This window comes from Podospora pseudocomata, chromosome 4, assembly GCF_035222375.1.
Source record: "Podospora pseudocomata strain CBS 415.72m chromosome 4, whole genome shotgun sequence".
Taxonomy (NCBI): Eukaryota; Fungi; Ascomycota; class Sordariomycetes; order Sordariales; family Podosporaceae; genus Podospora; species Podospora pseudocomata.
The window spans coordinates 4,527-259,780 of NC_085888.1; the positions used below are offsets into that span (position 1 = coordinate 4,527).

At 54.0% G+C, this 255,254-nt stretch overlaps 87 protein-coding genes and 1 non-coding gene across 88 annotated transcripts in view; 49 read left to right on the forward strand and 39 right to left on the reverse strand.

Moving 5' to 3' along the window:
* Positions 1–14,375: 14,375 nt before the first annotated feature.
* QC762_0060730 (uncharacterized protein) lies at positions 14,376–15,407 on the reverse strand (the record flags this gene model as incomplete). Its single annotated transcript, XM_062883599.1, has 1 exon — positions 14,376–15,407. One exon carries the CDS (start codon positions 15,405–15,407, stop codon positions 14,376–14,378), a length of 1,032 nt encoding a protein of 343 aa, XP_062742947.1.
* Positions 15,408–16,955: 1,548 nt separating this feature from the next.
* Positions 16,956–17,825, reverse strand: QC762_400010 (putative secondary metabolism biosynthetic enzyme; the record flags this gene model as incomplete). Its single annotated transcript, XM_062889454.1, has 1 exon — positions 16,956–17,825. One exon carries the CDS (start codon positions 17,823–17,825, stop codon positions 16,956–16,958), a length of 870 nt encoding a protein of 289 aa, XP_062742948.1.
* Positions 17,826–18,873: 1,048 nt separating this feature from the next.
* On the forward strand, positions 18,874–19,731 carry QC762_400020 (putative secondary metabolism biosynthetic enzyme; the record flags this gene model as incomplete). Its single annotated transcript, XM_062889455.1, has 1 exon — positions 18,874–19,731. The coding sequence occupies one exon, from the start codon at positions 18,874–18,876 to the stop codon at positions 19,729–19,731; it is 858 nt and encodes a 285-aa protein (XP_062742949.1).
* Positions 19,732–20,023: 292 nt separating this feature from the next.
* QC762_400030 (putative NRPS-like protein biosynthetic cluster) lies at positions 20,024–23,621 on the reverse strand. Its single transcript, XM_062889456.1, has 2 exons — positions 20,626–23,621; positions 20,024–20,569 (listed from the first exon to the last, which is right to left on the reverse strand). Exons 1-2 carry the CDS (start codon positions 23,488–23,490, stop codon positions 20,162–20,164), a joined length of 3,273 nt encoding a protein of 1,090 aa, XP_062742950.1. The 5' UTR covers positions 23,491–23,621; the 3' UTR covers positions 20,024–20,161.
* Positions 23,622–24,402: 781 nt separating this feature from the next.
* On the forward strand, positions 24,403–31,436 carry pks1 (polyketide beta-ketoacyl-synthase). Its single transcript, XM_062889457.1, has 5 exons — positions 24,403–25,141; positions 25,213–25,866; positions 25,920–30,504; positions 30,563–31,020; positions 31,084–31,436. The coding sequence occupies exons 1-5, from the start codon at positions 24,536–24,538 to the stop codon at positions 31,141–31,143; spliced, it is 6,363 nt and encodes a 2,120-aa protein (XP_062742951.1). The 5' UTR covers positions 24,403–24,535; the 3' UTR covers positions 31,144–31,436.
* A 30-nt stretch (positions 31,437–31,466) lies between these two features.
* On the forward strand, positions 31,467–33,028 carry QC762_400050 (uncharacterized protein). The gene is made up of 2 exons (XM_062889458.1): positions 31,467–32,159; positions 32,227–33,028. Exons 1-2 carry the CDS (start codon positions 31,536–31,538, stop codon positions 32,875–32,877), a joined length of 1,275 nt encoding a protein of 424 aa, XP_062742952.1. The 5' UTR covers positions 31,467–31,535; the 3' UTR covers positions 32,878–33,028.
* Positions 33,029–33,225: 197 nt separating this feature from the next.
* Positions 33,226–34,905, forward strand: OYE32_2 (NADH-dependent flavin oxidoreductase). Its single transcript, XM_062889459.1, has 2 exons — positions 33,226–33,653; positions 33,712–34,905. Exons 1-2 carry the CDS (start codon positions 33,483–33,485, stop codon positions 34,807–34,809), a joined length of 1,269 nt encoding a protein of 422 aa, XP_062742953.1. The 5' UTR covers positions 33,226–33,482; the 3' UTR covers positions 34,810–34,905.
* Positions 34,852–37,795, reverse strand: QC762_400070 (uncharacterized protein). Its single transcript, XM_062889460.1, has 7 exons — positions 37,391–37,795; positions 37,268–37,333; positions 36,699–37,215; positions 36,574–36,636; positions 36,311–36,513; positions 36,181–36,247; positions 34,852–36,120 (listed from the first exon to the last, which is right to left on the reverse strand). Exons 1-7 carry the CDS (start codon positions 37,668–37,670, stop codon positions 35,103–35,105), a joined length of 2,214 nt encoding a protein of 737 aa, XP_062742954.1. The 5' UTR covers positions 37,671–37,795; the 3' UTR covers positions 34,852–35,102.
* A 107-nt stretch (positions 37,796–37,902) lies between these two features.
* QC762_400080 (uncharacterized protein) lies at positions 37,903–39,971 on the forward strand. Its single transcript, XM_062889461.1, has 5 exons — positions 37,903–38,535; positions 38,591–38,964; positions 39,029–39,085; positions 39,166–39,460; positions 39,526–39,971. Exons 1-5 carry the CDS (start codon positions 38,030–38,032, stop codon positions 39,785–39,787), a joined length of 1,494 nt encoding a protein of 497 aa, XP_062742955.1. The 5' UTR covers positions 37,903–38,029; the 3' UTR covers positions 39,788–39,971.
* A 384-nt stretch (positions 39,972–40,355) lies between these two features.
* QC762_400090 (uncharacterized protein) lies at positions 40,356–41,036 on the forward strand (the record flags this gene model as incomplete). Its single annotated transcript, XM_062889462.1, has 1 exon — positions 40,356–41,036. One exon carries the CDS (start codon positions 40,356–40,358, stop codon positions 41,034–41,036), a length of 681 nt encoding a protein of 226 aa, XP_062742956.1.
* A 362-nt stretch (positions 41,037–41,398) lies between these two features.
* QC762_400100 (uncharacterized protein) lies at positions 41,399–42,223 on the forward strand (the record flags this gene model as incomplete). The annotated part of the gene is made up of 1 exon (XM_062889463.1): positions 41,399–42,223. One exon carries the CDS (start codon positions 41,399–41,401, stop codon positions 42,221–42,223), a length of 825 nt encoding a protein of 274 aa, XP_062742957.1.
* Positions 42,224–42,482: 259 nt separating this feature from the next.
* Positions 42,483–43,410, reverse strand: QC762_400105 (uncharacterized protein; the record flags this gene model as incomplete). The annotated part of the gene is made up of 2 exons (XM_062889464.1): positions 42,483–42,821; positions 42,904–43,410. 2 exons carry the CDS (start codon positions 43,408–43,410, stop codon positions 42,483–42,485), a joined length of 846 nt encoding a protein of 281 aa, XP_062742958.1.
* A 1,467-nt stretch (positions 43,411–44,877) lies between these two features.
* QC762_400110 (uncharacterized protein) lies at positions 44,878–46,682 on the forward strand (the record flags this gene model as incomplete). Its single annotated transcript, XM_062889465.1, has 3 exons — positions 44,878–45,251; positions 45,305–46,089; positions 46,145–46,682. Exons 1-3 carry the CDS (start codon positions 45,108–45,110, stop codon positions 46,680–46,682), a joined length of 1,467 nt encoding a protein of 488 aa, XP_062742959.1. The 5' UTR covers positions 44,878–45,107.
* Positions 46,683–49,170: 2,488 nt separating this feature from the next.
* QC762_400120 (uncharacterized protein) lies at positions 49,171–51,072 on the reverse strand (the record flags this gene model as incomplete). The annotated part of the gene is made up of 1 exon (XM_062889466.1): positions 49,171–51,072. One exon carries the CDS (start codon positions 51,070–51,072, stop codon positions 49,171–49,173), a length of 1,902 nt encoding a protein of 633 aa, XP_062742960.1.
* Positions 51,073–51,573: 501 nt separating this feature from the next.
* On the reverse strand, positions 51,574–53,225 carry ARG4 (argininosuccinate lyase). Its single transcript, XM_062889467.1, has 3 exons — positions 53,081–53,225; positions 52,133–53,010; positions 51,574–52,076 (listed from the first exon to the last, which is right to left on the reverse strand). The coding sequence occupies exons 1-3, from the start codon at positions 53,127–53,129 to the stop codon at positions 51,606–51,608; spliced, it is 1,398 nt and encodes a 465-aa protein (XP_062742961.1). The 5' UTR covers positions 53,130–53,225; the 3' UTR covers positions 51,574–51,605.
* Positions 53,226–53,628: 403 nt separating this feature from the next.
* Positions 53,629–55,473, reverse strand: QC762_400140 (uncharacterized protein; the record flags this gene model as incomplete). The annotated part of the gene is made up of 1 exon (XM_062889468.1): positions 53,629–55,473. The coding sequence occupies one exon, from the start codon at positions 55,471–55,473 to the stop codon at positions 53,629–53,631; it is 1,845 nt and encodes a 614-aa protein (XP_062742962.1).
* Positions 55,474–57,467: 1,994 nt separating this feature from the next.
* On the reverse strand, positions 57,468–59,200 carry ISU1 (iron-binding protein). The gene is made up of 4 exons (XM_062889469.1): positions 58,677–59,200; positions 58,499–58,578; positions 58,341–58,435; positions 57,468–58,078 (listed from the first exon to the last, which is right to left on the reverse strand). Exons 1-4 carry the CDS (start codon positions 58,816–58,818, stop codon positions 57,841–57,843), a joined length of 555 nt encoding a protein of 184 aa, XP_062742963.1. The 5' UTR covers positions 58,819–59,200; the 3' UTR covers positions 57,468–57,840.
* Positions 59,201–59,257: 57 nt separating this feature from the next.
* ubp14 (ubiquitin C-terminal hydrolase Ubp14) lies at positions 59,258–62,246 on the forward strand. Its single transcript, XM_062889470.1, has 3 exons — positions 59,258–59,673; positions 59,744–61,916; positions 61,973–62,246. The coding sequence occupies exons 1-3, from the start codon at positions 59,646–59,648 to the stop codon at positions 62,109–62,111; spliced, it is 2,340 nt and encodes a 779-aa protein (XP_062742964.1). The 5' UTR covers positions 59,258–59,645; the 3' UTR covers positions 62,112–62,246.
* MAD2 (Mitotic spindle checkpoint component mad2) lies at positions 62,224–63,414 on the reverse strand. The gene is made up of 2 exons (XM_062889471.1): positions 63,142–63,414; positions 62,224–63,059 (listed from the first exon to the last, which is right to left on the reverse strand). Exons 1-2 carry the CDS (start codon positions 63,250–63,252, stop codon positions 62,451–62,453), a joined length of 720 nt encoding a protein of 239 aa, XP_062742965.1. The 5' UTR covers positions 63,253–63,414; the 3' UTR covers positions 62,224–62,450.
* Positions 63,415–66,918: 3,504 nt separating this feature from the next.
* QC762_0060920 (uncharacterized protein) lies at positions 66,919–71,160 on the reverse strand. Its single transcript, XM_062883600.1, has 4 exons — positions 70,074–71,160; positions 69,840–70,019; positions 68,027–68,638; positions 66,919–67,975 (listed from the first exon to the last, which is right to left on the reverse strand). The coding sequence occupies exons 1-4, from the start codon at positions 70,954–70,956 to the stop codon at positions 67,155–67,157; spliced, it is 2,496 nt and encodes an 831-aa protein (XP_062742966.1). The 5' UTR covers positions 70,957–71,160; the 3' UTR covers positions 66,919–67,154.
* A 462-nt stretch (positions 71,161–71,622) lies between these two features.
* On the reverse strand, positions 71,623–72,790 carry QC762_400200 (uncharacterized protein). Its single transcript, XM_062889472.1, has 2 exons — positions 71,959–72,790; positions 71,623–71,907 (listed from the first exon to the last, which is right to left on the reverse strand). Exons 1-2 carry the CDS (start codon positions 72,362–72,364, stop codon positions 71,681–71,683), a joined length of 633 nt encoding a protein of 210 aa, XP_062742967.1. The 5' UTR covers positions 72,365–72,790; the 3' UTR covers positions 71,623–71,680.
* Positions 72,609–74,825, forward strand: QC762_400210 (uncharacterized protein). Its single transcript, XM_062889473.1, has 6 exons — positions 72,609–72,976; positions 73,033–73,117; positions 73,181–73,728; positions 73,785–74,292; positions 74,352–74,475; positions 74,545–74,825. The coding sequence occupies exons 1-6, from the start codon at positions 72,869–72,871 to the stop codon at positions 74,702–74,704; spliced, it is 1,533 nt and encodes a 510-aa protein (XP_062742968.1). The 5' UTR covers positions 72,609–72,868; the 3' UTR covers positions 74,705–74,825.
* QC762_400220 (uncharacterized protein) lies at positions 73,736–77,520 on the reverse strand. Its single transcript, XM_062889475.1, has 4 exons — positions 76,933–77,520; positions 75,987–76,873; positions 74,762–75,860; positions 73,736–74,696 (listed from the first exon to the last, which is right to left on the reverse strand). Exons 1-2 carry the CDS (start codon positions 77,039–77,041, stop codon positions 76,047–76,049), a joined length of 936 nt encoding a protein of 311 aa, XP_062742969.1. The 5' UTR covers positions 77,042–77,520; the 3' UTR covers positions 73,736–74,696; positions 74,762–75,860; positions 75,987–76,046.
* On the forward strand, positions 75,068–75,991 carry QC762_400215 (uncharacterized protein). The gene is made up of 2 exons (XM_062889474.1): positions 75,068–75,622; positions 75,676–75,991. The coding sequence occupies exons 1-2, from the start codon at positions 75,207–75,209 to the stop codon at positions 75,866–75,868; spliced, it is 609 nt and encodes a 202-aa protein (XP_062742970.1). The 5' UTR covers positions 75,068–75,206; the 3' UTR covers positions 75,869–75,991.
* Positions 77,521–78,848: 1,328 nt separating the features above from the next.
* On the forward strand, positions 78,849–80,078 carry QC762_400230 (uncharacterized protein). The gene is made up of 2 exons (XM_062889476.1): positions 78,849–79,274; positions 79,357–80,078. Exons 1-2 carry the CDS (start codon positions 78,964–78,966, stop codon positions 79,910–79,912), a joined length of 867 nt encoding a protein of 288 aa, XP_062742971.1. The 5' UTR covers positions 78,849–78,963; the 3' UTR covers positions 79,913–80,078.
* Positions 80,079–82,793: 2,715 nt separating this feature from the next.
* On the forward strand, positions 82,794–84,343 carry QC762_400240 (uncharacterized protein; the record flags this gene model as incomplete). The annotated part of the gene is made up of 4 exons (XM_062889477.1): positions 82,794–82,884; positions 82,947–83,165; positions 83,240–83,307; positions 83,360–84,343. 4 exons carry the CDS (start codon positions 82,794–82,796, stop codon positions 84,341–84,343), a joined length of 1,362 nt encoding a protein of 453 aa, XP_062742972.1.
* A 1,891-nt stretch (positions 84,344–86,234) lies between these two features.
* QC762_0060990 (uncharacterized protein) lies at positions 86,235–86,780 on the forward strand (the record flags this gene model as incomplete). Its single annotated transcript, XM_062883601.1, has 3 exons — positions 86,235–86,316; positions 86,350–86,495; positions 86,676–86,780. The coding sequence occupies 3 exons, from the start codon at positions 86,235–86,237 to the stop codon at positions 86,778–86,780; spliced, it is 333 nt and encodes a 110-aa protein (XP_062742973.1).
* Positions 86,781–88,097: 1,317 nt separating this feature from the next.
* QC762_400250 (uncharacterized protein) lies at positions 88,098–90,241 on the forward strand (the record flags this gene model as incomplete). Its single annotated transcript, XM_062889478.1, has 6 exons — positions 88,098–88,305; positions 88,370–88,549; positions 88,608–88,869; positions 88,926–89,195; positions 89,256–89,809; positions 89,872–90,241. The coding sequence occupies 6 exons, from the start codon at positions 88,098–88,100 to the stop codon at positions 90,000–90,002; spliced, it is 1,605 nt and encodes a 534-aa protein (XP_062742974.1). The 3' UTR covers positions 90,003–90,241.
* A 268-nt stretch (positions 90,242–90,509) lies between these two features.
* QC762_400260 (uncharacterized protein) lies at positions 90,510–91,104 on the forward strand (the record flags this gene model as incomplete). Its single annotated transcript, XM_062889479.1, has 3 exons — positions 90,510–90,752; positions 90,820–91,011; positions 91,069–91,104. 3 exons carry the CDS (start codon positions 90,510–90,512, stop codon positions 91,102–91,104), a joined length of 471 nt encoding a protein of 156 aa, XP_062742975.1.
* A 33-nt stretch (positions 91,105–91,137) lies between these two features.
* QC762_400270 (uncharacterized protein) lies at positions 91,138–92,470 on the reverse strand. The gene is made up of 2 exons (XM_062889480.1): positions 91,911–92,470; positions 91,138–91,853 (listed from the first exon to the last, which is right to left on the reverse strand). The coding sequence occupies exons 1-2, from the start codon at positions 92,386–92,388 to the stop codon at positions 91,234–91,236; spliced, it is 1,098 nt and encodes a 365-aa protein (XP_062742976.1). The 5' UTR covers positions 92,389–92,470; the 3' UTR covers positions 91,138–91,233.
* Positions 92,262–94,923, forward strand: QC762_400280 (uncharacterized protein; the record flags this gene model as incomplete). The annotated part of the gene is made up of 2 exons (XM_062889481.1): positions 92,262–93,174; positions 93,232–94,923. The coding sequence occupies exons 1-2, from the start codon at positions 93,055–93,057 to the stop codon at positions 94,921–94,923; spliced, it is 1,812 nt and encodes a 603-aa protein (XP_062742977.1). The 5' UTR covers positions 92,262–93,054.
* Positions 94,924–95,827: 904 nt separating this feature from the next.
* On the reverse strand, positions 95,828–97,015 carry QC762_400290 (uncharacterized protein; the record flags this gene model as incomplete). The annotated part of the gene is made up of 1 exon (XM_062889482.1): positions 95,828–97,015. The coding sequence occupies one exon, from the start codon at positions 97,013–97,015 to the stop codon at positions 95,828–95,830; it is 1,188 nt and encodes a 395-aa protein (XP_062742978.1).
* A 4,707-nt stretch (positions 97,016–101,722) lies between these two features.
* On the forward strand, positions 101,723–101,804 carry QC762_0061050. The gene has a single exon. It is a non-coding gene; the product is annotated as a tRNA-Ser (tRNA).
* Positions 101,805–101,967: 163 nt separating this feature from the next.
* FLC3_2 (putative flavin carrier protein 3) lies at positions 101,968–105,597 on the reverse strand. The gene is made up of 2 exons (XM_062889483.1): positions 102,635–105,597; positions 101,968–102,576 (listed from the first exon to the last, which is right to left on the reverse strand). The coding sequence occupies exons 1-2, from the start codon at positions 104,893–104,895 to the stop codon at positions 102,546–102,548; spliced, it is 2,292 nt and encodes a 763-aa protein (XP_062742979.1). The 5' UTR covers positions 104,896–105,597; the 3' UTR covers positions 101,968–102,545.
* Positions 105,598–107,393: 1,796 nt separating this feature from the next.
* Positions 107,394–109,028, forward strand: QC762_0061070 (uncharacterized protein; the record flags this gene model as incomplete). The annotated part of the gene is made up of 1 exon (XM_062883602.1): positions 107,394–109,028. The coding sequence occupies one exon, from the start codon at positions 107,394–107,396 to the stop codon at positions 109,026–109,028; it is 1,635 nt and encodes a 544-aa protein (XP_062742980.1).
* An 896-nt stretch (positions 109,029–109,924) lies between these two features.
* DBP3 (RNA-dependent ATPase) lies at positions 109,925–111,794 on the forward strand (the record flags this gene model as incomplete). The annotated part of the gene is made up of 3 exons (XM_062889484.1): positions 109,925–111,406; positions 111,461–111,573; positions 111,644–111,794. 3 exons carry the CDS (start codon positions 109,925–109,927, stop codon positions 111,792–111,794), a joined length of 1,746 nt encoding a protein of 581 aa, XP_062742981.1.
* A 67-nt stretch (positions 111,795–111,861) lies between these two features.
* On the reverse strand, positions 111,862–113,652 carry RFT1 (Oligosaccharide translocation protein rft1; the record flags this gene model as incomplete). The annotated part of the gene is made up of 2 exons (XM_062889485.1): positions 111,862–111,928; positions 112,001–113,652. 2 exons carry the CDS (start codon positions 113,650–113,652, stop codon positions 111,862–111,864), a joined length of 1,719 nt encoding a protein of 572 aa, XP_062742982.1.
* Positions 113,653–115,135: 1,483 nt separating this feature from the next.
* Positions 115,136–116,537, reverse strand: QC762_400330 (uncharacterized protein). Its single transcript, XM_062889486.1, has 2 exons — positions 115,918–116,537; positions 115,136–115,849 (listed from the first exon to the last, which is right to left on the reverse strand). The coding sequence occupies exons 1-2, from the start codon at positions 116,072–116,074 to the stop codon at positions 115,257–115,259; spliced, it is 750 nt and encodes a 249-aa protein (XP_062742983.1). The 5' UTR covers positions 116,075–116,537; the 3' UTR covers positions 115,136–115,256.
* A 2,144-nt stretch (positions 116,538–118,681) lies between these two features.
* Positions 118,682–119,655, forward strand: QC762_400350 (uncharacterized protein; the record flags this gene model as incomplete). The annotated part of the gene is made up of 2 exons (XM_062889487.1): positions 118,682–119,092; positions 119,158–119,655. 2 exons carry the CDS (start codon positions 118,682–118,684, stop codon positions 119,653–119,655), a joined length of 909 nt encoding a protein of 302 aa, XP_062742984.1.
* A 402-nt stretch (positions 119,656–120,057) lies between these two features.
* Positions 120,058–120,645, forward strand: QC762_400355 (uncharacterized protein; the record flags this gene model as incomplete). The annotated part of the gene is made up of 2 exons (XM_062889488.1): positions 120,058–120,177; positions 120,265–120,645. 2 exons carry the CDS (start codon positions 120,058–120,060, stop codon positions 120,643–120,645), a joined length of 501 nt encoding a protein of 166 aa, XP_062742985.1.
* A 138-nt stretch (positions 120,646–120,783) lies between these two features.
* On the forward strand, positions 120,784–121,531 carry QC762_0061130 (uncharacterized protein; the record flags this gene model as incomplete). The annotated part of the gene is made up of 2 exons (XM_062883603.1): positions 120,784–120,965; positions 121,039–121,531. 2 exons carry the CDS (start codon positions 120,784–120,786, stop codon positions 121,154–121,156), a joined length of 300 nt encoding a protein of 99 aa, XP_062742986.1. The 3' UTR covers positions 121,157–121,531.
* Positions 121,175–122,326, reverse strand: QC762_400360 (uncharacterized protein; the record flags this gene model as incomplete). Its single annotated transcript, XM_062889489.1, has 1 exon — positions 121,175–122,326. The coding sequence occupies one exon, from the start codon at positions 122,324–122,326 to the stop codon at positions 121,175–121,177; it is 1,152 nt and encodes a 383-aa protein (XP_062742987.1).
* Positions 122,327–122,560: 234 nt separating this feature from the next.
* Positions 122,561–123,858, forward strand: QC762_400370 (uncharacterized protein). Its single transcript, XM_062889490.1, has 2 exons — positions 122,561–123,045; positions 123,100–123,858. Exons 1-2 carry the CDS (start codon positions 122,741–122,743, stop codon positions 123,722–123,724), a joined length of 930 nt encoding a protein of 309 aa, XP_062742988.1. The 5' UTR covers positions 122,561–122,740; the 3' UTR covers positions 123,725–123,858.
* QC762_400380 (uncharacterized protein) lies at positions 123,786–125,782 on the reverse strand. Its single transcript, XM_062889491.1, has 3 exons — positions 125,183–125,782; positions 124,197–125,122; positions 123,786–124,139 (listed from the first exon to the last, which is right to left on the reverse strand). Exons 1-3 carry the CDS (start codon positions 125,343–125,345, stop codon positions 123,861–123,863), a joined length of 1,368 nt encoding a protein of 455 aa, XP_062742989.1. The 5' UTR covers positions 125,346–125,782; the 3' UTR covers positions 123,786–123,860.
* Positions 125,246–130,350, forward strand: QC762_400390 (uncharacterized protein). The gene is made up of 9 exons (XM_062889492.1): positions 125,246–125,863; positions 125,999–126,782; positions 126,836–127,018; positions 127,081–127,590; positions 127,648–128,001; positions 128,054–128,270; positions 128,329–128,454; positions 128,512–130,115; positions 130,185–130,350. Exons 2-7 carry the CDS (start codon positions 126,285–126,287, stop codon positions 128,430–128,432), a joined length of 1,866 nt encoding a protein of 621 aa, XP_062742990.1. The 5' UTR covers positions 125,246–125,863; positions 125,999–126,284; the 3' UTR covers positions 128,433–128,454; positions 128,512–130,115; positions 130,185–130,350.
* QC762_400400 (uncharacterized protein) lies at positions 128,559–129,881 on the reverse strand (the record flags this gene model as incomplete). Its single annotated transcript, XM_062889493.1, has 1 exon — positions 128,559–129,881. The coding sequence occupies one exon, from the start codon at positions 129,879–129,881 to the stop codon at positions 128,559–128,561; it is 1,323 nt and encodes a 440-aa protein (XP_062742991.1).
* Positions 130,351–131,593: 1,243 nt separating the features above from the next.
* QC762_400410 (uncharacterized protein) lies at positions 131,594–135,904 on the forward strand. Its single transcript, XM_062889494.1, has 3 exons — positions 131,594–132,337; positions 132,399–132,590; positions 132,656–135,904. The coding sequence occupies exons 1-3, from the start codon at positions 131,937–131,939 to the stop codon at positions 135,570–135,572; spliced, it is 3,510 nt and encodes a 1,169-aa protein (XP_062742992.1). The 5' UTR covers positions 131,594–131,936; the 3' UTR covers positions 135,573–135,904.
* Positions 135,905–139,210: 3,306 nt separating this feature from the next.
* On the forward strand, positions 139,211–140,183 carry QC762_400420 (uncharacterized protein). Its single transcript, XM_062889495.1, has 2 exons — positions 139,211–139,647; positions 139,808–140,183. The coding sequence occupies exons 1-2, from the start codon at positions 139,379–139,381 to the stop codon at positions 140,064–140,066; spliced, it is 528 nt and encodes a 175-aa protein (XP_062742993.1). The 5' UTR covers positions 139,211–139,378; the 3' UTR covers positions 140,067–140,183.
* Positions 140,184–141,322: 1,139 nt separating this feature from the next.
* Positions 141,323–144,322, forward strand: QC762_0061210 (uncharacterized protein). Its single transcript, XM_062883604.1, has 2 exons — positions 141,323–141,744; positions 141,916–144,322. The coding sequence occupies exons 1-2, from the start codon at positions 141,666–141,668 to the stop codon at positions 144,198–144,200; spliced, it is 2,364 nt and encodes a 787-aa protein (XP_062742994.1). The 5' UTR covers positions 141,323–141,665; the 3' UTR covers positions 144,201–144,322.
* Positions 143,712–146,994, reverse strand: QC762_0061220 (uncharacterized protein; the record flags this gene model as incomplete). Its single annotated transcript, XM_062883605.1, has 2 exons — positions 143,712–144,153; positions 144,401–146,994. 2 exons carry the CDS (start codon positions 146,992–146,994, stop codon positions 144,129–144,131), a joined length of 2,619 nt encoding a protein of 872 aa, XP_062742995.1. The 3' UTR covers positions 143,712–144,128.
* Positions 146,995–147,994: 1,000 nt separating this feature from the next.
* QC762_400445 (uncharacterized protein) lies at positions 147,995–148,363 on the reverse strand (the record flags this gene model as incomplete). The annotated part of the gene is made up of 1 exon (XM_062889496.1): positions 147,995–148,363. One exon carries the CDS (start codon positions 148,361–148,363, stop codon positions 147,995–147,997), a length of 369 nt encoding a protein of 122 aa, XP_062742996.1.
* Positions 148,364–149,160: 797 nt separating this feature from the next.
* Positions 149,161–149,780, forward strand: QC762_0061240 (uncharacterized protein; the record flags this gene model as incomplete). The annotated part of the gene is made up of 2 exons (XM_062883606.1): positions 149,161–149,503; positions 149,572–149,780. The coding sequence occupies exons 1-2, from the start codon at positions 149,470–149,472 to the stop codon at positions 149,778–149,780; spliced, it is 243 nt and encodes an 80-aa protein (XP_062742997.1). The 5' UTR covers positions 149,161–149,469.
* A 35-nt stretch (positions 149,781–149,815) lies between these two features.
* On the forward strand, positions 149,816–151,944 carry QC762_0061250 (uncharacterized protein; the record flags this gene model as incomplete). Its single annotated transcript, XM_062883607.1, has 2 exons — positions 149,816–151,215; positions 151,266–151,944. 2 exons carry the CDS (start codon positions 149,816–149,818, stop codon positions 151,729–151,731), a joined length of 1,866 nt encoding a protein of 621 aa, XP_062742998.1. The 3' UTR covers positions 151,732–151,944.
* Positions 151,945–151,983: 39 nt separating this feature from the next.
* aif1 (Apoptosis-inducing factor 1) lies at positions 151,984–153,959 on the forward strand (the record flags this gene model as incomplete). Its single annotated transcript, XM_062889497.1, has 2 exons — positions 151,984–152,469; positions 152,539–153,959. Exons 1-2 carry the CDS (start codon positions 152,136–152,138, stop codon positions 153,957–153,959), a joined length of 1,755 nt encoding a protein of 584 aa, XP_062742999.1. The 5' UTR covers positions 151,984–152,135.
* Positions 153,960–154,816: 857 nt separating this feature from the next.
* QC762_400470 (uncharacterized protein) lies at positions 154,817–156,208 on the forward strand (the record flags this gene model as incomplete). The annotated part of the gene is made up of 2 exons (XM_062889498.1): positions 154,817–155,359; positions 155,408–156,208. The coding sequence occupies 2 exons, from the start codon at positions 154,817–154,819 to the stop codon at positions 156,206–156,208; spliced, it is 1,344 nt and encodes a 447-aa protein (XP_062743000.1).
* Positions 156,209–156,343: 135 nt separating this feature from the next.
* Positions 156,344–157,729, reverse strand: QC762_400480 (uncharacterized protein; the record flags this gene model as incomplete). The annotated part of the gene is made up of 1 exon (XM_062889499.1): positions 156,344–157,729. One exon carries the CDS (start codon positions 157,727–157,729, stop codon positions 156,344–156,346), a length of 1,386 nt encoding a protein of 461 aa, XP_062743001.1.
* Positions 157,730–158,220: 491 nt separating this feature from the next.
* On the reverse strand, positions 158,221–159,174 carry QC762_400490 (uncharacterized protein; the record flags this gene model as incomplete). The annotated part of the gene is made up of 1 exon (XM_062889500.1): positions 158,221–159,174. The coding sequence occupies one exon, from the start codon at positions 159,172–159,174 to the stop codon at positions 158,221–158,223; it is 954 nt and encodes a 317-aa protein (XP_062743002.1).
* Positions 159,175–165,363: 6,189 nt separating this feature from the next.
* On the reverse strand, positions 165,364–166,370 carry QC762_400500 (uncharacterized protein; the record flags this gene model as incomplete). Its single annotated transcript, XM_062889501.1, has 3 exons — positions 165,364–165,795; positions 165,855–166,192; positions 166,238–166,370. 3 exons carry the CDS (start codon positions 166,368–166,370, stop codon positions 165,493–165,495), a joined length of 774 nt encoding a protein of 257 aa, XP_062743003.1. The 3' UTR covers positions 165,364–165,492.
* Positions 166,371–166,892: 522 nt separating this feature from the next.
* QC762_400510 (uncharacterized protein) lies at positions 166,893–168,112 on the reverse strand (the record flags this gene model as incomplete). The annotated part of the gene is made up of 2 exons (XM_062889502.1): positions 167,222–168,112; positions 166,893–167,159 (listed from the first exon to the last, which is right to left on the reverse strand). Exons 1-2 carry the CDS (start codon positions 167,381–167,383, stop codon positions 166,893–166,895), a joined length of 429 nt encoding a protein of 142 aa, XP_062743004.1. The 5' UTR covers positions 167,384–168,112.
* Positions 168,113–168,670: 558 nt separating this feature from the next.
* Positions 168,671–169,041, forward strand: QC762_400515 (uncharacterized protein; the record flags this gene model as incomplete). Its single annotated transcript, XM_062889503.1, has 2 exons — positions 168,671–168,721; positions 168,859–169,041. 2 exons carry the CDS (start codon positions 168,671–168,673, stop codon positions 169,039–169,041), a joined length of 234 nt encoding a protein of 77 aa, XP_062743005.1.
* Positions 169,042–169,457: 416 nt separating this feature from the next.
* QC762_400520 (uncharacterized protein) lies at positions 169,458–171,773 on the forward strand (the record flags this gene model as incomplete). The annotated part of the gene is given in 3 exon segments (XM_062889504.1): positions 169,458–169,545; positions 169,559–170,859; positions 170,915–171,773. 2 exon segments carry the CDS (start codon positions 169,874–169,876, stop codon positions 171,771–171,773), a joined length of 1,845 nt encoding a protein of 614 aa, XP_062743006.1. The 5' UTR covers positions 169,458–169,545; positions 169,559–169,873.
* Positions 171,774–172,241: 468 nt separating this feature from the next.
* Positions 172,242–174,320, forward strand: QC762_400530 (uncharacterized protein; the record flags this gene model as incomplete). The annotated part of the gene is made up of 1 exon (XM_062889505.1): positions 172,242–174,320. One exon carries the CDS (start codon positions 172,242–172,244, stop codon positions 174,318–174,320), a length of 2,079 nt encoding a protein of 692 aa, XP_062743007.1.
* A 535-nt stretch (positions 174,321–174,855) lies between these two features.
* Positions 174,856–176,514, forward strand: QC762_400540 (uncharacterized protein; the record flags this gene model as incomplete). Its single annotated transcript, XM_062889506.1, has 3 exons — positions 174,856–175,950; positions 176,004–176,324; positions 176,383–176,514. 3 exons carry the CDS (start codon positions 174,856–174,858, stop codon positions 176,512–176,514), a joined length of 1,548 nt encoding a protein of 515 aa, XP_062743008.1.
* A 696-nt stretch (positions 176,515–177,210) lies between these two features.
* GH6D (putative exoglucanase gh6d) lies at positions 177,211–178,883 on the forward strand (the record flags this gene model as incomplete). The annotated part of the gene is made up of 2 exons (XM_062889507.1): positions 177,211–177,952; positions 178,012–178,883. 2 exons carry the CDS (start codon positions 177,211–177,213, stop codon positions 178,659–178,661), a joined length of 1,392 nt encoding a protein of 463 aa, XP_062743009.1. The 3' UTR covers positions 178,662–178,883.
* A 745-nt stretch (positions 178,884–179,628) lies between these two features.
* Positions 179,629–180,689, forward strand: QC762_400560 (uncharacterized protein; the record flags this gene model as incomplete). Its single annotated transcript, XM_062889508.1, has 2 exons — positions 179,629–180,113; positions 180,190–180,689. The coding sequence occupies exons 1-2, from the start codon at positions 179,723–179,725 to the stop codon at positions 180,687–180,689; spliced, it is 891 nt and encodes a 296-aa protein (XP_062743010.1). The 5' UTR covers positions 179,629–179,722.
* A 1,241-nt stretch (positions 180,690–181,930) lies between these two features.
* On the reverse strand, positions 181,931–186,395 carry QC762_400570 (uncharacterized protein). The gene is made up of 6 exons (XM_062889509.1): positions 185,266–186,395; positions 183,923–185,196; positions 183,757–183,865; positions 182,802–183,700; positions 182,324–182,739; positions 181,931–182,237 (listed from the first exon to the last, which is right to left on the reverse strand). Exons 1-6 carry the CDS (start codon positions 185,446–185,448, stop codon positions 181,945–181,947), a joined length of 3,174 nt encoding a protein of 1,057 aa, XP_062743011.1. The 5' UTR covers positions 185,449–186,395; the 3' UTR covers positions 181,931–181,944.
* Positions 186,396–186,408: 13 nt separating this feature from the next.
* On the forward strand, positions 186,409–188,605 carry QC762_400580 (uncharacterized protein; the record flags this gene model as incomplete). The annotated part of the gene is made up of 3 exons (XM_062889510.1): positions 186,409–187,070; positions 187,222–187,614; positions 187,670–188,605. The coding sequence occupies exons 1-3, from the start codon at positions 187,065–187,067 to the stop codon at positions 188,603–188,605; spliced, it is 1,335 nt and encodes a 444-aa protein (XP_062743012.1). The 5' UTR covers positions 186,409–187,064.
* A 1,063-nt stretch (positions 188,606–189,668) lies between these two features.
* Positions 189,669–191,899, forward strand: QC762_400590 (uncharacterized protein). Its single transcript, XM_062889511.1, has 3 exons — positions 189,669–190,623; positions 190,687–191,009; positions 191,111–191,899. The coding sequence occupies exons 1-3, from the start codon at positions 190,217–190,219 to the stop codon at positions 191,707–191,709; spliced, it is 1,329 nt and encodes a 442-aa protein (XP_062743013.1). The 5' UTR covers positions 189,669–190,216; the 3' UTR covers positions 191,710–191,899.
* A 2,191-nt stretch (positions 191,900–194,090) lies between these two features.
* On the forward strand, positions 194,091–194,558 carry QC762_400595 (uncharacterized protein; the record flags this gene model as incomplete). Its single annotated transcript, XM_062889512.1, has 1 exon — positions 194,091–194,558. One exon carries the CDS (start codon positions 194,091–194,093, stop codon positions 194,556–194,558), a length of 468 nt encoding a protein of 155 aa, XP_062743014.1.
* Positions 194,559–197,739: 3,181 nt separating this feature from the next.
* On the forward strand, positions 197,740–200,862 carry QC762_400600 (uncharacterized protein). Its single transcript, XM_062889513.1, has 6 exons — positions 197,740–198,534; positions 198,587–198,816; positions 198,876–199,302; positions 199,366–199,551; positions 199,636–200,154; positions 200,231–200,862. The coding sequence occupies exons 3-6, from the start codon at positions 199,021–199,023 to the stop codon at positions 200,426–200,428; spliced, it is 1,185 nt and encodes a 394-aa protein (XP_062743015.1). The 5' UTR covers positions 197,740–198,534; positions 198,587–198,816; positions 198,876–199,020; the 3' UTR covers positions 200,429–200,862.
* A 201-nt stretch (positions 200,863–201,063) lies between these two features.
* On the reverse strand, positions 201,064–204,264 carry PRP24 (Splicing factor; the record flags this gene model as incomplete). The annotated part of the gene is made up of 1 exon (XM_062889514.1): positions 201,064–204,264. One exon carries the CDS (start codon positions 204,262–204,264, stop codon positions 201,064–201,066), a length of 3,201 nt encoding a protein of 1,066 aa, XP_062743016.1.
* A 1,539-nt stretch (positions 204,265–205,803) lies between these two features.
* On the forward strand, positions 205,804–206,844 carry QC762_400615 (uncharacterized protein; the record flags this gene model as incomplete). Its single annotated transcript, XM_062889515.1, has 2 exons — positions 205,804–206,529; positions 206,618–206,844. Exons 1-2 carry the CDS (start codon positions 205,953–205,955, stop codon positions 206,842–206,844), a joined length of 804 nt encoding a protein of 267 aa, XP_062743017.1. The 5' UTR covers positions 205,804–205,952.
* Positions 206,399–207,864, reverse strand: QC762_400618 (uncharacterized protein; the record flags this gene model as incomplete). The annotated part of the gene is made up of 3 exons (XM_062889516.1): positions 206,399–207,087; positions 207,155–207,696; positions 207,769–207,864. The coding sequence occupies 2 exons, from the start codon at positions 207,862–207,864 to the stop codon at positions 207,559–207,561; spliced, it is 234 nt and encodes a 77-aa protein (XP_062743018.1). The 3' UTR covers positions 206,399–207,087; positions 207,155–207,558.
* A 594-nt stretch (positions 207,865–208,458) lies between these two features.
* QC762_400620 (uncharacterized protein) lies at positions 208,459–209,507 on the reverse strand (the record flags this gene model as incomplete). The annotated part of the gene is made up of 4 exons (XM_062889517.1): positions 209,042–209,507; positions 208,797–208,967; positions 208,555–208,609; positions 208,459–208,469 (listed from the first exon to the last, which is right to left on the reverse strand). The coding sequence occupies exons 1-4, from the start codon at positions 209,432–209,434 to the stop codon at positions 208,459–208,461; spliced, it is 630 nt and encodes a 209-aa protein (XP_062743019.1). The 5' UTR covers positions 209,435–209,507.
* Positions 209,508–210,441: 934 nt separating this feature from the next.
* On the reverse strand, positions 210,442–216,522 carry QC762_400630 (uncharacterized protein). The gene is made up of 3 exons (XM_062889518.1): positions 215,296–216,522; positions 211,839–215,229; positions 210,442–211,748 (listed from the first exon to the last, which is right to left on the reverse strand). The coding sequence occupies exons 1-3, from the start codon at positions 216,035–216,037 to the stop codon at positions 211,406–211,408; spliced, it is 4,476 nt and encodes a 1,491-aa protein (XP_062743020.1). The 5' UTR covers positions 216,038–216,522; the 3' UTR covers positions 210,442–211,405.
* A 95-nt stretch (positions 216,523–216,617) lies between these two features.
* Positions 216,618–216,889, forward strand: QC762_0061480 (uncharacterized protein; the record flags this gene model as incomplete). The annotated part of the gene is made up of 2 exons (XM_062883608.1): positions 216,618–216,720; positions 216,804–216,889. 2 exons carry the CDS (start codon positions 216,618–216,620, stop codon positions 216,887–216,889), a joined length of 189 nt encoding a protein of 62 aa, XP_062743021.1.
* Positions 216,890–216,903: 14 nt separating this feature from the next.
* Positions 216,904–227,929, forward strand: GCN1 (translational activator of GCN4; the record flags this gene model as incomplete). The annotated part of the gene is made up of 6 exons (XM_062883609.1): positions 216,904–217,045; positions 217,138–224,477; positions 224,544–225,091; positions 226,748–227,017; positions 227,179–227,329; positions 227,396–227,929. The coding sequence occupies 6 exons, from the start codon at positions 216,904–216,906 to the stop codon at positions 227,552–227,554; spliced, it is 8,610 nt and encodes a 2,869-aa protein (XP_062743022.1). The 3' UTR covers positions 227,555–227,929.
* Positions 227,930–228,649: 720 nt separating this feature from the next.
* CBS2 (Cytochrome B translational activator protein cbs2) lies at positions 228,650–231,107 on the forward strand. The gene is made up of 6 exons (XM_062889519.1): positions 228,650–228,850; positions 228,922–229,144; positions 229,208–229,264; positions 229,339–229,432; positions 229,490–229,627; positions 229,694–231,107. Exons 2-6 carry the CDS (start codon positions 228,947–228,949, stop codon positions 230,839–230,841), a joined length of 1,635 nt encoding a protein of 544 aa, XP_062743023.1. The 5' UTR covers positions 228,650–228,850; positions 228,922–228,946; the 3' UTR covers positions 230,842–231,107.
* Positions 231,108–231,290: 183 nt separating this feature from the next.
* QC762_400670 (uncharacterized protein) lies at positions 231,291–234,509 on the reverse strand (the record flags this gene model as incomplete). The annotated part of the gene is made up of 3 exons (XM_062889520.1): positions 231,291–233,102; positions 233,211–234,335; positions 234,477–234,509. 3 exons carry the CDS (start codon positions 234,507–234,509, stop codon positions 231,291–231,293), a joined length of 2,970 nt encoding a protein of 989 aa, XP_062743024.1.
* A 1,410-nt stretch (positions 234,510–235,919) lies between these two features.
* QC762_400690 (uncharacterized protein) lies at positions 235,920–240,266 on the forward strand. The gene is made up of 2 exons (XM_062889522.1): positions 235,920–239,106; positions 239,165–240,266. Exons 1-2 carry the CDS (start codon positions 238,851–238,853, stop codon positions 239,983–239,985), a joined length of 1,077 nt encoding a protein of 358 aa, XP_062743025.1. The 5' UTR covers positions 235,920–238,850; the 3' UTR covers positions 239,986–240,266.
* Positions 236,870–238,285, reverse strand: QC762_400680 (uncharacterized protein; the record flags this gene model as incomplete). The annotated part of the gene is made up of 1 exon (XM_062889521.1): positions 236,870–238,285. The coding sequence occupies one exon, from the start codon at positions 238,283–238,285 to the stop codon at positions 236,870–236,872; it is 1,416 nt and encodes a 471-aa protein (XP_062743026.1).
* A 144-nt stretch (positions 240,267–240,410) lies between the features above and the next one.
* cpc2 (cross-pathway control WD-repeat protein cpc2) lies at positions 240,411–242,140 on the forward strand. The gene is made up of 5 exons (XM_062883610.1): positions 240,411–240,623; positions 240,692–240,729; positions 240,793–240,919; positions 240,981–241,298; positions 241,490–242,140. The coding sequence occupies exons 1-5, from the start codon at positions 240,582–240,584 to the stop codon at positions 241,913–241,915; spliced, it is 951 nt and encodes a 316-aa protein (XP_062743027.1). The 5' UTR covers positions 240,411–240,581; the 3' UTR covers positions 241,916–242,140.
* A 1,414-nt stretch (positions 242,141–243,554) lies between these two features.
* On the reverse strand, positions 243,555–245,585 carry QC762_0061550 (uncharacterized protein; the record flags this gene model as incomplete). Its single annotated transcript, XM_062883611.1, has 2 exons — positions 243,555–244,852; positions 244,961–245,585. The coding sequence occupies 2 exons, from the start codon at positions 245,583–245,585 to the stop codon at positions 243,555–243,557; spliced, it is 1,923 nt and encodes a 640-aa protein (XP_062743028.1).
* Positions 245,586–246,231: 646 nt separating this feature from the next.
* Positions 246,232–246,774, reverse strand: QC762_400710 (uncharacterized protein; the record flags this gene model as incomplete). The annotated part of the gene is made up of 1 exon (XM_062889523.1): positions 246,232–246,774. The coding sequence occupies one exon, from the start codon at positions 246,772–246,774 to the stop codon at positions 246,232–246,234; it is 543 nt and encodes a 180-aa protein (XP_062743029.1).
* Positions 246,775–247,326: 552 nt separating this feature from the next.
* On the reverse strand, positions 247,327–248,895 carry QC762_400720 (uncharacterized protein; the record flags this gene model as incomplete). Its single annotated transcript, XM_062889524.1, has 2 exons — positions 247,327–248,784; positions 248,839–248,895. 2 exons carry the CDS (start codon positions 248,893–248,895, stop codon positions 247,852–247,854), a joined length of 990 nt encoding a protein of 329 aa, XP_062743030.1. The 3' UTR covers positions 247,327–247,851.
* Positions 248,896–250,149: 1,254 nt separating this feature from the next.
* On the reverse strand, positions 250,150–253,434 carry QC762_400730 (uncharacterized protein; the record flags this gene model as incomplete). The annotated part of the gene is made up of 2 exons (XM_062889525.1): positions 250,888–253,434; positions 250,150–250,832 (listed from the first exon to the last, which is right to left on the reverse strand). Exons 1-2 carry the CDS (start codon positions 251,315–251,317, stop codon positions 250,150–250,152), a joined length of 1,113 nt encoding a protein of 370 aa, XP_062743031.1. The 5' UTR covers positions 251,318–253,434.
* Positions 251,920–253,717, forward strand: mrpl22 (39S ribosomal protein L22, mitochondrial). Its single transcript, XM_062889526.1, has 4 exons — positions 251,920–252,288; positions 252,345–253,220; positions 253,279–253,571; positions 253,654–253,717. The coding sequence occupies exons 1-3, from the start codon at positions 252,249–252,251 to the stop codon at positions 253,416–253,418; spliced, it is 1,056 nt and encodes a 351-aa protein (XP_062743032.1). The 5' UTR covers positions 251,920–252,248; the 3' UTR covers positions 253,419–253,571; positions 253,654–253,717.
* The window catches only part of QC762_400750 (uncharacterized protein), a 2,579-nt gene continuing 957 nt past the window's right edge, over positions 253,633–255,254 (reverse strand). The window contains exons 1-3 of the mRNA XM_062889527.1: positions 255,111–255,254; positions 254,719–255,060; positions 253,633–254,666 (exon numbers count right to left, since the gene is read on the reverse strand). The exon at positions 255,111–255,254 is cut by the window's right edge and continues 957 nt beyond it. Coding sequence (XP_062743033.1) covers positions 254,223–254,666; positions 254,719–255,060; positions 255,111–255,197 — 873 coding nt within the window. The 5' untranslated portion in view covers positions 255,198–255,254 and the 3' untranslated portion in view covers positions 253,633–254,222. The remainder of the gene's footprint in view (positions 254,667–254,718; positions 255,061–255,110) is intronic.

Genomic DNA, 255,254 nt, shown 5'->3' on the forward strand with positions numbered 1-255,254 from the left:
ATTGTGTTGAGTTTTGGTGAACTGGAATTGAATCCAAGAGTGCGAGTCGAATGTGCTTCTTGTTGGGGTTGGCTGACTAATCGGCGCGCAGGCGATGCGATGAGCGGATGAGACTCTTAATTGTCAGATAACACGATGCACTCTTGAGGGTGAATATCATGGGGGTTGCAACAGTGTGATTGTATTGCTTGTCCTTGTGTGTGCTCCTGTTCCTTCAAAGCCTGAGAACCTCAATTATATCTATACATGGTGACAGCATTGGTGGCAAATGGTACCATGTCCAGCTGAACTGGTTACGTCAGTTTCAGCTTCCATGAGCTCCTATTCAGCTTGGTTGACCAGAACCCTTTTCTGTCTGACAGTAACAGGTCAACCCAGTTGTCCTGTTCGAAGTTGATGTAGCACCGAAGGTATTGTTCAATGACTTGGTTGAGTCGTTCGGTCTGTCCATCTGTCTGGGGGTGGAACGCTGTCGAGAGTTTTGACTTGACATCTAGTCGTTTCATCAGGGCTTGCCAAAACTTAGAGGTGAAGAGCTTGTCTCTGTCTGAAGTAATGTCATCTGGCAGTCCATGTTGGCTCACGATGTTCCGTTCGAATAGGTAGGCGAGCTGTTCTGCCGTAGTGGTTTCTCTGAAAGGAATGAAGTATGCCCACTTGGTGAGCCTGTCAACCACTACCCAGATGGCGTCGTACTTTGTGTTGGTTCCATCTGGTACCGTTGAGTTGGGGAGCTTGGTGATGAAATCCATGGAGATGGATCCCCACGCTCGTTCTGCTGTGGGAAGGGGTTCGAGAAGTCCGTAGGGTTTGTGTCTTGCTGCTTTGCTCTTGATACATATCTCACATTCTCTTACCGCTTCTTCCACGATCCTTTTCATTCCTGGAAATGCGTAGTGCTGTTGTACGCGTTCGAGCGTTTTTCTGATACCTGGGTGTCCTCCGAGTTTGTCGCTGTGGAGTTTCGTGACACACGCTCGTCTCTTGTCTGCTGGTACGTAGGCCTTGTCGTTGTACCATACTGGGTCGTTGTCGTCGGGCCCGGCCCGTAGACCTAGTTCCTGTATCTCATCCTCATCGACGTCTTGTCGTTTGGCTTGGAACTCGTAATCTTCCCACTCGGTGTGATAAGTCCTTGCGCAGTCTTCCCAAATCTGGATGGCGTGTTCCAGTGTTCCGTCTTTTTCTTTAAAGAGGGGGGCTGCGTCGATCTTTTCGTTACCCTTGTGGTCTGGTCTTCTGCTGAGCGCGTCTGCTCTAGCGTTCTCTTTTCCTTTGACATAGTGGATGCGGAAGTTGAAGGGGGCAAGGAATTCTGCCCATCGTACTTGTCTTGGACTTAGTTCCTTCGTGACGAAGTACTTCAAATTCCGGTGGTCTGTGAATACATCCACTGGTTCCTCAGTCCCACTGAGATATGGTCTCCATTCGTCAAATGCCTCGATGATGGCCATGAGTTCCTTGTCGTGGATTGGGTAGTTGAGTGCTGGTCCAGAAATCTTTTTTGAGACAAATCCTACCGGGTGTCGGCCGTCGTTAAAGTATTGATAGAGCTCTGCTCCATATAGCAAAGTCTGACGCATCGGTCTCGACATAGAATGGTCTGCTGAAGTCTGGCATTCGTAGTACGGGTTCGCTGCTGATAGCGTCCTTGAGTTGGTCGAAGGCGTCTTGTTGTTGTTGTTTCCACTTAAATGGTGTTCCTTCGCCGGTCAACTCGTGCAACGGTTTTGCAATTTTCCCAAATCCTTTGATGAATGATCTGTAGAAGTTGATGAATCCAATGAACATCCTAACTTCCTTCTGGTTTGTTGGTGTCGGCCAGTCCCGGACTGCCGTGATCTTAGCTGGTTCCATGCGGATCTCTCCTGGTGTAATTTCGAATCCCAAAAGACTGTCTTCTGCACGTGGAATTCGCTTTTCGTGGGTTCACCGAGAGTCCTGCATCCTGCAGTGTTTGTAAGATCTGTCGTACGTGCTGTCTGTGTTCTTTGAGGGTCTTCGAATAGATCAAGATGTCGTCTAGGTATACAAAGGCGAATCGATCCAGATATGGGCGCAGGGTGTGGTCAATCATGCTTTGGAATGTCGCAGGGGCGTTAGTGAGTCCAAATGGCATGACTTGGTACTCAAAGTGTCCGTAGCGAGTCCTGAAAGCTGTTTTCCATTCATCCCCTTCCTTAATCCGGATGTGGCCAAAGGCCATCGGAAGATCCAGTCGACTGAACCATTGGGCGCCTGCCAGTCGGTCCTTCATCTCCTGATAAGCGGCAGCGGATACCTATTCTTGATCGTTTCCTCGTTGAGTTGTCGATAATCGACCACAAGCCTTAAATCTGTCGTTCCTTTCTTAGGCACGAATAAAATGGGGTAAGCTGCTTCGCTTTGTGATTCTCTGATAAACCCCTTTGGTAGGTTCTCCTTGATGTACTCTTGTAAGGCTTTGTCCTGTCGTGGACCTAGGTGATATGCTTTGTGGTATCGTAACTTTGCTCCTTCCTTCAATCGGATCTCGTGGTCGAAAGAGGTTCTCTTGGGGAGCTCGTCCTTCATCTTGTGTCTGAAGACTGTAAAACTGTGGTATTCTTTCGGAATGTTGCTGAGGTCCTCCTTTTCCTTGGGAGGCTTGTGCCTCGAGTCGTCACTCGGGTCTTCCTCTAGCTTCTCTGGTCTGACATACATCACCCAACCTTCTGGTTCTCTGGTGTGCGAGGGTCCTTCCTTGGTACTTCCTCTGTCAGTTGACATCGGCTCGTCGTGGCTCGTATGTCTCGTATGCTCGCAGGGGCTCTCTTGTCCCTCTGGGCACCTGGGAGCTCTATCCAGTTCAGCTCTGTTCACCCGTCTGGTGTCAAGCCTGGAGTTGAGATGGCCATTCTCCCAGTCTATATCCGGGTTGTACTTCTTCAACCACGGATGTCCCAAGATCATGTCACACTTGGGTCCGGTTGGCAGGATATCGAAGTCCACTTCCTGCGGGTCGTCGTCCACCGTGATCAAGAGTGTCGTTTCCCGTGAACTGATTCCTCCATCATAACTGGCCGTTTGCCCTTCGTAGGTCCTCATTCTGTATGGTGTTTTCTTCATGACCCACGGCATCCTCGTCTTGTTCACGAACGAGGGGTTGACGATGTTGATCGAACTCCCTGAGTCGATCACTGCAACTGCTCGATACTCCTTTCCTTTGGAGTTTGTCCATCGAACTACTACTGTCAGGGCACTTTGGTTTCCTAACACTGTGGCTCCGGCAACTGTCTCGTAGTGCCACCATGGAGGTCTTTTCTTGGATCCGGCTCGCGGCCTCCTGATGCGAGTTGTGATCCGTCGTCGTGGAATTAGTTTGTTCCACTGGGGCCTGGGGAGGCCCGTTGGCCGTTCCCGTACGTGGGACTCTGGTAAAATCGGATGGTCCCGAACATTGTCTTTCCCACGCTTTCTGTCGTAAGTGGTAGTCGCTTGCCAACTTCACGGCGTCTGACTCCAGTCCTGATTCTCTAGTGGTGTAATAGAACATCTCGTGTCGCTCGAGGTACTGTTGTTCTAGTCGTCTGCGGAAATCGGGTCCCAAATACTCGTTGGCGAGTTCTTCCAATGTTCCGTATTCTCCATAGGCATCATATGGGAGGTCTCTTCCTGGGTACCCCTTTGACCGAGTGACTTTCTTGTTGGCCTTCTTCCTGACCCTTGCTTGGCTCTTCTGTCGGTGCCAGTCTCTTGCCTTTGCGCGGCGGTGACGGGCGCACCAAACGTGTTCACAGTCCTCGAGATCCAAAGCATCCTTGTCCCAACATCCTGTGGGGACCATGTTTTCCACAACAAGTGTGTATTTTCCTTCCGTTGTTGTGGTATAATTCCAATCCTCCTCCGATCCTGCCTTGTGTACTTGCAAGATGGGGTCGTTATCTCGTCTGGAAGGGAATACCTCGTGGTAAACCTTGAATCGATAATGGACTCTGCAGTAGTCGTAAATGCAGTCAAACCATGCAACTGAGTCGTGTAGTTCGTGGCAGGGTATAGCAAGAGGTACGTCGTCTGGGTGAGGTTCTGCCTTGGTGTGCTCGGTGGGGGTGTCTTCCCCGTAGACCACTGGTCGTCCTGGTCTCTCGAAACGCTCGTTCCAGTCCTTGGCTGTCACCCACCAGTCTGCATTGTTGCTCATGTCCCAAAGGGTGATGGGTTCATCCTCTGGTTCTGGTTCTGACTCTGTATAGTCGTCGTCGGTGGAGACTCCGGTTTCTGCGGTTCTCTCACATCTTCTTACCCACTCGGCTCCATCCAACGGACAATCGCTTCTTGCTAATGAGTTTTCGTTTTTGATCGTTGGTCGTGGAAGTTCTCTCAAAACTGGGCTTTTGAGCGGGGTTAGGGCGTGATCCATCATGTCGGCGAGTTGTTCTTGAGTCGTTCCCGTGGGCATGTGCGACATGAGGTTTCCCATCGCGGCGTCCATCATCGGCCGGTGGAGGGGGTCGTCGTCTTCGCGATGTATCATCCTGACGACGCGGTCGGTGTCCGCGAACTGAACTGATTTGGCTTCAGGTACCGGTTTGAATTTCTTCGGTGAACGACATTCTCGTGCAAAGTGTCCCATCTTGTCACAATTGAAGCATTTGACCTTGGACTTATCCTTGGGTTTGTCGCCGTACTTTCGTTGTTGGCCTCTACCGTGCTGTGCTGCTCCGATGTCCATGGGTCCTGAGTGTGTTCCCCATGAAGTGCTCTTGTGTTCGTACTTCTTTTTGATGTTGGCCTTGGGAACCTGAGGGTTGCGATAGACTCCTTTGTCTTCCGTGGATCGCTCATAGAGTCGGTTGTCGATGACAATGGCTTTGTTGATGTATTCGTCGAGGGTAAGTGCGTGTCGGTCTTCCTTGATGAGTTCGTCCTTGACCTTGGGCTTCAAGCCTCTGTAAAATTTGTTCTTCAGAGCGGCATCGGCCCAGTTGACCCTGAATGCGTCTCGGCGAAAGAGTGTCGCGTAAGTCGAGGCTGAGGCAGTCTGCACAAGTCGTTCGAGACGATCCTCGGCTGCCTTTTCCTCATCGGGTTCGCCGTACATCTTCTTGATTTCTTCCTCGAACTTGACCAATCCCATACCGAAGAGTTTCTGTGTGAGGGGTTCGCGTTCATCCTCCGCGTACTGAAGTAGTTCCTGAGGATCCCATCAAACCACTGCTTGGGGTCTCCTCCAAGGAAACTGGCGGCATATAGGAGTTGTGACTCGGGGTCGGTGATGCCGTACAGACGTAGGTTGGTCCTGACATGTGACAACCAGGGCGGGAGCTCCTGTTTACTTCCGGTGAAGACGGGAGGCTTGCCGACCTTGGCGGCTATCTTGGGGGTATTGTCGCGCGTCGTACTTCGGACGGTGGTTTGCAGGCGCTTGACCTCATCCTTGAGATCCTGGAGATCATTTTTGCTCTTGATGGCCGTCTCCATGCTGAGAAGTTTCTTGGCGAGGGCGTCGAGTTTGTTTGCGACATCATTGAAGTCATAATCTTCTTCGTCGGAAGCGGCGTTGTCATTCTCAGCGGGAGGGGTTGTCTTTTCGACGGCGGGGCATCTCCAAGAGAGACGTCATCGTCTCCAGTGAGACGGTCATGTCCAACGGAGGGATTGGGGGCAGCGGAAGCCATGGCGATTGGTGTTCGTTATGTCTGAGCACAACGTTCGATCTTGGTCATGCAAGCAACGTGTTACAACCTGCACCAGGAATGGATACAGACTGCAAGGCAGTACGCCGAAGGTGAATATGACAGGATGATCGAAGGTTGTGACAAGCGTCTCAGACACGGGTTCACTGTCAACAACAGGTTGTTCTAACAAAGAGCTACTGAAAGTAGATTGTAGACAAATGAACTTGAATTGCTTGCATGAGGAATCAGATTCCTCGACACGGGAGCGCCCGGCGCTCCCCTATTTATGTCAAGCTGTCTACATATATTTCTGAAGTATCTTTGTACCTTGCTCAGTGTGCTCAGTGTGCTCCAGTGGTCTTGGCGCACTGAGCAGACTGAGCAGACTGAGCAACTCCTGATTGGTTGCACGGGGGCTTGTGGGTCTTTCCATCCCTGGCCCAATGATTGGCTGAGGTGCCCAGCACCTCGGGTACCACCCAGTGGTTCCTGTATAGGGGTATTACGCTTGGGACGTAACACTTGGCCACTGATCAGACTGAGCACCTCCTGATTGGTCGTATGGGGGCTTATGGGTCTTTCCATCCCTGGCCCAATGATTGGCTGAGGTGCCCAGCACCTCGGGTACCACCCAGTGGTTCCTGTACAGGAGTATTACGCTTGGGACGTAACACCTACCCTTGAATTCTCGACCGGCCATGTCATGGATTCGCGTTCGTAGATCGCCATCCGTCATGGCAGCCAATGCCATCGGAATCACCGCATGCTTACAGCGGCATGATGCGCCCTTGGTCTTGTACCCATCAGTACATAGCTCCTGTGATACGTGGCAGTAAAAGCAACTCAGAAATCGTGCCCCCGCATCTTTCCTATAGTCGATCCGACCCTGAAATTCCATGCAACTGGTGAACGAAAGATCCTTCTCCGACGTAGCCTCACACATTCCCCACAAGTGCCCAGCCTCTTTCATCCCGCCAAACATCCAGCAAATCCGGCAGCCCATTTTGCCGAGTTTCTCTATCTCGTCCAGTGCCGTCTCGAGACGGTGTAAAGCGAGGGCAACCCTTCTCCCCCGGGCATGCGACGCTATGATGCCCTGGGAGGATAACTCGCTTTTCCACCGGAGCTCGTCGCGACGGCAGTTATCGCATCGGACGGCGTCGAGGTCTTTGCATTCCTGCAGGGCCCCGTCCAAGCACTGACCGAGCTGGCGTCGACGGCAACCTTGCGTCCGTATCAGCCGGTGGACCTCGCGCGTCCCCAGCTCGAGATAGCCGTCGCGAGCAGCGTCTTCATCCGGCCAGTCCTTGTCCTCGACGATGATCTCCGCTGTAACCGCCTCCCCGGCTCGCCCTCCCCGTCCCGCCTCCTGGGCATAGTCGATGATGCTGAAAGGGGCCTCGAGATGAATGACGTGGACGATTCCCGCAACGTCAATGCCCGTACCCAGAGCCGCGGTGGCCACGATGTAGGGAGCATTGCCGTCGACCCACTCCCGAAAGCCGTGCTCACGTTGGGCCGCAAAGTGCGTGTCGCTGTCGTCGCGTAGAGCGTGATAGTAGTGACAGTCGAGCTGCCTAGCGAGTGCTTTGCATTTCGCATGGCTGGTGCAGTATATGACTCCCTTCTCCCCTGGTGAGAGACGAGCGAGTCGGGCGCTCACCAGCTTCTTTACCTCCATGACGCCCCTGCCGTTCCGGACGCGAAGGACAGAATAATGCACGTTCAACCGCTGACTCCGAAGCTCGTATATAGAGCGGTGCCTGAAGTTCCATGGCATCTTCGAAGTCGCGTTGACGGAGCGGCGGTAAGGTTCCAGTGAGAAATACAAACGGGCATCCTAGACTGCGCAGGAGAACGAGGCCCCGGAGCTTTCTGCGGTACGTTTCGGCAGCGGTGAACACTAGATGGCATTCGTCAACAACCACTCGGTCCAGCCTTCCCCTGACACTCAGGTCGGCAGCCCATTGCAAGAAGTCGTCCGTAACGGCCGCCTCGGCTGATACCAGCGTGACTGACCCTGGGCCATGATTCACGCGCCTCGGGCCAGGACTTGCAATCTAGCCCGGCGTCGACGCAGCGTGCCACGAGCTGCCTTTTCAACTCGGCATACGGAGCTACCACGATGGTTACGCCGGCGCCCGACAACATAGCCGGTACCATGAACACCAAGCTTTTGCCGCCGCCCGTCGGCAGTACGGCGACCAGCGGGCTTTGCTTAGCCGTAGCCAGTCTCACGGCTTCCTCTTGCTGGGGCGATCGGAACTGGGCGCTGTCGTTGCGCAAAACGGCCCGGAGCGCCCGAAGGACCATATCATCATTCTTCTTGTCGTCATCCGCTACCGCCGCGGTTTCTGCTCTTAGCCCTTCCAGAGAGATGCCGGTCCTCATCCGCTTTTGGGGAGGCTGGGTCTTCTTCTTCTTCTTCTTCTTCTCATCTTCTTTCTCGACAAACGCGATCTTATGCTCGCGTTTTGACGGTGTTATGGCTAGCATGGGGTGAGACAGTGACGGCGACTGTTGCCGCTGCTGCTCGTTGCAGCCGAGGAATTTATGCCAACGACGACTGACTTGGCCGAATATCTCCAGCGACTCGGCTGTCAAGCGCTTTAGTACATCGATCGTCACGCCATAGTTGGCGGCCGTCTGGCCGGTGTGACAGGCGGCCAAGTCGTCCGGCGCCTCGTACTGCTCCGCTTCGTCGTCGTTCTCGCCGTCCTCGAAATCGGCTCGAGCGGCCCCACGGTCGCGCGCGTGCTTCTTACTAATGGCGATGGCGATATGGCGCCAATCCTGAAGTCCAATCTTGCGGCCGATATAATAGGATGTCCACTTCCCCATGGCTCTGGACATCTGGCTGCTCTCCCACGGCCCTGCCTCGTTATGCCAGATGAAGTCGCTCGGCGGCGCCATCTTGCCATAGCGTTCCCACCTGTCCGCCTCCCAGCGATCCGTCAATGGCCGAATGTAGATCATGTACATGACGAGCAGCTGCCCAACCCTCCCCGGCAAGAAGCGAGGGATTACCTTTGGCGAGTCGAAGTGAGCCAGTGACTTGTGGTATTGGGTGACGAGCACAACATCCCCGTCGATGATGAAGACGCTGCGGTCCCTGTTGATCCGTTTACGAGTCGCAGGCCCGTAATCTCCTCCCCTCGGCTGGGTTGACCTCCGGTGATGTGGGAGAGCAGGAGTAGAAATTCTTCAAACTTCTTGACCAGCTTTAGATAGTCATCAATGGCCGGCCACTTCCACTCGCCCCACCTGGTCCAGGAACTCGGCCTTCCGCGAACTCACGACGAGGTCTTCGAGCATCTCAACCTCCTTGCCGGCGAGATCGTTGCCTTGGATGAAGGACTGACCCCGCCTCGTTTGGGTGAGGTCATCCTCGATGCCGGCTGGGGAATCAGGAAACGGTCGTCGTCGTCGTCCCCCTTCTTCCTTGAACATCAATTGTCTCCACAACAGGTCCTCGGCGTCGGTTGTCATACGAGCCACCATGCGGCGGATATCGTCCATGATGATCGGCTTACCCATAAAGTACATCATCTCGCCCGTCTTACTCCAGGAAACCATCAGCCGACTGCCAGTCTCCTGCGCGATCTTCCTTCCGTACAACAGAAGGCTGAGCGTGTAGCCCATGGGGGAATAGGTCGCCTTGCAGAGCCAGGCGTCTCGAACCCGGGCGAACCGCTGCGCGAGGTCCGTCATGCCGGCCCGCTCTCGGGTAGGGATGGCCCACTCCGCGAGCAGCGCCCGCCCCGTAAACACGAGACCCGCAAGCACGTAGGTAAAGAGATGGGCGGGTCGCAGCTGACCCGTCTCGCCGTCGATCGCCAATACGCCGACGAAATGCCATAGCGGGCTCGCAAAGGGGTCCCCGTCGAGCCGCTGCATCCAGAAGTCTGCTAGGACCTGCAGAATCTGTTCCTGGAGCTCGTCGTCGTCCGGCCGTAGTTCGTCATCCTGTAAAAGCACCCGGAGCCGATCGAGATTGTCCCTCTGTGCCTGTGTAAAGCGGAAGCCGTGGCTGGCGAAGAGCGCCTCTTCCTCGAGCGATAGTACATTGAGGCAATAGCACAAGAACCTCTTCACGTATACCAAGTAGCGATCCATGCTGGTCTTCTCCTGCAATGGCCCAAACGGTCGGCTATGTGCATCTTGAGGGTCGGGGCTGGCCAGGAGCAGACGGGTCATGAGAGGCATGCTCTTTAGCCCGCCGATGCAGCGGTCGAAGAAGAGTCCGTCCAAAGCGGCCGTCATCCGTCGCTGCTCATCGTCCGCACACGACCGGGGCATTCGACTACAGGCCTGGATGTCCATTAAATTTTCCTTCCGGCGAAGTGGATCGACCAACCGGTCCGCTTTAGCCAGTTTGTCGTTTCGTGTCTTAGGATCCCTTCCTCCATGACCCTCTGCATCTTCTCCTGCGTTTCTCGCTGCAGCGACCAGCCCTGCGCAATGTCCGAGACGATACTGCGATCGTCCGAATGCACCGTCGCTCTACTGCTTCTTATTCCATCCCCTCTCTCGCCGCCCCCGGCGGCAGCGGAGGAGGGTTCGACACAAAAGTAGAAGACCGCCCTCTTGGGTCCTGTGAAGAAGGTCTGCAGGTGCACGTTGGCCCAGCAGTCCCTCTGGGCCCTGGCTCCTTTTGCGTTGTGCTTGTCGTTGAGGTGCACTCGCAAGCACTTCCAACTTAACGTGAGATGACCGTCGTCGCGACCTGGCCAAAGGCAGGCATAGCCCTTGTGTACAGCGAGGCCCCTGATAGGCCGGGTCGGGTTGGAGACACCGTATGGTGAGAGCTGTTCAGTTGCCGGCCCTTGTGATGGCCGACCCCGGTGCTGGCGGAGGATGTCGTTGCGGGCTTTACGGCCGATATCCCGGTGACGGTCTCTTAGGTGGGCCCTCGAGATTCTGCACTGCGTATCCATGCAAGGCGCATATCAACGCGCGGTGTTCGTCGTTGTATAGAAGCCACGCCTCCTCTTCGTCCTCTCTTTCTTTCTCTTCTTCCCCCGCGGTTTGTTTGGGGTTGGAGGTCGGTACCGGCGTCGGCTGCTGCGGCACCGTACTTTGAATTGTGATTATCGCCGCCGTCATCTTCTTCTTCTTCTTCTTCTTCTTCTTCTTCTTCTTCTTCTTCATCATCATCATCATAAGGATATAGGAGAGAACAAAAGGATGGGGATGACCAAAAAGCGGGTTCTTTCTTTCTCGTCTCTGATTGGCTACAGCACCAATTGGTAGTTTGGCATTGGTAGTTTGGCCCCCCCCTGTCCGCATGGAGACCCCGCACCGGCGTTGGTGTGCGCGCGCTCTCATTCGTCCGCGCGCGGTCCACCAGAATTGGTATTTTGGCCCAAACTACCACGAGCCTCTTCGGTTAGGCCGTCTCCTGCGCTATGCTGCCCTGATCCCAACCCCGGCCCCGGCCTCGGCCCCGGCCCCGGCCCTGACCGCGTGCTTGGTCCCGCACCGGCTTCAATATAATTGCCTCGCTCTTCCCGCCGTCTCGCCCTGCCCGCCCGCTCTCTTGTGCATAATCCCGCAACCGCCGGACCGTACCGACATGAATCACCACCCGGATTGTTGGGGCGTCGACTCCCAAACCCAACGCGTTGGTGGCCGTAACAACCTGGTGCCGTCCTTCCGTGAATTGCTGTACAATCGCCTTCTTCTCCTCCTGGTTGCCCACACCGCGGTGGTAACACAATGCGTCCAACTTTTTCGCGGACTGGACCGCCTTCTTTACCGTATCGCAATACACGATAATCTGCCCCTGTTTTCCGTACTGCTGCTTCTTCTCCTCTACCAATGCCACCAACACGTCTTCCTCCGCCTCGTCTGGCGTCCTGTACCGCCGGATCTGGTACTGCACGTTCCGCCGTGTTGTTGTGCCCCGAAACCACCGCACACCCTCTGCCGGCAACCCCACCAACCGTCCAAACTCGGCTTCATCGGCCGGCCGCAACGTCGCCGTCAAATACACCAACTGCGTCTCTGCCTTTACCAACCGCCTTAACCCCAACACCCGTGAACGCCAACCACCGCCCGCCCCTGAATCCAATACCACGTGGCACTCATCCATTACAATGCGGTCCAACCGTCCCATCGCCCGCTGCCGGCTTATAAAATGTCCGAAACTCTCCCCTACTGCCGATTCCGGTGTCACCAACACCACCGTCAACCCGCTCGAACACCGTGCCGGCAACATAAACAACATGCTCTTGCCGCCACCCGTCCCCATAACTACCACCACGGGACTCTCCTGCCTCATGATGGCTTGCAACGCCGGCTCCTGCACGCCCCGGAATGCGGCTCCTGGGCCCAATACCTGTTGTAACTGGTCCTGGATGTTAATTTGCCGCATTAACTGCCACCGTCTCGCCTCTTCCACGGTCGCCTGCCTCTCCACGTCTTGCAACCGTGACGGCTTTTTCCGGCCGGCCTCCTGCAATACCGAATCGAACATTAAAAACGCATGCCACTCGCGGCTGACTCGCCGGAATCCCAACCGTCTGGCCTCGGTACTGTATAACGATTCGCCTACCGACCGCCCGTATATCCCTTCTCCTATCCCTGCCCCGTGCCCGCTTTGGCCGTGGAACGCGTCTCCCACTGCGTTGTTGTGGTCATCCGGCTCGCCTCCGCCGTCGATCGTATCGGCATTGTCAATAATGTCGATGATGGACCTGTCCTTGATGTACCGACGGTATATCGCCTTGACCGCGTGCCTCCACACCATGATGCCCAACTTTTCTCCCATGTGTTTCAACGACACCCCGGCAATGGCCCGCCCTACCCGTCCGGTATCCCACGTCTCCGGCTCCCACATCTCCTGTGGTGGCCGGTCTTCTTCGGTGCTTCGGTTGCCTCTATACCCGTCTGTACCGCCCTCTCCTTCTTCCGCTTCGTCCACCTCGTCGATTATGGTCGCCATAACTGCCCCTGCCGCGGACGGCCCTCGAACCCGACGTCTCTTCGCTTCTCTTCCGGATCGTGACGAACCATACCCTCTCCGCTTTCGCCTCCGGCCTTCCCCGTGGTCGTGCTCCTGCCCCTGTTCTTCTTCCTCCCCGCCCGGAAATGCCCACGCCGCCTCTTTCCGCGGCTCCCATATGTACGGACTGCCCCAATCCGCCTTGCCATGGCTGGCGCCCGCAACCACCATCCGCCAAAATGGGACCGCCAACCATACGTAATATACGGCCAACTCCCCCACCTCCCGTGGCAAATACCGGTGGATCACCTTGGTCTTTGCGCTCATCCCCATGGTCTTGCTGTACATGGTGACAAACACGACCGATCCGTCGTCGATAAACAACCCCCGGATATCCCCGTCCACGCCGTTCTTATACTGGACCGTGACCAACTCGGTCCCTCTCGCCGGCTGGCCCCCGCTCATATGCATTAACACCAACAACTTGGACCGGAACGATTTCATGGACTCTGCGTACTGGCGGACTCGGTCCATCTTCCACCGCATCCCTGTGCCTCCGCTCGTCTCGCTGCCGGCCTCGATAAACTGGTCCCGTAACCGCTCCTCGGCTGCCACGCGGCCGGCTAACCACATCTTCCCGTCCACGCCGTTCCATGCGTCGTGGTTCCGCCGGTCATCTACAAAACTCCACCCTGCCCGGGTCTCGGCCGCGTTATCGACCAATCGATCCCACTGGATCTGCGGCATACTCCCGGCGGTCTCGCCCCCGGCGGTCTCGCCCTCGCTGTCGGTCTCTAATAACAATACCTCCTGCCGCAACTGCGCCCGTGTCGAATGCAATAACCCGTGTACCATCATCCGCAACGACGCCATGCTGAACTGCACGTGCCCGTACAACAACTCGTCGCCGTGCCAATCGACTACGCCGTCTGCGTTGGTGTTGGCCCGGATCGCCTTGCCGTACGCTCGTAACCGCAATATCGAATCCATCGGCGACGGCTGCCCGTCGAACGCCACGATGGTCATGAACCGCTGGACCATTTCTCGGACCCGGTCGAAATGACTCCTTGCGTTCTGCTGCGCCTCCTGCTGCGTTTCGCCTCCGGCTCGACGCTGCTCGACCTCGTCGTCCCGCTCCTGTTTGGCCTTGTATAATACCAACATCCGGGCCACCGTTACAATGGCGGACAACCGGGGCGTGTAAACCAATGCGCTCCTCCACCCGTGCCCGACCTGGATCCCTAATACGGCCAACCCGCTGTATAATGCGTTCTGATACTCGTTGTCGCCGATGTTATGGTCCAATAACGCGATGAAAAATTCCAAAACGTCTCGCCCAACGCTCGCATATCCTGACCTTGGGGTCGATCGTGGCTACATATATCGGGGGCTCCGCCGCGGGCCTCTCTGCTCGCTCAATTCCTCTCCCGTCTCTTCATCACTTATCCCCGGACTCGATACCGGGTCTTCCCAACACCGATCCCCATTTGTGTCTTGGCTATTATACGGGTCCGGGTCCTCCGCCGGGTTCTCCGCCACCACACATGCGTACGCAACTTCTTGAAACTGCTTCCACACCTTGGCCTGGTATGCGGTGAAATGGTATGCCGGCCGCTGGTTCTGGGTGCTCCCCTCTCTGTGCCTGGCTTGGGTGTTCCAACCATTTTTCGAATCGTCGTCCCATTCATCCTCCGACTCGGCGTCTGTTTCCCTATCTCCCCGTGACCCCGTCGTTTTTGCTGCCTCGGCTGCGTCTGCCGGTTTCAAATGGGACGTCCGCCACACGTATGCCACTACCGCCTTCCACGATTCGGTGTACCGTTCCATCGTCTGGCCCTTTTGCTCTGCGTGAAACGGCTTTTCGTTCGAATCACCACCCGCCCACGCCTGCTGATATAATTGATGGCCGTCGACCCAACTATCTCGACCCGGGATGCACGCTGGGCCCGCCATATAACCCGTTCTACCGCCAATAAAACACGGGCTAACGCCTTCTCGGTTGCCGCTCCTTCGTCCTTACCTTTGTCCTTACCTTTGTCTTCTGTATTCCTTGGATTCCTCTCCTCCCGTTCTTCCGGGTCTCGTGGCTGTGCGGTGCCGGCCAACCACTCGCGGTCGAATCCTTGTAAATGCCGGGGCCAACCGGTCCGGCGAACCCACATGTTGGCGGAAAACCTCGACTGCTCGCCGATCACCGCCGCCGCTTTTTGGTCGTTGTCTTTGACGGTGTTGGCCAACTCGTTAAACTGGGCTAATATCTGCTTTGCTGAGTCCGGATGGCTTTGATGCACGCTGCCTTCCATTGTCGATGTGGATGCTTGTGCTGGCGTCACTTCGAACAACCGCTGCAACGTGCCCGTCTTGCCGAATTGTTGGCAATGTATGCTGTCGACCCATACGTCCCCTTCGCCGCCTGGTGAAACACCGGCCGACGGCCTTCCACGTGCGCGCACGTTGGTCCAACCATGTGCGTCTCGGCAATGCGCTTGTATGCCGCGATACGTCCGCCGGATATGGCCGCACGGGTGGCCGTCTGGTCCGGGAACTATGCACTTCTTTCCATCGGGCCAAACTGGCAAACCCGGGACGGCGGGATCCCCCGGGCTTGGGAACTGGATTCCGCTTACATCTGACCCTAAAATGCCGCGTCTTTCCAATTCTACCGCTCGCTGGATGATCTGTTGCCGATGCCGTACTGGTAAATAACAATGGTGTGTATTAACGTGCGTCTTGATCGAACTGGGGAATACGGCGTTGTGGCACGAACTGCAAATGGCTATGCGATACCTGGGCAACGGCACAAATACGTTATCGAACGGATGCATATTGATGCGACTTATTGCTGCAATATCCCACGGTTGTGATAACTATCTCGTGTTTCTATCTGCTGGGTGTATATTGGGAAATTCTCTGGCATTCATTATCAACGGATATTTATTTCCTTTCTCTACCCCTTTTTCTCTCTCCTTACATGCACCGCCATAATTGTACTCCCTGGTCTGTTTCCCAACCCTGCTACCGTCCCCGGCTTCCCGTTTGCTGGATCGGGGATTCGGGGGGGATCATGCTGGTCGTTGGCGAACCCTGGCGCCCGACCTTGGCCACTCCGATCCGGTGCGGGTCCGTGCGTTAACCCCAACTTAACCCTAACCTTCGGTGCACACGGCGAACGCGACATCTCCGGACCAAAACAACGATGAAATCGGCACTCTCATGGGCACTTTTGGGGGGGTCGACACCGAACTTTTTATGTTTGGATGTGTTTGGATGCGGTTTTGAGCCGATGTCATTTTGGTCGAGATTGGTAATTGACATCGGCTCGTGTGTGGCCCGTGCGTTAACCCCAACTTACCCTAACCTTCGGTGCACACGGCGAACGCGACATCTCCGGGCCAAAACAACGATAACGATGAAATCGGCACTCTCATGGGCACTTTGGGGGGGTTTCGACACCGAACTTTTTATGTTTGGATGTGTTTGGATGCGGTTTTGAGCCGATGTCATTTTAGTCGAGATTGGTAATTGACATCGGCTCGTGTGTGGCCCGAGCGTTTTTTTTGGGCGCGGGGCGCGAAATTGACATCGACTCGATGTCCTTATGGGATAGTAGTTAGAGTAGATTGTAGACAAATGAACTTGAAATGCTTGCATGAGGAATCAGATTCCTCGACACGGGGAGCGCCCGGTGCTCACCCCTATTTATGTCAAGCTATCTACATATAATTCTGAAGTATCTTTGTACCTTGCTCAGTGTGCTCAGTGTGCTCAGTGGTCTTGGCGCACTGAGCAGACTGATCAGACTGAGCACCTCCTGATTGGTCGTATGGGGGCTTGTGGGTCTTTCCATCCCTGGCCCAATGATTGGCTGAGGTGCCCAGCACCTCGGGTACCACCCAGTGGTTCCTGTACAGGGGTATTACGCTTGGGACGTAACATTTAGCTGCACCGAACCAATTGTCAGAAGTTACCTTCAACCCGTATCCCTTTCAGAGGTTCTGTACAGGGGTTCGTCATAATATATCATGTATCCTAGACTGAATTCTTATATTTGAGAATAAGGTGCCTGCTAGGAAGTTCGCCAAGACAATGGTTAATCTCTTCGACCTGAAGCATGATATTCGCAGCAATGGTCCAAAATTGTCAGGCGAAGATTCAAGCAAAGGTTACTAGGTAGTCATGGGCTTGTAAATGGCTATGCGTATAGGACACACAATAGTCTGAGAATATCTAGGTACACGAGTCACGAGTTAATGGATTGCAATTGTAAAATTTGAACTTAGTTGATATCACCTTGAAGCGCTACTAGACTAGTAATCCTACTACACATAGCTCCATCGTAAATACCCATGTGGTGGACGCCAATTGTGCCCACATTACTTTCCTTCCGGGAAATCACTGATCTTACTAATCTCTCTCCACTCCGCCAAATCCTCCCTAGTCTTATCCAAAGCCTTTCCAATCTCAGCCGTGGCATCACTGCCCAAGGCAAAGAATCCAGGCAGCTCCCTGCCCTCGGCAACACCAGTGCTGGTGACAACATCATATATTACCTCAGCGCCCTTGACGGGGTTGCCGAGCTGAATACCGTTGAAGTCCTTGAACGCCTGGTCGGCCTTGGCGTTGATTTCGTCGTACTCCTTCATTCTGGTGGAGGCAGGGGTGCCGCTTAAGTTGGCGCCTGGTTTGAGCAAGCTGGTCCGGAAGAATCCGGGCTCGATCAAAGTGTGCTTGATGCCAAAGTCCTTGATCTCCTCGGCAAGACCAATGCCTGCCCAGCGAAGAGCGGCCTTGGAGGCATTGTACAGGTTGCAGCTGTTCATCGGGTACCATGCGGCCATGCTGCCGATGGTGACAAGCGTACCCGATCCTTGCTCTCTTAGTTGAGGAAGAACGGCGCGGTAGAGGTTCAGGGGGCCGAAGAAGTTGGCCTCAAACTGCTTGTACGTCTCCTCGGGAGTGGCTTCTTCGAGGGTGCCGGTCTGGACATAGGCTGCATTGTTGACGACAATGTCGATGACGCCGTAGACGTTGACAATTTCGGCAACAGCCTTCTTCAGATCAGGGAGGGGCTTGTTGTGGTCAAGCTGGACAGCCGTGATGTTCTTGTGGGAGAGATCGACTTTGGCGGGGTTGCGGGAGGCAGCGAGCACCTTGTCACCGCGGGCAGCAGCGACCTTAGCAAGCTCGAGGCCGAAGCCGGAGGAGCAGCCGGTGATGAGCCAAACGCGAGAGCGGGGAGCCATTGTTGGATGATCTAGATAAGTTGATAAGAGTGGTAATTCTGGTGTTGTTGAGTGAGAAGTTGTTGGATTACTGGAAAAGACGCCTGCCTTCTTATCTGGAACAGCCACCGCCAGAGAGTCTGTGGGAAAAGCTACATCATTTCACCTATCTTTGTTTGTGGGTAGTTACCCAGCTAGCCATACGTCACTTGTTCCTTTGTGATGAATCAGACCCTGAGATCTCCCTATCCCCTAACCCCGATCGCCGAAGTGGGACAGCCCCACTACTCCGTCCCGAAATGCAGGATCCCGCATTTAGCGCTGTGCTAAGTGTTAATTTAAATTGGATTCTGCGTCCAACACGCATTGTGGTACATCTGCCCTCTACTGCCATTACGTCTGTCTAGTCTTTCAAAATGCAGGTTGAGGAACGGCAGATGCAGGGAGAGTGCAGGGATTAACACCACTGCTCCTTGATTTTTTTTGTTAAACATCAAACAGAGCATGCCACCATAGCAGGTTTTCCAATGGCTATGATGTCAGTGGTGACTCCTGGCCAATTGCATTACACATTTTGATAGTTTGCCGTCAGGGCGTATCGCGGCGATTGTGATGGATTGTGTATTTTTCGGATTCTGATTTTTGACTGCCGATCAGCATGTGGTTTCGGTGTTAGAGGTGGGCATTACTGTTGATCTCGGCGCTCATTTTCTCGACTTAGTGTGGCTAACGGTGCGGGGGTCATGTATGCAGGGTCTGATTGATGTTTTGTCCCGTTGGCCCGTTTGCCAGCCACCTTCTTTGACTGGTCAATGCTATCCCGTCTAGAATAGTCCGAGGGTGACGCAAGAGAGGCTTCTTTAACTCCGGGTCGTTCCTGAAGATAGAGGCATCCCCTGTTAACCCCCATCCTCTTAAAAGACAGGCGAGACAAGATCAGATCGACCACATCGGTAGCACCCAGTCAAGGAATCCCGCGATCCGCTCTATTTGTACGCTTAAACCGATTCACATACGTTTTTCTTTCCCAGACACTAAGGTAGCCTTCTCTTCAACAACTCGCATCAACATGGCTGTCGCAAGAAAGGTCTGGCTCATTACCGGAACCTCCTCCGGCCTAGGCCAAGCCATCGCCAGAGCGGCACTTGCTAAGGGAGATACCGTCGTCGCCACTGCTCGTGACCCCCGCAAGATCTCGGATCTCGCATCAGCGGGCGCCATCACCGAGCGACTCGATGTGACAGCTTCTGACGAGTCCCTTTCTGAGACTGTCAACCGCATCGTTTCCAAAACAGGAGTCATCGACATTCTTGTCAACAACGCCGGTTACATCCTTGCCGGAGGTGTCGAAGAGGTTAGCCGTGACGAAGTGCAAGCTGAATTCAACACAAATGTCTTTGGCCAGCTAAACGTCCTTCGCGCCGTGCTCCCAGTGATGCGCAAGCAAAAGTCAGGAGTGGTTGCGAACCTTGGGAGCATTGGCGGTTGGCGTGGCACCCCTGCTGCCGGTCTATACTGCGCTTCAAAGGCGTGTGCTGCCATCATCTCTGAGTCGCTACGTGCAGAGGTGGCCCCCTTGGGTATCCAGGTGACAGTCATCGAACCTGGCTACTTCCGAACCAACTTCTTGGCCCCAGGACACAAAGTCTGGGCCAAGAACAAGATTGAGGACATCGCCCCGGTTGTGGGAGCGACGAATGACGCGTTTGAGGCATACGACCGCAAGCAGCCTGGTGACCCCGAAAAGGCCGCTCAGCTGATTGTGGAAGCCTTGACCGGAACTGGTAGGGCCCAGGGACGCCCACTGCCTGCAAGGTTCTCCGTCGGGAGCGATGCTTATCAGATTGTCAGTGGTATCTTGGACAGTCAAAAGAAGGAACTGGAGGAGTGGAAGGACTTGAGCACTACCACCGATCACACAGACTAAGACGTCTTTCTTTTGCACCATAGAGGTATTCATGGTATTCGGATATTTGGCCTCTTGGAGTTAGTGGTTACAAATCTATATCAGAGAATAAGTCAATCTAACGTTATGTCATGGGATGTATTTGCAATTGTAGCATTAAGGTTTCCTTAACTTTGTTAAGACAACGAAGGGACAGAAAAGACCTCTTCTGCTTTCTTTTGAACTAGAATTTGTCAAAGAAAGTGATGGCATTGATCTTTCGTCTTGTTACGACGGTTTGCTAAGTACCTTAGCTAAGGTACTTTGAATTCAGGTTCCAACACTGGGCAATTCATTCACTCAAAGAAAAAAAAGGAACAAAGAGCCAATACATCCATTCGCAGAGCCCCAAGCCAAGATTGAGATCCGCCTTCTAATTAGGTACCTATCTACCCTTCTATGCGTACAAGTATCACTCAAGAAACCCCGTCGCCTTCCATTTTCTTACATATCCTTCGACCACCTCTTTCGCAACCCCGCTTTCACTCTCCAGTGTCTTAGACACTGGTCTAGACAGCTTGGTGTCCAAAACAATCTGTCCTTGGCCCAAGACCCGAAAGTCTTGTTCAAAAAAGTCTTTGAGGGAAGCACTGATTGCACCAGACTTTGTCGCAAGGACCAACCACTCTTCAAACGGCACAAGTGTTCCGTCTACTCGACTTGGTTGTACGTCCATCTCTCGCCCCATGATTGCAATGATGTCTCTCATCGGCTGCCTGATCGGGTTTTCGAGATGCAGAAACGGTGGCAAGACTTGCGGCGACAGCAGCATCTCGGTAAGGGCTTGGGCTGCATGGTCTACTGGCAACCATGATACGGTCTAGATATGTTGTGTGAGTAATTGTACGGATTTTGAATCCAATATAAAAGACTTACCCCCTCCAAGTCCGGCCAGACCCCCAGCTTCTGGCAGGCCTTCACCAACACCGGCATGTGCTCCCCAGTCTTCCAAAGCCCACCCCCCTTCTTGTCTGTATCTGCTGGCCCTGACAGCTGCCCGATCCTGACAGTTACACTCTCGGCCTTATCGCCCTGTGATTTGAATACTTCGGCAGCCTCTTTCATTACGCTTTCGCAAACCCACTTTGCCTCGGCATACCCCATTTTGACCGGCGCGTCTGCTTCGACAGGGCCTTCCGGCACCGGTCCATCGCCATAGAAATAACGCACAGCGGCAATCGAAGAGGCAAAGACCATACGCACCCCAACCTCTGGTCGAAGGGAAGATGCCTTTTGGCAAAGCGACAAGAGGTCGCAGAGGAGGTCAAGATGCGTACGGAAGGAAGGCAGTGTGAGCTGAAAGTCCATGGGCCAGGCGAGATGGAGGATATGGGTAACTTCCGATGCGAGAGAATCCAGGGGAAGGTGGGTTTTGCTGTCAAAGTCGAGAAAGGTGATCTTGGACCAAGAGGCTTCCGGGAGAGGGGGAAGACCAGCTGACGAGATGGTTTGCGTTTGGTAGCTTTTCCGAGGGTCGCCCGTAAGGGGAGACACAGAAGCTGCTGTTCGAGAGCCGCGCATTAAACAGATTATTTTTGTTACCGATGAAAAAGAAGACAAACGGGACAGAACATGGGCGCCAAGGCTACCGGTGCTGCCTGTCATCACGACAACGAGTGGGTTGGTGGTAGACGGCCGGGAAGAATCGAGTCGTTGAATGTACTCATCCGCCAAAGCCTTCATCGCATCCGTTCGACTATTGGGCTTCTGGAGAGATTCAGTTGACTCGCCCTCCACCAATAGCGTTCTGATGGCATGAGAAAGCAGGCTCAATGTTGGGCGACGATACACAAACTCGGCCGTCAAGCTTTCTTCCTGGCAGTTGCCAGATCGTCTGAGGGAAGATGTGATCTTCCTTGCAAGCTTCAGGCTCTGTAACGAGTCCAAACCTCGTTCGAAAAAGTCATCCTCGCTCCCTAAACTGCCTGCCTTGAACGACGGACTGACCACGTCTCTCAAGAGCATTCTGAGGACATCTTCGACGTTGTCGACATCGAAAACCGCTCCATCGTCGCTTGATCCCTCTGCATCGATAGCCTGGTAGGCTGCATCAATTTCCGTTCTGAACATTTCCGCCGTCTCCCTACGCATAACGCTGCCTTTATCTGACCTGGGTATGGTTTTGCCGTCTGTGACAAATATGATGGCGTGTTTGGAGCTCACTCTTGCATGAGCATCCAGCGTCTTATTTGCTTCCAGAACCAGCGCCCAGATTTGCTCTCTCAGCACTTCCAGGTCTGTGGTGGCAGAAGGAGAGGGCTCAACTAGCACCGCCATTTCGAATCGACCCTGGCCGACACAGACAGCTGTCTTGACGTTTGCATCACCAGTCAGAAGGTCCTCCAACGTCCTTGGCATAATCTTCTCTCCAGTTTTCAATACAATAACATCGTCCACTCTCCCCAACACTCTTACTTCCATGCCCTCCCCGGCATCGCAATCAGGATTTAACTGCATGTCATCTTGGATCTCAAAGTGCTTTCCTCCCCATCCACAGGGATACCCAATCAGCCGATATGACTTCGCAGCTGGAGAAGCGGGACGCAACTCCAGGCCCAAGTCAGATCTCAGCCTCAAATACCGGTGGTTGTATCCAGTTCCCGGAGTGGGACGAAAGATGGGCGCAATGGCGCCTATTTCCGTGACACCATAGTGATTCAGCAACCTAATACCCTTTTCGACCAGGCTGTTGGCAACGTCAGGGCTCATTGCCCCACCCCCTACAGCGACAAATTCCATCTTTCTCAGCAGCGCAAAGGCAGTGCTTTGTTCCTCGACGGATGGCAAAGAGAAAATATCCTGCAAAATTGAAGGGACGCTCATCAGCGACCTTGCTTTGGACGCTTGAAGGATCTCCAGAGTCGACTTTGCAGCGGGGATGATGGAAGAGGGCGGCAGACAACATGTCAATCCCACCGAGAGCGAGAGGGCAGGTGCTAGAAGTCCGAAACCGTGGTACAAGGGTAATGTTGAGAGGTTGACCCAGGAGGGAACTTCCGAAGACGGGAACTGATGGCATGCGGCATATCCCAGCAGGTAACGGTGAGGAACGGGGATGGGCTTTGGCAGTCCGGTGGTGCCTGATGAGTGCAGTATCAGGGCTGTGTGGCCCAGCTTGGATTCATCACCCACTTCGGGGACAGGTGTCTTGGTATCGCCGTTGCTGTCCAGAAAGGCTTTATAAGGCTCAGTGGTGATGATCTTGGCAGCTGATGGCCCGCGTGCAATTTCGGAGCTGATTACTTCCGTGCGTTGTGACACGAGGAGAGTGCCCGCATTGGTCTTTTGGAGCAGATGTAAAATGCTGTGGGCTCCAAGTCTTGCCGATAGAAGAAGAGCGGGGATATTGAGACTCAACAAGGCGCTGAGGTGAATAAACAAGCCGATGTCGCTCTCCATGTAAAGAGCCACCGGGCGGGCTTTGCTGGAACTTGTGTCGGCATGACCAGTTCGGAGCGAGGCACGAAGCCACTCTGCACATGCCCCAATAGATCTGTCCAGCTGTGCAAACGTGACTGGTTGAATGATGTATGACTGCCTCTCCCTGTTGCTGTTGCTCTCTCGACGATGACATTCGACCTGGTGGCTGAAGATGTGATTTGGGTTGTTGATGGCGTTGAATGCAATGAGCCCCGGCAGTGAGGAGATCTCATCCGGTTTGGCCGGCTTACCACCTCTTCTTTGTGGTGGAAGCGGGCTAAAGGCAGGCCTGACAAACTCTCTCTCTTCAAAGATTCCCATAGTTGACTAGGTAGTTGCGCGTTGATCTAGGTCTTTGTGAGGCGGTGATGGGATTACAAAAATAAAGGACGAGTGACTGGAAGGCAAAAGTCCCTGTTTAGACCATGGCTTGATTCGACGAGAATCCCACATTATGAACCAAGTGGTAAACTGTTGCAACTCCGCAGAATGCTATTTGCGCAACTAAAACGCTCGGGCTTTGCTGTCGCCACTTCGCGGCGTGGTTGACAGACCGGAGTAGAGCCCACACAAGATCGTCACGACATCGGCTTTTCGGGGACCGGAACCTGCCACAGTCACTTATAAAGAACAGATTTGACGGCGATAGCGAGATATTTGGAAAATCCACGTCTTTACCTCCGACCACGTCATATAGTCCAAAAAGGAAGGAGAGCCAAGATTGGGGGTTTAATGTGGGCTGCAGGGACCAGTGTAGTCAGGTCAGGCATACATGCAACCCGTCATGTAAACAATGAGGTCAAGCGGCAAAGTCGCAGGTGGTGCAACTATCTTGGCAAAGCTTGACCTGTTGTCCAAAGGAAAAGTTGAGAGTGTTTCAACGAGGATGTGGAAAATGAGGGATGAGATGGAACAGTCTGTTCTCCTCGTTGTCCTTGGCTGGAGCAACAATCTGATAGTCATGAGGTCTCAGGCCGGAGCCTCTGGAATTTATCATCTCTTTATTGTTGGGAGCGTGAAGTGCTAACCTTTGACTATCGGCCGACCGTTTTTTGGCCGCCGAGTAGTGGCATTTGACTGGAATGGGTCACATTCACATGGTGGTATGGATGGCCAGGGCCAGTTGCCCGCCATTTTCTGGAGTGGAGTACTCCCTCCCTTGGTAAAGCAGGATACCTTAAAGTCTGGCCTCTTTCCTGCTTTTTCGACTTGCTTCTCCTCACACACACACATCAACTGCATTCAAGAAGGGAGCATCTCTTTGGCCTTTTGCACTTGTTATTTCAACATAGTCTGAAAAGTATCTCGAGTTGTTCACACAGCTGCCCTACCAACTTCGACAATCACCCATACCATCTACCTTAACATGGCCGACGTACTGCTCTTCCCCGGCCAGGGATCGACCTCACACTTTTCAGACCACGAGACTATCCATCAAATCCTGGACCAGCTTGGACAAGAGCAAGCCGTCTTTGATGGTTTTGTCCAAAGTTGCAAAGATCACTTCCAAGAGGAATACAACGCCCTTTCTCCAGAAGATCAATCATCAATTGGGAATCCTCAGGATATCACTGATTTTGTCCAAGACAGCAAAACATTTCTCACACCACCACCAGCCCTGCAGTCTCACCCTATCTTTGAGACAACCACATTGTTCATTAGACAGGTCTTGGAACTGATGTTATACCAGTCCCGAAGTGACGGGTCAGATCAGCCAGTTGAAACAGCAGGCGTCTGCACAGGTGTCTTACCCGCTGCCCTTGCTGCATCTTACCCATCCTACCTGTCCCCGCAGTTCGTCCGGGCAGCCGCCCAGTCTTATCGACTTGCCTTTTGGATCGGTCTTAGAGTGTCTCAATTTTGCAGCAAAGCAGCTGCTGATACATGGCGCGATCTTCCATGGGCATTAAGTATTTTCGGCTTGCCTGTTGACCAGGTAGAGAGGATACTCACCCAATACATTGACGAGATGGTATGGTACCTGATATCTAATGATCCTTACCTGGGTAACAACTACTGACATGTGATGTATTTGTTTTTCAGAGCACTACCCCGACTCCTCGGATCTCTGCAGTCTTTGCTGCCGACAACATTTCCCTCTCTGGTAGCGGCCCTTCGCTATCACAGTTCAAGACCATTGCAGCCTCACAGCATCCCTCAGCACATTTCCGATCACCTCACGTGCATGGTTACTACCACGGTGGCGCTGAGAGCGTTTGTCTGGTGAACCAAGTACTCCAGGACGTCCAAACAAGAGAGATTACCTTCCCTACCTGGCAATGCCTTCAAATTCCCCTTCGGTCCGTCGCTACCGGACAGTTACTTGATCCTATTGCCGCGGCCGCCAGCGGCTCCTCTCTTCTCGAAGTTGTCCTCCATAGCGTCTTTGTCGAAACTGTCGGATGGCTATACACAATCGGCTCTTTGACCCAATCACTCAGAGAAGGACTGGACAAGGATCCAGACACTCAATACAGGGTCATCGGCATGGGTCCTAACGCCAGCTCCTTGGTGAGAGACTTGAGAACGAGCATGCTAACTTCAAAAGTAAGCATCATCGAATCTTTTGGAGACTTTGCACTCAACAGCCCCCCCGAATCGTATGCCATTGTTGGGTTGTCTGTCAACTACCCAAAGGGAAATGGCCTGGATGAATTTTGGGAGACCCTGGTGAGAGGAGAATCCACTCTGTCTACTGTAAGTCAACAGCAGTGATTGTGCACATGGCCTCGGCGCTAACATGAGACCAGATTCCTGACAATCGTTTCGACATCACCAGCTATGGAAATAAGGATGACGGCAAAGGGAAGCCAAAACCTACACCCAACCATGGAAACTTTTTGGATGACGCATTCAAGTTTGACGCCGCCTACTTCAACATCTCACCAAGGGAGGCAAAGTGCATGGACCCCCAACAGCGCCTTCTTCTTCATGTTGCAGCAGGAGCTTTGGAAGATGCTGGCTACAGCCCCAACTCCACACCGACCTTCATCAAGGACAAGTTTGGTGTTTTTGTTGGTGTGGCTACAGGAGACTATGTTGACAATCTGAGGGAAGACATCGATGTTTACTACAGTCCTGGAACGCTCCGCGCCTTCCTAAGCGGCCGCATTTCTTATGCGCTAGGCCTCAAGGGACCATCGATAGTGTTCGACACGGCTTGCTCTTCATCCACGGTCGCACTGCACCACGCGTGCCAGTCTCTCAAGTCAGGGGAGTGCACGGTTGCCCTGGCGGGAGGCATAAATGTAATGTCGAGTCCCTACATGCACTTGGGGTTGTCTCGTGCACACTTCCTGTCACCCACGGGTCAGTGCAAGCCTTTCGATGTTTCGGCGGATGGATACTGCCGAGCAGAAGGAGCTGGCCTAGTCGTCGTCAAGAAACTCTCGGATGCTATTCGTGAAGGGGACCACATCCACGGCGTTATTCGTGGAATGGGTCTCAACCAGTGCGGCACTGCCAAATCCATCACCCATCCAGACGCTGCTACTCAGGCCGAGCTGTTCAACGAAGTCCTCTCTCGCAACCACATCGACCCAGACAGCATCTCACTGGTAGAGACTCACGGCACCGGAACACAAGCAGGGGACTTTGCCGAGATTACGAGTCTACAGTCCACCTTTGGCATGAGAGCTCCTGATAACCCCCTGTACATCTCGAGTGTGAAGGGAAATATTGGTCATGCGGAAGCGGCATCAGGACTTGCTGGTCTGACCAAGTTGCTGCTTGCCATGAGGGAGAAGAAGCTGCCACCACAAGCATCTTTCAAGACACTCAACCCTCGGCTCAAGAGCATCCGGGAGCACAACATTGTCATCCCCACCGTTCTGACCGATTGGACCACGAGAGACAAGACCCCAAGACGGGCACTCCTCAACAACTTTGGTGCTGCAGGCTCCAATGCCGTGCTGGTACTTGAGGAATACACCGGCAACACCCAGAAGCCGGTGAAGGCTGGTCGGAATAAAGCCGAGAAGGTGTCTAGATCGTCTCATATCCTCAACATCTCGGCCAAAACTCCGGCTGCACTGGAACATCTCAGAGAAGAGTACATCAGCTACATCAAGACATACCCCAATGTCAAGATAGAGGACCTGTGCTACACAGCCACCGCACGGAAGAGAAATGAAGGATACGCCCACAGAATCTCCGTCCTTGGCTCCAACGTGCAGCAGCTCGAGTCGCAGCTGAGACAGGAAGCGGTCACCCAGGTCGCCAATCTCAAGGTTGCCGGTCACCGAAAGACGTTGTTTGTGTTTTCTGGTCAGGGTGGCATCTACGCCGGCATGGGTGGTGAGCTTCTGCTGACTTCGCCACGATTCCGATCTGCAGTGGAGAGATGTGATGGAATTCTTACCGCAAATGGTTTCCCTGCTGTCTCGTCGTACCTCTTGGACTCGGAGAGCTGGAGAGCAGAACCCAAACCTGTGGTGGAACAAAGCGCCTGTTTTGTTATCGAGTACGCGCTGGCTCAGATGTTCATTCACTGGGGCCTCAAGCCTGATGCTGTCGTTGGGCACAGTATCGGAGAATACGCTGCTCTCGTGACAGCGGGCGCCCTGACTCTGGAGGATGGCCTTTTGTTTGTTGCCAAGCGCGCCAGTTTGATGACAGCCAAATGCCCAGCTGCTTCGTCCGGGATGATGGCCTGCGCATTGCCGGCGCGTGAGATAGAGTTTCTCCTCTCACAACACGGGTTTCCAGCTCTTAGTGTCGCCTGCGAGAACAGCCCAAAAGATTCTGTGGTTGCTGGGTCTCTCGATGAACTCACCAGATTCGGTGAGCTTGCAAGGGCCAACAAAATCAAGAATAAGTTGCTCGAGGTGGCCTACGGCTTTCATTCTCCTGCCATGGACCCCATTTTGGAGGAGATTGAAGCACATGCCGCGACTCTACGCCCCTGTCTGAGAGCAGAAGGTGCCGTCGACGTTGGCTTGAGCACTTATGGCAGACTCTTGGAGGCAGGGGAGCAGATCACATCTGCTTATTTTGCCAAGCAGACCAGGGGTACAGTGCAGTTCTCTCAGGTCGCACAGAAACTGGCGACAAAGCTGAATGGTAACAACGTGACGGTCCTTGAAGCCGGGTCATCTCCCATCACGCTCCCCATGGTGAAGGCAGCCTTCGACCCAAGCACGTCCCTTCTCCTTCCTTCTCTGCGTCCAAAGGATAAGCCATGGGTGGCACTGTGCACCATGTTGCGAACGCTCTTTCTCCACGGTGTGCCTGTTAAATGGAGAGAGGTATACGACACTTCTAGCAGGATGCTGTACCCCTTCCCACAGTATCCGCTCTATGGCGCCGAGTTTCTCATTCCGTTTCGAGAGCTTAAGAATGAAGTCGAGCTGGAGGGCTCTCTCCCGGCTTCACCAGAGCCCTTGTTCGAGTTTCTCACTTCTAGGGGGTCATCGCCCCCAGACAAGCCAGAAGTCACGTCGTTTTCAACGCCAGTCAAGCAGTTGGCGCCATTCATCAAGGCCCACGCAGTAGGAAACACTCCTTTGTGTCCCGCCTCGGTCTTCATGGAGTATGCGCTAGAGGGTGCTGTGGTGACGGACGATTCCCTTGCCAAAGCAACCATAGCTATGGAGGATATCACTTTCGACAAGCCTCTTGTATACGACGACAACTCGCCACCTTCGGACCTGCAGCTGCAGCTAGATCGCTCTCAGCAAGAGGGACAGATTTTCAGTTTCATGAGCGGAGCAAACCATGTTCACTGCTCTGGCACCCTTCGGCAAGCTTCGACCAAGTTTGTTTCGACCATCTTCTCACGCAAGGAAGCTTTTGTGAGACGTCAGAAAATGACTTCGTTCGAGTTTGGCGGCCGAGAGAATGCTAACTCCTTTTCCTCGCGTACCATCTACGAGCTCATCTTCCCGCGTGTCGTCGCCTATTCAGAGCCTTTCCTCACTTTGGACCGCCTTACGGTGAGCTCTACGGGTTTGGAAGGCTTTGGGCAGTTCCGCGTGAGTGGCCTATCACTCCAGGGCAGCTTTGTCTGTGCGCCCGCCTTCATCGATACCATGCTCCACGCCGCTGGGTTTATCGCCAACATCAAGGTCAATGACCAAACGGCATGCATCTGCACAAAGGTTGACCTGGCCATCTTACCAGAAGACAGCAACGATGTGTACGAGCGGGACCTGGACATTTACTGCAGTCTTGTGGACTTGGATGATGCCATTGTGGCAGATGCCTACGTGATGACAGAAGATGGCAAGGTGGTGAGTTGCGTGGAGGGCATGTCGTTCCGAAAGATCAACAAGGCTGGCTTCAAAGCAAGCCTGGCGAGGGCGGCAGGCAAGTCTGTTCCTGCAACGTCCAAGCGGGTAGCTGCTCCAGTTCCGGCCAAGAGAGCTCCTGGTCAGAAGCAGGAGCATGCTGCACGAGTTGAGCAGACACAGCAGTCGCCCGACATTGAACAGACCGTTATGGCAATGATCAAAGAAGTCTGTGGGGCTGGCGATGACACCCGGATGAGTACTACTCTTTCGGAGATGGGCGTTGACAGTCTCCTGTTCATCGAGCTGGCCGACGCCATCAGGCGTCAGCTTCCCTCTCTCCAAATCTCAACACATGAACTCGAGGCTTGCAATGCAGTCGGAGATCTGATGAACGTCATCAAGAAGGCTTCTGCCTCCGGTATCACGACGACGCACTCCTCGCCCTCCGTGTCCGAAGATGGCAGGGCGACCTTCTCTGACGCCTCCACGAGTTCCATCTCTACGCCTGTCACACCTCCTGATGGCGAAGAGACCAGCATCAAAGATCTCTTGGAAGATATCTGCGGACTGGATATCGCGGGAGTGGACAAGACAGCCCCACTGTCTACTCTCGGGATTGACTCGTTGCTCTCTATTGAACTGCAAGAGGAACTGCAATCCCGTCTTGGTCTTACCATCGACAACGGCCATGAAGGCATATCCGAGCTGAGAGTTGTCGACTTGGAGGTGCTGTATGCCAAGAAGCTTGCATCTCATCGTAGCCAGGGGCAGCTTCAGGGATTGGGTATCCGGCACACCACCGGGACCACCCCACCCCCCCATGCTTCCCAACGTGGTTTGGAGTCGGCCAATGACAGTGACTTCCCCACTCAACTGCAGACACAACAGTCGGATTCTCCCAAAGCCCCGTTGTACCTGTTCCATGATGGCAGCGGGTTGAGTAGCATGTACCGCCACCTCGACAGTCTGAACCGCAACATCTACGGGATTTACAGTATCGACGGCTCATATCCTGCAGAGAAACAGGCAAAGACAATACAAGAGCTCGCAACGCTCTACATAGACAAGGCAAAGCTGTCAAGGCAGCCCGAGATCCTCCTCGGTGGTAAGTTTCCCCGAAAAGCCGCCCGTTCGTGACAGGTTTCTAACCCGTTAAAACACAGGCTGGTCCTTTGGCGGTGTGCTCGCCTTCGAAGTCTCCCGACAACTTCGCGCCCACCACCCCAACGTCACCGTCAAAGGTGTCATCCTGATCGACTCCCCCCTGCCGATCAATCACGACCCTCTTCCTCAACAAGTCATTTGGCACGTTGTAGGCAGCAAAGGACGAGACTCTCCCCTGCGAAAGCAGATCCAAGCGCAGTTCTCACGCCATGCTGGCATGTTGGAACGGTACAGTCGGCAGCAACTTGAAGACATCAAGGGAGGAGGCGTGCCCTGCGCCATGCTCTTCTGCACCAAGACCATGAACACCGAGCGGGCATGCGGGGTAACGTATCCCTGGTTGAGTGATGGTGAGTACCGGTCCAAGGCGGTCGAGAGGTGGGAGACGGTCGTCGGGAGAAGATTGTTGGCTTTGGACCTGGACTGTAATCACTTTGAGGTTTTTGAGGATGGAAATGTGAGTGATTGTCAACAAATACTTCGTTGTTGTCAAGTGAAGAGATGCTGACGATCTGAGTAGATTGCTGAAGTATCAGAGAAGCTGGGGGGCGCATGTGCTTTGTTGGAAGGTCGATCTTGATTACCTCCTACCAGCTGGTACCAGGAGAGGATTTTGAGAATGATTGTTAAAAAAAGTAGCTTGCCAGAGAAAAAGAAGGGAGTTAGCATCAAGGGTAGCAATTTCATATACATAGGCACCTCATATTCAATGTCAGACGAGTATAACCCTGTATGTAAGACTGCACATGGTTTCAAGTCCAACTAGTACAACGTGTAGGCGAACTATTAGGTGCGAGAAGCCCGTGCCACTGCATTGTGACTCTTGAGTACCTACACGCGTCTGTAAGCGGATATTCTAGCGATGTGAGGACGTTTGTGTAGTATTGAGGAGAGGTGACGCGTCAATTTCCGTACCCCGACGGAAATATCACTTTTTAGTTAACCGACTAACATTGCTAAGGTACCTAACCGATGAGTGTTGACTGCAGTTTCTCGGGCCTGCTGTCAACACCGAGGGCCGAGGGAAGTCCGTGTATAAAGGTAGTGGTGCACAGCGGCTTTCAGATGCCCCATCCTGTGCTCGATACCATCGCGTTCTCGATGTCTACCCCACATATTGCCATAATTGGCGCCGGCCCATGCGGGCTCACGCTCGCGCAGCTTCTCGAGCACAAAGGAATTGCAAACTACATCGTCTACGAGCGAGATGACAGCCCTAACTCCAATCGTGCGGGGGGCAGCCTAGACATTCATCCCGAAACAGGCCAACGCGCCCTTCGAGAGGCCGGTTTATTCGACAAGTTCAAGGAGTGTGCGAGGTATGCCGACACTGCCTTTGCACTGGGCGACAAAAATGGCAACAGGATATTCCAAATGGGCGAAGGACGTGACGCCCCTGAGATCGACCGCGCCGAACTCCGCAAAATTCTGCTCGATGCCGTGCCTGAGGGCAAGATCAGGTGGGGGCATATTTTGAAAGAAGTGACGTTTGGAGATGATGGAAGGCCCCGGTTACGCTTTGAAAATGGGACAGTTTTGTCTGGGGTCAGGCTTGTTGTTGGAGCCGATGGGGCATGGAGCAAGGTGCGGCGGGTGGTAAGAAATCCCAGTCTCCTATCTAGTACCTATATACGACACTGACTACCTTACCTTCGTCGCCTAGATCACGAAAGCAACACCCCAGTTCGCTGGAAAAGCCTATCTCGAAGGAAGGATCCGCCGTGGCAACCCACTCTACAAAACCATGGCTGGAAAATTTGGCCCCGGAATGTACCTGGCCATCGGTGACAAAAAGATCACCATCACACAGAGGCAAGGCGACGGTTCCTACCGCATCTATTTTGGATTCCAAACTCCGGAGCATTTCTTCCGCACACTCGACCTCCAAAACGTTGAAGCCATTCGCGAGATGTTGCTTTCTTCCAAGTATTATGGAGATTGGGCAGAGGGAACCAAAGACCTCATCCGCCACGCAACCGACTTCTGGGCTTGGTCGCTATACACATTGTCGAAAGAGGACCTGAGCTGGAAGTCAGTCTCAGGAGCAACCCTCTGCGGCGACGCTGCTCATGTGACCGTCCCGAATGGAGAGGGGGTCAATCTCGCAATGGCGGACGCGTTGGAGTTGGCCACCAGCATTGCACAGCACGGGGTCGAAGAACTAAATGAAGCGGTTGCAGAATACGAGAAAGGCATGCTCGGGCGTGGTGCTGAAACGATTGCTCAGGGGGAGATGATGATTGAAGCTATGTTTGTGGAACGACCAGATATCTTTGTCCAAAAGTTTGGCCCGATCATGGGTCTGAATAATTGAGCCGGTCAAGAAGGGCAGGTAAGGTAGGTAGGTACCTTAGGTAGTAGGTAGAGCTGTTAGTCACCCGTAGACAACATGGATGATGAGGTTTGTTCATAATTTCGAATCGGGTCTTCGTTCCTCCGGTTGAGGGTACATTCATTGCGTTCAATTCTTCCCCTGGTCTTCGCTACCTATTTTTTGGAGAGGTCCCGCATCGCCACTTCGCGTGGGTCTTGGCAATCCGCTGATGGTCTCACGCGTTCGGGATGGGCCGACCTGAAAGATGGCTAACAATATTGATGACATTGCTGTTGGCACAGGGTCTCCTATCACATCTCCTTGAAACAGATGACATCATTCCACCTCAATGGCGGATAAAAAAGTCCCGGAGCAGTGGATACTGCCGGGCCGCTCCACATGCTAGCGCCCACGAAGTGGAACATCACCAGTTCTTCTCTTCTTCGAAATCGAGGCGGTGAATCTTGGCTCAGGGTCGATTTCAAAGCAAAGTGGGTCTTTTTGACGAGTTTCGGTCTGAAGATTGGGTATAAAAGACTTTGCTGATGGTCAAGAATTATGTTGTAATTAACTAAGTTGAGACAAATCCCAACAACACTGGCACCATGACACTCCTAGATATCGTCGTTGAGCCTGCACCGGGGCTCTCATACTTTACCCCCGCTCAGAACCCCCCAGCGGGAACCGCCCAAGATCCTCAAACAAGCGGCAAGCCTGTCCCAAAGCTCTTCCAGCCCCTTACCATCCGGGGAGTAACATTCCAGAACCGTTTGGGAGTATGTATTTCCTCATCCAGTCGTTATCTCTATCACCTATGATTAACACCATCCCCAGCTTGCGCCATTATGCCAGTACTCGGCCCAAGATGGACACATGACTGACTACCATATTGCTCATCTTGGTGGCATCGCCCAACGCGGCCCTGGCATGATGATGATCGAAGCCACCTCGGTCTCTCCCGAAGGCCGCATCACCCCACAGGATGTTGGCTTGTGGAAGGACTCCCAGATTGGGCCCATGAAGCGCGTCATCGACTTTGTTCACAGCCAAAACATCAAGATTGGCGTCCAGATTGCCCACGCCGGCCGCAAGGCGTCCACAGTTCCCCCTTGGCTCATGAACCAGGGAATTGTTGCGACTGCCAAGGTGGGAGGATGGCCAGACGGCGTCATCAGCCCCTCAGATGTTGCCTTCAACGAGCATTACTGCCAGGCAAAGGCCATGAGTAAGGGGGATATCGAGCAGTTCAAGAAGAACTGGGTTGCTGCCGTCAAGAGGGCCATGGCTGCCGGGGCGGATTTCGTCGAGATCCACAACGCCCACGGGTACTTGCTGAGCTCTTTCCTTAGCCCACATGCGAACAGAAGAACCGACGAATATGGCGGCAGCTTTGAGAACCGCATCAGACTCAGCCTGGAAATTGCCAAGCTCACAAGAGAGGCAGTGGGCGAGAACGCACCCGTCCTCCTCCGTGTCTCTGCTACCGACTGGGTCGAGGAGACTTTGCCGGAGGAGAGCTGGACAGCCGAGGACACGGTCAAGTTTGCCCAGGCCCTTGCTGCTCAGGGATGCGTTGATTTGATCGACATTTCTTCGGGTGGTGTCCACCCAGCTCAAAAGATTGTATCAGGCCCCGCATTCCAGGCACCATTTGCCGTGGCCGTCAAGAAGGCCGTCGGCGACAAGATGCTTGTGGCCACTGTTGGCTCCATCACCAATGGAAGACAGGCAAACAAGCTCTTGGAGGAGGATGGACTTGACGTTGCGCTCGTTGGTCGCGGTTTCCAGAAGGACCCTGGTCTGACGTGGACTTTCGCCCAACATGTCGACACAGAGATCGCCATGGCCAGTCAGATTAGATGGGGTTTCACCAAGCGTGGCGGGTCGGCCTATATTGATCCATCAGCATACAAGCAGAGTATCTTTGAGTAAGAAGAAGACCTCCCACACAAAGGACAAGATAACACAAATTTACTGGTCTGCATGATCACGCGGGTAGCGTTTGATGCTTCTGACAAAAAAGAGTACATTTTCTAAGAAGTTATTTTGAAGCTTGAACCCAAACATACCCCTGAGCTCCCTGTGCTGTGTTGAAGCCCTGGAAGGCCTTTAAATGCCCGTCGAAGCCAGTGTTGAATGCCTACCTACCTGCCCGGCTCCAGTGTATCATGGTTCCCAACCATAACTCCACAACAAATCATAACGACTAACTACATGTCTATACCTTATACCGGGACCAGAAAGCCATCAAAGTACCCCCCGATCTTCTCCGCCTCATGCGGAAACGCAGTCACCCCAACCCACAGATCAGGTCTGATGACCACCACGCCCCCTTTGGTATGGTTAGCCCCATATGTCGTGTGCGCATCTTCGTCAGGTTGCCTGTCATCAAACACCACCTTTGCTCCAAGCTTATGCGTTAGATCATCAAGCAGAGCGTCATCGCCTGCCTCAAATGGCATGCGTTTCACCACCACCGTCAAGGTAAATCTGTCTTGGCCACCATAACGAGTCCAGAAACCAGTCTTACTTGACATCACAGATGACAACTTTGCTATGTTGTTGCGGACCTGCTCTCCCCTAAATGAGGAGCCGAAGATTAGGATGTGGAATTTCGGTGGTCCCTCGAACAGATCGTAGAGATACCCGGTCTGGTTATCAGAAAAACAGAGACGGGGGTTGGGCGCCCTGACGCCGTTGTTGAGCTTGACCGGGGCCGGTGAAGAGAGGAGGGGGGCGGTTTGGGGAGCAATGGGAGATGTTGCGTAAGGGCAATCGACACCCAGGAGGAACTGCCCATGAGCTTGGAAGAACTGGGCGAGGAAGTTCAAGGCATCTTCTTGTGTTCGTGGAGGAGAATCTGCTGACGCAGAAGTAGACTCGACGTGGAGGTGGACTTGCTTGCTGTCGCCGTTGGCGTCACTGCTGTGGCCGTTGACTCCGTTGGTGTGCCCGTTGGTGTGCCCGTTGGTTTGGTGGCCGTTTGCCTTGGAGCTTGATCCGAGCGCGTCAAAGTTGCGAAGGTTGGGCACAGGCATGGCTGAACCGGTGACAAAGCGAAGGTATGCTCCCGAAACCTCAATTACACGAACTGCGTGCTCTCTTCGCTCCAGGCTGTATGTTGGAAGAAGAGCCTGTGGATCAGCAAGGTTTTTGGCGGCGAGACCCAGCTTCCATGCAAGGTTTGCTGCATCGAGAATGGATGCATTTAACCCAAATGCACCCATGACGCTATGGACGTGACTGTTGCATGGTCAATCTTTGTATGGATAGGTAGTAGGCACTTGGTAAGAGATTACTCACGCTGCATCACCGACCAGGTGGACTCGGTTGTCATGGGACGAATAAGAACGAGCCACTCGCTCAGAGACTGTAAAGTTTTCATGTTGTCAGTTCTGATAGACAGCTAGGGGCAGTTGAGACCAAGACCTACTCTTCCAGATGGCAAACCAACTAAGTGGTGCTGCAAACTTCAGCTTGTAAGGGGCAAAAATTCTGTTGGCTTGTTCCAAAACTTCTTCAGGGGTGACGGTCTCAATCTCGACGCGTCCGCCAGCCTCTGCAAATGATGCGTCACTTTGCTGCCTTGCAGCTGCGATGGGCCCGGTCTGCGAAACATCCAGCTGGGTGTACAATCTTGGCCAGGCGTTAGCTCATAGACCTTAACTTTCCCTCGATTGAATCATAAGAGCGTACCTGATGTACCCATCTTCTCTTGGGATAATAACACAGCCTCCATGCTTGGAACTGATTACCGACCTGTTTCTGAGGTGTCAGCGCCCATCACGATGCGCATACTAGGAGCCAACAACAAGGCATACCCGAATACCCAGGCGTGGGGGTAGTCAGTTTCAAAAACGCAGTCCATAATACCCCAGTAAATATCTGTGCTGACACCATCAAACGGAATGCTCAAGCTCTTCCGGATGGAACTCGCAGCACCATCGCTTCCAACCAAGTATTTTGCGCGCACAATGTCCTCCTGTCCTGTCCGCTCATTCTTGACCGTAGCTCTGACCGGATATTCACCTTGGCCCTCTACCGTGTACTTGGACAGGATTCGTTCTCGCTCGACCAAGGACTTGTGCCTGGCCAAGTCCCGGATAAAGATTCGTTCGATCTGACCCTGCGTGATGATATGCAATCCACGATAACGCGAATCACACTGATGAGAACGGTTGAACAGTAGCTTCTTGCCATCAAGATAGATGGCTGTTCGTTCAATCAGTGGTCCTTCCTCGGCAATCTCGGAGGCAAGCCCCCAAGTAGCTACTGTCTCCAGAAAGCGTGGTTGGACACCATCGGCGCGTCCGGCGATCAAGGGGGTAGGTGCTTTGTCTGAGCTGGTGTTAGAAAGACTTGATGCACAAGCACGCCATGTAGAACTAACCGATGATGCGGAACGAGACTCCTTGTCTTGCTAGACTGAGTGCCACCTCTAGTCCGCTGGGGCCAGCTTCGTCGCTGTTAGTTACCTGTTTTTGTGATATGGTGTTGGTGTGGAAAGGCTTACCGCCGACAATGAGGACATCGACCTCGTCTAACGGTTTCCACCAGTCAGGCGTTCCATGGGGGTTGTTAGTCCCGTCAAACAAAGTGGGCCATGTTCGAATGACATTGATTCCGACCCGGTTGTGTGCCGTGGAAGTCAGAAGCTCCTTGGATGGCGGCGTGACGAATGAGTGAGGATCATCATCCTGTTCGTCGTTCTTCCAGACCCACGGTGTTGCAGATGCTTGAATGGGCTTCTTGAACCCGTTTTCCCAGGTGTGAGGTGGAAGTGCGCGAGCCATTGTGTCGATCTTGGCAGGATAAAATGATGTGAGTAGAGGTTCAGCGAGGCACGAGTGCTAGGTAGGTATTGACAATAAAACTTCTTATTTCACATACATCTGATTCCGGTCACTTCGGGGCTGGATCGGCCCGTTGACGATCGGCAAAGGTCCGGGTGCACCAACTCCGGTCCTCGCCGTCGACCCCCATGGACCGGAATGCTTGGCTTTGTAAAATCCGACAAGTCGGGACCGAGTGCCGACACGGGAATCGTCATGATGGTATCTGTGTTCAAGTTTAAATAAAGACTGGTTCTGAGCCCTACCCCTTCCCTTTGATCTTGAACAATTTCGATTCAGACTCGTTCACAACTTCCATCATGGCGATCACGCAAGCAAACATTGACCCCACCTCTCAAACCCTCTTGCAACTGTCTTCTCTGATCCAGAAGACAATTAATTCTTATATCTCCCATCGCCAGTCCACCATCGTTTCCTCCACCACCGAAGATGGTCTTGGTATCCCTTCGCGCCCCCTGTTTGATGCTCAACGGACACTCTTGGCGGCGGCAGGAAAACTCACGGAGCTTGTTTCGAGTCCTCAGACACGTCTGATTGAGGTTGCTAATCAGTACTTCGAGGCACGGGCTCTGCACGTTGTCGCCGACAAGCGCATCCCCGATATCCTGGCCAAGCGCGAGAAAGGCGTTTCCGTCACCGAGTTGACCCAAGAGGTGGGCATCGAGGCGCGAAAGTTGTCCAGACTCCTTCGCTGTCTCTGCTCCATCCACATTTTCAACGAAATCGAGGAAGATGTTTTTGCCAATAATGACATCTCCCGAGCTCTGGTCGGGAACGAGCCCCTCAGGGCTTACATTATGCTCTTGTAAGTGATGCGCTGCCTTTCATCTGCAACCGCTGACTAACACGACCGCAACAAGTGGCTTGGACTTGTATACTGCTTCCGACCACCTTCCTCGCTATCTTTCGGACCCCGAAAAAGGCCATTCGTACGCGGTTGAGGTCACCCCGTGGCAGGATGCTGTTAACACCGACAAGCCCCGTTGGGACTGGCTTGAGGAGAAAGCCAAGGCTGGTGATCTCAAAGCCCTCTGTGAGAACGGAACCAACGGTGCCACCAGCTCTTATCCCGGCTCTTTCGGCAACACTCTGCAAGAAGGCCTCACCTCTGTTGCCGCCAGTGGTAAAACAAATGGTGAAGCAGCCAATACTTTGGTGGCAAGACCAGAGCATGCCATTTTCGGGCTGGCCATGCTGGGTGGTGGCAGAGTCTATGGCAAGGCTCACCTGTTTGGTAAGATGAGCACAATCATGTCAAATTCACAGTCAAGTCAGCCAAAACTAACCTTTTGTGTTAGATTTCCCTTGGGGTGAATTGGGCGACGCCACTGTTGTCGACGTCGGCGGTGGAGTTGGTACGTGCACCCCTCGACCTCCTGGCCCCTTTCGAGGCCCATCTCTCGCAATCAAGGCAGCTAACATGAAAGTCAAACAGGCTCTTTCAGTATGGAGCTTTCTCGCCTTTACCCCAACCTCAACTTCGTTGTCCAAGACCGCGCTCCAGTCCTCCAGCAAGCCGAAACTGAGGTCTGGCCAAAGGAACACCCCAAAGCTTTGCAATCGGGCAAGGTCAAGTTCTGGCCTCACAACATGTTTGAGCCCAACCCAGTGAAGGGGGCAGATGTGTACTGGCTGCGGTACATCATGCACGATTGGTCCGATGATTATTGCGTGCAGATCTTAAGTGCTATCAAGCCGGCTATGGGACCGCACAGCCGAATTCTCATCTGGTGAGATTTTCGTCTTCTTGAAACATCAGTAGTTAAAAGGTATAGCAGCTAATGTCTGGTAACAGCGATCAAGTAATGAATACCACTTTTGGCTCGGCCGAGATCGAACCAGCGCCCGCGCCCTTGCCGGCCAACTGGGGGTATTACACACGGTACTCCCACCAGCGCGATTTGGCCATGTTGTCAATTATCAATGGCATCGAGAGAAAGCCAGCTGAGTTCAAGGACATTATCGAGCGCGCTGGTCTCAAACTACGCAAGATTTGGGATTGTAGAAGCCAGGTTGGTTTGGTTGAGGTGGTGTTGCCTGATTCGCAGCTTGCATAACTGGTCTCCCTCTCATTGTAAAGTCATTTAGTCGTTGGGTTTAGGATGTGTAGAGGAAGCTAGCAACTCATAAGGGATGGAATATGCGTTGGATGAAACCAAGGATTTCACATCTTGAGATGAGCCGGTATTTGCGCAATGTTGATCAGAATGGACTCGCATTATGAACCTCGGACTGGTTTAATTTCAGGCTCCAACGCAACATGGCAACACGCAGCCCCACTTGTGCTCCGAATGGAGTAACAAATCGATTTGCGGTTCAATCGAAATCCGAGTCTAAGGTGATCCTACAAGCCGAAACAACAAGCACTTCATCCTCCAACGGGCAATCCGCAATCCGATGGTGTGGCTGCTTCATGAACGAGGAAGATCTGTTTGGTGTTGGTATCTCTGTGGGATATTCGCCTATCTGTGATAGTGGTCAGACTTCGGGTGTATTCTTCAGACGACAGCAGCTATAAAACTCTCTCCAACTCCCTCCATTTACCGTAAAAAGGATCAGTCTGAGCACCACACTTTTCCAACATCATCTCACATTACACTCTCCCTTCAAGTTCTCAGTACCATCATGGTCAAAACTACAAGCATTCTGTCCCTTATTGTGGTAGCCGCCTTTCGGCTCCCGGGGGCTGACGGTAAGCCCTGCCCTCCTTTGGGCGCGGTTCTACCCCCCCCAAGGCGACCTAGCAAAGATTCAGTCGTCGCGGAAGCTGTGAAGAGTCTTGAAGCTGTATTTGCGAGCATGACATCCCGTTACAACGCATCAGCTGTCTCCATCGGTGTTCGATCAATTCACGAAGATGTTCCGTTGGTCGACCTTCATTACACACCGCCGATCAAGAACAAGAATGGCACAGAGGAGGTTACGGCTGACACTGTCTATCGTATTGGCAGTTGTACCAAGCTCTTCACTGTCCTTTCTCTGCTCCAGCAGACCAAGATCCGGTGGGATGAACCCGTTACGAGATACCTTCCTGAGCTTGAAGAGAATCAAGTCCATGGAACAGAGATTGAGGCAGTACAGTGGCAACATGTTACTATTGGTGCATTAGCATCTCATGTTTCGGGAATTGGAAGGGACCTTGCTTTTGATCTGGCAAACTTTCCTTCCTTTCCAGCTGAGAAGATGGGGCTTCCGCCATTACAAGAGAAAACGAGAGCGCGGCACTGCTCTGGGCTGGGGAACACGACAGCCTGTGAAGAAGAGGGTGAGAGGCTTTCTGGTAGTGAGATGTATTGCGAGTGCTAATAACCAGCTACCTAGACGTCCTCAAAAACATGCCGCGCCGGCATCCTCAGTACGCCCCTTACACCGCACCGCTGTACTCCAACGTTGGGATCACATTGCTTGGACTCGTTGTCGAGAAAGCCACAGGCCAGAGCCTGGATCAACTTCTCAGAGAAAAGATTCTTCTTCCAGCAGGCATGGAAAAGACGTCTCTGAACGAGCCACCAGCTCCAGACAAGGAGGGGTTTATCCCAGCTGATGACCCAACCTGGTTCACCAAGACCGGCACTTTTGCGTCGTACGTTCTCTTCTCCTCTTCCGCTTTTCATCCCGAGGGGACGTTTCATTGTCTAAACTGATAAAATAAATCTAGATCTGGCGGCATGTACTCTTCCACCCGCGACATGCTGTCGTTCGGCGCGGCGATCCTCTCCAACAGACTCTTGTCCCCCCTCGCCACGCGAAAGTGGCTGTCTCCAACCACCTTCACATCCTCTCGCGGCCATGTGCTGGGAGCGCCATGGGAAATCCAGCGTGCCGACCGACTCGTGCCAGATGGAAGAGTGGTAGACATCTATACCAAGGCTGGTGATCTTGGACTATACCACACTATGTTCGCTCTTGTTCCAGACTACGATATTGTCGTCAACGTTATGACTGCTGGCAAAGAGGTCACCGATGAATTCTTTGTTCAGTCAGATGTCATCTCACAGACGCTGAAGGCAATTATCCCGGCACTAGACGCAGTCACAAAGCAAGAGGCTAAGAAAAACCTTGCGGGCATCTACCAGGACAAGGAGAGTGATTCTGTGGTGGAGTTGGAAGTCGATGATGGTCCAGGTCTGGCGATCAAAGAGTGGACGGTGAAGGGCTTCAATGTATTGGGAAACTTTACTTTCTACAATATTGCCGCCAGTGGGAGAACGCTGCCTGGGATCGCGAGGTTGTATCCTTCGAGTCTCAAGGCGGGTAGCCAAAAGTTGTGGAGAATGGTGTTTGATCAGGTAGATGACGAGAGAGGTGAGCCCTTTGATGAGGAAGCTGTTTACCCTGACGCCCGGTGCGTGAATTGGGGTACCATGGATAGGTTTACTTATGACTTTGTGGGGTTGGAGGAATTTGTCATGACGGTTGGGAAAGATGGTGCGGCAAAATCGCTGAGTCCGGTGGGCTTCGGGGTTTCACTCGCCAAACAGGAGTACATGTAAACCACTTCATTATCAGAGGTTTTCACAACTGAGCGGTCAACAGGGTAGCGTAATGTCTAATTTAATGTTTCAGTCCATGACATCTTTCGCCTTCAACAAATGAGATTCATTCAGCGCTGCGCAACTATGAATAAACATTAGGTACATAGGTAGCTACCTGTCAAAAGAAAGAAAAAATGAATGTGATGGTAGGAATCCTGCGGGCATATAGCAACTGACCAAGATCAGTAGCATTCAAACACGTGACAGCGCAGAAGTGTCACGTCCAATCCTGTTGTTGTTCACGGACGACCTCCAAATCCACGGGCGCCAAAACCCCCACCATATCCTCCATATCCTCCATACCCTCCAAAACCACGGGCACCAAACCCTCCATAACCGCCATATCCTCCATATCCCCCAATGCCACGCACTCCAAACCCATATCCTCCATAACCACCATAGCCATATCCAGGGTACCCAATTCCCCGGACGCCAAATCCGCCATATCCATATCCCCCAGGATACCCAAGTCCATAGCTGAGGTAAGGGATAGCGGTTGGTCCAATAGGTCCCGGGGGTCCTGGGGGTCCGACGACGCCCACCCCGGGAGCACCCACTGGCCCAGGGGGTCCAGGGATGCCAGGACCGCCGGGAGGACCAACAGGACCAGGAGCACCAGGTAGACCAGGAGGACCGACGGGACCGGGACCGCCAGGGAGACCGGGAGGACCGACGGGACCGGGACCGCCAGGGAGACCGGGAGGACCGACGGGACCGGGACCGCCAGGAAGGCCAGGAGGACCTACTGGACCGGGACCGCCAGGCATTCCAGGAGGTCCTGGAGGACCAATACTGGAGATTCCTGGCGGTCCAGGAGGTCCAGGTGGTCCTGGTGGTCCAGGAACGACAACCTCCCCGCACGTGGTGCACGGACTGCTCTGAATAACTTCTGGAACGGCGGCGACTTGGACACCACCGCACCCGCTACCTGTGCAGCTACCACATCCGCCACCACCGCACCGTTCTTCGAGAAGAGCCCGCTCTTCTATAGTAGCTCCCTCCTCATTAGGAGCGCGTTGTTCCAGATGTTCCAGATAAGCGTTTCGTTGTTCCAAGGCAGAACGATCCTCAACAGGAAGTGGTGCTGGGACCGCCAGGGCCAGAGGGAGAGCCCATGCTAAAAGGAGGGATGTATTGGGTCTCATTTCTTGTTATTTTTGTTGTAATGAGATGTTGTTCTTTTCGTTCGTTTGCAGTGAGAGGAGCTTAGGAAAAAGCAGTGTGGGTGCAAGCGGTGCGGTGGGATGATGCAGCCGGCTGCGATAGAAATTGGATGTGGACAAGAAAACAGTTTCAAGATTGAGATATAAGAAAATCCAGCCGTGAATGATGGTGAGGGGGCTTTTGCCAGCAAAAGTGCAAGTTGGAAACTGTTTGCTGGGCGTGACAAAGTTCGAGGAGAAGTATGAAGGCATGAGCAATGTTAAGTACTGCCACCTATTCAATATCTCCCCCAGAACCTTGCATGCAATTGGATGCATGCTCTCATCAACCAGATCCCTTTACACAAGCATCAGCATCATCTGATATCATTTCAATCGTCATCAAAATTTCTTGACCAAACGCAATGCAGACGGGCGAAATGATCGTTGTGCACAGCGTGTCGAACCGCAGGTTACATAACGGGTGACCATGCTTGCAAATCTCGACAGTTGCTATTCTCGCACTGCGGTATGGTCTCTCTCGTCTTGCAGTCAGGCGGCACTCTGACGTTCCGCACAGATATATGTGATGCGAATTGCGTTGGCCTACAGGCACATGGGCTCGTAAACGACTGCAGCCGGTTTCTGAGCACCCAAAGCGTAGGCCGTGCTAAGCCTGCAAGACATGCAATGCATAACATTGGCTGAACTTTTCCATCCACTCTGATGTAGATCTCGATTGCTTCAAGAGATGAACGTGAAATAGACTTTTGTCGTCCCAGCATGGAATGGGGGTTAAACGAACCTGTGGCTTTAGTTGAGGATACTTAGGTAGGTACCTTACTTTAGACCCCTGGACCCCTAACCCCCTGAATCCCTACACCCACCTCACAAAGCCGAAATAAATTGAAATAGGATTTTGTGGTTCCATATATCCCTATCCAACACCAGAAGGTGCCTAGATACTCTTCTTGACATCCAAACAGGGCCACATCATTGGTAGCTCTCCTTGCCAGCGTGGCACCCGCCCTTTTCATGTTTGTCGTCAAAATGTTGTAGAATCACGAAAATTACACTGCATGAGAGATAGAGCAGGCAGGTGGCCCATCACTTGGGGAGCATCCATCATCTGATGCCCGGATCACTTCATCCGAGTCCTGGACCAGAAGGTGCACTTGGCTCATCTGTAGGACAATCTATCCCAGATAGTGCCACGGCATTGGGCCCAGGCCGTTACAGCAGTCGTCGCACATATAACACGCGGAATTAATGCCGGGTATGCGGCCATGTGCTACTCACTCTATGTAGAGCTGTTGATTTGTGGGCAACTGCCGGGCTTGGCGGCGGATAGATAGATTACCTGCCCTTTCTGGCCCATGATGCCAAATGGCCCTGTGATATCGTGTAGACGGAAACACGCGGTGAACTACCTATGCTTGCCTTGGTAGGTACTCGAGTTCCTGCAATGTTCCCAGGTATAAGAATGCCAAGAGGAGACCACGGTTGCCCACATGAGTTTCTCCTTGGCTACATCGATCCAGCTGGGCTACATCAATCTCTGAGCTGTCACGTCAAGCTGGTTGCGGTACCACAAAGTCTTGTGACTGCTATAAATTTTTCCTGGCGTCCAGTGTATACCTTATACGTCCTTATCATCGCCACATTTGTCGCACACACGGACGGGACGCACACCACGCGCGATGCTGACACCAATGAAGACACTTGTTGTCATGGCAATCTTTGCTGCCATCGCGGCAGCGAAGGAGCTTCCGGTGAATCTGGAGCTCAAGGCCGAGCTCTATGATAGTGGGATCCGCCACGAGCAAATCATGGCTCTCAAAAATGTCAGTTTCTGTCCTTATCAATAAATACGAACATCCCCTAACACAAGTCTAAGCGTGTCTGGAGTGAGTTCGAAGCCCAAGGTGCCTACGACTCCCGCCAGTACAAAAAGTTTTCCGTCAAAAAGGCCAGCGACTTCTACGCCTGCACCAACGGCTTTGCGACCTACATCCCCAACGACTCACGCTACAGGTTCAGGTGCAAGGAGCTCGACTTGTACGACTTCAAGACCCATGCCGAGCTAGGGAGCACTCAAGGAAGGGGGGCCGGATCATGGGGTTGGACCTCCCCTGACGGAAGAGAATTCGTCGCCATTGCCCAGCTGGACGGGACCTCGTTTGCCGAGGTGACCAAGCAAGGCAAGCTGGTGTACCTTGGTCGTCTCCCACAATACACCACTGCTGAACCGTCTTTGTGGAGAGAGATCAAGGGGTACAAGAGTTACATTGTTATTGGTAGCGAGGCAGAGAAACATGGAGTCCAGATATTCGACTTGGCCAAGTTGCTGACCGTTGACCCAGCGAGTCCCGTGGTCTTCTCCAACCAGAAGGACCTGGCAGGATGGTGGGGAGATGCCTTGCCTATTGGGCGATCGCATAATGTCTTGACCAACGAGGAGCTGAACTACGGTGTGGCTGTGGGATTCCAGCCCAGGAACTCGACATACAAGGCAGGGTTGTTGTTCTTCGACCTGACGGACCCTGCAAACCCAACCACACTTGGTGGGTCTGGTGCGGACGGCTATGTGCACGATGCCCAGTGCTTGGTGTATCGTGGTCCGGATGAGAAGCATGTTGGCAAAGATATCTGCTATGGGTATAATGAGGATGCGTTGACGATGTGAGTGTTTTTTGCCAAGTCTCGCACGGTTGGGAGGATCCTGACAGATCACTAGCTACGACGTAACCGACAAGAAGAACATCACCATCATATCCACCACCTCTTACGAAGGCGCCAGCTATACCCACCAGGGATGGGTCTTGGACACCCAGTGGCAACAATATATCATTGCTGACGATGAATACGACGAAGTCGACGCACGCGGTCCTGCACGTGACGGCTACCCCGTCTCGTACATCTGGGACATCAGCTCGCTCGAGAAACCGAAGCAGACGGGACACTACAAGCATCTGAGAAAGGGAATCGACCATAACCAGTTTGTCAAAGATGGCTTCTCGTACCAGAGCAATTACGCCCTTGGCATCAGCGTGCTGGATTTAAGGTCTGTGCCAAGAGATCCCACCGGCAAAGGAATCAAGGAGGTGGCATACTTTGACACATACCCCGAGGACGATCACCTTCCCGGTGGTGGAAATGTCACATTCACTGGCACCTGGAGTCACTACCCGTTCTTACCTAGCGGGTTCATTGTCATCAACACCATGGACCGTGGTGCATTTGTAGTGAAGAAGTCCAAGGGAGCGGCGTGGTAAAAGGTTTTGGTAAGTGTTGTTCGGTTACTAGGACATCTTCTATCAGGGATATGCTGGAAGAACATAGTGAATATCTAGATGGCACAGATGGATTCATGAGGTACAAGTCGTAAACTGCTAGCCAGTCTCTTGTCCCAAAGTTGTACCTGTTACATAACTACCCACTCTACCCTCCATGTTGTTCTTTTTTATCGCCCCCGCTTCTTCTCGCTTTCCCGCCGAGAAAAAGTCAAACGTCCAACGACATCCAACTCCCTCGACCCAATCATCTCAGACAACGTCCCGGGACAACAACCCCCTAAGCCCAAGTCGATCGCTTGCAACACCGGTTTGCACCCTTGGAAAACCACGCAACCGTCATCCACATGCTCTGTCCAATGTTCCTGTAACAGCTGTTCAAGTCGCCGCTTGGTTTTCCGCTGCCACCGCAGCCGGTAACCGAGCACCCATTTCCATAGCACGGTCCCGCGGAGCACGGGTCGTTTTGGAAGCCACGGTCGGACACGGCGATAATATGGCAGTCGTGGGCGATGGTGCTGGTCGGTTCTTGTGGCTCCTGTGTTGAGGGTAAAGATTGCAGTAAAATGACTCGGGACGTAAATAAGGCTCTCTAGTGCTTGGACATGGAGGTGAGAGCCAGTCTAGAGGGAAGGTTGACCGCTTACATACATGTACCACTCAGCCCATTGACTTGCATGTCTGGCATCTTGACAATTCCGTCGGTTGCAAAGCCGTGCTACCAAGACCGAACCGACAAGGTCCACCCAAATATGAGGCAGGTATGCCGAATTGGGGCTGAGGCACATCGATTTCTTCTCGCTTGTTCTAGGATTCAAAATAGTGAACTCGGTTGTATTACGCAACTAGGTATGCTGGGAGCCGCGTAAGTATCATTCCAAATCACCTCTAAAAGTGAGAATGCTGCCAGATTGAGAGAGTATATCAACTTGGTACCTATTGCGGAAATCGCTCCGTAGAATAACATCAACGTAAGCAATAGCCTCCTCTTTGAGTAACGTACATTATAAGCGAGCGACCAATATAAGCGAGCGACCACTTTTTCACAACCTTTATACCATTATCCTCAATTACTACACAACAATACTAGGAAGCAACCATAATTACATCCGAAATAACTGAATCAGACAATTCTGCAGCCTACTGGCAAGTACGTGCATTATGGCCAGGCTTGCCGCACACACCACAGCACCGAACCTTCGTATGAGCCCCCTGCACTACTACCATCCGGCTGTGTTTCTTGCACTCCCTCTCCACCCACGGCCTTCTTGTCCGGTAGATCGTGTGCATCCTGCACAGTAAGTAATCCTCCGAGCCGCACACGTTTTTTTTTGGCTCTCCGGCGCTTACTTAGTGCCTCGTTGGCCTTGCGGAGTGAAGTGTTCTCTGCACGTAGGAGAGCCACCTGGTGCATCACAGCCATTGTACTTTAGCAAGCTGGTCCACAGCAGCCAACATTGAAGTCGGGGAGCTATTTTGATGGTTGGCAATGCGAGTCTTAGTAAGCGTTGACTGCGAGTTAGCTTCTTGGGGGTTGTATGGTGTCTGGAAGACCCAAGGTTGTGGGGTGCCGGGCCGGGAGGTCGGAGGTGTTGGCATACGAAGCTTCACATCCAGCTTGGAAAGCACCCTCTCTGGATCGTACGGCACAAGGCCCTCTGGTAGTCGTATCTATGTGTATAACGCGTCTGGAGCTCTGGCTGGCGTTTGACGAAGTTGTGAGCCCAGAGCTTGCCAGCAGGAGGCGCACCGCGTTTGTTGAGCAAATAGTTGGCCATATCTTCCACACTACGCAGTCTTGGTGGAAAATATCGCGTACATAGCTCAATAATATATCGGACAATAGCTTCCTCTTCCGATTGAGTCAGCTTTTTCGAATTGGGTGTTGTATCGCGTCGTACAGGCCGGCTGGCGCGGCGGTGTCTAAGCGTGCTGCGATCGACGTTATACATCTTAACTGCAGCTGATACACTTAGATTTTTATCATTTTGAAGAGCTTCAAGGGCTAAGATTATATGGGCTTCCTCTGAAGTAGATGGCATTTTAGATTGTTGAGAAAATTAGGTTTGAGGGTGAGGTTACGCGTCGCGTGAAAAAAGTGGTTGCTCGCTTATATTGGTCGCTCGCTTATAACGTACGTTAGTGCTGACAGCTTCCTCTGATGGCCTAGCCCTGGTCCTTGCTGTGTGAGCTGAATAGGCTGTTAGAACACAAGTAGGTGGTTGAATCATGACAAGGCCTGTATCCACCATGTTAGTGAGGTTATTGCGGTTGCCTGATGTAGTTGTGTTTGCCTTGCCAGGGAACCGCAATTGCATCAAAACATGTCAGAGCGATATCTTCATTACTCGCAGCAAGACTATAATGAGATGGCTGATGAGCATTGCTATATCGGCACTGTGTTATTTTTTTTCTTCCATCCATATTCTGTCATTTAGTCATTGACCATCCCAGCCCAGTTGGGTTTCTTTTACATGAAGCTGTTAATAATCGTCACAGCCGTCGTGTACACCATCCCCACCAAGCCCAGTACCACCATGGCAAGATCTCCAAGTTTGGCAGCCTTGGTTTCGGCCGCCCCCTTGTAGTGAAGCCAGGCTGGGTAGACGTAGACGAGCGGAACGCAAGCCGCACTCCCGATAAGTGCGACAAACTTGTCAAGATTTCCTGTTCCCAGCACCGAGATGACTCCACAAAGGCAAACCATGGCGAAGCGGAACCCGTTCTTGATCCACTTTGTCTTCAAACTCTTCTTGCCTGACTTGCGTCCAAAGATCTTGGTTTCGAGGATTCTGAGCGCGGGAAACAGCTGAACCGGCGTGCCGACCAGGATGGCAACCGAGTACAGGAACTGAATCGCGTTGACAAGCTTTGAATCTTGGGGAAAGTTGTTGATGATTTCGATCTGAGTGTCCAGACCAAAGGTGGCATAGCACAGGGCGCCGACGCTTGTGAAAACGATAGTGATGATCAACATCACAACGCCAAGCAACCACTCGAACTTTTCCGGCCTGGCCATGCTCGATTGAATGGGCAAAATCAGGCCGATCCCTTCAAATGTGAAAATGGCCGACCCAACCATCATGGTGTACCTATCCGGGTTGAACATGACCACGCCCTTGTCCATCCCTCCCATATCCACCAAACTCGTGATATCATGCCAATAAATGTAGGTAACCCCAACCAGGATACACGCGTCCGCCAGCAATGCCGCAGGTCCCAGCTTGGAAATATTCCTGATCCAACTCAAAGGTACCAAAATCACCAACTGCAGCGCGATTAGTCCAGCCGTTGTGAAGCTCCTACTATCCTTCATCACCGCCTCGAAGAATGTCAACAAATTCTCCGCCACAAACACAATGCCCGCGCATACAAACCCCAACTGGCTCAGCGCGATACTCGCCAAAATCAGGCCCCTCATCCTGCCCCCGGCAACGGCATACCCAATCTCGCCATAGCCTCCCCTATACCTCTCCTTCAGCTCCAGTAGCAGGTGAAACGCCCACATCGAAATCGCCGACACCCCCACCATGGCCAAGCTGCTAAATAGCAAGCCACCATTGCTAAAGGCCTTGGGCAAGAACATGATCCCCGTCCCGACAAACGCCTTGAGCAGAGTAAAAAAAGTCTTGGTCATGCCGGCTCCCTCTCTCCCTTCTGCCTCCTCTTCTCTTTCCCGTTGCCTTTGCCGCTCCCTCGTCGTTGTCAAAAGCGGCCTCCTCTCCCCATCTTCATCTTCCGACTCGGACTCCACCGCCTCTTCGTCGCTGTCCTCCAAATCCTCACCCGCAAAGTGCCCGTACAAATTCAAAAACTCGACAAAGTTTCGCGTGATCGGCATTCGGGCAGCATAGAAGTCATTTGGTTTGCCATTTCTTCTTTTCTGGAGGAGATAGGCCCGGCGGAACCCACCCGGCGCTAACTGGTCGCCCACACTGAGGCCTTCCTCGGCGGCGAGGGAGCGGCGGTATTCTCGCGGGTTGTGAAAAGTGTTTGCGCGCCGGTGTACCGAGCCGGATCTGATCTGAGAGGTACCACCGGGACCGCCTTCGGATGCGGCGAGGCGGAAAAGCTCACGGTGGATGTCGCCGCCTTGGAGTTTGAGGGAGGATTCGGCGGCGGTCGAGTGGTTTTTTGTCGTGTTGGCGGTGCTGTTGGAGCGGGAGGTGGTGGCCAAGGCCGGTTTGGACTTGGGCGCGGGGAGGGTAGCGTCGAATTCGGCAGTGAAGCCGGCCGGCAGATGCTCTGCCACGACCTGGGCTTGCACATCGGCCTCGGGGAGAAGGTGCTCTCTGTTGGACTTTGCCGACGAGGACGATGTCGAGCGGTGATTGCCGGCCGAGGAGACGGAAGCGGTACGGTTTACGGACATGGTGACGTCTCGGTCATTCGGTCGTTATTTGGTCGTTCGCATATCGTCGCGGAGGCCCGCTCTGTGGTACTTTTTGGTTGCCAGGTTGAACAGAGGCAAAAAAACCGAACCATTCTCAAGAAGACGGGCACGTGGCGGGTACCTACGGCTCACAGCACGGCATGCAAAACAAACGTCAGGATCTGGGGGTCTCCAACTTCAATGATGTCACCAAAAGATGTTCGAGAAGCCCGCCACAGGTCCACGTGCCCAACATTGACCCCTATAGGTTTCAGATTAGGTATCAGCAAAATATTGGGCAAAGTAGTACACTATGTACCTGAATCGCCAGGGGCGCTATTCTTCATTGGTATCACAATCGGACTGCGCGTGGCGCTGCCCTGATTTATTTTCCCCCTTTTCCAGCGTTGGTAGGGTGTGGACTAAGTTGCACAGTGTTGCCGTTCTCCCCCCCCGGTCACACAAGCAGTAACCGAGGCTATCCAGTAGCTCGATTTATCCGTCGCGTAGTTTTCGGGTATCACCGTACAAGATCACTGCTGTTGCACAAGCTTCTGGATGGCCTCAATCTGCGCCAGCACCGAGGAGCTGCTCGTGCCACCGTACGTGTTCCTTCTCTCAACACTCTTCTCAAAGTCGAATACATCAGCAACGTCAGCCTCGAACAAGGGCGAGATCTGCTTGAAGTCCTCGAGGGGAAGCTTGGAGATGGCCACGCCAGCCTCCTCACCCCTGCGGACGATGGCACCGGCGATGTGGTGAGTCTGTCTGAAAGGCACACCCTTGCGGACGAGGTAGTCAGCCACATCGGTGGCGAGCATGTCGTCGGTGAGGGCAGCCTTCATCTTTTCAGGGTAGACCTTGAGGGTGGCAAGCACGCCCTGCATGATCCGCAGGCATGTAGAAACGGTCTTGATGCAGTCAATCATGGGCTCGACAGATTCCTGGAGATCCTTGTTGTAAGAGGTGGGAAGAGACTTCAGGGAGGCAAGGAAACCGGAAGCCTAGTGTGGTCGCATCAGCATTCTTCTTGGGATGAAAACCAGTTTGGAAAGCCTACCTGTCCCATAACTCTGCCAGCCTTACCACGGATGAGCTCCAAGCTGTCGGGGTTCTTCTTCTGGGGCATCAGACTGCTGCCAGTGCTGTAGGCATCGGCGACTTGAACAAAGCCAAACTCGGCCGTAGAGAAGAGGATCAGATCCTCGCTGAGGCGGGAGAGATGGGCCATCAACAAACTCGCCCACTGGAGAATGTCCACGACGAAGTCTCGGTCGGCGACACAGGCCAAGCTGTTTGGGTGGACCGAGGCGAAGCCGAGGTCCTTGGCCATGAACTCACGGTCAATGCCAAAGGGGTTGCCGGCGAGGGCACCGACACCCAGAGGGCAGGCAGATGTCCTCTCCTGCACACCCTTCAGGCGGTTGAGATCGCCAATGAGGAAGGTGGCGTGTGACAGGAGCCAGTGGGAGAAGCGCACTGGTTGGGCGCGCTGGAGATGAGTGTATCCTGGCATCAGGATGGGGAGGTACTCCTTGGCCTGCGCGGCCGTGGTCGCGAGGACATCCTTGAGGATAGCAGCAAGCTGCTCGAGCTGTTCGCCGGCCCAAAGACGCATGTCAACACCGACCTGCTCGTTTCGGGAGCGACCAGTGTGCAGCTTGCCAGCAGCCTTGCCAATGATCTCGCCCAGGCGGCGCTCATTGGCCGTGTGGATATCCTCGTCTGACTTGACATCGATAACGAACTTGCCCTCGGCCCACTCCTTCTCGACCTGCTGGAGGCCGTTGACGATTTCGCCGAGCTCCTCGTCGGAGAGGATTTTGAGCTTGTGGAGGGCCTTGGCGTAAGTGATGGAGCCGTGGATATCGGCCTTGTAGAGCACCCTGTCAAAGGAAAGGGACTCGTTGAACTGGAACATCAAGTCGTCGATGGCCTCTATTTGTTCGAATGGTGTTAAGCGCGCAAACAACACAATGGCGAGACAATGACAGGTCAATGGGCTTACCGGTAAATCTGCCACCCCAGAGGAGCGTGGGGGTCTGCGTGGGAGCCATGGTGTGCGCTGTGTGTTGTCTGGTAATGTTGTTCGCAACCGGAGCTCTTTGTCGCAAATAAATCGTCGCACCAGGAACCTGAAAGCTGGAATGATTCACACCTGGAAAAATGCGGTGGGGTCTGCCCCGAGCGATAAGCACTGATCGCGGGGAACAACCCACAGCGCATGCAGCTAGGCGTCGGCGCTCCACGTGATGATAAGGCAAGGTAGTAAGCCGCGATGTGAGCGTTGCACTGCAACCTAATCTTGCTGGGCTTCTTGGGAAGTTGGAGTTGTGATGCTGAAATCTTGATGTTTGTTCGGGGTTTCCCTTGGACCTACGGAACTCTTATCCCAGCCTTGTCGTCGAGCTGAGCTCATCGCCATGTCCACTGTTAAGCTAGGGGCAGCTCGAGCGTCACTTGCTTGGCAGACTGTCCGTGGGGCACTGGGCGTTGCTGGTCCTGACATCCCGTGACCCGTCTAAGTCAAAAATGAATCCCAAGGGTATTTATGATCTAAAACAGCATCCGTATCACCTCATCTGTGTTGTTCCTCAGACTGCCGTGGTTCCATCCCGACTTGCCCACGACCATCACACATCCCTTGACAGCTTCCACCGTTCGCTTGGACAGTTCAAAGTCAACAGCCAGATCATCTTGATACGCCATTGCTCTGACCGGCACTGTGTTCGCCTTCAACTGGTTCAAGTCGTACAATGGCTCCCAATCTGCCTTGCTCGCTACCAAATCATTTGCATATCTGAACTCCTCGGGCATCAAACAGGGGAGCACCATCTCACCCGAAAAGTAGAGCCTCTGGCCTTCCGCAGCATGTTTCCCCTGAAGCCACCCATTGTATTCCTGATGCCTCTTCCCAACCCTCTGGGCCGACCACTCCGATGCCGTATCTCCATTATTGCAATAAATCGCCTCGTGCAAGACCCCGTACAACGGCCTTGAATGCAGCTTGAACCCCTCCAGCTTTGAAAACTCTTTCAAGACTTCCTGCGACGGGACGAGCGCATTGTTCCTCACCAATTGTCCATGCAGCTGGCCCACAAAGTCATGCACCGCCTCCAGCCCAGAGTCGCCTCCGATAAACTTCCTCCCCAAGGTCAGAAACGTCTGAGCTGTCAGCTTTCTCTTCGATCCATCCGGCAATTCATACGCTGCCCCCCTTGACAAAAGGGTGTTGTATACCTCCCTCACCAAGACCTCATCTTCAGGGTAACGCTGGTAGTACCTCTGATTCGACCTCCTTATCCCGCTATACAACGCCTCATAAACCTCGTCCGGACTCCCAATCGTCACCGGCGCCAGTCCGGCCGTCAAATACACCTCTGCCAGCGACCCAGGGAGAAACGATAGGTAGGTCAATGCCACCCAACCGCCGTATGACTGTCCCATCAAGGTCCATTTTAATCCATCTCCGCCATTGCCGTTCGTGGATGAGAACGGGTATAAGTGCTCCTCTAGACACAACCTCACGGCTTCTAGGTCCCTCACAATATTGTCTTGCCGAAACAACGATAAATAACCGGCCGCCCCAGCAAAATCCCCCGTGTCATTGTAGGCCTTGACAGTCGCGCTGTCAATCTTGCTACTCTGCCCTGTGCCCCTATAGTCGGCGTACAGAACGACATACCCCTTCTCAATCAACATCCTGTTCAACGCTGGCGATCGATCATGCGGGTTCTTATCCCCTGGTCCGCCGCAAAGGAACACCAAAATAGGACTGGCACGACACGCGGGGACCCAGCTGTCGAATCTGTCCCGCTCGTGGGTGTCGTATACGAGCTCAGCGTGAATATTGATTTGCCGGCCCGAGGGCTTGTGGTGCTCAAGCGGGACGGTAAAGTGGACAGTCCTGATTTTGAACTCCTTATCCAGATTCACACAGGGGCGTGGGAACTGGACGATAGAGGCGGGTCGGATGTTTCTCCATGACGGGCGATTTCCCTCAGCTTCTGCTCCAATGTAGGGCATTGCCAACCGTGGTTCAAGTTTCGTCCCTGGCTCAATGCTGTCAGAAAGGGAAATCCCCGAGTCACTATAATCGTCAGGGGACAATGGCGCCTTGATTAGAGAAAGCGAATGCTTTATCTGATAGTCCTCTTCGGACTGGGAGCTGCCGCCGTCAGAAAGAATGTTGACGCTGCTACCGCTGTATTCCGGATTCAAACTGGACCGTTGAGGCGACGGTGAAGGTGATGATGTAAACGGCTCGTTTGGTGTAAGTGTCGGCCTCCACCACCTCCAACGGACCTTATAACGTCCCCTTCTGCCTTGCTTATTTACCATCCTCTTGTCCCCATCTTTGTCTGATTCCTCCTCGTGTGGTGAATTTCTGTGGAATTTCATGGTGATGGTCAAAGAAGTGAGTCCCCAAACTCGGTATATAGTGGGGATCCCAACTCTAGTAGCGGGTTGTTGGTAATAAAGGTAGATGAATGGAATAATGCAGGTTTGGTCAACAAAGAGTGTTGGTCAACAGGTGTATGTATTCTAGGAGGGTCAAATGCCAAAAAGATGCTCGAGTTGGACTTGGTGCTCCCAAATAACACCACAAAAGTACCAACTATCACATGGGGTGAACAAGGTAAAAGGACACCATCGTGACGATGGCTTCTGGTGTCGTCTTGTACTCTCAGCCTCGAGCCTTGTATCACCACTTTTTGCCCCGAGGGGAAGTTCTCTCGTTGGCGCTACCTCACCGTGCATTGTGCCGTTGTTGCGAGGATGGTGGTAAGACGGCGGCTAGCACCACTCACGCACCCACACCCACACCCCTACCTAGCTAACGACCCCGGGGTTGAGTGGGATGGGTGGATGGGACCATCCACATCACCAACTTCGAGGCAGGGGCTCCGTTTCTTTTGGCCCGATTCAACAGCACGGAACAGACCGGGGGGCCGGGGTGGACCCAACTGTCGGGACGCCTCTGCCTCGCGTGTTCGGGTGTTGGTGGTGAGATACCGAGTAAGCCGGGGTTTAGCATGTATACTAGATGTCTAATAAACTCTGGGCTCGTTCCGGGACCCAATGCGATGGAAACGGTTGCATCGGCGCACTTTACACAAACACCGGCCCTTTTCGTAGCCGTTGGCCCGTGGCTTTTCCTTTGTTTCATTCATAGCGCCCCCGGCCCCAATATCCGAGCCATCACATCTCACATTGGCCCTGACAGACAATTGCCGAGGTCTTCATGGGAAGAAAATGGGGGAGGGTGGGATAATGGTGGCCTTGTTCTGGTGTGGGAGGTGTACAACGGACCAAACAAATAAGCCAGATGGGATTGGTACTGGCTTCGCGTGGGACTCGAAAAAAGCTGTCACAAGAGTTGCCGGACGGGAAAGATGCATGCGGTCATGCTAGTACAGGCGGTGGCACAAACTCTCTTGTCATCCTTTTCTTCACAGCCTGTCGAGAACGAGGCCGGAGGGTTTTTTGTGTGCCGTGACGTGGTGACCTCTGTGTATCCATCTCATGTCCCTGTCGGGAGTCATCACCAACATCGTTGCTGGTTGGGATGGTGAACCTCTTTCTCACTAGGGTAACACATAAAACACTAGCAAGTCACCGGACCAACCCTCTGACCTTGGCCTGCATGGTGCGAGCTGACAAGAGACCAAGCGGGCGGCGGGAAAAGAGCCTCTGCGAGGTTCGGTACCCTGACAATTGGTTGTGGGTGGCGTAAGCGAGTCCTCTTGTCCCACCTCCTTGACCGTTCTCGAATGAAACCCTACTTTTTATTTCCTTCGTACCTACCTAGCCAGTGCCTCTCGCCATCAAAGTGGCCGACGTGGCTCTCCCGATGGTCGCGCAGCTCACCGCCTCAAGCAGAATCTCGTTGCATAGGTATGTAGTCTGGAGCTGCTACGCGAGTGATGGATGGTTCATTGGACGTCTGGTTAATTTCCTGTTCTTGTTGATTTTGCTTATTTCTTCTCCCGGGGCCCGACTGGGCGTCCACGACATGTCTCGGGAGCCGGGTACTGTACCCCAATGATCTGATGGTGAAAACTGCTGTGTTAGAAATGGGAGGGTTTTCTTCCCGAATCAGGTGCCGTCGAAGTCTGTTATCTCCTTCGGCATATCCCGGTCCGATGCGGCAAGGCGCTCTGCACAACAGCACACCCCATCAATGCATATCTGGCAGCGGACAGGACATGCGTTAGTACGACATGATTTGAGATTCGTCAACTGCTGTGCTCGTCCAAGGAGGGGCACGTGGGTGGGGGTTTCATGAAACGTCATGGGCGCCTCAAAAGACCGACGATGGTCCGCGTCCCAGCTCGAGGCATCATAACAGTGCTCACCGTCGGTCAGGCTGGAACAGGAAATACCCTCCAAGACCAAAAGATTAGACAGGGACAAGAGTTGATGAGATCTTATTTCCGGACATACTCCAGCTACGATCAGAAGATTCCCGTTGCCGTTCGTAATAAAGCCCCAGCAAAAACTACAAACTCCGGCCGTACTCCGCTATGAGGGGGCGTCCCACTCCATACATGTACATACGCATGCCAAAACATTTGTTGTCAACGCCAATCTCATAAACGCGGCAAGCAACCCAAGAACAAATGCTAAAAACGAAAACCTTGGCATAAAACGGCCACCAGCACAGTCAATGCCCTACCATCCTTCAGATGATGGCGAGCTCGGCTGTTCAATCCAAAATCTTTTGCGGTCCAACAACAGTACTACATCCAAGCATCAACCAATACTCTAAGCGGCAACAGACTCCAGAGTGGCGCCTGTCCCGGCAAGGTTTGTTGGCTTTACTTGCGGGTTCTTCTTGTAGTAGTTATTGATAGCAGACTTGATGGCGTCCTCGGCAAGCATGCTGCAGTGAAGCTTGACTGGTGGAAGGCAAAGCTCCTTGGCAATCTCCGTGTTCTTAACCTTGGACGCTTGATCGAGGGTCATGCCGCGGACGAGCTCGGTAAGGTAACTGGAAGAAGCACTGTGACACTATCAGCATCCATACGCCCACGCCCAATCTCTCATGCTTGTCGTATAGCTTCGCCGGTCCCCAAATTCACCGTCTGAATCGCCGAGATGGGGCTTGTTCCAGCGCCACGGCGCTACCGAAGTGGTCATTCCGGGATCGAGCCGCCTCCACGTCGGCCCATGCTGTTTGACTTGTAGCCTCATCTCTCGGATTCTCGGACTTGGATGACGAACCGAACCCAGAATTTGTCGAAAAGAGGAAGAGGGGTGCTTACATGGCAGAACCACAGCCGAACGTCTTGAACCGAACATCACTGATAACTTGTGTCTCGGGATCGACCTTGATATGCAGACGCATAACGTCACCGCACTGTTCACAGATCCATAGTTAGAATGCCTCCAGAAAACATTATACCCGTAAGAGACAACATACTGCAGGCGCACCAACTAAGCCCTCACCAACGGACTTGTCCTTCTTGTCTAATGTGCCGACATTTCGGGGACGCGAGTAGTCTGTGACGCAAAGCGACAGTATGTCAGTATTTCCGAGCCGAGCGCGGGAGAGGCAGGAAAAGGGCGATATCGACGTTGTTAATTAGGGAAATACTCACGGTCAATCACCTTTTCGTGGTACTGGCGTGTCGCAGGGCGCGAAACAATCGGGGCGAACTGGCGGGCAACGGGGATGGCAACCGGGCGCAGGGACTGGGCGAGGAGACGGCCACCCACGGCGCGGGCTGTTCTGGAAAGCATGGTGTTTGTTGTATTGTGTGCCGGGGTTGATTCGGGGGATCTGATAGGAAGTAGTCGTCGTAGACTTGATATGGAATGGACGGAATATCAGGTGTTATTTGCGTTGATAGAAATGGAGGGTTGAAATGCTTCAAAGAAAATTGATTTGAGGGCGAAAGATGGAAATGCGGGACTTGTCCATGATGACTGAAGGGGCGATTCTCCCGCGGCAGAGTGAAAAAGAGGGTGGCCCAGGCTTGCTTAACAGATAGGTGGCTTATCGCGTTAGATACTGGTCACAATCTGTTAGTGAGACGCCGCCAATTCCATTTCTTGATGCAACACCAAGCGTCATTCCGACGTCGCTGCAGCTGTCGAGTGGGGAAGGGCCCATCCCCCCGCGGAGATAAGATGATCAGATTACGGAGACCGAGCCAGCCATGACCATCGAATTGATGGTGGCTATTATAAATCACTTGTTGCTCAGTGAATGCTAGCTTGCCTCCGATGGTTTGGACTTCCTGTTTTCTCGGTAGGCCATCTTACAGAGGGTATTCGAATAGCTTACCTTGGTCATGCTACCGTAGAACAGGTAAACGTTGTCAGCCAGAAACGCATGGCGGGGCAGCAACCGCCTTGCTGGGGCTGGTCGGCTGCAGCTTTGATGCCCCGCCACCCCGCGTCTTCACTCGCTGCCTGCTCGTCCATTGTTTGCCCGCCCTGTGTTCCAACACCAGCTTCAGCTCTGCCTCCTTACCCTAGGTAGCTTCATTCGGATCAGAAGTTCAGTCAGTGATTCCAGTTTGTCTTGACTAGTTGCTTGACCACAACAGTCTACGTCGACAAAGATGACGTGCGTTCACGTCTCATCAGCCAGTGCGTTCTCCCCTCCTCATGATGTTGTCTCTTGTGCTGTGATCACTGACCAAGCTCCCTCGACACGTAGACCTCTCCAAGCCAGGGCCATCCGACCCGGTCTACCGCGAGGACTGCACACAATGCTTTGACTCCATCGACGATCCTGCAGGCCTTGACGTCTGCCTCAAATGCTTCAACGGCGGCTGCCCTGGCGACCGCAACCATGCCAAGCTCCACAGTACCTCTCACGGCCATCCTTTGGTCGTTAACATTCGCCGCACCCGCAAGGTGATTGAGCGAGATGAGCCACCGCTCAAGATGTCCAAGCTGGCCATCGCCGCGGAGACGGAAGCCGATCGATACGAGACCAAGACCACGGTGAAATGTCTGGAGTGTGGCCTCGACGAGCTCGACAAAGAGGATCCTGCCATCGGTCCCATCGTCGACAGCGTCATGAAGGCGAACACATTTTCTCAGAAGGAAGAGGTTAAGGCTTGGGAGCAGGAGATGACCAGCTGCGAGCACATTCTGACCTTGCAACAAGATCCACCAAAGCAGATTGAGTCTCAGGATCTAGGCCATTGCTCCAAGTGTGACTTGAAGGAGAACCTTTGGCTGTGTCTACAGTGTGGCGCCCTGGGTTGCGGACGCGCTCAGTTCGGTGGCGTTGGTGGAAACTCCCACGCATTGGCGCACTCTCAAGAAACCGGCCACGGAGTTGCCGTCAAGCTTGGTTCGATCACCCCTGAAGGGACTGCTGACGTCTACTGCTACACATGCGACGAGGAGCGTGTCGACGAGGAACTTGGGGCTCACCTTGCCAACTGGGGCATTCTCCTTTCGGAGCGTCAAAAGACGGAGAAGAGCCTGACCGAGATGCAGATTGAGCAAAACCTTCGATGGGAGTTCTCCATGACAACAGAAGACGGCAAGGAACTGACCCCCCAGTTCGGCCCTGGCTTGACGGGTCTGAAGAACCTGGGAAACAGCTGTTACCTGGCCAGCATTATTCAATGTCTATTTGACATTCCTGCTTTCCAAGAGCGCTATGGTGCAGGCGTCGGACCTCTTCCCGACGTGCTCGACCCTGCCCAAGATCTTGAGACCCAGCTGCGCAAAATCGCGGATGGTTTGCTGTCGGGGCGATACTCCAAACCAGAATCGGACATCACCGTGTCGGAACACTCGCCCGAGGTTCCTCACCAGAAGGGCCTTCAGCCATCGATGCTCAAGCACCTTATCGGCCGGGGTCATGCCGAGTTTTCCACAATGCGCCAGCAAGACGCGTTTGAGCTGTTGCAACATGTTATCAAGCTCATCACCCGGTCTAAACACCCGTCAGGCCTCCCGGACCCCACCCGGTCAATGCGCTTTGTTCTTGAGCAGCGTCTCCAGTGCCTGAACTGCAAAAAGGTCCGGTACAGCTCCAACGAGCAAGACAGCATCTTTATCGACGTACCCCTTGAAAAGCTGCCAGCCGAAGAAGGAGAAGAGCCCAAATACAAGCCAGTCACATTGAAGGAGTGCCTCGACAATCTCACAGCCACAGAGGTGGTTGAACTTGGCTGTACCTCTTGCAGCAGCAAGGACGGCTTCTCCAAGCGCACCTTGTTCAAGACCTTCCCCGAGGTGCTCGTGGTCAATGCTCGCAAGATGGCGGTTGTCAACTGGGTCCCTGTAAAAGTAGATGTTCCTGTGCTTGTTGACGATGAGCCCTTTGCCCTGGACAGCTATCTGTCTAAGGGTCAGCAACCTGATGAGGAGGCGCTGCCAGAAGACGAGGCTGCCGCGGCAAGCAACGTTCCGGCATTTGTTCCGAATGCCGAGGCGCTCGCCATGTTGGAAGGCATGGGCTTCCCGCGGGTTCGTTGCGAAAAGGCGCTGCATGCGACCGGTAACTCGGATGCCAACTCAGCTATGGAGTGGCTGTTTGCGCACATGGAGGATCCCGACATCGATGTTCCTGTTTCTCTTGGTGGCGACAGCGGATGTGTCAGCGCGGCAGATCCTGAGAAGCTGGCCATGTTGGAAAGCATGGGACTTGGTGGGCCACGAGCAGTCAAGGCGCTCAAAGAGACCAATGGAGATGTTGAGCGCGCTATTGAGTGGCTTTTCAGCCATCCGGACGACGGTGGTGCGGTGGATGAAGAGGAAACGGCGGCACCAGCTGGCGACAAGAAGGGGGCAGGAAGCGCAGAACTTCCAGCCAACTTTCAATTGCAGTCTATTGTATGTCACAAGGGCACGAGTATCCATGCCGGGTAAGACTTTACACCACCGGCTGCGTTAATAAAAGTATACTAACCACACGCTTCAGGCATTACGTTGCCTTTATCCGCAAGAAGCTCGGCGAGCAGACCTCGTGGGTGCTGTTCAACGATGAAAAGGTGGTCAAGGTGGAGGATGTGGAGGAGATGAAGAAGTTTGCCTACGTGTACTTCTTCAAGCGGGTTTGAGAATTTGCGAGCGTTTGTCGTAGAGTCGGATTGACAGACGCGACACAGCGATTTGAGGAATACGAGCGGGACCATAGATAGCATGGAGACTTGGACCAGCGAAGCATGAAACGGAATGCTTCTTCTGAAATGGATGCGCAATGATTTGCTGTATCTTGTTCTCTTTGGCTAAAATAAATGTGAGTGTCTGGTGTAGCACAACAACAGAGGTAAATAAATAAAAACAAAGACCGTGTTTCCACCATTCCCAGTACTCCCAACTCCTTGGCATCCCTAATCAGCGCTGGTGGCCAATGCAAAGATAGGATGCCCTGCCCCTATGTTTGCTCATGGCATATCTCACTCCACCAACCGATACGAGACCAGCGTCTCGACCTTGTGGTTTGCCGTGCTGAACCCTCTCAGCTGTACCTTTTCCGCGTCCTTGATCTCCTTGGCATCGCTGTCCCCCCACTCGACGGGCACCTCGCTGTCAGCATCAGCATATACCAGCACGTTGAAGGTGCAATTCCCGCTCAGCTGCGGCAGGAACGTGACGCTCGCAGTGATCTGTCGAAAAATCGCCGCAATCTCCTGTTGGATCTCGGCTTCGGTCTTGTCCTTTTCCTTCTCGGTCGCTGTTGGCCTCTCCTCCCCTGTGTTTTCGTCCCCGATCGGTGTTGATGTTTTTGACTTGGATGATGAGGACGCCTTCTTGAAGATTTGTACATCAAACTGCCACCGCTCCACATGTTCACCGGTGTCTTTGTCCGTGATGACAATAACGAGCTTGGAGATCTTGCCGCCGAGCATCCACTTGTCGAGCTGGGACATGATCTTCCTGATGTAGGACCGGACCTGGTCGTCCGAGGACACGAGCATGTTGAGGCCGTATTTTTTGACAGCGGAGAAGTCTTCCGCAGGATAGACGCCGCGTTGAAAAAGGATAGTATGGATGGAATATTGGAACTGGGTTAGAAGAGACAACGATTAGTTGGGGCGCCGCTGGAAGGGGGCATATGCGGGTGGGAGGGGGTCGGCGGCGACAAACAAATTCGGCGACTAGTTTGGCGGAGCCTTTGAGGGAGAGCTTGTGGACTTTGGATTTGTCTTTGTCGCCGCCTGCTCTGACAGAGGAGGACCTTTTGGGAGGGGCCGACATGATGATGGTTGATGGCTGGTTTTCGCTATCGTGAGGAAAGTCAATATCGTTGGTGACGATGATGGTGCGTTATCTATGGGTATGTGGTGTTGAGGTGGTCGCGGCCAGCTGTGTTTACTTTGGGTTGTAGAGAACAGCGTTGTCAGGGGTGGCGCAGCCGTTTTTGGCGGGGGAAGCGCGCCGAGATTTAACCGGCTGTCACTGTGGAACCCTACTGCCAGCGCCAAAAACGCATGCTTTTCGCTGTAGCTGTAAACCCAAATCACCAAACAACCTTTTATAAGCTCACAGTCTCTACCCACCCAAAGGATTCAAACAGCATGGCACGTTTTCTTTCTTTGTCCCGTTCTTCTGTTTTGACAGGGGCCCACATTCACAATGAAGCCTTCTGTGAGCCGCCTCACCATTACGTTTGGCATTTTATCTTAAGCATTTTCTTTTTTTGTTAACTCCATCTGTCTCTCTCATCACTTGGCCCTATTTGGGTCTGGGACCTGCTTGAATTTCTACCCCTATAATGTCGGACACTCCCTGGCTAGACATCCATGGACATCTGCTGTGGTCGACACTTGAGCTCCTTCTATTCCGCAAGAGACGGCAAGTTCAAACACAACTCAAAGAGGCTATCCGTCGTCAATGTCCTACAACACACACATCCCCACTAGAAAATTCTACCAAAAGAAGACAATTCTCTTGGTCCAGAGAATTGGCACATTTATCTCTTGAGGCAGAGATATCCTGCAAACAGCTGGATCTTCGATCTCTTACTCGCCGATCCTGACACCCAAATCTGGAAGCTTTCCTTTGTGCTACTGAGCTTTTCCGACTGCGAACCCGAGGAACATTGGGTGTTTGGTCTGTCGGGAATCGTTTAGCCCAACCTCCGAGGACTACCTGGATCCAAGACCTTGGGGCTTCGTTCGCCTTCCGAACTGGGGATCTGATGACGAGCCGTTGCAACTCGTGTATGTCGACCAAAGCGCTGTTCATGACCGGGTGTTTCTAGCGAGAAGTGACTTTGATGACCCTGCGTTGGTACAGTTCGTTCCGGAGGGCGCGAGACCAGAAGCCGTCACATCTGTGTCGCCATCCAATAGCGCTCTTTTGAGTCACACAACCAGTTCTTCCTCGTCAGCTCCCATTACACCAGGTCTTGGTAGCTCTGTTCAATCTGTGTCACGCTCTCCCTCCTCCGGCCCAGAAAGTCCAGATAGCCCTCGTCTAAACACATCAGCCTTTTTGCTCCGCGTCCAACAAGTCCGACTAGTCCCCCATTTCCATTGGATCTGTTCTCTTTTCTTCTGAACAATCTCGCCCGCCTTCGTCAATTAATCTTCACGACAGCACTTGAACAAAGCTTTACAACTCTTCCATCATCATATCCAATCTTTCTGTCTTTCTTCCATCAACTCCTGCCGACCCTATTTCGTCCGCCCTCGTTACACCTCCGCCAGCCAGTCCAGTCACTTCTACGCCATCCAGCCTGGGTGCTCCTCTTCGATTCTTTATCAAGCTTTTCGCTTCTTCCCCATCAAGCCCCACTCACCCCCCCCCACCCCAACACAGTCTTCTTCACCAAGTCACGACAGCCCAGTCGACCCCGCTCCATTGAGTGCCGATACCCCAAAGCCAAACACCAAGGCTCCAATGCCAGACCCCCCGGGTTCCCCTGACCCAGCTGAAGATGTCCCGGTTGACGATTCTCCCCGAGGCAGGTTCTTGCTATCCTTTGTTAGATTGGTAACCTCCTCCATCCGACATAATGGCACTCATCTCCTGTCGGAACTCAAATTCAGGCCGCCGGTCTGTCATACTCTTCATCTACTCACCATCCAACCCGTTTTTGTAGAGTTGGCGTCACGCCTTCTCGACACGGGAAAAACACTGCTTCCGGAGGCAGCACGCCTCCTCCTTGAATATCCAGATTGGGAGGTGGTTATAGATTCCGTCAAGATGGTAGAAGAGATCATGGCCGGGCCTCTTGGCTACGCCCTCTTAAGTACGATTCTCCAGGTTTCATGGGGGTACGCGGCACTTGAAGCTTCGAAAGCGGCACTATCGAGTCTTGACCACATGGCGAGTATGGTTGGGAGTCATCTTTGTGTGTTATATCCCAGCGTCAAAGGCTGGGAAGGCACAGAGGCGAGGACGCGTTGGGCAGGTCGTGGTGCAACCGGGAAACCGCCATGGATTAGAGAGATCAGAGCATCGTCTTTTAACAGCTGCGTCTCATGCAGGCACAACTCTGGGCCGTTTTCTTTTCCCCGTGATCTAGAGTGGGCAAGCTACTTTTGATACATTACGGACAGGCACAGGTTTCATACCGACCGAAGAGGGGATGCCCGACCAGAAAACCCCCTCCCGGCTTCACCACAAGGTCAGCTTCATCACATTCGCACCACCCTCCAATACCATCTCCAAAGGACGCGCAATATCTTGCTACGCACTGGCTTCCTGTCTGGGAGGAGACACTCAGTCCTCCGTAAGAGACGGAGCCTCTGGACGAAGACCCGGAGCCAGTCTACCACCCAGGAACCACCCCCCTTTCCCAGTGTACGTTGAGATTCCGAAGAAGAAAGTGAATCCAGAGGTGCATGCAGTGGAAATATTCCTAGACACACCGCATGGCATGCCAGGTGAATGGCCATCCCTGCACACCCCCTCACGTAATAGGAGACGCACCCCTCCACCCCCTATCCCAGTCTCGCCTGGCGCTGTCAAAGTGAGAATAACCGGTCCAAAGCTGACATCAACATCCGACTACACCATCGCACTTCCTGAAACCCCTCCAGGTCGTGGCCGTCCTCCTCCACCCGACCGTCAGCCCACAAAGCTCAATAGAGAGACTGGCGAGGAAGCAGGAAAGACGCCAACGTCAACAGGTAATGAGCTACAGAAAGGGAATCGTCATGGTACCGGGGCCCTATTGACACCTCCGCAACTCACACAAACACGTCCGCCCAGCCCATGGACTGGGCCAGGTTCAAGCACAGAGTGGAATCAAAGCCACTTGACTGCGGATCAAAGGATCGTCCTGCTGAAGTATGTGTCTGGAGGCAAGCCGAGAGTATTTCATGAACTTGTTGGCCCTGGTGAGAGTATTGAAAAGACTGACGACGGAACTGGCAAGGATACTGGCAAAACTGACGATCCCACGCCACTACCTAACAAGGAGAAAGACCGATTGGACTTGTGCAAACAATGGGACGACTGGGCTCGTACCTACGAGACACGTGGGGACTTTCCAGCACCACCAGATGATGTACCTGTGTACCGTCAGCAGAACATACCACCAGATACCGAGGGCTTGATTATATGAGTCACTGCGTCTTTTTTGCCAAGATGTCCTTTTTTCTTTCTTTTCTTTACAAAAAACTTCTTCTTTCATGCTACCCAGTTGGATAGATAATTGTGGTCACGGGTCAGTTGTAATGTTCTCAGGTCAAATGTGTGGATGGACAAGGCAGGTACCCAACCTCATGTGTTCAAATCAGATTTAGGTACCAGGTAGCTTCTCATTATTGCTTTGCCCCTTGAGTGCCCTGTGAGGTGAGACTGATTCGTCCCTAAAATCGGGAAGGAACCGAGATCTGGAGTTCGGCTTCATCTTCCCGTTGCTTGTCGCTTCGTCTCACCAGACAACGGTGGAAGAGTGGGCTTCTGGCGGTGGTGAAGCGCAGCCGAATGTATTGGGTAGGTGGTCATTTCCACAACTTCAAAACAATTTCTTCAGTTGGGGGCGATGGTGCCAGGGCACGGCATTATGAATCTAAACTACGCTCAGATAGTGTGGTATACATGACGTTGTTGGCACAGCGATGCTACCGGGACGACTCGGTGCAAAAACAAAAGGAGTATAGTTGGTGAATTGGAAAAGGACGAGTACGGCGCCACAGACAACATCAATAGTTCGAGTTCTGTCTCCTTGGTCTTCTCACACTCGGGGGCTTGTTGATTCTTACCACCGTTTGTCCAGGCGCCGAAAGATCAACATAGTGCGGCTTGTTATCACGAGCCGTCGCGGGAGGTGTGTCTGGCACGCTGACTGGCGGCGTGGGAGGTGGTGGCATAGGCCATACCATCTGTGCCGGGTTGAGGATGGCGCTCAAAGCACTGGTGGTGCTGACGCTGCTGACGCTGCTGGCTCGGTTCATATGCGCGCCCGATGCCGCGTGGGCTACGTGAAGGCCTCCTCCGGCGTTGGATGGGGGGACGTATTGTGAACTTCTAGGATAGCCTGCTTGAGTAAGGGGGCCTGGTTTGGAAGGAGGAGCTTGGTAGTACTGAGAGCGGACGGGATACGCCGAGGGAAGAGGAGCTGAGCCAAGCACGCTGACGGGCATGGCAGGTGAGAGGGGAGAGACGGGCGATGGAGTGAAGGCGTTGCTGTTTCTCGTCGACTCTCTGGTGGGTGATGATACCCAGTTGGCGCGCAGGTTGGTGTTCACAGGGCGCAGTGTTGGGGCGTTCGTGGGTTGCTGCATCGGTAGCTGATCCTGCTGTTGAGAGTTACGTCTCGCGGCTCCGGCGGCCGACACGGAGCCACCAGCACCTCCTGCGATTAAGGTCTTGTCCATACCTTCAGCTCCATGAGCGCTGACGGGATAGGAGCTTCCTGGTCTGCCATTGAACTTCTTTACTACCCTTTGAAGGGCCTGTGGCTTTTTCTTGCGAAGGAAAAAAATAAGAAGTGCAACCAGGGCAAGGAGACCAAGCAAGCCAACTTGAAACCGTTAGTCAAGGAGCAGCATGATACCAAACAGGACAGACTTACCAACAATACCAGCAATAGCGCCGCCACCCAGCCCACCGTTTGTTGACAAACCATTGTTGTTAGGCGTCCCCGGTGAGTCAATTGTGCCGTTCGTCGACCCAGGAGCGATGTGTCCTCCATTTCCCTCGTTTCCTCCAGATCCTACGCTGCCTCCTGGTCCCGAACCTGAACCTGATCCCGGTCCACCACCCGCTGAACCGCCGAAGCCAGCAGTCGCGCCATCCTGTCCACCTCCTGAAGAACCTTGCCCCCCCGGAAACTGGTCGTCGGGTGGAGGGTCTAGAGGAGCGGACCCCACGAGCGGGACAAGGGTTGGTGATGATGAGTTCTGTTGACCTCCCCCTGCCTGAGCCCCGCCTCTATCTGTTGCTGTTGGTGTGCCCTCATTAACTTTATCTGTTGCCCCCCCATCCGCCGGTCTCCGTGTCGTTGCCGGCTGCTGCTGTTCTGGTGTTGTTGCTGGGTTGTTTGCTACCGCCTTTGCTGTTGTTGGCGTCGGTGCTGGGGACGACTGAACAGGCGCTGGTGCCGGAGCCGGAGCCGGAGCTGGTACCGGGGTTGGTGTTGGAGAGGGTTTTGGCGTTGGAGCGGGTGTTGGCGAAGGTCTTTCCACTTTTGAGGTCGTTGTTGGTCTACCATTGAACCATCCTCCTCCTCCTCCTCCACCACCACCACCTTTTGTTGTCCGACTAGAACATCGAGGATCCCATGGGTACCACTTGCACCACCAGTCCCAGTTAAACCCTCCTTGCCTTGCACGTAAGTGATTGTGGTGTCCAGCGTGGCTCCCGACGTGATTTCCACCGTGGATATGCATTGCTATGAGTCGTTGACGCGGTCGTCTTTTCTACCTTTTACCATCATCCCTCTTCCAAACAACCGCACTTTGGCCAAAGGAGTGATGCCAAATGTGGACGGTGCTGTTCTACACAACTGCAGCAAACGAGTGAAAGGAGTGTGATGAGCATGACCCAAGTAGGTGGGAAGCAGCCTTGGGATAAGCAGTGAGGGGACGCAGGGCTTTGACTGACAACGCGACGTCGGGTGATATCGGTGCATCAAGCGAGTCCGCCAAGGCCAGAGAGGCTATTCCGGAAAGGAGGGCGTGTTGGCTTGGCCTGCATGGCTGCTAGGGTCGGGGTGACAACGGGGGTGTGGTACCCTTGTATCGAGAGCGGTACCTGCAGGACGCTTGGCCTGAAGAGGGAGAGCACTGACAATGGCATTGCACATGTGAGATTGATGAGATTGACGGGACAGGGTCTGCAGATGCACTGGAAGGGGACAAATGCGCGCAGAGGGCGAGAATGCTGCTGTGAGGCCCGGGAGATGCAGTGAGCATCGCACTCGCGTGAAGATCTGTGGGAGATGGACGATAACCAGAGTTCGGATGTCGTGTTTCAGTTCTTGATATCACCCTGTGTTGGCGCAATGGTGGGGATGTGGCGGTCACCCTCACGGCCCATGATCCGAACCGCTCCCCGCTACCGAGCTGAGGTAGAAACTAAGCCGTACCGAGCACTAGGTAGTCGATCAAAAAACAGCAAAAAGTGATGCATGACAAAACAACTGGGGTTGCATTTTCTTGATGGTGGGGACTTTGAGACGGTCAATCAACTGAATACAAGGTAGCGCCTATAAAGTGGTAAATACCTAAATGAAACTCTATTTTGCTTTTCATCTACACCATGAGAAGCTATGTCTGGGCAAGTAGTATAAAAGCCAGTCTAATGTCACTCCCAACCACATGTTAGAAGTTCCTACGTCTTCAAGTCTAGGTCTCTAGCCGATCTCGGTTCCGCCTATTAGAAACCATGCTTTCTCAGGAACTTGACAGTATCTGCCATCAACTGCTCCGCAGTATCATGATACAAGATGAGATGCCCCGTTTCTGGATACACCTTCACATCATACCCCGTCGCCTCTGGAAACTTCCTATACAGATCCCAAGGCTGATGTTTGCAGTACTGCCCGCCACAGAATGTCGAGTCCTCTTTTGAATTTTGTTAGCACGGTGAATCAATCACGTCGTTCAGAGCAAACTCACGATCTCCGATGCCCAAAAACACAGGGCCTCTGTACTCTGGCGCGTCAACAAGGTGATAGGTAAATGTGATCGCCGCTCCCAGACTGTCGAAGTCTCTCGTCAACCAGTCGTACTCGACAATATCCTCTTCATAGCTCCCCGCAAAGCAGGCAGCCCTCCTTCCCTCCCTGTTGGCCTGGGTCTGGTAGTACGGCTCCAAATGTCCCCACTTCTCGGGGTCAATTTGCTGAGCTGGCCCTTGCAGCCCAGCCAGGAAGGCGGGATAGATCCATGTCGCGTCCCAAGAGATGCCATGCAGTACTACAGCGTCAGAATCATCCGGATGCTGTAGGGCAAGGGAGTTCGCAACAATGGCACCGATGCTGAAGCCTACGAGAGCGACCTTGTCCCATTGTCGGTCGCCAACCACGCTTGTCTCCTTGAGCTGTCGAATAACGGAGTGGGCTGTCTCGACGTAGACTTGGGTCTGCGATTCGAGCAATCCGTCGGGAAAGGAACTGTTGCCGTTACCTGGGAGGTCGATGGACAGAGTGGGGTAGCCCTCGACTTGCGTCATGCGGCGCACCCAGGAATAGGATTCGGGTTTGTAGGCCACGTCCCACATGTTTTTGTTGAAGGTCGCGCCGTGAATTAAAAGTTGGATCGTGTCTGAGGCGGCCACAGAGCTAGCGGGCTCGCAGTACCGGGCAGAAATGTTGTAAGTGTTGGTCACGAGGACTTGGCGTGTAGCAAGGGCGTAGAGAACCTCGGCCGAATATGCCGAGGTCTCAAAGTCATGGTGAGGGACGGTCGAGGTTACTGGAACGCTGAGACTAAGATCGTGACATGTTGGTTGTTGCAGGGAGCGGATGGCCGAGGCCAGCATCAGAGGAGTGCGGCGCATGGCTGGTGTGAAGTGGGCACGATAGGGGTTCAGGGGTATTGTGGGTAAGGTTGGTCGTGCTTCAGGGTTAGGGTGGCAGCGGTTGAACAGCAAGTGTCTTCTTCGGCAATTCCAGCGTGTTTACGGCGTGGGTTTAATACGAGTTGTGCTTTCATCATTGATTGTACGGGCTGGCATCAACGAGCATTGGACCGGAGTTCTGTGGTGGTTCTATTGATCATCGCATTCCCCTGAACGGGGATAACGAGACCCTGCGGCGGTCTTTACAGGACCCGACACCCTGGGTCAGGGTAAGTCCGACAATTTTGATGTCATGTTGCATACCAGGCGTTGCCGATCCTGCAGGTCCCTCATCCAGCCGCCCTGGGGCAAGACATTCCTCCCTCTCTCACGCACCAAGATGAAAAAACAGGGAGACATGCTGGGCGCCAAGTGTCCGTCTTGATTCTATGCAATCCCCAGGGAACTTGGGAACTTTCCCGCTGAAATGAAAAATGGGGGGAAGGGTCTTCGATGATGCCAACACTAGCTACATGTAGCCAATAGCACAATTTTCGAGCAGCACAGAAATTTGACTCACAGCTCAAATCAAAGGCGCCAAGAGCACATGCAAAACCAGAATTTTGTTTGCTTTAACCTGGGAAGCCGTGGTTCCTCCTCTGCATCTAATGTTGAAGCTTTTCAAGTACATGATAACCAATCCATCATCCCGCTCTCCAGTCGCCTACAAATCAGAGTGAAGTGTGTTGTCGCCCTCCCCAACCGCATCATTGCCAGCATCTATCTCTTCTACAATCTCGTGATGTGGAATCTTTCCATCCTTGAAATAAAAATCACTGACCAATGTCCCTTCCGACCACCATGCCGTCTGTTTGCCAAGGGTTCCAACGCTAAAGAAGACATCTCCTGCCCCTACCCTCAGGCATTTGCCGCTAGGCACTCGCAAATCTCCTGCATTACCGTTAGCGAAAAGGCCATGGTAAGAGTGTGCAAAGAACGTACCAATACCTGCACTCATCAAGATTAAGCTCGGCTCCGGAGCCGGATGAGCAGGCATGTAGCTGTCCCCATGAAAAATATACTGATATGCTTTATCAAAACCCCCCTCCCAGTGCAGCCGAATGGCATTGTCAATATCGATGTCGGTCAAATCCGGATCAACGGTATCGATGGACCAACACTCGAGAGTGTTCTCCCATTCTCCCGTTGTGGTGTTCTTGGCTTGTGTCAATGCTGGCAGAATCACTTTGCTGGGGTGGGCAGACTTTGGGCAGCGAATCTGGCAGTCGGCGGTCTCGAGACCGTGGCGGTCGAACTGAGGGACGTGCCGAGTCCCGTGAAGGGCAGCAGCCACCAGGGGGAGGCAGGCAATAAGGATGGACTGCATCTGGGCGCTTTTGGCAAACATCGTTGGAATAGTTTGGTAAAGGTCGGTGGTACGGCAGAACTATGACCGAATAGCTGTATGAAGGGACTGAGACTTGTTCAAAATAGGTCAAGTGGCTTGCGATTTACAGGCACCAAACTGCGGTTGTGTTTGGATCCTTCGGAGCTTTTGAGCGCCGCATTTGTGCATGAAATACGGCTGGTTGATATTTGAAACCCAAGTCCTGTATCCAGGGTTTTGGTGAGAAAAGAGTATCGGTGATGGAATTCTCTGTACTCCGGTCCAAATCTGCAGCAGGTCGAGCATCGTATATAAAGTGGCCCCGGCCAAGAATATGAACGAGAATCATGTTGTTCTGTCGTGTCATGATCAGCACCCTGCCAATCATAACAGTCGGTCTTAATCCCTAATTCCGCTGTCTTTTTCCTTGGTTTGAGACGGGGTCTTTTTACTACCACTGCATTGTGCAAGGCGTTGCGTCAGCGTACCTACCTACCTACCTATTCTTTCATACCTTTTGCCAAGATGGCTCGCTGTCGGGCATTGCTACAGCTCGGTGCAACAGCGGCAGCCCTCTGGAGCTATTCGGTGTTGCCACTCTTGATGGTTACTGCAGCGCCAACTCCCGAATGTGTACGTCTGCTTCCGTGCAGCACAGTTCTCGGAGATAGGGGTTAACATCTTTACAGTGCGCGCTTCTTGCCCAAGCCTTTCCTGGTGATGTCTCGCCTCGAGGCACTGATGTGTGGACGTTTGAGAATGAAGACTTCTGGTGTAAGTTTGACTTGGTTGATCTAGCCCCAACCCTTGACCAGTATATCTGACACTTGCTTCAAGCTGCCACTGAAATTCGTAACCCATCTTGTGTCTTCCTGCCAGACTCAACCGAAAAGGTTGCGCAGGCAGTTGGCCTTTTTGTGGCCAACGAATGCCGCTTCTCCATCAAGGGAGGAGGCCACAGCGCAATCCCCCAAGCCGCAAACATCGACGATGGTGTCCTCATGCCCATGAAGCTTCTCAACACGACCGAGGTAGACTTGGAAGCCGGTTCCATACGTGCAGGAATGGGCCTGTTGATGAGAGACATCTACCAAGCCCTTGACCCTCACAATCTGACTGCTATGATTGGCCGCTATGAGAAGGTCGGCATGGGCCTCACTGTTGGAGCTGGCATCTCGTACTTCTTCAACCGGGAAGGCTTTGCGGTGGACAATGTCCTCAACTACGAGGTTGTTCTGGCAAACGGCTCAATTGTGAACGCCAACCAAACGAGTCACCCCGATCTTTTCAGGGCCCTCAAAGGTGGCAACAACAACTTTGGCGTGGTCACGCATGCCACCCTGAGAACAGTGGAGACTGAAGGTGCAGTGTACGGTGGTGTGGTGGTATGTTGAAAACTTGACGCTTTTCATGTCCAGTGACTCTAATAACGCTCTGCCAGTACTATCCGGAGTCTTCAATTCCCCAAGTGACGGACCAAATTTACGACTACCACACCCGCCAAGCCGTCGAGGATACTCTCACCCACGTTCTACCTCAGTATGGCTACAATGGAACGTCAAACGAATCCATCGCATTTTGCCCAGTAATTTACAATCGGGCTGTTGACGAGCTGCCAGAGATCATGCGCGGATGGGTCGACACACCATACACCCAGAGCACGTTGAAGAAGAGACCATACGCCGATCTAGCGTTTGAACTTCATGACGGTTTCCCCGATCGTCAAGTCCAAGAGCAGCGTGTCTTCACTGTCTACGCCGATGCCGACTTGTATCGCGACGTGTGGGCCGCATATCACAGCTGGCTCCAACAATGGCAACACATCCCTGGGCTTTATGGCCTGCATGTTGTGATGCCCATCACTCAGAACTCGCTGGTGGCCAGCTATTCGAAAAGCTCAAATGTCTTGGGGCTGAATGACAATCTGACCAATAATCAAACTTTGGGAGGTATGACCTGGCTCCTGCTTCGACGAATATTCAGATGTAGTAATGCTGACTTGTGGCAGTGCTGTACTTTGGTTTGACAATGGACAGCATGGATGACACGGCCGAAATTCTCCCCGCCCATGCAGAGTTTGTTCAGTCCATGATCGATCTTGCCAAATCGCGAAACCTATGGCATCCGTACATGTAAGCTTGTCCTGCCGGCTGTCTACCTAGGTATCTCAAAGATCAATGTGCTGACCTCACCTCTCCCAGCATGCTAACATACTCTGGCTGGGATCAACCTGCTATCGCAAGCTATGGTCCAGAGAATGTCGCCTTTCTTTACGAGGTACAAGCCGCTTATGACCCAACCCATGTTTTCCAGAGATTGGTCCCCGGAGGACAAAAGTTGCCCGAACCTGGGTCTTGGTAGATATAGCCATCAGCATGGAGAACCGGTAGGATATAGTTGGACGTTCGGAATCTGTACCTTAATTTTATCGTCTTCCCCGCTAGACAAGAATAGAGAGACGGACATGCCTTCATTGGCAGGCATTAGACACGGCCGTTCGCCATTGATTTTGATGTTTGTGGTGGCTTGATCAATGATGACAGCGCTGGTTACTGGCAATTGCAAATGAAGACTGACGTCGGAGAGTGAAAGGGAGGCACGGTCTCTCGGGTGATCCGATCTGATCATGCGATAAGGACATGACCCGAGTGTTTCTGACGGCCAGCACCTCCACTTTGACGCTGACGATACGTCACAGCACCGTAACAACGCGCCGAGTCAAAGCGTACACAGATGTATAATTTTGCCAGTTCTCTCCCGACAGCCTCTTAACGCTGACTTTCCTTCTGTCACCACACCATCCTGTCGTGGTAGCTACTTAAATCAGGCTCATTCTCAAATCAGATCTGCAAAACAAACCAAGATGCCAATTCCCAAGCCTCAAGTTCCGCGAACCTTCTACCGATCCTCATCGGCTCGCTATGTTTCCTCCACCTCCGCCCGGTTGGCTACCGCAACCTCTCCATCCTCGCGATCCAACATCAATGACCCTCGTGGCGGAGCTCCAGTCGACGACATTGATCTCGTCTTCGACTACCCGACCTCGCAACAGGCCTCCCCGTCGACGAGCCCTCCCTCCCTCGAGTCCTCAGGTTTGAGTGCCTCCAGCATTTCGGGAGGCGCGTACACGGGTCGCGGGTTCGACATGGACGAGACTATCATGTCGGCCCAGGAGACGGTAGGGCAGGTAAAGGACAAGATGGGCGATGTGATGCATACCAGCAAGGCGACCATCAAGAGAGTCGACAAGGAGATGGGTTACCCAGATAATAACGTAATGTAAGTCGGGTGTTCTGTGGAAAGGTGATTGTGGCGATGCTGATGTGTGATAGCTATGCCGGTCTGGGAGCTCTTGGACTTGCAGCACTGTATGTTACCCTCCGTGAACCTGGCGTCACGGAGGAGGTACGTCGACGGGATCCCACCCTAGATGCTCGACGCGGCATGCACAACGTCAAGCATGACTTGCCCGCCCACGCGCCGTTGGAGAACAAGGTGGAGAAGATGATTGGCCGTACTGGTTAATACTGTCAGCCATGTCTGGTGCAAAGACTGTAATGTTCATGGGAGGAAATGGGCGAGACCAAAAGTGAGCTGCCGCGAAGGCCAGTCTGTATGTAAATTGGAGCGCAAAGAAACGTACCGCAAACCCTTCCAACAGTATTTTGGCAGGCAACTCTGGTCTCGCGCATGATGGATGCATTCATTCCCCAAGGCCCTTTTCGTCGAGGGCTGGCAGTTGGGCTCCCAGAACAGCCAGCCTGTCGGCTTGATCATTGCCATAATCCCCAGAGTGTCCAACAACTTTGGTCAAGATGGTAATGGTACCCTTTGCCTCCCGATCCTCCATCAGGTCCCGGATAGCTTTGACCAAGTCGGCGTTTTTGACAGGGGTACCACCTGCTGTTTTCCACCCTTTCTTCACCCAAGAGACATACCACTTGGTGACGCAGTCGATTGAATACTGGCTATCAGTACGAATATCGATTGGCGAATCGAGGTCGACGAGCTGAAGAGCTCGAAGGATGGCTGTGAGCTCCGCACGCTGATTCGTTTGCAGTGGGCCGGCGAGGCGCTCCGAGACGTTGCGTGGGTCGTCTGCACCGAACCAAACACCAACTCCGCCGCAAGCGCCTGCTTTTCCGTTACCAGGCGGCGCGCCGTCTGTGTATACCATCGTTATCTTACCGTCAGTGCTGGGCGCCTTTGACTTTTTCCTGGGTAGCACAACCTCCTCCTCCTCATCGATCTCAAGCCCACGTTTGCGTGTGGGCTGAGATTTAGCAGACTGAGCTTGGTTGGATCCAGCTGGGTAGGCCCCGAGATAATCCTCCGCCTCAGCACGCGTGTCGAACTTTCGAAAGACTGGTCTCGTGAACCCAGTCGTTTGCATCTGCGCGCTGTCCCAATCTGTGTATACACCGGGCTTGTGTCCCCGAGCCACGGCATAGAACCGAGTGATTTTACCGGGGGCCGCAGGCGCACCATCCACCCATGCTGCTGCTTCATCGCGCGAGAGGAAGCTCTTGTCTGGTGAACCTGGGGATTAGCAAGGCAGATGGGGTGATCTGGACGTTGAGGAAGCTTACGGACAGCACCACTAACGGCGATCACCTTTTGGCATTCTTCCCACGACTCGTAAACACCAGGCTCGATGCCGACTCGGACACCGTAGAACTTCTTGGGTTTGGGTGGCATTCTGAAGCAAGCTATTGCGATGGGTGGTGGATGCAAACGAATCAAGGCCGCCAACAGTCCGGTGCGATATCTGGCTTTGGACCCGCGATTGCGAGTCAGAAATGCGAGGTTTGGCAGAGTGGTATCAGCATTAACTGAGTGTCCTGGATAAGTAGGTACGTGAGGCTCGCCGTCAAATTGCTGCCTGCCTATACTAGACGGGGTGGCTTGGAAGCGCGACGCGGCACGGGGTCACGGGACGATAAGTGGAAGATACCGCAAGCGATAAGAGACAACAGACTTTCTGCTTACCTAATTATCATTCCATACTACCAAAGTAAACTTGTTTGATCTTTCCTCCACCACAGGAATACTGTGGAGGGAGCACATATAGATCATTCTCAGCCCTAGTATACCATGCTAAGTACCTAGTATCATAACCTCAAGACCCCGAGCAGTCTTAAGCTAGTACCGTTCCTGTATGCCTGAATTGAGAGAGGGGCTAAAAGCTACTCATGTAAAGTGCAAAAGATTTAACGTTACTCGGCAAACAAAAAGACTAGACATGAATCCGCGATTTTGACGCGTGACCTACCAGACTGCAGCCGGTTGCTCCACCCCCAATTAGCTACTCGTCCTTGGCTAGTTATTATCTTGTTCGATGGAATACTCGCAGCAACAATCAAGTCTAGAAGGAGACCTTTTCCGAGGTTGATATTTACCTGTGCAGCATCCATTAGTACTGCCCGCAAGATGAACACATTGTTCACAATGTCTCTCGACAAGGTCCTGCCATGCGTCCTCCAATGGTCATGTCAGATAGGATCATCGTGAAGGGGACGGGGGTGGTTGCAATGCAAGTACGGAACGTAGGCGTCTTGATCGGATTGTCTTCCATCGGGCATGGCTATGTGGATCGGCGCTTCAATATGTCGAAAAGGGCGTTTTCAGGCGTCTGAGAGCAACAGAATGACTTCACGGTGCAGGTTCAGGGCAATTTATATCCTTTAGTGCCAGGAAATAACCTAGATGGGTCCCTTGAGACCTTGCACCGTATTTCGGACGTGACATCAAAGACCCGTCCAATCTTCTGCAATGTAAGACGGGCTTCAAACAGGTCATATTCATATTTCTTCATCTGTCTTATCTCTACGCCTTCATGCATGCAGCTCATGGGACTGGACTTGGCTGCAGCCGATGTGCTTGAAGGGCGACCGTCGCAAGAAACTGAATACTACTCGGTGAGCGGGTGTCCGTTTGCCAACGGCACCCCCATGAAGGGGATTAAACGGTGGAACAACGCGAGTCTTTGCAACAATGGCATCATTCGACAACGGGGACATATTGTGGTCCGTACCTCCAATGAAAGTTGATTTCATATCTGCGCTACACGACTAGTTCATGGGCATTATGAGTCGACAGCCCAAGCTGGGCCATCTGTCCGCAAAGCAGAGATGAGAATGGCGGCAGAAAGGGCTCGCTCCAACTAGCTATCATGTCTCTTTGCCTTAGTTCGCGGTTTCATGCCCGGATGAATCTCCAGTGTTGACATTCGTCCTGTAAAGAGGCTCTGGATCATTCACCACCCAAACTCGAGTGAAATCTCGAAAAGGACAAGATCGGCATGTTGATAACACAGAACCAGGGACGGGGCAGACTTTGCATGAGATTCGGCAGGTATAGCAAGGTTACGGCGCAGGTCCGTCGGGACCGGAGTACGGCAAGGTGGGAGGGTGGCATCGAGATGGAACAGGGGAAGGTCCGTGCCGCCAGAGGCTGGTATAAGGAACGTATTTGAGATTGACTTCAATCACTCATTGCAGGGCACGTCCGAGAATACGCGTGCCATTTCATCCAATCTTGACATAACACCTTCCAAGCCCTTCTGATACTTGGCGTTAGAAAAGCGGGCGTTATCTTTTGATTCCCAAAACAGCGACAGCATGTCCTCGTCCACGTCCGCCCCGCTAACATCAACAAGGCCGGTGTGGCTAGTGACCGGCGCATCTTCTGGACTCGGTCTAGAGGTGGCAATTGAGGCAGCAAAACTGGCGACGGTTGTTGCTATTGGTCGGGATCATCACGGACTTGAACTCGCAGCGAACGCAGGATGTCGCACGGTTGAGTTAGACCTGCGTGCCTCGGCTGAGCACATTTCCTCTGTCATTGCCGACATCATCAAGACAACGGGCCGAGTGGACGTTTTGGTGAATGCGGCTGGTTATATCCTTGAAGGTGCAGTGGAAGAGACAAGGTCCGTTTTCATCAGCCTGGCCCCTGTTCGGCCCCCTTTTACCCCTCTTCGTCATTTTTTGTCCGATGCTGACAGCAGACAGTGATGCTGAGCTTGAAGATATCTTCCTCACCAACGTTTTTGCCCCCATTCGTCTCGCGCGTGCAGTGCTCCCCCACATGCGGCGTACAGGGGCTGGTGTCATCTTCAACGTGGCCGGAATCGGCGGATTCAGTGGCAGTCCAAATGCAGGAGCATATTGCTCTTCCAAAGCAGCATTGGCTACGTTCACTGAGGCTCTGCAGAGAGAGACAGGCCCATTGGGGATTCGTGTGTGCCTAGTTCAGCTTGGACATTTTAGAACTGCATTCTTGAAAGCCGGACACAGGCTTCACACTGCGCAGCGCATTGTTGACTACGACCCAGTGCTAGACCCACTGCGGAAGGCTTTCAACGGGTTGGACGGACACCAACCCGGTGACCCTGGGAAGGCCGCAAGAGCGTTGGTCCACATTGCAAGCTTAGATGCAGATAGCATTCCTACGCTGCTCGCCCTGGGGTCCGACGTAGTTCCTGCGGAGTTGAGTGCCCACGAAGCCAAACGACAAGCATTCTTGGCACACGATACATGGACCAACAGCATGGGGTTTGACGCCTGAGTTGACATGTGCGGCGGAAAAAGGGTGGGGTTCGATGATGGGCAATCTGAACTCGGTTGTATAGATATAGGCATCTCTTTAGTGTAGTGCAATTCGCCCTGATCGGTTCCCTGCACAGGCAATACTGCCTGCCCAAGAAAGATATATCGTTCAGGCTGTGAACCCCATTGCCTCGGTAATAAGCGCTCGAGAAAAGGTTGCCCCACACAACCATACGGATCGATAGCGCATGCAGAATATCAGTAGTGTGGGGACGTCGGAGACAACTTACTGTGCCTACACACCAGACCTTTCCAAGTCGAAAGAAGATTTCTCCTTGAGGTGTTGTTTGTCAACATCCAGCGTGTGCTGCTCTCTCGCATCCTCTCAAACCACCATGTTCACTTACGAGGGCCTCTTCGGGGTTCTGCGGGTATGCATTTTTAGCGCGCTCGGCTCGGACTGGCAAAGAGCGCTATTCCTCGATACCCGTTGCGGCCCGCTCAGATTGCTCGCCGTTTTGATCTGCGCTAACTTTGCGCCACGCCGATGGGGTTCAAGGGTGGGAGGATTGACGTGATGCGTGAATGAAAATGCTGTACAGAAGCGATGGCAACCATGTTTCCCACAGCAGATCCGGTTTTCGACCAGATTGCTTTCTGCGCTCTGCATTGCGAGTCTTTCCACGCCCAATCGTGCCCTGTGGTTTAGCGAAAGTCAGATCACTTCCAAGCCACTTGCGTACGCCGAGGGGCCGGGAGGAATACCCTGACCCACGTTGCCTGCCACTGTGCCTCTGGAAAAGCTTCGCCAACCTGAGCTTCTGTTTTGAGCCTTTTTGACAGCCTCGCTGCGACGTGCCAGACTGGTCAAGACCATGGTAACGCCAGTATAGGCTACCAGTGCGCGCTTTGGCGGGTTGAGACGGGTTTGATCCGCCTTTGTCAGCCATTTCGGCAGCATTGCTCGCCGACATTGGGATCACGCGCCTCTGTCTGCAGATGGCAGCCAACCGCCAGCTTCGGAGCCCGATGGGAGGAGAGGCCAACGTCAAACGGTCCAGGTAAGCAAGTAAATATCGTGAGATGACGGCACACAGAACACGTCCGCATTCTGATGACCTTACAGTACTGGACAAAAAACGAGAAACGAATCAAGGTTTGATTCTCATCATTCGTGGTCTGACCAATGATCCACATAGCCATGAAATCCTCCGAAGGCGGGCGTTCCAAAGATGGAAGCAATGAACCAGGACCCTACTGCCCTCGGAGTAAGCACGCATCTCCAGATCCGTTTGTCGGCCAAAGCTTACACCGAGCGTTAAGGGCTCTGCCTCAACTCCAGAAGTTGTTCGAGCAGTCCTTTGCTGCACATCACTGTTGCTAGTAGCAAAATCACCAAGCAATTCCATGCAAGCTCATTCTGTATCCCACCCCCACACACACACCCCCCAAAGTGCTTCAGTCAGGACAGCTTGTCATGCCAGGAGCCAACGACAACTGAAAGCTGCCAGGGTAATGCAGTAGCGCGCCGCCTCCAAAGCATCCCTGCAAATGGCGTTGACGAGCTGTCGCCTCAGCTCCCTTCCCCCCACACCTTGATGGCTCTGTTCCTGTTCCCCTATCGCCAGCTCATTCGGACATTACTGAGGCACCAGTCGGAGTTTGTAACCGAACTCTACAACTTTTAAGTCCTATCTCTGGTATCTGCACTGCTCTTTCCTGAGCTGGCAAGTCGAACGATGCTCGTTGAGCGTACTTACGCCCACCCCCACAGCCATTAATCACCATCTGATGAACGGAATTGCAATTGCCACATGGGCAAGTGGGTTCACTTTTGTCCAAAGACACTGAGAACGGCAACTGCTACAATATCTCCGTAGCTATTGTCTCGACTTTCTGTTCGGTGATCTGTTACAACGGTTCATGATGGACAGGACGGAAGTTGCCGACGTCGCAACCCAGGACAGAAATCAAGCTTCCTCCCATCTTCTGTCATTCGTGCGCCACGAGCCGTATGGTACGTCATTCCCCGCGTCCAAGTCAAATAAACGATGCTCGGAGCCTCAGGAGACGCATGGAAAGTCTGCATCTCACACGATCCTGACACCATGCAACTTGGCCCGGCTTCTACCCGCGATCAATACGATAGGCAGGATTTCACCGAATATGGAGACAAGTTTGGTTCATCGACGGAAAAAGGAGGGTGACATGGCAGGTTCGGTAAGATGATATTTGCTAAGATGTTCGGTTAGGCTGTTGCAACCCCGAACGCCTACAGTGTTGTGTGGAACAGACCCGTAGGGAAGGTATGCTTAAAGCTTGAGCTGGTGATCGACACGTTAAGGAAACCTGGCAGAGGTGTATTCAGGGCTGGCGCTAACCTCCGTGACCGGCGTTTTGTCATGCCCTCAAATCCATGGTTAATGGTTAGGGGATTAAGTGTAACCCAGCCCAACGTATGACCGTTTTTCCATCCATTCTGGCCACCAAGTGGTGTTGCGGCACTCCCCCTCCGACAATCTTAGCCCTTCGAGTACGTCCCTCCCTTGTAGATTCGTCCCTGTTTGTTTTCCCGCCACACCTACCTGGATGAGGCAACGTGGGTTACACTGCACGATATGCACCTCTATCGTATCAGCAACATGGAGTGGCAGGGTGGAGCTTCAAACAACATGAATGTCCCATACATAAGTAGCAGCCTCCGGTACGCTGGAGACCTAGAACAAAAACCTGATATTTTGAGACGACGAGCAATCCAGTGTTTAGTCCGATCTCTTCAATCAGACTGCCCAAATCCGACCCGACTTGGAATAGCTGTTTTTCCACTGCTCCTTGTGACCCTCACGCCAACCGGAACATCTCTGGACACAGATCGGCACCGAGGCCCGACAAGAGCAAGAATGGAAGATGAGAACAGAACTCGTCAACGCGGCCGCAAACGATGGACCGAGGAAGAGGATAGCATCCTCTATGAAGAAGCTATGAAACAATGCAAGTTATGCGTCCCGTCTGCGTGGCCTGTCTCATTGCCGTCTAACTGGGTTCCATCACAGCCACCACGGGAAATGTCAGAGATTGGCACAGGATAGCCACCAAGCTGCCGGGGAGAACAAACAAGGATTGTCGCAAACGATGGGTCAACAAAGTCTGTGGAGGGTTGAAGAAGGGACTCTGGGACCCCGAAGAAGATCGTCGACTCCAATCAGCTGTAGAAAAGCATGGGTTAAGATGGCCACTCATCGCTGCTGAGGTGGGCTATCGGAGCCCTGACCGTATGTCCTGACATTGTTGATCCACCGACTACCTAGACGATTGCCGCGGTTGCTAACAGCAAAGTTCAAAAAAGAATGTGCAAAAAGGTGGCAATATGGGCTCGACCCAAGATTAAAGCATCGAGAGTGGACAACGGAAGAGGTGTGTAATCTCGTTTCTGTACTGCATGCTTTCCGCTAATCGCATGCCCCAGGACAAGCTGCTGCTTTCTCTTGTGCAAGAAAGAGGACGGGAGTGGAAGGCTATTCAGCACAGTCACTACCCATCGCGATCACGGATCGATCTCAAGAACCGCTACACAATTCTCATGCGCAGACTAAACAACCCCAGCCATCAAGATGTCTTTCAGGATGAAGATGGCTCTGACACCAGCTCTGTCATATCAGCTGGCGACGCAAGTGATGATGGAACCGGCACAACAGCAGCCACAACGATCAGTACGCATAGCGGCTCATCATCACACAGGCTGCATTCAAGACAGGGCTCCAGAGTGTCTGCTGCGTCTGATCAAGTAGTGGCGCAGTCCAACACACACTCGCAACATGTTGAAGTCAGCTTGGGGACGGGACATCCGCATGTGGAGCAGCTTGAAGCAGACTTCAACGCGTCGGACTGGCTTGACTCCTCAGCCTTCTCCCTCATACCCACCACCACAGCTCAGCACGCAGGAAGCGTTGATCCATTATCGCTGACGTCGTTTTTGGATCATCACAGTTCAGGGCTGCATCACGATACAGCTATGATGTCTTCAACCTGGGAAGATCCGTTTTCAGCGTCTGCTGCCCCGCAAGCTTACCACTTGTCTGGGTTTCATCTTTCCACAAGCACCTATCCTCAAACGGCCGGCTTAACGACGACCACAACCACCGCTGATGACCATGATGTAGGGAAGGGGGATGTAGAGATGGAGGGAATGGTTGCTTTTGACCCGACCCTCCTTCTCGCTGATACCACGGGCACGGACAGCTATAGTACAGAGCCTATCCAATCCACCGCGGGACCAGAGCAGGTCCCGCGATCGGAACAGAATGTGGGAGGAGAGTTGGGGTCCGGTGACGATGAAGATGTGAGCAAAGTGGTCATTGCAGTCGAAGGATGTGATAAAGATACATTGGACTATCTGCTCAATGTCACCAGACCAATCAAGGGACGTGTGAAAATGGAGATTACTATGTGAGTAAGGGCGGTTTAATATGTCGGTACAAAGGTAATCCTCTTTGTATGTATATAACTTGCAACTTGGGTTGGCATGGCGAAGGTGTTGAGGCGAACTTTTGGGACATGAAAAATCATATCACAAACTGCTTTCCTACTAAGGGTTTCCCATGACGGCCGTAGTATTTCATTGATATCCACAGTCTCGGGAAAACTTAAATTTATTGAGCTTGTGTTAGGGGCACTGTCTTAGTACTTAGAGATCAAGAACTATAATATCAGGTGGGTAGGTGAAACAATTAATCTTATTGTATAATATACATCAACAACAGCCTGGGCTGCTCCGTTTTATCCAGGGGTTTCTTTGGCGATCTCGAGTGTAGCTTAGTAACGCCGCTCTCATTACCACTGTCAATGTATTTTCCCTTGCTAGCAATCTTGTTGCTAAATATATTCGCTTCTCCGTAGTCTTCTGTGGAGCTAAACTGAGTCAATATTCAAAAAGTTCAAGCTGTGAACCCTCTCCGATTTCCATAGAGGTACCTATAGAGGTACCTATGCCCCCTAATGTAGGTGTCTGATAATATTGAGGGTTTAAAAGATAATTCCAAAAGTTCAAAAACATGGACGCTGAGAACGAGTCAAATCAAAACTCCAAGAGCCTTGCAAGGGGAATTGCAACGGCGCTCTGGTGAAGGAAGTGTCTGAATGTTTGGGGGTGAGAAATATAGCCCTTTGCCGAGAGTGTCGAAGGGTGTAACCAGGTAGGTACTACACCACATCGGACCTTGGCATGCTCTTTTCAACATGAAATGTCGAGGTAGCGATACAGTGAGTGGTTTCAAGCTCCAGGTCCTTTGGGTCAAGGTTCTTAAGGGCCAGTGTATACCTAGATTATTTGTGACCGAGGACAGCTTTCCTACTTAGGTAGGTAGTTGACACTAGTGAAGACCAGGGCCTTCACCCGGACTCAATATTCACGAGGCAGACACATATTCCTTCTCACATACATACTGAGGCCTGTACCAGCTGACCGAAATGATGGACCAATCACCCAAATATCGAGCAGGACATTGGTGTCAACCTTCAATTCTGCCATGACATGGAATGTACGCCAAGTCTGATCACCATTAAACCGCAACGCTTGCCATCCAGCACTTTGGGTAACTCGCATTTGTCTTCTCCATTCGGTATAGTGAATCGCTTGAAATGATTGGAGAACGTGCTACTCCTGCAGACCACAGCAAACATATGGTTCGTTTTACAAGACTTGCCCCGCCCCCCATCAGTTGTCATAGATTGATCTCCATATGCCTTGTCTCCCCTGTGACATGCTTTCCAGTCATCTGGATGTAAAGGTTCACTCTGAAAAAGCAAATGCACCCTGAGTGCCTCAAACATAGAAGTTTCCGCAAATACCTTAAGGCTTACCGTCAACCGAATGCACCCCTCACGTAAAAGTTCCCCATTGATTGGTATCCTGCCTCACATTTACAAAGCTGCCATACTTCTGGCCCAAAACTGTAACAGATTGCAGCGCAATTAAAATTCAATATGCTAGCCGCAGCTTGACACTCGACACTGTATCCGGGCTTGGCCTGGATGCTCGCTTGGAGATGGAGCATGTTCGAGGAGTCGAATCCTGCCGGGTAGCACGGGAAGAGTGCCATGCACTTACCCAATGGAAAATAAATTAAAAGATGCAACATGGAGCTCCTCCGCCAATACTCGGAGAACAAAACTTTCCACGCTCTTGGGCATCTCCCACCGTGACCAACAAATGCTCAACCAAATGCACTTGGTCACCTTACCTATCCTCCTATTTGGCACTCAACTCGTGATTGTCGTTCACCGAACTTGGGGGCGAACTTTGTCCAATAGGATAAACTGATGGCATTTATCCGTTCAGCATCATGACTGCCGGCGGCCAACACCGAGCAACATGTGAACTCAAAATCCTCACCACCAACAGGCGGAAGCTAGATCAAAACAGGGGTTGGTATGCTCATATCTCTCGATAGCAACGAGTCCGGTGCGATCCCGCAACGACGGACGCGCTGACGGACCATGATGGCAAGGCTTGGCGTTATGAGTCCGAGGGCCCGGCTCTGTCAGCTCCGAGGGCCAGCCGGACGTGGGGCCGTGTGGTGCGGGGGAAGATCCTTTCCGCCTTTGTGTGTTCCCCCCCGTGTCCCATTGGCTGGGGTAAAGCGCTCCGTTGCTTAAATCTAGCCACCCTTCTTGGCGTCGCGGGCAAGAGATTCGTTCAGAGCTTGACCTTTTCTTGTCACGGCATCACTGGTCTGCTCGGAGCATTATTCTGGAATCCAGTACCGGAACTAACAGGTTGACAGCACGTAAGAGGCGCAAAAGGCGCTCACAAGACTGGTTTTGATGCATCAGGCATTGGCTCCTCACGGCCACGGACCGATTACAAGACGGGACAAAAGGCTTGTTGACAGTGGGCGTGCAGCTCTATTTGCCGACACCAGTTCCAAGTGAGGGACGCTAGCGGGAAGACGAGCTTTCAGAGCCGGCTTGGTGGTGAGAATCCTGTCTGTGCCGTCGCATTTACCCGGCGGAGGCGGCTCGATGTCCCACTCTAATCACATCTGCTTGCTCTGCAAAGGTTTTGTCAGCCAGGCCATAAAGCGCAAGAAGGAAAAGAGGAAGGTTGCGTCCCCGCGTTTGCCAAGCTTCGGTACCTCTTGCCACGAATCAGGGACCCCCTGGCTGACTTTAACGATTGTTTGCTGTACAGTGAATTGCATTCAACAAGAACTTTGCTCCGTGCTCGCATTTCCATCAGGGTGTCGCATCCATCCATCCCACGCGGTTCCACTCTTGACTTCCCATCTTGTATGGAGGGTCCCACTCTACCCCGAGGGAGGGAAGAGATTGTGGACTTGGGTATTCACTCTTTGACAGGACGACCCACCACCTACGGCAAGTCAAGGAGCAAAGACGGGATATCAGGCCCTCAGTTGTCCCTCAGTTGTCCCTCACTAATACCCAACACTATGTACGCGGCGCAGGTGGTTGGCGAATGGGGACGACATGGAAACGCCGTTCCATTGGACTGGATCCATCAGGTATGGAGTGATCACCATTGCCCCATGGGGCGGCAAGACCCCATGTTTGCATCTCCACCACCTTAATTCACAAGTTCCGCCCAACCATCAGAGCAGGCATCGACAGCCGATTATCCCCGCTCACTCCGCATGTCCCAGATCACAAGAACAGGGCAATAGCTCCTGGAAGATGGCAGGCAAAATGCAGATTCCATGGCGGACAGGGCTGGACGAGACTACATCGAGGAGAATATTGTGACTTGGCCCGAGGTAAGGGGGCAGGCAGGTAGCAATATCGAGATGGGACGCGGGAACCAGAATCAATGGAAAGGAAGTGAGCGAACCGCCTTTCCGTTCCTGGGAATAGATTTTCCTCTGTACCTACTCTCACGTACCGTCGTTTATTGGACGGGGTTACCCCGAGAGTTGAGTGGCCCATGGCCATCCCGGGGTCATGGATACACCCTCTGCAGGCTATATTGAATTCATACCATGTGCTTGGGGATGATCCGCGAGAGCGGTTGGATTAAAATGGCGCGCTGTCCTGTTCCTCTCCTGCCGTCCCCGTCCCTCTTCTCTCCTCACCCTCCCCCCTACCTTCATCTTCACACAAGGGTGTGGCCTGCCCCCAGTCGATTTTACTGCGACTAAGAACCTCCTGTCTGTATTCTTGCTTCCACGACATCAGAAACCAAGACAGAAACCATGGCTGGCGACGGTGCTGGCGTGACCGGCAAGTCGGATCCCATCATCACCCGGCTTGCCAACGAGGACAAGAAATGGTTCTACCAGAAGCCCAACCTGCTTTACCTTTACCTGATGCTCTTTCCCACTTGCATGGGTATTGAGTTGACGTCTGGTTTCGACTCGCAGATGATCAACGCTCTGCAGATCGTCCCCTTCTGGAAACTTTGTGAGTGGTTCCCAGCTGAATGAGATCTTGGGGTTCAAGCATTAATGTTTTGTTTGCAATACAGACTTCAACGATCCTCAAGGTGCTCTCAAGGGGATTATTGCCGCTGCCTACTCTCTCGGTGCTATTCTCTCTCTTCCGTTCATTCCCATGATCAATGACAGGTTCGGCCGTCGCTGGTCCATCTTTGGCGGCTCTGTCGTCATGGTTATCGGTGCTCTCGTTCAGGGTTTCTCCGTCCACGGTAAGCATGTCTCCGCCAGACCCATCAATAACATTCAAGCTGACACAAAGTACAACAGTCGGCATGTACATCGTCGCCCGTATGATTCTCGGTTTCGGTATTCCCACCTGCATTGTCTCTGGCTCGTCTTTGATCGGAGAGTTGGCCTATCCCAAGGAGCGTCCTGTCATGACCTCGCTCTTCAACGTCGCCTACTTTGTCGGTCAGATTATTGCTGCTGCCATCTGCTTCGGTACCAACAACATCCAGAGCGACTGGGCCTGGAGAATCCCATCGCTTTTGCAGATTTGCCCTTCTCTTTTGCAAATCACCTTTGTCTTGTATGTTCCGTCTTCCTGGGCCTTCTTCCGGTTTGCTAACGTGGTCTTGAACACAGCTTCCTTCCCGAGTCGCCTCGCTGGCTCATCACAAAGGATCGTGGTGATGAGGCTCTTGCGATCTTGGAGAAGTACCATGGCGAATCTGATCGCGGCGCCGAGTTCGTTGCGGCCGAGTTCGCTCAGATGCAGACAACCATCAAGCTCGAGTTGGAGGCGGCCAAGAAGTCATGGCTGGACTTGTTCAAGACGGCCGGTATGCGCCGTCGTGTTCTGATCACTACCATGCTGGGTCTCTTCACACAATGGTCCGGCAACACCTTGATTTCGTAAGTGGCTCGCCGACACCTTAACTTCCTCTCGGTACCCGGGCACTAACCAATCCCAAGATACTACCTTGGTGATCTTCTCAAGATGATTGGTTTCACCGACACAACCTATGTCCAGAAGATCAACGTCTCGATTGCCTGCTGGTCTCTTGTCTGCGGCGCCACCGTTTCTCTCCTCGTCACCAAGATTCGTCGTCGCGTCATGTACCTCGCTTGCACCATCTCTCTGCTTCTCTGCTACATTTCCTGGACCATCTCCATGGAGCGCGCCCAGACTGCCGCTCAAGCTGGCACGCCCAACAACGCGGCCAACATTGCGACCCTCTTCTTCATCTACGCCTACTCTCCCTGCTACAACATGGGTTACAACGCTCTCACCTACACCTACATGGTCGAGGTGTGGCCCTATGCTGAGCGCTCTTCCGGTATCGCCTTCTTCCAGCTCTTCGGCCGTCTTGCCGGTTTCTTCACCACCTTTGTCAACCCCATTGGTCTCAACTCGGTGGGCTGGAGATATCTCATTTCCTACTGCTGCTGGCTCGCCTACGAGGTCGTGTTTGTTTACTTCTTCTTCCCCGAGACATTCGGTCGCACTCTGGAGGAGTTGGCCTTCTGTAAGTCAAAAGTCCATCCGCAAATTATGGGCATCATCTGGACAGGGCTAACAACGAGGCAGTGTTTGAGGACAAGCATCTTGCCGACCAGGCCAACGCCGCTGTCGAAAAGGTTCTCAACGAGAAGAACGCGGACGCAATTTCCCTTGGTGGAGAGAAGGGTCGCTCCGAGGTCCGGGAGAATGTTGCTTGAGATGGTCACAGCATTGCGGCCGGCGTGATCTAGCCAAAGATACCACGGATTGGCTGGAGGGAAGGAGTTTGCTCGGGAACGCACATGCTCGATGGAGCGGGAGCAGGGTGTACCACAGTAGATGCATTTATCTTTAGTTACATTAGCACTAATCGCCTATAAAGGATGAATGACATTTGGTGTTTCTGACGCCAGCCCTTCTCTTGGCCATGTTAACGTGTTGATATTTGCCGCTCTGGAACAAGCTAGCCTCGCCTTGTTGGGAAACAAGGTCTGAGATTTGTCCGCTCGAAATATGCCAAGTTAAACATGCAAAGAGGTGGTGAATCTTCCATGTGGCAAATTGTCCGGGATGATACCCCCCAAATTGAAATGTATAGTGGCCAAGGACGTTGTGGATCTGTTCCCCGCGTTCGCTTCGACGTGAACTTCGAATACATAAACCAGATGAGGTAGATGTTGCTATCACTCCTGGCGGGTTCGTCAAGCAGACATACCTTTTTTGCAATGAAGTTCTCTCACATTGTCGCCGTTCTATCTGCCCCGTTGGCGGTAGCTGCGCTTCCGGCTGCTGCCGAGCAGGACGTTTCCAGCACTTTGCTGGAAGCCCGCCAAAACCGTCGGCCTACTCCATGCGTGAGAAAGACTGATCCTGCCCCTACTCAAGAGGAGACAGATGCTCGGTTCGCCGAGTTCGTCGAGGTGTTTGTCGGCTCCAGAAAGAACATCAGCCGTGCCTTTGAGTTCATCGTCGACGACTATATTGTACGTTTCCTGGACATGCACCGCGGTATGCGTGCTAAGACGTGATCTCTAGAACCACAACCCAATGGCTCAGAATGGACATGCATCGGCCTGGAGCATCCTCGGAAACATGTGGGGCGGCATTCAACATCGCTACATCCGAAGCACCATCCGCGGCAACATGTCGTGGGTAAACTATTCGGCTCCTGGCTTTGGCACCATTGTCGACCGGTTCCGGTGGGAGGGAGGATGCATTGTCGAGCATGTAAGTGTTCAAGACGCCATGAGAGGCTTGGGTCGAACAGAAGCTAACCCGACGCAGTGGGACCAAGGAGAGCGCTATCCCGCGAGGAAGTAAGGGACACTAACATAGGGTGTGCCGTAAGGATGTCTTGCTGTATATAAAAGAACGAGTACGTGAGAGAGAAATAGTGCTTGTATCCGCTTCCGGTCTATTACTACATTGTGAAAGTGTAGAATAGGTACCTTATTTCAGTAACCCATGGGCAACCTTAAGAGCATGGATGCTATCTTCGTCCCACTGCCTTTTCTGTGACAGGACGCCCAAGTACATAAATGTATGGGGACATCCCAAGTACCGCTTAAGAGTGACCATGGTGCCGTTAGCAACAAGTTTCATTGCATAGGCTTCTCCCTCGTCCCGCAGCGGATCCACTTCTGCGGTGCGGATGTAGGTATTACATAACCCACTCCAGTTGGGAGCACGCATGGGGGCAAGCCACCAGTCGGGCCACATCTTTCTGATTTCCGGCAGCTTGTCTCGCGGCATGCACTGGTTGCCAAAATACTTGATCCGCTTCCACGGCAGGACTGGCCCCCGGTGGAATTCGTGGAAGGACGGATAGGGAGATTGGGTGTAGTAGTCAAGACTGAGGCAGTCAGTGGTGGGGGGCACGGTGGGCATGCACAGCTTAAGCGGGATCCCGGCATCTCTAGCCATGTGCTGCAAGACTAGCGAGATGTGACCGCCAGCGGAGACGCCGCCGATTGAGATGGAGAAGGGGTCGACGTTGAGGCTGACATGTTCATCACGGACCCAGTTGAGCGCGGCCCATGCATCTTGGATGCACTTGCCCCATATCGTTTCTACCACAACCGAGTCAGAGCTGGCACCCGGCCCGAACAACATTTGTGAGACTGTACCTGGACAATGCCGATAGTTGACATCAACCACGACAACACCGGCCTTGCGCATTACCAAGCACAGACCCGCCTCTGAGTGCAGGTCACCGAGCACAAAGCCGCCTCCGTGGAAGTTTAGGTGCACAGGATGGGGGCCGGGTCGCACAACTCCTCGCTCGTCTTCAACCGGGTGGTAGACTCGCACCGGGATGCTTGTGCCATCTTGCGAGCTGACAACATGGTCACCTACGCCCTTTTCTTTGGAAGAATCGAGAGCACAAGGCGGCTGATGTTTTTGAGGACTTTTGCGAACCTCCTCAATGGGGATTGTGTGGGCGGGCGGTTGCTTGGCGATGACGTCGATGAAATACTGGAGAAATTCGGGGTCGAGTTTTGGGAGGATGTGCTCCTCAATCAGATCCAGTCCATCATTTGTAGGCTGCGACGCTCCTGGTTTTGGCACGGCGTGGCCGGCAAGGGTCGAGTCGAGATTGCTCATTTTGCCTCGTGCAGTTAACAGGAGGGGTTCGGACGGTTGCTGTGTGACTTTAAAATATCACGACGACCGGGACCTTGCAAGTGTCTCCAAATCCCAGTTGGAGATTCGGATGGTTCTCCTCGGCCCGTGTCGGCTTCCCCACAGTTCGGCACTTATACTCCGCATTACCCCATCATTTGCACAAGTCGCACAACAAAGCAAACTGTTGCAGCTGGCGGGGTCTACCTACCTGCTTACTAATCAGCCGCTGGTGCCAGTCAACCGCTAGGCGTCAAAGAGATAGGCATCTTCTCAGCCAGAACAGTTCATGTCAAGGCCCTTTATAAGGACAAGCTACGACGTTATATTGCTTGTATTGCTCTTCTGAAGTGAGAGATGTTTATCCAGGGTGCCGTCCTCCCCATCTGCCTATGTACTTCATAAAACCCCACCGCGAAAGCTTGGCTTTGTGCATCGCGATCTTCACCTTCCTGAGACCATGATCACAATCGGATTTCTCGCTTGCGATCCGTTGCCTGCAGCTATTTTCTGAGTAAACAGCAAACCCACTTCTCAACATCACCATCTTTTATCTTCCCATCAAGAACGGAGCATACCGTCTTGTTGACTACTTTTCGGTCATCGTGACACCTCTTTTCAACTTAACTACCTATCCGAACCAGTGCAATGGCGTCAAGACAACAAGCTTCGTTGCTGAGGAATCAGAATGACGAGGAACGAGACTATGACATGGCAGTTCGTAATTTCCAGAGCGGTGCCTATCGCGACTGGCCCAATGAAGCAGGTGTAAGTGACGAGCTCATCATGGACTGAGCAACCATAGTTAACCATGCATGTGATTAGTTTGAGGGCCTTGGTGAAGAACGAGGTCCCGTTGAGGTTCCAGTTTCAGGATGCATTCCCCTGTGGGCAATTGGCAGTCTCTATCGCACAGGGCCGGGCATCTACACCATCGACGACACTCCCAAAGGAACATACCGCACCGAGCACTGGTTTGATGGCCTGGCGCATACTCACCGCTTCGACATTACCCCCGACCCCGATAATGAAAGCAAAGTCAAAGTATTTTACTCGTCTCGTCGGCAATCGGACCATCTCGTCGAACACATTAGGAAAACTGGAAGTATGAAGCACCTCAGCTTTGGTCAGAAGCGCGACCCTTGTCTCGGATTGTTCTCAAAGGTTATGGGGACGTGGCAAGCTGCGATGATCCCTCACGGAGAGAAATGGATGGAGAATGTCAGTGTGGCTATTTTGCCGAACCCACCTGGACTGGAATCGGAATCAGGCAATTTGTTGGGCAACAAGACTACGGTCGGGAGGGCACCCCAGTCAGGGGGCCACCGAGTCCCTCTCCCCCAAAGTGTGTGGGCAACAACCGACAATAATCTCATGAAGCAAATGGACCCTGACACCCTAGAGCCTATCGGCTTTGCAACACAGTCGGCGTTTCACCCCTCACTCAAGGGGCCTCTTTCATGCGCCCATCCACAAAGAGATCCCGTGAACGGCGACATCTACAACTTTAATCAGGACTTTGGAAGAGAGACTGTCTATCGAGTCTTTTGCGTCAGCGCATCGACGGGCCAGACCGAAATCATTGCCGAGCTGAGGGGAGAAGGTGTGCACGCAGCCTATATTCACAGTTTCTTTCTGACGCAGCACTTTGTTGTTCTTTGCATTCCAGCGTCGCATATTGGATGGGGAGGAGTCAAGATCCCTTGGGCCGGGAATATCGTCGACGCCATGGAGCCTTTTGACGAGTCCAAGAAGATGAAGTGGTTTGTAGTTGACCGCACCAACACAAAAAGAGGGGTTGTGGGACGGTTTGAGTCCGATGCGGGCTTTTTCTTCCATTCGGTGAATGCATTCGAAGAAGATGATGGCAGACGGATCGTTTGTGACATGATGCGGTATCGGAACCTCGACGTCATTCAGAAGATGTACTGCGATGTTATATTGCAGAGGGATGGAGCTACCGAGCGGTTTTGGGAAGTTGAGGAGAGGGCGAAGGGATCAATGCTTAGCCTCACAAGGTTTTCCCTATGTCTGGAACAGAGCAATCCGACGAGATTTGTGCCGGTTGAGAAAGTCTTTGCAATACCTGCTCCGCACGCGGGAGAATTGCCAACAATCAATCCGCTCTTTGCGACACGCAAGCACCGATATATCTACAGCTTGCCTTATCAGGGCAGGAGCACCATGATGGATGGAATTGTCAAGACAGACACACAAACTAGGGAGGTTCTGTTTTGGGATATTCCAAAGGGACACAGTCCTGGCGAAGCTATCTTTGTACCGAGACTACCAACAGGTTCCAACGCCGAGCAAGAAGAGGATGACGGAGTGCTTTTAAGCATTATTCTTGATGGGTTTGACAAAACAAGCTACCTTTTGTGTTTGGATGCAAAGACAATGAAGGAGCTAGGACGTGCCGAGCTTGCATTTGCGATTGGGCTGGGATTTCACGGTGTGCATGTTACCGCAAGTAGTAAAGAGATAGAGAGGGTGACTGGATCTTTTACGCAAAAATAGTTGAATAAAAAGACTCTGAACGCCCCCATCTCTCCTTGTCCAAACCCCCTAGTCTGGTGCTTTCTGAAGCTGAAGCTACATACTTCCAACTTTGCACCTCTTTCACCAAATTTTGGCCTCGCTGTATCAATCCACAATAGCTGAGGGGGTTTGATTAGGCAGGCTGCACGCAGAGGAGTTCAGTTCCATTTGCATTCTGGCATCACAAGCATCAGCTCAAACACATCGCTTTGCTTCTTTTCAAGTTCGATTCTCTATAGACAAGTATTAATTTTGTTTCTCTTATCACTGTTGTTACCTGAAGCTATATTCTCAACCATGCATACCATGAGCTTCCCTTGGCTCCTCATGCCAGACTGACATGGTGACAATGGACTTTTGAGTGAATGGGTTGAGGTCATATACCTATGGAACCAACCTTGCGCTTCATCAGCTACATCCCCATTTCCAGCCGCACCCAACACCCACGTAATTGAAGGCCCGGAAATTGAAGCCCTCGCAATCGAGCCTCTTGTGGGTAGTGGTGCTAAGCGCCACATCAATCTTAACACTCATATCCTAACCCCAGCTGGGGGGTTGCACGGTTGGCAAAAGGAGGGGCTTCAGCGATCAGACGAACAGGGATGATCTGGATCCATTTGAAATAAGGCGGCTGAATTCAGCTGACAAAAGCGAGTAGGTTTGTGCGAGGGATATCGCTGCTGGCGATCGTGTAGGGCTCGCCGATCACTTTGATCTTTTGACATGGTACCGACCGACGGCTGGAACTTGCTTTGTTAGTGTGCGAGTCTCGAGTGCAGCAAACTCCAAGGTGAGAAAATATGCATGTATTGCTGATTACTATTGTGTGTATTGCCATCATGAAATGCAACTGCGATCTTTTCCAGTCCTCCCTTCAATCATCTCAGATCTTTTCCCTTATGGTCTCTTCCCTTACCGAGTTGCCCCCTTCCAGATCCACACGCACCTCTGTGGTCCGCCAGATTTCTGCCTCCCCGTTCTGCCCATTCGGCCCGAGAATGTCCTCCTCGCTCTGCGCCCGGCTGCTGTTCAAGCTCTTCATTCTGATCGCGCCATTGACGTTGCTAACCCCGCTGGTCCCATTCATCCGGCCGTACCCGGTGGCGCCTGTCTTCTTGGTGGACGCGTTGGCAGTCGCCAATCCAAAGTGCTGCAGCACCTGCTGGAAAGGCTTGCGCAGGCAAGGAATGCAAGCGGCGATGAAGGCGACCTGTTCCTCCACCAATGACCACGTACCCATCTGGATACCCTCCAAGTTGGGGTCTTCGGTAAGACCAAAGTTGGCCGCCATGGTCGCCTTGACGATGGACGCCGCAGAGGCGAAGATACCCAGAGCCATGAGGACACCGATAACAATACGCTCCCGGAGGGGGATCTGAACCTTTCGGAGGAAGGTCACGGGCATGAGGGCAAAGATGACGTCGGTGACAATGTTGAAGCTGGCGATGCAGATCGAGTTGACGCGGATGGCGCCCTTGCTCCAGCACTTTGCGTCGGCAACAAGGCCGAGGAGATCCCACGCGGCGTGGAGGGGAATGCACTGCAGGACGGCGGCCAGGGTGCCGTAGATGCTGACAATTACCTGGAGGGCGATCATGACCCACAGGAAGTGACGGACAGACTTGCGCTGCTCGAGGCGGAGAAGCATGCCGGCGACGGAGATCTTGATGGCGGCCATGGACCAGGCCCAGATGGGCTGGGATAGCACGGCAAGCTTGTTGGAGTAGATCACATCGGCGAGGGTAAAGGTCGAGGGGTCACCGCCGAAGGTGTAGGGGACGGTGAGGATGAGGAGGATGGAGTTGGTCAGGACGAGGACCCAGGCGGCGCTGATGACATAGTCATCCCATCCCATGTGGAAGACCGGGAAGGATCTCGTCCACAACCGGGCGCTGAAAAGGATGAAAGATATGATGTTGAGGGTGACGGCGGCGGCTGTGAAGGAGTGGGCAGCCGTGTTCGCGGCATCGGTGGGTACGGAGGGGATGAGACTTGGATCAGGTGGCCCGGCGAAGGCTCCCGGAGGAGGGCCGCTGGCGCTTCCCGAGGCGCCCGAAGTTGTTGGCTCCATCGTCCCGGCGCAGTGGCTCACAACACAAACAGCAAAAAAAGCAAACAGACAGCAGCGAACAAAACGAAGGGAGGTGGTGGAGGATCTGCGATGAGATGTCAAGGAGCTGTCATGGCCCTGGGTCTGGGGGATCGGCACACTCTTATCATCGTCCCAGGGCATCGGTTTCGGTTAGTCACCGTGTCCACCATTGCAACCAAGCAAGATCGGATCTTTCACCCGATTCGCAATCCGGGGCTCCATGTCGTCTCCATGTTGATGGATTCCCATGTTGCCTGCCGCGAATCTAATGGAGAAATTCCCCTCTTGGCCTCGCATTAGCTCAACTGTCGAGGGGGCCAAAGCGCGTCCGAGCACCTGAGGTCTGAACCCTCGTGTAGGGGTCTGGACATGTCAAAACAGTCAACGCACTGGTGCAACGACATTCGAGATTGCTCTCTCCACCCCGACGCCATGGGTCGAATGGGATGGTTCCCTGATTGCTGGGAATGCCTCGACGCCTCACCTACCTACAATGGCAGCTGGGTGCTCTTCGGCGTGTGTGGGCAGGCATGATGGGCCCGCTTGAGGGCAGTATAGTCTGGTAAGTTTTGGTAGCACACTACAGCTTGAGAATACAACCACGACCTTTTCCCTCTGTTTTTGACTGTTTGATATACCACACCTTGTGGCACGAACCCACCGTACTGACGCGCACGGGCTTGGAAAGTTCTGCCGAGGATTCGGGCGGACGAGGCTAGAATTTTGTCTTCCACTAATCTTTAGCGAACATCGTGCCATCTGCAGGAAACGCAATTAAAAAGCAGTCCCAAGCGATGGGATCGAGGTCGTGGTGGAAACGGTGGCGACGGTTCCCCGGGGGCTCCAGTCCTCCCAAAGAAGAAAAGGAGTCTGGCAAGCAGCAGCGTTGTTCCCTGCCATTGGTCTTCTCAGCGGACAATGCGCTCTGTCCTTGCCATCACGCTGCTTCCTTCGTGCTATGTTTGAAGGCTTGAATGGGCAGGTCTCTAAATTCTCACTGCTGTCGCTTTGACGTTTGACTAGTTGACAGCTGCAGCCCCTTCTCCGCCGCTCTTCCCTCAGACGGTTCTACTCATGCATCCGCGGCCTTCTCCCCACGTACCTTACCTAGGCCTGCCCGGGAATAGTGCCCACCCTGGAGCCGAGTGTCCCGTCATCTGTGCGCGAAATTTTTGAGCACTCGCCGACATTTGGCGCTGAAGCATTTAATGTGTTTCTGCTTCGCTTCTTTGGCCCTACAGTGTTTCGTTCCTGGGCCGGGAACAACATGGCGACTTTTCTTTCCCTCTCTTTTTGACTTGGCAAACCCCCCCACAAATCGGACCGGAGGCCCGGGGCGAACAATCGATCGTCGCCCGAGCGTCGTCGCTGGCGAGATCGACATGTCCCGGGGACGGTGATGAACTATCTGTTGATAGCTAGCCGAGCTCGGACCTGGGTCAGATTTTCGTGACTGGTAAGATCGATCCAGCGCAGAGTCAGCGGGGTTGTGAGCTTTTTCGGGTTGGGAGCAGAGCGGAGGTGGTGGTGGATGGGGTGGCCAGTGGTCCGTTGCGCTGCAACGGGAAGGTCCGTGTGGTAGAGGGTGAAATCCCTTTCGATCTTCATGGACTGGAGCACGCCGGAGACAAGGTCCCTTGCTGCGACCTTACGGGGCTGAGGGAGCAAGCGGTTGCGAGGAAAAGGAGAACCACGGCTTTCCGAAGCCGGTCTAGCCCCTGGATCTACACCAGAATTGCCCTTCTCATCTTGTGCTATCGCACTCACCAAAGCGCCGGTTCTGGGTAAACCAAACCGATGAGCTGAGAGTAAAGCCGCGTCGGCCCGTTCCTTTTCCAGGTCGTCTTCTGAAGCCATTATAGCCTTGACAAGAGGCTGTAGATAGTAGCTCCTGCACGGCATTCTCCACCGGTGCTTTTCCGTTTTGCACACGTCTGCCCTACGAGATGACAGCAGTTGGGTCGTCAAAGGTGCGTCCATCAGGGCGGTGTACTCGACAAGCAGTATACTGTGCAACATGCTCGGGGCATGGTCGAAGCCCCCAGGCCATGGGCCTGAACGGGGACTGTGGAGATGAAAACGCAACTCAAGATCAGCGAGCGGGTTGAATAGGCCGGAATATCTCATCGAAGCACGTTGCAAGAATTCGGGTCTGTCGTTCTGGCAGGAATCGACAACTAGCCTGAAGAGGCCTGCGAGACGGGCATCTTCCCATTGCAGAAGTGTACTCCGTGCCTCTGAAAGCCCCCGCTGAAGATGTTGCAGGAAAAGATTCATCATGAAGTCTTTGCTGAATCGGTTGTACAAGCATTTGGATGAAAGCCAGATTGCGTGAATTTCGTCGAACGAAGTCATGTGGCCGAGGTTGGCTTCAAGGATGAGAATCAGAATCTCTGATGGGAGCTGCTGGAATGGAGATGTTGGAGAGGTTGTCATGGCTATAGTCTCCGGGAGTCGTGGTCAAGTAGATGAATGGTCGTTGTAGAGTCAATGTTGGGATGTTGACGACCACCTAGGGGTATACACTTTATTCTTCTTACACTGCTGGGGGTTTAAATTTCTGTACTGATGGCTTTGGATACGTCAGCCTAGGAGGCAGCCAATGTTCAACGAGGACGCGCCACTTTGGCTTCGAAGCCTCAGCTTTGGCTTGGCAACCCGCCTCCACTGGCTCCCTCTTCAACCATTACAGGTTCGCAGTGATGTGTATTGTGCGTAATCAATGGTCACATTTCTACCTGCCTGAAATCGTGGCACTAAAGGTTTCAGTTTCGTCTCTGAAAGTGCATATGCTCTTTCCATCTTGAGTCAAAGCAGGTATAACGTATTTTATAAGCGAGTCGTGGGTACAATCGAGCCGTGGGTTCCTTGACGCGACGCATCCTCTCTCTCCTAAACATCATTTTTTCCACAACCTAACATGTCTCCCCCTTCAAAGGAAGCCAGAGTAATCTTAGCCCTTGAAGCTCTTCAAAACAACGAAGAATTGAAGCTTGAAGCCATAGCTAAGCTCTATAGCGTACCACCTTCAACACTCCGTGACCGACGCGCTGGCAAGCCTGCACGACGCGATACTACGCCCAAATCGCGCCGTCTCACAGATTCCGAAGAGAACACTATTATTCAATATATCATTGAGCTAAATGCGCGAGCTTTTCCACCAAGATTGCGTGGTGTGGAAGATATGGCTAACCACCTTGCCAACTGGTATACCGAGTGCAACTTACCGTCTACCTGGCGCATCGCAACCACCGATAATGGCTGGACTACCAATGCGGTAGGCCTGGATTGGATCAAGCACTTCGACTATTACACAGCGTCTCGCACAAAGGGCAAATACCGGTTATTGATCCTCGACGGCCACGAAAGCCACCACTCGACCGAATTTGAGCGCCACTGCCAGCAGAATAATATTATTACGCTCTGCATGCCTCCACACTCCTCCCACCTCCTTCAACCACTCGATGTTGGCTGCTTTGGGCCGCTAAAACAGGCGTACGGTCGCCAGATCGAGGACTTGATACGCATTCATATCAACCACATAAGCAAGCTCGAGTTCCTCTGTGCCTTCCGCGAAGCCTTCTTCGCCTCTACAACGGAGAAGAATATACAGGGTGGCTTTACGGGTGCTGGCCTTGTGCCAGATGATCCAGAGAGGGTGCTTTCCAAGCTGGATATCGAGCTTCGTACGCCAACACCCCCGACCTCACGGCCCGGCACTGCGCAACCTTGGGTCTTCCAGACACCACACAACCCTCGAGAAGCCGAATCGCAGTCAACGCTCATTAAGACTCGCATTGCCAACCATCAAAATAGCTCCTCAACTTCGATATTAGCTGCTGTGGACCAGCTTGCCAAGGGTACAACAGCTATAATGCATCGAGTGGCTCTCCTCGAGTCAGAGGTCGCTTCGCTCCGTAAGGCCAACGAGGCACTAAGCAAACGCCGGAGAGCCAAAAAAACACGCGTACGTCTCGGAGGATCACTTACTGTGCAGGATGCATACGATCTACTGGATAACAAGGCCGTGGGTGGAGAGGGAGTGCAAGAAACGCAGCCGGATGGTAGTGGTGCAGGGGGGTCTCATACGAAGGTTCGGTGCTGTGGTGTGTGCGGCAAGCCTGGCCATAACGCGCGCACTTGCCAGGAGGCTGGAGAATCATCTGATACATCTATTGCAGAGGAAATTGTAGTTAGTTACTAGTGTTGTATGTAGTAATTAAGGATAGTTGTTGGTAGGTAGTGGAGAACCCACGGCTCGCTTGTACCCACGACTCGCTTATAATGTACGTTACAACATATGCCAAGTTGCAGTAGCATCATCATTTCAATGAAAATAACCAGCAAAAAGTTGAGTGGAATGGACACAACAGCATCGGGCGAGTATAATTTGGGGTTTTCTACGATTGGGACTCGCGCTGGTCAAAACTGAAATTGGGCCTTTGTTGATATAGGTTTTCCTGGGCTTTGCTTCACACTCTGAAGCAGTACCCCTGAACTCTCTAAGCTGTTGTTCCTAGGTCTATTATGGAAATAAAGAGACAAATAGCAAAGAAATCATTGATGGGATCATCTTCTCTTCAAGATCAACACCCACTCATCCACCTATCAAGAAAGATAATGTGTCTCGCCTCTCTCCTTCGTGCCTCCATCAGTTTAACCCCCACTTTGCACTCCATACATCAAGGCGTGGTGGCAGAGTGGTCTAATGCGCAAGACTAGAAATCTTGTTCCTTCGGGAGCGTCTGTTCGAATCAGGCCCACGTCGTTGACAATTTCCTTTTTGTCCTGACCATCTTCTCCCGTAGCGCAGCCTCCACTCTGTCTCCCCAGCCCCACCCCATCTTTCGATCGAGCACACAGACAGGGACACCACGCCACACCACACCAAAGCCAATTCCACTTTCCCTGATTACAACCTGGAAGTGCTCCAACTTTTTAAGCGAATGCAGGCAGCTACCTAGAACCTACTTCTACAAGGTGTCAACCTAATATAAAACAGAAACGAATTTGCAGCAGAGATCGATAACCGGAGATAAATAAATAAAAACCCAAGAGGAGTCCATTTTTCCACATAGCCCCTATCTACATCCGAAAACTCCTTCGCGAGGTATCTGACAACAGAAATGACAAAATGATAAACAGAGGTGAACCTGTTTTCCCAGACAAATATTTCCAACTTTCAAAGGATAGACAAGAAGTTATGGTTGTTGATGATGATGTCCCTTCCTGTCCGTCCCCATAAATAACCGAGCAGGGTCTATATACACAAATGTCCCTCCTCACCCAAACACAGCAAAGGCATGACCAACAGCCCGCCCATACACGCGCGCTGTCTCGCGACGACATTGGAGCCAAAAAGAAAGGGGAAGGTTTTCCCAGATTGACGACGAGGTGCGACGCGACACTAAAAAGATTAACGGCCCATAGCAAAACAGAAATAGATACCGGATATGCAAACAGATTCAAGGGAATATCGAGAAACAAGGAAATCACACGGGTAACAGCTCTAGTCGTACCCGGCGCCACGTTGCCATTGACTGCCAAAACCGTTAGTAAGACCGTTAAGCATCATCCAATATTGAGCTAGAGACTCACTTTCCACCTTGCGGCTTTGGTGGTGACGAAGTCTTTGGTAAACTGCCGTCGCTCCCCGACGCCGTCAAGGGGCTCGGTGCCCTGACACTCCCACTGGCCTGATTTCTCAGGTGGTGGCCCTGTCCACCCGGTTTCTCCGACATGTAGACACCGCCTGGAGCAATCATGGAACTCCTCACGCTATTCCTCGCCGAGTCCCTGACGCTCTTGAGGGAATACCGATTGGGACTCGTGTTGGATCCTGCTGTGCCAGGGCGTGGGAGCCCACCGACGTTGGCAGGGCTCGACCGGGCACTCTCGTCATCGTCCAAGTCGATCGTCTTGCCAGTTCCGCGCGCTGTAGCGGCCAACGCATCCAACTCCGAGGTCGTGGCGATATGCGTCTGCGACTTGATGAAGCTCGTGCGGTCGTCGTTCATAAACTGGTATCGTGTGTCGGGATTGTTGTGGAACAGAATGATACCCGTGGTAATGATGAGCATGAGCAGGAGGATCAGCGAAAAGGCGGCGTTGGCAATCCAGAGAACGACACCGACCACTCCAATCACAAGACCGGGAAGACCAAACACGTCGGTAAAAACGAAGAGGAAAATGGCGTTGACAAAGTTGAGGGAGCAAATGGCGATGTTGAAAGAGTTTGTCGACTTGTCCATGAAGGGACGGATCACACTGACGGTGATGAGGGCAGCTGCCTCAATGATGATCAGGGCGACAGCCTGGACGACACCAGAGCGCTGGGCCAGCGCAATAAACATGCCCTTGACCAGGATGTAGACAAGTGTCGGGACGATGAAGTAGTAAGCCGAAGCGCGGTACTGAACGTACAAGAAGCCCCACTTGTTGAGAACGCGAGGCTCCGAGAACAGAATGTAGGCTGGGTTGCGGTGGAGCGCGACGCTGCGCCGGGCGATTTGGATAATTTTGAAAGCAGCGTAGCTCAAGGCGCCGAGCATGCTGAAAAGGAAGAACACGGCGAGAACAACGGCGCCCGGCGAGTCGACCTGCGTAAACTCCCACAGGCAAAGGATAACAACAGGGGGGAAGCAGACCAAGGTAAGGCGGAAGAGGATGCCCTTCAAGGTTGTCAACCAGCCGGTCCTGAACTCGGAAAACCGGTCGCCCTTGGAAATCTTGAGCCTGACAGCCAATTCCACGCCCACCTTGAACAGCAGTACCAGAATGACCAAGACTAAGCACAAGATGTAGAAGAAGGTGATGCCGGTCAAGAACAGGTTGGTTGTCTCAATCCGGGCCCGGAAGGCAACTCTTTGGATACCATAGACGATGTAACTGCCCCACTCGGTCTTTTCGTAAGAACGCTTTCCAAGAGTGCTGGCGTGGTGAGCAATATCGGTCGCCCTTTTCTGAATGGCCTGGACGGCAGGCTCCAGCACCGGCAATGAGCGCTTCATCTTTTCAACCTGAACCGACACGATGCTGAGTGTGTCGAAAATGACGGAGGCTGTTCCGCCAGTGGAGCGCTGGTACCATGTCAGGATGGTTTGGATGAAACCGACCCTGATGATACCCATAGTCCACTGGAAATCCTGAGTCCATGACTGCACGACGGGAGGTAGCGAGACGCTGCAGAGGCCGATCATGGCCTGAGACTGGAAGTAGGCGAGCAGAGCCAAGGTGTTGGCAGCAATATGGGAGGCGGCATTGGTGAAGCCCAGGCCCGCAACGATGGCGGATGCGATGAAAGCCACGAGGATCACCGCAGCCGCAGCCCATTTCACGCCAATAAGATCAACAGTCTTTCCGTTGGATACATCGGCCTCCAGACACGCGATGGTCTGACCCTTGTTCTCTCCGGACGTCATGTTGATGTAGACCCTGACAGTCGCATCCAAGTCCGGGAATGTGTAGGCAATGCCTGGGATGACATCGAGCGCCTCTTTGTCAAAGGGTCCCAGGTTGAAGGGGTGCGTCATCTTTCCTGATACCATGGGACATAACCCCATGATTTTGGCCTCGCAGGGATCAACCGTGGTTTGAATTGCCTTGTAGCCATAGGCGATGATGGTGATGTCGAACAACACATAGCCCTCGATGGATGATGTGGCCAGCAGGTCGATTGCAACAGTCCTGTTGTTGGGCGTGAAGACGACATCGAAGAGACTGGCTGTGAAGCCCGAGCTTGCCTGACAGGCGGCCAACGAACTCGATCGGAGGACAGATTCGGCGGTGACAACGACGGGTAGAAGGAGGGTAGCGAGAGTGGAGATGGCAAAAAGAGGGTTCAAAGATGGAAGCCACATCTTGGTTGATGGGAAGCCCGGTCGGGGCGGAAGGGCTTTGGATCGGTCGGGATTATGGGATGAAGGCTGGTCGGAGCTTGTTGATGGATGGTCGACGGTTTGATGGCGGCTGGCGAGCAAACGAGACGGTCGGCGACGGTGTGTTTTTGGCCCAGTTTTTGTTCAGACTTGCATTCTCCTGTCGTGGTTCCAACGGTGGCCAGGCCTGAGTCAGCGCGAGGATAGCCGGGCGGCCCTCGATAACGGGCGACGGCAGCGGCGACGGCGACGGTCGGTCGTTGGTTCGAGGTTCCGAATCGATGGTCGTGCGCATTCAAGCTTTCGAAAGTGTTCGTCCCAATTGGATTAGCGGAGATGGAGCGGGCGACGGGGGCTGGCTGGGGTTAGGTGAGAAGGGCACAAGAGTAATAAACGAGTGACAGAGATTGTTGTTGACAGCGACCGACAGGTTCCTAGCACGATACCATCCAACAGTTCTTGGTAAGACAGACAGATCAACAAAGAACAGATCAATTGCGCAAAAGCTAGAAGGAGGTTGATGGCTGATTGATGATGGATGGAGACAGGCAATTCGACGGCGAGTGGGGGGGAGGGTCTGCCGAAAACAGCGCCGCCTGGGAAAAGCTCGTGTCAAAGCAGTTGGGCAGATGCAGCGACCAGGGGCAGCCATGGCAGCACAAAAACAAAGGCACGGTGGCTGAGCCGCCCACGGGGAAAACGAGAATCCCGTCGAATTCAGCGTCAGCCAACAGTCAATTTCCTGCCGATGCGTCCTTGGCACACCCCGCTATGCCCCTTTGGGTGCTTATCGCCCTTATCGTGCCCTCCAGGATGAGGTCATCTGCAGAAGCGAGAGATCAACGGCCCCGTTTGGTTGGCTGGAAAAAGGCCTCGTCAGCTGAAAAGAGCGGGGCCGTCCCGATGCTTTGAGATGAACCACTTCAAACATAAAACTTCTACGAGATCAAACGAGAAATATCAAAAGCCACAGCCTCCTCCTTTACCAACCACATCTCCGTATGCCGATATGCCACCAGCCATCCAACAGACAAACACACGATCCGGTTGATTCCAGCAGACAAAAATTCAGGGCTGAGCTCTGCTGGCTAGCCGGATTCGCCTGATTTGCCTGAGGTAACATGTGTCAGCAAGGGTTGTGTTTGTGCATCGTACTCTATTCTCGCAAATGCAAGCAAGTCTGTAGTTGGGATGGCGCGAGCAGCGTATGAGCTGTCCCAGACAACCTTCGCGGTCTCCACTTTCTACCACAGGCTCTGCAAGCAAGTAAGCAGGATTGAAGCAAGCCTTGACATGACAGAGGTGCGAGATAGCATCTCTAGGATGAGGATCCATGTTGCGAGCTACTGCCCAAGTGACTATTTGTATCCTGGATGTAGACGACCTGCCACCAGGTTGTTCGTAGTGTATCTAATCAATATCTAATTAGCAGGAATGATACGGTCACCGTAAGGTAACTCGAACTGCATACCGGACATAGTCGCCACTGCTTTTTGGACTTGTTGACCCAACAGTCGCTTTTGTCGGTGCTTTCATCTTCAGACCAGCTTGTTGAAGATAGCAGAGGCGTGCTCTTTGCGAATATCCTTGAGGACGCTTCTGTGGCGTTTTCCACTCATACTTGGGAGTATGATGCAATGAGGAGAAATTGAATGAGGCATATGGATGAAACAGGATGAGGGGGAAGCTGCATTTGTTGTATTCGCGAAGTGAAGCGGGAAACGCGATTAAAATGTTGGCAATTTTGATGGGCAAGCCTGGAAAGCAAAATCTGACCGTACCTTACCACCACCATACCTCACCACTGGCGAAAATCGACAATGACTACCCTCACGACTCTCTCGAACGAGCTACTGGGAACGATATGTGATGCACTCCGGGAAATGCCTGAGGGGTGCCATCCAGCAATGGATAAGGGCCTTGGGACCCTGCACACCCTCACCTTCACCAGCCACAGGCTTCGCGGTGTTGCCGAATATCATCTCTACCGACTCGGGGTGGAAGAGTACAAGGCACTGCCTCTGGCCTGGGCGGCTCATACCGGCTGTACTGTCACATTTCTCAAGGCCCTTGGCTACGGCGGTGCGGATCCGAACACTGAGTTCAAGTTTTTCTACTCAGGCCCTTTCTGGATGTCGTTCAAGTGATATCTTCGAACGTGATCTCCAACGTGGTATCGCCACAAGAGAACATGGAACGAGGGTGTTTCCTCAACCCCTCAAAACAAACTATCTCGCTATGCACGAGATATCCCGTCTCGTTATGCAGGAAATATCACTCCTTGGTGCCTTCAGCTTGATGTTCTCGTGCCAACCCAACGCATCGTCTTTGGTGACGAAAGTTCGCACATCTCGTGGGCCGACGCCGATCATTTGCCCCCTGGAAACCACTAACACAACGACCGAGACATGGAGGACGACCGGCAGGGCCTTGGGCAATCTGTCGAACTCAGCGAAGGCGATGGCGAGTGGGAAGCCCAGATGGTCGAGTCGGGCGAGAGGGTTACTCGTGCATACACCGCGTTGCACATAGCGGCCGGGCGGGGGCATCTCGAAATCGTGACACTCTTGTTGGACCATGGCGCTGATCTCCAACGCCAGTCTACAGGGTTCTGCGGTTGCTCGCCTCCGCGTTCGGAATGGGAGGAGATTGAATGCGAATGGGCCTACGACTACCAGAAGGGTGGAGAAGAGACATGGTCACCACTCCACGTTGCCTTGTGCTCTAATAATGACGAAGTAGCTCAGCTCCTCATCTCGCGCGGGGCTAACGTCAGAAACACGGGCAGCTTGAAGTGGTCTGTATATCACCAATTGGCTTTTTACGGCAAGCTCGACTTCCTCCGCAATGTCCTAGACCGGCACCCCGTGCAGGTTGCCGAGATTCGCGACGTAGACGAGACAACTCCATTGATCTATGCCTGCTTGGGGCACCATGTCGACTCTCTCGTTCCGTTTTTCCTCAGTTATGGTGAGAGAATCAACGGGAAAACCTACATTAGCCTTTGTTTCCAAAATGTGGTCTTTGCGAATCCACTGGGCCAGGCATTTGCTTTGGGCTACTTACAAGACGCTCTCCAGCTTCTCAAATACGGTTCCGATCCGACAGACGACATTCAGGTGGAAACGTCTGAGGCTCCAGTTGACAGGGTATCATGGACTCCTCCGTTAGTTATGTGCTGTTTGCCGGGACTCAGTAATGACAAATCACAAGAAGATGCCCGCCTCAAGCTACTACGTAGACTGGTCAATCCCGAAGGCCCTTTCGATTGGCATATTCCGGGGCCCTATGATGGCCCTGGATACTACCCCTCTGTCGCCACTTTTCTTTCTTTGGCTGCTTGGTGTTCTATCAAGGGGCTTGTCAAGACGTTATTAGAAGCCGGCGTCGACGTCAATTCGTGTGACAACCTGGATAGGAATGCGTTGATGACGTTGCTGGGCGACGTGTTTTCATGGGAGGCAGACCAGCTGGTGCTTCGCGGTCATTTCCATTTCCCTCAAGAAATGGAAGACAACGAGTACTACGACTCTGTTCTTGAGATGGTTCGTCTGCTGCTAGATACCGGAATTCATCCTAACTATCAGGACGCGTTTGGAAGAACTGTGCTGCACCCCCTGTTTATGGCGCAGCCCAGCTGGCGACCAGACCGGTTGAAGCCTGACGAGGCAGGGGAAATCGTTGGATTGCTTCTTGCAAAAGGCGCAGACCCCCTGATTCGAGAGAAGCAGGGCTGCTCCGCCCTAAGGAGAGCCGTCAGGAGCAAATGCAAATGGGCTCTGGAGGTCATGTGCCGGACATGCCGGTTTGAACTGAGGGACGCTTTCCCCACTCACGACGAGGTGTTTGATGTGTTGGTCGACTGCGACTACGACCGACGACCTGGATTCGAATTGCCGCGAAATCGTGATGTGGAGGGGGGTGCGTACGACGAGCTCGCAGAGTATTGCGGTTACAGACGCGCAAAGGATTATGATCGTGTACGTACACATCACTACAGTGATTATCCACTTGAGTCTGTTGATTCGAGTGGGCGATTTTTCTGCAGCAAGAGCCAGACCGAAGAGCTGGTCCAGTTTCTGTGCAATCTCGACCGCACAGCCAGTTGCGATTGAGGCCAGGAGATCGGCCATGACGAGGGCCGCGCTCTTCGCTACGCGGGTTCTGTTATCAGGGAGCGTTTGGAAGAGGCGCTGGAAGCAGGTTCCGCGTCGAGCCGACTCCGTCAAAGACAGAACTAGGCAAGAAAGCCAGCACGGCAGGAAAGACAGCAGAGGATACATCATTAGATACAACACAGGAGGCAAGTCAAGTGTTGTGAGGCTCCATGGTCCTCTTCTTTGCAGGCCTTCTCTTTGCTCGCCGATATGCATTTGTGACCAGCATGTATACATAGCTACCTACCTTCAACCACGCACACTTTAGGCCACTACCTTATTTTTCTTCCTTTTCTTTCTTTCTAGATACATCACTAATATCACTTGCCCTGGTTTATACCTTTGGTGCCTCCACGCCAATGGGGTCGTTATATTTCGGTGCAATTGACTGGCGAGGAGTTTGGTTGGGCAGTGGTCGCCGTAAGTTCATCGCTTTGGCGGTTGCCAAGAAGTCAGCGTGCTCGTGCTCGTGCCAGGAGGGTTGCTAGACATGGAAAGGCCTTGTGTTGTGAGGATATCTCTGTGAGAGCGAGGTAGATAGCCTCATAGAATGACCGACAACTACGGCTACTCATCGGTACTCTCGGAGTCTTCCCATTCGTTGGTGGGGTTTGACGATGGAAGTGGAGCAAAAGGATATTGTGGGGCAGGGGCAGGGGCAGGGGCAGGGGCAGGGGCAGGGCGGCAGGGGTTACTATTACTATCGGCGCTTATCGATAAGACGGTCCAAAAAAATGGCCCAAGAGTCTGTCGCAGAGCGGCCACTGAGATTTTCTTTGCGACTTTGCGCACACCACACCCCGGTCAGTCCATTCATCAATTGACTGCTTTTTCCGCTCTCGCAACCCGCCAACATGTCTGCCGGAAAGAAGCACGCCCGTCCCGACGGGGAGGAGCAGGCCGTTCGCTCCTCCAAGAAGGCAAAGACCGACGAGGTTGCCAATGCCACGACCGACGCCGATGGCTCCGACTTGAAGGCCGAGAAGAAGAAGCAGAAGAAGGACAAGAAGGGTAAGGAGAAGAGGGAAAGGGGGGAGAAGAAGGAAAGGAAGGAGAACAAAGAGAACAAGGAGGACGCCGACAAGCAACAAGACACCGAGATCCCCGACGCCGACGCCGACGCCGAGTCGGGGCCCAAGGCTGAGAAGACGGACAAGAAGAAGGATAAGAAGAAGTCTAACAAGTCCAAGTCATCCGAGGAGCCTATCGCCAGCGCTTCCGATGACGAGATAAAGGCTTACCTGACCAAGGAGGAGATCAAAATCGAGGACCCCTCCAACAGCCCTCTGCAGCCCATCCTCAAGTTCACCCAGCTTCCCACCTCCAAGCTCATCGCCAAGAAGCCCTTCGCCGCCTACAATGCCCCCACTCCCATTCAGGCCGCTTCCTGGCCCTTCACCCTTGCCGGCCGCGATGCGATCGGTATTGCCGAGACGGGTTCTGGAAAGACCATGGCCTTCGCTCTGCCCTGTGTCGAGAAGCTTAGCATCCACTCCAAGAAGGCGTCCAAGGACTACCGCAGCACCCGCCCACGCGCCGTCATTGTGGCACCCACCCGTGAGCTGGCCATGCAGACGCACGAGGCTGTCTCTGGGCTGGCTTCTCAGGTCGGTCTCACGGCCGTCTGCATCTACGGTGGCGCGAGCAAGGATGACCAGCGCGCGCTTCTGCGCAAGAACAGCGGTGCCGATATCATCACGGCGACCCCCGGCAGATTGAAGGACTTCCTTTCCGACAACACTGTCAACCTCGGCGACGTCATGTTTGCCGTGCTCGACGAGGCCGATCGCATGCTGGACAAGGGTTTCGAGGACGACATCAAGCTGATCTTGGGCGGCTGCCCGCCAAAGGAGGAGCGCCAGACCCTGATGTTCACTGCGACATGGCCGACAAGTGTGCGTGTTCTCGCCGAGAGCTTCATGGTCAACCCCGTCAAGGTCACCATTGGCAACCGCACTCGCGCCGGCGAAGATGGGAACAGCAGTGGTACCGTCGAGTTGCAAGCCAACAGCAGAATCGAGCAAAAGGTCGAGGTCGTCGATCCCCGGGGCAAGGAGCAGCGGCTCTTGGAGCTTCTCCGTGAAGCACAGAAGGGCTCTGCCAAGAACGACAGGATATTGGTGTTTTGCCTGTACAAGAAGGAGGCGGTGCGCGTGGAGCAGTTCCTCGAAAGGCGAGGCATCCGCGTCGCTAGTATCCACGGTGACCTCCGACAGGACCAGCGTACCAAGAGCCTGGAGGCCTTCAAGGCCGGTACCACATCGGTGCTGGTTGCTACAGATGTTGCCGCCCGTGGGTTGGATATCCCCGAGGTTAAGCTTGTCATCAACGTCACCGTAAGCCCACTGTCGCCCCATAACAAAATCACCCAGGTGACTGACCTGTCTTAGTTCCCCTTGACCATCGAGGACTATGTCCACCGCATTGGCCGAACAGGCCGTGCCGGAAAGACAGGCAAGGCCATCACGCTGTTCACCGAGCACGACAAGGCGCACTCTGGCTCGTAAGTTTCCGCTCTCCCGCATCTGATCTCTTGGTGGCGTCACCCTGACACTGACCGTCTCCGCCCACAGCCTCGTCAACATCCTCAAGGCCGCCAAGCAAGACGTGCCAGAAGATCTCTTGAAGTTTGGCACCACCGTCAAGAAGAAGGCCCACGACTCGTATGGTGCTTTTTACAAAGACGTGGACATGACCAAGAAGGCGACCAAGATTACTTTCTAATTGCTTATACTATCGTACATAGAAGGGAGAAAACAGCGTGCTATTTTGCTTTTGGTCAATTACGTCTCTACACCTGCCTCCGTCCTTTGATCGCTTGGAATGCAGACAGTAAAAACTGTCGTTCGGAAAATGACCTGTTTTATTTTTTTGGTCACTGTCAGCCGTCATCATTTCTCTCATTTTTACGAGGCAACGGGTCAACTCACAGCACCCCCAAAAACACCACCCCCACCCCGGCAATCTTCCCCAACCCGATCAACACCTCCTTCACTCCTCCCTTGCTGGTGAAGTGCAACCCCCTAACCAAACTCCCCGCCACCACGGCCGCCCCGACCCCAACCCCGCTCGGCAACACCTCCCTCACATCCGCTTCCACCCCCCTCTGTTTGAACCAGTTGTTGATGAACCCCCAACACCAAACGATCCTACAGGCCATGTTCACCCCATTCGCCCAGACCAGCCCCTCTGCGCCCATGTCGAGGACCTTGAGGGTGATGAACCCGGCCGAGGCAAACACGAGACTAAACACCCCCATCCAGGCTGACTGCTTGTGGACCTGCTTCTCCGTGGCGACGGACGAGACGAAAGCCTCGGTTATACCGTTGATGGCGAGTAAGGGGATGTAATAGGTGTATAGAGAGAGGGTGGCGCCCGCACCGGACGTGAGCCACTGCTTTCCTGCCACGAGGGACAACAACAAAGGAGCAGCGACGGGGGCGAGGGAGGTGATGATCAGGGAGAGGAGGAGGTAGGATTTGAGGAGGGAGAGGAGGGACTGGGAGGCTGTTTTTTCCGGGGTGGGCGTGGTCTCTGTGGTCTGCTTTTCGGAACCTTTATCTGAAAGAGGGGTGGAAGGCGAGGAGAGCAACCGGGAAAAGTAACTGCGCGAGGACTCCTCGATGGGTTGGAAGACGAGACGGGCGAGGAGACTGCCGTAGTTGTTTGCTAATGCATAAACACCCTGCGAAGTGGGGGAGGAGAGGATAGAGACGAGAAAGGTGTCGCCTTGGGTGAGGAGGTGTTTTAAAACCGACTGAGAGAGCAAGGAAGACGTAAGTTTGAGGGTGGGAGGGTGGAGGTACTGCCCCGAGGAAGAAATTGGTCGGGGAAGCAAGGAGAAATTCTCTCTTGATGCAAGACCGGAGCCGCTGTGGAGATAGACGAGGAGAAGACCGGTTCCGTAGCCTAGCTGGCCGAGGGCGAAGGGCAGCACTCCAAGAAACAACCCCCGACGGGCACCATAGACGGCTGAGCCAAGGGTGATGGTGCAACGGAGGAAAGTAGCGATGGACTCGGCGGCGGCGCGAGCTGAGAATTGTAGCCGGGTTTGCATCACCATGAAGGCTGGTTCGGAGAGGAGTTCCACGATGGCGGCGAGGGCGTAGATGTAGAGTGCCACGACGAGATTCGGAGCTGAGGCGAGGGTGGAGGTGCTCAGTGAGTTGAGGTAAAGCCAGCCAAATAAGAAGGACAAGGGAAAGCCTAGGCCAATGGCTAGGTAACCCAGGTTGACGACGGCTTGGGCGCCATTGTTTTGCTTCTTGCTGCCCTGGTCGTCTGAGAAGGAGGAAGAGTCCTGGCGCTGAATGGCCACACGCAGACTTTCCCTCGCAAAAAAGATGACAGAGAGATAGTAAACTTCAAGTTGGGTCGAAACGCCGAGCAGTTGAGCGGTTAGAAAACGCAGCAGGACCTGGTTGGCGATGAAGGTGATGGCACGGGATATGATTTGAAGGAGGATGAGCACGGACGCGCCCCGGAGAAGGCGAGTGCTCGTCGTCGTGCTTGTCGTCGTGCTTGTTGCCGAAACAATCGGTTCCGGTTTTGAAGCGGCGGCAACATCTTCCGGAGCGCCCATTCTTGACTTTTTTGGCGGGTTTCGTTGTCGATGTTTAGTTTGAGTTTGATGAAGCTCGTCGATGCGATCGCAACCGCGGTGGGTCGCCACGTGGCATCCCTGTCACCCCTAAAGCCCCACTAAAACCACCTTCAGGGGCACAACAGGTACCCAGGTAGGTTTAGAAGTCTTGCTAGATACATACCTTGCCTTACTATTAGCCTTCCAGGTCACAGGCACCTGAGATCCCGTCGGCTTGCACCCGCAGCGTTAGGCAGCGGGCCCCTGTCCTGTCCATAAAGTCCCTTCCATCGTCCAAGTTCTTTGGGTCCTAGGTACTCTTATACATATTTTCTTCTCAAGTTCTCAGGTTCACGCAGAAAGAATCTATCTACCAAGCCATGGCCGACAATATCTATCCGCCTTGGGGTCACCTCCCCGCCGGACAATATCTCCTCGTAAGTGTGTACCCTGCTCTTCGCCCACCTATCCTTGGTAACCTAGCCTTACATTCTTTTCCCAACCGAAGCGCAACTGGGACCAATCCTCTCCCTTCCCCCCCCTCCGACCAGACCAGATCGCTCATAACCCGATTCCTCTCCCTCCCCACCATCCCTCGCGAATGGGATACCGTCATTGACCGCTTCGACGGCTCAGTCCTCGACCTGCACCATCCCACGCAGCAAGAAGTCGACACCATCCTCGCCCGTTGGCGCCCACAGGCCATCCGCGTCGTGGCACACACTCTCTGGTCCAACAAAGACTCAAGGGCTGACATTACAGACGACGCTGCCTGGGTCCGGACATACTACCCCACGGATCCAGCCGAGGCAGAAACGGCGACTAAAAGATGGAGGGAGCTCATCGACAAGAGTGACATGTTCAACATGCATGACGAAATTGCTTCACCTCAATGCACGCTCAACGATAGGGAACTGTTTGACTCTCCGGATGCCATGCCGTGGCAGGAGATGGTACACAAGGCTTGATGCTGCTACCTGAGCTGGCGACTAGCGTGGATGCTTCGTTTTATTATGATCGCAAGAATATTGCGGATGTGACAAAAGGGCGTGAATGGGAAGAGGAACGAAAAAATTTGAGGGAGTGGATGAGGAAGTATCGCCCTGTTCCAACGGAGGGCGGTAGTCTGGAAGAGTGGGAAAAGAAAGTAATGAATGCGTTTGACGTGAAGAGGCTTCAGCGGAAGGTGATCAACAGGGGGTTTGTCGTGGCGGATAAGCACATGTTTGAGACGGGGCAGCCGCTTTTTTTGATGCTGGATTTTCACGGGGATATTGTCCGGTGGGTGAGGCCAGATGAGCCAGAGTGTATGAGCTTCATTACTATCTCGGGGTCGGATGACTAGGGGTGCTTGGAGGAAGGGGATTATTTGGACGAGGAGATGCATCCGGAAATGTGTGGGGTTGGGGAGAATTATCAGCTCAGAGGAAAGAACGGGGCTGTTTTGTATGGGCTGGGGGGTTTATTATCCGAGGACTAGGGTTACTTCAATATGTGAGATAGAGGCTGCGTGCACTTCTTACCCTACCCAAATACATCAACGGGCAAAACAATGATGGAACCGAGCCGCAACTTCACATTTTGTCCTTCACACTCTGTCCTCCCTAAAGTATCGCGGCGAAACCAAGGGCCAGACCCAAGAAACCTCCAACAATGCCATTCTTTCCGGCACCCGCTTGAACTGGCGTGCTGCTAGTGCTTGTAGGAAGGACCAGGCTGATAGTGCCATTGCCAGTCGCCGAGACAGTGAGGCTCGCGGTAGGGGTCGGCTCAGGCTCAACGGAGATGGTCTCAGTTGCACTAGTAACAGTTGTAACCGTCTGAGAAGGAGTTGGCACGATCACGGTCCTAGTATATTCACTGTACAAGAATGTGGCTGCGGCAGCGTTCGTTGCAGTCAAAGAGATGCCGGTAGACGTTGTGACGAGAGTAGAATAAAGGATCGTTGTGGTTGCATCGACGTAATAGGAGTAATAATAGTAGTAGTAATAGTATGTGAAGGTGTACCACGTATAGTCAATGACGGTAATCGTAGAGGCCGGGACCGTGGTGATGAGCGTGGTGATGGTAGGGGCTGGGTCGTTGATGGTGGCGGTAGCCAGGGGGGTTTGGCCGTCGGGACAGTTACGGGGAGGCATCACGTACGTCACGCCGTCGGAGCAGCAGATGGCTCCCGGTGGAACGCACTGAAAGGGACCTGGACATCGAAGCCAACGAAGTCAGCAGTCAGTCGTGTCGAAGAAAAGTTCTAGGGGTGTCACTCACCGGGGCAGGCAGGAATCCACCCTGGAGTCCGGCAACGCTGACGTTCTTCGAGACGAGCATCTCGCTTGCCAATCGAGCCATCACTAGATGCCACGGCGGAGCCAAAGAAAGAGTATAGTGCCAGTGGCAAGCAAAAGACTGCCTTTGAGTTGACCATGATGGGCTACTGAAGCGAGGGTGTCGAACGAGTGACTTTTTGAGCTAGAAAACCCAAACACAACGGGGCAAGAGGATGATCTATCGAAGACAATCCAACAGAGGAGCACTTAGCTCAGTTATTAGATTTATACTCATATTTGCATTCAAGGCCCTGCTCTGCATACCAACACCTCACGGTCAAAATCAGGAACAACCCCCCCGATCCGGAGCCGCGGAGCGATGTCTGATTCGATTTGCTGGTATTAGCATGCAGCCCTCTCTCTAACATTATGAGTGTGGCTGGTCCATGCATTCTATCGGGATTGGACACCTGTATCTGCAAGATTCAGGGAGTCCCAGGCAGTCGGGGCTGAAGTTGTCCCGCTTACGACACGATCCTTTGTCCAAGACACGCAAGAGCCAGAGCCTTGCGGTTGAGCAACCACACCAATGTGGCCTTGTTTAAATTAAGCATGTGGCGGCGGTGCCCAGCCCGTTTCTGTGTGTAACCACTCGAATAGAAATAGAAGAGATAGTGATTTGTTCAGCATGAGGTACAAGTGTAGACTCGACGACTGTAGCAGGTAGCTGTAATATCCGTGTCGATGTTGAGGGTTCCGATTTCTGATTGTCCCCACATGATCCGCAACTCTCCAATCAGAAGCCTCCTTTCGAGGTCTACTTTGTCACTTAGTTCGAAGCTTGAGGTATAAGCTGCTTGCTCTCAACCTCAACCCTTCTTGATATCTACTCCTCAGATGTAAGTGCCGGTGGGGCTTCGGGCACGTCCAACCCTGGAAGCTAGCAACGGATTCGTTCGAGCTGATCAAGGTCCGAAGCCTCAATTGGCTGATAAGACTGACCAGGCAAAACTCCATTCTGGATCTGGTGTAAGCAACACAGTGCGATACAGTGCGACGTAGCGCAACACATCCTAATACACTATTAGCCCAACCACCGCACCTCTTTTCAAGGCCTTACAGCAGAGCGCGCGTTTCCCAGGTACAAGCGCAGGGACCCTAGCTCCACTAACGCTGCAGCCATAAAAAGTTGCGCCGTTAAAGCAACACGATTTTGCAAGACTGTGTAAAAGAATAAGAAATTTGATCTAATGGAAACACCTAGAACGCAAGAAATAAAGCAGAGGACCGGCCTATATATGTTTTCCCCTCTTGGGTTCTTGCGTCCTGTTCTCTGGCTGCTGGCCACCTGAGTTCCGGGTCCCAGGCTCCCCATCAGCATTGCTTGGAGCTGCGCCGCCCACTGCGACGTGCACGCTGAATGTACTGTGTGGTGTATAGTGGATTCGAGAAGTACACCTGTCCCGCCAAAAATGGTGGGTCTGGGCTTCCATTTTCGGTACCCCCAACATCGACACGGGTATTAAGAGTGTAATAGCATCAATATCGGGTCGTGTCGTATATGTAGGTCAGTGTTTGGGGCACATGGTGCCAACAAGATGTGAAAGCTTTGAGCTGGGCTTTGATGTCAATTGCTGGTTGGTAGCGGTGGGATCGTCTTTTTCCCTGACAATGATATGTTCGAGGCATACTAGTAAGAATTCCAGACGATAGCTGAATACCTACCTAGGTAGGTAAGTACCAGTTTAGTTCATCCATCCCTGGTAGTTTTAACAACCACGGTTCCAAACTCGATAATCTCGTCGAGTACGTGGTTGTGGCAAAGACAGCCTGATTCAAAGGTTTGGGAGCAGAATGAAACTTCGAATTGGGCGACAAGAAGCCTGGAGGTGCCAACGAGTGTGGGTATATTGTGGAAATAGGCCGAAATTTCTGTCCTCTTTGAGGTGGTAGGTATATTTCGCCATGCTGAAGGTGATAGGCGCGTCTATGACATGACCAGACTTGAAAGCTTCTGTTCGACGGGCCGGAGATGGCGCGCGGTAGGCTCAGCCACGGGTCACGTCCAGTACAATATCGAAAAGTAGGTTGATAGCATGGCTGGAGGAGCAGCTCAAGCACCCACCTCGACTGCACCCCTCCGCAATTCTTGCGCGAGGAGTCGCTCCGCAGCAAATGCCGAAAGCTGGTCGCGATGTTGCAACGCTCGACTCGGTTCCCGACATGGAGATCTTGGCTTGCTTCGGCTCCGTCGCCAGGGAACCGACTTCACTCTCAATCCGCACGGGGAAGGAGCCGCTTTGAGTGTTCTACGGAAATCCAACGCCGATTCGCTCTCTTGGTGAAATTTTCATTGCGGAATTCCAGCAATCGGGAGCTCCCGCTTGGTGTTCTATGGCAGTTCGCCAATCGCCGCCATGATGCGCGCCTATCATAGATCTGAGTACCGAGTCCATCAGCACCCGATGCTACTCTACTGGTTACTCCTAGGCTAGGTAGCAGACCCCTCCTCAAGCAAGTGACCCGTGTGTCGAGATGAAGAGATCCGAATCTTGGTCATAACCTGGTGCCGACCTACCTATGCCATAGGAAAACCGTGCATGATAACAAGATGACTGGAGAGTAGGTAGTGAACACCTTTTTCCAACGGCGCTGATACGATGAATGGCGTGACAACTATAAGAGAGGCAAAGTTTCCTCACTCCTTGTAGTTGCCTATCATTCAGCTCCCCCATCAGCACGATCCTGGTCCTATTTTTCCAGCTATGAAGTTGAATCTTGGGAGCCTCGCCCTCTGGGTGCTCTCAGCGGCACCGGTCGCTGAGGCCCATTACCGCTTCAGCAAACTGCTCGTGAACGGCAAGCTCTCCGGCGACTGGGAGTACATGCGAGAGAACAGCAACGGCATCATGCCTACGAAACAGTTTCTCGCACCCAGTGACGACTTCCGGTGCAATTCCGGCAGCTTTGCCAATGCTGGAAAGACCAAAGTGGCCAAGGTCATGCCTGGAGATACCATCGGCTTCCAGTTGTGGTACTACGCGACGATGCAGCACCCAGGGCCGTTGACGATCCACATGTCAAAAGCCCCCGGCGATGTACGCAACTATCGCGGTGATGGGGACTGGTTCAAAGTTCATCAGATGATCATCTGCAAGGCCCCGAACCAATACCTGGTAGGTCGTTCTCGCCGGGCACGTCTCTGATATACATGATACTAACAACAGTGGTCCGCTGTTAGAACGATAAGGATTGGTGCACGTGGGACCTTGCCACCGTCCAGTTCACCCTCCCCCGCGACACCCCCCCCGGTCAATATCTCGTCCGCGTCGAGCACATCGCCCTGCACGGTGCCCAAAGCGGTGACACAGAGTTCTACTTCACTTGCGCACAGATTGAAGTCGGCGGCAATGGCAACGGTAAACCGGGACCCATGGTGAAGATCCCCGGACTCTACGACTCGAATGATCCGGCATTGCGTTTCTTCATTTATGGCGCGCGGTCGTATCCTTATACCAACGTTGGCAAGCATGCGGTTTGGACAGGTGGCAGCGGTGGTGGGAGCTCGCCGGCGCCTAACCCGGCCCCGTCGAATCCGCCAGTCACCAACCCATCTCCGGGTGGTGGCACGGCGCCTCTTTGGGGTCAATGTGGAGGGAATGGCTGGACGGGCCCGACACGGTGTGCGGAGGGAACTTGCAAGTTTAGCAACGATTGGTATTCGCAGTGTGTGCCCTGAAGGATTCAGTCATCCGCAGTGTGACAAGGGGAGGAAACTGGCTGAGATAACCAGGAGAAATGAGGCACAGCTCTCCGGGGAAAGGTTTCCTCCAATCCTTCCAGGTTGTTATTGGTCAATCGGGAGGTACCTTGGTCAATAACACGTGCTTACCTACCTTATATGTACAGTTTCGTGTCTCTTCCAAAACCAACAATGCCCGCCAAACTCAGGTCCCGCTCGTGATGTAACATAAGTGAGCTACTATCCCGATTAACATCTGCATTGTGTGGTTGGTTGGTTACAGATGGTTTGGGATAAGGAGGCAATTTGTGTCTGTCTAGCAGCTAGGTACCTGTACAACGTGCAGGTAGGTATCCGTTTAGTCGTCTTCCTCAGCGATATCTCCTCCATCCCGCCATCATGGTCCATTACGACATCACCCCTTCCAAGCAGGCCAGCCTCCCGCGCTACCTTTACCACCAAGCCACCTTCAGACCAGCCCCAGTTCACAGCGTCAACCTCGCCGGCCAAACTGCCATCGTAACAGGAGCGAACTCGGGCGTCGGCTTCGAAGTCAGCCGGCAGTTTCTCGACCTTGGTCTGACCAGGCTGATCCTTGCCGTTCGAGACGAAGCCAAAGGCGCCGCTGCTGTACAAAAGCTTGCTCTCAAGCCTGATGGAACCAAACGTGAATCTGGCGCCACTGTCGAAGTCTGGGAGCTTGACCTTTTCGATTATGGCTCTGTTCTGTCGTTTGCAAAGCGAGCAAAAGAGACGCTGGAGAGACTCGACATCATTATGCTGAACGCCGCGATGGGGGTCCCGTCCAAGCGTGCTTTCCACCCAGAAACGAGACACGATGAGACACTTCAGGTGAACTACCTTTCCACTGCGCTACTGGCTACCCTGTTGCTCCCAGTGGTCAAACAGACAAGAGCGCATCAACCCGTTCCGACCCGCATCAGCTTGGGCAAAGTTCCCACTTGGCAAAAAGATCACCATTCTTGAGGCGGTTGACAAGCCGGAGGAGAACGTGGACTTGGCAGATGGGATGTTTACCTTGAAGTTTCTCGGTCAGTTCTTTTTGCGGGAGCTGGCAAACGAGTGCCCGTCAAGATTGCGGTCATCAATGGGGCGTCGCCTGGCATGGTGAGTGACTCCGAGTTTGACCGCGAGTTTAAGAAGACGACCACGGGGGCAATAATGCAGAGGATCAAGATGTGGGTGGGAAATAGCTCGGCTGTGGCGGCGAGAATGGTCACGTATACGGCAGCGGGGTGTGGGGAGGACACGCATGGGGAGTTTTTGTCCTTTCAGAAGGTGGTACCGTAAGTCTTTTCCAACGTTTCATAAATATTTTTTCGGAAAAAAAAGAGGATATGGCTGACTGGTTGGCGATAGCATGGCTCCCATTACTTACACTGGCGAAGGGGAGGCCATATCTGCTGGGTTGTGGAAGGAGACAATGGAAGAGTTCAAGTTTGCGAACGTGGACAACACCGTTAACAATTTGGGCTGAGATCTTGCCGTACCAAAGTCATTCTACGTCTCCTTCTTCGTTTCCTATCCTCGGGCGTCCGCATAACACTTCTACCTCGTCATTTATCCAACTTGTAACCCAATCCCACAGAACTTTCGGCCACTCAACAAACACGATGGACAGTCCTACCACGCCCCCTTTGACACTTCCGCCCCAACCCTGCCCTTGGACTTCCACAAGCCCAGTCAGCCCGTAATATCTCAAGATAACTCGCTTGTAACTTTTCCAGCGCCAGCTGCTGTCTAGCTTGTCTGTCTGGAAAGGGCGAGGTGCCCAGAGACCTCTAACGTGGCTAGTAGAAAGGGCGTGAGAACAGGAAAAGATAACATGAATGTAGCCAGAGTCGAAGGGCGATGGGAGATTAGGCTTGTGCTTGGGTGCTTGTTTCCGAAGACGAGTGCGCGAAGTGATAGTGGTGGTGCGGGTGTAAATAGAACTGTGTGATGTTCTTGAGCCGAAGACTGTTGTGTTTGGTAGATGGCTGCAGTGGTACAAATCGCGGTGTTCTTCTGGATATACCCTCATGCTCCCGTGTGTCTGTAGTATTTCTGTTTCTTGTGAATATACCACACGACTCAAAGCAGTGTGTGACACGACTTCATTGGTGAACTCAGCGGACCCGTACAGAGGCAGTCTGGGTGTGAATGGAGCAACGTTGATGTAGCTTTGGTCTAAGCTGTGATCCTGCTCGAACTCTCGACGAATGTCGAATCCCGCGCGGTGTTCCTCCTCGGTGGTGAATGAAGACGGGGATTTCGAGACAGAGGTCCAGGAAGTAGCCAAGGCTGCCTCTGATTCAAGACTCCATGATCCAAACCCATGATCCGACAAAACGCTGTTCCTTCGATTCGGTATCTGATGCCGGACTTGTTGTGTGGATGAAATATATGGTCGTTTAGATGGAGACCCCCAGGTTTCAGTTTCGGTTGCTTTAGGCGATGAAACGTTGTTTGTTGTGGTATCTGGTCGAGGACAGCCATAGTTTTCCAGCCAAAACTTGCATTGTTCGCAAACATTGGTTTTGGTTCTGCAATCGCTGCAGCGTTTCCAAGATCCTCTGGGCACCCGTCCATTCCATTCGGCGTCTGACCATTCCTCGCGGTCGGACACTATTTCGAATACATGCATATCTTCACAAAGGGCGTCCATGGTGAGGTATAGAAATCGGGTAACTGATGATAGAAATCGGTAAATACTGCAGCAGGTAAGGTAGTCATGTCGAGGCCTCCTACCTAGCCCCTATTTGGACGATAGCGAGGGTGCACTCTTGGCTCAGAGGCGGAATTGTCCGGGATCACCTGACAATGTCGCGTCGCTTCAAGTACTTACCTTGCATAACACATCCGGAATTACGATATCTGGCAGCTGTCGAGATAGTTATGCTGTGCATTACCTCTTGCAATTTCATTTACATACATGCTAGGGACACCATGTTGATGTTCAAGCATCCCGAGACGTGACTGATCGGTGCGGGGTTCGCGTCTATTGACGCAATGGAAATACCAAGGAGATATCGAGCCCTCACAAAGTGTTGAAATTCCACAAATTCGCATCACTGTGTCAATGTCCCGAAGACACCTAGGTGCACTCACCATGTCCACCGACCCAGTTCTTTCTGAAGCTGATGCCGCTCGCCTGGCCTCTCGGCGCCAGCTTCCACCTCCTGTGCCAGCCTACCTCCCGACCGGCCCGAACTCGCCTCTGGCTGTCGGCAAAGAGCTGTACTCCAAGATCCAATCTGCTCCTCGGGTCCTGGAACAGAGCTTTACCATCCCCATCCGCTCAGGCAAAGCTTGGACTGCCTCCGCCGGCTCCGTCATCCGCATCAGCACTCCCGAAGGACCTCAAGTAGGTGATCTGAACATCTGGTGCGCTTGACCCCTCGAGATATCATCGTCTGCCCATCGACTAACCCCCAGTAGGAATCAACACAACCCCTCCGAACGCTTCTGGGCCTCTCGCACCCGCCAGCTCCACTCCACCCACCTCACCACGCACGACCGTCTCTGGTCCTGCCTCCCTTACATGCGCCCCCTCCTCACCATCCTCTCCGACTCTCTAGCCTGGTACGGCACCGACTCCAACGGCGGACGCGTCCACGATCTCCTCGGTACAAGGTGCGACCCCTACATCAACCACCTCTTGTCTGGGGGCCAAAGCTATGATCATCACTGCCATAGCAACCTTGTCCGAGCCGTCAGTGAGTTTGGCTTAGAAGAGAGGGACGTGCATGATGTGATCAATTTGTTTCAGGTTACGGGGCTGGATGAGAAGGGAAGGTATTGTATGAGTGCTTGCCCGGCGGAAAAAGGGGACTACATTGAGTTTCTGGCCGAGGTGGATGTGCTGATGGGGTTGAGTACTTGCCCCGGGGGGGATTTGAGCCTCTGGGGCTTTGGGGCGGATAGCGAGAAGGAGATGGAGAAGTGTTGCCGGCCGTTGAAGGTGGAGGTTTTCCGGTTGGAGGATGGGGGTTTGTTGGAGCGGGAAGGGTGGAGGAAAGCGGAGGTGAGTGGGTACAAGGGGGGTCACGAACTCGGTGCTTGATGTTTACACTTCTAATCCTCCACCAGGCAGTGGGGTCTACCTCAACTTTGGACACGACGTCGATGGGTTCACGCTTGGGGCACATGTAAATGGTAACAACTAACTCCTACAATGCTTCCCAGTATCAAAATACAGACTAGTATTTGGTCAGCTCTGGCGTCCCAGCCGCCCGTGGATGCGAGAACTTGGTCTCAACAAACACCTTCTGCATGCCGTCCTCCTTGTTGTCAAACTTGTAGTAGACTTTGTCCAAGTCCTCGAGGCGGACACGATGCGAAATCATCTGCACCGGGTCGAGCTCGCCCGTCTTGATCTTCTCTAGCAACTCCTCCCAGTACTTGTGCACGGGGGCCTGGCCGTTGCCAATCAGGCGGATGCCACGCTGCATCAAGGATCCAATGTTGAAGTGGTTTGTCTGTGGTGAGGGTTAGCATGCTGGCAACAATTATAATCGTAGAGGAGTAAAGCATACGTATCCAACATAGACACCAGTAACACCGGCACGGCCGTAGTTCCTCACACCCTCAATCATCTCATTGATGATTTCACTCGTGTCCGTCTCGGCTCCCAAGCTCATTTCCAGCCAGTGCATCCAGCCCTTGGCGTACTCTCCAGCGGCGCACTCGATAGCAACGTCTGGGCCACGCCCACCTGTCAACTCCTTCAACTTGCTCACCACGGTGTCCTTGCTGGTCACCCCAAAGCTGAGCTGCTTGAAATCCAGCACCTCAATCTTGTCCCGGTGCTGCTTGGGCCATCTCGACTTGATGATCGACAGCCTGGGCTCGGTATCGACAAAGATTACCTTGCTGGCACCCTCGCCGACCGCAAAAACACCGGCCATCTGCCCAATAGGCCCGGCACCGAAGATAGCCACCACATCACCGGGGTACACGGCAGTATCCTTGACAGCATTGTAGGCCGTCGGCAAAACATCAGACAGCCACAACGCCTTCTCATCTGGAACATCATCCGGAATCTCCAGCAAGTTTACGTCGCCCAGCGGGACCCTCACATACTCGGCTTGACCACCAGCAAAACCACCCGTCAGATGCGAATACCCAAAGATGCCAGCTGTCCTCCCTCCGTACATGGCCTTGGTGGTGGTGTTCGAGTTGGTCGTTTCGCACTGCGACGAAAGCTTCTGCTTGCAGAAGAAGCAGTCACCGCAGGCAATCTGGAAGGAGACCACGTATCGCTTGCCAACCTGAACCTTGTCACGGACGGCGGAGCCGACCTGGTCGACGACACCGCAGAATTCGTGGCCGAGGATATCGCCCTTGTGCATTTGGAGGACGGCGCCGTGGAGCAGATGAAGATCTGAACCGCAAACGGTGGTGCCGGTCACCTTGAGGATGACGTCGCGGGGCTCGATGATCTTCGGTTTGGGAACGTCAACTGTTGTTGATGTGGTCGTTAGCGATTATTCTTGGGGAGAATTGGCGGACGCAACCATACCAATCTCGACCTTTTGCTTGGTCTGCCATACTAGAGCCTTCATCGTCTCGTTAGGGTCGCCGGTGCCCTTCTGGTTGAAGTTGGAGACATCCTGCTGGATGATGTTGTTGTCATCGTGGCCGATGGCCTTCTCGACGGCGTAGGCTGCTTCTGCTGTTGCCATTTTGTCCGAGTATTGTGGCTGTCGTGTTCGATTCGCGTGTCCTGTGGTGGAACGGAGGTCAAGAGCCCCAAATGCTGAAGGCCACTGGCACCTTTAATCACCGGTGTTGCTAGATCCATGGCGTCAGACGGCTGCAAGATAGGACTCGGATTCGGCTAGTGCCGTAGAAGGTATGACGATGTTTCCCCGTCATTGTCGATGGTGGTTGAAAGAAACAGGCGAAAAGGAACGGCCGACGTCATTGATCGAGATCCAAATCCTACTTTGGCCTCAATTGTGGGCCAGCCTTGGCACGAACACAAGCCTTATCTTATCGCCCGTGTTGGGAAGGCAGGTTCTCACCTCAGGGCGAGTTGCCAGGTAGCTGGCTGACTGTCCCGACACAATGCGACATCACCGTCACCAAGCGACAGATAGAACTCTCGCAGCAGTTGATGAACATCATGATACAGCTGAATTCCACCGGCGGTGGCACACCGTAAGCCCCTTATCAGAACAACGCCACTCATAACACCTAGGTACCATTCAGTCAGTTTATCCTCACCTAGCTCCATTGCTCGGTTATGAGTTGCTGCCTGAAATTTATGGGCGTTTTCTTTTTGTTTCCAGGTCCCTATCAGATGATTGGTCTGACTAAGACAGATGCATGTCAGCAGCACCCAGGAATTCCTCAAATTCCTTGGCAATGAACTCAGCAGCAATGGGTTCTCCAAATCCCGAGTCACCGGCAGTCCCACGGCCTTCATCAGATAACACGGGGTGGACAGCAAGCAGTTCGGGTTCCAGCCACAACGGCAACAATTCTCATGGCAACATGAGTTCTCGACAAGAAGTCTTCATCAGTTATCGTGGTTGGCCAGAACACCGTCATCCACTGTTCAGCCAACAGGACGCAACCGATAACCTGGACGGGACTCACTGGTCCAAAGGTCTTGAATCATGGTCGCCCTCTCTTGGCGGCCTTGTCGGGGGTTGAATACAAGCCCCTTGGGGCCATATCCCAACTGGGACTTACTTGCCGAGGCTGGGTGGTATGACACCACAGGAAAGAAAGGTCATCTCAAGGAATATGCCCCATCACCTCAGGAGGAAGTCTCAAGCTGCCTTCAGCGAAGTCTAGAATCAGAGGCTTTGGTGTCACGGTTTACTGAGGATGATTCCTGGCCATCGGATTGTGGGAAGGTAGAGGGCACACCTACAGCCACCTCTCCTTGGACAGTCACTCCCCCTGAACATTCCGAAGAGAAGGCCAAGGAGCTGGAGCATGCCCAATCTTTTGACTTGAAAGACTTTGCATATTTCTACAACCATGACGGCCGCGATCACGCAAGCACACACCTTGAAGGCCATGCGTTGCCCAAAACACCTATTTCGCAACCAGCAGTTACCAAGACTGCCCCCGTACTTGGACCAAGCAAAGTGTGGGCTCTTCCGCCAGTGAGTGCAACGATAACGACCAGCCTCTTGAAAGATACACTAACCTGTTCTAGCGAATCCGTCGCAGAAAGAAAACAAAGCCGGCTGGCGAGAGTCCGCCGAGCAGCAAGGTCAACCCCATCGATAAACCCAAACCGAAGAAACGGGGTGCTTTTACCGACAAAGCCAAGAAACGCAGCACGGCCCTGACTCGTCAACTAAAGTCATGTATCAGGTGTCGTATGAACAGAGGGCGTGTATGTCTTCTTATCTAGGTACCACGGACTAGAACGAATTCTGACCGCCTCTTCCCCATCAGTGCCTTCCAAACCCCTCCTTCCCTTCCGGACCCTGCCTCACGTGTCAACTCATGACTGGCCCAACACTGAGCAAGATGCCATGCTACCGCTACATTATTACGGAAGCTTCCCTCTATCGCGAACAAAAAGCCCCCTGGCAGATCTTCAGCCGTCGCTGGCAAAGCATGGACATTGTCGACATTTCGTCGTCCGACTGGGCACCCTCTTCTCGTATCAGAACCATCGTGGTCAGCCACCTCAACGTTCCAACACAATTTGCATTTCAGGTCAGAGAGTTCATTCCCACCGCTGGCGACATCTTGGAAGACGAGGTTACCGACCCTGTGGAAGGGACAGTGACAAAAGTCCCGTTGCCGAGGTTTGCAGTAGCGGATATGAAGGCCACAGCGGAGAACATGAGGGGCTTTGTAGATGGAAATGTCCACAACTTCATCACAGCCATGGTGGGGCGAGATGAGCTGTTGTGGGAGACGTATTTGATGGCTTTCAGGCAGGTTGGGTTGGCGAGGGTGAGTTTGATATTGAAACAACGTTCCAGTTCATCTTGACATGCTGATGGATGATAGACAAAACAAGAACAAACCCTCCTGTCAAACACATTCCGTCTCTGGGTTGTGTGCCGCATGACAAGCTCACCAGTGTACATCTGCGGAGACGACAAACTTGGAGGCACTCCGCACCCGCTTTGCGACAACCGCGTCATGATGCCCTTGCTGATGACGGCACAGTTTGAGTGCATCAACTACACTACCTTTCTAAGACCATGGAGCAGGGCGGTGTTGAAACAGCTGAACGACTTGGTGTTGGCGAAAAAGAGAGAATACTGGTTAACCATTTATTTGACAATGTTTGTGTTACTACACAGCTGCGCCATGATCACCAAGCGGGACGAGGAAACCGCGAGGCAGTTTAGGATACCTGTCAGTGCCAGCTACCCTGTACAATCCCGAATAGGGCTGACTGAACAAATAGGGTAAATACGCCAACCCAGCCAGTATCAGAGAACATCACTGTGGTGCCCAGACGATGCTTGCCCACTTTCACTACATCAACCGAGGGGTCGTTCCCTTTTCGCTCCCACTGCATACAAAAGATGGAAGAAGTGATCTGGCCAAGGCAGCAAATTTGACCGAGGAGCAGGTCAGCTTTGTGAGAATGACAGCCGAGATGGTCAAAGACATCGCAAGACGTATGGGGTCTCTTCATTTTCCCACCGTTGATGTCACAACACTGACAGACAAGCACAGAAAGCACCATGAGAACTGTCCGAGAACAGGAAGACGTCGGTCATGATTTGTACTGGGTTTCTATGCTCTATGACCAGGAGTGGAGGCCAAAACAAAACGAGTGAGGAGAAGAAAAAAGACCTAGATGTACGACAAAGCCCCTTCCAAATACACGAAAGCAAAAACTAAACCACCACCCAAAGGACCAAGAAGAACAGACCTGCTGAAGAAGTACTATCGAAGAAGATTCCTCAGTCACAGGAACCACCCGTATTCAACACCCTCCCCGTCACGGGGTGCCTCAACGGAGCATAGTCCCAATACCTCCCCCTCTTATCACTCCCCTCATCCTCAAAATCATCATCAAACACCCTCGCCCAAGCCAGCCTCAACGGCCAAGGCAGGTTCCAGCACATTCCCTCATCATTATTCAGCCAGATCCTCACCAGATGCCTCGGTTTACTACCCTGTACATTCTCAAACGCCTCTCTTCTGTGAAGCAAGCCGAGGTTGTTCACAAACCTGATGTCACCCCTCTCCATCCGGGGTTTGATCTCATGTTTCTTGGCAATAAAATGAACCGCGTCGAGGGCCTCGGCTTGCGCCTCTGTCAGCCCTGGGATAGCCTTGCTCCGCGGGGTGAAGGGTGCGTGGCCGACGAGAAGACGGCGGGAAAAGGAGGTGATGAGGCGGTGGTCGTGAAAATACATCAGTGCCCGGCGGTAAAAAGGGGGGTCGCGGCCGTAGGTGTCGAACGGCCAGTCGGGGGAGGCGAGGGTGTGGATGAGGTCCGGGCGGGTGGCCGCGAGCTCGTTGTAGACTGTCCAGGCTGAGGCAAAGGTGGATCTGCCGCCTGAAGAGGCGAGCTCTTGGGTGAAGAGACAGAGTGTGTCGGTTACGGTGTCGGTGTGGAAGGGTTTGTCGGAGGAGTAGATGCTGTCGTGGAGAGTGGACTCAGCGGATTGATCCCCGCGCTGCATGACGTGGATGAGCATCGAGCCGCGCTGGTCCTGGCGGCCGCGCCGGGAGGCGACGTAAGACGAGAGGCCGAGGTAGATGGCGGTCAGGTCGGCGAGGGGGTAGTCGTCGGGGTCAAGACCGCGGACGATGTAAAAGCCTTTGCCGAGATAGATGTCGTTGCAGATGCCGGACAAGATCGGGCCAAGGTCGGGAAGGGGGAAGAGGTACTTGGTCACTTTCTGAGAGTCGAGGTTGTGGGATTTGAAGAAGGCGAGGGCGGCCAGAATCTCGGTCTTGTCAGACGGGGTGAGGTAGTAGACGTATTCGTCTTCAGAAGGGAATGAGTTTGAGGTCCAGACCAGGGGCCCTGAGAGCTTTGTTGGCCAGCCGTCAGGCACCGAGGTGGGAAGACCGCCTGCTTTGACACGAGCTGTCGACCGAGCACGGTATTTGGCTTCATCGACTTCATACTCAATGTCCGCGCATTTGCCTCCGTTCAGGCGAGCATCTACGTCGGCTTGTTCGAGCCGGACACGATCGATGTGGAAGCGGGCACGCAGACCCTGAGAGTAATAGGGTGCCGGAGCAGTAGTGGCATCACTGAGCATGGTCATGTTGCGTACCTTATCCGACTAAAGAGTTGACATGGAAAATGGAAGCTGGGCGTGTTGGTGTATTGCTTTCGTGACAAGATGGCTGGCATGGAGAAAGAGACAGAACTTCGGTCGAGCATTTCTTCAGCTCTTATAGACTATTTCAGGATGGCCGAAATCTCAACAGCCTCACATAGGCCTCAGATACCTGCTCCATCAGTGACGCAAGCCACTCGGAGGTAATCATTATCACCAGTGAGCTATTGTGGATACAAGCCAAGGCCTAAGGTGTGCTTTTGTCGGCGATTGGGCTGACCTTCAAAGTGTCGGCCGCCTGCCCGTCGAGTGAGGTGCCGTGGGCCGATGGTCTGGACGAGTCCACTGGATGACATGGGGGTCATGAGGAGTTAGATCATCACATTGGCCCTTCAGTGTGTTGAGTATCGCATTATTATTATAGAACAACAAGACCGTATCTTACCCCGTCGTGTGCTGGATTAGCCAGACCTGGAGAACTTGAAGGGTTTTGACTAAAACTTGTGACAAAATTTGTCTGTCAAGAACTATTGCTCAAGCATCCACCAACTGCGTCTTTGGGATGGGAACTGTCAGCCCACTTGAATGATCAAGAACTGAAGAAGTGAGAGGTGGGAGTAACATCTCACACCACGCCGGGCTTCCGACAACGCGCAGGTGCGTACATTCTCACGTGTACAGATTTGATATAAGTCCTGTGACACAATACTAGTTTCATCTCAGTCTCCCACTGTCTATTACTCCTGGTTTTATGTAACTGGCATGACCGAGACGACAGCACACTAGGTAAGTGAGTAAGCAGCCTTTACGAGGAACTCAGGCTGTACAAGCACCTACAAGAGCTGACAACACATTATCTGCATGACCAAGAAAGTCTGACTTGGAATCACGGCAAACATCCCGTCCACGGACTAGGCCACTTTCTACACCGACTGACTTTAAATCAATCTGTACCTTAGGTATCTGGACCATAAGCATCGATGTATACTTCATTGAGACCATGACTCAAGCAAGTGTTACAAACAATCAGAACAATACTCGGAGATAAAAGCCAAGGTAAGTAAGACCTAAGTTGAAGGATCAAGCCTACAGCCTTACGTGTGTAACTGAAAACTAAAGCATGCTTAAAGTTCCTCTCTAGGTAGGCAGCCATATTATGCTTGCACCGGAAAACTCTGATGTCAGCCAACGCCGCCGAACGGCAGTTGAGGGCCATTCACAAGGACCAAGGAATGGTCGAAAATGGTTGCTAATTTTCAAGGGGGAGCCAGGCTTGCAATCCCCGAAGATGTGCCAAAATGAATATTAGCTCAGCAGCACACATTTCCCACTTGGCCATGCTCCGAGCTGCCAGAGCTACCTTGGAACAGGGTGCGTCACAATCACGACGATATGAATGGGAGTTACCCGACAGTCAGCACTTTCATCATAGAGAACCTTGTGTCCCAGCTTTGTCGTCCGTAGACCCTAACCCTGATAAACATTCCCCTGAACCCTTGAGCCCCTGAATCATTGAAGCCTCTCATGATCAGACATGAACCCTAGGCCATATGTTGACTAAGTGAAACGACGTCCTATGCGAGGCGACCAATGACCATGCATGTGGATTTATTGGTGGCTGAGAGCTCGCGACGGCGCCAAGGCCATAGATGCAAAGCCCCAAACTCAACCAGGCAATTGGAAATGCGGGCAACTCAAAAGAGGACCCCGGCTCTCCCCGCTCGCACCCCCAGGTTTTCGTCTTTCCAATCTTCCAGGGACGCCACAAGCGCATAGATAAGACCGGCGCAATGTTTTGCCGACCGCCATCAGGCGCGTTCCATCTCAAACATGCTGGCAATGAGCTGAGCTGAATATCCCCTGAAATCTTGTGGCTGCGTCTGAATGTCTCGCACTTTATTCAACAGCAAACAACTTGGCTCAGGGTACTTCTTCAACGCTCCCGTCCACAACCTCACCGGGCCTTTTCAGGTATATTTTTGGAGAATGACATAACACAGCACCCCTGGATCCAGTCAGCAAGCCGCCCGTGTCTCCACCATGACTACAATCACCCTGGCCGCGACAGGCCAAACTGGTGCTCATGGGACTCAACAATGGGATAACTCAACAGCCATCAAAGCGCCGCGGGGATCCTTTGGTCGCCAGGGACGAGATGCCAGTTTTCCAACTTCCGGAACCAGCGGAGGAGAGATACATGTCGGGCTGAGCTTTGACCCGGCCAGGCCAGGTATAATTCAGGTCACTGGACAGGCGCATCGCATGGGGGAGCGGTATCAGGTTGGGGGCAAACAGTCTTTGCTGCTGGACTGTCGAGGTGGAGATGGAGGGCACGGGGGAATCGGTGAGAATGGCCAGTCTGGGGGTGATGGGTTTGACGGACGGGATGCGACACAGACGAGCGAGGCTACTGATGGATCGCCGGGGATGAACGGAGGAGAGTGAGTTCCTCTTCTGCTTTTCCAGAACGAAAAAAGAAACGCGTATCTGACATGGATGCAGTGGCGGCCGTGGAACGAGTGGGGCGAATGGCGGCGCAGGAGGCCATGCTCATGTCACGGTAAATGAGGAAGATCTTGACACCCTCATCGGTGTTGAGTGGGACGTCAGAGGCGGCTATGGTGGTTGCGTCGGTGAACATGGCGCCGGGGGAGCCGGTGGCCATGGCGGTGACGGCGGTGCCGGTTGTACATGGTTTGACTCCCAAAAATGCATTCTCTATGAGCCCTGATCAAGACTGTCTGACTCAAGATATACAGGTCAGAGAGATATGTTGCAGCCGTACACACCAATGCAAACGGTCAACACTACACAGAGTATGCCACCAGGTATCATTCGAGACCTGCGGGGAGAGGAGGACCAGGAGGCATGGCCGGAAGAACTCCAAATGACTTGTTGTATCCTGGTCAAGACGGTCCGATGGGCTACTCTGAGGTCATTGTCAACTACAAAGATGGAAGGAGGGGAGTGTTCCAATCACGCTACATGCTCGAGGTTGTCGACTTCAAAGTGTATGATGAGAACGGGGATGGCATCAACGAGCCCGGAGAACGGCTAATCATCAGCGACATCGTCATCAAGAACACAGGCCAAATGCCGTCACCAAAGATATCTCGCCTGCAAATCTTGGTCAGGGGCACAAAATGGCTGGAGCCCATCCTTGAGCCCTTGGAGATTCCAGCCGAGATTCCACCAGGACACAGTGTCAAGGTTCCGGGTGTGCTGAAGGCCTGGATCAAGAACGAAACCGTCGACCGCAGCTCGGGCACACTTCTCCGCGCACAAGATACCGTCTCACTCAGAGCCTACTCCCAGCGGTTGCAGAGAGATGTTCCCGAGTTTAGCGGCGGTGTGGGCATCGTCTGCCAATACCCGCTGCTCATGACCACGCCAAAGTATCTGGACAGCGTAGCAAAGGGTGATATTGTCACCTTTTCCTGGACGATACAAAACATCTCCACCAAGTCACAGGGTCGTATTGGCACTCTACAGCGCGAGGCTGGGACACATCTTTCCGATCCCAACGGCATGTTCGATTTGAAGCGAGCTCCAAAGGACACGCCGCACGACATTATGGATATGATCGAAGTAATCGAGCCTGGCGAGGTTATTCCAATCACTGTTGACTTTCAAGTATCGGAGCTGGTCAACGAATTCACCACAGGCAACATGTTTGTCACTCTGATTCTCTCAGATCCTCACGGAAAACAGATGCGGAACGTGGTGGCATTTGACTTGCGCATTCAGATCTCGCCTTCATACCGCTACAACCCAGCAGCACGATTCCTGCTTGTCATCAACGGGTCTTCGCCCAATGCCTTTGTGCTGCACTTGCTCCACTTCCTTCAACTCGGGCTTCACCTTCCTGTGGACATCTTCAATCTCAGTCTCAGCGGCGCATACACGACAGCCGACACTCGTGACGACATCTTGGCCAACTACAGCGGCAAGACCATCATCTTTCTGGGGAATCCCATGAACTATTTCCAAGACGGACAACGACACCCCTGGGAACTGCTGGACATTGATCAAGCCTCTGAGCTCGCAAGAGCAGGAACCAGCTTTCTCATCATCTCGCCCGAGAACATGCAGAGTCTAAAAGGGTTCAGTCATCTGGTCTCCAGCGGCGTCTCGCCCTTTCAACCAGCTAATGCTTTCACCCAAACCAGCAACATCAAGGACTTGCTGACCAAGCTGACCCCCAAGACAGCCCCGACTCCTGCACGTGTTGTCTTGCCGGTCAAGAAGAAGTTCATGAAGAAGCTCGACAAGACCCTCGCCGCAACTGCCAAAACAGCCCAGCAGAAGCTCTCCGACACCTTTCCCCTTCGCCGCTTTCTCATTGCTCCCTCCAGCCTAATCAGTGACCCCAAAGCCAAGGAAACCGGCCTCGATATCATCGAAGGTCTTCCGCACTCCACCAAACTAGTCGCCACTCTCCAACCATTCCGCCCCGACTCCCCTGTGATTTCAGAGTACAACATGGTCATGCTCACCCACTCCCTCCCCTTCTCTGACCAATGCGCCATCTTCTGGAACCTCGCAGGAATAGACACCACCTACGGAGTCCCCACCTCGACAATCTACAAGGGCTCCTCCCTCTCCCATCTCCGCGTCTACGGCGACGGCAACACCGCCCAAAAGGTCAGTGGCAAAGCCCTCGAGTCCCTCACCTGGTCTCTCTCCACCCTCCTCGCCTCCGAGATAACCCACTTCCGCTCCGGCTCCGGCACCTCCTCCCTCCCCCTTTTGTCCCAACTCCCCCTCCTCTCCACCTTCATCACCTCCTTCCCCGGCAAGGGGTTCACACCCGCCGAAATAACAGCCACCTTCACCCCGCTGACCCAACTCCTCGGCTTCCTCCGGGGCGTCACCTCCCCCCTGACCCTCGGCCAAAAGTTGGGCGCCAACCTCACCAGAGCCGGCAAGCGCCGCACCAAACTCCGCAGCGTCGTCCTCAACCAACTCTGCAGCCCCGTCGTCAAAGCCATGCCCCCCTTGCCAAAAAAGACGACCGATCCCGAGGGCGTCGTGACCAAGAACAAACCCCCCGGCGAGGAAGTCGCCGACGTGGAGAAAGAGACCAAGAAGCAGATTCTGGAGGTGAAAAGGTCAGGCGCGAGGGGAGGGAGGGGGATGAACAGGATCCAGAGGGTGAATATGGTTTGCTCGCTTCTGCTCGAGGCCCTGACCGGGACGGAAGGGGTGGGGTTTGTGGATGTGATTAACGATCCGGAGGCGGGGGGGGAGAGCGTGAGGGTGTTGGGTAGTTTTGCAGAGTATGACCAGTTGCTTGCCAAGTTGGAGGAGAGGAGGGGGAGGTTGGAACGGGATGTCGAGTATAGCTTTGGGAGGTTGAGCGGGATGGTTCAGAGGGGGGGGACGGTCAGGGCGGAACAGCAGCAGCAGCAACAGCCGCAGATACAGAGGCGGGCGACGGAGCCGGATGGAGGAGGTAGTGGTGAGGGGGATGGGATTAGCTTCGTGAGTAGGTCCATGACTGTCAGTCCTGTCACGACGGTGGCGTCGCCAATTGTGTTTGGAAGGGGGCCGGTCGAGGTGTTGCGTGGGGGTATTGGGAAAGAGGCGAGTGTGGCGGAGAAGGTGGAGGAGGTTGTGTATGCACATGAGTTACCTCTTACGGTTCCTATTCGTGGTGCTGAGCTGGCAGCGTGAAGGGGGATTTAATATACATCGGTCTCTGGTTTAGGTACCGAGGTAGGTAGGTAAGGGGCGGTACAATATATCCTTCGTTTTACTTGATCACAGCGCTTGTGATATCTAGTGACAACGCACACAGAAAGGTATATCGAGTAGAGGTGAAGGGGGCGTGAGATGGGAAAACAATATACAATTGGTGTTGCCAAACATAAGGTTTAAGCAGTAACAAAACTGGAAGCTCGGCCTCATTCTCCATACATCTTTACCATCCTCCTTTTCTCAGTCACCCATTCCGGGGGGCCATATAACTTCCAGATGCGGTCCCAATCATACTTGTTCACCCCGATGGGCGTGTGATCAACTTGACTTCTAAATCAGGCAGAGGATCGAACAATCCGGCTGTCACAGATCCATTATTAGCATTGATAAAGGTGAAAAGTAAACAAGGCAAGTGAGTATATGCTTACGTGCTCCTGCAAGTGGATCGGGATCGTATCTCGGAGCATACTTCCACTGGTCGTACGCGTAGATGGCATTGAAGTCTTTTCACATATTTCCCTTGACTTTGGGCCCGGGAGGCCTTGTAGCGCTACGGCCGCCCTCTATATCCCCGTGGTTTCATGTCTGGATGGCGAACTTATAGACGTCCCAACGTTCAAAGTCCAGACGTTGCAGCTCCTTTTTGAAGTTCTCTTTCGATTACACTTCGACATAATTGTGCAGGTGACATGCCTGTGCGAATAGACGGACATAGTTGGTGAATATGGGACGGACGCTTGGGTCTTCTTGTCTTCTTTGGAGCCTTGCTTCCTTTCGTGGACCCCAAAACATTGCTCCGTCATCACCTTTCTGAGTGCCTTCCATTCCTGTTCTCAAGCTGCAAATGCAGCTCTGTTCTGAGCTCTGAGTGCGTAGTGCTGGACCGTATAGTGTATTGTGATCCATTTGTTTATGAAGTCGATGTGTCTCTGAAGTCTCTCCCGTGCCCATTCACGCTCCTTGTCTTTTGGTAGGGTCCCGGCCATGGCTACGACTGGAGGCGACGCGCATGATATGTTTGAGATTGATGGGAGGGTAGACCTCGGCCAGCATGTTGCCGTCGCCCGTCGAAACGCCGACCATTATGCGATTGACTTCGTCATCCACTCTCGTCGCTTCGCTGTTGTCAGGGTCGTGTTTTAGCCAGCGTGACTTTCTCCCTGGTCCATTGGCCAACCCCCAATGCTGGCGAAGCGCGCGCAGTCGTATATCGGCCAGGTACTTGAAGCTCTCCTGTTGTGTCTTGACAATTGCTCTGTCTGCAATCTCATATTCCTGCTTCAGCGCAACTATGGCTTTCCTGATCCTCTCTATGCCTGTCTCGTTGCCATTCAGCACAGTTACATTCATTCTCTTTTGTGCGTCAGGGTGCCTCTGATAGGCATCAAGCGATGCTTCCAAGCGGTCATTTTCTTTTTCCACCTCCCGGAGCCATTTCGTCAGCCCGTTGATATTGCCAGCCACCCTCTCAAGCTCTTCAAACGTTGACTTTTCAGTGTCGCCGGCCTCGTCCATTTCCTCGGCTATGACCAGTCTAGCTTGGTAGATTTGTTGCAGTTGTTCGTCGAATCGTTGTGTCAATCCCTTATAGATTTGTTCAATCGCTCGGCCCCCTTCCTCGCTCGCCCACCAGACCCTCTTGCGGGCTGGATCTCCAAGATCTTTGAACCGGAAGCTTCCCAAGTCGTTGTAGGCCTGACGTGCTTACCGGAGGGCACATAGATCAACATCCACCTTCACTGTCTCGCCCAGATCGTTGTAGTGCACCATATTGACCCACTGTTCTGGGGTAATGAAAACGGCGACAGACCTCTTATAGTCTCCATCTACAGGGCCGTATTCAGGGCGAAGATATGGCTCGTTGAGAGGCTTGTGTTCTACGGCCAAGGTTGCTTCCAGCATTTCGGCTAGCAACTTTTTCCAGCAAGTGATAGGCGTTTTATGTCTGGAAGAACAGCATCACTTCCAGAAGCCACAGTTGCAGCCACGGTCGGGGCCACCGGTTTGGGCTTATTGGGAGGCCTTTTTCTGTTATTCTTTCTACCTGGCATTTTTGCGACTGTCGTAGCAGTGTTGGATTCAATGAGTCTTGTGTTTTTGTGTGTCACAGAGTTTTGTGTTCCAGTTACCTAGCTGCCAGGGTGAGGAGTGCTCTTGATTTTGCTTTTATCAACAAGGTCGGGACAAAAGCGCACGCTATACGGACAAAGGTGCCGTTAGTTCCCTGTATGGTTTGTGACAAAGTAGTTTCGGCGTCGCACATTAGTACCCGTAGAGGATTAAAAGGCAATAAAGGTATAACGTACATTATCAGTGAGTCGTGCATATCAGTGGGTCGCGCACTCTCTACCACCCTACTACAATTACCCTCAATTATAACACACCAACATTAGGACCTAACTACAATTACATCAGAAACAGCTGAATCAGATGATTCTGCAGCCTCCTGGCAAGTGCGTGCATTATGGCCAGGCTTGCCGCACACACCACAGCACCGAACCTTCGTATGAGCCCCCCCTGCACTACTACCATCCGGCTGTGTTTCTTGCACTCCCTCTCCACCCACGGCCTTCTTGTCCAGTAGATCGTGTGCATCCTGCACAGTAAGTGATCCTCCGAGCCGCACACGTGTTTTTTTGGCTCTCCGGCGCTTACTTAGTGCCTCGTTGGCCTTGCGGAGTGAAGTGTTCTCTGCACGTAGGAGAGCCACCTGGTGCATCACAGCCATTGTACTTTTAGCAAGCTGGTCCACAGCAGCCAACATTGAAGTCGGGGAGCTATTTGATAGTTGGCAATGCGAGTCTTAATAAGTGTTGACTGCGAGTTAGCTTCTTGGGGGTTGTGTGGTATCTGGAAGACCCAAGGTTGTGGGGTGCCGGGCCGGGAGGTCGGAGGTGTTGGCATACGAAGCTTCACATCCAGCTTGAAAGCACCCTCTCTGGATCGTACGGCACAAGGCCCTCTGGTAGTCGTATCTATGTGTATAGCGCGTCTGGAGCTCTGGCTGGCGTTTGACGAAGTTGTGAGCCCAGAGCTTGCCAGCAGGAGGCGCACCGCGTTCGTTGAGTAAATAGTTGGCCATATCTTCCACACTACGCAGTCTTGGTGGAAAATATCGCGTACATAGCTCAATAATATATCGGACAATAGCTTCCTCTTCCGATTGAGTCAGCTTTTTCGAATTGAGTGTTGTATCGCGTCGTACAGGCCGGCTGGCGCGGCGGTGTCTAAGCGTGCTGCGATCGACGTTATACATCTTAGCTGCAGATGATACACTTAGGCTTTTATCATTTTGAAGAGCTTTAAGGGCTAAGATTATATGGGCTTCCTCTGAAGTAGATGGCATTTTAGATTGTTGAGAAAATTAGGTTTGAGGGTGAGGTTACGCGCCGCGCGAAAAAAGTGGTCGCTCGCTTATAATGTACGTTAGTGTAATCTGTATCTGATGAAAGCCCCGGCCATTTTGTTGGTGTTGGATACGGGGCGACAAAAACCACAAGATATAGCTAATTCTGTATATCTCTGCAAACTCTAGACTGGTGTAAAGAAGTTGATTGAGTGTCTGCATGACGCTTTTGCTTAACACGCAAGTTTCATCTGAACGCTCTACCGTCCGTGGGATTGCTCGATGCATCGTCAAAGTGAGGTCATTGTCCGGTCACCAACCATCTGCTCGCCGACCTCTATAAAAAACATTTTCTGTCTGCAACTCCAAAGTAACCCGGAAATATGTGCCATCTTGCTTTCTCCCATAAGCTGACACATCTCTTCCACAAGTCACAATGCTCTCCAAATCTCTCACCCAGCGGCTGCCGGGCGTTACACAAGCCCTCGCCAAACGCGCTCCGCGTGTAGTGGTCCCTTGCACACGTCCCATGCAGCTGCAACATCGACTGCAGGTGCAGCAGCCGCCGTCATCGCCTTCCTGTTTCCAACGTCGTACAGCCGTGTCATTCCAGCCAAACCATGACTACCCAGGCCACGATCAAGCAAACGACATGGGAGGACCCGGAGGCCAAGAGTCCTTCCCGGCTAGTATGCCTTATCGAAGGTTTGTCTCTTGACTGTTTTCTCCTTCACTTGCCCTGTTCCCTTTGCTGCGTCCTCTTGGCATCGGCGCCAGAGCAGGCCTCTTTTTTTATTTATTTTTTACCTCGGTGTCTAGAATAACATGAACTAACTAAGGACTGTGGCTGGGTCGGGGAGAGTAGAAAAATTGAATACGAGACATTCTACGGCGTGTTGCTGGCCATCGCCCTCATGTGTATCGCCAAGCTCGTGCAGCAGAACTACGACCCAAAGATGAATTATGTGCTGGTGCATGATAATACAAAGGGGGAGCTGGACGATGTAAAGTACATCCCGATGCCCAAGGTGCGGGAGCAGCCGGTGGTTGCGGAGATCCGGGAGGAGGTGATTATCCCTATCAAGAAGGTTGATAGAGATGACAAGGTGCAGAGGTGGGCTTGATTTGGATTTTGAATTGCCAAGATTGCGTTTGGGGTTTTCGCTATGAAGGAGATAGTCGAAAGATTAAATCCATCAATTCATCATATCTACCTACTTACTCCTTTCCCATTACAGTTTGGACCCCAAACACCACTACAGCTTGTCACACTCGATCTGCGCTACAAGGTAGGTAGGTAGGGCTGTGGCTGGGTTGAGTGTTGGTTGTCGGAACAGGCTCGGCAGCCATCTTTGTGCGACATGACACATGCGTAACCAGGCCTTTAAACTGTTGCCTGGATACCGTATTTTGGTTGTAGGTATAGTAGCAAGTTGGGGGGCACTTTTCAACGTCGCAAGGAAGGACTAGAAGCATGGATCCGGCATGACTAGGTACGGTACCTAGGTACGGTTGGTGACAGAGTGGCAGCAGCCCGGAGTTATTTCAGGTTGAGGACGGGTTTACTCCGGTCGGTTGAGCGGTTTATGACATGGCCGTTGCGGGGGCCTTTCCAGCATTGGCAGAAACTGGAGTAGATCTGATTCGACACAGAACGGACTGGCTAAGGTACCTTAAGTCAGATGCTAAGGTAGGCAGAGACTGCTGTTCTAGAATACCTAGGTACCTACCTTATGTCGCCACTGCCCGAAAGTTTAAAACTTTAATCTGGCCCGTAAACAAGCTGCTGGGACGGGGAAGTGTGGTCGGTGTCGTCGTTATCGGCTGCTATTTGTGCGCTACAGATGCCCGGGCGTGGCACCAGCTCGGCGACCACACACAATATATCCGCGCCATGTGGCCGAGCCCTGGAGCGGGAGAAGGGGGCTGCGGCCTGGGTTGGCACACATCAACAGTGGCTGTGTGCGTCTACCCAGTCCCTACATCAATGTACATCATGTCAAGGTATGACAACGGCATTAATATCGGTGGGATCTCACCGCATCTCAACGGTTGTCCTTTCTGTTCCGTTAATCACACTCCAGCTCCGTCATTTTAACGTGTTGTCGGGTCTGTCTGCCTTGCCAATGACCAGGGTTAGGGTTCTAGCCTTGTGTAACCGCCGAGAACTGTTGACGCCCCTATTCCCCAGTTTGGATGCATTACTGTGTATGCAAAGGTCTAGTGGAGACGCAGAGAACTCGCTAGCCGCCAGACGACCCAATATGCCAAGCGTGTAGAGGTTGAAGAAGAGAAGATTATCAGCTTGTGTAACCTGAGCTGTTATGTTCTGGTTCGTCCTCGACTGCTGCAGAGTGGACCAACGGTTCCAAATCATCCGTCTCGGCATCCGAAAAGATGCAAGTCTGCATGCTTGGATCTTGTGCTCTTCGCTTTGGTCGGTCTGCAACCAACGGGTGACAGGCAGACTGTCACCTCCGCAACCTGCCCTGGGACACTGGGGAGATGGTGATCTTTGATACATATGGTCTTGGACCCCATTCCACCTCTTCCGTGTTTCCTCTGGATGACTTCGCCATTTTGTTAGTCTTAAAAGGACTGGAAGGCAGGCAATTCTTTGTTCCTACGACAGCCCTTTTTTTGCCGTCATCAACTAAAGATAAGGTACGAGGCTTGCAAGCAAAGCAGCAGCTTTTTGTTGCTCAATCGGGGGAAGTAAGACAATGGAAGAGCAGGCCCAGCGCTCGGGATCCGATGCCAGACGACGAAAAGTCCGAAAGGGAACGCACAGTTGTTGGGAGTGTAAGTCCGCACAATCTCTCTTTTCGCATCTTACCTCCCGATCCGACGTGCATATGATAGCGGCCGCGACCGACCCGACATGCTGGTAACACGCCCAGGGTTCACAACCTGATTAGCTCCAACGGCTTTCTCGCAGGCCATTGGTAGCAAGGCGCTGACATGTATTTGCAGGTCGACGACGAAAGATACGATGCCAGTTTGGAAAGCAAGACGACACCGTGTGCTTGCCCTGCCAGGCACGCGGCAGCGTCTGTCGAAGTCAAGAATTCGTCGATGCTCAACCGCCACAGCTACCTGACCGCCGCCTTGCCCAGCGCCTAGCCCGTCTCGAGGACCTTGTCGCCAGAGTTGTTGACCGCGTGATGCCTGAGACTGGATCGGGAACCAGTTCAGCTCAAGACCATTCACAGACCAGTTCACCGACACCGTCTGATGAAACGTTGATGAGCGATGTGGATGGCCAAGAGACACCCCATCTGGGCCTGGAAGTGATGGAGTCGCCTGTTGGTCATGAGGCCTCAACGGCTATGCTGCTGGGCATCCAAGGCAGCGTCAACTCTCTACAGCAACCCACGGCGAGGCTTACAATACCATCACGGCGGTCAACAGAAAGTGTATCGAGCAAAGGGCCAGCTCGCAGACGATACGAAAAGATTTGTCGAGCCCTACATTCCTTGTTTCCGTCCCAACATGACGTTGACGTTCTCGTCAAATCAACGCCTGCACCCTACTTCATCATCGCACTGTTCCATAGCTACCAGGACATCGTGGAGGGCCTTTCCGAGACTCCTGAGAACATCGCCACAATCCCGCCCCCGAACGCTCATCCCACCGTTTTAGCCAAAGGTTTGATACAGCTGTGCATTTGCATCCAGCAGCAACCCCCAGGAAGCGTGATGTCACAGGAGAGACAGAAACATTTCAACCCCTACAGATTGATGAACGGCATCGTCTCGAAAGTTTCGCAGCTGGTTACTTCCAATGATGACCTTGTTGGGACAGCTGAAGGGCTCCAGTGTCTTATTATTCTCGGACACTGGCATAGCAATGCAGGAAACATCCGCAAAGCCTGGCTCATCTTTCGAAAGGCACTTTCTCTCGCTACCATGATGGGGTTGAGTCGTAATGGTACGCAAGCCCTCAGGTTTGCGGATCTGACAACCAACGAGGCCACACGCCCATCACCGATGGCTTTATGGTACTGCATCAACGCAGCTGATCGAAGTTTGTCTCTTATGCTTGGGCTTCCCGCGGGCAGTCCGGACAACACGTTCGCGAGCGAAGAGGCAATGCTCAGGGATAGCCCACGAGAACGTTACAGCAAGATTCACACCGTCATTGCGAAGCGGATACTCGACCACAACCTCTCGCTAGTGTCCGATTTCATGAACCAGAAGGCGGCGGTTTCATACCAGCAGATTGATCACGAGCTCGAGCACGCGGCCAAGATCATGCCTTCTGACTGGTGGTTCGTTCCCACATTGCCATCAGAATGGCAGGCAGACTGGGAACAGGCTAAAGCGGCCATCTGCCATCTCGTTCTCCAGATCAACCACTTCAACCTTTCGCTCATCCTCCACCTGCCCTACATCATACACAGCATATCAACTGGAGCCCCTGTTGGCGATGACCACAAGCCCTCCCTCGGCCGCGCCCGCCAAATCCTGCAACGCTACATGGCCTACCAAAGCATCTCCCAATCCCACCAGACCTGGACGTGTTATCAAGTGTCCTACGCAGCCCTCATGGCCTCCACAGCCCTCTGTCTATTCACCCTGACCAACCAGACCAGCGAAGCGGACATCAAGCTCGTCAGCCTCACTCTGTCAAAAATGCAGCACCTTGCCCTACTCCAACCCCATAACAGGCTATCCCAGTCATCTGTCACCCTCATATCCCAACTCCTCGACATGATCGACTCGGGAATCAAGCAACCCCTCAACCTCAACCTCAACCTCCCCTTCTTCGGCCTCATCAACATCAACAACGCCCGCACATCCCCTCCACCGACCATGTCACCGCCATCACAGCAAGCAGCAAAAAGAAGTGTCAGCTCCTCTGCCCACTCACCACACATGATCCCCGTGCCAGCTGCCTCCCCCGGGCCGCCAGGCGGCAGCCTCTCGCCCCATCCACACCCACCACGAGGAAGGCAAAGAAATGTCACTGTCCCGATTGGGTTTCACACATCGCTGACAGATCCTTCCCTTCAGGGCCATGGGAACGCACACCAGAGTCCCATCTCTGGTCATGGGGGAGGGGATGGGTATCACAATTTGCATCACGGGATGGGGTTTGATGCTCACCAACATCAGCAGCAGCAGACGCAGCAGCAACACTCTGATAATGATAGAAGTAGTAGTTTGGGAGAGATTCCAATGGGATCAGGAGGGGAGGATTGGGTGTTTACTGGTATGGAGTCGGGTTATTGGGGTTTAATGAACCAGGGGTTGTGAGTTGATTTGGGATGTAGCATATACATACCTAGGTGCGTTTGGGTGATAGAAATTATAGATAGGAATCAGAGGGTGTCGAAATTTGGATACCTTATAGAAAGAACGAACAAGATACATTCCCCTCACCCACTTCGGCTTCATATTGGCCAAAGGGCTTGGGTTGTGGACAAAGGTGGTAAGGTAAGACTTTGCTGTCCTACGCCAGAACGACTCTTTGTCGCTCCCAAGCAATGTTTTCCATCGCCATGTCTGAGTCGGCGGACCACACACCGATTCGCTCAAATATATATGTGCCAACATCGTCCTTACCCTTGATTACCAGCCCATAGCTCCGTACCTCGTCTTCAAAGAATACTTTGACCAAATGAATCACAAAGACTTCTTGTAGACCGTTTTCCATCTCATCCAACTTCCAATCGGGAACCCATTTCAACATCGTGGCACTTTTAGTACTCGTGCCAGTCAGCCGAATTCCTTCTCCGTCCGCCAGACTTCCCCTAGCAACCGGTCCACTGACGGTCAGGGTCCCATTATCCACCAAACTCCTTGCCTCCGACACAAGCTTCCCATTCCGCCACACCTCCACATTTTCCACGCCTGTGCAAAAGACAAGGTCATGCTCTTTGGAGTTGATCTTATCCAAGATCCCCCTCGGCAGAAACCCAATCCTACCACTGACCGACGCCCAAGACCAAGACGGCGCACAATACATCTCCTGCCTCTCCTCTACCTCCTTCACAACCCACAACAGCCCTAGAGCCAACAGCTCCGAGTCCCACAACCCAGCCAGATAACCCACCTTTCCTCTTTGCTGCACCAGCTCCGCCACTCCCGCTAACGCGACCAATCGATCTGTCTGCCTCGTCAGCTGCCCCTTGCTATAAACACTCACAATCTCATACCACCTCTTCCAAAACTCGACCTTCTCCCCAAACCTCTGCGTCTCCACCGGCCCCAACCTCTGCAGCACATCCAACGCCCCTCTTATCCCTCTCACCGCTCTCCTCTCCTGGGGAGTATGCCCCTCCCCATTGATGTTGTGCTGCCCCGTCAACGACCGAATCGCCTCGATCCAGTTGACCAACCTCCCATCCTGCACCATGTACGGCGTGCTGTCATACCCCACCCCGTTCACGTGCAGTTCGGACGCCTGGAGAGTGTTGCACTCAAACAGCACCACATCCTCGCAAAAGTGTATCACCCTCCTCGCCAGCAACCTCTCCTGGAAAGCCCACGCGCGGTTGGTGAGCGGCGATTGCTCCACCCTCCAGTAAAAGAGCGCTCTCAGCGGCGGCGGGTTGGAGACAAAACACCTCCTTTTTTCGGAGGTCATGATGTTCTGCTCGACCCACGAGAGCGATCGGTCTCGGAAGCAACCGCCGGTCGAATCGGACGATGCTGTCGCGGCGAGGACGCAGTGGGCGTGGGTGAAGACTTGGCCCATGGTGGGGGACTCGGCCGCCCAGTCGGCGGGGGAGTCTTGTATGATGCAGAGGGAGTCGATCCAGAGGTAGCAGATGCCTAGCCGGCGGGTGGTGGCAATGGCGTGGCGGAAGTTGAGGGGGAGGGTGTCCTCGGTGATGTAGTTCTTCATGAACCTGTGCCTGGAGGTGGTGAGCTTGCAGGCGATGTTGCCGCCCCAGCAGTGGGAGAGGGCGACGTATTCGCCTGCGCCGTCCTTGAGGTCGATCAGGAAGTCCATGTCGGATTTGGTGTCGATGAGGCGGAGTTTGGGGTTCTTGACCGTGCCGACGGCGATGAGGCGGGTTGGTCGGAATGGAGGGGTGTTGTGGGGGAGCTGGCAGGCTTTATGGCTGGAACAGTCCTTCAGCCAGGTTGTGATGGTCTTAACCGTAGCATCTGAGCCGGTGAACCTGGGGATTTTCTGCTCGGCCGTTAGGAGTCCCTCTGACACTTGTAGACCCAGCTCCTTCTTGGCGCCACCCGCCTCGAGGGAGACGGCCAGGGTCGGCCCTTGTTCTGACCAAAGGGGGTTCCTGACAAACTCAAGCTTCAGCTTGACACCTCCCGCTTCGAGATCACGTTCCCCATAGCGAGTATTCACGGTACCGTAGCCCCTGATGAGCATAGGTGCCCCCGTTTCCTCCTCATCTGCCAATCGCTGACTCAACAAAGCCTCACAGAGACTACACCCGCTATCCTCCATCTCCTGGATCCTGTCGCACAGCAGGTGACGCTCCTCTGCTCTCGTAAACATGGCCCATGTCCCAGACAAAAGGCCAGACTGACCGACAACCTCTTTGCACCGCTCGCAAAGTCTGACGTCCCCAAACCGATGCTTGCTCCGGAACCTGGGCCACCGAGTCACATATCTCCCCCCAGAAAGACGGTACACGATACTCGGAAAGTTGCGTATCGGTCGAAGCACAAAGTGGCACCCGAGCGACCACGCAAACCCCAAGATGAAGTAAGCCATCACGCCATACAAGACGGCCGCGAACGCGAACGCCAAGATCATCGCCGGAGCCAGCGAAATGCATATGATGAACTGCACCCTGGTATCGACATCCGCATGCGACAGTGCGGCGAAGATGACGGCGCCAATCAGGCTGGGAATGAAATAGATGACAAAAGCGGGTTCGTCGAACGCGATGAGAATCGCCCAGATGATAAACTCGACGGCGAGAAAGCTTGACCCGATGTCCTCTTCCCCTGGCGTCGGAAAGTACCTGAAGTAGAGGTATGTGACAAGTACGATGGGTAAACCGCAGAGGAATGTTTTGCCCATGTTCTTGGGCGGAGGGCGGCGCGTCCGGCCATATCGTCGTGGCATGTTGGCGGCTCACAGTATTGTGGAAGCTAGTAGTGCAACACCATGGGCTTCCGCTTGATCGTGTTGTTCGTTTGACGTGTGTCTACGCTTAGTATATCAACGAGACCCTTGATGCGAAGGAGGTGGCGTTTTGCGGCTGAGTTGGATGTCAACCCCCAGACTAGCCCAAAAGGGAAGCATTGCGACATATTATCGGTTTCGATTTACTCCAATCACAGAGTTCCTGCGATGTTGTGCCCTGTGAAACCCAGAAGCACGGGGCTCGAACGCACATTAAAACCTGAAACTTGGGAATTCCAGCTTGGAGAGCCAGTTATCTCAGTTTATAGTGGTCCTGGCCACCCAACCTCCCAGCTTCCTTCGTCTTTCCGACCTATACCCCTAACCGTACATTATAAGCAGTTACGTTACTGCTACTTACCTATTACTCTCCCAACGCCAACCCCAAGATGTGCAAAACGTTCGGCTCGCTCTCAATCGCAACAGGATTCGTAGGAATATACCCATCGGTCATTCAGTTCCTAGTCAGACCGTCAAGACTATCCCTCCCGTCAGTCAGTGACCCTGCCCTCAATGTGATGATCAAATCGGGAGAGTGGCGGTGCAGGTCAGAGGTGACCTCTAGGATGCCAGGCCAGCGGACGTGTTGGCGTATGCCGACGATTTGTCTTGGCCTAGGGCGTCGATGACGCTGATGGCGATGGGGTGGGAGACAATGAGGTAGATGCGGGAGGCGGCGAAAGTGTTGCTTGTATGGTGGGAGTTGTGTGGGTGTTTTGTTGGTCTGGTTTTGAGGCCCAAGTGTCACTGGTCATGTATGATGATAGGTAAAGTCTTTATTTCCTGTTTAATTCTCCCACCGCGGGCGCGCACCCCCCCACAAGTCAACCCCGCTTGCCCTGAACACTTAGGAAGATAGGTAGTGAATTTGCTGGCATTGTCATTTTCATCTTGTGCCTAGAAGTCTTCACGACAGCCATCGACTTCCTCCAAAACCTTTTTATTCGGCCGTCAAGTTATTAACTCGTTTCCCATCCTCGGCCTGCCTCTCCCTCACCTCTTCTGTCGACGATGAGCCCTGATTATCCTGGGATTCCCGCGGCTGCACTTCTTGCCGGCTGGAAGATCGTGACCGCAAGCGCATCTGGTTCAGAACATCCACCTCGGACAGGATCCCAGTGTGGGGGCTGTCCCACTGGTGATGATGACGGCGGTGATGGTGGTCAGTCGCGGTGGCGCCTTCTTGTTGCTGCCGAGCATGATTTGGGGAAGGAGTAGTGGATTTCGACTGGGACTGTTGCGATTGGACCTGGGTGGTGAGTTCGGCCTCGGCCACTTGATCGGCCTGGGCTGAGCGGCGGGCTAACATTGTGTTGGTTTTTGTGTTTTGACGAACTGATATTTCAAGGCTGAATCTTGTGAAGTTTATCAAAGAAATATCCGTGATTAATGACTGCTGTTTGGGAAATATTTGCCCTGGGAGATTTCTTATCTTTGCGGACTCGGAGCAGTGTTGCGAAAAGGTTTGAGTTCTTGATGGCAAAGACTTGGTATGACATCACCGAGCTTATTCCATCAGGATGAAGGGATGCTCCACTTATTGCCATTTTGTGACTGCCGTAGATATGGGCTTGGATGATCGCGATAAGAAGTTTGAAATGATCGGCAATGGACAATTGAGGGACACGTTTTGCACAGATAGAAGTCTGTTAACTTTGATGATGTTGTCGTGCTTGGCACTCTTGGCTGTGATGTATGTTCTCCAGGTTCACGATGGTTGCAGCAGTTCAATCTTGCCTTTGCTTTACTTGCAGACTTGGGCTGTGCTATTTAGGTACAGTGGTTGAATGATTATGCAATTTCCAGAAACTGAAAGGTGGCATAAGATGTTCGTTTGGGGCCGTGTCTACCGCTTACTTGAGTCAATGATGATAGTACCTAAGTGGGAATATAAACTCAAGCTAGAAGGCCTTACACAAGATAATGACCGATCTAACGAACCTACCCAGGGAATTGATGCTCTCGGACTTTCTTGTATAGATATGGATTTCTTCACATGATACCTTAGGTAGTCCTATGTTGTCTAAGCCTAGTACGAATCATCTCCGTTGTTGGAGTTCAACATAGATATGTCCCTTTACCCACCGCGATATCCTGCCCTCGACCTCTTTTTCCAGTTTGATAATAAAACAGTATGTCAGGTGTCAGCATCGACACTTATGCCATATGTGATATATCCACTCACTGCCATCATACAATCCTCCATGCCAAGCCCACATACTGCAATGGCGCAAGGGCCCATCCTATCAGGCAGATAAGCGAATTTGTAAGCACACACGCACTCCATAGGTCTCTTGACCATGTCAGCACACCAACCGTCCACGCATATTTTCACATCCATACCTGTTCTCAACATCCTTCCACACTTAACACGCCTCTTGATAGCAGGATTTATCGAATATCAGAGACAGCACCATGGAGACGGTCTCCCAACTGAGCCGCAGAAAGGGTACGCAATTTTCCTCCTCGTTGTCTGTGACCCCTGAAGTGGAACAATCGACTAAGATGGCTTCATAGCCTGCGACCTCTGCTTCGTCAAAAAGATCAAATGCGACATGATTAAACCTCAGTGCTCCAACTGCAAGCAATACAACACCGAGTGCAAAACAACAGCAGTGCGTCGTCGGATTGGCCGGCCGAAAGTAGCGAGGCACGACACCAACGCCAGCGCAGAGACAGACTCACCCGATGAGCACGAAGCAGCTGCGTCAAAGGTGGACAGGTGAGCTTCTTGGTGATTGATTGAGGAAGGCCACGAGCGATGCTGATGCCATGCAGCGAGCATAGCGCCAAAATCCAGGGCCTGGAGTCACGTCTCGCCCGCATTGAGGAGCAGCTACAACAAGTCCTAAGTGTTGCCTCGGCCGCCCTCGCCAGCGCAAATCGAATTCCCGAGTCGAGGGTTATAACCATGTCCAGCGGCGAGGAGAGCGACTTCGACAACGCCGTCAGGGTGCGCAACACCCTTCCTATGCCCGGCTCGTCAACCGATACATCCGGCCCCAGTGCAGGCTCGACCGCAACCTCCAGCCCAAGCGAATCCGTCATCCGCGCCTCCTCACCTAACCTGCCCCCACTAGAAGAAATTCTCCCCATCATCAACACGTACTTTTCCCAGATCAACCACGCCATCCCGTTGTTCAGCCAAGCTGAATTCATGCGCATGTTACATGACTGGTACACCCATCCCGCCCGCAGGACTTGGGCGGCATGGGCGGCTGTCAACATTGTGTTGGCTCTTGGGTCATGGATCCCCACTACGCCGATCCAAGATATGAACTTTGCCGAGGCAGAGACGGCTTTCAAGGGATACATGAACAACGCCCAATCCGTCCTTGCCGAGCTGGTTACGCGCGAGCAAGATCTGCTGGGCCTTCAGACGTTGCTTGGACTCGTGATCCTCTACCAGACCATGGCAAACTCCAAGCAAGGAGCTGTGCTGATAGGTGCTGCTGTTCGGCTTGTCCATCGGCTGCAGATGCAAAGTAGGAACAACATCGAGGTGTCGTACCCGCAAGAGCAAGGACTGCACAGGTGTCGTTTGTTTTGGATTGCCTACATGCTTGACAAGGAGATCTCGTTGAAGCATCACACGCCGTCGATACAATTGGATGCTGATATCGACCAGGACCTTCCGTCAAGCGATCCGGCAGACGGGGTGGGCGACATATACACGGGCGACGGTCTAGTGCGGGTGAATTACTTCCGTCTGCGCGTTCGCTTGGCGCATATTCAAGGCCGAACATATGACATGCTGTACTCCACGCGGAGCAGCAAGATATCTATGGCCGAGAGACAAGCGCGCGTGATTAGACTGACATATCTGCTGGAAAACTGGAGGTCAAACATCCCGGCCGAGATGCTACCTGATGCCATCAACAGTCGCCTGGGTCGGATGGAACGCATCCTCATGTCTGCGCTATATGGGTCATTTGTTGGTTGTATGGTCATGGTGCATGGAATCTGGAGCCAGCAGGCTGCTTGGATGAAGATCATCTCGGACCGCAGCCTGATGGCGCTGCAGATGGGCAGGACCGACGAACGGAAGTCCTGCATTAACCAACAGCCCCCGCTGCCGTCGGCTTGGAAGAGATGTGTCCAGCTCAGCAGGGAATTTTCCCGAGCCCTGATGCAATTGCCCGAGAGTGATGTTAATATCTGGTAAGTGCCGCGGTACTTGTGAGGATCATTCCAGCTGACCAGATCATCAGGGCCAATTTGGCGGCATTGCTGTCGTGCCTGGTCATTATCTTGACCAACATGTTCCAGTCCCCCGGACACGAGGACTTGGAAGAAGACAGGCAGATCACCCAATGGCTGGTTCGGATGTTGAACAAAGTAAAAGACTTGTCTGTCACAGTGCCGCTCACCCAAATGCACGTTGTCGTTGCCGATCTAGAACGGCGTGCTGAGGCGGCAGTCGCAACGGCTCAGATGAAGCGACAGGCGCTTCAGGAACGACTGCTCATGATGTCTGGCCAAGCGAGTTGGGGCCAGGAAATCGCCCAGCCTGAGCATGGCGATGATGAGAATGTCGAGCAACCATTGTTTTGGGATACCGAAGCAGTCGACTTTGGGGCACTGGATATGAGCAATGGTCTGGGGGGGCAGACGATTGTCGATTGGCTAGATAGCCAATATCCACAGGGGATGGATCTGGGAGAGGCCATTTCCTAAACGTGTTAATGAATGATTGACATGAAATTGCAACTGGACCTGTCCCCAAGATCGATGACCTCTCTTGGCAAAGGGACGGCTCGCAGTGTCCACAGTCAAATCCCGGATCCACAATGACGACACCTCTTGTCGACCTTCATCCAATCATAATTCATAGATAACCTTATCAATTCTTGATTGACCAATGGGAGAGCTCCCGAATGCTGCTTACTGCCCCTCTGTGCCCCCCCACCCCCCAACCAATATGCCCCTCCCCCCCGAGCTGTCCGCAGCTGCTGCATGACAACGGGCCATTCCCCTCACCTCCCACGCCTCCATCCCATATTCGTCTTCGTGCCATTGACGTGCTTCATCTTCTCTCCTGCGCCTGTCCCGCCTGATACCCTGCTTATAAATCACCCTTGATGAGAGTTCTGTCGCGCCTTGTTCGCAATCGCAACACCCAAATAACAGCATCGGGCCTGCCCCTCCACGTCCGACCGTTTGTTCCACGATTCTTTGCAACATCCATAACGACCAGAATGGCTCAGGAATACAAGCTCAAGGGCGTCACGTCCCTGGATCTCAAGCCAGGTGACAAGCAAGAAGTGGAGGTCGAGGGTCTCGATGCCAAGGTTCTCCTCTTGAACGCCGGAGGTGTCGTCCAAGCCACCGGTCCCAGGTGTACCCACTACGGAGCACCTCTTGTCAAGGGTGTGCTGGGAACAGATGGCAAGCTCACTTGCCCGTGGCACGGTGGTACGCGTCTTCCCTGCTTGACATGCTCCCATGTCGTGCTGTGCTCTTACTGATCACTGTTCTTCCCAGCCTGCTTCAACGGGAAGACCGGCGACGTCGAAGATGCCCCCGCCCTCGATGCCCTTCCCATTTTCAAGGCTACCGAGAGAGACGGCGCTGTCTACATCACCGGCGAGGCCGCTACCATCAAAGCCGGCCACCGCAAGCCCAAGTTCAAGTGCAAGGCCACGGGAGGCGACAAGGTCGTTATTGTTGGAGGTGGATCTGGAACTCTTGGGGCTGTAGAAGGCCTTCGCGAGACGGGGTACACCGGCCCCATCACAGTCATTAGCAACGAAGGTTACCTGCCCATTGACAGACCAAAGCTCAGCAAGGCTTTGTTGACCGACCTGAACAAGCTCCAGTGGAGAGACGCCGAGTGGTACAAGGAGGGGGATGTGGATATTGTCCAGGACGAGGTGGCTGGCGTGGACTTTGCCACCAAAACGGTGTCGACCAAATCTGGCGGCAAGTTTGCCTACAGCAAGCTTATTCTCGCGACGGGCGCCACGCCAAGAGTGCTTCCTCTCCAAGGCTTCAAGGTGCTGGGCAACATCTTCACCCTCAGAAACGTCCGCGATGCCGAGAACATCAACAGGGCCATTGGGGAGAAGGGCAAGAAGATTGTTATCGTCGGGTCCTCCTTCATCGGCATGGAGTTGGCTGTGGCCACTTCCAAGGACAATGATGTGACTGTGGTGGGAATGGAACAGGTTCCACTTCAGCGGGTTCTCGGTGAGAAGGTTGGTGGTGCCATCCAAAAGCTGGTGGAAAGCAAGGGCGTCAAGTTTTACATGTCGGCTGGCGTTGAGAAGGCCGAGCCCTCGGGCTCTGATCCATCCGTGGTCGGGTCAGTTCACCTGAAAGATGGCACCAAGCTTGACGCTGATCTCGTTATTCTGGGTGTTGGCGTTGTTCCGGCGACTGAGTACCTCAAAGATAACAGCGTTGTCAGGTTGGAGGAGGATGGCAGCCTCAAGGTCGACGAGTCGTTCTCCGTGGTGGGTCTCAAGGACGTGTATGCTATTGGAGACATTGCCTCGTTTCCCTACCACGGACCTGCTGGTGACGGCAAATACGTCCGCATCGAGCACTGGAACGTTGCCCAGCAAGCTGGACGCATTGCGGCTGGACACATCACCAACCCAGCGCGCGCCAACCTCAAGTCGCAGCCATTCGCCCCCATCTTTTGGAGTGCCCTGGGTGCCCAGATGCGCTATTCCGGCAACACACAGGCCAGCGGGTTTGATGATGTGGTTGTTCAGGGCAGCTTTGACGAGGGCAAGTGGGTGGCTTACTACACCAAGGGGGAGACTGTCGTGGCCATGGCCAGCATGGGCAAGGACCCAGTCATGGCTCAGTTTGCGCAGCTGCTGCCGCTGGGCAAGCTGCCGAGCAAGTCCGAGTTGCAAAAGGGGCTCGACTTGCTGAGTCTCGGTCCACCGAATTAGGATTGTGTTAACACAGGCTCTCTCAAGTTTGGGGGGGGTTGTTATCCGTGGCTTAAGGATGAGTGTATGACCTGAACACTGGGCATTATGAATTGTTTGTTTGATGGAGGGCTCAAGTTGAACCAGAAATATAGGATCACTATCAAGAGGCCAATAATGCCAGCCACCTCGTTGAGATGATCCAAGATGATGGTACTAGTTGTGCAAAGCAACCAACCCTAACCCTATTTGTTCAGAGGAAAAACTGTGACGTTGCTTCAGCTTGTCAGAAAATGCGTGGCTGAGTCAACGTAGACCTGCGACAACACAACGGCCATGTTCCGCGACGATGCATTTTCCCGACGCTCTCTTTGCTTCAACCCCACTCTTTTGATGTCTTTTTTTTTTTTTTAAATATGTTATTAGTGAGCACAATTTTCACCGCTACCGCCCAACTCCTGGGGTGGTCGCTCTGTTTTGTCTTGACCACCATCGCCGCGCTCGCCTTCTACAGGGTGTATCAGCATCCTTTGGCCGGGATACCAGGGCCGAAGCTCGCGGCGGTGTCGAATGTTTGGTTGGCAAGGTGGGTGGTGAAGGGACGGGTGAGGGAGCTGACCAAGTGGTTGCATCAGACATATGGGCCTGTCGTGAGGGTTGGGCCGGGGGAGGTGTGGGTTTGTGGGGTGGGGGGGTTCAAAGAGATTTATGGTAGGTACTGGGTACTCATCTGTTGGGGTTTGGTGATTGGGATGCTGATTTGGGGGGGTACCTACCTAAAAGGGGTCACGAGTGGGTTTGGGAAGGGGGAGTTTTATGGTGAGCTTTGAACCGACCAGAGATGGACCTTGCTTTGGTTGAAGGAGAGAAAGAGACTGATGGGAGAAGCAGTGGCGACGGCGTTGAATAAACCGGCTTCGGTAAACCAGTGGAAGTTGGGGCTTGTGTGGCCGGATACGTTGGATTTACTGTCGGAGTTTGATGGGAAGAGGTATCGGTTGCAGAGGAGGTTGATTGGGCCGGTGTATACTGCCAGTAATGTTAAAAGGTTTGAGGGGGCGGTTGATGGGGTTGTTGCTGCTGCTGTTGCGAGGCTGAAGGTCATCGAAGGCTGTGGAGGGGGCGCGGGAACGGTTGACTTGAAGGAGTGGATGCATATCGTTGCTGTTGAGTGCTTGGGGGCGGTGGTGCTGGGGTGGTCGCCGGGGTATATCAAGAGTGGGAGTGATGGGGGGACGAGTAAGCAGAGCTATATGGGATGGAAAAGGAAGAGCCTTTTTGGGTTGTTTCCTGCTGTGACAAAGGTGTCGCTGTTGGACTCTGGGATGGGAAAAAGGGTTGGGAAGTGGTTAGGGAGGTTTTGGGCGGATGCTTGGGGAGTTACCTTTGCGACGCCGAAGGGGTTCAAACCTTTCTTCACGGTATGTGTGTGATGGTGGTCTGTCAACGATTGAGCTGACAGAGAGTAGCCGGTGTATCAAAAGGTGTCGAAACGAATCACCGCCGCTCTGGCCCCTTCACAAAGCGCAAAAGCTAAAGTGAAGAAAAACAAATCACCGGAAGTGAAAGAGGACCTGCTCACCGACTTGATACAGCTTCACCTCTCCCGGCCTGACGAATTTACTGACAACTACCTCCGGCGGATGGCAGTCACAAATTTCGGCGCGGGACACGAGACGTTGTGCGCTACACTGACATCGGTTCTTGCCATGATTGGCTCGCATGCTGAAGTCGAGGCACGATGTTTTGCAGAGATTAGCAGCTGTCTGCAGGGTGGGCCACACAAGAGACGATATGATTTGGAAGATGTTACGAAACTGAGATACACCCAAGCCGCCATCAAGGAAGCGCAGAGGCTGTGGCCGGTGATAGGCATGAGCTTGTCCCGAACAGTTCCGGAGGATGGATGTGTAATAGGGGGGTATTCCATTCCAGCAGGCACAACTGTGGGCTGTAGTCCGCTTGGGCTACATGCGTTCAATGAAGATGTGTTTGGGGTGGATGGGTTAGAGTACAGACCAGAAAGGTGGCTGATTGAGGACCTGGAAAGATTAAGAGCGATGGAGAGAAGTAACTTAATATGGGGTGGGGGAGGCAGGACGTGTCCAGGGAGGTATTTGGCTGAGATGATTGTCTTCAAAGTGGTCACTGCGCTGCTGGCGGAGTTTCAAGTCGAAGTTGTCGAGATGCCGGAAGAAGGAAACATGGAGTGCTACTTTATGGCGATGATGTCTGGCGTGGTGGTAAGACTCAGAGAGAGGTCTCGATAACACTTGGACAGCAGAATGAGAATATCGGAAACAAAAGTCTCCCTACTTACATGAAGATATTTCGCCAACCTAAGTATTACTATCAGTCCAACAACGTCAAAAAACCAACCACATTTCACCAGTGTCTACCACCTCTTAGCCTTTAACCTCAAAAACCCTGCTCACAGCACCTACCCCATTAGCCGAATACAGGCCCAAAAACCTCCTATCATCCAACCTGAACAACCCCGGCCAATGGCTCCCCCTCCCCGCAGCCACCGCCGCCCTCTCCCCTTCTCCATTCCCATCTCCTACCCTCTCCCATCTCCTACCCCCATCCCTGCTCAAAACAATCTTCATCTCCCCCCCATCCACTCCCTCCCCGCCCTCCGACTCACTCACCCCCTCATTCGTCATAAAGCTCACCACCAAAACCCCTCCCACGCTCACGACCTGCGGCGCCCCAGCATCCTTCCCCTTCCTCGCCGTATAAACCCTCCTCCTCGTGCCCTGCCCCCATGTCTCCCCATCATCAAAACTCTCCACCAAACCCACCGCAAACCTCCTCACACCCTCCTCCTCGGTAGTGGTCTCAAAAACACAAACCAACCTCCCCTCTTCCTCCCCTCCAACCTCAGCAACCCCCACCATCCCATCCCTCGATTCTTTTCCCTCCCCCGCCCTCGACACCAAAACCTCCTCCCCCCAAGTCCGCCCACCATCGCCACTCACCCTGAGCATGTTATCCTGCCTGTTGACCCCCCTCTCACTGCTATAGTAAACCTGCACCCTCCCCCTCCCATCCACCCTCAAAAAAGGCTCCCACAACCCGTTATTTTCTTCCTTCGCTGCCCGCTCAGAGGCGTGGGAGAGAAACTCCCATGTTCTTCCAAAGTCGGTGGAGACGCACAGCGTGATGCGGTAGTAGGTGTATTTTCTTGTTAGCGGGTCGATGTCGTGGTTGCGGAAGGCGTAGAGCATGTTTCCGTTGGGGAGCTGCAGGGCGAAGGGGTTGTCGATTTCGTGGGTCGACGCGTTGACTGTCCAGATGTGGGAGAGGAAGGTCCAGGTTTGGGTTGGATGATGGCTGGAGGTGCTGGCGGAGAGGGTTTTGAGGCCGTTTGAGTGGTGGGTGGTGGTGTAGGATGTTAGGAGCAGGGGCCTGTCAGGGGTGGGGGAGGAGAGGTTGAAGAGGGTGGTGGCGCGGGGGTAGACGGCGTTCGGGTGGATGAGGATCGGGGGGGAGATTGGGTTGAAGGAGAGGGTTGGTGGTGGTGAGCGGGGGGCGAGGAGGGGGGTTGCGGCGATGAGGGCGAGGGGGGATAGTAGCAGGTGGAGGAGGACCGAAAGGAAAAAGTAAGTAATCATTGTGATTAAATAGTGGATGGCCGTATTGACAAAGGAAAATGCTTTTCGAAAGCCAAGGCTGTGTAAGCTATGTGTAAAAAGTGAGAGTGAGTCCCTGACCCTGAAATGAAACTGCCCCTGCTCTCTGACATGGATGAGAAACAAAGGTTGGGACAGAGGGATATATACATGCATCATCAGTCCATCGTAAACATCATGCCGGGCAGGCCCCCCTTCAATAATTATCAACAAAAGAATTTCCCCCCAGGCACCGGGGGATTAAAGTTTGGCTCATACACAGGCTAACCAACGGCCTGGACGTTTTGCCCAAATCACTCGTACACTGACAAGAACCGGCCCCGAAGACCGGTCATCAAGCCGTCCAAACTGATGTTGGTTGGCTTCCTCGGCGGCTATTTTGGAGCTGCAAGATAACACACAACATCAGTATCACCGCTCCGGAAAGCAGCCTGGAGTGTCAAGACCGCAAGGCAGTGCAATCTCACCTCGGAAGCAAGCAAACCACGTGGCCGCAAAGGCAACACACACCACCGGATGGAGGTATCACAAGCCGTGTCGTATCAGTCAGCGGTGCCTCCCCTTCCAGAAACCCCAACTCGGGCGCGTAAGGTAAAGGGGTGTGGTGACGTGGTGCACATTCTCGGCCACCTATCGGTGTTCAACTACTACCCCTTCGCCGTGAGCGCCCTCCCACTCGGCCTCTCCACCCTGGAAAGTGACACCTCGTGTATAAAGTGTGACAGGGCAGGGTCCGACTTGGCGTATAACACCAACAGGCTCCTCACTTCTCCTTCTGTGAGCAAATCCACCGACTGGCTCAGAGTTCTCTGCCGTGGCGGTGCGTGTTCGACTTGCTGGTCGTTTTCATCCTGTGAAGGTTCGTCCCAGTCGTCACTACGGCAGTCAATTGTTTCTTGGCTCGAGGCCGAGGTTGGAGGTGTGATATCCGCCAGGGGAGTTCGTGGGGTTTTGGAGAGTGGTGTTTCCGTCACGGGCTGGGTGTCAACCATGTCTTCCTGTGTCTCCTCATCCTGCCGAGGTTCTGGTGATATTCTCAGCGGAGAGACGGCGCGTCTTTTTCGGCGTTGCTGTGGTTGGAACATCTCGGCTTGTTGTCCGGGAGGTAGTGATCCTGAGAGGGATGCTGATGAAGGGGTGCGAGCGTGTCGGGGTGAACGTGGTGAGTGACTATGAGATGATCGCGGTGATTGCAGGTGGTGAGAAGGTCGTGGTGAGTGCGGCGGCGGTGGTCTCATCGCAGGCATATCGGCATGGCTTGATGCTGGTCGACCTGATGTCCTCCGCAACATCTGCGTCGCAGCCCTCGCCGCTGGGCTCTCACTGGCACCCCTTTCGACATGATGGCTCTGTTTCTGCACACGTCCGCTAGCCACCTGATGCCCCGCCGTCATGAACCGCACCATTCGCGGCATCTTGGGGGAGGACCGGGCGGTAGGTGGATCATTTTCGACAGCGCCTGCTAGTCCAGGCCGGGGGTGGTTGCTGTGGCGTCTTCTTGACGATGGATGCGACGACGTCAGTGAGGACCTTCGAGAGTGACCGCGTTCGTGGCTGCTGCTGCCATGAGAGTTCATGGTCAGCTCGGGAGAGTATAACATCTTGCTGTCGACCGTGTGACGGCTGCAGTGTTTCTTCTTTTCACATGCGCATGCGTGATATTTGTGTAAAGTTGGAAATAACAACAACAACAAAGACTTTGTCTGTATTTCTTTATGCGAGGGTAACACGCGACTGGGGGTCGTGTTTACGACAGGGATAGCGCGTCCGCGATGCGAGAGAGAGAGAGAGAGAGAGAGATCTATTAGCGTCCAATCGGGTCGAACTGTGGCGCGTGGCCCCGAGGGGTCACGTGCCCGAGCCTACCTCGCCTGGCCCCCGTTTGGGGATGTGGACGGCCCAAGCTTCTAATACTACTGCTAATACTAGCTGACAGGGCGTTTCGCGTCACAAAAGAGAGTTATTTACAAAGGAGAGAGGCCTGCCTGCCTCAGGGCTCTGGTCCCCGAGGGCTTACGGCTCCTCTGTGGTTCCGCTGTTTCCTCAGGCCATTACAATCTGGGCCTGGTCACGTGTCCTATTCTTCTTCCTCCGCTGGGTCGTACACTCCCGAGCCTTCCACCCACTCGGCGTATTTCTTCCAGTCCTTGCCCAGGAGCTTATCCGGCCTCCTGAGCGCTTTTCGCATTTCGCTGTTCAGAGTGCCCCTGGCCCGCGCCGCCGGGCACTCTGCGAAGTGCCCGATTTCCGTGGGTCGGCCGCAGCGGCAGGTCCTATACGAGTCGTGTCCGAAGCGTAGGTGGCACTCCTCGTAGTCTCCGTGTCCCGTCCTTTCCGCCAGGAGGTGGTGTAGGGTCTTTCTTGCGAGCGTGAGCTCCGGGGGTCGTTTCCTGGTCCCGGATCATTAGCTGGGCGTATCGCGTCGGCCTGTTCGCCAGCCACCACGAGTTCCACGCCTCCCTCTTCAGTGCCCTGGCCTTTGCCTTGACTGCGGTCAGGGCGGGGGGGGATGTTGGGTCTGGGAGAGCCCCCCCGAGGCCGGCCTGAACGTCGGCCTCCTCGTTCCCCTGGATCCCCATATGTCCTGGGGCCCAGTGTACCGTGAGGGGGCAGGTGGTGGTCCTTCCACGCGTATCCTATAACCCTGAACGCCTCCTGGGAGTTGTCCGAGGGGCGCCCTGTGATGCCGTATAGTACCGCCGAGTTGTCGATGAAGAGCCGTACCGCCGAGGGTCTTGCCCCCGCCCTGATGTATTCGCGCGCCCACACCACCGCGTGTGCCGCCCCAACCGCTTCGCCGTCAAAGGCCTCGGATTCCCCGAGCCTTCCGTGGTTCTCGTGTAGCTTCTGCCCATCCTGGTACGCCACGTAGCCCCAGCCCGTCCTCTTCGGTAGTCCTCGTGCGGGGCTGCCTTCGATCCGTCACTGAACAGGTGGATCTCGTCCCTAGGGGCGAGGAGTGTCAGTTGTTCGTGGAGTCTCTTGCCCAGTTCCTTGTTTTCTGGTCTTGGCAGAGGCACCGGGTGCCGTAGGGGTCCACTGCACCAGGTGCGGCCTGGGGCAGTCGGGGAGTAGGGTCGCAAGTGCTTCCAGTCTAGTTTGCTTCTCCGAGAGACGCCTCCGGGGCCCCTCCTGGGTGGCTCCGGCATCGGCCGGGTCCGGAGGACCAGTGGGTGGCGGGGGTCGAGGCTCTTGAACCGTGCCGCCATCGAGATTCTGGCGTGGGCGAGCGCCACTTCGGCGGGGGTCCTGCTCGCGGAAGATCGCCCCCAGGGGGTCGTTCTCCAGACCGGGACAACCGCCCTGGCCGCACATTTAAGTGCCCTGTTGACCGCATTCGTTTGTCCTCCCTGCCTTACCCCGGTGTACCACGTCGCCGCCCCATACGTCGCCGTAGGTACGACCACTGCCCGGACCGCCTCCGCCGTGGCTCTTGGTGGGGTGCCCCGGACCACCTTGTTAAGCCCTCGCAGGTGGTTCGCTATTTTCAGTGCCTTCGTCGCCCACCGATTAGCGTGGGCTTTGAAGTTGAGTTTGGGGTCCAGGAAGAAACCTAGCCATCGGACCTCCTGTTTCGGCGTCACCTCCGTATTGCCTATCCTTACTGCAGGGGGAGTTGCGCGGCTCTTCGTAAGGTGTAGCAGCTCACACTTGGCTGGGTCGAACTCGACGCCATTCCTGGAGCCCCAGGCCTCCGCCTTTTCGGCCGTAGCTTCCAGTATTGCCGCACACTCCTGTGCGTTCTTGCCTACGGCCAGCAGTCCGAGGTCGTCTGCGTACGCCGACGCCCCGGCCAGCTCCTTGACCAGTGGCTGTAGGAAGAGTGCGAAGAGGACCGGGCTGGCAGGGGACCCTTGTGGGAGTCCGCACGCCACTCTCCTGGGGAGGGTGCAGTCTCCTAGTCTCATGGCCGAGCTCCGGTGTGACATGAAGGAGTGTACCCATTCGCAGACATTCAGTGGCCAGCCCTGTTGCCTTAGTCTCCCTGCTAGCCTATTCTTTCTGACCGCGTCGAAGGCGCCCTGCACGTCCATTGTCAGGAGCGCCGCCGCCTTACCCCTTCCCCAGGCTCTCTCGACGTCGTGTACAAGGCACAGAACGAGGTCCTCGGCGGACCTCCTCGGGAGGGACCCTATGTGGGTGGGGCCAAGCACTTCTTGGTTGAGTGCGGTGAAGCCTATCCTTCTGGCTATCAGTCTCTCAAGACCCTTCCCTATACACGACAGGAGGGCGATCGGGCGCCACGCTCTGACCGTGGTATAGTTGTCTTTGCCCGGTTTCCTAAGCATTACCGTTTCCGCTTCTTTAAACGGGAGCGGGTGGTGTCCTAAGAGGAGGCACTGTCTGAAGAGGGCCGTGATGTTGTCGCCTACCTCCCGCCACACCTCGCGTAGTAGGTCCACCGTGACGTCGTCTGTGCCGGGGGCTGTGCTTGTGGTCCCGATTGTGCATCTCCTTGCCTCCTCCGGGGAGATCGTGTTGTCCCATTGTATGGTGTCGGTGGGTTGGGCGAGAGCCCAAGGCTCTGTGGTGTCCCCTGTCTTCTCCGAATCTTTTTCAACCTCTCTCCTAAGTAGCTCTAACTTTTCCCCGGTTCCGTATAGGTCCTATTCCCGTGGACCAGCGGAGGGGGCGAAGGTGTCGGTTGCCTTGTGCCATGCCGCCACTGCGTAGATGTCCTTGTTCGAGGACGCTTGCTCGAGCTTCTGTTGCCAGTACTCTCTTTTTGCCTTTTTGACCGTTGTCTCGAACGTCTTGCGCATTTGCTTCCGATCTACTTCCCCTTGTGGGGTCGTTACGGCTCTGCTGCAGCGCCACGCGTGCTTCCTTGCACTCCTCGTTCCACCATTGTGTGGTGCCTCCTGCTTGTCTTCTCAGGCGTCCTGCTCCTTGATCGCGCCTACGAGGGCGTTCTGTAGGGAGCGGGCCCAGTGGTCGAGGTCCTTGGTTGTGTGTGCTACCGTCGGTACTTGTGTCATGCCCCATCTAGTCAGGGAGCGGAAGAGCGCCCTATCCTCCTCTTGGGCCGGGACGTAGGGTCTACCTTTCTTGGTTGCCTGTGGGCTTGCTGGTGGTACCGTCCCCGCCAAGGTGTAGTGGTCCGATCCGGTGTAGGTGTCCTCGTCCACCCAGGCTTCTACCCCTGTGCTTGTTGAGAGGACCAGATCAATGGTGTTTCCGTGTATATTGGTGGGTCCCTGCAGCGATGCCAGGGTGAGGCGGTTTTCCAGCCATCCAGCTATTCGTCTCCCCGCCGGGCACTCCTTTCCCGGTTGCCAGGTAGGGTGGTAGGCATTGAAGTCGCCTCCGATGATCGCTGGTCTGCCGGGGTGCCAGCTTTCGACCAGGTCGAGCACCTCGTCGTCGCCAAGTCTGTCCCTGTATAGGCTGACCCAGACTATCCCTTGGGCTTCTACCGCGCAGGCGTCGCGGTGTCCCGCGTGTCCCAGGCTCTGTTGGGTCCCCTTGTGTCTTTTTGATGTATACCATCGCCCTGGGGGGTCCCGCGTTCCAGTCTTCTGTTGGCGTGTAGTGCTGGTATCCTCTGTGGGTTTTGGTCATTCTTCTGCCGTCCTGGGTTCGTGCCCATGGTTCCTGTACCAAAATGACGTCGGCAGTCCTTTCCCACGCCATATTGAGGAGGGCGTCGTGTGCCCCTGGTCTTCTAGCCACGTTGGCCTGTAGGAAGGAGAGCCCGGACTTTCGTCCGTTTTTGGCCGCTCTCCTGGGCTCGTTGGGTCTCACAGGCATGGTTCTGTGGCCGGGGGGTTGGTCGTTGCGGGTTGGGAGTCGGTGTTCCTTCCTTCCGCTGGGTGTGCCGCCGCGTACAGGGCCTCGCCTACCTTGCGTATGGCCTTGAGCTGCCTGTTGGTTGGTTTCTTGAGGACGCCCCTCTGTCCTTGGTCTGGCTGGGCACGCTCCAAACTCTGCCTTGTGTGGTCCGTGGCAGTTGGCGCATCTCGGTGGCCTGGCGCAGGGCCCTGGTGGGTGGTCAGTTCCGCAATTATTGCATCTGGCTTGTCTATCGCAGATGCGTGGGTCGTGGTAACCTTGGCATCTGTAGCACTGGTTGGCTTTAGCGCTTCTGGTGATCTTTCTGGCCGGCGGGCTGCCAAAGAGTCTGAAGTGGTCAGGGACGGGTTTGATGAAGGATACGACCCAGTCGGCGTGAGTGTCGTCGGGTAGGGCGTGTTTCGACTTCTTCGCCGAGACCGGTTTGGCCTTGGTGGCCCGTAGGATCTCGTCTTCCATGAGGTCGTTGGTGTCGATGCTGCCGTCAAGGCCGTTGACCGTCTTCGGTACCCTGGGAACTACGTAGGTGTGCCAGGTGGCCGATTCATCAAGCTTTGCGCCGTGTGTGGTCAGGGCTGGCGCTAGGGCGAGTAGTTGCGTCCGCGCCTTCTTGTCGGCTGGGACGATCGCGAAGCCAGTGTCGACTTGTTTGGCCGAGCGGATGAGGCTGAGTGGGGCCCCTGAGCTGTCGGCAGAGTGCGACTCTGAAGCCCTCCGCTGATGCCTGTCTCCACGGGTGGCCGTCGGGGAGCCTTACGAAAAGGCGGTCGTCCTCTCGGTTGGCCTTGTTGTTGCGGCCCACTGTTTTCCAGCCCGCTGTTGGATCGGGGGCGTGGGCAGTCAGGCTGGTGACACTTGTCCGCGCGCTGCTGGCGGCTTGGCTGCCGCTGGCCCCGCTCGTCGCCACCTGGGCCCACGTGACGCTGGTTGCGTTGCTGCCCGTCGGGGTCTTGGTAAGTTTGGGGGTCTTTGAGGGGCCCCGGGCCTCTGTCGCTGGGCTGGTGCTCCTGGTTGTACTTGTCGAGGAGTTCTTGGAATCGAAGCTGGTCGACCAGGCGCTGCGGGCCGAGCCGGGCGCACCGGTGGTTCCGTCGATGTCCTTGAGGATCCTGAAGAGCCAGAGGACCTTTTCTTGGCAGAAAGAAGCCCACTCCGTTTGGGGTCCGTTCAGCTGTCTTGTCAGGGCGTCATTTAGGCTCTGCGCCATATCCCTGAGGACCTCCTGTCTTTGGAGCGCTTGTGTCCTGTCGTGTTCCATGTCCTCGAATAGGGACTGTATCTCTGGACTAAGGGAGACTTTTCCGGCGTGTCTGCTGTCCTCGAGGCCCCGCGCGTTGGGCCTATCCAGTCCGAGGGGGACAGCCTCTGTCTGGGTTGTCGGGGGGGCCGTTGCCTTGCGTGGGCGCGACGGCAGTGGGTGAGGGGTAGTGTCCCTGCGGTCCTCCCGGTCGGGGTGGGAGTGGCCGGTCTGGTCGTTGGGAGGGAGTCTCCCATCTCTTCGTCCCTTCTGAGGGCGGCTTCGTCGGCGAAGAGGCTATCCTCCCTGCGGTCCGCGTGTGAGGGGCATTGCTCATTTCGACACGGGTCGTCGTAGCAGGAGCCTGCGCAGGCCAGGCAGCCCTCGCAGTTCCACAGGCAGTTGGGGGTCTGGGCGCCTGGTGCCGTCATTTTCGCGTGGGTTTTAGCGACTAGTTCTTCCGCGAGTCGCCGCTGCTCGAGCGTGGCTTGTTCAGCCGGGACGTTGTTGTCGAAAAGCACTGCTTTCCAGGCTTCGGAGAAGCCTAGGTAGATCTCGTGCTTCGAGTTGTTCGAGAGGCGGTAGCCTCCTGGGGCCGTCGAGGCCATCGTCGTCGTGGTAGGTGGGGATGCGGCTTGTGTAAGGGGGGGGGAGTAATGAGGGTATTCAGAAAAGAGGGCTTCCAAGGCCCTAGAGGGAGTAACCAGCTCCTGATTGGTCGATTCTTCCTAGAAAAATATTTTTCAGGGAAAGGTTGCGTCCGCGATGCGACGTTGTTGTATTTCATGTCATTACCTCCCCACTTGCCCAAAGAGGTCAAGGCAGTCACAAAGAATTGTATTGATTACACGCTCGGTATCGTTATTTCCATTCTTCTGTCAACAATCCCTCAAAACCCGCCAATATATCGCGCCCCAGCCACCACAACCACCAAATTCATCATCATGACTGGAACTCTCGCCCCTTCTGCACCACCCGTCGCAACACTCGTCTCAGCAGCAGCCGGTGTGTCCACCCCAGCGAACAGATTCCCCCTCCCCGACTCCCCTACGCTCGGCGTGCTACAGCTCTCATTCGGCGGCGTCCCGGGCAGGTAAACACTCGACACTTTGATCTCGGTCGAGTTGAAGCAGTTGGTCTCATTCACCTGCGGAACCAAGGCAGGGTCGTCGGTGAAAATGATGTCGGAGCACTGCACATGTATTGTCATCAGCAACTTCACCAGCTCAAGACATCACTGGGATAGCAAACACTAAACTGCCCAGCCCCATGGCTTGACGCCTCAACAACCTGCACGCTCGCCCGATCACCGCTCTTGATTCTTGTCGACCACACCGTCCCCGGAACGTCCAGCTTCGGGATGCAGACCGTGCCCGGGTAGGGGTTGTTCGTCGGGCCGTTGATGTAAAACTTGGTCAGGGGAAAGGAGTAATTCTCCGGCTTCTCTCCAATGCCCAGGTTGATGTAGATGAGGGCTGTCTCGTGGCCTTGGAACCACCCGGGCTGGAGGGCGACGGCGCCGCCAGAGATGGGCCAGTAGGTGCGGTTGGTGGTTGGGGAGACGCCGCCGCCTTTTTGACCGGTATCACCTTCGGTCAGTGGTGTTGGCCATCAAGAGTTGGCGGAGAGCTTACAAGGATACATCCACTGCATTCCAAAGGGAAAGGTTGCATTGGTGACGAGGTTGTTGGCTCGCCAGCCTGGGTAGGTGACAACCACATGCGCCTGGGCGACATGTGCCAGTACAGTTGTGAGAATGAACAACATTCTGTTAGTTCAAGTAGTGATAAGAGGTAGGTATGGTTGAGGATGGATCAAGTTTAGAAAGAGGGGATGGCACCCTTTTCATCGTCGACACACAAGTCCGAGGTGCCCAGTCAGGTCTGGCTCTCAATGACAGGGGCTTTGCCTTACCAAAACCCAGTGTATGCGACTGTCCAGCGTTGCATTCTGCGCGACGGAAATAATTTATTATATGGTTTTTGCTAGGCAACCATCAACAGCAAAAGGCAAAAGATCGGCGAATCCATTATATTGTGACGGGTATAATTGTGAAGTCAAATAACAACAAAAAAGGAATGTCCTGCCAGTTCCTCCTTCCGTTGTGATATAAATCCATTAGTATCCATGCCAGTCTCATCGGGGTATCGGGTATCGGTGGTATCATAAGCCATATCTTCTTCCAGCTCCTATCCAGTCCAAACATATCTCCTACAAATCATGTCCAGACCATGTCTCGCGTCGTGTGAGTTCTCGAATGTCTCTGATCAGAATGGTGCCGCTCAGTGTTTAGACAACAGCAGTGGTGCGAGCACCACCGCGGTAGAAGCCGTTGTGCCAGTCGTAAAGGACGTTGAAGAACAGGAAGAAGAAGGCGATGAAGCTAAAGGCCTCGACCGCATGGAGAAGGGAGCTGTTGCTGTAGGTGTAGCTGCTGGCTGTGTACACCACGACCACGAGCCATAGATAGGAAAAGATGAGGTTGAACAGCAAGACGAAACCAGGGCGACCAGCGAGGAAAAAGGCGGCGAGGTAGAAGATGGTGGTGAGGACAGACTGCAAAGGTTAGCTGGGTGCTCGTTGAAAACGATGGTGGGGGGTGTGGGGGAAACACATACAATAACCAGAGAGTAGATGACAAAGTCGCCGCGGGTGCCCTCAGAGACGAGGTAGGCAAGAATGCCCATGACAATAACGGCCGAGATCCAGACGATGGCCGAGGAGGCCAAAAGGAAGGGGGCCAGCCCCGTGCGGGCGGAGGTGCGGCCTGTTCGTGCCATTGTGTGATTGGTTTAGGCTTGAAGGTTGCTGGTGGTCGGGCTGGAGGAGCTTGGCTTCACTAGGTAGTGGAGTGTAAATGGTGAACTGGTTGAACAGAGAGGAAGAAATACACCTGACCACAGACTGGACAGACTGGAATTTATATCATGGCAGCCCAAAGGTGCACATCGGGCTTCTCGCGGTGACATCTGGAATTCCACAGAAATGACGAGAAAATGGCATTGACTCCAAGCCAACCAGTGCTTGTCAACGGGCTGGAGCCGGGTGTGACAAGACAGCACCAGCACTGGCCAGCAATTGAAGCCGGTTGCCGTTAATGCCGTTGGACGAATCGTTGATCAGCGGCCGTCGGCTTGGCCATGGGTAGCGACCGGCGCGTGATGGGAGAGCAGCAGCCACTGACGGCATCCCGCCAAATATCTTGGCGGTCTGGCTGACGTCGAAGCTCGCGATGCCCACTCGTTGGTTGAGTCTTTGATCGATGACGTCACATCTTCATGCCCATGTGAAACCCTTCTTTTTTGCTATGCCAAGGAACCAGGAAGCACTGACAAATGGAAAATCAGGGTTTTCAAGGGTAGCTCCGGGGCACTCTTGAAACAATTCGGGAGATGGAGAATGCGTTACTGGAAGAGGCAAGCCCTGTTGAGAGCATCCGAAATGTCGTTGATCCTATGCCGGGCCGAACCGTGTCGGGCCGGGTCACAAAAGGTCTCCAACAAAGCAATATGCAAAGGTTGTTCAAGCCACTATACGACTTTTTCGGCATTTCGGCATTATCTGGCCCTTTAGATGTCTGCATTGACAAATAAAAGTTGATGATTTGCTACCTGTCTCCTATTATATAGCACTATCGAATATTCCCACGCATTTTTATCTGGGCGACAAGTCGGGTTGATGCGTGGCATTCGCTCAAGTTCACAGCTTGTTCTCAATCTTATTTATTAGTCCATTAGTCGCAGAAATGAGAGCCTGATAAGACCCGCAAGCAAGTTGCGGAATAAAAGATGGCTATGGAAGGGCTTAGACAGACTGCTCCTTCCTCGCAGAAATTTCTCTTTGAGCTGGCGGAGACACTCCACAATACTTCAAGGGCATAGAAGGAGCAACTGCTTCCGCCTGAACTTTCCTTTAACTCAGCCTTGTTCCACTGGCGGAGACTGCCTGCTGCCATCATTGCGAGATGGGCCCCTATACATCGTCTCTCCCTGTGGCAGTACTGTTCGAAACCCTTCCTCTGCCACTCATAGAAACATTCTCACAGCTAACTCTTGAGTGTGTTTACAATGTTCTCCTTCGCCATTCACGTCTGCAGCGTCTTGCTCGCACTTTCCGGGGTAGGTATTTTCAACTTGATTTCTAGCAACTTTTCGACCTGAAATAAACAAGTGCTAAGTCTCTCACTACAGTTGGTCCATGGTCTCCCCAAGATCCTGGAGGACCCTGAAGCTGCCGGTCCACCAAGCGGCTACAGCATCGTTCCATCGAGTGGGGCGTGTCCATCGACCTCAACACCCCCGGCAGTGCCACTGTTCACCTGAGCGGTACCCTCCAGGACGTCGTGGCCCGGATGGAGAAGGACTACCCTGGATGGAACGAGACCTTCTCTCAGCCTGACGAACACTACGGCGCTCTCCGGCAACACATCAGACATTGATTTTCGAGACAGCAAAACTGACCACCCGAAACTTGATGAAATGAAACAGAACTCGGAGGACAAGGAACTCTCGTCGTGGAGCAGCATTGCGGCTGGTGCCTTGGAGATCTACAACCAATGCCGATGGCCAGGTATCGACATGTGTGGTGGGACCATCTTTTACAAGGATGATTGGAATGTCGTTGTCAAGAAGGACTTTTGTTAGACATGGACGGGTGGTACTTTAGTTGTGGAATTGGTATGCCTAGAGACGACATTAATACTGAATGAGACGGCTACCTTACGTTACACACGACAGAGTACAGAGGAGCTCCTTTTGCAACGTACCTTATCAATCCATGCATCTCTCACCCAATCGGTCCGCCCTCCCGCATTTCCACCTCGGCACTTGGGCAAGCTAGCCCCTCACTCCCGTGCCCCCATGCTCCCCCGGATTTTCTAGTTTCCCCAGATTGTACCTCCGCTGTCAATGCTAGGCGTTGACCGCACGTTGGGGTGTTGGGGGGGGGGGGAGGAGGGGGGGAGGGGTTGAATGCGGCGGTTGGTAGGGCCAATGTTACCAGGCTACAACGACACCTGTTTATTGGACAATATTAGCCTGCAACACACACACCACTTGGTCATCTCTGAGTAAGGAAATCCTTCCCCTCTTGACGGCGAGACTCACAGGTTTTGTGACACGTTAATTACCCGCGAACCGGGTGGTTGGATCCACTTGCAGTATTACACCCGGGCTGGCGGGAGGGAGGGAGGTTATTATATGACCTCCAGCGGTTCTCCAACTCGTCAGTGACAAAACCGCTTCTCAACTGTCAACAACACCGAGACAAAGATGGGCGACCGCATCAGCCCCGATCAAGTCGGGGAGGAGGGCAACATGCTCACCACCGACCTCCTCATCATCGGCGCCGGGCCCGCAGGCGCCTCCCTAGCATGCTTTCTCGCCTCGCACGGGAAAAAGGGCCTCCTGCTTGCGTCAGCACCGGGAACCTCGCCCACCCCTCGCGCGCACATCACCAACCTTGCTGGTCTCGAAACACTTCGAGACATTGGCCTCGAGGAACAGTGTCTCTCCCTTGCGACCCCGTCGACAAACATGAAGCACACCCGTTGGTGTCGGTCTTTGGCGGGGGAGGAGTACGCGAGGGTGTACTCCTGGGGCCACGACCCGATCTACAAGGGGGCGTACGAGGCTGCTTCGCCGTGCAAACACGTTGATCTGCCGCAGACGCTGCTCGAGCCGGTGCTTGTGCGGAAAGCAACCGAGGGGGGGTGGGGGGTGAGGTTCAGCACGCGGTTGCTAAAGGTGAAGCAGTTGGACGAGGGGGTGGAGGTGGAGGTGCGGGATGAGATATTGAAGCGGGGGTATAAGATCAGGTGTAGGTATTTGTTTGGCTGTGACGGGGCGAGGAGTCAGGTTGTGAGGGAGGTGGGGTTGCCGTTGATCAAGAAGCCCGGGCAGGGGCTGGCACTGAATGTGCTGGTGAGGGCGGATTTGACGCATTTGATGGAGCCGCATAGGGTGGGAAACTTGCATTGGGTGTTTAAACCGGAGGAGGGGATCGATGGCAGAGAGGCGCCGGCGTGGGGGTGGGCGGCGATTGTGAGGATGGTGAAGCCTTGGACCGAGTGGATGTTTATCTTTTTGGCGAAGCCGGGGATGGATTTGAAGGGGGAGGAGATGGAGGCCACCGAGGAGGAGTATTTGGCGAGGGTGAAGGAGGTGATCGGGGATGAGAGCGTTGAGGCGGAGTTGGTGCACGCGAGCAAGTGGTGGATCAATGAGGTGGTGGCGGAGAGGTATCAGGAGGGAGATGTGTGAGTCTTTTTGTCACGAGTGATTGTGGTGTTGATGTAACTGACATTGGGACAGGTTCTGTCTGGGTGATGCAGTTCACCGCCACCCCCCGTTCAACGGTCTAGGCTCCAACACCTGTCTCCAAGACGCCTTCAACCTCGCCTGGAAGGTCTCCTACGTGCTCGACGGCAGGGCCAGTCCCGGCCTGCTGGACTCCTACTCGCTTGAGAGACAGCCTGTGGGAGTAGACATCATCACCCGGGCCAACGACGGACTGAGAGACCACATCCCCTGGCAGCAAACCCTCGGGATGCACTCCCCCGACCCGGCCGAGCGCGCCAAGATCCTCGCCGAATTCGAATCCGCGTCACCAGAAGGAAGGAAGCGAAGACGGGAATTCCAAAAGGGAATTGAGAGAACAACGACCGAGTTTCACGGACTGGGCATAGAGATGAACCAGAACTATTCTCACTCACCAGCAGTCTACCTTGACGATGAGACAGGACCGGGGCCTGCGGTGCCAGAGGATAAAGTCAGGACACATGTTGTGACGACATACCCGGGGAGGAGACTGCCCCATGTGTGGGTTAACACTCGGATACCAGCGAAGAATATGACGAGCACGATTGACCTGGCTGGGCATGGGAAGTTTTGCTTGCTGACTGGGTTTGGGGGAGGCAGATGGAAGGAGGCGGCAAAGTCAGTGGGTGAGAAGCTGGGACTGCAGATCAACAGCTACAGTATCGGCTGGCATCAGGACTATGAAGATGTCTACTTTGACTGGGCAAAGAAGAGGGAGGTGGAGGAGGATGGGTGTGTGCTGGTGAGACCTGATCGGTTTGTTGCTTGGCGGGCAAAGGAGATGGTGGAGGATGCCGAGGGGAAGTTGGAGGAGGTTTTGAGAAGGATACTGGGGAGACCTAGGGAGGCGTGAGGAGAACAGATGTGACACCTAGGTAGTAGCTATGGAAACAAGTAATATTTGATCCTCGCTTCACAGGTACGACGACTTTCTCTTGGTGACGACCCCGGTCAAGAGGGACGGTGTCACGGTGTGGCCAGACCTCTAAGCGGTTGGAGTTTGTCAGAAGCAGGCTGCGTGGTGGCGTCCAATAAACGGCCATATCAGCGTGGCTCAGCAGGCCCCTCGAATTCAGCCCACGTACGCCAATGCAGGCGCCGACAACAACCACACATCCCAAGGCAGATCTGGCTGGCATCCCAAGGCCGATTAAATGGTTTGAGGAAGCCAGTCGAGCGGGGTAAAGCCGGGTGGGTGGTTTTCTTCCTTACTCTTTGTGATTCTCTGCCGGAGGCTGCTCTCTCGTGTACCTTCAGGTGAGGATCGCTTCACTTGACTTGATCATCAGTATCCCGATTAATCACACACATCACACCAACCATGGATTCCCAAGCCACAAATATCTTTCGCAAATTCGGCACCAAGAAGAAGCGCGACTCGATGCCTCTTCCAACGAAACGGATAATCCTACCCAAACGCACGGAAACTCGCGAAACGGCACATACCGTCGCAAAAGCCGATCCAGGACCACTACTCCCAGCCAGTACATCTCTCGACCTCGACCGTGCCCTCCCACCACTCCAAGACCCCCCCAGCTCCCAACCCCAACCCCAACCCCAACCCCAACCCCCAACAGCAGAAATCACCCTCTCCGAACCCTGGGTCTCCTCCCATCACCACCACCACCACCGCCAGGCACACTCAACCTCGACCCGCAACGGCACCCCCACCCCCTCGCCATGGGAAGAAGCAGAGATGAACCGCCTGAAAGCCAGCCATGAAGAACAAATCCGGGACCTGAGGATGAAGCTGGGGATGGAACTGGAGGACACGCGCCGCGACATGGCCAGACGAACGCACCAGCTGGTTGAACTCACCCGTCTGCACGACCGTGACAAGGAGGCGGTCGAGCGAGTCAAGGAGCTGGAGAAGGAGGGGGAGAAGGTGAGGGAGGAGTTGAACAATCTCAAGAACAACGCCAAGCAGAACTTTCAGATTGCCGAGGAGTGGAAGAAGGCGCATGATGACTTGACGGGGGAGAAGGAGAGGCTGGCGGAGGAGTTGAAAGAGAGGAGGGTGCAGTTGGAGAGTTCTGAGAAACAGGTTGCCAAGCTGGAGGGGGAGAGGGGGAAGTTGACGAGGCTGTTGCAGGACGCGGAGGTGGATTTTCAGAGGATGGTGGAGGAGAGGGAGGTCAAGTTTGCAAAGGAGAGGGAGGCTCACCGGAGTGAGACGGATTCCCAGTTGCGGACGTTGCTTGACAAGATGGAAGATGGGAAGAGGAGACTCAAGGCCGAGTATGAGGTGGAGAAGTCGGCGATGACGCAGCAGGTGCACGGGCTGAAGGCTGAGCAGAAACACCAGGCGAGAAGGTACGAGGAGCAGATACAAAGACTGAAAGACGAAAGCACCGTGAGGCTTCAGGAGCTGCGTCACCGCTACCAGATCGAGTTGGAGAGCCAGGCGGCAAAATACAAGACCGAGATCGGCCACCGCATGGAGGAGTCCGACGCCAAGATGGCAGCTTACATGATGGACCGTGATGAACAGGCGGCTAGGGAAAGGGAACAGTACGAAAGACAAATTGCCGACCTCAAGCAGGTCCTGATGGAAAGACCGGGCGAATTTGACCTGCGACTTGTGTCTGACAGGAGTCTCAAGGAGGAATACCGGGCACTGAAGCGATCTGTCGACACAATCACGTTCAATCTCGGCCCCATCACAATCGACAGGAACATCGATGAGGCCAGCTTCCTGGAGCGAGAGGGAAAAGGCCAGGAGAGGCTTTTTGTAAAGGCTCTCATCTGGGCCATGATTCTGGATGGCTTCTTCTCGGCGCCGTACGGATTTGGAGCACTGGGGCCTGGGGGAAATGGGGGGCCATTGTTTGAGCTGTACCGGAGCTGGAAGGGAATCGTCGAGGGTGATGGATCAAAGGACGAGAATGGTCCTCTGGGACAGAATGAATTTGGGCCCTTGTACCGGGATCGGTATGCGAATTCGTGGCGCTCGGCGACTTTTCAGTCTATCCTGTATGCTGCTGCAGCAAAGGATGCGGATGGCAACAGTCTGGCTACTGGGGTCAGCAAGACTGTCCAGGTCAATCGTCAACGAGTCCAGGATAACATGCTGGCTATGCTGATGAGCGTTTGCCGTGGCGATGTCAGCAAAGAGATACAAGAGGAGCTGACGGTGGCCGTGGGGAGGGCGAGTGAACTGGCCATTGTATTCGGAGCACACCGAGCAAATGTTTGTTTTAGCACCCCCAACCGAGGCGATGCAGTTGAACTCGGACGGGAGTTCGTCGACTGCCAAGACAGCGATGGCAGCAAAGGGGTTACCGTGACGGTTGAGCTGCCGGTGCTGCCGGCTCTGTTCATCATCGGCGATGGGAAGAATGATCTGACAAGTGTTTTGTGCGTGGAGCAAGGGGAGGTATTACCGGTAGCCGGCTCATGATAGACGTGGAGGTACCTCAATCAAGGAGAGAATCATCATGGCTGATGACGACCAGAACAGGGCAGCCGTACATGCCCCCCTCACCCCCAGACTACCCCCTCCATCCATCTTGTGCCAATCACGCCGTTCACAGCATGTCTGTGTAACCATGCCAATTGTGCTGTCTTGTACAGGATGCCACGGTCCTTGCCTTGGAAGCTCTTTTGATTCGCCCTCGGCATGTCAGATAGGTATGCCACACGGTGCTCGTAAATGCGACCCTTGATGTGCATCGAGGGTCTATCGCTGCCGGCAGATGGAGTTGTCAGCACAGAGGTGACGTGATCTGTGTCCCCTGATATCACTTGGTTGTTGTGTTTGACGACATGCCTGTCGTGTGTATCCCGAGTATAATAGGCACACTCGCATTCTATCAAGCCGAGCCGGACTTGTTCGCCGTCCAAGACATCATAAATAAGCCCGACTCGTCTTCTCAACGTTGCAAGGCCGAAGCACACAGCATGCCCAGGTGCCTTAGGTAGGTAAGCACTTCATAATGTTCCTCATATCCTCAGCCCTCCACGCGGCTCTTGCCAGCCTTCACCTTCTCCCCATCCTCTCCCTCTCCTCCCTCGCCCTCCTCATCCTCTGGCACTACCTCTCCTACCGCCCCCTCTCGCACATCCCCGGCCCCTTCCTCGCCAAATTCACCAACCTTTACAAAATCTACGCCTGGTCCACAGCCCGTCAAGCCCACGTCTACGGCGCCCTCCCCGCCAAGTTCTCCTCCTCCCTCATCCGCATCGCCCCCCAAGAACTCCTCTCCTCCGACCCGGACTTCATCCGCCAGATGAACTCGGCCCGCACGGAATACGCCCGCTCAAGTTGGTACACCCCCCTCCGCCTCGACCCCTGGGGCGAGAACCTCTTTGTCTGCACCTCCAACACGACGCACACCGCCCTTCGAGCCAAGCTCGCAAACGGGTACAACGCGAAGGAGGTCCCATCGTTGGAGAGTGATATCGAGCACATCATTAGCAAACTTGTGTCCTATATCAGGAAGCGATGCATTTCCGAGCCACGCGGCCCGACAAGGAAGGTGGACTTTGCGAGAATCTCCCAGTTCTTCACGCTCGATGTTATCACCAGAGTCGCTTATGGGAAGGAGTTTGGGTATCTAGACCGGAACGAGGACATGTTTGACTGGATCAGAACGATCAACGACCAGGCGGCGTGGTTGGGCATCATGAGTGATTGGCCTGTTGTGGGCAAGATCTTGACGAACAAGCACGTCCTCGCGGTTGTTGGGCCGGAGAAGAAGTCTGGCGGGGGGGTGGGAGGGATTATGAAGATGGCTGAGGAGATTGTCGCCGAGAGGTTCGCCCCTGGGGCGGAGAAGGATAGGAAGGACATGCTCGGGGCCTTTGTCCGGCATGGGGTTACGCAGCGGGAGTGCGAGGTGGAGGTGCCGTTTCAGATTGTGGCGGGGAGTGACACTACGGCTGTGGCGGTGAGGGGGGTGGTGCTGTATTTGGCGGCCTGTAGGAGGGTTTATTTGAGATTGCAGAAAGAAATTGACGACGGGGTGAGGGAGGGGAGGATTTCGAGTCCGGTGAAGAATGAGGAGGGGAAGAGGTTGGAGTTGCTGCAGGTGAGCTTGCCGTGTGGGGTTTTTTGCTGAAGACAGGGACTGACGGTTGGCAGGCTGTGATTTATGAGACTCTTCGCATACAGCCTCCTATTATGGCCCTACTGCTCAAGCAAGTACCGCCTCAGGGGGATTACATCAACGGCCAGTTTATCCCCGGTGGCACGAGGGTCGGGCAGAACGCCTGGGCGATCATGCAAGACAAAGCCCTCTTTGGCGAAGATGCCGATGTGTTTCGACCTGAGAGGTGGCTCGAGGTTGACCCCATGACCAAGAGGAAGATGGCCGACACGGTCGAGATGATTTTTGGGTATGGGAGATGGGTCTGCCTCGGCAAGCCGATGGCTTTTATGGAGTTGAACAAGGTCATTGTTGAGGTAAGGCCCTCGATTGATTAGTTGTTGGCATTAACACACCTTGGCTAACAATCACCAGCTACTCCGCCGCTTTGACTTTGAGATAGCAGACCCCAAAAGCAGGATGAGAGAGAAGGAGTACGGTCTGTTGATTCAAAGTGGACAGTGGATGAGGATTACCGAGAGATTTCCAGAAAACAGGGAGGAGTGAGGTCACAAGGCTCGAACACTTCTGGAAGCAACTTTGACATATTGAGCCCTACGAATGGATGTCAGCCCAGCCCAAGGTCTTGACAACCGTTCTAATCCCACACAAGGGCCGATAGGAGGGAGAGTCGATATTATTCCAGCTCCTATAGACATTGGCTCTCAACTGACCCAAATAGAGCCTACAGCTGTCGGGAGCATAATAGACCTCAGTCTAGAACAATGATTGGAGCGGGAAGACGAGGCAGTCAAGCGCAGTGCTGAAGCGCGCCACTGGTAAAGCGTTTCCGACTACCGAGAATCCCCATAACGTTCCTACTTCGGCCAAATATGTGCCCAAGTTTATGGGGTTCTCCCCCGATGTGACCCCACAAAACTAGACCGGGCCTAGCAAACGCGGGCGTCTGCCTCCGTTTTTCGCCCGTTTCGACAGCCGCAGCCTCCTCCGCATCGCTTCCGGAACATCGGCGGCGCACCCCAGCCGTGAGCGGGCCCGGACGACCTGCTGGCGATGGGAATCACTTCGATTCATGCCGTGAAAGGAGCACATGATGTCACGGAATGGACACCATCCACGGCTTCGCGAGCCGGGTTAGGCAGGTCTTGATGCCGGGTTGACGGGATGCTTTCCGCAACAGCTGGGACAGACTCAACTGAGAATGCGAATCCCGACACCTAGAGAGGATTCTTGATATAAAAGATGACCCAAGACAGTCTCGGTCTGGTGTTTGCTCTTGATCAACAGGGTCAACACCAGGAAGTCTTCTCAACAGTCGCTGCCGACAACATGCGCGCCGTCTACGCCATTCTCGCTGGCTTGCTTGCCACCGGCAGTGCCTCTCCCCTTGAGGCACGCCAGTCCGGCAACCCCTTTGTTGGCCGCAGCCTGTTCGTCAACCCAAAGTACAGCGAGTCGCTCGAGAGGACTCGCCAGGCCTTCCTGTCCCGCGGAGACCAGACCAACGCGGCCAAGGTGCAGTACGTCCAGAACAAGGTCGGCACCTTTGTCTGGATCTCTAACATCTTCCTCCTTCGCGACATCGATGACGCCATCCGCAATGCCCGCGCTGCTCAGTCTAGGGGCGAGAAGCCCATCGTCGGTCTTGTGCTGTACAACCTCCCCGACCGCGACTGCAGCGCCGGTCATTCTTCAGGAGAGCTGAGTCTGGACCAAAACGGTCTGAACCGTTACCGCACCGAGTATGTCCAGCCTTTTGCTCAGAAGCTCAAGGCCGCATCGGATCTTCAGTTTGCTGTTATTCTTGAGCCCGATGCCATCGGCAACATGGTGACCGGCACCACTGCCTTCTGCCGCAACGCCCGCGGGCCTCAGCAGGACGGCATTGCCTATGCCATTCAGCAGCTCCAGGCCAGCAACATCCACCTCTACCTTGACGTCGCCAACGGCGGCTGGCTCGGCTGGGCGGACAACCTCAAGCCTAGTAAGTAGTGACCTCCTCTCACAAAACCCAAGAGATTGAACTAACTCCCTCCTTTTAAGCCGCCGCCGAAGTAGCCACCATTCTCCAAAAGGCCGGCAGCAACGCCCGCATCCGCGGCTACTCCAGCAACGTCTCCAACTACAACCCCTACTCCACCAACAACCCACCCCCATACACGGCTGGCAGCCCCTCGGCCGACGAGTCCCGCTATGCCACCTCCCTCGGCAACGCCCTCCGCGAGCGCGGCCTCCCCACCAACTTCATCATCGACCAAGGCCGCGTCGCCCTCGACGGCGCCCGCAAGGAATGGGGCGAGTGGTGCAACGTCTCCCCCGCCGGCTTCGGTCAACCCTTCACAACCAACACCAACAACCCCAACGTCGACGCCATCCTCTGGGTCAAGCCCGGTGGCGAGTCGGACGGGACGTGTGGCATGTCGGGGGCTCCGCAGGCGGGCGCGTGGTTTGATGCCTATGCGCAGATGTTGACCACGAATGCGCACCCCGAGATTCGTGCTGATGGTGGTGGTGGTGGTAGTCCTGCTCCTGGGCCTAGCTCGACGGCCGTGGCGCCTTCGCCAAGTGCTACTCCGGGTGGAAACTGTGCTGCTAGGTGGGCTCAATGTGGCGGGCAGGGATGGACGGGGCCGACGTGCTGTGCCCAGGGGACGTGCCAGGCTAGTAACCAGTGGTATTCGCAGTGCTTGTAGATTGTATATGGTGGTTGGCAAGAAGGGGGTGTGGAGAAAGATGTAAATAGCATGTGTGGTTGACTTTGTACATAAACATGGTCTATGAAATGGCATATGGGTCATGAACACGAATCTCAGGGCAAAATTCATATTTGTGACTCTATCATCAAGTCTTTAGACCAAAGGAGCTTGTTTGAGTTAAGCTTTACGAGCGAACTTGACCATGGAAGCTGCCAAGCCTACCTACTAGACTTAACTTGGGGCTCGGCTTGACTTTGACAGTTAAGCCAAGTTTTATGCCAACCCTGATCAAACCTATATCTTCGTTCTATGACCCAACATCCCCTAGTAGACCACAAGTTCAAGTTTCCAATCTATCATACTCCGGGACAATGCCTACCTAGGTGACTGGACACTAGGTCCTAGAACGATGTCGCCCTCCTCTGCTGGCGTGACCTTGGTTCGCCCACAGCTTGTTGGCATGGAATTACCTAAGCACTGGAATCAGACCCAAGCTGAATGTCCCAAAGCGTTCTTCCTCTGGCGGAGTATTCCCGCTGTTAATTATGCACCCGCGTACCGTCCTGGGTCAAACAAAAGAGCTGGCCGCTGCAGCACAAGGCTCGTGATAGCCTCAACCTTGAAGCTTTCACAAAAGAACAGACCTCCATCTGCGACACCAGACGGGAAAGTGCGGGAAATGCATCTATTCAGGCAGTGGTATATGGCAATGATCGACATTGTCCATTGTGATTTCCACGCGGCAGGACACATGCCAAGCCTCGCCCCAGACCTGCTCCTTTGCAAACAATCAGGCTCAAATATCTTGGGGTTCTTTGTTCTATAAAAGGTGCCGCTCTACCCTACGTCAAGACTGTGGCATGTGCTATCGATGCGGAACTTGTCCGCCCCTCAACCCCTGACCCCTGACCCCCATTTTCTTAAACGCCTAATACCTAAGGTTAAGGAAAGTCAACTTGGCTCCTCCGTCCAATCTCCAAGAAACTGTGTACCCCAGTTTTCTTCTTCTCATTCTGTGTACCTTTATTTATTTTTATTCTTGATGGCTTCTTCCTAAGATGGCATCATCACGATACAGCCTCGACAGCAGAACAACATTCGCTGGGTCCCTGATCAGCCCTTCCACAACACATGCCATTCCCAAGCTGCATGGTGAAGGACTGGGTCTGCTACACAACTGGGAAAAGTCTCCTCACAGTCCCACCATAATTCGGAGTTGGCGAGATGACACGACCCAAGAAGGCCAAACACCAGCCAGGAGATCACGGGTCCTTATAATCACGTTGTACCTTCTCGCCTTCTTCACCGTCCTAATCTGCAGCTGCGCGACATGGGGCATCGTCGCCTATTCCACATCACAAACATCTTCTCAGTGCAACTATCACGTCACGAGCGGGAAAAAGGACATCCTCCACCTCGCCTCAGACATCAGCGGCCTTGTGCCAGAATGTATGATTTTTCCCTTTTTTTCTCCTCACAGCCCACCCAGGACATGGCTCTAAACAACCCCTACCTGCCTACCTAGTCTCCCTCCGCCCGCAAACCTTTCACCCTGACCCCGAGCCCCCAACCAACAGCACCACCTCCCCTCCCGTCTGGACCTCCTCCTTCCCCCTCGGCAACGGCTTCATCACCGCCCCACCCAACTTCAACCCCTCCGGCAACCCCCACCTCCCTCCCCCGATGGAGTTCCATAACCAGCAAGTCTACTCGGTGGCTGTCTTCCACCAGCTTCACTGCCTGCAGATGATCATGACGAGGTACAACTCGCTTGTTGCGGGTGATGTTAAGTATAAAAGAATGCAAGGGCATGATGATGATCACAGCCACATCAACCACTGCTTTGGCTACCTGAGACAGAGCCTCATGTGTTGCGGTGATACCGCGCTTGAGGGGCAGAATCCGGAGACGGAGGGGCAAAAGGTCGAGACCGATGGGATGGGGGTGGTGCACATGTGCAAGGACTTTCAGGCGGTTCTGGAATGGGTGGAGGGGAGGAGGGTTAGTGACGAGAGGGGGGTTTAGGTGTATCAGTGTGTACTAGTTTCTTTCTCGGACGCTCTGCTTGTGGCATTTACTCGCGATTATGGGTTAGGATGTTCACTTTGGGGGCTTCAGGGACACAAAATGTAGAACGGGAATGAGCTGCCCGTAATGGCGCTCTTGGCGGAGTTGTACAGCCGAGAGACGATCTAGGAGAGGCGCAATAAACCCGAGAAACATGCAGTCATCATCAGCCTTATCAATAGTCCTATGTTGTGTAGCTTTTGTTGGACATCGAGATGGATTTACCAATGGAGATAAGGTAGACTGGAGCATCCTCATCAGTAAGTACGTATGATATAACTCTGATCCCCTCCAGTGCACTGTTCCTCTCTATCATCTCTTCGTATTAGGTCGCAAGCAAGATGTTGGCAGAAGTCTTGAGCGGCTTCTTTTCCTTGCGGCAGGTTTTGCCAAGGTCAACCATGGGATTTTGTGGAAGTTATTGCCTTAATCTACTCTTCGCCTTCGACACAGGCTATTAATGCCGAGCTCAGAATCGTAGGCGGGGGAACAGCTGGTCTTACACTCGCTGCACTCCGAGATCCCCTCGTCCAATATCCTGGTTCTCGAAGGAGCTGCAGCCGTATTTACAAGAAATCAGAGCAGTTTGTGACTTCATCAAAGGAGGTCAAGCACGATCTAGGAGTCCAGTTTCTTGATGAGACAGTGCATGGGAAGAACGGACCAATCGTAAACTCCTTTCCAGAAGTCTACGGCCCGTTTCAGAAGACATGGGCGAGAACATATGAGAAGCTGGGCCTAGGGGTCACCGGAGACCCGAGAGGAGGACTTTCTTTGGGCGGCTTTGCTAACCCGTTCAACATTGACTCGAAAACCAAGGAACGAAGCTACCCTGATAACAGGCACTATCTTGCAGCCAAAGGGAGAAATAATCTCAAGGTTATTACCGGGGCTCGCTCTCGTGACAAAGATTCACACCGATGTGAGAAAGCAAGACGCCCGCCCCTCCAACTGTCACAGGCATGGGGTATGCCAAGGACGGGGTGAAGCACAATGTCTGGATCAACGAGGAGGTGATTGTCTCGGCAAGAGCAGTTGAGTCTCCCAAGCTGCTAGAGCTGCCTGGGATTGGCAGCTCTAGACTTCTGAACAAGTTGGGAATCAAGGTGGTGGTCAACAATGGCTTTTGTTGGAGAGAATTACCAAAATCACCTCATGTTGCCTCTGGGGTTAGTACCTTGCTCATTGTCCTCAAGATCCTCTTCCAATTAACCTACTCACCACAGTTCGGACAAACACGCACCCCATTCCCATCCGCAACCACCCCATTCGTTGTGGCCTCCCTCTTCCCCCCAGATATTGAAACCCCCCTATCAATCTCCTTCCCAACCTTGCCAAACCTCTTCCGCCAGAGACTGACCTTCTGCTCCTCCGTCTCCTTCCACGGATCCCGGTTAATCCTCTCCACATCCACCACCATACCCCCGACGTCTTCTTTCAGGACGAGTTTCCCCCTAGCTATGGGTTCGGTCTTTTTGATTTCTGTCAGCAGACCCCTCGCGCTAGCTGCTGTTTGTTAGCTTCTTCTCCCTCCTACTCCTGATGGTGAGGTAGGAATGTAACAGGGAAATAAAAAAAGAATGGTAACTCACCATCAGGTGCGCGATCGTCACCCCATATCGATACTCTAAACTCCCTCCCGGGGTTGAAGAAGAAGTTTGCGGGAAGGGGGTGGTCAGCGGGGAAGGGTTGGAGTGCTGCTTCGTGGATGCCTTCGAGGGCGAGAATTGCCCCTTTTGTGAGGGCGGTGGAGAAGGGGATGGGCTGTTCATTGTCGAGGGTTAGTTCGATGGGGGAGGAGAGGAAGATGTTGGGGGATTTGGTGAGGATGTGGTCGATGTAGAGCTGGTGGGGGGTTTCTGATGGGGAGGAGGTATGGCTGGGGAGGCCGTAGAGGTAGAACGGGCAGAAGCCGGAGGGGTAGGTGTCGTCGTGGGAGGAGGTGTTCAAGGGGCGGTTTTTGAGGATGGAGAGGATGGTCAGGGGGGTGCGGGGGAGGATGGTGCCACTGGATGAAGGGCAGTTAGCGGGACGGGAGCGGAAAAGGGAGAGGAGAGAAGAGGGGCTTACTTGGACGAGGTGCTGAGATTTCCGACGAGGGTTGTGCTGGATGTCCTGGAGGAAAGTAAAGAGTCGAGGTCGATTTTGTCAGAGGTTTTGAGGATGATCTCATCGTCGCCTGTGTTGCCTTCCAACAGGCTGTACGCCCGCTGACCCTCTTCGCTGGCAAACTCTGCCTCCAGAATGATTTGCTTGCGGTGCTTGGCGAGGTGGAACATGGGTCTGTAAGACAGGTAAACAGTCCTGGCCGTGCCACGGCCTCTGATCCAGAAGCTGTGATAATCTGGGCTGTCGTCGTTTCGTGCCTGGCATACTTTGACTTCCTTTTCGACAAGCTCTCGGAAAGTCTCGCCGAGCATGTTGATGAATCGGCCGTGGTCTCCGTCCATGGTTGCCAAGGGACTCATCACCACGTTACGAAGCACCATTAGCTTTTCGTGAGGGGTGCTGGTGTCAAGCCCGAGACGTCGCTTGAAGTTGGTGGCGCAGTCTCCGTAGTCCTTGTACTCAAACTCTGTGGAGGTCAAGTACAATGGGATGGAAGAAGGGTTGTCATCAGGATGGTCGACCGATAGACGACTGATGACACGCTCCATGAGGTAGTTTGCTTCTTCAACATCGGTGTTGAGGCAGCCATCTGGGTGGCGCCAGTTGAGAGCAAAGGCGTTGATATTGAGATCCGAGCCAAGGGCGCGGAGAAGTGTGATGGTTTTGTCGGCCTGGTTTATGGTGATGCTGTCCTGGGCGATGATCTCGGTGTTTGACTTGTTGAGGATTTCTTCTCTGATTCTCTGCTTTTCTCGCTCGACCTCCCTCGGATCAGAAGAGGATTCTGAAGGCAATGCGTTGAAGGGAGTGCAGACGAACGAGTCTCTTGGGGTGGAGAGTGCGGCCCAGAGGGCCGAGAGCTGCCTGTTGTCAACCGGAGTACAATTGCGTCAAATCAGCACCCGAGGTAACTCACACGAGACGAGGTGAAGCATGCTTCTGCCAAAAGAGCGCCGTATCCCTTCTGATCAAGCCCTATGCACTTGTTAGACAGCCATGTCGAGACAGCTGATGCACCTGGCTTGCTGTGCTCATTGTCAGCTTGCTGTCAAGCTAGGAAATGGACTGCCGTTGTCCCTTACCTTCCCTCCACACCATAAATCCCAATACTGGTGACTGCCCCTCGAGACAAGTACGGACTTGTCCATGTCACAAGATTCTTGATCCTCCCGTCTCGATACGTCAGTGCACCAGCAGGATAGGGGATGTACCCTGCCTTGTGGGGGTCGACCGTGATCGAGTCGCAGTACCGCAAAGCAAAGAGAGATTGTTGTGTCTCGACCCTCAAGCTCAGGTCCGGCACAAGGCCGTCATCGCCCCCGTCTCTGTCGGCATCATCCTGGCCCTCTCGAGGCAGCATCGTGGCGAAGTAGCCTCCCCAGGCTGCATCGGCATGAACCATAAATGACATGCCCCGTGCTTGAAATCGCTGTCTCATGGCCAGGATCTTCTCCAACGGATCCACGGCCCCTTCTTCCGTGGACCCAATGACAGCTACAACCGAATAAACAGGCTGTTGCCTAGCAAACCGCTCCTCCAGCAGCTTCTCCAGCTTATCAAGATCAACCCTCGCATCATGGTCAACCCCAACACTGACAGCATTATCGGACCCCAATCCAACCAGCGCTGCTGCTTTGGGCCAGGAGTAGTGCTTGGTGCTGGGCACAAAGAACTGCCCATCCATCCCCTCACCAACCCCAAAATGTCGATTCAGCGCCTCCTTCCCTACCGTCTGAACATTGTACTCTGCCATCGCCTTCTCCAACCACTCCGGCGTGATCCCAAACTGCTCGTGCAAGAGCCCGGGGATATCCACAACAGTTTTCACCCTCAGGTTCACCATCTCCCACAAACTCATCTCCTTCAGCAGCTTCGACCTGCCCTCACAAGTTCGGACTTTGAACTCCTCACTGATAAATCTCAACGGGCCATCTTCGTCATCCATTGCCTTCCTCACAGACAGCGGGTAATACTTTAGGTTTCTCGCCACCCACAGAGCTTCAATGTTGGCAACGGTGCCATCGCAGGTGACATGGCCCCAGGCCTTGTCCTGCTCTTCAAAACCAAACAGCTCGCAGAGCTGCTCACCGACTTCGATCTCAGCGACGGTGGACAAGGGGGAGGCTTCAATGGCAACGTTGTTGGGGTTGTAGAGCATGGTCATGAAGTAGCCCAGCAGGGCAGGCATGCTGAGGTCGGTGCACATGTGAGCTTGGTACCGGGGGGACCAAAAGGGGATGGAGTGCTGGCCGAGGAGGCGCGCCGTTTGCTGGACGGCGGTCTTGGTCCGGGCGGCGGAGGCGAGGAAGGAGGGAGAGGTCTGGATAGAGGAGGGAATGAAGGTGAAGTCGTTTTCCTGGCTAGTTTATTAGCACAGCCCCAGACTTGACTGGAAGAGACCTGGAAGAAAGGAAAGAGAGACGACATCTTGTTCAAAGTAGTTCTTGCGGGCGAGTTGGAGTTCGTCGAGGATCGTGGTGATGTTTTCTCGGAATTGGGGGAGGTTCTCGGCGCGGGGGCCAATGAAGTAGGAGCTGATCACCTCGTGGGTGGTGTCCTTGGCCTCTTCGGCGGGCATGATGGCTTTGGTTTTGGCCGGACGAGTCATTGTATAATCAATAATAGTATGGAATGTAAGAAGGCGTGGAATTTTGAAGATGTCTGCCCCTGAGTCTGATCTCCAACGGGGCTGTCATGGACTTTATAGACCTGTCTCTCACGCATCGACGCCCCTCATCATCATCATTCCATGTTTTTGTTGCATATCCACAACCTTTCCCTCGTACTAATGCGGCCTAGTTACGCGGACACAGACGATCGGTCTGTGCCAGTAAAGACGAGATGAACCAGTGCCACAAACCGCACAGCAGCTGCGATGAATAATGGTATGCCCCATTTGCCAACCGCATGATGAAGCTCAGCTGCAAGCCACGCGCGGCGTGTTTCAAGACGTTGCTTCCGCACAGAGTTGATGATCCTGCTGTGGTCCTGTAGACTGTGGTTGCTTCGTCATACATGTCTCAGCGATACCCCAACTTCGCTCAAAGGTATACCGATCAAAGTAGGTTCTACCTGGAGAGGCAACTCCAGAGAATCGCGCGGATGTGAATCATTCATGCCTACCCGCCGGGATAGGAGCAAGCAAAACAATAGCCTCTCTGAATTAACCATAACCCTAACCCCTCCGCTTGTAATGCCTTGGTCAGGAAAAGGGGCAAGTCTCCACACAGCGTCCGTTGCTCTTGACAATGATGGCAACCTTGGACTTACCAACATGGCCAAATACTTTGACATTCTCCTCACAGTGGCTCAAAAACTCTTCCTCTCAAGGCTTCACCAAAACACCAAGTCTTGCACCATCACCATGCTCAAATTTACATCCACTTCTCACTCTCTGTCGCCGCGTCAACACCGACACCAAAGCAGGATTTCGGCCCTGGAGTTGAATTAGAAACCAAGGATATAAACCACTAATTTCTGACCGCTTTTTGTTTTTTCTTTCTGTTTTCTTTCCACCAACACCCTTCATCACCACCCCTTATCACCATGGCTCCCTCCCCCACCCCCCCACAAATGCTCCAACCCTCCTGTTCTTCCATTTAAAACCACCACCCCCCACCTCCTCCACTGCTCCCGCTGCCGCACCACCCACTACTGCCCCCCCAATCGCCGATCCGCCCACTGGCCCTCCCACAAGGCCAAATGCCACCGCCCCAACTACGTCCTCCAGTTCTCCCTCCTCCCCCTCAACATCACCAACCCTGCCATCGCCCGCACCCTCTCCTGCCCATCCTCGGCCAAGTTTTCCCACCTCCGCTCGGCCCTCCAGATCGCCTGCTATAATGATGGGAAATTGGATGATTTGTTGACATGTGGGAGAAGCTCAAGGAGGCGTATCGGGCGGCGAGGCCGACGGCGGAGCAGAGGGAGAAGATGAAGTGGTATGGGACGGTTTGTGTCAATGGTGACAGGCAGGGTCTGTGCGGGGATAGGGTGTACGTGTGGGACAAATGACGAGCTGCTGGAGTTGTCGATTGATAATCGAGTATGAAAAGCACAAGTTTGTATAGATATAGAACACTTTGACATAGAAAGGCAACGCGAACCTTTTCGGCAATCCGTCTCCCTTAAAAGTTCTGTATTTGACGCCATCGCCTCGACTTCAGCATACCCTTTGGCCGAGCGAGAAGTCCTTGACCACTGGTGGCTATTCTAGAGGTATACATGCCAGTATGAAAAGCTTTTCTACGCCGCTTCACCAGACTAGACCTCAATCTGGCGGTAGTTCGCCATTCTCTGCTTCTCCTTTGAAATTTGTCTGCACTAACAGACGTAGAGAAGAAGACGGATGACAAAGAAACAAACCAGCATTCTCATTCAGATAAATGTCCATCATACAGAAAGCCATTCTCTAAAAGAGAGCATAGGTCGCAAGGAAGGTAACGTCACAATTCCCCCGCACCGGGTCGAGCCTTTTTCCGAGACCCTGTCCCACTCGACTGCCATGAACCTACCTATCATCCGATGTTGCACTGGCCCTTCTGATGGCGTTTTCAACCATCATGCTTGCCAAAATCATCAACTGGTAATGGACAGTATTCCGGCCGACGCACATACCCGGGAGGTGTTTTACGTTGGCGGCGAATATGTTGATGACGGCACCGGCAATGAGACGGTATACGGGCAGGTGTATGTCGAGCACCTCGTCCCAGTCCGTACACCCCTTCAGAAATACCCCATAGTCTTCATCCCTGGAAGCAGTCGCACAGGCATTGTAGGTCACATCGTCCGGGCCAACCTTGATTCACCCCAACTAACCCACCACCCAGGACTTCCTCACCACCCCAGCCAACAACGACAACACCAACTCGCCCACCCAACAAAGCTGGTCCTCCCACTTCCTCTCCCTCTCCCACGAGCTCTACCTCATCGACCCCCCCTTCCGCGGCCGCTCCCCCTGGCACCCTCCCAACCACCTCTCCTCCTCCTCCTCCTCCCCATACCTCACCTTCGGCGCGGGCCCCCTCCAAAAAGCCTGGGCCACCCCGCCCTCCTCCACCCAATGGCCCGACAGTCCCCCCGCAGGCAAAGGCTCCCCCGCCTTCGACCACGTCATGAGGTCGACCCACCCGCAGCTCGCCAACCTGGCAGAAGAGCAATCCGTCGCCCAAAAGTCTCTGGCGGCCCTCCTGGACAAGATCGGCAAGCCCGCCATCCTCCTGGCTCACAGCATGGGCTGCAAGATAGCCTGGCTGCTCGCCGACGCGCGGCCGGGGCTGGTGAGGGCGATTGTGGCCGTGGAGCCTGCCGGGCCGGCGTTTCAGATGAGGGGGATGGGGGGGTTGAGGAAGGAGCCGACCGTGTTTGGGCTGACCGAGGTGAGGTTGGGGTTTGAGCCTGCGGTTGGGGAGGGGGGGGAGGGGTTGAGGAGGCGGTTGGTCAAGCCGGGGGAGGAGGGGCTGTTGGAGTGTTGGCTTCAGGACGATGGGGAAGCCGGGGAGGTGAGGAAGCTGGTGAATTTGAGAAGGGTGGAGGTGTTGGTCGTGACGGGGGAGGGGTCGCCTCATAAGGGGTATGACTGGGGGACGGTGGAGTTTTTGAGGCAGGCTGGGGTGGAGGGGGTGGAGCATTTAGTGCTGAGGGGAGAGGCGGGAGGGGTTCTGGAGGGGAGGGGGGGAGGGGGGAACGGACATATGATGATGTTGGAGAGGAATAGGGGGCGGATTGGGGAGGTTTTGGGCCAGTGGGTTGGGAGGAGGGTGTGAGGGTTGGTGGTCATTGATGTAAGGGGCTCTATGATATGACGCTGCGTCTACATATTCTTGTTTACATAAAGGCATGTGCTGAGGATACTGCCCCAAGGTCAGATGGCCTAGAGACATATCGCCAATCCACAAACTGCAACCACCTACAGCGTCAAAGGGACCCAACTACGTACCGTGCCTATTTACAGCCCCATGTACCAATGCTCAGTCACCCAAGCCCAAAGATAGGGGTCTACAAAATGGTCACCATGTCAACCACCTCATCCCGATCCTTATTTACATGTAGGGGTTAACCTGCGCAGCAAAAGGGGTTGCTGCATCAACCCTAACCCTCGTTCGAGGACAGTCTGATCAACTTTCACGAACATTACAAGCTGAATAGGTCAACATCCTCAAACAAACCCAAACAGATAAATATTGTTAACAAACAGACCCCAAGTTCCTATGTCCCTTTCCCACCTTTCCCACGAAAAACAAAAGAAATCAAAAAGTCCGAGGTCTCTGTCTTGGATAATCATCGGATTTCATGCGGTGCTTCTTCTTGTTTGGGAAACCAGCGCGAAAACGAGAAACGCGTGGGACATACTTTGCTGCGCGTCTGGGTATTGCAGATGGATAAGGTACAAAAACATCAAAAAACGAAACCACGGAATCTTTGATGATCAATACATACCTATCTGGTGCTTTGTTGACTACCTTACCTGGATTACCTAGATTGCGAGCCAAGAGTAGAGCCTTGTGAGCCTGCGGTTGGCGGTGCTGTGCTGTTGACTTGGCTTTTGGTTCGGTCTGGGAGAGAGGTGTGAATGCGGTGTAATCACGTTGGTACCGAATTTTTAGGGTTGAATCGCTGATGAAAGTATGGGCTTTCTTGAGGGTTGGAAAGGGTACCTAGGTTTATAGCGTTGATAATTGGTCCTATCGACAGGGATATCCAACGCGTGGGACTTGTTGCTTGAAGAGATGGGTCGTCTTGAAGAGAGGAGTGTTGAGAGAGTGAGGAGGAGGGGTATAGAGCAGGGTCGCAAGCTGAACTGGACCCCTGTTATTGAAGGTGACGGCAATTGGCTCGCTAGCCTGCGTCTTGATTGACAGGGTTGACATGGTCTGGGCATTGGGCAGCGGTTTTCTTTGGGCTGGGCTTGGGGCCGAGCAAAAAAGATTACCACGATGCTGGGGACTGGGAGCAGGTGGTGGTATCAACTTGTATGTATGAATACGGTAGGTGCCCGACTGGTGCTCTTTGCAAGCAGCCACATGCAGCCACCCGCGACGCGACGGGCAGGAAAACGACGACGGCCTCGAATGGATGGAGAATGCCTGGCGAGTTGCGGCTGTGAGTTGCTACAGACGCCTCTTTCGTTAGCGCCATGCGTGGTGGTCCCAGTTACACTCACACCCAGACCGCCGGGTTCTGTTTGGTCGAGGGTGGCTGTTTTTGCTTGGCTTTCACGGAGGCGAGCCGCAATGCGGAAATTCTCCAAATGCGGCGAGGATGCTGTTGTCCGTGTCTGGACTGCTTCCTCGAGTTAAAGATGGCGACGTCCCCGGAGCCGCGTTCCAGCTTTCTTTCTGTCTTGCCCCTGGATTGAAGAGTTCTCCAAACCAAACATGGCCGTCCAAAGTCTTCGCCGGCTGGTCGCCGCCTCGGTATGGCTTCCTGCTGGTGTTTACTCACACATTGCGGGGACTGAGCGATTCAACCCGACATCGCCAGTTGAGACTGGACTGGCACCCGCACGGGTTGGCCACCTCGAATTCCAGCACCCACCAGCACCCACCCCCCATGCGAGAGCCCTCTTCCAACGGCAGTCTGGGGAGAACACCTGCGGGTTCGTGGGTGATGAGCGGGTCCCATTTACATGCAGCGCAGAATGGGGAGCAGAGTGCCGTGTAAACTCGGATGCCCGCGCCATCGGCTGCTGTCTCTCCACCGCCTGCAACATCTGGACCGCCTGTCTTCCCTACACGTCCTCCCGCCTGGCATCAAACCGTGACACAGACCGAACCATGTACTGGTATGCTCTTCCCGCCTGTTCTCACTCCTTCTTGCCTGTCCCACTAACCTCGCCCGTCTCCAGCTCCGACCTGGACGAGCCAGAATGTGCCACCTTGGTCTACGCCGACGGCGACTACAGCGGCTGGACCATTCCCCTCTGTGCAGCCACGTCCGTGGTCCTGCCCATCTTCGACATCACTTCCAGTTCCAACGGGGGTGGGAGAAACGGCGTCGCCAACCCGACTGATGGCGGCGGCGTTGCCAACCCGACCGACAGCGTCAACGACGACAACAACAACAACCGCAACCTCGACACCACCAACTCTAACAGCAAGACCCCCGAGGAAGCCGTGGCTTCGACGGTGAACACTGCCTTGATCGTTGGCGCGGTAGTCGGTGGTATCAGTACGTTCTCCCCCCAGTCCCTCCCACTTGACCTGCTTCCTGTTTTTCTGTTCCCCTTTCAAAGTGCTCATAACTAACCTACCATCGATTCTTGCGCACAGGCTTCCTAGCAATGGTAGGCATCATCATCTTCCTCATCATCTACTGCGGCCGCCGCAAGAAGAGAAACCAGGAACTCCGCCTCCAACAAGCAGGCCAGCCAACCACCATTGCTGGTGCTGGTGCTGGTGACGGTGGTACCGCTCCTCCAAACCTTGCTCCCCCTCCTGAGCAGCAAATGTCCACCGTCCCAGATGGCGCACCGCCGATGGGATTCGCCCAGGGAGCCTACGCCCATCATGGAGATAACAAGCCGGCCATGCAGGAGAGCGTCACGCCGGTTACCAGTGTGGCGCACGTGACGCCCACGGGAACGCCAGCGCCGGGATACACTGCTGTTGCTGGACAGCATCAGCAACAACAACAGCAGCAGCAGCAGTGGGGATCTCCTCCGGCGCCGGTGTCGCCTCAGTTCACGGGGCAGGTGGGGAATCAGCAGCCGGCGATGCCAGTTTCACCACAGGTGACGGGATATGGGATGTACGCAGGTCAACAGTCGCAGCCGCAACAAGCACAGCAACAGGCCGGGGTTTATTTCCCGAGCAATGCCGTCGAGCTAAGCACGCAGAGGGGTGATGGGCAGGTGCATGAGGTTCAGTAGAGGACAGCGAGTCTATCGACGAGCATGCCGTGGATGTGTATATGATTTTGATGAGTGAAGGGGATGATCTTGGGAAGGAAGTCAGTATATATATATATATATATATTTTGATGGGACTCGGGTTGGGAATACCTGGATACACGATCGTAATAACAGCGGCGCTTTTTGCTTCAATAGAGTGTTTCGTTGCAACAGTGCTTCTGGTGTTGTTCTTTTCCCCCTTTCGACCTTGTTCTGCCATACAATCACGTTTGGCGAGTCCTAGCTGCATATTTTCCATCATTGCTTGGATCTCAAGCGGCTCGGGAAAGCTGATCAAAATCATGCCTCGTCCCCAATCGCAAGCTATGCCTTTGCCAAGTGCGGCACTGTCGAGTCCCCAAATGTTACGTGCTGAGTAAGAGTCTCGTGACGACTCTCATAGTGCCAAGGTGCCCCTGAGCAAACAACCGTCCGGTGGTGGAAATTGCCAGGCCGACGCTCCTCTTACGAAGGTCAAGTTGTGGTTGTAATCTGCCAACGGGTTGGTTGGAATACCGGGTGATTCAGCAAATATCAATGGCTGAGTGCCCTTTGTCGGCATGGCGAGGGCTGCATCGCGGACGGCGGCGAGATAGGTAGATGAGAAGGCGGTGGTTCGGTAAACCTCTCTAGCGATTGGTATAAAGAGACGAGCTCCCAGGCATGTCGTCTGTTTGGATCATCATCAAAGACAGCAAAGTTCCTCAGTTTGTCAAAGATGGTCCACCTCACTACCCTCATTTCCCTGCTGGGCTTCGACGGCACCAGTCTGGGCCGCCATCCCCTCGCTGCCCAACTACCGCCTTGTTTGGGGCGACAACCTCAACTGGTCGGCCGGCTCGAGCGTCAGCCGCGACCCGAGCAACGGGTGGGAGGTGTTCAGGCGGTCCCGGTTCAACAACGACAACAATGAGGCATAAGAGCACCGCGACCACACCAACAATATCCGGCAGTCGAGCAGCAGGGAGCTCTACATCATCCCCGCCAAGGAGAACGGCATCTGGTGCTCGGGCCGTCTGCACCAGCCAAATACAAGGGGCTGTGGCCTGCATTCTGGGCTCTGGGACAGGGCATCAGGGAAGGCGTGAAGTGGCCCAAGTGTGGAGAGTGGTATGGGACCGGCGACGGAACGGGGGGCTTGGGTCGGCTGTGAGAATCAGGTATGCCGGAGTTTATGAGTCTGTTTGATAGGTAGGGTGGTGAGTCGCCCGGCGAAACATGGAATTGGCGGCTGGTCCGAGTGTACCCTTCCAAGTGTACGGTGGGGGTACCATATTTTTAGCTCTATACCTTATAAAAATCAGCTCGCAGACGGTTCAATGAAGTTTGCTCTGGACATCACCCACATAAGATACATCATGTCGGACTGCTTCTTCCTCACGCAGCTCCCCCGTGAGATCCGTGATCTCATCTACCACAAGTACCTCTTTTGCCGACCAGGGTTATGTGTTCGGCTCGGGGGCATGCAAGCTGAGGCTGAAGCACTCTGGTGAGCCCATCAATCTGGCCCTCTCGTACACAAGTAGGATGGTTGCCGCCGAGATGCGAGGCCTGGCTCTGCGCATCAACACAGTCACCTTCTCGACCATGACCTCGCCGGGCCTGAGAACAAGAGCTGGGCGCTTCGAATTTATTCTCCACCACATCCGCTTTTCAGGAGCAGGTGCTGCTCTACAAGATAACCCGCCTGCCCGAATTCAGCCTGGATAAACTTGAGGCAAGCTGCCCCGGTGCAAGTCGTCTGTGGCCGTTTGTCTGATGGAATGTGCGAGAGCGCAAATGGCGAGTCTCCCTGAGCTCGCCGATCCCCTGGGGTCGTCTGTCCCGTATGTGTATCACAAAGCGACCCAACAGGCCACTCCGATGGTGATGATGACTCGATGACGACAACATTCCACCCGATGAGTATCGGAACCCAAACGAACGATATCTCAGCCGATTGTCCAAAGACTTCTGGGTCGAGGCCGCCAGCCATGCCCAGTTTCGCTTCTCGGCAGCCGCGTCTGCTATTCACTTTCTAACCCCAGATGCCACTTCAGGAGCATCATTATCGATTAGGATGCCGAGTCCAGTCCTTTTCTTCAGAAGCCATGCCCGGGGTTTGATCCCCTTCTGCTTGGAAAACCCAGCCCTTCGGCCCCTGGGGCAACGTGTTGCTTGGAGCAGGCTACGGTAATGTGTGGTTTCCAACAGATAACTGGGTTTCTCTTTTCCAGTGCTCCCTCTTAGATCTCGCCCATCGTCCCGATCTCGTAGCTCAGGTAGCCCCATTATCTGATTGCGCACGCCTGAGCCCGAACTGGACCTCTGACGCCCTATCGTTCTGGCTAGTAGAAGCCCTGGTTCTCTGCGACGCCGGGATGTCCAGAAATGTTTACTCGTTGATATTGGACGCTGGCCCGATGCACGAAACAACCAGCCACATCTTTCACGACGTGGTGCACAGGGATGACGCCTGGCAGCGTGCCGCGCGAACCCAGTTCGGTCTTGAGTCCGACGACGGCGATTTGGCAGCCCTCTGCCGGGCGGGCCAGCACCCATCCATGCAATCTCTAAACAGAATCACTCAAATTTACAAGTGCGCCGGCTTCACAGAAGCTCTCGCTGCGCTAGCTTCCGGTACCTCTTCTCGGGGTGTCCGCTTTGGCGGCAACTTCGATGCCGGCACGCCCTGGAGCGCCGCAGAAGTCAACCCTCTTGTCGAGAAACACAGCAAACTCGATGTCGATGAGTGGGTAGAAACGTATTTTGACAGGGCTGATCACACCATGTTTGTTGACCCCGAAAAAAGGGTACCAAACGGTCCCGCCGTACCCCAAGTTCTTTGATCACTTTTTACAAAATGTCGTGGTCGATCGAGCCCTGCCTTATCGTGTGTGTATCGACAACAATCCGTACGTACCAGACACGAACTGGGAAGACGACGACGACTGATGTTGGCGGTGGGCGTGTATAACACGGAGGATTAGGTGGACGGGCACATTGGTGTAACTTTCCTACCTTACCTTAGGTAGATAAAATTTACCAGCATGTGTTGCCATGTGGTGAACACCCAGACTCTCATTTTGAGACAAATCCAATGCTGTTTCTGGAAGACATACTGCCAAAATCGGAGGAAGATTTCTTCTTCATTCTACATTGTGACGAACCCCTGTACAGAACCTCTGAAAGGGATACTGGTTGAAGGTAACTTCTGACAATTGGTTCGGTGCAGCTAAACAGTGCACAACAAGATGTCTCAATGTAAACACAAGATACCGTGAATACAATCTGAATTGCATACTGCGGAACTGTCTATCTACACCAGCCAGTTTCTCCGTATATATAGACCTTGGGACCGTGAAGTGCTAACCCTGCTATGGCCCCGATCACTCCTAGCACATTGCATCCTGCAGAGTGCTCGTCGTGCTATGCCTTCGATCACCCCGAGCATCTTGCATCCTGCAGAGTGCTCGTGGGTCTTGGCGCCATAGCACTTCTGGCCGGCCCCTATTGGCTGTCTCCTGACTTTCCTAATGATTGGCTGGGGACGTCCTGCACCCCACATACTGCGCGACCTGCCGTTGGGTTAACTGTGACATAGGTCTATATATACGGAGGAACTGGCTGGTGTAGATAGACAGTTCTGCATTATGCAATTCACACTTGTATTCACGGTATCTTGTGTTTACATTGAGACATCTTGTTGTGCACTGTTTAGCTGCACCGAACCAGGATTATTCAGAAGTGCCTTCAACCAGTAACGTACATTATAAGCGAGTCGCGCATATAAGCGAGTCGCGCACTGGCCATTGCGACGCGTTCTCTCTACACTTAACATCATTTTTCTCTACAACCCAACATGCCACCTACTTTAAAGGAAGCGAGGGTAATCTTAGCCCTTGAAGCTCTCCAAAAGGACGAAAAATTACGCCTCAGAGCCGCAGCTAAGCTCTATAATGTACCACCATCAACCCTCCGTGACCGACGCGCTGGCCGGCCTGCACGACGCGACACCACGCCCAATTCGAAGAAGCTCACTCAATCAGAAGAGGATGCTATTATTCAATACGTTATTGAGCTATGTGCGCGAGCTTTTCCACCAAGATTGCGTGGTGTGGAAGATATGGCCAACCAACTGCTACGCGTACGCGACGCGCCCCTGTTGGCAAGCTCTGGGCACACAACTTCGTCAAACGCCAGCCACAGCTCCGTACGCGTTTTACACGTAGATACGACTACCAGAGGGCCAAGTGCGAGGATCCAAAGGTCATCAGCGAGTGGTTCACGCTTGTGCGGAACACCAAGGCCAAGTACGGTATTGTGGATGACGATGTCTACAACTTCGACGAGACTGGGTTCATGATGGGTATTATCTTCGCGGGCATGGTAGTTACGACCTCAGACGGCCTTAGCAAGGCGAAACTGGCCCAGCCTGGCAACCGCGAATGGGCAACGGTGATCCAGGGAGTCAATGCCCTCGGCTGGGCTATCCCTCCCTTCATCATCTTGGCCGCACAGTACCACCTTGCTAACTGGTACACCGAGTGCAACCTACCGTCTACCTGGCGCATCGCAACCACCGATAATGGCTGGACTACCAATCTGGTAGGCCTAGATTGGATCAAGCACTTCGACTATCATACAGCGTCCCGCACAAAGGGCAAATATCGGTTGTTGATCCTCGACGGCCACGAAAGCCACCACTCGACCGAATTCGAGCGCCACTGCCAGGAGAACAACATCATCACGCTCTGCATGCCTCCGCATTCTTCACACTACCTCCAGCCACTCGATGTCGGCTGCTTTGGGCCATTGAAGCAAGCGTACGGCCGCCAGATCGAGGACTTGATGCGCATGCATATCAACCACGTAAGCAAGCTCGAGTTCCTCTGTGCCTTCCGCGAGGCCTTTTTTGCCTCTATAACAGAGAAGAATATACAGGGTGGCTTTGCAGGTGCTGGCCTTGCGCCGTACGATCCAGAGAGGGTGCTTTCCAAGCTAGATGTAAAGCTTCGTACGCCAACACCTCCAAACTCACGGCCCGGCACTGCACAACCTTGGGTCTTCCAGACACCACACACCCCCGAGAAGCTGACTCGCAGTCAACGCTTATCAAGACTCGCATTGCCAACCATCAAAATAGCTCCCCGACTTCAATGTTGGCTGCTGTGGACCAGCTTGCTAAGAGTACAATGGCTGTGATGCACCAGGTGGCTCTCCTTCGTGCAGAGAACACTTCACTCCGCAAGACCAACGAGGCACTAAGTAAGCGCCGGAGAGCCAAAAACACGTGTGCGGCTCGGAGGATCACTTACTCTGCAAGATGCAAAGGATATACTTGACCAGAAGGCCGTGGGTGGGGAGGCAGCGCAAGAAACGCAGCAGGATGGCGGTAATGCAGGGGGAGCTCGTACGAAGGTTCGGTGCTGTGGTGTGTGCGGCAAGCCTGGCCATAATGCACGTACATGCCAGGAGGCTGCAGAATCATCTGATTCATCTGTTTCTGATTCAGTTATTGTAGTTTCCTAGTGTTGTGGTTGTGTAATTGAGGATAGTTGTGGTAGGGTAACAGAGAGTGCGCGACTCGCTTATAATGTACGTTAGTTGATTTGGACATTTGAAAATTAAATTTTTCTTGACAGGGGGGTAGGGTGGAAGAGGCAATGCCACTCCTAACTACACACCCCACTCAAGTCCAAAAGCGGCAATACATTTTCCCTTGACTGGAAGAACATTTGATTCGCCAGACAGTATATTAACATCCCCCCTTTCTTCCTCTGTCTTACTGCTGGCCATGTATCAAATGGCTCCTATCGATCCGGCAGTTGCACGTGAGAAGGCTTGATCGACGAAACGGCGGAAATTTTGTCTCTTCAGGCTAAAAGAAGGACTGGCTACCGATCCACTTTGGAACCCGAGACCCAGGTTTCCCGTGCGTCTTGTTACGTTGATCTGCATCGTTAGCGATATGTTTAATACCGGGGATTGACCTCTTCACGTCTCGACTTTTTGTTCTTGCCTTTTCACTTTTCTCTTCTTCCCCAAACAACAAAGGGGCTCTCGGCCGAGATGGCGCCAGATGATGCCATGAACCTTGCTCCCACCCCCTCTCGAGGCGTTATCTTGAGCAACACGATTCTCTGTCCAGGCGGTTCAGCAGTTTCCTAACTGGGAAGGTGACTTTTGTACGTTCCAGAGGGAACAACAACAGGACGAGCAACCGCTTCTCTCCCCAGCCCGAATTCTCCCATTTTGACAGCTTGGCAGGATTCAGACGTGCGTTGGATCCTTTTACCGTTGTTTCTCAGTATCTTCCTCCTCAAGGAAGTACTACTTTCTGTTCTTGTCCCCCCCGTGTAACGATCCCACCCGTCCTTTTGCTGTGGCTCCTACCCATGATGTCTTCCCAACTGCCGTCAGCGAATGGCGCTGCCACACCCGCGCGGCACTCTGCACGGCACGCACACGGGGCAGCCCTGGCACAGCGGCTCATTCCCGGCCGGACAATATTGGGCCCACACATGGTCGAAAATTCCCCGATCGATGGCTGTTCCCGGAGTTCATCTCTTGTCTTTGACGGGAGCATAATGTCAGCATTATCAAGCTCGGAAACCTCCCCCCTAGTATTCTCTCGTGGGATGTATTTTTCCCCCCTTTGGTTCGCTGTCTGGGATCAGATTACATGCCAAGTTTGGAAGACCAGCAATGGCGGTCGAGGGATATCATGTGTCTTGATATCATCTTTTGGTTGCTGCGCCATCCTACCAGACAATCACAATGGTACCCTACAAGCAACTCCCTTGACAGCTTGCACCACGAATTATCAGGATCACGCCAGCGCAAGAAAAGAACGACGTTGACACCTGCTCGCTAGACTAGCTCCCGTCTTGGGTAGGTCGTAAGGCAGTTTTGATCTTGGCCACCCTCTTCTCACCCACATGGCACCCGCATTCAGCATCGTGTCAAAGTTCTAAGCATGACCTGGTTCCTACCTACCCAGGTTGATATATGAAAAGATCGTGGAGAAGGTCTGACATCTTGTTCGCGATGCCCTTTGCGGAAGGTGGTGATGATTTTGGGACCAATATGTCAACGCCATTACGGGTAACCTCCCTCTCTCTACCTATTCCCAGCCACCAGTCCACAAGCTGATGTTATCTAAGACAGAGATAAATAGACATGTTCATCTCGCTGTTCTTTTTCTGTTGCAAGATCACCATCATCGCTCTCTCTCTCTCTCTCTCTCTCTCTCTGTCCTCATCCTTCTCACTTGTCTACTCGCGAGTTTAACAAATAACAGACTTCAACATGCAGCTCCTCCGGGCCACCACCTGCCTCCTCCTCCCAACCCTGGCGTTGGCCGCTCCTCCTGTCAGGGAGGCACCTCTCCTCACCCCCCGCGGTGCAGCCGCCTCTCAGCTCATCGACGGGAGCTACATCGTCAAGCTCAGAGACGGCAGCAGCGATGCCGTCCTCCAGGGTGCGGTCAAGGGGCTGAGCACCCAGCACCTCTACAAGGCCGGCCGGTTCAAGGGCTTCGCCGCCAAGCTGTCCACTGCGAAGCTGGCTGCCATCCGCAGGCTTCCCGAGGTGTGTCCATCCTACCTTATCCCAGCGGACCGTTTGATTTATGATGCTAAACAAAAGTCCCAGGTCGAATTCGTCGAACAAGACGCCGTGGTCCAGGCATATGATTTCCTCACCCAGGAGGACGTCCCCTGGGGCCTCGCCCGCATCTCCCACCGCAGCCCAGGCCAGACCTCGTACGTCTACGACGAGTCCGCCGGCGAGGGCACCTGCAGCTACATCATCGACACGGGCATCTACGTCAACCACACTGTATGTTTATTTTTCCTTCTCCCCCTTCACTCTCACACCCTCATCAGTTTTCACTAACCCCCCCCCTTCCTTTTCCTCTTGAAGCAATTCACCAACCGCGCCCACTGGCTAGCAAACTTCATCGACACCGACAACACAGACGGCAACGGCCACGGCACCCACGTGGCCGGCACCATCGGCGGCGTCACCTACGGCGTGTCCAAAAAAACAAGCCTCTACGCCGTCAAAGTCCTCCGCGCCTCCGGGTCCGGCACCCTCGCCGCCGTCATCGCGGGCATCGACTTTGTCGCCGCCGACTTTCCCACCCGGGGCTGCCCCAACGGCGCGACGGCCAACCTGTCCCTCGGCGCGTCGAGGAGCACGGCCGTCAACGCCGCCGCCGCCGCCGCCGTCAGGGCCGGGGTTTTCCTCAGCGTCGCGGCCGGCAACAGCGCCGACGACGCCTTCTTCTACAGCCCAGCGAGCGAGGAGACGGTCTGCACCGTTGGGGCGACGGATGAGGGGGATGTGAGGGCTTGGTTTTCGAACTACGGGGAGGGGGTCGACGTTTTTGCGCCCGGGGTCGGGGTGGAGAGCGCGTGGATTGGGGGGCCGAGCGCAACGGTGAGTGAGACCCTTTTTTTTTTTTTTTTTTTTGCATGCATTACCAGGTGGACTGTGGCTGACGAAAGAGAGGTAGAACACCATTTCGGGAACGTCGATGGCGGCGCCGCATGTGGCCGGTTTGGCTTCGTATCTGCTTGCGCTGCTGGGACCAAAGACGCCGGCGGAGCTGTGCGAGTACATTAGGGAGACGTCCACCAACGGCACCATCACGGATCTGCCCACGGGGACCTTCAACGGGATTGCGTTCAACGGAAACCCGGGGGCTTTGTAAACGCGCTGGCGAGTGGTGGATACCGGGATGCGAGTTGGCGGACCATGATGAGGGGAGGCTGCTGGGTGGGTATTTTATGAGAGGCAAGTAGATACGCGATGCTCTGATGTTTTTGTGTTTCCTTTGGATAGATTTCCAGTCTCCGATGCTTTCATTCCCAGGTTCATCCGAATCTGAGGATGTTGGCTTTTTATTAGTTAGTTTCTGTAGCGTTGCTCGACAGTCATTTTGTAATGATAGTACTATCCATACTCACTTGCATATTGTCTCAAATCAAACACTTCGCAAGCAGTCAAGCTTCATTGAACAAGGCATGCATACGCCCAACCATCTCCCAGTAGGTACCTAATAAAGCAAAGACCTAAAACAACATCAAAGAAACACAAACAGTTTCCTATCAAATGCTCAGGGGGTATTCATAGCAGCAACCGCGGCAGCCAACCAGTTCATCAGCCTTTTGTTCCCTCTTTCTCACCACAGTACTTCAGCTTCAGTTCTTCCGAAAAGAAAAAAAGAAAAAAAAATGGTAATTGGTATCATACACACACACACACAACCCCTACCTTCCCACTCTTGTTTGATCAAAACTTTGAATAAAGAAAAAATGCCAGTAGGCCCATCCATTCCCTTCTCACTCATTCCTTACTCCCATTTTCCTTCGTCTTCTCCTCTTCCACCTTCCCCCCACCCTCACCTCCACCGCCATTATTACCACCCCCAAGAAACAAACTCCTAAAATCAGCATTACTTTTCCTCGGCCCACCAAGAGCAACCCCATTCGTCCTCACCCCCAACCCCGGCGCCCCCGTTCCCATGCCCGTCTTCGGCTTCGACCTCCCCAGCACCTGCGGCCGGTTGATACTCGGCGGCGGCGGCATCAGTTGCGCAGCCGTCGGCGGCTTCTTCCCCTGCTTCTCCGGCTCCGGACGCGCACACGGGTCACTCCCCGCCACCTTCTTCTCCCCTTTGCTCTGAAACAGCTCCTCCGGCGTGCCAACACGCAGCTTCTGACCCGCTTCCACCTCTAGCCCGTCGATCACCAGCTGAGCCTTCCCCGCCGACGCGGCATCCTTGTACTCAACAATCGCGCCCCCATGCCGGGCATGCAACGTCAGCTTGACAAACTCCCCCGCCGGTTTGAGCAAATTCCTCACGCGGGCTTCGTTCATCGTGTCAGGAACGCCCAGAATGACAACCTTTCGATCTCTCGCCGCACCGCCGCCGCCGCCAGAAGATACTGTTGATTCGGCAGCTGTTGACGCAGGGGATCCGGCATCCTCGGCGCCCCCCCAGGCTGTCGCCGTCTTCTTCTTCGTTCCCTTTGGCATCGAGAGCTCGACCTTGATTGGATGCTGTCCAAACATGGCCTTATCCAGCAACTTGATGGCCTCCTGCGCCTCCTCCTTGGTCTGCATCACCACAAACGCCGTCCCCAGATGCGGGATCCGCACGCTGACCACCTTGCCAGCCTTGGAAAAGTGACCCTCGACCTCGTCCTCCTTCATGGTGCGGGGGATGTTGATCACGTGCAGCTCTCTCTCCTCTTCCTGCGCCCCTTGCCGGTGCTGCTTGTGTGCTGGGTCGGATATCTTGACCACGAGCCTGCACCTCCCACCCAACGCCTTCCCGTCCAACTTGAGCGCTGTCTCGGCCGAGGCCCGCTCCCGAAAGGTGAGGTAGCAAAACCGCCGCTTCGCGTTTTCCTTGAGGCTGGGGAACCGGATGCTGTGGATCTCGCCGTGGGCCTTGAAGAGGTTGCGGAGGTACTCCTCGTCGGCGTCTGGGGGGTAATTGGTGACAAATAGCGTGCAGTCAATGGCCGGGGTGACTTGGATGATCCGGTCACCAAAGGGTTTGCCATCGCGGATCAACGCTGCTCGCGCATCGTCCGAGTGTCGAAACTCGACCAGGGCAACCGCGTCGTCGTCCCCCTTTTTGAGGTCGATGTTGTTGACGTGGCCGTAATCCCGAAAGAACTGCTTGATCTTGGTTTGGGTGGCGTCAGCAGGCAAGTTCCACATGAAAACCGTGTTGTGCTCTCGATCCCGTTTCACGTCGTCCCCGTTCGTCTCGCTCCTGGGCCGCTTGTTAGCAGCATCGTCTTCGGCCGGGGTCGGCTCTCGCTTGCGCTTGGATCCGGGTGACGCGGAACCGGAAGCATCTGTCATGGGAACGTCTTCGCTCCTGTCCGCTGGCGCTGCTTGCTCCTGGGCTGCTGCGGCTTGCCGGGCTGCCTCGGCGGCCTGCCGTGCTTCCCGTTCTCGGCGCTTCTCGACCCCCTTGCGCGTCTTGTAGATGGTGTCGTGGGCCTCGCGCAGTGTCTCGGCCAGCTCGTAGTCATTGCAGTGCTTGAGGTACACCTGGAGAATCCGTTCGGGCCAGTCAAGAGTCCTAACCTTGAGCGCCCTGGTGAAAACGCGGGTGGCCAAGCTGGGGACCAGCAGACCTTGAGCCTGTGTGTTGGGGGTAGGGCTGCGGAGTTTGGCTCTGTGTGCGGTGAAGACTACCATCTCCCAGAGGTACCAGTTGAGCCAAAAGTCGTAGCTGTTGGCGTGCAGCGGGATTTGCGACAGCTCATCCCAGATAGCACGAGCCCCCTCGATGTCTTCCTTCTTTTCGGTGAGAAACTGGATCAGAATCTTCTCGAGGCGGTAGTCCGGATCGCCCTGGTAGTTTTCGCCGTATTTTCGCTGACCCCAGTGCTTGACATCTTCGAGGGCAGAGGAGAGACCCACTTCGGCAACATCAACAGCCTCTTCGCTGGCCTTGGGGTTCATGGCTGTTCGCTTGAGATAGCCGCACCATGCAGAATACATGTCCAAAACACCCGACATTCCGTCTCTGTCAAGCTGGGGACTGTTGGTGGCGGCGTGCTTGATGCGTTCGACGTCGGCAAAGGTTAGCGCAGCCTCCTCGGCAGCCAAGATGTACCGAGCCCACACAGGACCCGCCCAGGGAATGTGATGCACGGCGCGACGGAGAACGTCGAGCATGTTTGGGACCAGATTGGCCGAGACACGGGCACGGCCTGCCTTGAGGTCCGACTGGGAGGTCGACACCAGCGTGATAAAGTTGAGCCATGTAGTGTCGTCCGACGCCAGCACGCCTGTCAGCGCCCTCGAAAAGAGGCCGAGACAAATCTTGAAGTTGTCCAGCGCGTCCCGCTTGCCCTTGTGCTGCTTGATCTCCCAGTCAATGTACTCTAGCATCTCCGCACGTACCGCTGCCGTGTCTCCAGACTTGACGGCCAGCGACAGCTTGGTCTCGAAGGGGTCGCGCAGCGCATACAAGCGCTTCGCATTCTTGGCGCTCCTCGTGATCTGCTCCATCTCGCTCTCGTAGGCCTGGCGGTTGTACTCGGATAGGAAAGTGGAAAACATCTGGGATGTCCTGTCCCAGGTTGCGTGCGGGACCGTCAGCCGATTGCGGAACAGCTGGGTGATTCTGCGAACACCAGCCTCGGTCACGGTCCGCCTCAGCAGCTCCATCTCGAGCGAGATCCAGCGGTCCCAGAGTTCGTTGCTGTCGGACAGGCGGTACTGGACAGCCTCGTAGCCCCGCTGCCAGAGGTTGAGGGCGGCATCGATGGTGAATATGGAACGTCCGACCTCCTGCTCTTCTGGGGACCAGCCGGCGTCGCTAACAGGTTGACAGTCGTTGTAGAGCGACCAAAAGTACTCGCAGTAGGCCATCCAGACCTTGATGCTCCCGGGCTCGGCCGACACGGCATCGTTGAAGCACTCAATCACGCGCACGCGTGCCTCGAGGTCGGTGGCTTCGCGCAGCTGGTGGTCGACATAGTCGACCCAATTGTCCTCCCCCACCGGGCTCGCCATTATGCCTGCTTTCTTCGAAGAGGCCGTGTCATTGGATGTCGGAGAGACCCGTCGCCGCTTGTGAAGCTGCGATGTGGTTGTACGTTGGACGGGAGCAGAGAAGACGGCCGTCGCTGGTTTTTTTCTTCCTTTTCTCGCAAACGGCTGGCTAGCTGGCTGGCTGGCAGACTGACTGACTTTCTGGCTGGCGCGGAAAAAGAACTGGCTAGGTGCTCGTTTGGGAACCTTCGGAAAGGACTGGGACTCGAGGTTAGTTTGTTTGCGGCGGTAGCAGACGACGATGCGACAATGCGACAGGTGCGACAGATGCGATAGACGGAATCGGGTGCTCTTCTTCTTTCTTTCTGTCACAGATGGGAGTCGCAGCAGTGGTTGTCGATGGATGGGGGGAGTGGCAGCGGACGTGGCACCCTGGGAAATACAAATTCCGCGGGCTTTGACCCCACCCGGGGGCCTGGACTACGGGCTTGGGGCCTCCACCCGCCAAGGCCCCTTCTGCCAACAACCGCGTTTTTCCACCCAGAGCAGCAGCACCGACCTCACTAAAAGCATCCTTCATCTCTCTGTTGACAGACTGACTGACTGACTGACTAAACTGCCTATTAGATAAGCTATAATAAATACCTGGTTGGATACTCTACAATCTATGTCCCCATCCCGACAGTCTGGGTTCACGTGTGGCCGTGGGCCTGGCTCCCGTCTGGGTAGTGCAAAGCGCCATGCAAAATACCATAAAAACTTAAAAAAAAAAATAGGAAGATGGGACGGCGGGGTGCCGGGACCGACTCCATGTTTGACATTTGGATGTATCCAGGTGTCTTCTGTATTTACACTACTAAAAGAGAAAAAGGACCCTGGATTCAAGTACCTAATTTTTACCTACCGTTGGTGAAAAAGCCAGACAGGCAGAGACACGGCCGGACAGATTCATCCGCCCTGTGGTTTCTAATGGTTCTTGTGGTGCTTCCCATCTCACGGCCGCTCGTCATTGTCAGGCCGCCGAGACTTGGGGGTCTCCGCTGATCCATGTAGATCACGACTGAGGCTGGCCAATCACAGCATCCCCTTCCTCCGTCCCGCAGGACCCTGACCAACCCTGACCACCAGCCACGGAGTGCCATTCGCGACCACGAGCCTGCCGAGTGATTTTACAGCTTGTTTTGTTTTTCAGCTGTTGCCCTGCCTCTTTTTTTGTGTAGGCTGTCAGGCTGTCAGGCTATCAGGCTGTGCCATCAGACTGAGGACCGTCTTTGGTGATTCCAGGCCCGTCTGTCTCAGTCATCCGCCTGCACGGGACCTATGACGTAGTGGCGCATCTGCAGGGTGCCATCAGGGACTCGTCAAAGTGCCGTCATATCCGATCGAGCAAAGCGTTCTAGGCCCCCCAGCGAACACCCCGCACAAAAGTCGCGCCATGCCGCTGACCAATCACCGACCGCCATTTGACGAGGCTGTCTTGCTGAAAACACGCCCAATCATGTGTAACATTATGTCTATCACAAGTGTACCAGTCAAAACTGAGGTCCATATATTTCTCAATCAGACAGAGAATGCTGTTCTTGAGAAGTTGTGTCCAAATACGGGATAATACGCAACTTGCAGTGGAAGAAATACTTGAGCGACTGCTACAATAATCACTGAGCTCAAGTCAACGCGACGGTCGACCTGACCTACCTTTCGAGCGCCTGATGGATCAGAACTCCCTCGCGACTCTTACCAGCAAACAGACATCGCATTCCGTTGGCAATCAATCTATCTACCCACTCTTCAAATTCCCCTTCTTTTGCAAGTCTCACGGTTCTAATCTTCCTGACTCTGTCACCCCAGCCCCACCATCTCCAAGCATGGCAACTGACGATCTTCAGATTCTCCATCCAGACTCGGCCAGAGTTCGCTTGAACTCTCGTGGCTTTGTCAAGATCGAAAGAGTCACTCAGAGCACCACCGAACCAGCGACCGACGTCCCTTGGTTAACGACTACTGGCCCGCCGACTGAAGAGATCTATCTTGCCAGAGTCACTGCCGGCAATCTCGAAGAGCTTGCCACGGCTCTTCGATGCCAACGAGACGGCGACACTCAGTTGTACGAAGTTGCTATCAGAGCTCTCCCCGCCAGCAGTTCCTCGTCGGTTGTCGCCCCCACGCCTTCTCAAACTCCCGAGTACTCGATCAACAGTGCAGAACACTGCGAGAATGATGACTCTATTGACAGCGATGAGCTCCTCGTCACAAGCCTGCGGCAGAAGTTGCGTAAAAAGAAGAGGGGTAAGTAGATGTCTTGTCAAAATGAGTGGCAATACATCAAGCCAGCTTGTTTTGTATCTGCAACTAACTGGTTGTCCTGTCAATACAGCACATAAAGCAACTTCCACTTCTCAAAGACAGCAGCACTCTCGCAGCTCTCACACCATCTCTTTCCCTCAGCCTCAAGCTCTTGGGTCCAAGGACAGCCCAAGCCTCTTCTTCCACTGGTCTCACGCCGAAGATCAGAAAGCCCGCAGGCAAGCCAGAGCTGCTCGGATCGCCGCCTTGGTGTTGCAGACTCAACGGCGGCGCAGATCAAACAGATCGCGACGTTGAACACTAGTAGATTTAAAAATCACTTCGGGCTGAGTGATGAGAAATGTTGGGGGAGATCTGAGAAGCATGCTAAACTATAGAGCAAGGACTGGCGATGTACGGTACCACTTGTACTCAGAGATGCCATCTGGGGATCGGCCATAGCGAGCTCTCAGATTCTATAATAAAAGCATTGATAAGAACCCTCATTTGGAAAAGTTCAAGTTCGTCTTTGAGCCCCAGCTTTATTCAGAACCTCAGTGCCTGGTATATCAGGATCGTGTTAGTAATTCCAACTTTCCCTTTCTGTTGCCGAGCTCGAGGAATTCACCCGTCTCAAAATCCCTTGAACACCAACAACATCACTGGAAGTAAGAAATCGCAACCTCCAACTGTTCAACCTCCTCTTCCCCTCCGCAGCCACCCACCCTCCCAGCAACAAACAGCCCACTCCCCAATGCCACAATACAATACCACCATAAACAAGCCAGCCGCATCTATGTTCCCGTTGTACAAAATTCAACTTTCAAACCTACAGAATTCCAAATTCAACCACACCTCGCATGGATGATTAAACACACACACCCCCCCAAGACAAAAACGCCCAACCTCATCACATCACTCATTGTCAAAAAGTCCAGACAGACTATCCCATCCATCCATTCGTTCCTGCCTTCCCCCCTCTCCCTAATCTATCCAATCATTTATTACAGGCGGGGGGTGCGCACCTAGTATCTAGCAGCACCTCTTATGAAAAGAAAACATGCCCCTGCAGCAGTTGCACCCAATGGTGAACCCGCCCCCGCGGAGGTTGAGCTGCCCGTCGTCACCATCGTCGCCGTCTTGTGTCATTTGGGGTGCAGGGTGGGATTTCTGGTAGGTCAGGCCAGGTTACATTGTCAGCGAGGGAGGGAGGGAGGAAAGGCTACAGAAACAAAAACATACGGGTTGGTCGGTGATGATTTGTTTGTTTGGCGGTGCTGCTGCTGACATTTGCATGGCTTGCGGGGTGGGGGGTTGATTGTTATGGGTGGAGGGCATTTTGACGGTGAAAGATGGAAGGATGAGGGGAGAAGAAAAGTGGGAAAGGGTTGTGGTATAAAAAAACAAAACCTAGAAGGTGAGATGGTGGAGTAGGTCGGTGTGTGTTGAGGGTGTCGTCAGCGTGGGCAGGCGGGGAGGAGGAGAAAAACCAGGGAAACCCGATGGCGGTAGTTGTTGAAATAAAGTTGGGTAGGGAGGAGGGGGAAGTGGGAAAAAAATAAAAAGGTCGGTCTGGACCGGCGATTGGGGAGGGAGGTCAGCCAATGAAGAAAGATATAAACTGGGTGATCACCGATGGTGAGACAGGCACAACAGGCACGGGGGGAGGGGCGGTGCGTGGTGAGATGTGATTGGTTACGACACAAGAAGAGGGGGGCTGGCTGGACTTGAAAAGAGGATGGGCGGGGCATATCATTGGTATGTAAGAAAATATCCTTGGCAATTTCTCTTTCCTTTCTTTCAATGGCTGTTTGACTGGAACATGATAACGACCGACGCCTACTACGACCTCTGGCAGTATCCGTACGTGTATGCTTCCACCTACCACCCACCCAGCACACCCAACCTCCTCCCACACACAGTCCAGATCTTTTACTCCTCGCCTAAGACAATAGGTAGTCAGTCCGCAAAATTCTTCCTCTCGCAACCCTCTTTTTTCGCGGGCTCACTATGCCTTGGGCTTCGTACACTTTTGCCACTGCAAGTAATGCTTCTGCACAAACTTGAGATCCGTCGAGTCGACCTATAAAAATCGGGTATTCCGAATCAACATGGGATTCTCTCTCTTTGTTTTGAACAAAAACAACAACCCCCTCTTCCACCTTGTCATCAAGTTCTGGTAACAAAAAAAAAAAAAAAAAAAAAAAAAAAAGAGGAAATCACTCGGTGCATCTCCGCCACCTTGTCCTGATCTTCTCGAGTCTTCTTACCGTAAGGAGGGCGGGCTTGACCGCGTCCATGGGCGACAGCCGCACCTCGGAGTTGATGTTGAGGAGCCCCTCCAGCCCGCAGGGGGACCAGACGGTCGACTCGACGCCAAAGGTGTCCGTCTTGAGGTAGTTGTCGTCGTAGGGGCCCTTGAGCGTGAGGGTCGAGGTGATCTGCGGGTGGTGGTGTTGATGGTTAGCATCGATCTCGGTTCGTTCGTGAGCAGAGTATGAGGGGCCTGACTGACCTGCTTGGAGTCGCCCGAGAAGTAGTAGGTGGCTTTGCAGGTGCCCGTGTCTCCGGCGGGGATCTGAGCGTACCCGCGGTAGTCGGCCTTGAAGACGGAGAACTGGTAGCCCTGGGGGTACTTGATCTTGACGTTGAGCTGGCAGTTCTTGCGGTAGTTGGACGCGCTGATGCCCTGCCCGGCTTGCGCAACAAAGTTGGCGTACAGCAGCGTGATGGTGGTCAGGTCAGAAGAGAGCTGGCCCGAGACAGTACCAGCAGGGCAACCGGAGCCGGCAAAGGCGAGGCCAACGATGGAAACCTCATGGCCAGACGGGGTGTCGGCGAGGGGATCAACGAGAACCGGAGAGGCCGTGGCAAGGCCAGCCACGAGGGGGAGAATGGAGAGCTTCATCGTGAGTTGTTCTGAAGGTTAGATGGCGCGATGGTTGGTGATGATGAAGCCGAGATGATTCTGAGGAGGATTGAAACAGCCTTCTTATACCCCGAATCTTTAAGTGTTCTCATCCATAAGCTTCTGTTGCTATTTTCGTCGCCATCAAGACCGCTCCAGATCGGCCGAGACGATGCCCTCACTCTATTGCGGAATTACGGCGTCACCTTCCACGAGATCAGCAGTCATGAGACCGAGCTGCTACTGGTGCGGCTTAAAGTCCGTTCTCGTCTGTTGCCCATTTCTCAAGGAGCAAGAGGCTGTGGCGTTCGAGACAGACCACGGCTGGCCTGTCGACATATGAGCTCTATATGAATGCTTAGCATTCCCGGCTTGTTGGAAAGGGTGGGAAGGGCGTCTTAATCTACGGCAACACCTTATTCTTCCCTTTGCTGCTATTTTTGAGGCCTCAATCTCTAACCTGCCGCGGCAGGATGTAGGTCAGCACCTTCACTCTAAATTAAAGACACTCGGAAGCCGCCGAATGCTCTTTTGCTGTTACTTGTCAGTCACTAAAAGTTGCACAAGTCCAGGCTTTTGTCATTTATCACTGCAGCTGTCCCCACACTCCCTTTGGCGGGTTGAAATTCCATCAATAGACAGCTCAGGAGTTCTGCGTCTCAGACCAACACCGTCCCTTCCGGCGAGAGAGGCGGCAAGGAAGTGCAAAGCGACAGACCACCAACACGTGAGAGGGTCTACGGCGAGCCAGAACAGACCCAGACCCAGACCCAGACCCAGGGAACTGGCTAATAGGGGTCGATGATCATATTACCGCCGAGACAGACACGGCAGAGAAGCGAGAATCCGGGGCACCCTCACCAGCTGAGCGACTGTGTGAGAAATAGGCTAAACAAGATAAACATGCTTTCTGACATGGCATATGCAATCTCGTGTTCTCACAGGCCAATCAATGTTATCAGATCCGGGATCCCAAATGGTTTCGGGAGTTCTCGGTAAGATCGAAGCCTCTTCAACTGTACAGGCTCCCTAAGAAACTCGGAGCTTTTTCGATGAGCTAACAGCATCCGCCAGATACACACAAGATTGGATATTTCTTCCACTGACTGATGGTTATCACCGAGTCGTTAGATCTCAAAGATCGCATCAATATCAGATACCTATCCTCAAACATCACCTCCACCATGGTCTCTACCACAAGCTCATATCTACATTGGCAGTTAGCAATATTGACCTCGATCCATCAAACATGTGTTCCATCTCTTTGAGCTGCAAATTCCATCCTTCCACACACCACTCTTCTTCCACCTGCCACACGATCAAGAACAAAGCATTCAGAAGTGTCGTAAAAACCCAGCCCCCTCCCCCAGAGCTAATCTGATAAATCGATCTTCCCCCGCAGTCTATTCATCGACACCCCCATCACAAGCAAACACCACCATCTCTGACCTTTCCATTCCTACCAGCCTACCCCATCTTTTTTGATGCCCATTCTGATCGCTACCTCATGTTTCACCTAGATGACGCCTATCATAGCGTTACCCGAGGGAGTCGTGGACTGCTAAAAGAAGAGACGTACCATCACTACACGTTAGAACTCCCAGAAAAAGAGGGAGGAGGTAAAGGTAACAAGGGCAGGGTGATTCTTGCATCGATTCTCGATATCTTTGATTGGATACCATCGAGGTTCCAATTCTGAACGTAAATGCTTTCATCTTGAGGAGAGAGGACCGTCTAAAAAATCAGCATGAAGGGCAGAGAGAGCAGGCAGATGTACACCACCTTTCCCAGACTTCAAACCGCGGGAGAGCAATCGTAGAGTGAATCTGGCTTGGCCATACTGACTTGACCCACCTCACACCCACATGACATCTTGTCTTTATCCCGCTACCTTTACACATGCTACACCCATAATACACAACTCCTCCCCAGATCTACCCAATCCCAACCCATCCCAACTCAATCCAGATCCTACCTCAACTCCTTCCCCCCAGCAACACCACCACCACCCTTCTCCCTCTCCCTCTCCCTCACCTCCCACGCCAGCCCAAAAATCCTCTGCCAAACCTCCAACCACCTCTCCTGCTGCGCCGTCACCAACCTCCCCGGACTCTTAAAACACCTCGCCAGCATCTCTCTGAGCCTCGCCCTCAGCACCTTCATAACCAACATGGTCTTCCAATCCGGCACCGCAAACCTCGCCCGGTTCCCATCCAGCACCAAAACCCCCGAGTACAAATCCGCGCGGACATCCCCACAAAGCAGCGCAACAGCAAACGGGTCCACAGCCGTCGTCTCGTGAGCGTTCAAGAACCTAAAAACAACAAACAAACACAGTTAGCAAAAGAGGTCCCCAACCACCCCCCCAGAAAAGAAGAAATGAAAAGAAAGAAAAAGCACATACTGCTTGTTCTGCATAATATGATAATAACTCATCCACTTCATCTCCCCATTCCCACCCCCCTTATTCACACTGCTAGGATGCAGCTGGATCGCCTGGTTGTTCCCCACGTTCCTCCACCCCTTCCCCTCCCTCACCAGCAGCTTGGGGTAAAAGCTCCACGCGATCACGCTCTGCGCCACAACCTCATTGTCGCTGTTGCCGTCCACCCTCTTCGGTATCTCAAAAAACACCTGCCCGCTCCTCCTCCTCCGCCCGCCAAACCGCAGCCGGTTGTGCGCCTGCCTCTCCTCGGCCGTCAGCTGCAAGAAGCCAGAGTCCACCACCGAAGTGATGAGCTGGCCCTTGAGGTCCTCAATGTTGGCCAGCGTCTGCGGCGACAAAAAGTTCTTGCGGCAGAACTGGTACTCTGCCCCGCTGCTCGCCGAAGACTGGCAGACACGCTTCCAGGCCGAGTAGGCGTTGTAGACGGTCAACAGGTCCGAGTCGCCCTTGCGGAAGCCGCGGCGGACAGTGTCGGCTTGGCTGCGCTGGCCAAAGGGGGCGATAAAGGGGGATTTGGACGACAGGATCGCCGCCACCGTGACGGTCATGTCGAGGCACTTGAAGATGGAGCCCAGCAGGATCAGTTTCCCGAGGAAGACATCAAGAGGTAGACGGGCAAGCTGCAGACCGAGCGGTGTCAGCTCCTCAGACGAGGCCGTCAAGGCACGAACATCCACCAAGGCATCGATAGCCCTCCGAATGTTCTTTGCTGAAGGGGGATCTAACGCCTCGCCCAACGTCTCCTCGATCCCACCGATCTTGCACGTCTTGACCCGAATCGCAAGCTCCTGCAGCGACAGCCGCAGCATCTCGGGGGTCTGCTGATCACTCATGATATTGTCGTGGCGGTACTTGGTAAACATGTGGAAACACAGACCCTCCTGCACACGACCAGCACGACCGCGACGCTGCTTCGCGTTGGCGCGAGAGATGAACGTGTCAATCAGACGGGAAAGCTGCCGTCTCTCGTCGAAGCGCATCTCGCGATGCTTGCCCGTGTCAATGACACACGTCACATCAGGGATCGTGATACCCGTCTCGGCAATATTGGTCGCCAGGACAATCTTGCGAACACCCGGCGGCGGCACCAAAAACGCCGCCTCCTGCTCCTCCGTGGCAATAGACGAGTGCAAGGGGTAAACCAGCCAATTCTCCGCAAAGAACTTATCACCCAGCAGCATGTCGTTGAGGGTGCGAATCTCGGCAATACCCGGTAAAAAGACCAAGATGGCCTTGCTGAAATTCGTGTAATTCGGATCCACCGCAATCCTCGAGATCAGCTGAAGCACCAGGTCAAAGTCGATCTGATACTCGTCCATCGCCGCCAGGGTATTGCGGGTACGGGGCGAGTACTGCCGGAGCGCTTTGATGAGTTCAGGTTTGGACGAGTTGTCAATCTCAGCCTCGACATCATCATCCAAATCGGTGAACTTCTCCTTTGCCGGTCTCGTGTCAAGCGAATACCCAGTCAACTCGACGGCATCTTCCAGATACGCAACACTAACCGGGAACGTCCGGCCAGGAACGGTAAGAACCGGCGCGCCGCTCAGGTACTTGGAGAACCGCTCAGCATCCACCGTGGCCGACATGAGCACCACCTTGAGGTCCTTTCTTCGAATCAGCAGCTTCTTCAACACAATCAAGAGGAAATCGCTGTCGATGGAACGCTCATGGACCTCATCAAGGACCAGATGCGTGATCTCTTGAAGGTCGTTGGAGCTCTCGAGCATGCGCATGACTATACCAGTCGTGGCATACACAAGCCGCGTCTCCCGGCAAGTGTTGGACTCGAGACGGATCGAGTAACCGACCAAGGACCGAGATGTTCCCAAATCGCCCTTGTTCTCTCCCAGCTCCTCACTGACGCGCTTGGCCAGCGAGAGGGCCGAGATACGACGAGGCTCTGTGCAGTAAATCTTGCACGGCCTGCCCTTCATGAGCTGGTCTTCGAGAAGAAACGAGGGGACCTGCGTGCTTTTGCCGCAACCAGTCTCACCACACACAATCACCACCTGATTCTGCTCGACGGCGTTGACCACTTGCTCTCGGAACTGCCACATGGGCAGCTGTACTCTTGACTGCAGCATAACTTGAAACCGAGGGGTTTGTGCTTTTTGCAACCAGATATTTCGATAATACTCGGGATCAAATGATTGTCGCTTGACCCGTTCATTGTCGGACTGATCCGAGTCCGTCAGGTTCTTGTTCTGGCCACGCCCCTTGAAGCCCTGAATCAAGACACCATCCTCCAGTTCCTGCTCCATTCTAGTGCGAACCATATCCCGGAGATGTCTGAGGGCGTCGCGGTCCAGCCCGTCCGCCTTGTTCTTCTTGGCCTCGGCCATTTCTGACCAGAGATCCTTCCAAGTGGCAGGCAGCCGGAGGGCCACCTTTTCCTCCTTGCCCGAGGATCCAAAGATGCAAAACAGGGCGGTTGTGGCAATGTAGGCTTCAGACTGTTTCAAGTCGGAAGTAGAGATGGAGATCATCTTGTAGACAAACTGCGTTGGCGACATAAAGACCTCAATCTCGGTGCTTTCAGGCGGAGGAGGGATTTCTTGAGGTTTGGACCAGACAATCTTGACGGCATGTCGGTTCGCAAAGGCAATATCGGAGAGAACATGGTATGATATCCTCACAGATGAGTCCCTCGAGCGGCACGCCTCCTCCAGAATCCGTATTGGGCTCACGCCAGTCCACTTCCCAAAGTCCCTGATGGTTACTTTCGAGCCATCTGCGCCGTTCATGACAGTGTTGGACTTTCCAGTCAGTGGGTCAACCTCATTCACTGGTAAGCTAGCAAAGAGATCGGCCAGAGCACCGTCCTCGTCATCATCCTGTTCGGCCAGAATCTCAGCGGCAATACGTTCCGCTTCTTCGTTGATATCGTCTGACTCGGCTGTTGGCGCAGGAGCGGGTTTCTCCTCGGCCTGTTTCTTCTTTGCCTCCGCCTTGGCTGTCGCGTAGTCTTTTTCGAGAGCAATTTTCTTGTCTCTCCATTGCTGCTCGGCCACATACTTGTCAAAGAGCACATCCTTTTCGATCCTGTCGAGCTTGGCCAAGCAAAGAGCCTCTTCTGGGTCCGCCACAGTGTTTCCCTTGGCACCACCCTTGCCTTTGGCCACATCTTGCCGCGGGCGCCGAATCTCGAACAGTTTCTCCTGTGTCTCGAGGTACAAGGGCAGCAGTTGGTCAGGCTCGATATCCACATCGTATGTTACGTTCGATTTCTTGGGCGACGGTTGACGGGATCGATCAGGTGCACCATTCTTGCCCTTTTGTCCGCGGCGGGGTTCGAGGTCAAAGGGCGTGGTCGCGCCAGAAGGCAGGGGAGAATCAGCGCTGATGTCTGTGAGAAAATTAGTGTGAACAATATGGTAACCTAAAGATAACGGTACATGGGCAAGGAACATACCTCCTTGCGCCTTGCCCGAGCCTGGTTTCCGTCCACTGTAGTCTGGCAGCTCGGCCTTGGAGCATTCCCTGGCCAGCCAGTCTAAAATCTCCTCCAGACCCCAGATAGAATCACTCTTGACATTGGGCGAGATGTTTGGCGCAATATCGAGAGCGAATTGGAGCGCGGGCTGTACTCTATCCTTGGGAAAGTCGGTGTTCTCCAATGTTTGCTGGAGGGTCCATAGCTTGATGATGAGGTCTTCCTCAGGAGGTAGTCTACTAGTTGCGCCCTCTGATGTGACGCTCGACGCAGCGAATCGGGCCTCTGCTTGAATCAAATCTAGAACATGGTCCATCAGCTCTTGGGGAAGCCATTTCTTGGTGTTGATGGTCTCGGCCTGTCCCCGCAGGATCCGTCTGTCTGTCTCGAGGCGGGTCTTGATTCTCTGGGCATCTCTTCTGACTTTGGCCGCGTATTTGTCCACCAATATTTGCAAAGCCGACTCCTCCAACTGGCGCTCGAATTCTTCGGGACTGAGTTCCTTCACTTTGGGTGCGTTGGTCGTGTTGGTGGTGCCGGCGGCTTGCGGGGCATCTTTTGCGTCGGCGGCTGGCGGGGCGGCGGCATCGTCACCTTTGCCGGCCGGGGTGTCGGCGGCAGCTTCGGCGGGGTCTGCTCTGGGCTTGGATGCAATGGAAGTGGTCGCAAAGCCGCGAGCCGGGTTCGCGGCCGGCTTCTTTGTCTTCTTCTTGCCGGCCATGCTGTAAGTATGGGGTGCTGTGGGAAAGAAGTTGCGAGGAAAACACAGCAAAGCGAGAGGACGGCCGGCGATATTATGGGATGTTGGCGCTGACTGACACTGAGGACGGCCCTGAAATTTCTCGACTCAGCCTGCTTGATTAACGGGCAAAACACGACCGCCTGCCAGATTCAGGTGGAGCACCCCACCGCTGCGATGGGGTCGCTATTCCAGCTGGGCATTCCGGCCAGCGCGGCGGAGGGACAAGAGTCGTGGTTTGCCCTGAGCTGTGGTAGTCGCTGTCGCAAATTGACCGGGCCTCAAGGGTTTCAGGTAGCAAAGGTAAAGTAAGTAGGTGGCGATTCGGGAGAGACGTTTGAAGCTTGGAAACAGCGGGTTTGAAGCTCGAGAATGGGTCAATCGTTGTTCTGATTGCGCAAAAGGAGTGCTATTGAGTCGCAAAGGGTACCTACCTACATAGCTGTAGGTTCGAAGTGGGCAAAAAAAATGAAGCTCCCAAGCAAATGTGAGACAGCTCTGCCGCCGTTGGATCGTTGGATAAGGGCGGGGTGCGGGGCAGTTTGAAGAATTCCGGGCACTCATGCACTGTGTCCAGCGTAATAATACTGATAGAAAGCACAGTGCCAATAATTACCAGGCAGCTTGGGTGTGGCAGCTGCAGAGCAGCCCACTTCGGGCGAAATGTGAGTCGTCGCCGAAAAACAGTCTGTGAGGTGGACAGTGACAGTTCAGGGACAGCCTTCTGGAAGCAACATATCACGGCCAGCGTCTTCATTTTTCCTCTCCAATCTCTCCAAAATCGACTGCGGGACTGGGCCGCCCGACCATGTCATTATACGACCCATTACTTGAACACCACATCCAACATGTCTGAAGCTGCCACTGCCTCTGCCAACGCCTCGTCGAGCGACTTTGACCTCAAGCACGCAAAGACGGCCCTGACCCTCTCGTCCACAACCGCCCGAATCGCCCAATTGCGCGCCATTGACGAGAAGATTGCCCATAAATGTGAGCACCGGTTCCCGTCTGTCCCTAGCAGCAAGTGGTCAAGTGGTGTGGTCAGCTAATCTAACCCTGTCTGTCTCTTCGGCTGTGGACAGCTCTCGACAAGCCCTCTACTCTAGGCCTCCTCAAGGTCATATTCTGGACCCATGCGTTTTACACCGATAAGCACTCTCGACACGCCGTACAGCGATGTCTTGTCTCGATCTGCAAAACAGGGGAAGCCGATGTCCTCGCCCCACTAGTGGCCGCCGTGAAGCAGGAGATCCAGAAACCCGGAATTGCGCCAGGAAATGCGTTTGTGCTGCTGGAATGGTGCAACCTATTGATTGATAACCTCGCCGGGACAACGCTCTGGGAGAAGTTTGGGAACGACATTATTCAAGCAACAGCCGATGGCCTCGACAAATGTCTTCAGGCGACCGCGAGGGACAGCGTGGGGAGGTCGGCGCTGGTCATCACTCGGAGGGGGTTCAGGAAAATTGTTTCAGCCGATATCAAGGCCGTCGAGGCTGCCATCAAGCTTCTCACAACCAAAGGAACACAATCAACCGCCAAAAATGCTGCCTTGTTGGGCGTGATTGCCGGTGTGTGCTCACGAAAACCCGAGGCTAAGCCCATTGTCGAAAGCGCAAAGAGCCTATACATTACCTTTTACACACGCGAGATTGTTGGATCAAGAACGCCAGTCCCCAAACACGTCGCCAATGGTCTGAGTGACTTTTTCTCAGCCTTCGTGACGGTTGAGGACCTCGACAAGGACGTTTTTCCAGCTCTGGAAAAGGGTCTGCTGAGAGCCCCTGAAGTGGTGCTGAACGATCTCATCACGCCCCTGGTTCGGTCTCTCCCTGGTTTCGACCTGTCCAAGGCACTCAGTGGGCGATTCACAAAACCACTACTCTCCAACCTCAAGTCTTCTAATGCTGCGATTCGCACTGGGGCTGTGTCGGCATTCAAAGCGCTCGCCACGAGCTCCAAGGATCTGACCGAGGTGGAAAAGTCTGCTGATGAAGTGCTCACTCCTCTAAAGGGGGGAAAGCTCGCCTCTGCCGAGCACAGGGTTCTTCACTCGGAAATCCTTGTTGCTTTGCCTACTTCCCCATCTATCGCAACCAAGATTGCCACTGGGCTCCCTACCGTTGTGGGCAAGGAGGCCAACGAAGCCGCCCTGAGCGCCGAAACTCTTGCTCTCAACGCCAGTGCTATTTCTCTGCTTACCGGGTCTGAAGTTCCAAAAGCGCTGGTTGACGTTTACGCCAAGGGGCTGGCAGACAAGAAGTTCCCCGTCCGTCGGATTTGGATTCTTCGAACCGGCGAGGTGCTGCGGAGCATTCCCCAAGATACCGAAGCAGGGCTTCCCGCGGGTTTCATCACGTTCGCTGAAGCTGTGGTGCCACCACTTTTGGCTACCTTCAACGAGGTTGTCGCCAACTCTGCCACCGCTTCGCAAAACGGCATTGTAACTGGCGCGCTTGTCGTCTGCGGCCTCGCACCGCTGTTCCACAGGTTGCAGAGCGCCAAGCTGCAGGAGGCCATCAAGAAGGCGGCTATCGAGAAGAACAGTTTGGCGTTTGAGCCAAAGCCATCCTACTTGCTCGTCCCAAGAATCTACGGCAAGTTCACTGGAGATGATCTCGAGTGGCTTACCCGCGCGCTCTCCAGCACAGCCTCTACCCTGGCTTCTAGCAACGCTGCCGCGAGGCTAGCCTGGGCGCAAGCATATATCTATGTGATTTGCTCCACCGTCACTACTCCTGCGGTAAGACGCCAGGCCATGGATAGTCTGACCGAGCTCTGTGTAAAGACAGCTGGTTCGGAAGAGTTGTCTATCGCCGCGGAGATTATCAACGGCTTGTGGCAGTGGATCGAAGCTCTCGAGACGGGCGACAAGGAAACAGCCGCTGTTCTTTCCAAGTCGGAAACGACCAACCTTCACCTGGTACTCAAGGCCATTTGCCTGAGCCCAGAACGGGCTGGACCTGAGGTCGACAAGACCAAACTGGAGACGCAAATGTGCTCTCTGCTCGTCTTGGCCAAGCCCAATCTTATCCCACGTGCGAGCTGGATTGAGCTTTGCCTGAGAGTCCAGCTTGATCCCGGTGAGCTCGCCAGAAAATACGACCAACGGCTCATCGACGAGATTGTTCAGAGGACTGGCTTCGAGCAAAAGTCAGAGGCCGTCAAGGCCGCAGCGTACAATGCGGCTGCCGAGCTCGTCTTTGTTGCCCCTGAAACCATGACTTCACGCATCGTTGACCTCATTCAACAAGACCTGGATGTCGCCGCGGTTGAGGCCGTCGGTCCTCTCGAAGCTGCCATCTTCCGCACCCCTGAAGGGACTGCATTTGTCGACGTTTTGGCCAAGAAACAAAACACGGTTCCCAACAAGAACACCAAGGATTATGACACATTGAAGTGGGAGCAGGAGCTCAGAGAACAGCTCGCTCTAAAGAAGGGTACTCAAAAGAAGCTCACTGCCGACGAGATCGCCAAGGTGAACGCCCAGCTCAAGAAAGAGGCGGAGGTCCGGAACTCTGTCCGCCAGACTGCTGCCAAGTTGATTCGGGGCTTCGGCATTGTCAAGAGTCTGGCCACAGGCCCACCAACAGATGCCAGCCGCTGGATCGGAGCGGCCGTCAAGGCAACCCTGGATGTTATCGATGCCGGCGCTTGCTTGATCACTGCAGAGACGGGCCCATTAACTTTGGTCTCTTGTGCCGAGCAAGTCACGAACCGACTTGGGCCCATCCGCCCCTTCATCGGGGCTGCTACCCTCCGCGCCCATGAGGTCTCAGCACTGCCGGACACCTATACCCAAGAGCCTTTCTTTGATCTTGTTACCAGGGTGCTGTACCGCTTGCGTTTCGCTGGTGAGCAGCGCCCCTTTGACACGGTCTCGCTCATTTACATCTTGCCGCTCGTGCTGCTTGTCCTGGAGAAGGGGGGTTTTGCCGCCACCGCCGAAGACCGCGATGCCCAGGTTGTTCTCGCCATCGATATTCTCACTTTCCACACAGATGCCTCGTCGGATGAGGCGGTTCCCCGTGATCAAATCATTGCCACGCTGATTGCGTCGATGCAAAAGTACAACCAGCACTACAAGATCATCAAGGATTGCTTTGCCGACATGGTGCGCTGTGTTGCCCCCAACATCACTCCTGAAGAAATTGCAATCCTGTCTCGCGGTGCCGTTGTTTCTCAAACAAGCGTGCGGTCTGCGGTGCTGCAGTCCATCAGCGCCGATGTGGACATGAGCGATCTTGAGGTCTCGGAAGAGATCTGGCTCGCCTGCCACGACGACGTGGAAGAGAACGTTGATACGGCTCGCGAGATTTGGGAGGAGAGTGAGTTCAAGGTTACCGAAGAGCTCGCTCACAAGATGCTGCCCTACTTGGAAAGCAAGGATGCGCAGCTTCGCCGCGCCGCTGCCAGATCGCTTGCCGAGGCTGCCAGCCAACACCCCAATGTCATCAACCCTATTCTTGAGAAGCTCAGGGCATCTTACAGCGAGCTAGCGAAGCCTCGCGTGCAGCTGCTGGATGAGTTTGGCATGCCCAAGAAGATGGACCTGACGGATCCTTGGGAGGCTAGACATGGTATTGCCCTCGCATTCAAGGATATTGCACAACATTTGCAAAAGAACCAGCTCGAGCCATTCTTTGCCTATCTCATCGAGCAAGGGCCGCTCGGTGACCGAAACGGCAATGTACGTGCGGAAATGCTCGAGGCTGCCAACATTGCCATCGAAATTCACGGCAAGGGCATTCTTGACAATCTCATGAAGACGTTTGAAAAGACGCTCGAGGCGCCTGACAAGCACTCTGAGGCGGCAGACCGTGTCAACGAGGCTGTTATCATCATGTATGGTGCTCTTGCCCGCCATCTCAAGCACGGCGACAAGAAGATCCCGGTTGTCATTGAGCGCCTGCTTTCGACGCTCAGCACCCCGTCCGAAACTGTGCAGTATGCCATTGCCGAGTGCCTCCCTCCCCTGGTTCGTATTTCGGGTGACAAGTCGTCCAAGTACTTCGACCAGATGCTCGAGGTTTTGATGACGTCTCAGAAGTACCCTGAGCAGCGCGGTGCTGCCTACGGTCTGGCTGGTCTTGTCCAGGGCAGGGGCATTGCTGTGCTGAAGGAGTATCGCATCCTGGTTACCCTTCACAGCTGCCTCGAGAACAAGAAGGATGTCCGTCAGCGCGAGTCTGCCCTACTGGCTTATGAGTTGCTGTCAACCATTCTGGGCCGTGTCTTTGAGCCCTATGTCATCCAGATCGTGCCCCAGCTTCTCGCCGGTTTCGGTGATGCCAACGCGGATGTGCGTGAGGCTGCTCTGGCTGCTGCCAAGGCCTGCTTTGCCAAGCTGAGCTCGTATGGTGTTAAGCAGATTTTGCCCACACTCCTCAGAGGTCTTGACGACGATCAGTGGCGTAGCAAAAAGGGAGCTTGCGATCTGTTGGGTGCCATGGCGTACCTGGACCCTCAACAGCTGGCTCAGAGTCTTCCCGAGATTATCCCACCACTGACGGCTGTCCTGAACGACAGTCACAAGGAGGTGCGGTCTGCGGCCAACAAGAGTTTGAAGAGATTTGGCGAGGTCATCACCAACCCCGAGATTCACAGCTTGGTCGATGTTCTCCTCAAGGCCCTCAGCGATGCCACCAAGTATACCGACACTGCTCTCGATGCGCTCATCAAGGTGCAGTTCGTGCATTACCTCGACGCGCCTTCGCTGGCTCTTGTTAGCCGTATCTTGGAGCGTGGTTTGGCCGATCGTTCCAACACCAAGCGCAAGGCGGCCCAGGTCATTGGCAGCTTGGCCCATCTTACCGAGCGCAAGGATTTGGTCTCTCATCTGCCTGTGCTCGTGGCTGGTCTCAAGCTTGCTATTGTTGATCCTGTGCCTACCACCCGTGCCACAGCTTCCCGCGCCCTTGGTTCACTTGTTGAGAAGCTGGGCGAGGATGCGCTGCCAGATCTTATTCCCGGTCTTATGCAGACGCTCAAGTCCGATACTGGTGCGGGCGACAGACTTGGTTCTGCCCAGGCGCTCAGTGAGGTCCTTGCTGGTCTTGGTACTTCGAGGTTGGAGGAGACCTTGCCTACCATTTTGCAAAATGTCGAGTCTGCCAAGGCCTCGGTCCGCGAGGGCTTCATGTCGCTGTTCATCTTCTTGCCCGTGTGCTTCGGCAACAGCTTCGCCAACTATCTCGGCAAGATCATCCCGCCTATCTTGTCTGGTCTTGCGGATGATGTTGAGAGCATCAGAGAAACAGCTCTCCGTGCTGGTCGCCTTCTGGTCAAGAACTTTGCAGTTCGTGCGGTTGACTTGCTCCTTCCTGAGCTTGAGCGTGGTCTTGCTGACGATAGCTACCGCATCCGTCTCAGCTCTGTTGAGTTGGTCGGTGATTTGTTGTTCAACTTGGCTGGTATCAAAGCCAATGCCGAGGAGGACGAGGAGGAGGATCAAGATGCTACCAAGGAGGCCGGTGCGTCTCTCCGTGAGGTTCTCGGGGATGAGAAGCGGAACAAGATTCTCTCGGCGCTGTATGTCTGCAGATGTGATACCGCGGGTGCGGTGCGGTCGGCGGCTATCAGTGTCTGGAAGGCGTTGGTGCACAGTCCCAGAACCCTCAAGGAGCTGGTACCAACGCTCACGCAGCTTATTATTCGGCGGTTGGGCAGCTCCAATATGGAGCACAAGGTCATTGCTAGCAACGCCCTTGGTGAACTTATCAGGAAGGCTGGAGATGGTGTGCTGGCTACCTTGTTGCCTACGCTGGAGGAGGGCTTGCAGACGTCGAGCGATGTGGACGCCAAGCAGGGCATCTGCCTTGCGCTCAAGGAGCTCATCTCTTCTGCCTCTCCAGAAGCGCTGGAGGACCACGAGAAGACGCTCATTTCTGTTGTCCGCACGGCTCTCACCGACTCGGATGATGAGGTTCGCGAGGCAGCGGCCGAGGCATTTGACTCGCTGCAGCAGATCCTCGGCAAGCGTGCGATTGATCAGGTGCTGCCGTATCTGCTCAACTTGCTGCGGTCCGACGAGGATGCTGACAATGCTCTCGCGGCTCTGCTCACGTTGCTTACCGAGACGACGCGCTCCAACATCATTCTGCCCAACCTCATCCCGACGCTCATCGCGCCGCCTATTTCGGCCTTTAATGCAAAGGCGTTGGCGAGCCTGTCCAAGGTGGCCGGTCCGGCTATGAACCGCCGTCTGCCAAACATCATCAACTCGCTCATGGACAACATTATCAACTGCACCGAGGACGACCTCAGGGAAGACCTCGACAACTCGTTTGACACGGTGCTGCTGTCTATTGACGAGTATGACGGGCTCAATGTGGTGATGAACGTGCTGTTGCAGCTCACCAAGCACGAAGATCACCGCAAGAGATCGGCTACCGCTCGCCATTTGGCCAAGTTCTTCGCCGAGGCCGACGTGGACTACTCGAGATACAACCAGGACATCATCCGGGCGCTGCTGATCTCGTTTGACGATCGTGACAAGGAAGTCGTCCGGTCCGCGTGGAGCGCCCTGAGCGAGTTCACCAAGCGGCTCAAGAAGGAGGAGATGGAGGCGCTGGTCCCGTCGACAAGACAGACGCTCCTCCACGTGGGCGTTGCGGGGGCCAACCTACCTGGTTTCGAGCTGCCCAAGGGCATCAACGCCATCTTGCCCATCTTCTTGCAGGGTCTCATGAACGGCACGACAGAACAGAGGGTCAGCGCCGCGCTGGCCATCTCCGACGTGGTGGACAGGACGAGCGAGGCGGCGCTCAAGCCGTTTGTCACACAGATCACCGGCCCGCTCATCCGTGTTGTGTCTGAGCGGTCGACCGAGGTCAAGTCAGCGATTTTGCTTACGCTGAATAACTTGTTGGAGAAGATGCCGGCGGCGCTGAAGCCGTTCTTGCCGCAGCTGCAGAGGACGTTTGCCAAGAGTTTGGCGGACACGTCGAGCGAGCAGTTGAGGAGCAGGGCGGCGAAGGCGCTGGGGACGCTGATCAAGTTTACGCCGAGGGTTGACCCGCTGATTGCGGAGTTGGTGACGGGTTCGAAGACGAGCGATACCGGGGTCAAGACGGCCATGCTCAAGGCGCTGTATGAGGTTGTTAGCCGGGCGGGAGGCAACATGGGTGAGGGGTCGAGGCAGGCGATCCTGGGGATGATTGACGGGGGGGATGAGCTGGACGAGAGGGACAGCGGGATGGTGATTACGCATGCGAAGCTGTTTGGGGCGTTGGTCAGGAACGTCAGTGTGGAAGTGGCCGGGGGGTTGTTGAGGAACAGGGTACTGAAGGGAGGGGAAGGGGGTTTGATGGGGGTGTTGGCGTTGAATGCGGTTCTGTTGGAGGCGGCGGGAGTGGTGGGTGAGTGTGGGCTTGGGGACGAGTTGCCCGAGTTACTTTGCGCGGGAATGGTTGGGAAGGATGTGAGTACTATTTGCTTTTGATGTCTTGTTTTGGGAGTTCGAAAAGAAGCTAACGTTTGAACACAGCCGTCGATTGCGGACAATTATATCGCCGCCACAGGGAAATACCTCCTTTCTGCCGACCTCCCCAAGTCGTTTGAGAGCACCAAGCCCATCTTCACCACACTGTCCACCATTATCCCTCCGGGCAACGCGAGCGACACGCGCCGGTTGGCGCTTGTGCTCGTCCGGACTCTGGCGCGCACCCATCCCGACATGGTCCGCCCTCACCTGAGCATCCTTGCGCCGCCCGTGTTTGCCTCGGTGAGGGACACGGTCATCCCGGTCAAGCTGGCGGCAGAGGCGGCGTTTGTGCAGCTTTTTGCCGTGGCGGACGAGGAGAGCAAGGTGTTTGACAAGTGGATTTCGGGGATGGACTTGCAGGCCAATGCGAAGAGGAGCATGCAGGATTACTTCAAGAGGGTGGCGCTGAGGTTGGGGGCACAGGTTAGGGAGAGGAGGGAGGCGGAGGGGGGGCAGGGGGGGTTGGGGCTGTCGAATGATGAGGTGGAGGATGAGAAGGAATTGATGGCAGTTGGGAAGGTGGATGTCGGGGGGGATGTTTTTGGGGAGGAGTAAGGGGGGGGATAAAAGGGTTGTGTCTACATGGTGTTACATAGGTAGTTGGGAAGGGAAAAATGTTATTTTGATGTATTTTGCTGATGGGGAGGGTGGTAGTACTTTAATTGGTGTTTGCGTGTACTTTGAAGATCAAAAAGATTTGATGTCTCCACTTACATCTGGCAAAGGGGTGATTCAAGTGTCATGGTTTGGTTGTTGGTGACTGAACATGTGGAACGTAATTTAAAGTGTTGAGACTTGAGAGGTATAGTGGTGTGTTGTGTTGTGTTGTGTTGTGTTGCTGAGGTAAAGAAAAGCCTAGAGTTCCACCGTTGAGGACTCGGGATATGTTTGATGTTTAATAAACTTTAGGGGACAGTTGAGTGACAGTTCGGGCATCCTTGATGGCTTTCAAAAGAGAATCATCTGTTGGCGGCAAATGATGGTAGAAAAGTGTTGAGAAGGTATATGTAATACTCTTTTTGGGGACTTTGAATTCATATTGCAGGCTATTGACTTTAAATTGTAAACGACGTGTATGCATGTGGGTTGGCTGTTAGGGTGTGGAAATGGGAGTGTGGTATTTGAGGAGAAACTAAATGAAGAATAGCCTCCGAGACAACTGGCAGGGATGATAAAAGGGGATTGAGGTGTTGGGGACGGGATTCGGGTTTTTGAAGTTGGCTGTAGTAACTATTTTGCTGTGTTGCCATGGGCAAGTATGTTTGTCAGGAGAAGACTGCATCCATGGCTTCGATATGTTTGAGTAGGTGGAAGACGGGCCTCATTTGAGTATCTACCTCCTCGTGATCAAAAGTTCGAGGTCCATGGTTGCAAAAGTGTTGATAGAATTGTTTTCTGGTGGAATGCCTGTTTTGGCATCTGATGTCAATGGGAAGCCGGGCATGCACAAACGTCATGAAGTCATGATTTGTAAGTGCAAGTGCTTGGTGTCCAAGAAGACCCGACCCGAGTCTGTGCCCACGGGAAAATAAGTTTCATTTTTTGCTTCTATCTTTCTCCTGGCAACTTAGGCCTTACTAACATGCTATCAGGTAATCATATCATTCAAATAGCAATAACCTGCCAATATCTGCCCCATGTCAACAGAGAGCAAGCTGATGTTGTCGTTGATGGGCCCTTGATAAGCTGATAGGAAATAAAGTGGGGGCGGGCGCATGGACCGCTGACTCCTCGCCGGAGTTGCAGCGAGCAATTGGTTGCACGCGTTAGGGCACGTGATCCACACGAACCCTTTGCCAATCGCAGCCAAATTTTCGGGCCCACCCGGGAAACCCACAAACTGGCGGCTTGAGAAATTCTGAGGAACGAACTTCCCCTCAGCGGAAAATCCAATCCATCGACAACCTCCCATACTAACCATCTACAGCATCAATCCGTCAAGATGTGAGTACCAGCCGTCATCGATCCGACCGATTCCCACCATCACAGACCTGCCACATTTCAGAGGCCGGCGAGTTTGGGGGGCACGATGGCCAACTCCTCCGTGCAAACCGAACGAACCGCCGAAGATACAGCCCTTGTCGAATCCCCGATTTCCGTCGAGCACACACACACACATACTCACTTCCAGACACACGCGCCCATCGAAAAAAATAAAATAAAAATACAGACAGAGCGACAAGATGCTGACGTTTTCGGCTCTGTAGGGTTAACCTGAGGACCCAGAAGCGCCTGGCGTCGTCCGTCCTGGGCTGCGGTCAGCGCAAGATTTGGCTCGACCCCAACGAGGTCAGCGAGATCTCCAACGCCAACTCCCGCCAGACGATCCGCAAGCTCGTCTCCGATGGCCTCATCATCAAGAAGCCCGTCACCATGCACTCGCGCTCTCGCGCGCGGGAGCTGAACCTCGCCCGCCGGATTGGTCGCCACCGTGGCTTCGGTAAGCGCAAGGGTACCGCCGATGCCCGTATGCCCGAGTACGTAACAACCGCCTTCGATTTCCCGGCCGAGTATCAGAATGGGAGGATAGGACTCGAAGACAGTCGGGGATATCTTTTTGGATTTTGATGCTGGGGAAGGGGGGGTGGATAGAAGAAATGCATGACAAATCGAGCATGTGTGCTGACAATCAGTGCAGGCAGGTCCTCTGGATGCGTCGCCAGCGTGTCCTCCGCCGTCTGCTCGTCAAGTACCGCGCCAGCGGCAAGATTGACAAGCACCTCTACCACGAGCTCTACCACTCCGCCAAGGGTAACACCTTCAAGCACAAGCGCGCCCTCGTTGAGCACGTATGTTTTCCTCCATCTTGTGGGCGGTGTGTTTTTGACACATGACACTGACATTCACCCTCGCAGATTCACCGTGCCAAGGCCGAGAAGGCTCGTGAGAGACAGATCAAGGAGGAGATGGATGCCAAGCGTGCCAGAACCAAGGCTGCCCGCGAGCGCAAGCTCGAGAGACAGGCGGCGAAGAGAAACGCCCTTCTCGGCGAGGGCGAGGAGGAGTCCAAGTAGATTTCTTCATCAACAATGTGAATGGACAATGGATTCTTGGCGGCCTTGCATTCGGAGTAATGGGTTGGGCTCTTTTATGGACGCATTCTCTCTACCTCTCGGTCCTCTCTCTGCTGCCACACACGCTGGGCTCGCTCCCCCCGGCCGTGCAGGTGTGTGCTGTTGTGATGGGACGTGGTCTCTCCAGACTCGAGACAAGTTCTGGCTTCCATGTTTAGGCATTGAAAAACGGAATCAATGGGTTTGCCGGGTGCGATGACAATTATTTTCTTTTTCCCTTCGAGATATTGACAATCTGGTACATGTACAATGCTGTGCGGTTCAAGTTTGACGTGCTTGTGGGAGATGGACATGTCGAAGCAAACGAATTGGGCGAGTGATCACAAACATGGATGTACACATCATTGAGCGAAAAGAGGCGAGCTTCGCAAGGTCTATATCCGTCACAAGACACCACTTGGCATCTCTGCTCAACAGTGACGCTACCTACCTATCTACGCAACCATCATGGATCCTTGCCAAAAGCACGTCCGTCCCATGTTCGAAACAGAGTACAGTAGGGATACACGAGCTACCTAGAACTAAAACACCCCAAGCTACCTTGTCGGAAGCTCGCAAATAACGTAATGAAATGCCCTCAACCCCAGTCCGCCCAGAGAAAACACAAGCAAAAGCAGTGCAAAGTATAGAGTAATAAGAACCACCTTTTGTGTCTAGTGGGTGCATCAACGTAATATTGTGGTTGGGTCAGAGGCAGTCAAATTGTTCCGTTCAAAAGGTTGGTGAATCTGGCGCCCGGAACATGTCAGCATGTCCCCCTAAGAAGGAGGACCAAATTGCATATGTGATCGAAGCGCGCTCATCATCCCCAATATAGTTGATTTGAAGAAGAAAAAGAAGAAGAAAAAGGGGTCAAGCTCGGAGCGGGGGGGAATTGGGAAGTAAAATACCCTTGGTGTTTGTGTGGGTGCACGTGCCGCGGTGTGGCTTGTGGCTGGTAGTTGAGCGTGGCTTGACAAAAGGTGGATGGTGTAATGTGGTGGGGGAAAGGTCGGCGTTTGGGGGACGGACAACCGCGGGTCGGGTCGGAGTGCTTGTGGTTGGCGCTGCCCAATCAGAGAGGGGTCTAGCGGTAGGTCCCATCCATGGCTGTTGTTCGCCGCCCGTCATTTATTACTCCGGGTTTATTTCCAATCACAAACCTTGCTTTGGTTCGGTGTCATTGGTGGTTTGAGAGACGAAAGGTTATTCCTCTTGATACCACTACCTTGCTGGAGATTCGGGAAGAGGCAATTGGTATGTTTTTTTCTCTCTCTGGGTTGTGCGGGTGGTGTGGTTGCTTGTCTGACAGTGGTGGGTTTGAGTAGGAGCTCGAAACTTGACTTACATACGATGACGACAATCCCAGCGTTACGGAGCGCCGCCGGCGGTTCCCCCTCGGCTGCGATGATGAGAAGGATGATAGCCACCACCACCACGACGGCCACGATGACGAGGAGGGCGGGACAGCTTGGGGGATGGAGGTCAAGACAGCAGCAGCAGCAGCAGAAAAGATTGGTTTCGTCGTTAGGGAATGATACGCAGCAGAAGGTGGGGGATTTATGTTGACGTACAAGGAAGGGAAAGAAAACAAATGCTGACAGGCGCATGCAGTTGCTTGCGGCGCATTTGCAGCAGGCGGATCCGATCATGTATGATATTGTCGAGAAGGTTAGTACCCAGGAGAAGGAGTGCGATGGGGCATGGTGGCGGGGGTGTGCCGAAGCTGACGTGGTGACAAACAGGAGAAAGTCAGGCAAAAGCAGTTCATCAACTTGATCCCTTCCGAGAACTTTACCTCACAGGCGGTGCTGGATGCGCTGGGGAGTCCTATGCAGAGTGGGTTTTCTTGCGAACCTGGAGGAGTGGGACGAGAATGCTAATGGTGGACAACAGACAAGTACTCTGAGGGATACCCAGGCGCGAGATACTACGGCGGTAACGAGTTCATCGATGCCTCCGAGAGATTATGCCAGCAGCGCGCACTCGAGACGTTTGGACTGGATGCCAAGGAGTGGGGGGTGAATGTTCAAGGTAGGATAAAGGGAGGGACGGCGTCAAGAGAAAGGAATGAGTGCTGACAATGTTGGGAATGAATAGCTCTCTCTGGTGCGCCAGCGAACCTGTATGTCTACTCAGCCATCATGGAAACTCATGATCGGTTGATGGGTCTCGATCTCCCCCACGGCGGCCATCTTTCCCACGGGTACCAGACCCCCACCAAGAAGATCTCCTTCATCTCCAAGTACTTCGAGACGGTTCCTTACCGACTTGACGAGTCCACCGGCCTGATCGACTACGATAAGCTCGAGGAGCTGGCAACCATCTACCGCCCCAAGGTTATCGTCGCTGGCGCCTCGGCTTACAGCAGGCAAATCGATTATGCTCGTATGCGGGACATCGCCGACAAGGTGAAGGCCTACCTTGTGGCTGACATGGCGCATATCTCCGGTCTTGTCGCCGCCAAGGTCATGCCCGGGCCGTTTGGCTACGCAGACATTGTCACGACGACTTCTCACAAATCCCTCCGTGGCCCCCGTGGCGCGCTGATTTTCTTCCGCCGCGGTGTGAGGAAGGTCAACCCGAAGACCGGAGCGGAGGAGCTGTACAACCTCGAGAACCCCATCAACCAATCCGTGTTCCCCGGCCATCAGGGCGGTCCGCACAACCACACCATTGCCGCCTTGGCCGTGGCGCTCAAGCAGGCACAAACACCAGAGTTCAGGGCGTATCAATCGCAGGTCTTGTCCAATGCCAAAGCCTTCGCCAAGAGGCTGGGTGAACCAAAGGAAAAGGGCGGGCTGGGCTACAAGATTGTCTCGGGCGGTACTGATAACCATCTTGTTCTTGTCGATCTGAAGCCGCACGGCGTGGACGGGGCGAGAGTGGAACGGATCCTGGAGTTGGTCGGGGTAGCTTCCAACAAGAACACTGTTCCGGGTGACAAGAGCGCGTTGACGCCTGGTGGGTTGAGGATGGGAACTCCGGCCATGACGACGAGAGGATTCCAGGAGGAGGACTTTGCGCGGGTAGCGGATATTGTCGATAGGTCGGTGACGATTGCGGTCAGGGTGGACAAGGCGGCGAGGAAGGCGGCTGAGGAAAAGGGGGAGGGGAAGACGGCGGGGAAAGTGAAGACCTTTATGGAGTTTTTGGGGGATGGGGAGACGGACACGGAGATTGTGCAGTTGAGGAGTGAGGTGGCGGATTGGGTGGGGACGTATCCTGTTCCTTGGGAGGGGAAGTAAGTGGTGTGATGATGGGGGGGTTGGTGATGATGAGAAATGACATGATGAGATGAGGGAGGGGGGTCCGAGAAAGGAGTTTAACAGTCCTTTTGTCACGATGTGCAAGTTTTCCTTTTTTAGGTTTTTGTTGGTACTGTCTCAACATGGGTGTTTTTGGTATTGTCATGCATGTTTTGTACTCGGTGAATGGTTATACACAGGTTTGTGTTAAGTTCGACTAAATTTAGTCTGAATGAAACATCTACATCTCATTTGTTCACTTTGAAGACCGATATCATCATCCATATCTCATCATTAAAAAAAGCATGATGCTATTTTCGCTCATTCGCTTGCTAACATTCAAATTACAAGACTCCAAGATACCTATCCATTCCACTTTTTGTGTAAGTGTTTTTTTGTATATCCATCATCCAAGATGCCATGTATCCCAAATTTTCCATCTAGTCATGTCACGAAGGCTCTCCCTCCCACAGTCCCAACACCCTCTCCCTCACCCCAGCCCTCTGCTTGATCCCCTCGTAATACTTTCTGAGATATACCTGCCTGACCTCCTCTTCCCCCTCCTCTGTAGTTTTCCCCTTGCTCCCAAAACTCACTGCAAACACCCGCTCCCCACAAACCCTCACAATATCATGCAACACCGGCCACAAGGCGAAATCCACCGGCGACGCCGTCTCCCCCCCAAGGACGAACAACCCCTTCCCCCTCTCCGCACCGGCCCTGACCTCCCCCTCCCAAAACTCCAGCTCCTCCCACAGCAGCACCGTCACAACCTTCTTCACCTTGCCCATCCCGGGCTCCTCCCCTCCCAACCTCTCCCCCAACCCCTCCCGAACAGGCCGCCACACCCCCTCCCCAAACTCCCTCACCGCCCTGTCTAACAACATGAACCGCTTGGCCACCTGCCCAGGACCAAACTGATCATACCTCCTCCCCGCCCCGTAAACCGCATCCAAATACCTCAACACGTTCCCCCACCCCTCCACCACCCCCCGGTCGGGATCGTTATCCTCAAACCTGCCCCCCGCGGTGCTCACGCTCCCCTTTGCGCAATTTACCCCCAACTCCCCCAGCGCGAACAAGACGCTCGCGTTGGCGATGACGTCGCTCCCGAGACAGTACCGCTTCGGCGTCCCCATATGCAGCACAGTAAAACCGCCGGCGTAAAACCCCTCCCAGTCAAAAGCCGGATCGTTATTCTCGGCGGAAAAGGCCTTTAGGAGTTGAATCGCCTCCGGAGTCTGCCCGTTGCGGACGGGTTGGGCTTCACCAAAGGTTTTGCCGGGGGAGCCCTGGCCCCAGATGAGGGTTTGGGAGGGGTTGATGTACGTTCCGATTTGGCGGAAGGTGAGGGAGATGCGGTGGCCAGAGTGGGAGAGTTCAGAGGGGGATTTGGAAAGGGGGGGTCGTTTGTCCGGGCGGATGGCGTGGAGCCAGTGCTTGTTTGTCGAGAGGCCCATGCGGAGGAGCGAGTTGTGGGGGAGGGGGACGCGTTGGATCTGGCGTTTGGCTTTTTCCGCGGGCGAGGTTTCTTCTTGGTGGTGTTTGGAGGGGCGGCGTTTGGTGCGGAAAACCATGGTTCGCTCGGCGCCGAGGGAGAGGTTGGCGATGAAGCTGTTGGGGACGATGTCGAGGGTTTTGTCGCTGTGCTCGCTGATGTAGTCGTCGCCGCCGCGATAGTGCTGGATCAAGACGTGGTTGAGGGGGTGGCCGAGGTGCTTTTCGATTCCGGTCTTGATCTGGAGGACGGTGGGGGAGAAGGGGAGGAGAGGGGGCGATTCGTCGGCTGGGTGGCGGTAGACGGGCATGTTTCCGTCCTTGTCGACTTCACCCTGGACGGCTATGCGACGAGGAACCTCACCGCCCATGTGGGACATGCCGGCCCAGCTGACTTCCTCCAGCAGACGTTCAAAGGCATCGGCCGCGAGAGTTGGCGAGAGAACATTGGTGATGACATGAGTGTCGCCTTCACAGAAAGGCTCTGATACAGCACTGGTGAGTTTGACGTCCACACTCTTGGCATCCGAACCAGCTTCCATCTTGGGGCTGCCAGGCTCTTTGCTGTCCCTCTCAGAATCCGAATCTACCTCGATCTTGGAGTTGGTCAGCTGCTGGGTGATCTTCTCAACCTCCGGGTCTGGCTCGATCTTGGGGCTGTCGTGTTGCTTCTTGTCCATGTTGTCCGTCTCAGAGCCCACCTCGATCTCGGTTCTCTTGGTCTGGTGCTGCTCGTCAGGATCGGCTTTCTTCTCGGTCGAGTCCTTCACAGCAGGCGGAGTTGGGTCAGCGTTGGGAGGGGACCTCGGCGGCGATGCGAAGCTTTTATCGGAACCCGAGTGCCGCAGCCGTAGTCGGGCGTGTGTTCTTACCCTAGTGGCATTCTCAGATTTAGTGATTGGTGCGCCAGGGGCGCGGGCCGGACCTTGTGGGCTGCTCAATGACAGCTCGCCCTGCTTTGAACCACCAACACTCGTGACGGGCTGCTTCTCCTGTTTCCTCAGCGACTCATCATCGTTGTCTGACGGCGACGAGTCCGAGTCAGCCTCCAAGGCCGTGTGTATGTATTGCTGTTGGACTTGGACATGGGCGTCTTGGGAAGGGCGTTGGTGTGCAGCAGTCGAAGTGCTTGGCCCCCTTGCGCCCCGATCTGGTGGAGGCGGCGCCGTCTTGGGAGACGTGGAGGTGGGCCCGGGAGCCTTGTCTTTCCGTGGTGTGACCGAAGACCCGCTCGGCCGGTTCAACTGCATGTTGGAGATAAAGGGGGAGAGCCCAGACGGGCGGCTGTCTGCCGGCGGCGGTTGCAGTTCTTGCATGCCTGCGCTGGCGTTGACCACCTCGCTGCCCGTCAACTGCACGAGCTGTTTGACGGCGTTGAAGTGCCGCAGCTGATTCCGGAAACCACAGCAGTCCTCCACAATCGTAATCTCGTATCCATGTCTGCCTGCATCCAGCGCTGTCGCGTAGATGCTGATGTTGGTCAGGGCTCCACACACGTACAGCCCTGTCACGAAGCGACGCCTCAGTGTCTGCACCAACTCTTGTTGACTCGAGGCAAAGGCGCTGTAGTGTGTCTTGGTGAAGACAATATCCCGGGTTGCATCGACGGCTTCTTGGACTTCTGCAACCAACTCGGCTCCCTTGGTCCCCTTTCTAACACAGGGCTTCTTCGGGGCCCCTCCGTTGCTCAGAAATGCCTCGTCGTCAGCCTCCATCGCGGCGCCATCGTGTTCTCGTGAGGTGGGAGGGCGACCCCGAGCGCTGCCTGGTCTTGGTGGGCGTATTGGCACGTTGGCTGTGATGATCTGCTCTCCTTCGGCCGATAATGACCGGTGACGCTCAAACTCGCTGCGGACCCAGACCACATCACCGGCGCCAGAATCTCGGAAAGCTTTGACCAACTCAAGGGACCGCTTCACAAAGTCGTCAGGCTCGCTCACAGGCAGAGCTCCGTCTGGGGAAATAAAGTCATTTTGGAGGTCGACGACCAGCAGGGCCTTCCGTGTCCGTATGGCCGGAATGGCGGCGGGGTTGATGGGGAACGCAGGGCGCATGATGTGTTGACAGGCTTATGATAACATCAGTTTCTTGTTCAAATTGTCAACAAAAGAAGAAATTGAAAAGGGGGAGGAAAAAACCTTCAGAGTATTCTTGGATTTTCCACACAGCATCACCAGCCCGTCAACTCGATATGAGATATGCTTGAAAAGGCAAGAGACAGAAAAATTCAAGTCATAGGGCGCGTTGTTGACATGGCAAGCAAGCGTCGGCCGTGTCAGGTTGCAGCGGGTGGATGGTTCGTCGAGTGGCGCCTCGCTCTGTTTCACTCCCTGAGCTCCTCCGAGGTTGACGTCGATGTCTGGTGGGCCAAGAGATGCCGTTCTCGGATCGGAAGCTTATCACTGGGATATCCACTTGCCGCGGCGGGGAGTTTTAGTTGGTCGTTCTTGGAGGTTGGCGTGTATCGTCCCTCGAGCTGGCTTTTGGGGCAGATGATGGTGTTGACAGGAAAAGTACACGGGGACATCAACAGACTGAGCCAAGCGTTATTATTTGGTCATTCGGCGGCGGCGCAAACTCGAATCGGGCCGGACACTTTCAGGAAGGCTTCCGCTCTCGGTGGAAGAATCGGTCAGCAGAGACAGCAAAAGTCTCCGTGTTCAGACAAGAAGAAGAGAAGGTGACAAGACGGTTTTATGATGAGGGCCCGGGATGCGGCGGTGGGGTAAAAATGGCGATACGACCTTCATCTCTCAGATCGGAATCTCTTCTTCTGAAGGCTCGGGTGTGTGTGAGTGGTCCGCAATTTATCTAGCCCTGCCAGGCCCTCGCCAAGCACTGCAACAGCAACAACACCACGCATACACTACACGCCCCCCCTTCCATCTCCTGAAAATCATGTGTCTCCGTGTCTCATCAACCATCAACCTGCTGGAAGGAGTAAGGCCAGCTCTTGACACTGACAGGACCCCTGCCCCGCATGTTCGGACGGATGGCCCCAGGCCCAGATGCTCAGGGCAAGGATCACGACAACCTTGAGGTGGCATTGGCCAACCACACTCTCCCGGAGCTGGCTCCTCGACCCCACCATCCATCCCACTTCACGTCGGTCTATCATCAGGGCGAGATTTACATCCAAGAGGAGAAGATGATATTCCCTCATGATGCAATGGCTCGAGCCCACAAAGGACGAACGAAACTTGTTACCATTTACCAACAGCCATCGTCCCTTGAAGACCCCCCTCACTCGCACCCTCACCATAAAATAGTTTGACACACAAAAGTAACTTGTCCGATATTATACTATGAACCATGCTTTAAAAGTAAAGAGATGGGCCCTTTAAAACGATCTTTTAAAGCCTATAGACCATCCTTCAAGGCATGTTGACCTACTTTCGTGTCTCAATTATTCTGTGGCAAGGGTGCCTCGGAATACCAGGTACACGACCGCTACCACCCAACCTGAACAACGGAAATGTAAATTTCCGAACACGCTGTTGGTCTGCTCGTAAAACTCTTATAGATCTGATATACCCACTCATCCGAAACCAGTCTCATAATCCAGGAACAGACATCGATATCAAGCAAGAACCGCCACTTACCAACCGCCTACAGGTATGTACTCACGGAACTCCACGGAAAACCTCAGAACCATACACAATATCCTGCAGCCGACTTTGGGAACGTTGGATGATGGCCCGGGCCTGCATATGCACGCGAAAACGGCGTCTGTGTGTTTCTGCTCACATGACGCAGAGACACACGGCAGGTTGGCGGTCAGGGAGATTCATCAGGATAGGAAACGGAGGAACAGCCTGGTCCGTATCTTTTACTGTGTGCGAAGACATTCATGATCTGAGATCCTTCCATGTTTATGTTGCATCAGACAGCTAGCTTATCGCTTTCCGCAACGCGGCACAGCTCCTGCCAGGCAGGCATATTGAAGGCACAGGGCACATCATATACGGTGTAGAATGCAAGGGCTAATTGCACCTCGTCTCAAGTATATCCACAGGCCAGCCAGAAGTTCACAAGAAAACACAACCGCAACAAGCTGAATAATAATCCTCACCCGAGACAACCAGGGGCGTAGAGGAAAAATGCAGAATCTGGCGGCGGCGGCGGTGAGCGTTCAACACGAGCAGGAGCATCGACACAAATCTGCAGCCATCCACCAGAAGATCATCCGTCAATGATATTGGATCTCGACATGCAGTTGGAGACAGACATCAAGCAGGGACAACAGTGCGAGAAAGGCCAAGGCCAAGACAAGACAAGACGGGAGGGAGCGGAAGCATGCGCCGCCGTTTAGGTAGGGTTCTGTGCTGCTGTGCTGCTGGGCACAGAGATGAGTTCCCCGAACCCAGACATTGACGTGGCTAGCCGTTTTGTGTGTCTATTTTGGACTGTGCATACCGCTAGATCTGTACCCCGAGGTCGCCGAGCAAGACCTGATCAAGAATATCCCAGCCTGGCTTGATGACCCCAAGATATTCCCATCGCTCTTTGGTGACAAGTAGACAGAACCAACTCAATTAGGCACCTCCGGAATCCTCATCACTCCCCTCCACCCCAACATCCCCCTCAACACCTCCACCACCTCGTCAAAATCCGGCCTCCCCTCCACATCCCCATCCTCGCACCTTCTCTGCAGCTCCTCCAATCCCCTCCTCATCGCCCTCTCCCGCTCCCCCTCCCCCCCTTCTTCCACAAGCCCGAGCACATCCCCCACCAACCTCCCAAACGCCGCCACCTCCACCCTCTCCACCCCATCCTCCTCCTCCCCATACACGCTCGCCGCCCCAAAATCCCCCAACAACCCATGCCCATCCTCCTTGCTAGCCAAAACATTATGCGCGTACAAATCCCCATGACAAATCCTCCGCCCATGTAGATGCGCCCCCGCCCCCGCAATCCCCGTCAGCATCTCCACCGCCTTCCCCATCTCCCACCCCCTCTCGCCCTCCGTAAACCGATCCCGTGTGCAGCTCTCCAGATCCGGCGGCAAGCCCAAAACTTCATACCCCCCCGGCACCAAACTCATCACAATCCCCCCCTTCACCCCTTCCCTTTCCCCTTCAGAATATCCCGTGACCTTTCCCACAACACCTATCAACGACTCATGCGATCCGGCGAGCAACACCGCCTCCATCTCATCTTCCGGCCTGCCGTCGCTCGTGAGAGAACCTCTGAACATTTTGACGGCTACGTCTTCTGTGAAGTCGGAATCAGGGGAGGGCTTCCATTCTGCTTGGGAGATGATGCCCGAGGCGCCCCGGCCAAGCACGCGGGAGATGGCAAGGGAGCTGTAGGGGATGTCGAGGAGGCCAAAGGGGAGTTTGTGGGCTTTGCGGGAGGAGAGGGAGCAGGGGTTTCCGGCGAAGGAGAGGTAGGCTAGCTTGGGGAAGGCGGTGAACAAGAACCTGGGGAGGGAAGAAAAGTTGTTGGCCGAGAGGCGGAGGAGGGTGAGGTTTTGGCATTGGGTGAGGGAGGGGGGGAGGGTGGAGAGGTTGTTGCCCGCCAGGAGGCATTTCTCGAGGTTGGGACACGAGGAGATGGAGGAGGGGAGGGAGGGGATGCGGTTGTCGGTCAGGATTAGCCAGCGGAGTTTGGGGGGGAGGGTGTTTTCGGGTATGCTGGTGAGCGAGTTGTGGCGGAAGGCGACCATTTCTAGGGTGTGGTGGGAGGAGAGGTCCGGGAAGGTGGTGAAGGCGCAGTTGGAGAGGAAGAGGATTTTGAGGTTGGGGAGAGAGGTGGTGAAATTGGGTGGGAGAGAAGAAAGACCTGTCCCGGAGAGGTCGAGGTAGGTTAGGGAGGGCCCGAAGGTGAAGATCTCATCAGGGAAGACGGTGAGGGAGGGCGTGGGAGTGAGCTTGAACCTGGTGAGGGCGAGGTTGGCAAGGGAGCCATTCTGAAGGGCCTCGAGGTCGTAGGTGTCGTTGCTCATTGTAAAGTGCTGGCTTACACTGTGGACTTGGTTGGTGAATCACTGGGCGGAGTGAAAAGCAGAGTGAGCTGAAGTTGAGGCGGGTGAGGCTTCCGAGATTCCAGCCCCAGAGCGGGTCCTCATGCTGGGCTTCTCGTCTCACCCGCCTCTGCCCCACAGGGCATACTGAGCATCACATGAGCAAAAGTAAAGACATTCTTATCATGAATATTCCTAACTCAAATCATCTGAACTGAGCGCGTGCAAATCGATTGAAATATCCTGACAAGGCACAAAACTGGTGAAGAGAATGATGCTCAAGGCTGAAATCTGAAGTGGAGATAACTGTGGGGGGTTCGTGCAGGGTGAAGCTAGTGCAACGGTCCTTTGACATCAGTGGACCGTGCTCCCGTCAGATTGAACCGCCGCCGAACTTGGGACCCAACTTCCATTGCCAATCTCAAACCCTCTCCAGCAAAAGGCCAGTCCCGTTGCGAGCGACAAAACAAAGGCCTCCACACATCCACTCCGAACCGTCACAATAGAATTGGTTCCGTACTCGATCTACCGATACAAATCCATCACAATGTCGTCCGAGGCGCGAAAACGGACGGCAGAGCCCGCCGACGACGAGCTGCCAGCCAAGAGGCAACGAAGCGTGGAGGGCGACATCGACTCGGCCGTGGAACAACTGCAGGCATTGAATATCGCACCTTCCATCACCCATGAGGAGATGGCGCGCGCTGGACTGCGTCGCGCCATCGCCCTCGCCTTGAAGCATGTTGGATTCGACTCGTCCGCGAAGGATGCCATGGAGATGTTTACAACGATGGTGGAAGAGTGTAGGTCTTGCATGACGGTCATCAACAGCCTAGTTGAAGATCTAACAATGAAAACCAGATGTCGAGTCGCTCTTCGGGACTGTCAAGATCAATGCCAATGCTGCTCGCCGTTCCCAACCCATTCCTCGCGACTTTGAGCGCGCGTTGAAGTACTTCAACCTGACCACCACTGCGCTCGAACCACACAAGAAGAATCCCATTCCAAGAGCCAAGAGGATGCCTGAATACGAGCCGATACCAGAGCGCGATCCCGTTTTCGTCGACATGCCAGTTCTCGGCGCGGAGCTGGACGGTGCTCGCGACAAGGAATCCAAACTCTACATCCCCAAGTCGTTCCCTGCCTTTCCAAGCATTCATACCTACAGATACACGCCTGAGACGGTTGAGACCGCTACCGTGGTGGACGACTGGGGGAGCTTTGCTTCGGATTCACAATCCCAGACGCTCAACGGATCACAAGCCACGCCACAGCCGCAACGACCGCTTGCACCCGAGGAGATTCCCCATGGCGATCCCAAGAAGCTGCGCGAGGCTGCCGCAAAGGAAGCAAAGGCAGGGGAGGCGGCTCTACGAAGGTTGATGCGCGCCTCCAAGATCGCGAAGCAGAAGGAGGTCTGGACTTCGGCGCAATCTCGGCCAGCGAGGCGGGAGCGTCATGAGCTTTGGGAGTCTGCTATGCGCGAGTTCATCGAGGATGACACGAGGGCCAGCGGAAAAGAGGTGGCGTCAGGAGGGTTGCATGGCGAGAAGGGCAGGTTCGAGATTGCCGATCATAGCATGATTGTCAACACGGAGAAGCGCTATTTCAGGCATGAAGTCCCTCGAAGTGGTGCCAGGAAGGCCTTGGCCGCCGCTCAGGGTATCTCCAGCAAGGGTTGAGGGGTGGTATGGGACGTATAGAGCCGCACAGAATGCGGGACTATGGGATTCGGGGATTCGTATGGCAAGAGGAACCAAGACAGGGTTGGGATGCATCACAGGAGTTTGGACTTAATTTTGGCGCTGGGGAGACGGACGGGAAAACGGGATCATTGATACCCCATGCACAACTCTTCTAGAAAATAAGGGTCAATCAGAAGCATGTAGCTTAGCTTTAATCTATTACCATCGCTGAACTCTTTGTTCTCCTGTTTATCCGCAATGGACATCATTCCTTATCACTTATCAAAGTTGCCCTATCGATAGCAAGGTCGCGGCCCATGTCCAGGCGGGCCCGGGCTCAGCTCCACCTAGCTCCAAAGCTAGGTCGGTGCCCCACATACCGACCGCCAGCTGGGAGTGGCTGTCCAGCGACTGGCGGACCGGCGAGCAAAGTGTACCCCACGATCGGACCCTATTTTCGCCGCACAAAAGTTTTGGCAATTCCCAGAGGATCCCGCAGCGCCCCGATTTCTTGCTGACCCCGACGACTCGAGGCACCGCGAAAAAGCTCACCATTCTTCCCAAGATACTTGCATCTCAGGAAGCACATCAAGATGGCTGAGCAACTCATCCTCAAGGGCACCCTGGAGGGCCACGTAAGTCGTCCCTGCGACCTCGAATTCGCCCATTCTCGCTCGAGTTGGATGCTGACGATTTGCTACAGAATGGCTGGGTCACCAGCTTGGCCACCTCGATGGAGAAGTACGAAACCACGTCGAATCCGACCTCCTAACCGCGAGAACATGCGCTCACCAGTGAAACTAGCCCCAACATGCTCCTGTCGGCCTCCCGCGACAAGACCCTGATCATCTGGAACCTCACCCGCGATGAGACCCAGTACGGTTACCCCAAGCGGTCGCTCCACGGCCACTCTCACATCGTCTCCGACTGCGTACGTTAGATCAAGATCAGAATCAGAAGAAGGAGGGGCAGTGTGCTGATTGGCGTGGCAGGTTATCTCGTCGGATGGCGCTTATGCCCTCTCTGCCTCGTGGGATAAGACTCTCCGTCTCTGGGAGCTCTCCTCCGGCACCACCACACGCCGTTTCGTCGGCCACACCAACGACGTCCTGTCCGTCTCTTTCTCCGCCGACAACCGCCAGATCGTCTCCGGTTCCCGCGATCGCTCCATCAAGCTCTGGAACACCCTCGGTGACTGCAAGTTCACCATCACCGACAAGGGCCACTCCGACTGGGTTTCCTGCGTTCGCTTCTCCCCCAACCCCCAGAACCCCGTGATCGTCTCTGCCGGCTGGGACAAGCTCGTCAAGGTATGTGGGACTTGGACGTATTCAGCAGCTGTTGCGGCGATGATGCCTTGCAACCTAAAGTATTTGCTACTTCAGAGCCTCCGGGCCATGAGACAAACTATTTCACCATGCACTGAGCCGCAATAATTTGCAGACCATTTTTGAGGGAGTCCCGCAGAGAATTCCACGCTGACATGGCTTGTTTACAATAGGTTTGGGAGCTCTCCAGCTGCAAGCTCCAGACCGACCACATCGGCCACACCGGTTACATCAACACCGTCACCATCTCGCCCGATGGATCCCTCTGCGCTTCCGGTGGCAAGGACGGCACCACCATGCTCTGGGATCTCAACGAGAGCAAGCACCTCTACTCCCTCAACGCCAACGACGAGATCCACGCCCTCGTCTTCTCCCCCAACCGCTACTGGCTCTGCGCTGCCACCTCCAGCAGCATCATCATCTTCGACCTCGAGAAGAAGAGCAAGGTTGATGAGCTCAAGCCCGACTTCGCCAACGTTGGCAAGAAGAGCCGCGAGCCCGAGTGCGTCTCCCTTGCGTGGAGCGCTGATGGCCAGACTCTGTTCGCTGGCTACACGGACAACATCATCCGTGCTTGGGGTGTCATGTCCCGCGCTTAAGTTGAATGGAATGGTTAATGCTTGAGTGCCCGGGGATCAGTCGGGGCCGGCTGAGGGGGAGGAATGAGAGGTTGGTTTTATGGGTGGTTTGCTATAAAATCGGCCGCGCTGCCGCGTGGGGAGAAAATACCAGGAAGCGTCGCGATATATCGATGGGTTCCAACGGCTGGGAGGGGCGTACTTCGGAATGCTTGTCTTCGCTTTGGGTTCTCTTTCATGACACAGCATTTTTGCGAGGCAAAAGAGGGAGCAGGGAATAAAAAGAAATTTCTGTGCCTGTCACTGCTCTTGTCCTTGTCGCCGTGGCAGGCCTCGCGGCGGGGGAAGCCCGGCTGCCGGGTGGCATAGATAATAGCAACCCCATGACCAACAACGAATCATGAAGTCAATTGTTTTGTGATGTGTATTTTTGTGTCCGTTTCAGCACTGATATCCACCTCTCTTGACACCCCAACTGTCTTATGTATTCTTTCTCTTCGTTTCCCTCTGAAATAGAACTGACTAGTAGTGTGTGTGTATGAAGTCACTTTTGCGAATCTCGAGGCGGGTAGACATCATGAAATGCCAAAAACAGCAGTTAGGGTGTACTCGAGAGAAGTTTGATTTTTCCACCGCCATAATCATTCCAACATGAATCTCCATGTATTCTCGTCTTTCACTTGTTATGAAGTGCAAGTATAAAAATCTAACTGAGGGATGGACCGGTCAGCCGCTCTGGTTGCTATATGCCTAGCCCAACACGTCGTCAGTAGAGGCTGCCGCGAAGAATAAAGGCCTTATGAGGAGAATCAGCAGGCCTCCAAGACAGTTCACAGGCCTTGAATATTATTAAAACGGGGGTTAGAGAAGTCGATTTGCTCTACAGATACCATGACCATGGAAAACAGTCCAAGGCCTTGAAACATGACCGAGAGGGGGGTTTCTGTTACCTTTCTATGGCCTATTGATCATCCTTTACCGCATTCAACTTACCTAGACAGCAGTGCCCATTTCTATTTTGCTCACAACGTAAGAGACATGAGACTTGTAGGGATCTACACTGTCCCAAAATGCAAAAGACAAGTTTTTGGGGAGCAGGAGGGACGATAGGAAAGTGATTTAAAAAACAAAAAATCAAGTATTAAGTTTTGTGGGTCAATAGCATAGAGTGGCTAAAGCTGGTTGGTATATTCTCTCTGGTTATCAACGGAGAGAGTGAGTTGTGATGGCTACTACTGACCCACACGGTTGGGGGTGTAGCTGGCTAAGTACATTATCTGACATTTCTGATTTGCCCTTTTTCCTTTTCTCTTGATTCTTGGTTGGTTATCCGGTAGGTTGGCCGGGACGGGTGGGTGTTGATGTTGCTGGGTGGTGGTTACAGTATCGTCTTTGGAGGACGGACAAGGAAAAGGCAGCGGGTATCATTTCTTTCTTTGTGGTGCTGCGTAAGAAAAGGAAAGAAAAGAAAGGAAAGAAAAGAAAGGAGATTTGGGTTGAGTGTGGTGAATGGTGTTGCTGGTGAAAGAAGAGGGAGGTTTGGGCTGGGGGTGTAGACAAGCCTCATTGATCGGGATGTCCAAGACCAAGAATGGGCTGTCAAAAGGTCGAGAGAGCTGTTCATCAGTTGCAAACCCCGAATGATCTCGAACCCGGCAGATTAGGCAGACGAGCGGTAGGGGTTGTAACAATGCCCACTCCCACTTCCACGACCAGCACCAGCACCAGCACCAGCACCGCCAGTACTCCAATGCCAACCATGACCACCCCCCATCTCATCAATCTCCTGTTCAGTAACTGTGCTCCCTCCCCCTTGCCGCTGCTCCTGCTGCTCCCGACCACCCCTCCCCCGTCCAATCTCCACCACCTGCGCCCTCCCAACCCCCACAGCAGGCCGTCCACACCCAAAGCTGTGCTCAAAATCAAACTCAAACTCCTGACTAACCGGCCTCCCCTCCTCCGTCGCCTCGAGTTCATGAATCCCCCCCCTCACATTTGGATCCTCTCGCCTTTGATGATGATGATGATGATGATGATGATGATGACCCCCTCGGGCGAAACCAACATAATCCTCCCTCGCCCCATAATACTCGTCCAACCCACGCTGGTACTCAATCTCCTGTAGCCGGTCGTGGACCTCCCTGCTGTAGAAGGGGAACTGGGGGCCCGAGTTTGGGGGGAAGAGGCCGATGGCGGGCTCGGAGTAGGACGGGAAGGGGTGGGTGCTGTGGGTTGACTGGTAGCTCTCGCGGGTGTTGGGACCAAGAACCGGGGGGGAGAGGTGGGAGGGTTGGGTTTGGGATTTGCGGAGAGGGGAAAACGAGTTGCGGTTGGAGGTTAGGTTCTCGTTGGCGTAGGCGTGGATGAAGGGGGAAGAAGCCGGCCAGGGGGTGGGGGTGCTGGGTCTGCCTCCTTCGGGGGGAGGGGGAGGGTCGGAGTGGGAGATGTAGGGGATTGTGTTGTTGGAGGGGGAGGGAGGGGAAGAGGTGTGGACGGATTGCTGCGGGATTGTGGAGGTGCCGGCTAGGGTGGTCAGGTCGCCGTCGGATGGGGAGAAGGGGAGGATGGGGTTGGAGGAGAGGGGACCCGGGATGGCGTGGCGCTCTGAGTGGACTGTGCCGAGGGAGTTGGTGTCGGTTGGCTTGGTATTCGGTTGGTTGACGCTGAGGACTGTGAAGGAGCTCCGTTTTTGCTCGGGCTCGGTCTCGGGGGCGTGGCGGCGGCGGTAGCACACGAAGGTGAGGGCAACCATGCCGAAGAAGAAGAGGAGCCCGAGCGGGATGCCGACGGCGAGGATGATGGTGGTCGTGTTAGGTGAGTTGGGAGCCGTCACATTGGTAGGCGGCGTACCCATGGCCATGGTCGAGGTCGTGCTCGATGCGCTCGAGGTGCTTAAAGTGCTTGAGGTTTTAGCCAGGGGGATGGAGGTGACCGTCGAGAGAGCGGTTCCATGGATCTCTAGAGTCTCTGAGGCTATCCTCGCAACTCTGGTTAGCAAAGACCGGACTACATGTTTGGGGTAAAAGACACAAAGTCAGAGACAGAGTCCAACGCGGCCGCACTTACCCATCATACCCCAAGCCTCAGCAATATCGTATCCATCAAGTGAGGCCCCATCGTGATCGCACTTGGTAGGGTCAAGGGCATCATTGGAGCAGAACAAGGTCAAGTTGTCGGCACGATCTGAATTGTCACACGACATGACCATGACCACGCCGTTGACTGCATTTGCGAAGGGCCTCGCATGATCAAGACATTTCTGCGGACAGCCGGGTGCCTTTTCCCACGCGTCTGGCTGCGCGGTACATCCCCCACGATACATTACCGCCACCGCGGTGTTTCCCTCGCCGCCTGTGTCTGTGTCTGCTACACCGCACAGATTGGCCTCTCCGAAGCATATATCACCCGACGAACAGCAGACCACTGAGTCATTGGGCGAGTATGTTTTGCCAGAGTCGAGACAGGGATAGAAGGGCCCGAGGCTACTTGAATCTCCCGAGGCTACAATGCCATCAGCCGGCGTGCCATCAGGCCAGTAGCAGCCTGTTTCTGACACCCTCTTAGCAGAGTCACTGGGGTGGTTATTGTTGGCAAATGTGGGGGCCGGGTCGTTGGCAAATGTCGGGGCCGGGTTGAAGCGAGCGACCGGGTTGGATTCCTCACAAGAGGAAATGTTTGAGAAGACGGCCATCTTTTGTTTCGTGGGTGGCTTGCAGGTAATTCAACCGCTGAAATTGAGGTCAGCATCGAATTGCCAATTCCTGAGCAACAAGGTCGATGTAATGACTTGCAGCGATCAGGCCTCAGCCGTGTAGGGACAAAGGGTCGAAAGTAGGTGCTCAAGTATATGATGAGCCTTGCCCGCTCTGGCTATGTACCACAGCCGTAACCAAAACCACGCGGCGGTGAGTTGCGGACGGTGCTAGACGTTGTGGTTGAGTTTGCAGAACCTTTGAAAAGGAATTCTGTGGCGGTGCGTTGCAAACGGTGTGATGGTTGGAGAAAAAGAAGAAAAAGAAGAAAGTGCAAAGTCGCAACGGACGACAAGTAAATGGCTGAGAAGAGGTGGGGGGAACAGGCCTATAATTACCAGTGGGCAAAAATTTGTTTGAATAGGTAAGGTAGTGAGAGGAAAGTCGCAGAGCAGAACTGGCCTATTGTGAGAGTCGCCTGAACAGGCACGCTGTGGGCAAAAAGGTACCTCGCACACAATAAACAAGCACGCAGAGATGGGATGAACCGTAGGGGGGAGCAGCTGCAATTCACAGTCGCTCATCTCCGCCAAGCACTCTTGTTGAGATTTGTTCATCGTCCTCTACTGTCCCAAATGCGCCATCCTATTTCATTTGGTCTTTGCTGCTCCCGCCTTTTTCATCACCACGCTGCTCCTCAACGACCTTTACTCTCGCATCGGATATCTGCGAGGACAGCTGAGATGACTCCTTCGACACCGTCGACACCGACACCGCGGGAGTAACCTCCACCTCATCCGTCACCCCATCTCGTTCTTCTTGCTCCGCACGAAGTCTCTGGGCTCTCTTCCATTGGTAGATCACCCCACTCAAGAATATCACCAGCGCCAACCCAAAGATTGCATCCAAACCCACCGCTATCGTCACCCCGTTTGTAGTGAACAGCGCATTGGTTTCGCGGGTTATCTGGGTGCTCTCCACCGGTAGCGCTGGTGTTGTTGCAGTACGTGGCGATGCCGAGGTCTGATTTTGGTATACTCGTTGTATCGCATGCCGTGATAATATGGTCTCATCATGGAGATGTTGGGGTTGTTGACATAATGTCCCTCGACGACCACAGCCGTCTGATTCATTGTTCGCCAGCCCTGCCTTGGCGAAAATCCCGTGTCGGAGGCGGATAACCCCCATTGTGCTTTTCGTTCCTTTTGCCCTTCCAGAAGCCAAAAGCTGTTGTTGAAATCGGAGGCTTGGCGGTTGTGTTTTTTGTTTTGAATATCAGGGGCAAAATCAGGGGTAGACCCACTGTCGACAGCAACCACGAAGTAAAAAGCAGGTCAGGAAAAGAGAACAGGAAAAGGAACAAATTATCATCAGGGAATACACATGGATTTTTGAATCTTCGTCAACATGTTATTTCAATTTCTAGGCCAGCGCTGACTTGCACAAAGTGACCTACCGCATCGGACCAGGACGGTACCACCGGTAGCATGCTAGAAATTGCCACCAGGTCTGAACCTTTTCGGTCAGCTTCTTCTCCGAGTCTGTGCTACCATTCCCCGTGCTGTCACTGACGTGGCCGGAGAATTTCTTGGGTGTTATTGGCCACTCCGACATTTTCCGCGTGTTTGCCTCACCTGTCAGCACGGCTTCATTGTGTTTGTAACAGTTTGATCAGGTCGATGCCGTTCTTGATTACGTGCGAAGTTCAGATCTCATCGACTCGCTCAAAATAGACCTGTTCCTGGCAGATGGACTGACACACAACATTTACACAACAGTCACATTCGAACAGTTCATGTGTTGTGTGAGCGTCAGTGTAGCCATCGACGAGAAGCCCCGTCGAACAGCGCAAGAGTTGAAATTCAAATTGCGAGAAGCTTTTCCAAGCCGGGTATCTGTTCGAAAGACTGCGCACCCTAAAAAGCACATGCTCAAACACGCTCCCTGAAAATAACCCGCTGCGCTCGAAGCAAATCTAGCCAGAACACCTCCCAGATGTGTACAGACCTTCCCCCGCATATTCCCACAACAAATAATAGAAAAGAGAGTCTATGTTACAGGCCCCCCACATGTCATACACCTCCTCTTGGCAGCCCTAAAAGACAACCACTGCTGACTGTTAAACCACAGCCTTCTTCTTAAGCCCGTTCTGCAACACCGCCTCCACCAACACCAAACTCTCCGGCCTTTCCCCAGCAGCACCACCACCCTCCGCCATTTCCCGTCCCCGACTCCTACTCCGACTCTGACCCCGACTATTATTCATCACCCCCTCCCCTCCATGACTCTGCCCTCTGAATCCCCACCCCCAAAAACCTCCTCCTCCTTATTCACCACCACCGCCCCCCTCCCATAATCCCCCGGCCCCGAACTCCCATCCGGCACATGGAACCTCTTATCAAACCTCGCCACCGCATACCCATACACCACCACCAACTCAATCCCAAAGTTGAAGCAGTAAAACGCCGGCTTTGAATGATACCAAGCCGGATCCGTTACCAACCTCGGCACAAACCCAATCCCCGCCCTAAACGCCGCCCCCAACGTCAACAAAAGCGACGATCCCACCAGCAAGAAAATCTTGCTGCTCATCTTCCCCTGCCCAAACTTGTCCACCTTGTTGTTCCCGCCCCCGCCCGGCCAAAACACGGCCCCAGCAACGACCACCACCGGTGAAACCGCCAGCACAGCCATATACACCCCCGCAAAAAGCTGCACCTCCCTCGTCTTTTGCCTGACCCAAAGGTCAGAACTCATCATCCCGACAACAGTAGCCGTGACAACCATCACCAAAACAGCAACCACACTCCCAAACAATCCCTTCCACGCCCACCCGAGGGTCTTGTTCCACCCTATCCGGGGTCTGTATGCCCTCAAGACCCGCTGCGCAAAGACGAGGTTGACAATGTACAGCAGCAGGACGCCGGCGGCGACAAAGATGGTGGCTGCCAGGGCGATGCCGGTGTTGGTCGGGCGGGTGGCCCAGACGATGCGCATGACGAGGGAGGCGATGCGGGCCATGCAGAAGCCGAAGAGGAGGGCGGAGAAGAGGAACTTGTGGGAGCGGCGGCGGTTGAGTTGGAAGATTGTCATGTGGGTTGTTGCGGCGAGGATGAAGAGGAGGAGGAGGGAGGAGGAGATGGGGATGTCGAGGGGGGGCGTGGGGGTTAGGCCTAGCTGGGCTGGGGGGACGGGGGGCTGAGGGATAGGTTAGCTGGTGGAAATGTAGCAGGGGAAAGGGAGAAATCATACAGATGGTTGGGTGGTTAGCATGACGACTTGTCGTTGTGGAAGGGGTATCAGCGGCATTGTTTGTGAGGGTTTGGTCGGTGTGGTTTGTGTGTTTGTACTCGGGATGTGAAAAGTCGTAACCTATCGGGAATTGTCTTTGGGCCGCAAGTGGCAATTTTTTTTTTCGTGTTAATAAAAGAAGAATCGTCGGCCAGTGAAGAAACAGCTGGTGAAAGTCGACAGTCAGGCCGTAAACCGGATACCGCACCCGTGATACAGCAATATAGCTTGCCTGATGCTGTGGTAGCAAGTGACAGCGTACGCTAATGTTTGCTAACGTCGCGGGTGTAATAAAAGTACAGTAAACTGTGCTGCGGTGTGTGCTCTGTCAGTTCTGGTGTGATGTGATGAAACGAAATGGTAGAGTCGCAGTTGCAGCAGGTGATAGATGTCAGTTGCCTAGCTGTAGAAACTGGAGTAGTAGTGGTGGTCTGGCGATCATCTGCAATGTAATCGGATCAATCAATCTGGAACAACTGACTGACACCAGATGAGTGACCTTCAACCGTTGACAACGAGGGCGTTGTGAAACATTCGACGGCGGCGCCAGCTAAAGAGAGTAAAAACACTTGGGACGGGAGATGGGATGGTCTGACACTTAATCTCATGACAGCTCGGTCGGGCTGTGGGAGGGCATTGTTTTCTTCTTTTCATTAGGTGACATGTTGGAACTTCACACCTACAACTATCCAACCTCGTCCGTCCGGTCCACGCTCATCCGGGCCTCAGCTTGTCTGGATTTGGAAAAAGGGTCATGAAAAAGGAGCCACGAAAGTACTGGCAGGCTCTGTGACGTCGGTGACAAAAAGCACCGCCGCACCGGCGCCCGCCAACTACACCAAACTCGATTGGTCTAAGTCCGGCTATAAGCCGGAGCTTGGGAAGCGCGAGTGCCGATGGCCACCGTTGCCTAGTCCCGATTCACCGACGTCTCGGCGGAACACTGTCATCCTTTTGTTTAAGATATCGATGACAGGACAAGCCACTTTAACTCCAAGAGCCAACCAACAAGCCATATATTACGCTTCGCCCATAAGATGCATGTGGGATATTGGTCATCACAGCAAGCCACAAACCCGGTGTTTCTTTCTTCGGGTTAAGCAACACAAAATATGTTTTACTTGGGATGTGATTAACTCCGGCATAACCGCGAGCCATCATCAGAGAAAAGTCCAGAACGCCGTGTTCCTGTTACACCAAACAGTCCTGATGAAACCACAAAGACCCCCGTCATGTCATACCGCATGAAAATCCCACCGCTCTTCCGCCGCGTCACGGCAGCTCGTGGCTGAACGTCCGTTTGGGTGGCTGGTATCGAGGCTGACCCGGGTATACATTGTCCTGCTGAGGGGCAGCCACAGTTTCCATCACATTTGGTATTTTTGGCTGGCGGAAGTAGTCGTCATTTCGGCTTGACAGGGAACCCTGCTGAGTTGCTGAAGGGTAAGGAGCAAACGGGTAGTAGTTGTTGTCTGGCTTTTGGATGCTGGGGTCCAGCGGAGGAGGGGTTTCGGCCCGGATGGGCGCTTCCCGCTGTCGCTTGCGGATGTAAAAGAAGACGAGAAATCCTCCCGCGATGGTAACTGCGAGACCGACTCCTATGCTAACGCCGACGGGTACGGCGCTGTTGTCCTGCTGGGGCTCTTCCGATGAGGGTGGGGGTGGTGCAGCAGTTGACTCTACTGAAGCCGTCGACTCTCCTGAAGCTGTCGAAACCGAGATATTAGACGTTCCGGTCGGCTCAGCCACGGTTGTGGTGACAGGGACATCAGAGGTGCCCGGCGCCGGTCGGGTAGCTGTATGAGCCAGGGACGTGTCGGCCGTGTCCTGGGATGTCTTTACCGGATCACCTTTGCCTTCAGTCTCAGAGGGCTTCGAAGCGGACGTCGAATCTTTGACTGACGTGCTCGGGGATGGCAGTGGGCTGGCGGTGCCAAGGAAGTTCTCTAAGCCACCTACAAATGTCAGGGTTAGCACAGCAGGACACGATACTCGGGCTCGATAACTCACCATCAAAGGTTACGGAGCTGTCGCAATGGTCAGGAGGACCGTCGGGAAAAGCCTCTTGACAGACAAAGCCTGTGTCCGGATTCGAAGTATTGCAGGGGTACATTCCAGCTACCCTAGCGGGTTTGCAAAGTATGGGTGGGCAGTCATAGAGACTCTTTCCCTTCCAGTCTTTGATGGTGCAGCCGCCGCGGTAGTAGTGCTTATCCCCGTCCTTTTTCTCACGTAGGCAGAGCGAGTTGACCATGCACCTATCCCCTGGCATACAGCACAGGGTGCTCTCGATCTTGGGATTTGCATCGTTGCTGCATCGCGTAAGTTCAGTCGTTTTCTCCCGGTTCATGTAGTAGCAGTCCGCCGAGATTGAAATTTTGACCGAGATGACGAGAAGAAGCAGGAAGAGAAGCTGCCGGGGCAGCGTGGCCATAATCATGGTGATCGTATTGGGTCGTCGAGTTGGTATGGCTAGGGGAGAGGAGGATATGCCATCAACTAGTGGCCAGTCGATAGTGTGGTCGATACTGTTCGATGGAAACTGTGGTGCCGAAATTGGTACCCTAGTTGCGGATTAAAAACAGGACGACGAGGCTCTCGCCTTCAACACAGACTTGCTTTGGCAAACACTGCGCAGAGGTTGCGGGCAGAGTGCCCACCAGACTCGCTGGAGCAGGCCGAGGACAGCAGAGGAGGAAACCCAGTGGTTGCCCATGCTCGCAGTACACAGGAGAGCACAGAAATTCCGCCGTTCATGCCATCATGCAAGTTCATGAGGTCTGGTCTGACCTGTATCACTTATGACCCGTCGTGTGTTCTCGGTGTTGCTGGTCAGCCTGGCAGATGACTTATGGACCGATCAACCTCAGCTCCTCGTTATTGTCCGGTGAGCTAAAGGATCAGATGGAAGCCATATTTGTGGGCTTCAGAAGAGAGATATCCCTCACTTTGAGCCCGCCCTGGGGGACTGCACTTGCCAGCTCCCTCTTTACCTAGCTGTTCCACCAAACAATTTCCTTGGTGTTGGTGTGAGAACTTCACGTCTCCTGTTGAGCGACTATGCAGCCTGTGGCAGCCCGGCTCACTTGAAGCCTCAAAACCAGACACAACAGCAATAACATCACCATCAAGAAAAGCACCAATCAAAGCTGGGATGAGAAGTTGGAGTAAATAATTGTGGTTCCTTGCAGAAGACATGGAAGGAGAATCGGACCAAAGTTGGGGGAAGTTGTTGACGGTGTGAGCCAATCAGGACCAGCCCCACCTCCCCCGGAATTTGCCGACCGAGATTTTTTGAACCTCCAATTCAACGTCCCACCTTGCAGTGACGACGACGACGGCCGCCAGTCCATGCCCACCCCATCGCCGCCATGAGCCTCAGCATGCCAACGCGGCGGCTCGTCCGGGGAGGTCCGTCCTCCCTTTCCCCGTCCCGTTCCTCCTCTGGTTGACTAACAAACCAACAGCCACCTCCCCCACGACCACCACCCTCGCCCTCCAACAGCCCTCCCGCTCCCTCTCAACATCCCCCTCCCGCCCCTGGTTCTGGTCCAAAAAGGAACCCTCCTCCCCCACCAACCTCAAAGACGCCATCACCACCGGCACCGCCGAAGCCCGCAAGTCCCTCATCTCCAAACTCCAATCCCGCTCCGAAGCCCCCGCCATCTTCGAAGACGAAGTCGCCCCCCAACAGCAAGCCGTCACCGAAAAGGAAGCCGCCGTCCTCTCAGGCGACCAGAAATCCTCCGCAACCAGCGGGCCCCTCACCGCCAGCCAAAAAGCCGCCCACCCAAAGACCTTCACCCGCCTAGGCGGCTCCCTGGTAAAAGAAGCCCTCGCCCGCAGCGTCGACCCGGACCCGCAAGCCCGCGTTCGCTGGGAACGCAAGATCGCCATCCGCCAGGTGAAAAACGGCACCGACGCCTACAGCCTCGAGCCGCGGCTCGCCCGCATCGCGAGGACGGAGCGCAGCCTCCATTCCAAGTCCCCCTGGCTGCCCACCTCTGTCAAGAAGCTTGTCCACCTGGCCAGGCAGATCCAGGGGAAGAACGTGGAGGATGCGCTGGTGCAGATGAAGTTTTCCAAGAAGAAGATGGCTGCCGAGGTGACCACCCAGCTCAAGATGGCGCGCGATTTGGCCATTGCCGAGAGGGGGATGGGTCTGGGACAGGGACAGGAGGGCAAGATGGAGATTCAGAGAAAGGACGGCAAGTGGATGACGGTGGGGGATCGGTCAAAGATGTATGTTGCCGAGGCGTGGGTCAACAAGGGCCCCGTGAGGGCCAAGAACCCGGATTATCGGGCCAGGGGGAGGATGTTTTTGAAGGAGTCGCCTTCTACCAGTGAGTTTTTGCCCTGCCTTGTTGGTGCTGTGAATGGATGGTTCTAACATGGGAATAGGTCTCAGTGTCGTTCTCAAGGAACACAAGACGCTCGTGCGGGAGCACCAGGAGAGGGAGCACAGGAGGAAAAAGCAAGGGCCTTGGGTTCACCTGCCTGACAGGCCGATTACCGCGCAGAGGGCGCATTACTCTTGGTAAATACTAAGGAAGGAGAGAGAGAGAGAGAGAGAGAGAGAGAGATAGCTATGTAACATGTACAATATGAAACCAAACGTGTATTTTTTTTTCCAGTCCGTCAAAGCCAAACTTCTCATGAGAGACCATCTCTCGGCATGGGTCAGGCAACTCGGTGTATGTCAGCTATGGGTGTAATCTTTCATCAAAGCAGCTACAGAAGTTTGCGAAAGACACTCGTGGCTGACCTCAAAAATAGCAGGTTTATTTCACTTCATAAATCTCTGGTAACTATGTACAAAGCAGCAAAGGGAAAGAAAAGCCCGGCCGTGGTAATCATAAAATAAATAACAAGAACAAAAAAGGGAGTCAAAAAGACAGCCTTGAGACCAAACCAACCACCACCCGGTCTTCTCTGTGCATTGTTTCCCTGACTCAGGACTTCCACCCCTTTAAACAATGCTCTTCTTTGGGAGTTTCACCCACATCAGTTACACCAACGTCCATCAGGGGGAACAACGCAAGCCCGGGGGTACTTTGTTTGATGTAATTTTCTCTTTTTTCACTGTGAGCGCTGCGCTGACGATAAATCTTTCGCCCTCCCATAAAAACCTTGCTTTTTCCTCTTCCCCCTTTCATTGGTTTGCTCAGTCAGGTAAGGCCTCCTGACAAAAAAAAAAGATCCCGTTCCATGTCAATTGTATGTTCTGTGCAGTCCGGCTGACGATATCGATGACATATTTTCTTGTTACCACGCTCCCGCTTTTTTTTTAAAAAAAAAAAACCACGCAGGAATCAACCCAGCTGAACCATTTTTTTGGACAATATTTACACCATTTGTCTTGGTTCCATTGGCTTGGGCTGCTTCCCCTCCGTCATGTCATCATACCGATAGCTCTTAATCTCCAGCTCGTTGGCGCCAATGTCGTAGTCGGAGCTGTTGTTGCCGTGGTTGTAAGGGTTCTGCTCCCGGCTCGGCATCGGAGGCGAAATCTTGTATCGGTCAGCTCCGGCGGAGTCGTTTGACTTCTTGTCAACGTGGCGGTTGCGGAGGAAGATGCAAACTCCCACTCCGATGAGGGCGAGAACAGCGGCGCCGACACCGACACCAATGCCAATCTTGGCGGCTTCGGGGAGACCGGCAGGCGCACCTTCGTCCTCGGGGGCTTCGCTAGTCTCTTCCGCTTCGCCTGCAGAAGACGACTTGCTGGGGGCTTCGGTAGGAGTGCTGGTGACCTCGGCTGTGGATTCGGCGGTTGGGCTGGACTCAACCTGGGTGGCATTGTCAGTACAGAATTTAAATCTCGGAAGTCAACGAACCTACAGCAGTCGATGTCGCCTCTCCATCCGGATTTTCTGTAGGGGTTTCTGTGGAGGTGGGCTCGGCAGCAGCAGGCACGTCGGTCGTTGGCTCGGCTGGCGTGGGCTCGGGAGCTGGAGTCTCGGCAGGAGGGTCGGCGGGAATGTCTCCAGCAGGGAAAGGCGCACCGACAGCTGAGCAGCCGGCACTGAGCGCTGCCATAAGCGCGGGTTCATAGTCGGCAGCGCATGCTCCTGAATCCCGCACGCAGTTTTTGATAGCAATTCCCCAGTCAACCTTGGGGCACAAGCAGGCATATTGGGATGCTGGGCAGTCATAAGTTGGGGCTGTCAGGAGACAGTTGTGCTATCATACTGTCAGTCATGGCCCTCTCATACTGCCTGTTGTCGACTTACAGCACAAGGGTCCAGGGTGCCAATGTCCAGAGCGAGGGCGAGGCCGCTGGCTGCCGAGAGCAGGGCCAAAGACCGGAGGGTCAACATAGTGGTGGGATGTTGCTGTGTCCGTGATGAGGAACTGGATGGGAGAGGTCGATGGTG

Excerpts from the sequence above, each read along its gene's own strand:
- QC762_400030 (XM_062889456.1), bottom strand. The coding sequence starts at position 23,490 with ATGGGAATCTTTGAAGAGAGAGAGTTTGTCAGGCCTGCCTTTAGCCCG. Across the intron at positions 20,570-20,625 it reads TCTGGCCGGACTTGGAGGGG|ACCGTATCATGGTTGCCAGT; the intron begins GTAAGTCTTTTA and ends CAACATATCTAG.
- pks1 (XM_062889457.1), top strand. The coding sequence starts at position 24,536 with ATGGCCGACGTACTGCTCTTCCCCGGCCAGGGATCGACCTCACACTTT. Across the intron at positions 30,505-30,562 it reads GCCCGAGATCCTCCTCGGTG|GCTGGTCCTTTGGCGGTGTG; the intron begins GTAAGTTTCCCC and ends GTTAAAACACAG. Across the intron at positions 31,021-31,083 it reads AGGTTTTTGAGGATGGAAAT|ATTGCTGAAGTATCAGAGAA; the intron begins GTGAGTGATTGT and ends CGATCTGAGTAG.
- QC762_400050 (XM_062889458.1), top strand. The coding sequence starts at position 31,536 with ATGAGTGTTGACTGCAGTTTCTCGGGCCTGCTGTCAACACCGAGGGCC. Across the intron at positions 32,160-32,226 it reads GGAGCAAGGTGCGGCGGGTG|ATCACGAAAGCAACACCCCA; the intron begins GTAAGAAATCCC and ends TTCGTCGCCTAG.
- OYE32_2 (XM_062889459.1), top strand. The coding sequence starts at position 33,483 with ATGACACTCCTAGATATCGTCGTTGAGCCTGCACCGGGGCTCTCATAC. Across the intron at positions 33,654-33,711 it reads CATTCCAGAACCGTTTGGGA|CTTGCGCCATTATGCCAGTA; the intron begins GTATGTATTTCC and ends CACCATCCCCAG.
- QC762_400070 (XM_062889460.1), bottom strand. The coding sequence starts at position 37,670 with ATGGCTCGCGCACTTCCACCTCACACCTGGGAAAACGGGTTCAAGAAG. Across the intron at positions 36,637-36,698 it reads CCCCACGCCTGGGTATTCGG|GTCGGTAATCAGTTCCAAGC; the intron begins GTATGCCTTGTT and ends CCTCAGAAACAG. Across the intron at positions 36,121-36,180 it reads CACCTGGTCGGTGATGCAGC|TCACGTCCATAGCGTCATGG; the intron begins GTGAGTAATCTC and ends ACCATGCAACAG.
- QC762_400080 (XM_062889461.1), top strand. The coding sequence starts at position 38,030 with ATGGCGATCACGCAAGCAAACATTGACCCCACCTCTCAAACCCTCTTG. Across the intron at positions 38,536-38,590 it reads AGGGCTTACATTATGCTCTT|TGGCTTGGACTTGTATACTG; the intron begins GTAAGTGATGCG and ends GACCGCAACAAG. Across the intron at positions 38,965-39,028 it reads TGGCAAGGCTCACCTGTTTG|ATTTCCCTTGGGGTGAATTG; the intron begins GTAAGATGAGCA and ends CTTTTGTGTTAG.
- ARG4 (XM_062889467.1), bottom strand. The coding sequence starts at position 53,129 with ATGGCTCCCACGCAGACCCCCACGCTCCTCTGGGGTGGCAGATTTACC. Across the intron at positions 53,011-53,080 it reads CTGGGGTGGCAGATTTACCG|AGGCCATCGACGACTTGATG; the intron begins GTAAGCCCATTG and ends TCGAACAAATAG. Across the intron at positions 52,077-52,132 it reads CTGGCAGAGTTATGGGACAG|GCTTCCGGTTTCCTTGCCTC; the intron begins GTAGGCTTTCCA and ends CGACCACACTAG.
- ISU1 (XM_062889469.1), bottom strand. The coding sequence starts at position 58,818 with ATGCTTTCCAGAACAGCCCGCGCCGTGGGTGGCCGTCTCCTCGCCCAG. Across the intron at positions 58,579-58,676 it reads CCACGAAAAGGTGATTGACC|ACTACTCGCGTCCCCGAAAT; the intron begins GTGAGTATTTCC and ends TTTGCGTCACAG. Across the intron at positions 58,436-58,498 it reads GCTTAGTTGGTGCGCCTGCA|TGCGGTGACGTTATGCGTCT; the intron begins GTATGTTGTCTC and ends ATCTGTGAACAG.
- ubp14 (XM_062889470.1), top strand. The coding sequence starts at position 59,646 with ATGACGTGCGTTCACGTCTCATCAGCCA. Across the intron at positions 59,674-59,743 it reads CGTTCACGTCTCATCAGCCA|ACCTCTCCAAGCCAGGGCCA; the intron begins GTGCGTTCTCCC and ends CTCGACACGTAG. Across the intron at positions 61,917-61,972 it reads GGCACGAGTATCCATGCCGG|GCATTACGTTGCCTTTATCC; the intron begins GTAAGACTTTAC and ends CACACGCTTCAG.
- MAD2 (XM_062889471.1), bottom strand. The coding sequence starts at position 63,252 with ATGTCGGCCCCTCCCAAAAGGTCCTCCTCTGTCAGAGCAGGCGGCGAC. Across the intron at positions 63,060-63,141 it reads CCAAACTAGTCGCCGAATTT|TTCCAATATTCCATCCATAC; the intron begins GTTTGTCGCCGC and ends CTTCTAACCCAG.
- QC762_0060920 (XM_062883600.1), bottom strand. The coding sequence starts at position 70,956 with ATGCGCCGCACTCCTCTGATGCTGGCCTCGGCCATCCGCTCCCTGCAA. Across the intron at positions 70,020-70,073 it reads GTTTTTGGGCATCGGAGATC|AGGACTCGACATTCTGTGGC; the intron begins GTGAGTTTGCTC and ends AAAATTCAAAAG. Across the intron at positions 67,976-68,026 it reads CGCTATTGCTGGTATTGTTG|TTGGCTTGCTTGGTCTCCTT; the intron begins GTAAGTCTGTCC and ends AACGGTTTCAAG.
- QC762_400200 (XM_062889472.1), bottom strand. The coding sequence starts at position 72,364 with ATGTTTGCCAAAAGCGCCCAGATGCAGTCCATCCTTATTGCCTGCCTC. Across the intron at positions 71,908-71,958 it reads CTTGATGAGTGCAGGTATTG|GAGATTTGCGAGTGCCTAGC; the intron begins GTACGTTCTTTG and ends ACGGTAATGCAG.
- QC762_400210 (XM_062889473.1), top strand. The coding sequence starts at position 72,869 with ATGGCTCGCTGTCGGGCATTGCTACAGCTCGGTGCAACAGCGGCAGCC. Across the intron at positions 74,293-74,351 it reads CAATAATCAAACTTTGGGAG|TGCTGTACTTTGGTTTGACA; the intron begins GTATGACCTGGC and ends GACTTGTGGCAG. Across the intron at positions 74,476-74,544 it reads AACCTATGGCATCCGTACAT|CATGCTAACATACTCTGGCT; the intron begins GTAAGCTTGTCC and ends CACCTCTCCCAG.
- QC762_400215 (XM_062889474.1), top strand. The coding sequence starts at position 75,207 with ATGCCAATTCCCAAGCCTCAAGTTCCGCGAACCTTCTACCGATCCTCA. Across the intron at positions 75,623-75,675 it reads TACCCAGATAATAACGTAAT|CTATGCCGGTCTGGGAGCTC; the intron begins GTAAGTCGGGTG and ends GATGTGTGATAG.
- QC762_400220 (XM_062889475.1), bottom strand. The coding sequence starts at position 77,041 with ATGCCACCCAAACCCAAGAAGTTCTACGGTGTCCGAGTCGGCATCGAG. Across the intron at positions 76,874-76,932 it reads CGCCGTTAGTGGTGCTGTCC|ACAAGAGCTTCCTCTCGCGC; the intron begins GTAAGCTTCCTC and ends CAGGTTCACCAG.
- QC762_400230 (XM_062889476.1), top strand. The coding sequence starts at position 78,964 with ATGTCCTCGTCCACGTCCGCCCCGCTAACATCAACAAGGCCGGTGTGG. Across the intron at positions 79,275-79,356 it reads GGTGCAGTGGAAGAGACAAG|TGATGCTGAGCTTGAAGATA; the intron begins GTCCGTTTTCAT and ends GACAGCAGACAG.
- QC762_400270 (XM_062889480.1), bottom strand. The coding sequence starts at position 92,388 with ATGAGCAATCTCGACTCGACCCTTGCCGGCCACGCCGTGCCAAAACCA. Across the intron at positions 91,854-91,910 it reads CAACTATCGGCATTGTCCAG|AAACGATATGGGGCAAGTGC; the intron begins GTACAGTCTCAC and ends CGGTTGTGGTAG.
- FLC3_2 (XM_062889483.1), bottom strand. The coding sequence starts at position 104,895 with ATGTGGCTTCCATCTTTGAACCCTCTTTTTGCCATCTCCACTCTCGCT. Across the intron at positions 102,577-102,634 it reads CCAAAGCCGCAAGGTGGAAA|TCAATGGCAACGTGGCGCCG; the intron begins GTGAGTCTCTAG and ends CGGTTTTGGCAG.
- QC762_400330 (XM_062889486.1), bottom strand. The coding sequence starts at position 116,074 with ATGGTCAACTCAAAGGCAGTCTTTTGCTTGCCACTGGCACTATACTCT. Across the intron at positions 115,850-115,917 it reads GTGGATTCCTGCCTGCCCCG|GTCCCTTTCAGTGCGTTCCA; the intron begins GTGAGTGACACC and ends TTCGATGTCCAG.
- QC762_400370 (XM_062889490.1), top strand. The coding sequence starts at position 122,741 with ATGTCCCGAAGACACCTAGGTGCACTCACCATGTCCACCGACCCAGTT. Across the intron at positions 123,046-123,099 it reads GTAGGTGATCTGAACATCTG|GAATCAACACAACCCCTCCG; the intron begins GTGCGCTTGACC and ends AACCCCCAGTAG.
- QC762_400380 (XM_062889491.1), bottom strand. The coding sequence starts at position 125,345 with ATGGCAACAGCAGAAGCAGCCTACGCCGTCGAGAAGGCCATCGGCCAC. Across the intron at positions 125,123-125,182 it reads CAAGCAAAAGGTCGAGATTG|TTGACGTTCCCAAACCGAAG; the intron begins GTATGGTTGCGT and ends CATCAACAACAG. Across the intron at positions 124,140-124,196 it reads CTGGTGTCTATGTTGGATAC|ACAAACCACTTCAACATTGG; the intron begins GTATGCTTTACT and ends CCCTCACCACAG.
- QC762_400390 (XM_062889492.1), top strand. The coding sequence starts at position 126,285 with ATGGTCGCCCTCTCTTGGCGGCCTTGTCGGGGGTTGAATACAAGCCCC. Across the intron at positions 126,783-126,835 it reads AAGTGTGGGCTCTTCCGCCA|CGAATCCGTCGCAGAAAGAA; the intron begins GTGAGTGCAACG and ends AACCTGTTCTAG. Across the intron at positions 127,591-127,647 it reads GGCAGGTTGGGTTGGCGAGG|ACAAAACAAGAACAAACCCT; the intron begins GTGAGTTTGATA and ends GATGGATGATAG.
- QC762_400410 (XM_062889494.1), top strand. The coding sequence starts at position 131,937 with ATGACTACAATCACCCTGGCCGCGACAGGCCAAACTGGTGCTCATGGG. Across the intron at positions 132,338-132,398 it reads CCGGGGATGAACGGAGGAGA|TGGCGGCCGTGGAACGAGTG; the intron begins GTGAGTTCCTCT and ends ACATGGATGCAG. Across the intron at positions 132,591-132,655 it reads GGCGGTGCCGGTTGTACATG|GTCAGAGAGATATGTTGCAG; the intron begins GTTTGACTCCCA and ends CAAGATATACAG.
- QC762_400420 (XM_062889495.1), top strand. The coding sequence starts at position 139,379 with ATGCTCTCCAAATCTCTCACCCAGCGGCTGCCGGGCGTTACACAAGCC. Across the intron at positions 139,648-139,807 it reads GCTAGTATGCCTTATCGAAG|AAAAATTGAATACGAGACAT; the intron begins GTTTGTCTCTTG and ends CGGGGAGAGTAG.
- QC762_0061210 (XM_062883604.1), top strand. The coding sequence starts at position 141,666 with ATGGAAGAGCAGGCCCAGCGCTCGGGATCCGATGCCAGACGACGAAAA. Across the intron at positions 141,745-141,915 it reads AACGCACAGTTGTTGGGAGT|GTCGACGACGAAAGATACGA; the intron begins GTAAGTCCGCAC and ends ATGTATTTGCAG.
- QC762_400570 (XM_062889509.1), bottom strand. The coding sequence starts at position 185,448 with ATGACTCGTCCGGCCAAAACCAAAGCCATCATGCCCGCCGAAGAGGCC. Across the intron at positions 183,866-183,922 it reads ATTTATGGTGTGGAGGGAAG|CAAGCCAGGTGCATCAGCTG; the intron begins GTAAGGGACAAC and ends CAATGAGCACAG. Across the intron at positions 183,701-183,756 it reads CATGCTTCACCTCGTCTCGT|CTCTCGGCCCTCTGGGCCGC; the intron begins GTGAGTTACCTC and ends GACAACAGGCAG.
- QC762_400590 (XM_062889511.1), top strand. The coding sequence starts at position 190,217 with ATGGCCGTCCAAAGTCTTCGCCGGCTGGTCGCCGCCTCGGTATGGCTT. Across the intron at positions 190,624-190,686 it reads ACAGACCGAACCATGTACTG|CTCCGACCTGGACGAGCCAG; the intron begins GTATGCTCTTCC and ends GCCCGTCTCCAG. Across the intron at positions 191,010-191,110 it reads CGCGGTAGTCGGTGGTATCA|GCTTCCTAGCAATGGTAGGC; the intron begins GTACGTTCTCCC and ends TCTTGCGCACAG.
- QC762_400600 (XM_062889513.1), top strand. The coding sequence starts at position 199,021 with ATGCAGCTCCTCCGGGCCACCACCTGCCTCCTCCTCCCAACCCTGGCG. Across the intron at positions 199,303-199,365 it reads CCATCCGCAGGCTTCCCGAG|GTCGAATTCGTCGAACAAGA; the intron begins GTGTGTCCATCC and ends CAAAAGTCCCAG. Across the intron at positions 199,552-199,635 it reads GCATCTACGTCAACCACACT|CAATTCACCAACCGCGCCCA; the intron begins GTATGTTTATTT and ends TTCCTCTTGAAG.
- QC762_400630 (XM_062889518.1), bottom strand. The coding sequence starts at position 216,037 with ATGGCCGGCAAGAAGAAGACAAAGAAGCCGGCCGCGAACCCGGCTCGC. Across the intron at positions 215,230-215,295 it reads CTCGGGCAAGGCGCAAGGAG|ACATCAGCGCTGATTCTCCC; the intron begins GTATGTTCCTTG and ends ATTTTCTCACAG. Across the intron at positions 211,749-211,838 it reads CATATTATGCAGAACAAGCA|GTTCTTGAACGCTCACGAGA; the intron begins GTATGTGCTTTT and ends TGTTGTTTTTAG.
- CBS2 (XM_062889519.1), top strand. The coding sequence starts at position 228,947 with ATGACGACAATCCCAGCGTTACGGAGCGCCGCCGGCGGTTCCCCCTCG. Across the intron at positions 229,145-229,207 it reads GGAATGATACGCAGCAGAAG|TTGCTTGCGGCGCATTTGCA; the intron begins GTGGGGGATTTA and ends AGGCGCATGCAG. Across the intron at positions 229,265-229,338 it reads TGTATGATATTGTCGAGAAG|GAGAAAGTCAGGCAAAAGCA; the intron begins GTTAGTACCCAG and ends GGTGACAAACAG.
- QC762_400690 (XM_062889522.1), top strand. The coding sequence starts at position 238,851 with ATGTCGTCCGAGGCGCGAAAACGGACGGCAGAGCCCGCCGACGACGAG. Across the intron at positions 239,107-239,164 it reads TACAACGATGGTGGAAGAGT|ATGTCGAGTCGCTCTTCGGG; the intron begins GTAGGTCTTGCA and ends AATGAAAACCAG.
- cpc2 (XM_062883610.1), top strand. The coding sequence starts at position 240,582 with ATGGCTGAGCAACTCATCCTCAAGGGCACCCTGGAGGGCCAC. Across the intron at positions 240,624-240,691 it reads AGGGCACCCTGGAGGGCCAC|AATGGCTGGGTCACCAGCTT; the intron begins GTAAGTCGTCCC and ends GATTTGCTACAG. Across the intron at positions 240,730-240,792 it reads TTGGCCACCTCGATGGAGAA|CCCCAACATGCTCCTGTCGG; the intron begins GTACGAAACCAC and ends CAGTGAAACTAG.
- mrpl22 (XM_062889526.1), top strand. The coding sequence starts at position 252,249 with ATGAGCCTCAGCATGCCAACGCGGCGGCTCGTCCGGGGAG. Across the intron at positions 252,289-252,344 it reads GCGGCGGCTCGTCCGGGGAG|CCACCTCCCCCACGACCACC; the intron begins GTCCGTCCTCCC and ends ACAAACCAACAG. Across the intron at positions 253,221-253,278 it reads GAAGGAGTCGCCTTCTACCA|GTCTCAGTGTCGTTCTCAAG; the intron begins GTGAGTTTTTGC and ends ACATGGGAATAG.